This window comes from Hirundo rustica, chromosome 1 (genome assembly GCF_015227805.2).
Source record: "Hirundo rustica isolate bHirRus1 chromosome 1, bHirRus1.pri.v3, whole genome shotgun sequence".
Lineage (NCBI taxonomy): Eukaryota > Metazoa > Chordata > Aves > Passeriformes > Hirundinidae > Hirundo > Hirundo rustica.
In genome coordinates this window covers 134,900,502-135,132,627 of record NC_053450.1, presented here as the reverse complement: position 1 = coordinate 135,132,627, position 232,126 = coordinate 134,900,502, and the positions used below count along the sequence as shown (strand labels likewise).

The following is a 232,126-nucleotide window of genomic DNA, read 5'->3' as shown; positions in this document are numbered from 1 at the left end:
TCTAAGGAGGAATGAAGCATTTTTCCATACGATCTACTGTCTTAACTGTTTTGTTCAACGGTTCAGTGCTTCCACAAGGATCTGTAGGGGAAGTGCAGGATCTGGGTGTTGGCATGCCTTTACTATGTGCAAGGCACAGAGTAAATTTGTGGCACAGAAGGCTTGCGCTTCAAGTATAAAATACGGAGCAGCAGATGGATGTAATAAAATGTTTCATATGGAAACAATGACACAATTATGATCAGCATAATAAGCAATGGTCATAGTATGCCAGGGCCATAAGGCGATTCCTATTCTGGATTCCTAAATTGGGCATTGTAGTACCTAAATAGAAGTCTTCTGGCCCATCAGGGCAACCCAGGGCATCTCTCCTAGTTACTCCAATGCCTTATACAGCCAGGGGAAATGATAGCTGTGGGTTTACTCTCCAGCAGCTCCCTTGGGTCCATCTGGTAACATTCAAGTCTAGTGCCAAGGAGGAAAGAGCAGGCAGCAACTTTGGCTATTGTCCCTGCCTTGCTGGGGGCTGAGGCACTGGCTGCCACAGGGATGTACTGTCCCAAGGCCACTTTTCAGAAGAGCACTGGTGTGCAAGATAGGGGAGAACAGCAGGCAGCGGTCATGTGCAGGAGCTCATCTCAGTCCTGTGTTACACGCTCTGCTCTGGCTGTGCTGTGCAGTGGTTCACAGCAGCCCACCACGCAGAGGTCTGGCTGCAGCTGAGTAAAGCATTCTCCTGGGACTGGAAAGTTGTGCTCACAGGAATGGGTGGGTTGCATCTTCTGTATTACAAAATGCTCAGAGCATGGGCATTTAGAACCCCAAGAAGATATCCTCTCTGTGAGTTCCAATGCTTGCTGTCCTGTGGTTCCCAGGTGTCCAATGACCTTTTCTACACCAGTGGCACTATTGTTGTGGGAAAGATGATGCATGTGTCTCTTGAATTAATTCTAGCATTCACTTGCTCTGCTTTTTGGCTGAGTACAGTGGCCAAGAGGCTGTGTTTTACATGTAGTGTCCCTTTCTCCTCTGATGCTTTCTTGAACCTGTCTGTGTGTGGCACCGTCTTAACAGGCTCAGTAGCTTGGGCCTCCCACAGACTTTGAGTTATTCTGCACCAGTTGCAAAAACTCTGGCAATGAAGTGCTCATGCCGATACACTTCTGAGTTTGTGCAATCACGCAAGAGCATCTACAGACAGCAGTAGTAGAAGCAGCAGTGTTAAGGCTGGATACCTCTCTGGGCTGGCTTTCCCAACTAGTATGTAGTCCAAATTACTCTGTTGAACTAAGGTTCCTAAATTTCTCTTAAGTTAGCCCTAGGTTTCCTAACAATCAGTCAAAATGTGATCCCTTGCCAATAAATGAACTGGAAGAAGCCTGGAACTCCAGCTATGTTGTTTGAGATCCCCAATGAATGTCTTGGAAAGTTTACAGCCTTGCCATGTTCTGCTAATCATTTAAGCATTTAACTTGTCAAATGCTCAAAGGTTCATTATTTTCATGTTCAGTTTCCTGAATATACTGGGAAATTTTTTTCTAGCTTGACTGTTCAAAACAACTGGATTTTTTTGTAGGCACCTAACTCAATGCTTTGCTCTGCCATGCTTTGAACTCTGGTATCTGAAAATCAGCCACTCTAGATACCTACATATGGCTTCAGGGACCTAAGTCTTGGCAGCCAAATTCATGTTTGTGATAGTCTCACATGTTTTCAATAAGAATCTAAACATAAACCAGACCAAAAAACATAGAAATGGGGGGAAGGAAATAAAAACAATGCTCTGTAGGATATCTATGTGTTGACATAAAATATGGAATAATCCTGGCCTACTGCATCTGTGTGTGCAGAGTTTTCTTTCAAATGTCAATTACTGAATCAGTAGTTCAGCCTGTCCTTGGAAGAGAACTACTGTATCTCACACATACCAAGACAACAGGCTCCACACTGAGATGTTTTGAACTGGCATTCAGGTTCCCACCACGCCTCAGTAGAAGCTCTTCATTTGCTCCCAGGTAGTTTCCTGGGCCTTCTCAAAAATGAATTTTGGTGTCACTGATGAGTAAAATTTTTCATGTTTTCTGTTCTTATGCTGTTGTCAGAGCTGACCTCTGCCCTCAGGCTGCAGCTCTGGGCATCAGCCTGCTCTGAAAACTGACAGCCTCAGGAGGGCTTCTGTGTCTGGTTCTGTCCCCGCACCGGGCAGGAGCTGACCTCCGGCTAGCTCTGGTCAACACAGCCACAGATGTTCCCAGTCCAGGGGGCACGCAGGCTGTTACCTGCTGGGTCGGCTTCTCAGCTGGACCAAGTAGTATCTTGACAGCAGCAGCAGTAAGAAAAGATTGGCTCTCAGCTTAGCCGGTTAAAGATGTTTATTCAGGCCCAGCTGCGGGAATTCCGGAGCCGGTCCAAACCTCAGGCCAGAGAGGCCAGAGAGAGCAGAGCAGCTGAGAGAGTCTCTCCGCTACCTTATAAGCGGGGGAGGGGTTCCAGGGAGGATACAACAAGACAACAAATCAGGGGATTCAGGGGGTAACAAGGTGTGCCCACCCCCAAGCCTCTGACCAACCACCTCCAGAGCTAAAGGAATTCCCCCCAGGGGGCCCATCACCTGAAGTCCTCTCCCTGAGATTTCGCAACCTGGGAGGGTTCCTCAAAGTGATAGACAGGCTGCCCCAGAGAGGAGGGAGTGGGGCAGAGGGGATGTTACAAGTCAGGTGAGGAGTGGGAGGACTGACACAAAACACCTTATTATACAGACAACACAAAAGGGATACAGAATTGGGGATACAGTGAAATGAACCATAACATAAACTTCTTATAAAAACCTAATAAAACAGTTTTGCACCACCACAGGCTTCTGTGTGAAGAAAAAGTAAATGAAATGAGGCTGCATTGGTAGTATCTAGGAGATGCCCAGGGTTACTGACATCAGAAATTACTTGATCTGTTTTTAAGTTTACAATTTGTCAATGGGGCTTGTTTTTAAAGGTACAGATATGATAGGCTCACCATCCTACCTGCAACCTCAGGAAAAGCTAAATGTCTGCTTAAAGATCCCTTAACAAGCTGTGCTTTATATTTTTTCAAGGAAATTAAACCAACATTTTTTCATTCATTAATGTGGCCAGACACAACAACATTATAGCAGCAGAGCACTAAATTAAAAAAAAAAACAACCCTGAAGTTCTCCTGGGATCTGCTTTGTTCTTGCAACTCCTCTCTGTGCTCAGTTGGTTCTCTGAATAACAGCACAGCTGTGAATGTGCTTGGGCAGGTCCATCCACATCTCCTCTGGGAGGAGAGCAGGGTTTGGGAATTTCTGGTAAAAGGCAGCGCACCTCAATCAGCACTTCAGCTTTTACCACAATGCTGTTACTCACCAAAAAGTCAAAATAGCACACATGACTGTGGTCCCCTTACCCCTGCCCTTAGTCACAGTATGAGATAGGGTTCCCAGGTGGGGAAACTAAAGGTGTTTTACTCTTTTATCATGCCTGGGCATAGGTTAAGCTGCAGGGACTCTCCAGCCTTGAAAACTAAGAAGTATTCTTCGTATGAAAACTGGAAGGGTACATACCTATGCCCAAAACTTGAACTGGAATCCAGAATTATCACCATACTCTTACTAGGAGAATGCTTTAAAAACATGAAAATTGAGTGCTTTCACTGTGTACCTTCTTCCTACTCTAGAGAACATCTACAGAGAAACATAAGAGCCATAGAGCTGCCATAGCCTTGTACATACGTGTTTGCTATGGTAGAACCCTCCCAGGCAGGATGTGTAGAGAACATCCAGATTTCAGTCTGGTCCAAAATTTGTAGCAGGAGCTATAGAGGCCGGAGTTCCTTGGTCAAGCCATAAATTTAGGCAAAGATTTCCCTTCCTGTGTTTGCACCAGCACACACATACTCCTCTCCCATGCAATGTTAGGCAGGAAGATGAATTTCACCTAGACAGAAGCATCTCATAGCATTTAGCTCTTCCATGGCTTTGTGTCTGTGACTCAGCTCATTGGCTGTTGCCAAATATTGTATAAAGCCCTCTTCATTCTTTACATTCAGTACTTCTCAGTTTGGTTTACACCCACCAAAAATCTTTTCCATGTTTTTCTTCCTTACAAGGAAAATAAACTTGTAAAGAGGGAGAAGTGAAGGGTTACATCTGGAGAGAGTTATGGCTGTGGCTCAAAGGAACAACTGGAATGTCAGTAATGCGGAAGTTTCTTCCACAAAGCCATTTCTTTCCTCTTCTTGAGAAGTAGGGATACAGGCTGCTGCTGCTCGCAGAGCAAGCCCCAGTGCACATTCCAGTGAGGAACGCCAACAGCATCCCTGCTGAGGGCAGGGTTGATGATTTACATTGGTACTACCCTCTCAGCTTCATGCACACTGTCAGGAGCAACTCGGCATCAGAAACTGCCTGTCTTGGAACTAATTACAGTAGTAGCAGCAAAATTTATAATTGGTCAATTCTGATACTTTTGGTATGGATTTCTGACAAGCCAAGTGCTTGTAGACTGCTGCTGCTGAAGTCACTGGCATTGGGGGTGTTTGGCAGAGGTAAAGACTCTTTGTATAGGTGGTGACTGAGATCAGCAGCACCAAGTCCGCCACAGCCTCACGGGTTCATTAACCTGTGACAGATACTATGTTGGAGGGTGACATCTTCCACCTTCAGGCTACTCTGAATTTTGAGGAGCATGTGGAATGAAGAGACAGGAAAGAAAATACTTTTCTTTGGTGTAAATTAGAGATGAGGGAAATACACATACAGAGCCCAACCAACTTGCCTTGCATGTCTAGGATTTCCCGCAGACTACAGTTCTCAAAGGTTAGGGTTGACTTTTTTTTGTTCCATGCAGGTGAGTGGTATGCAGTTCAAAACTACTTTCTGTTCAAGTAAAAAGTTTGTCATTAAAAACTTTTTAAACAAGAACTTAATTTTGGGTTCTAAAATTGAAGTCATATCTGCGTCTGATTTTTTAAAAGGTGTTAAACTTAGCTGCTTAAAAACAACACCACTTCTGAGAAGAAGCCTCAATGTTTGAAACATTTAATTTTTATTTAAGCAAAACTTACAATTTTTATTTTAAATTAATGTCTTATCTGTAAAACCATAATCTCCTAATTTTTTTACAAGTTTTGAAAGTTTGTTCATAAACAAACTAATTTTGGCATAATGACATTCAAGGATGTGAAAAAAAACTATGGGGCAATAACATCTATAGTGATAGTTTTGGGGTTTTTTTTCATTTGTAAGGCATAAAGTATTTGCAGTGTACAATTTCATGCATACTGTTCTCATTTTGCTTCTCTCATAAGCAAGCCAGACTAAGGACAAGGTTCTGCAAGAAATAATGAATTCTACTTGGTGTTAAAAATGCCATTCATCAGAAAACAAAGGCTAGCCTTCCCCATTGGGATCTTCCTCTTTTTTTCTTGAGATGTTCTAGCTTCTCTTTGCAGTCACTTTTTTCTTTCCTCTCTGAAATATCTAATATAGAACAACACTATGGCAAAGTGAAAGTATTGATTAAAAAAAGAATATGCTATTCACATCAGTGTTTAGTGTATTTTTGGAAATAATTGTGAGCAGAATATCTACCAGTGTTCCCAACAAGCAACATCTGCAGTGCATCTAGCAACTGCCTTTTCAAACATTCCCATGTGTGTTTGACTTGTTCCTACACCATCTCCAGCAACTATTCCTGGTAGCTATATATGTCAGCAGAATGAACGTGGAGGAGAAGTTATGTTGGAAAATGATGAAAAACTCTTCGGAAAACTTGGACAAAGACCTCTCCATGGACGACATCTCCTTGCTCACTCTTGAAACAAATCCAGCGGTCCCAACATGACAGTTATGGAAGTACTGGGCTTCAGTCCATCATGATGAACGCAAAGAATATACTGTGCCTTGGATTTTGCCATTCTTCATGCTTAAGTGCTTGTTTCCTCTCCTGAGCATCCAATCATACAGGAATTAATTATACACTGTTAAATTCATCTGAGAGATATTTTGATTTGCCAGCTATTTAGCCACTCTCACTCTCAAAAATTTGTGTCTCAGTTGCAGCAGTTGCTTCATCTTCTGACACTTTGCCTTTGAACAGGGAGTTTGCTATCATTGTTATATCAGTATCAATATTTATTGTATCTAAATATTACAGGAATATTTGTGGAGTTTATGGGATTATTGATAAAAAAAATTAGATAACATGGGAGCAGAACTGGATACCTTTAGAAACACCTGCTCAGTGATGAGACTCCATTGCCAATGTTCTCCTGTTTCCAAATTAAAATTTGTCACTTCATGTCAGTTTAGTTAGTAATCCACTCAGTGTGAGCCACAGTGATTCTGATTCACACTGAAATTACTGCAGTCAAAGAACACTCCAAAACCAAATGTTTTAAAGAACTGAGCCTTCTATCAGTCCTGCAGCTTTTACCAACTACATTTATAACCTCATTTTTAAGATAAAGGTAGACAAGAACATTAGCCATACAAAACACAGGGTTACTCACTAAACTACAGGGTTTGCTCTAGATTGAAGTGTTTCTGATTTTAATGGCAATGCTTATCTATAAAATACTCAGGAGCACTGAAGAGCATTTCATTGCCATCACAAAGTCAGAGCTCTTACCAAAACCTCCCTTCTTTCCATACAAAGAGTGATGGGAGGTGGGAAAAAAGAGGGTGACTGTGTCTCTGGATATTTTGGCTCTGGCACGGGAGAACAGCTGTGAGCCCTTCAGCTTTTCTCCAAGCCTTCCACAGCTTTCTTAACTGGAAAGGGAAATTGGAAGCTGGAAGTTGATAAGCATTCTAGCTTAGCTCATTTCTGGCTTCCTCGTATTAGAAATAAAATATAGTGGGGGATATGATGCCTCTGTGTGACATTCCTGTTGTAAATGTGTTGTTACAATTACGTGTGCAATATACTGAAACTTAAAATGGGTACAACTGTACTTAAAGTTTGGTGTTCACTCTAAAGTGGAAAGCAGCCATGGATTTATTTACCATGACAAGAATAAAATAAATCTTGCCTGCAGCATAGTTTTAAGGGGAAAAGGAGAAAGATTTGATATATAACTATGCACCAAAGATCCTGATTTAGCAGGGTTTCCATAAGTTTTTCTTTGGGAAATGTTTCTTATCAAGATGGCTATCTGAGATCTGTCTCATCTTTTCTTTTCTTTGGAGGTTTTTTTTTAGAGAAAATGTTTTAAAACTTTGCCTTTTCAGAGTCAGATATGACCTAGGTTCTGTGCTTCCTAACACAGACTGCCAGGCAGCTGGGGGAAAAATGTTTCTTTATAAATTGAAGCTCTTGTTTCTTCCTTTCTTTATTCTCTTGTCCAGTCATCCAGATTAATTCTTGATTGAGAACATAATTTAGAGCATTTATTGCTTTCCCTCAGGCCAGAGGACATCTATTTTTTAAAGGAAAATCTTCATAAATAATATTTCGCTTAAATAAATGCGCTTCAGAAGCTGAATTATTATGAGCCTTTTCCACCCAGGCAGCTGGTGAATGAACAGCCTCATGGAAAGGGCCTCATTGCCGGGACATGACGCCAGGACAGCAGCTGAGATGCTTTACTCAGGTAACTGTGGTGAGATGGTTGTTCTCAGGTGTGACAAATAAACCCAGCCGCTCGCCTGCGTATCCATGGCAGTGCTACCAATCCTTGTGTGCTACCCACCGTCCTGACCCATAGCACCTGTGTGCTGGTGTGCCATGGCCACACACAGCAGAGGACACAGGTGGCTTCGGAGTGCACGTGCTGCAAGAGCCGCTCCTGCCCCTCCACTCCAACAAACATCACACCCATGTAAATGACAAATGTGTTGAGGGGAATGAGATTCGATAAGGAATAAGAAAGAGAGAGGAGGTAAAAGAAAAACATACTCCCTTCTGCTGCCATGTCATCACTGCAACATCTGCTTTGTATCTGAGTGTGCTAATGATCTCTCTGAAACCCCACTGCAAGACCATTAGGGCTGATAAATCACAAGGGTTTTCTTAGGCTTTAAGGTCCTAGATGCTATGGTGGAATAAAAGGAGGCAAAAAGAAAAGAATGGACACTTTATCTCACCTAAAATCTGCTGAGTGCTGACACAAAAAACCCCATAACTTTAAAAAGATTGTAGAATGCCATAAAACACAAAAAGGGCAAGTTTTTTTCCAGTTTTGTCTGGATTCCAACTCATACGCAAGCCATTCTTCATGATTCTCTCCCTTTTTGTGGGAAAAAAAAGACTTAAAAGACCCTGGTCTTCCTAGTCTTTAGGAGTTGTGTGTATATACATGTTCTTGACTGATGAACTTTTATGCACACATGAGTTTTTTCATCCAATAAAAAGTCATTTTAAAGAAATCAAACCATATATTATAGGATGATTTCATTGCAAAGGTTAGGGGAAAGTCAGAATTGTTTGCTAATGTTTATTCTTTCCCTCTCTAGGACATAGTGAATTAAAAAACAGTATGTATCGGGCTTTTCCAGTTGTGTTTGTACACACTGTCTCCCACACCCTCACACAGTGGTAGAAGGCAGATTACAAACTGTTTATAAAGCTAAAGATGGACAAATTAGCTGCAACAGATAGTCTGATTAGCCTGTTTTTCCACTTTGCTCACAAATTTTCTGGTAGTGGATCCTGGTGTTTCAGATTAGTTTGCTACTGAGATTTGTCCAAGCAAGGGACAGACTGGAGGAGCTGGGTGTCAGCTGCACCCCTGGGGGTCTGTGGCAGCTCCACACTTTTCAGAGTCCCTGTGGGAACTGACTGAGAAATTTACAAACACTGAGCAGCAAGCTGATGCACCACAAAAAAACCACTAATATTAATGACAGGTCAGTTTCCTCAAGACTAGCAAATGTTGCCTGGAGTTCGTGTTTGAAATTTGTTAGTACTGAGCCTCCTGTCCTTCCAAAGGATTCAGAGAAAACAACTTCCAGATCATTAAGGTCTATTGTTTAAACCAAAATTTAGGGCAGGATCCTTCAGGAAAGTGGCCCTACAAATGTGCTGTCCTTCAGTGGTTAACCAGTTACTGTATTTCCTTCATTAAAAGATATGCATATACTCATTTATGTGATAATGTTGGTGATGAGGATGATGATGATTGTAGAACTAGAGAAAATTGCAGTGGATGGTTTCAGTAATCACAGGTTCCAGTCATTAAAAAAACACTGCAATGTTGATTTCAACTGATGTCTTCCATTTACTTCCTCTGTGCAAGACATCTCGGTGTTGGCATTCACCTCACACCACAAAGAGCATGACTGTCAGTGTACATAGTCATAGAAGTGACGGTTTATTTGCTTTGCATCCTTTTAGATGAGTGAATTTCAGACAGTCTGGGAGCTGCCACTTCCATTGGGTTATGGGGGCTATTGAAAGCCTCTAACATAACCTATTGATTTGTAACTGTTGATCTCCCCTCTGTTTACAGGGAGATCGTGTCCCATGAGATGAAATCACCCTGTGCTCTTGCTGGTACTAATGCAAATGTGAGAGGACCTGCTTTTGCTTCACTATTGAGAAATCCTCTCAGGCAGAACTGGACAAGAATTTTAATAAAACTATTTCCCATTGTACTGAAACACCTCACTCTTTGCATGAAAAGACAGAAATAGTTGCCTAAGGGTCATACTGGCCATATACCCACCCTGAAGGGGGATTCTAAAATGCTTCTTGTGAAGGGGCTGGGGATTAAGCGTAAATGAGAGGGTTGCCCAACAAAGAAGGAAAATAGGGGGTGAAGTGCAGCTCTGGAGAAGCTGTTTTTCAGCAGTCATGCCTGTTGTGCCACACCGTCGCTATCTTTTCCTAACAGTCAGGCCATGACTGCAAATAGAGAGGAATACAGGCAAGAAGGGGAAAAAATAAATGCTTAGGAAGGAAGCAGCTGGTAGATGGACTACTAGAAAGTATCTTACTATCACCTCCACAGTTGTAGTCATTCTTGTTAGCTGAGGAGAATTCAGAAAGCAAATACTTTGCATGTTCCTGAAACTAAGGACTTAGAAGGTTCCCAGACATGTACCTGTAATTCTGTGATTGGTGACGAGAGGTTTAATTCCAATGCAGTGCTTTTTCCAACATGCATGCTCTCAAAGAGAAAAGGCTGGGGATGAGGAGCACCTGATCAGGTTGCCTAGAGCCAGCATTACTAGCTCTCAGCTGGATTCCCACATACAGTAAGCACCAGACAGTACTCAGTTACTTCTTTTGCAAGAATCAAATCCAAGACATTGTTATCCAGTACAAAAATCCCATCCAACTCACCTAAATGCAGTTAATATGGGAGCCCCACTGGTTTACCATCTCAGCATCCTTTGACTTCAACAGTGCATAGTATTCCTCTGATTGTCTGGGTATTCCCTTAGCAATTCTCTTCAACACTTACACAGGTTTGGGTGCAAAGACTGGTATTTTCTCATTCTTTTTCCCCACAACATTGGGACTTCCAGAGAAGCCCAGTTCAAATCTACCGGGATTACTACAAAGTGTTTGATACTGTCCCATACAACATCCTTGTCTTTAAAATGGAGAGATGTGGAATTGATGGGTGGATCACTCAGTGGATAAGGAATTGGCTGGATGGTCACACTCAGAGAGTTGCACTCAATTTGTTGCTTAATGTCTGGATGGAGACCAGTGATGAGTTGTGTCCCTCATGGGGCTATATGGGACCAATACTATTTGACATTTTCATTGGGGACATGAACACTGATATTTGAGTGCACCCACAGCAAATTTGTGGATGACACCAAGCTGACTAGTGATGCAGTTGATAGTCTGACTGGAAGAGATGACATCCAGGCACACCTTGACAGGCTTTAGATTTGGGCCTGGGTGAGCCTCATGAAGATCAACAAGATCAGGTTGGGGCAATCCCAAACACGGACACAGGCTGGGCAATGACTGCATCGATAGCAGCCCTGCACAGGAGATCTTGGGGGTATCTGTGAATGAGAAACTGTATATGAGCTGGCAGTATACTCAGACAGACTAGAAAGCCAATCATGTCCTGAACTGCATCAATAGAAGCATGCTCAGCAGGTTGATAGAGCTGATTCTTCCCCTCTACTCTCCTCTGGGTCCCCCAGCATAGGAAAGACATGGATGTGCTGGAACGGGTCCAGAGAAGGGCCACAAAGATGATCAGGGTGCTGGAGCATCTCTGTTATGAAGGCAGATTGAGAGAGTTGGGATTTTTAGCCAGGCTCCAGGGAGACCATATAGGGGCCTTCCACTACTTAAAGCGGGCCCTGAGGAAGATGGGAACTGACTCTGAATCAAGGAGGCCAGTGATAGGTTGTGGGGGTAGTGGTTTTAAACTGAAAGAGGACAGATTTTTTTAATATATTAGGAGGAAATTCTTTACTGTGAGGGTGGTGGGACACTGGAACTGGTTGCCCAGAGAGGTTGTGGATGCCCCATCCCTGGAGGTGTTCATGTTGGATGGGGCTTTAAGCAACCTGATCTAGCAAAATGTGTCCCTGTCTATGGCAGGGCAGTTAGAACTAGATGATTTTTAAGGTTCCATCCAACTGAACTAATGGTGGGCTGTGATATCTCTCAGTGTAAGGCTGTAGCCAACTACTGGAGTGACCCACAAATATGAACTGGATGCAAGCCCCTAGATGGACAGGGTGACTTGCAGATCAGCCCAGATAATTAGCCTGGTTATTCTCAGCAGAGTACAAAGCAGCTGGAAAAAACACGAAAATAATTCTCAACTCAGAAACCACTACACTTAGACAGAAAGAGGAGAAAAACTCTGCTCACTGCCAATATTTTAAAGAGTAGATTTGATGATCTCTGAGCTGCATTTTAGTATCTTCATTATTCTAAAGAGATTGTAGAGAAGTAGACTGTTTCTTTCTAGAAGGACAAGTCTGCTGAAGTTGGCCTTTAATGTGACATCCTAAATATCTGTTACTAAGACCCTGCTCTCTTCATAAAGAGTCAAGGAATCATCTGAGAAGAGAAGACCTGCAAGGTCATCTAGTCCATCTCTTTGACAGTGTTTGTTGTTTTGTTCTTCCCTGGTTTCCCATGTCTTAATTTAAACTTGTCCTTACTTCCTTCCTCCCTATCAGCCACATGAATCTCTTTTAAAATAACTGCCTTTCTTCTCGGTATCAGACCTGATAATAGAGTAAATATTTCATGTCTTTCTCCTGTAGAACCTGAAATTAATCTGTTTCCATTAAGAGCTCAATTGCAGTTAATCACTGTTCTCATCACTCTTCTTTCTTGCTTTTTGTGTGCACTTTGCTTCTATCAGCTGTGCCAAATAGACCCCTCTTTTTACCTGCTCACCTGTGAAAATTTTTCTTGCATTTAGTTGCACAACTTTTAAAAATAATCTCTTTAATTATTAGTGAATATTTGGATGTGCATCTGATTTAATTTTCAAGAAAATTAGCAGTGGTGGACCTTTTGGGCTGAGATGATGTTTTCACTTGTTCTTAGTCAGAATCCTGTTCTTCCTTGCTTTCAGGTTCCTTAGCTTGCTGCCTTTATAATTCCCTTGAGGACAATAACATTTTATCTTGCTCTTTCCTTGTTCTCACTGATGAACATTTAATCTACTTGTAATCTTTACTTTTTCACTCCTAATTGTTGACTTCTTAGCAAGGCTATCCTGGCATCTTCTAGAGGAGCTGACCTTAGGAGAACAAATGCTAGTTACCACTACAAACAAACAACCAGACACAATTAACTACTCAGATACTAACAAGCCTTTTCTTTTACCTTACATGCTTAATTACGCTAAGTTCAAATGTTATTGAAAAATATGACAGTTTTTCAATAGATTATACTGTAGCACAAATATATATATATATATATACATGTATATATACACACACATACACACACACACACACACATATCTATAAAATGTAGTATCCTTGCCAACATTAAGGATTTTCAAGCTGCTGTCACTCTTAATACTGCCCTTTACTACAATGCTTTAGTGGTTTTTGGATTACTATGAAACTGGCCATCCTTACAGAGTAATATTCCAATTAACTTATTTTGCCCCAGCGTGCTTGGAAAAACAATCCATGAGATTTCTGAAGGGGCAATACATCCTTCAGAGAACAGGCTCCCATCATTTTCTCTGTCAAAGAGCTTCCAGATCAAAAGCTGAAACAAAGTCTGTTGACTTTATCAAGACAAAATGCTATGACTTCACTCAAATTAAATGTTCTGATAAGGCCATTTTCGCATTCCTAAAACTCAGCTTTGGGGAATGCTTGGTATATGGTGGAGTATGAATTCTAACTTTTCACACCAACTGAGATGAAAGCAAATTCAGATGGAGGGTATTTTTTCCCCCAGAAGAGAACTTCAGCATTTCACCCAGTTCACAGCAGATTCCCATTTACAGTGCATGGATTTCCTGTCTGCTCTACAACCTTCTTCAGGAGTTTGAGGCTGAAACTTTCTGCTTCGCTCCTCAGCAGATCAACTGATTAAAACATTTTCTGATCCTTAGTAACCCAGGGCTATAATTTAGAAAAAACATCATTTCCCTCTGCCCTTTATTTTTGTTTGCCCAAGGGAGCATAGAAAAAGCAAGTATTATCTACAGACATTTTTTTGGTTTTCAGAGGCCACATGCAAAAAGTTCCCCCCTCCTTGGAGCTGCAACCCCTTTCCCTATAGTTCTCTGTGTTATCTCGTATATCCTTCCTCTTGTTATTTGTTGTGTATCTTCCAAAATAAACACAACTGTAGAACTACAGGATCATTTCAGATTGCAAGGCTTAGGATCAAAAACTACATTTGCTTTAGGCTGGAGGCAACACTGCTGTGCATGGGGATTTGAGTTAAACCTCTCTAAAAGCTACTCTTTTTTGCTTTCCCCTGTAAAAACTAGAGCAATGTTCACAACAATGCCTTCATGCTTTTCAAGAAGCAGCAGCCAGTTGGTTTCATGTTTTGATGAACAGAGAATGTTCCTGCAGTGATTTTTAGTGGGAAAACTTTATCCCATAAACACACTATTGAAAGAACATTCTGGAGGATGTGGTATAGTCAGAAGGGCAAAACCCTGTTCTGTTGGGATTCGTTTATGTTTCTCAGATGGGAGTGTGGAGAACTGGAATTCCAGTTCAGATTGTTTCTGTGTATATTAATATGTGGTTGTGCATTGCACAAGATGGCATAACCCATGTGCTCACTGCCAAGCACCCAGCAGGAAAGACATAAATGGCTTTATATTATTGTAGAATTGTTTCTCAGTTCCTAAATAGCCTCTTTAAATCAAGAGGTAACAGTTTCCCAGACTATACAGGAGAAGGAAACTGTACATGAACTCTAGAGAATTAACAGCTGGACAGTATTTTAGGACCAGAGCTTAAGCAAGTAAACTCTGAAGTTTTGTTGTTTTAAAGATGAATCAGGAATATGTGGAAATCAGTAACATTTGCACAAATGTGAACCAAGACTCATAGAGCAATCTGTATGTTCTGCGTGATAATGTATTTTCTTACCTTCGGGGAAATCTGAGAGACTTTGGGCAGATGGGTGCAGGCAGACTTGTCTTCATTCTGCCTGAGCTCAGAGCTGGCAGGAGAGGAGCCAGCTCCTGTGTGGAAGCTGTGTCATCACAGTGGTGTGGCACTGTGACAAACCTAACGTACACTGCCTCTCAGCACCTGGTCTGTGTCACAGTCCCTTAGTGTTCACTGTAAGGTCCCCCGACTCTGTCCATCCATGGGAAATGGATGCAACTTTTTTGCAAGGTCATCAAATAAATGAGCATCACACATTGCTGCGTTAATCATATGCCCAATATTAAGTTAGAAAAACAAAGAACTAGGAACAAAAAACAAAGAACATAAAATTTTTAAATAAAAATTTTGTCTCTTCTAGGCAATTCTTTTGACTCATCTGCTCTCAACTTGCCTTTCAAGGTTTATCCCTACTTGCTCTTCAGCAACCCTCACAGCATTCCCACAAAAAGACAGCAAATATAACTTGGTGTTTTAATGTAAAATGTAAGCAGGAAAGAAAACTTTCCATGGCTGTAAGAAATTCAGATTTCTTTCAAGGAAGGACTCTTATGATTCCCTGTTTGACACTATGACTGCTGTGAAAAAGAGAAAAAAAAATTGAACCACCAGATGTTGATATTTCTAAATGCTTTCTCTGATTTAATATGTCATTACTTGACAGTATGATTAATGGCAGGTAAATAATATGAACAACTTACTTATTTTGCACAAAATTATTCTCAGTTACAGAAAGTGTGCAGTTCTCCCCTTCAGGTGACACTGCCTTCCACTAAGGTTGGGACAGCTTCAGGCAGAATGTGCCAGTCAGTGCTTTCTTGGCACAGCTGAAAGTAAAGACTGCAGAACTGTCTAAAGATTAGAAATATCAAGGAATATGTGGTCTAATTTCTACCTGTTTATGATATTTTATGAAGTCTCGGGGGAGGAAGAAAATTAAATATTTAATTTAAATACTATGTTTAAAATAGAATACATCATCTTTGGCCACAAATCAGGCTGACAACTGAAGCCAGCTGCCCAGGACTGCTGGGTCTCTCCTCTGACTCTCGGAGGTGAATATAATCTTCATAAAATCAGAATGCTCTATTTCTGGGCCAAGCATAGTTTTGCCAGGATGGCAGCACAAATGACCCCAGCCTTAATTTTATACTGTGCTTGCTTTAATCAGCTCTCTAGACAGAGCTGGAAGAGGAACAGGCTCTCTGTCAGGGGCTGTAAACAGCACTTCTGAACCACTTCACTGTCTCAAGGGTGTTTCAGATAGTGCTGTGTAATCACAGACAAGCAGCAGAATTGAGAGGATCTGACATAATATTCAAGTATTTGTTTTCACTCTGAACAAGACACAGATAAATATGCAGATTAAAAAAAAAAAAAAAAGTAAACAAAAATATTTAGAATGGTATCCTCAGGCTGCAAACAAACCAGAAGAAAGCACTTTTTCTGTTTGTTTTGAGAACAGAAATAAAAAATGCAAAAAGATTGGAGTGAGATATAAAAATGAAGATGGAAAAAAAAGCCAGAGAAATGTGTCCCCAAAGTAAGAAGGACATGAAACAAGTTGGAACAAGTCCAAGATGAGGATCATGAAGTTGAAAAGAAGACAGGCTGAGAAAGTTGGAGCTGTTCAGTCTGGAGAAGGTTGCGTGGAGACCTCATAGAAACTTGCCAGTATATGAAGGGGCCCTACAGGGAAGTTGGAGATGGATTTTCATCAGGAACTGTAGTGATAGGACAAGGAGTAATGGGTAGAAAACTGAAAGAGGGAAAATTTAGGTTAGCTATTAGGATTTTTTTTTGGATATTCTTTACTGTGAGGGTGGTGAGATACTGGAACACATTTCCCAGGGAGCTTGTGAGTGTCCCATCCTTCAGTGTTCAAAGCCAGGTTGGATAAGGTCTTGAGCAACCTGGTCAGGTGCGAATGGTCCCTACCCATAGCAGGGAGATTGGGGTTAGAAGATCCTTAAGGTCTATTCAATGCCATAACAGTCGACCCCCTGCTTTAGTAAGGGAGTGGAATCACCACCCCTGGAAGTGTTTAGGGGTGGCTGGATCTGGCATTGAGTACTGTGGTTTAGTTGTTTAGGGGTTCCAGTGGTAATTTCAGGTTGACGCTTGGACTTGATGATCTTAAACGTCTCTCCGAACCTTGGCAATGTTACGATTCTATGAAAGTTCTACGATAAGTTAAAAAATAATTTTTAAATGGACTCAGGGACACCAAAGAATTTACTTTTATCTTTAAACCAGAACTAACAAAACGGATGCCTGCCCTGAGACCAAGAGCTGTCTTTGGTTCTCCGCAGGCTTCTGCCGGCAGAATTTTGTCACCGGGCTCGGGCTGTGCCCACCAAGGGAGCGGCCGGGCAGAGGTCCCCTCTCGGGGAAGTGAGAGCCTTCCGCACCGGGGGAGCTCCGCGGGCACACGGCTGTGTCCGCCGAGTGGAAGGGGACCGGAGGACACGGCGCTGCCCTCGGGCACCCGCCCCGGCCCAGCCCCGGCCCCGGCCCGGGCCCGGCCGGGCCCGCGGTCCCTGCCCGCCCTCAGCGCTCGGGCCGTGGCCTGTGGCGCGCGGTCCCTGCCCGCCCTCAGCGCTCGGGCCGTGGCCTGTGGCGCGCGGTCGCTGCCCGCCCTCAGCGCTCGGGCCGTGGCCTGTGGCGCAGCGCCCCCCGGCGGCCGCCCCGCCCCGCCCTGCCCCGCGCCTGAGGGGAGCGGGTGTGCGCCGCTCCCTCGGCGGGCGGTGAGGGCCTCGGGGATCTGAAACAGTGAAAATGAGTGTGTGCGCTCCCTGCACCGCGACTAGCGCCGGCTAGGGAGCCCAGATATTCGTATTTAAATGTTGGCTCTAAAGCACAGTTTGTGTTTGTCATTATACATAAAATGAGAGTTACTGAGGGGGTGAAAACTTAGCGTGACTCGTCAGGGAGAAACAGACACCTTTAAGCAAAATCTCTGGTGTATGTTGCTGGTGGAAAATACATTTATCTGTTAGGTTATGACCGGTTTGGTCTCTTTTTTGCTATGGAAAAGCCATGATTTACTACAGGAATCTAAAATTTGATGTACTGCAGAAAATCAAATAATGAGACTGCAGGATAACTTCTTATAAAATCTGTTGACTTTACTATGTTTTAATCTCTATAAAATAAACTTTCCCTTAATCTGCAAACCACATCGCTTATCAGATAATAGCCCCAATTATTATTCAAACTCAGTATAGGGGGGCTCAAATGCAGAACAAAATGGGGAAAATGAAAAGATGTGATGACATCCCACAATACACCTACTGGACATTTAAAGGCTAAATTCTCCTTGTAAATGTCAGTCTTTTCAGGAGAATCGCATTACCCCTGTGATTTACTTAGTGTCTGCTGGGTGCTGCACGTGAGCTACATCAATTGGTCCATTTCTTACTGCAAATCGCTACTTTATTACTGCACAAATAAACATTCATAGCTGAAGGTACAAAAATAAATATATTCATTATTATTGAAATAAATGAAGTTGACTTTTGGTGTTTATTCCTACCTGGAAACGATTTTTTTTTTTTTTTTTTTCCTACTACAGGGGATGTTTTCAGGCAGTCTATTACAAAGAAGGATGTCACAGTGAGCAGATTTTTTTTTCTTGTTGTTCATGGTTTTAAAATTAATTCATGTGATGCATGCTACATATATCTGCTATACCTCAAGAGAGCTTTAAAAAATAGATACAGTTTTAGAGAGTGAATTGTTAAGCAACATAAATAATACTTAAAGTGGCAGTGGACTTCCTAATCACTTTTTGCATTCTCAATCCTCATTGTACATCACAGGTCGTTACAATTATGGAACAGGCAAAAGGTTGACAATAAACAAGAAATGGTGCTAGTAAATACAAAACACACTACATTTTATGTAGAAACACAGGTTGAAGAATTCTGGAAAACTACAGAGGAAAATAAAATATAACAGATAATTTGAAAAGCAAATAAAGAATAACCCCATTGCTACTGACACTAGGGCACTGTCAGCTCTTCCAACATGCTCTAGAAATCATGCAGAGAACCCCAATGTAAAACGACGGAGTCATCATCAGTGGAACCATTTCAAATCCACCATGTACTTCTGAGTAAAGTCATCCAAGCACAAGCATTAATTCATTTGGTTTTCCTGAAGGAATTGAAAATAAGTATTCCTGTTTATGTCATCAAAAGGGGGTTTTGCCCACTTTGAATAATTTGATTATCTTAATGCTTAGGAGCTGGGGCTGAGGCTGACTCGGACACTGCAAACAGTGATCCCACTCCAGCATGAGTGGGAGGCTCTTGGTCATGGTGACCATTCCTCCCTCTGCACTTGGAGGCAGCTCTGAGATCACATCTGCAAATCGTTCAGATAAGTGACTTTGGTTCCACATAAAATAATGTCTTACAACTGTCCAGGTCTGGAATTTGTATGTGGTTAGTGTGATAAATGTTAAATTATCTTATATATAAATACACACATCAGACAAAGGATAATCATAGGGCCAATGAAAAATGATAGTGAGGAATAGATATTGGACGATAGCAAACAGAACATTTGTTAAGCAGCTCATTTGTAGCTGTCTGCAGTAAGGAAAGGGAGGGTGAGAGTCTACCATGTGTTAGAGGTAACAGTAGTATCAGCTATAAAAACTCTAGATGCACTAAAATCAAGCAAAGCCTGAAGTCCAGATAATGTAAGTTTTTAGGAAAGGCACATCTGCAATCTTTTCACTAACATTTTCTAGACGATCACAAGAGTCAAGAAGAGATTCCTGGAGATTAAGAAGTAGTAGATTTGAATCTCACATTTTAAAGAGGGCAAAGGACAGGAAACTATAAACTAGCAAATGGAATACTGTTTATATATAAACCAGGATGCTGCTTAAGTGATTTGGCTAAAGAACACCTGGCAAGGTTTACTCTGATTAAGGAAAGATAGAATGGTTTATCATTCATTAAGTTATTTGAGGTCTTTAGAGCTACTACAGCCATTGAGTTCTTAATAGGTATAATGACTTCTGTGAAAGATACATTCATTTGTATCATAATAATGAGAGCATGACTAGTGTGAAGCAACAGCACATACTATGGGGTTTTGATGTTCCAGCTGAAGTTTCTGTGAAGCTGCAGGAAGAGTTAACTGCTAGACAGAGACCACTGTTTTCAGTGGAAGGGAAGAGGTGGAGAACCAAAGACTGTTAGAAAACCTTTCTTCTATAGATCTTTTCAAAATTTCATTTTTTGTGAACCTTTGGGAGCATCGTATTAAATTGGTTTAAAAATAAGTATTTTATTCTCCAGTATTTTTTACAACAACACAATGAATCCTAGTATCTTGCAGACAGAGCAAAATTAATTTCAGTGGCAAAGTCTGCTGAGATGGCAACACATCCCCTTCCAACCACAACTGAGAATTTGGGGCAGGGAGATAAATTCACAATGAACACACCTGTGCCCCATGAAAGCCTTCTGCAAAGCCAGTTGTACATTTGGTATTGCTCTCAAGAGTGCAGGGTAAAACAGCTTCACTGGGAACAGGCATTTCTTCACCTATTCTGCTTGCTGAGGTGAGGTTTTCTTCCAGGCTTTACAATCTCAGGCAGAGGCCACGTTTCAGTGGGATTCTATTCTTACAGACTTTCCACCATCTCTCCTGAGAGTTGATCTCCAGCTGTACCTCATTAAAATTAATGCATTAGGGAGCTCTCCCATTCCACCATTCTGGCAGGACATCAGTTTTGCTTTTTCCACCAACCCCAGCCCACTGGAAACAGTGTTGTGTCACACAGGTTTTGTCTGGACACTGCTGGGCAAAGCAGACCTGTCAGGAGAAACTGCTGTGCTGGTGCATCACAGGTGCACATACAGTCAGCCCTAAAAATACTGTGTTTGAGGAGCAAAGAGCAAATAGGATTTCTGGACACTTCCCACCTTCTAGCAACTTGATTAAACAGGGCTGGCTGCCCACAAAGAAGGAAAACAATTCATTATCATGTGCATTGGAACCTACCAGAAAATTGCTTACTGCTCAGCATTGCCATTAACTCAGCAATAGATTTTCATAAGTTTTCTGTTTTTTCAAACTAAGGGCCAAATTCATCCCAGATGTAACTTCCTTAGTGCCAATACAGCCACACTGAGAATAAATTTGGCCCCACGATTTTAGGATCTCTGTGTGTAAGGACTCCAGTCCATGTCCTTGTGCCAAACCATGAAAAGGCCAATATCTTGGTGTCACCTATCAGTTCTTCCCTAACTGTTCTTCAGCAAAGTCTGTTTAAAATAAAACAACTCAAGACCAGGTACCTCTCCAGACCAGGAGCTCTACAGCTCAGATTTTTTTTTTCAGGTACAGCATGAGCCAGGGACAGAAGAAGGAGGCATGTAGCTGAGAGGAGGATGAGCAGCCCCATACTATATTCCCCTAGGACTAAAGCATGGATAAAGCACAGGCAAATTCTGTGAAAATTCACTCCAACCACTTCAGATGTGGGTACCATAGTTGTTCTAGGGGCATAGAGATCAAGTAGATCTTCCTAAGGCAGGAAGATGAATTAAAACTTAGAAGAACTGTCACCAAGGCAGTCAAGAATACAGAACACCAAATGTTCCCAAGAACTCTCCTTATTGATAATCTACTTTATTAAATTTTAATAGCATATCTTTCTGGCATTGTATAAATGGAAGGAAACCTAATTTGTGTGCCCAGACCTGCAAGACTTTTTACAAGTGCAGTGATGTCTCTGTCACTGCATGCTAGTCTGAGTATCCCCAGGCTACCCAAGCTTTCATTCAGGTACTTGCCAATGAAAAGTGTAACTAACTTTTTATGAAGAGTTAAATTTCTGAAGCCAGAAAGTCTGCACTCCTTACAGGCCTCAGTACACTCCGTACCCAGCATTCCTAATGAAAGTTTGAATGGCTTCTATAAAAATACCACTGATCAAGTTTTTCTATCCATAACTGAGACATGCTTTTCAACACTCTATTGTGCTTAGGTGTTACCAGTGATGAGAATAACTTTATAGTTAGTCAATGCTCACACTGAGCAGCAAAACCAGAAAGCATTTCCTCAATTTCTCTTCTGAGGCAGTTAAATATCCCCACACAGTCTTTGAATGTCAATGTTACATTAATGACATTTATTCACTTCATAAGAGTTTTTTGTGTGTATCAGAACACAGGACCAAGCTCAGATTTGGATTTAATTTAATTTCAAAATATGGGTCTTTTGTTTAAAAAGAAAAAAATATTCTTTGCCAGAATTTGTACCAAAACAATACATTGTTTTTATCTGTTGCACAAAGTGTTATGTTACACTCTGCACTCTCATTTTTGTATTACTGCTCTAGGCTCTGCATGAGTTTAAGTGCTTAAAGTTAGTCAATTGCTTAAATATTTTGTGAGGTGGGAGCCTCAGCCTTCACAGAACTACTGAAGAGACATATAAGGGTTGTTTCTCTTTTAAAGAAAGGTGAATGAGTGATGCTGAGGGTGTTTAGTGTCATGGAATTGCTTAAGGCTTATTTATTCTTGGACAGGAAATGTCTGTGGTTAATTTTGAAGCCTTAAAGTTAAGGAGGAAAAAGCAAAGACTTTTGTAAGTGGAGAAAGTACATGTTTAGTTTGGATTTGAGTTGGGCTTTTTTTCTGTTCTTAAGTCCAACATCTGAAGCTGGAAATGTCAAGCGGTTTGTGGAGTGGTTCAGAGGTCACTCCTGTGCACTGTCATGACTGGTGACAGACCCATGATGTTGGGAGCTGTCTCCATCAGAGGAGGTTTTCTGTGGCTGTTTATAATATTAAAAAGGTTGGTAGCTCACCTGGTCTTAGGGGCATTGGCAGCCATAGGAGTTGTGGAGATTTTCTGTGTGCCAAGGGTACTATGATCTGTTGCCACCTGCCTCAAATCCCTTATAGTCCTGAATTCTTAACAGACATTTTCTGGATTACACTGTCCCTGTTCCAGCTTTGCAGCTTACTGATTAAGGCAGGGAAAGGGACAGAAAGGGCTAAGGCACAGTCTCTTCCCTTTGGAGACAGGGATGGATAGGACTGGTCTGTCCTGTGAAGTTTTCTTCCCCATGAGCTTTGGCAGCAACAGATTCCTGGAGAGCAGTGTGCCAATGATTACTTTGCAAGGGAGAAAACATTCATCTTTTCTCATTCATTCCTTTGGCAGTGGCAGAGTGGGAACACCCCTAGGACGTGTCCATGGTGCTTCTTACGAGTTTTAGCACTGGAGGGTGTCTGTATTGGTGCCAGGGCCTTACCCTTCTCCCACACATTGTCAGAAGACAGCATCTTAGGGGGTATTTCTGGCTATCCTTGCATTCTGCACAGGAAGGGGTTCAGTTATATCACATTTCATCCACAATTTATGTTTTTTGCCTCTATCTACTCTTTTCCCTCTTCCTGATAGTTTATTTTATTTTTTGTGTTTTTCTCAAATGGTCCTTCTTTAAATGTTAAGAACCTGTTTTCATATTAGTGTGTTAATATTTTCAACATCTGTTTATTTTGCTGCAGAACATTCCAAACGACCCGGCAAAAGAAGTAGCAGTATTTATAAATATAGTCAATACTTTAATTATTCTGAATTTTAACTTACAGTGTGTTTTTATGTTACTCGAGAGATTAAAACAGAAAAAATTCCAGGCCACACTTCATGAAATAACTATTATTTTATTTAACTTTATTATCAGCAAGAAAGTCTAGTCTTGGCTCACTTCAACATGACTTTTATATTTATCATCAGAGACTTCCAAAATTTCAGCCAATTTTTTTTCAGGTAATGAGACTCCAATATCCTGACTTTCTCTGTATGAAATGTATTAAGATGTTGTTTTTCCCTTTTGAACTTAGATTATTTTAATTACAGGAGGTTTTACAGAGAAGACAGCTACTTTATGATTTGGATTGCTGATCGTAACTTCCATGACTTCTATAAAATACTTCCTTTTCCCTAAATCCTTCTCCTAGTGTAGCTTTCACCTCTCAGCTCAGGCTGTTCTGGTGCAGCAAACACTCTCTATGATGATGTGTTGCCAATGCATTTCCCCTCTATCCAAAATACACAGGATCCAGCCCTATTTTTGAAGTGGAGTTCAATGACTGAAGAACTAATCAGACTTCTAACTTTCTGAGTTTATAGTGGAACAAGATTCTTTTCAGACTCTTATTCTAGCTCTTTTGTTAGTGCCGGAAAAATGTGCAATGATACAGCAGTGAGTGTCATGTACACTGCAACTCATTTCAGCAGTATAGATTCTCAGAGCGCTTTAATAGAGGAATAACATGAAAAAGAAAAGAGCATTCAATTAAAAGAACCTCGTTCATGTTATGTCAATGATATGAATGAATGAATTTTGCATTGTGTATCCACGGATTTATCTTCATAAAAGCCCAATCTTATGTTATATACGAGAACTACCTTTTTGTTTGGGTCTTAGCGTAAGCAATGCATCACTCAAGTGTAGAAATGTTCTCAATTCACCTGTTGCTCTCACATTTTGATGGATTTTTTTTGTCCATATGGGAGTAAAAGGGCTATTGCAATGATGGTATCAAGAAACAGAAGAGAAGAGATTTGACAGGAACATTTGAGTCGACATTGTTATGCTGCTGTGTGCCTCTGAATCCCTGACTGCAATAGCAGTATTCTGCTGGGGCTCCACGTTGCCACTGGCATGTTCTTTCTCTATCATTCTCTTTTTCAATTTGTCATTGATTTTTTCCATGCCTGGTAGAAAATAATAGACATTTCTTTGGCATCACATCTAGCTGTATCTTTTAAAGGACTTAGCATATATGCAAACTCACTCCTCTACTTACTGTCTGAGTCTTTCCCATTTTAACTTGGAGCTGCTTCTCAGAAAAGGCTTTCACAGTAATGAAAACCCTCTTTTTCCACTTTCCATTCAAGTTTTCTCCTATAGATTCGACTTTCTAAGAGACCAATTATTAGCATTCTTACAAAAATATTCTTGTGAATGAGAGACTGATAAAAATGCTATTAAAATATCATAAGATGAGAAAAATGTGGCCCACTGAAAACTGTGCTATTACATAGGAGAAAGCTGGAAATCTTGGTAGTTTTCCCACATGAACTCACAAAATTACAGGTTTGAAGGTAGAATAGTATTGGATTTTATGTTAGATGATTTTTGTTAGATAGATAATTTTTATTTGCTCTGTTTGGGCTTATTGGTCTAAGAAAGATTTTTTGTTCCCTAGACCTTTTGTAGTGTTTTCTGAGAGACATTTCAGAAAGGAAAAATTACATGAGACTTTCTCTTTTGGGACTATTCTGTAAAAAGACACAATGCTTAGAGTGAGCTCAGTGATGATATACCTGATATTCTGATATACCTGACACAATTTCCTGCTCATTGAGTGAAACCTGACCACATCTGAGACTTCCTTAACAGCAGGTCACAAATAAAGTTATTGAACTGAAACTGGAGCTGGGATTGTTCTGCACACAGCCAGGGAAACTATAGGTGCTGGTATGCCAGCTGGGAACATTATCAGGGACAGATTGCTACTCCAGCTCCAGCCCCATGAATTATTTTATGGTGGCAAGAGGTCTGTGGGAGTGTTTATATTTGCTGTCTGACGTCTCTGTGTTTCATTTTTATTAAGTGTGGTAGATGGCATGTTCTTATTTAGCAGTGCTTGCAGAACAGCTTCTCTTTAGATATGGAATTAGTGAGCCAGAGAGCAGTGGCCGTCCCTTGTGAGCTGCAGGAAGGAGGGCTTGGGGTGAAAGACTTCACTAAATATTTTCAAGGACTAAAACTTGTTGATACAAGGGAAAATGAGTAATTTGGAAGAAAGAGCAGGGTTCTATTGTCCATAGGTAACATATGAACAACCAGATTTGAAAAAGTTCCTGCGCCCAGACTGGTAAACCTTCTACCAGTGTGAGCTGTGGATGTATGTCTTACCAGCCCTCTTCTTCTTACCACACAGAACGTTTTTTACAGGAAGGTAAACTGAAGTCTGTATTGGAGCACCCAGCCAATTCCACAGTCAGGATCAGTATCCTACACACATCCATCTCTCTTGCTCTATCTTTGAATGCTATTGTAGGTACCAAACCCAAGTTCCTCTCATACAGCCCATAGGCTTCTTATGTCAAAGAACCTTTCACAAACTTGGCACTGAAGCCTAGGTAGGAACAAGACCTGTCTGAGAAGCCTTGTGCACCCAGTAGCCCATGGTCTTGTTCCCCAGCTTCCCACAGGTCATAATGCTGCCATGAAGGGCTATGGTTCTTTTTACAGACCTGTCTAAATCAGCTGAAAAGTTGTCTACAAAATATTAACATACTTTAAATAATAAAAAGAATAATTTTTATTTTTAAGAAAAAACTGAAATCTGCTACAACATGAATATGTCCAACTAAATGTGCAATCTCTGCAGCTGTGCATTGAAAGGAAAAACTAGAATGGAAATTCTGAATAGTTTTGCAAGGGAATAAGGAGCTCAGTTATGGAAACAGCACTTGGACATGTAATAATTTTATGACCAAAATATATTAGATAAGGAATAAGGACTCAGGAAAAAAAATTAACTACATAGGAAATTACAGTTTCTCTGTTATAGTCATTCTATATGCTGAAAAGTCATAGCTTATTCTGTAAGACATGAATCAAGAAAAGACATGCTTTAAAACAGGTTTTTAATTAATGTTTATATTTAAGTACAGAATAACATTAACACTGAATTTTTTAGGTTTACAAGGATGCTAATATGACTGGCAGATGTAAAATTTAACACAGACAAACAACATCCTGCAGAGATGGTATTTCATTTTATGGCACTCACCTGATAGCTTGCAATCCTCAGTGTGGAGTTCTTTCAGCGATATTAAAAACCAGCTCCTGAAACTGAGTGCCCAAAAACCCCACGGGTAAAATCCCACTCATGATCTCTCACAGCTCGTTTCCCACTCTCTTACTGTAAACCCTTAGGGTTTGAAAATGAAACAACTTTCAAGCCTTAAAATGAAATTCACTTCACCTGCATGAAATCATAGTAATCAAATTTTTATGGGTGGAGTATGGCAGGGGAGAGGGAGGAAAAATTTACACTGCAGAAGTGTGGGGACAAGTCAGGAGGTCCTACACAGTCTTCCCTTCCTCCCTCTCTTGCAGCTGCTCCTTTTTCTGTCATATTGACAATATCAGCAGCTGCAATTCTTCACATGCATGAAAAGCTGCAGACTGCCTACAACCAGAAGCTCTTTCTCCAGCCCACAGTGGCCTCTGCTGTAGTCTTTCTTTCCTGTCCCCTTGGGTTCCCATCTATTCATCCTTCTCTTGAGACTTGTTTGGTGTCTGATTAGTTGAACCATTTCGGTCCTAATACAGAGTTCCTGAAAGCAGGAAGAGCTTTTCCAGTGAATAAAAGGCTTAAACTCAATGTGGGTCCCTGAAAACAAGCAGAATGATATGAAGTGGCAAGGTGACTGTACGTGGAAAATCTGGAACTGGTCTTTGACAAAATTCCTGGGAATCACCAGCAATCTGAGCAAACCCAGACTGTCTAAATTAGACTTCAACAAAGTTCATTTATGCAGATCTCCTGCAGCAGTAGCATGAAAGCTGGACATTTAGAGGATGTATGCCAGAGGTGCTATCAGAAATTAAATAAGTAGAGGTTGGTCTATAGATATAAAAATGTAATGTCCTTATAGAAAGTATCATTCGATGAAATTGACTGTTTCCATCACCACAAGGGACAAGTATTGCAAATACTGTAACTAAAGTACAGAGATACTTTTTATCCATCTGCAAATACATGACTTTCAAATGGTACAAACTCAGAGATGTCGGTACTATAAATGCTATCTTTGCTACAGAATAGAAATTGCAGCAAAGCCAAATAAAGGGCTCAATTATATGGGTGTGAATCTGATTTTAGAACATTTCTTAGATGAGACCATTAGATGAGATTTGCAAAGGCTGCAACTGATCCAGAAATTGCATAGAAATAAATTCCAACTATTAGGATGGGACAGATTGTACTGGATTATCATTCTGGTTTATTGGGTTGGTGGCTCCTGAATTGTTGTAGAAAACTGTTCTATGAAGAGCATATGAATGCAACCAGCTAGAAGTGTAAACAAGCTGTAAGTATTATTTTAAAATAGCAGATGAACAGTGACATTAGGGAAGCACTGTTAAACATATACCAAAATTCAGGCCAAATGAAGCAACCATTTTCATGATGTGATACAGGAAAATTTGCCTCTGGGAGCAAAGTAGCTGTAGATTTGTGTATGTTGGCTGGGAAAAAAAAGGCTCTTCAACATTTCCTAGACTATTATTCTTGTTTCTCTGAGGTGGCCTTGCTTAAAGAAGCTACAGGTGATTGTGTATACCCAGTTTGAATTTGCTACACATTTTACTCGACCTGGAAGTATCGAAATACAGGGCACAGGACAGGATTTTAAGTGCTTCATAAAGAAGCAGGCTTTAAAATGCATCTTGTCATTTACATATGACAAATTTTGGGAGGCATGATGTCTGAATTATAAAATACCCATGAAAATAGTTGTAGAGTCATACAATGATCACTGTTTAGCCCTTTGATGATAGAAAAGCATGAAAGACAGTTTTGTGGGTGCTGCCCATGGGACAGCTGTTTCCCTCTAGTCACTAACATTACTTTTTAGGTATTTTGGTCTGGACAATGCTTTTGCCAGGCCAGGAACAGATGTTGCTGGTGTTCCCTCTAGTTGTGTAAGGGGGTCAAGGATGAAGGATGAGGAAGAGAGTGTAACCTCTAAAGCCACAACAATTTGATATACACACCCTGGTATTGTCTGTGGTAAAAGCTGAGAATCTGACACAGTGATATTTCCAGATCTGTGCTTTGTATATACTCATGCTGACTTTTAACTGATACCCTGAGAAAACTGCAAATGAAACCACGGTTTCCAAGTGTCGGCCAAGTGTTGCTTTTAAAGTTCAAGATTTACACAGGGTTAGCAGCTAACTTGGACACTTTAAATGACTTGCAATAATTTAGAGACATGTTGGTGTATTTTGAGTACCTGAAGATCACATTACAGGATTCTGCAACTGATGGTGTTAATCATAAACTTACAGATATAAGTAAGAAAAAGGTTGTAGTATCAGAGAGGAATTAACTCAAATATTTTGCACCTAAATTATATTCTTTCACAAGCAACATAGAAATAAACCTATCTATGAAGATTAAGAAGAGGTTCCAAATAATTTCTAAAAATACCTTGGGTGCTAAAATGTCAATAAAGTCAATAGCTATTTTTATTGTATGTTATCAGATAGATTTAAATTAAAGTTTTCCTACCTGCAAGCTATGAAGGAAGTGACTATACAAAAACAGTGTACTGCTGGCTGCTCCAGAATCCTCAGCACCAATTACTCAATCATGGACCAAAGACTACAAAACTACCAAAGCAATTACACATTTCTTAGTTCTTTCCTGACAACAGTGTTACAGACCGAGTGCAAGGGACCTTCCTCATTGTTGTGCTGTTCTCATTACCTGTACCTCATTCGGGGAAAAAGGTTCCAGCACTGGATGCCAGTATTTTAAGGAATGTAACAGACCTTTCCATCTCTGGAAGTATTTCCTGCTCTACTCTCTCTGATACAGCCTGTGGTTCAGAGAGTCCCGTAAAAACTTCAACATCTAGCCTCCAACCTAGCTGGACCCAGTTCATGTTCAGTCCATACTTAAATTCTTAGACCTTTTCACAGGTGAAATTTTGGCTGGTTGTGTTTCTAGATATAGTAGAGTTCTTTTCTGGGTTTTTTTATTACATTCCCCTATCAAAGCCACTGATGTTTTTCTAATAACTTGTTTTCTGTGTTGTCTTACTGCTTACTTAGGAAATAAGGAGGAAGTGCTATCACACTTTGGTCCCAGATATGGTGGTCTCATTTTCAGGAAACTCCACAAGAACATACCCACTCTGGTGGCTGCTCTTACCTCCAGAGAATGGCAGCTGCCAATAATCACACACTGTTTTTCACTGCAGAACCTTATTGAAGGTTTTAAATCATGGGCAGGTTGCCTGCATGGCCCTGGACCCTTTTCCTTGCCCCACCTGGCATCCTTTACCGCAGGCAGACTCTTGTGTGCATCACATGTGGGTTGTGGTGCAGAGCATGGATGCTGGTGCATCCCTACCTTGGCATACCTCCAAAGGGGTAAGGCAGGTGCCTTGGCAGCACTGCTCTGCATCTGTCCATGGGGCCACTCAGGGCTCCATCGTGTCCCAGCGCGTCTGCCAGCTTGGATCGTGGGCTGTCCTGGCTGCTCAGGGCTCTCTTGAACACAAACTCTCTAAGTCTGAATGCCTTAGAATAACTTATTTGCTTTTCAGGAACATTTTTTTCCCCTCTAATAGTGTTTTTGCAAGATTAAATAAGTGTGAAATGGGCATTTATATGATCCCTGTCTATAAAAGACGCTATCTGTCTGCTGTGTTTCCCTCCCCTGTTTGCTAATGGGAGTCGAGTCCTTCAATTCATTGTACTAAATTTACCGTAATTAATTATATCTCTGTTCTGGTGCTGTCTTCATAATGGGTAATAATTGTTTGCTCTGCATAAACAGGTGTTCCTTCTGTACTGTCACAGGCATGCTTGGGATATAAATAAGCTGGGATATAAATAAGCTGGCCTGGGATATAAATAAGCTCACAGAGGTGACTGAAGATTGAAGATTAAGTTTTATATTGCAGCAAGGAATCAGACCATTACATTTTATTTATTTTTTTTAGAAACTCTGTTATTTTTGTAAGGTTTTCATAGACTAAGGAACACAAATTGCAACAGAAGACAATTTCACATGACGTATTTCTATATGAAGTGTACAATGCTTATATTCAATAGATACTGTAAAAGAAAGCTTTACAAATCTATTGTTATTAGAGGTGTTCAGGTGAAGGATAATACTGGGTGACTTTGTTCCCTGCTTTGTTTTGCAGGGGAATGAGTGGGAACTGAATATCTGTACCACTAAAACCTGTAGGTTTAATATCTAGATATCTAGGTGTTTAGGACAATTGCAGAATCTTTATCAAAACCTGTTTCTTAGGATAGTATTACAGTATAATAATCATGCTGTTAGTATGACATCTCCGGTTACTCTTAAAGAAACATACCAGCATGGCATTCTCCAAAGCTCATGGATGACAGACTCCTGGTGCACCTGAGAGGCAAACAAAACCTTTCCTGGAGCCATGTAGGACTACTGATCTCTCTTGGCTAGAGCAAGCCCTGGCTACATCCATGATTGGAGCTGTGTAGGTTGAACAGGCTGTTACAGACCTGACTTTGTATATGCACATTTTTGTGTGAAGATAGTGCATTGTACTTTTTATTGCACATGTAACTTGCTTTGTGGTGAGCAGGCCCAGTTAGGAGTAAAGATCTCCAGATGTTTTTACTGCCTCGGTTCCCAGTAGGGTAGATCAGCTAATATGTCACTCAACTTGTTTCTTTGATTGTAGGTCAGAGGCCTCAAACCTGACTTCTTGGCAACTGCTGGTAAAAAGTACTGCACAGAACTAGGTACTCATCTAATTAACATGGAGTATGACATCTGATTTCATGAAATCTACTGGTGAAAAGTAGTATGTAAAACTAGGTACTTAGATAATTAACATTGCTTCTTCAATTTGTACAAATAAACATAACTGTTTGTATTCTATGTCTTACATTGATTCCCAATGGTAAAATTTCAGTGTTATAAACAAAACACTGTAAATAGATTCAAAGTTGGCTTCTTTGTCCCTTAACATGAACTATATTTGATTAAATGAAAGGATTTCTGGACTGAAACTTGTGTACCAATGAGAAGTCTGGAAAACAGTTGTTAACATTTTGCAACTGAGTTATGAACTCTTGGAAATATGAGCTTTCCCTGAAGTTTGGCAGGAGGCCATATCCTTTTACTAATCTGGCTTGCAGGTGATGCTGGGCTTTATTAAGCTCAAACACCGTATTTTTTGAAAGTTTTGGGTGGGTAACGCCTGTATCTGTAGCTCTGTAGCTATAGTTCTTAAGGTTTAGTTATTCACAGAGACTTCTTTTTCAGTTTTGAAAATGTAACTTTCATTTTTTAAACATGCAAAAAGTAGAATTTCAACATTGTATTTAGGGGAGAAAATACCATCTTAAAGGAGCTATAAAAGAATTACAAGTAGAAAATTGTTTAACCTCTCAGGGGATGTTTCAGCAAGTTTGTATGTTTGCTAAGTATTTTTCTATATAAAAGACCCTACTGTTGCATCTTTTCTGGTGTTTTGGAGACACTGGGCATGAGCCTGCTGTATTATGGAAACTGAACACTTTGGATATGTTATTGTCCAACATTAATCAAATTTTCAACCTGCCCATATGGACATAAACCAAGTTTTTCAGATATATATTTTCCTGTTAGCTGACAGTCCTTAACAAGAACTAAATAACAAAACTCCTCCTCCAGGAAGCATGTAATTGGTGGAGATCTTCATGTGGGAGATGCTTGGATTAAAAATGAGCTTAAGTGATGTAGGCACCAAGGAACCAGGTGAGCATGAAGTCTCTAAAATTCCAATAGTGATTAATTTGTCATTCAAGCTGTACTTCGGAACCCTGAGGTCCCTCTAGCTGGCTTGTGGGTGAAAGCTGGAGAACATGGTGGGAAAAATGGTGAAGAGACAGCACTAAAAAGTAACATATTAATGAAAAGTAATGTAACATTATATATTTCTTTTTTAAGAAATATGGAGCTTGGCTATTTTTTCTTGGTGTTTTTACAGCACTGATTAATTAGAAGAATGATGTGCAAGTGGGACACACTCTGAAGAATACACTATTAAATTTTTGTTCCCACGTACCTGTCAGAACCTTTTCTCTTCCTGCTACTGTTCTATTTTTCTGCAGTTTTTGGGCTTATTTTGAAATTCAGCCTCATTTCAATATGTTGCTTAGGTTCCATGGCAATTGGAGAAGTAGTGAAATGATTAATTCCTAAGAAAATCAGGTAATCAAGAGGAGGGCACAAGTTTAAGTCAAACTTCTTAGCAATCTCTGCAGTGCTGATTTAACCTTATTTAGCATTTAATAAGAGCTTCATTTACGTAAAGAAATGTTAAAGTTAAGGTGACAGAGCTCCTAATAAAAATCTCCGAGGCTTCCTGCAAGTCTTGCAGCAAAATCAAAGAATATTAATTTCAACTTTCAAAATATTTTGTATTCCTTAGGAAAAAATGAAAACTTGTTTAGAAGAGTTTCTGCAAGATTTATAGATCCTTTGAAAATAGAAGTTTCCATTGAAAATATTTAGAGTAAAAGCAAAAGTTCTCTGCTCTTTTTAAATCCATCTAGGAAAACAATGCTGGAGTACTCATTAAAACAACTGTACTTGTTTAATAGTTTCATATATTGAATTAAATATCAAAGATTAAACACACATACAGAAATCATGCATGTTTGTATAGAGGCCCACAGATGAAGGAGAGGGGAGGGCACAGAGCACTCCGTGGCGGGGATGGCTCAGATGCAGAGTGGGCTGCTCCCAGTGCCCACACACCACGCACCAGCTGCCATCCTGGGGGATGATCAGCATTGCTTGGTTCTACCCCTTCATGAGCAGAGATTGTCATCGACAAAGGCCTGCTTAACAGACTTTGATAGAGAAATGAAAAGGTAAAATAGATTTTGGATAGTAGAAGATAAAGTAGAAAATTTCTAACAACATGGAATGTCACATGTATTTTCTCTGCCTCAAACTGGATCAAGGCATGCTTATCAGCATTTTTACCTTTTTCTTTTGATGAAACCTTTCACAAGCTCCTTAGGGCACAGAATTTTAATTTCCCCTGATAAAAATTCTCTTACAGTGTTAAATACCAAGTAACCTTAAATAATGACATTTTTGGGCAGATAATTGAGTACTGATCTGCTTTTTAAAATTACACTATCCTCTAAGACTGATTTGATTTTAGAAACCATTATGGGTAGGGCTATTTTTCTAATGATGAACTTACTGCCAGATACAATTATTCTAACAAAACATACATGTCAAAAGTACAACTAAGGATTACTTATACTGTAAAAGAAAAAGCCCAGTAGCAGCATATTGATCATGTAGTTCTCAATCTCAAAAAAGCCCTTTTTAGTACCCCCTCTAAATATTTTGGGGAAGCAAGGCTCAGTGAAGGTAGATGAACTTGTAGAGTAGGGTGAAAGGGTAACTGACTCTCTGAAGCACACTGTGCTAATCTCAAAAACATTATGTAAGTAATTTTTGCAGTGGTGTGGGAGTTACTGTTTTTAAGATAGCTGTATTTCACTGTCTTTCTACATCTTTCTTTGTCCTAACAAAAGCTGTGTGATCCTACTATGCAGATCTATCACTATCAGAGTGAAACATACTACAAAACTGAAAGATGTAGGAAAGGAAATTAGTTTGAAGGGATTTCCTGTGACAAGCTAATTAAAAAAAAAAAAAAGAAAAAAAAAAAGTTTTGCAATTTTTCCCAAACATCTTGAGCAGGACATAAAAAAGGAGCTGTTAATTTCAGGCAGATTGTGTGGTTCTTGGATCCTGTGCAGGGCCATGAGTTGGATTTGATGATCCTGATGGGTCCCTTCTAAGTCAGTATATTCTACGATTCTATGATTCTGTAAATGTCAAAGTGCATCTAAAGACCAAAATAAATATTCTCTGTCTTGGTGAGAAATAGGTCTTGGTAAAACCCCTGAGGGCAGTTGGTTCCCTTCTGTACAGCTCAGGCAGTGATAGCTGTGGGCACTGAGTCAAAAGCCACTGGATGTATTATCCTGCAATAAAATTATGATTGAACATTTTTCCCCTGTCAATGAGAGGCAGAGAAAAGGAGGATCTCTAAGCAGCTGGAAATTTCCTTAATCCCATTAAGTGAAGCTCCCTGCTTTAGTCAAAAACAATCACATACCAAGTGGGATTTTATGATATAAAGCATCTCAAAGCTTGTTTGTGGATTATTTTTTTCCCCCAATTCCTTCCAATCAAATAAAGCTGAAGCCCAGAGGGAGGCAGGGTAGTGACTGCCCAGCCAGCTGGACAGGAGGCATGGCAGGAAGTCCAGTAAATGTTTCTAACGTGAGTTAAGGTATGCTCCTGAAACACTAAGCTCCCTGTTTCATTCAGAAATTCTCACAGGATAAGCTTTGCTGAGTTGATGGGAAAAAAAGAAAACTTTTTCTTCCTGTAAATACTTGTGCAGAAAGGAAATTTCTCAGGGAAAAATGGTTGTCATAAATATCATAAATCATTAAGGAGCTTAGTAGTATGAAGTGTCTGGAGCTAAAAAATCTTTTTAAATCACCTTAAGAAACTAGAGGTCCCAATCCTCAGCCTTCCATCTCTTAAAGCTACCTTCCCCCTGTCACTGAGAGAAAAGTGTGGGAATTATTACCTCCTTGCATTGCAAAGAAAAACTAGTGCATGACATACACATGTCTGGCCACACAGGCAACAGCAGTCCTGGAAGTGATCCCTGAGTGCATATAAATCCTGTGAGCCCGTGTTCTATCAGCACTGGCTATACTTCTCATATCTTTCCATCCACCTCTACTCTCACTGTTGGCAAGTGGATGGTACAAACCACCACCTCACTTATCAACAGGCATTTATTTTCTAATGGTCTGGAAAATAATAACAATTGGTTTAAAAGTTAGAAATTCAGTTGGAAATAGCGTAAGGGAGTGAAATTAACTTTCAAACATAGTTTGAATTGTTTTTATTCACTCCCTTTCACCCACTTTGGTCACTGAAAGCTTTGCACTGGGACCGAATTCCCTAGAAATATATTTTTGATCCTGCCAAGATGTCCAGACTGGATATGGATGAATAGTATCTTTTTCACCTTGGGAAATGACAGAATTTGCCACTGCCTGTAAGGTCTCTCTGGCAGGAATAGAAAGATCAGTTGCAAAGCCTTCTTTTACACTGAAATATCATCAGTCAGAGTGCTGGGGAAAAAAAAATGATGTGAGTTAGGTTCAAGTATTTCCTAAATGCCAAGCTTCACTCCTCTGATAGGCCCAGACTGGAAAGATTCATACATATTCATAGAAAATTACTAAAATATTCCTCTAAAACTCTTCACGAAGTGAAAGATCCCAGACCTTTTGATGATTTTGAAGGAAATTCTTCTCATGCAATTGGGGTCTGCTACAGTTTATATTTTTAGAGGTGAAGTACACTGCTGCAGTTGAATGTCACAGGTCTGAGAGCCTGAAAATGGCTGTAGTTTCTGTCTTGTTATTTTCAGTTACCTAGGGACTCCAAGAAAAAGCATTCCTATTTGCTGAAGTAGATATTTTGCAGAGAACATTCTTAGTTCTGGAGTATTCTTAGCTCTCAGAGGAGATGTTTATTCCTTTGGGTTGATCTCCTGTCCTGCCCCAGCTAAATGTGCACTCACATCTCTGAAGCAGGGCTTTTCCCACAGTGGACAGGGCAAAGGACACTCAGAAAGACTCCTCAGTCTTTCCTTCCAGAGACAAGAGCTGATACTGGCTTCTACAAGCAACACAGTACTTTCATACATCTGGATGCAGAAGAAGCAATACTCATACCTCATATGATGTTACATCATATCCATGGAAATGGTGTCTGAGGAGTAGAGTCTGTTCTGCTTCTGACTTGCTCCAAATAACATAGGAGATGAATCTTTGTTGAAATTAAAGATACATCAGATAAATGTCAAAGGTCTGTTCAAGGTCTGGTTATAGTTTTGGTTTGGGGTTTTATAAAAATAATTTGAGTCCTTGAAAGGAAAGCAGGCATTAAATTCACAGATGACAACAGGCAGGGAGAAGCAGCAAGAATAACAGAGGGCAGGAGCAAAACTCAGAATGATTTTGGCAAATTAAAAAATGTTCTGATAAGATAAAAGAGGACGTACAGTGAAGACCAGCTCTTTAGGTAATCAGGTACAAGCAGCTGAGCAAATGCAGGATGGAGCATGACTTGCTGGATAGCATTTAGCAGAGAAGAGAGCATGGAGAATCCCAAGCAAAACAGAAGTCAGGGACCTAAAATATCATCTTCCTGAGCTGTATAAACAAAAGCATTTTCTACAAAACATAGGAGTATTTCTTTTCTTATTACATTGGTGAAGCCTTGGGTGAAGGATTACATCTGATGAAGGGCAGCATCACAGAATTGGTGAGTTCTGAATTTAAAAACACCAATTATATGCCTTCCTGGAGCTTCAGGGTGTGCATTGTTTTTCAGACCTCCACAGCTCCTTTAGGGACACTTTGATTTTTACTTCTGTCACAGCCGCTTCCAAGTCACCGATCTGTGCTGCCAAAGGCAGCTCTGAAGAATGGGCAGGAAAGCAGCTGCAAGTTTCTGTTTCAACCTCAGAACCCATATTGCCTATTAATAAAGAGGAAATATTCAAGCAGGCAATATTTCACATGTTTTTAATATGGCATGTGAGATTTGACGCTTAAGCATGGGAAATCCCACATTATAAGGGATGCTTGGCAACTCCAGTTATTCTTAAAAAGATGTGAATGATCTGGCAGGTGTCCAAAGGAGGGTAGTAAGAATGATTAACTGTCTGCAAAGATTGACAGCCAAAAGAAGGGAAGAATGAGGAGGGAGACAGACATAAGCTTCCGACATGTAAAAAGTTGCTGCTGCAAAAGGAAGGAAGGAATTTGTTTGCCGTGTTCATGTTGTATAGGATAAAAACCTAAAAGCTTTATGAGTCACTGAGGGAGGTTTAGGTTAGATGTTAGAAAGTGTTTCTGAACAGGCAGAGGAGTGAAGCATACGAATCATCTTCCCTGGGGAGTGACTTGGGACATATAGTCTGGAAAACTGGGCTGAACTGCAGAGACTGAGTGTAGCCTAAGGCAGAAGAATGGCAAGAGCAACCTTGCAGAGTTCTTCCCAGTACTGGAAGTCTTTCTAGTTCTGCTCATAAGTCTATCAACAGCAGTAGAAAGAGGTAATCAGCTGAGTGGCAATTTTTTAAACTATCATCTTGAAAAATTCATTCGCTTTTCAAGCAACAGGAAAGTTCCCACAGCATCCTTTGGAAAGCACAAAATTCAACTTCAATACTAAATGTTGCTTTCTTGGAAACAGTGAGGTAATAGCACAAAATAAATTACTGCATTCAAGTCAAAGTTCAAGACCAAATTTTGACTTTATTGTCTGCCTTTCTTTACATATAGGCATCATCTACGGAATCAGGGAGTGCACTACTGTGCCCTATAACACGGTAAGGAACAGAGGGACTTGTGTATTTTTTTATTGCAGTGTTGACAGTGATATTTTTCTTTAGGTATTACCTTGTCCCTGAATTTTTGGCCATGCATCTAGGCAAGAAAAATAGAGATTTTACATTAAATGGATAAGTGTGATAGCTAACATTAACACTACATCAAATGTGTGTGTGTGTGTGTATATATATATATATATATATATATATAGGGGAGGGGGAGAGAGAGAGAGGGGAAAGAGAGAGACTCATGACTTTCACATGCCTTAAAGGGCTATTTGCTCCATCTGGATTATTGAAGATACTTAAATTTAGGTAATTTTTCTTCTTTTTAGGGTAAGAAGTTCTATTTGGCATGCAAAGCCTCATGAATCCATATGGAGGTTCTAGACCCAATTTAACAAAAATTTATGACTCTAAGATTGATACAAGAATAACATACACTAGTCAAGAAAGAACTATCATGACTATGATTAAATTATCATTTTACTTATACTGTATCAGCAGCTATATTAAATAACTTCACTAATGACTAAGCCTTACAGTACAAGCTGTGGTATGATTTTTCTTTAAGATATCCTGAGACTTGATTTTTTTTCTGACATGGATAATGCTTCTGCACTGACACCTTCATAGTGCAAAATTAGCTATGTCTGGGAAACAAGAATTTATGAATTTCTTTGTATTTCATTGTATTCCCTTTTTAATATTTGAACCAACATGAAAAATTATTTAAATTTCTCAGTCCTTCACTGCTTTGTTTCCTTTTAAAGCAATACATATTTTTCCAGGACCTAATAAAAAAAGAAACTGTTCATAAAAGATTATGGCCTTCCATTTTCTATATTCAGTCATGTAAAGGTGATATCATTACCCTGTGGAGACTGTATTTTTTGTTTGCAGTGGCACCCCAGAGATAGTATAAGGATGTATTTACATAACCATTGCCCTTAGAAATGTCACAGTATCAGGTTTAAATTACTAAGCAATAAATTCTTACCAGCTTTCAAATCCAAAAGGGGCATCATGGGAATTACTCTTTATATTACATCTTTAAACATGCTTTTCTTTCTAGGTGCTAGAAAAATTACAGTGAAATAGAGAGGAAGGAAAGGAGCAAAATAATCTGACTCATGTTGGGTAAATCTGAAAAGGTCATTTCTTGTTTCTGGTCTACTAGCCTTGGGGTATATTTTTCTTTGTTTCTCTGCCCAACTTGTACTGGTGCTTTTGAGATGAAGTAAAGACTCATCCACCCCCACAATGCAGTTCTGGTTTTGGGTGAAGACAGGACCAAAACTGATTAGGAACCAATACTCCTGGAAGACACTTTCAGCCAAGTCTTCTGGACTTCCCCCTCCATTCTCTTTTCTGACACCAGGTTCTTCTGGCACCAGATGGTTGAGGAAAAGGAACAGTTTGGATCAGCTTTCTTACCTCTTCTCAAGTACTAAATCAATTTTGAACTAATGTCTGCTTTTACCTTCATAATAGGTTTTATGCACGGTGCAAACGAAATTGCTCCTTTAGCTCTGATTGTTCATGCACACAATCTGTCAGTCAGCCTAGGGAGTATGACCTAGGAACTGAGAAAGTATTGCTGTGGATGGCAGAAGTGAGCTGCAAATTAGAAGTGTTAATATGGCCCTGTCACTGACCAGTTCTGAAGTCATTGCATTTAAAATTGTAAACAAAAGCCTATAAATATTCAAATATGCTCTACTGTTAAACTATGCTTTCTACATCCTAATCATCCATCATATGTGAATACTTATAACTTCAAGCTGCTAGTTCCCACTGCAGCAGCAGGCGAATCTGCAGCCTGGCCAGCGGGTGGCAAACGTGTTTAACTGGAAATCTGATCTGCCTCCGCTATGTGGCTCCTAGCCTGCAATATTTCCTAACCGCTTTCAGCACATCACTCCCATCAGAGGTCCTGCTGTAAAGCTTCAGCACTTGGACTCCTCAGAAAGGCAGCTCTAATTCACTCATTTGTGGTCCTTCTCCAAGACTTCATTTCTTCATTCCTCAGTAGAAGCCTCAAGATCAATAGAGTCCATCCCCATGATGGATGTGCATAATGGCATCTATATCCCTAGAAGCTCTAAAATACCCACAGCAGTGCAAACAGATCACGACTCAGAGATAAAGGCATACCAGAATCCTGTGCCTGAACAGGTGAAGGATGTCCCCAGTGCTTGTCCTCTCCATCTTACCTGCCTGGAAAAAGGAGACTAAAACCAGCTCCTTCTGTCCCTTCTTCACCTCCAGAGAGTTGTTGCTGTGACAAAATCAGTGTGGGAAGGAAAGTGACAAGTAACCATGTTGCAAGGATTTCTGGAGTTTGACAATTTCATTAGGCATCTTCCCACTCTTTATTTTATTTCTCCTCGCTTCTAGGAATTTTTTTTTTTAGTATATGAAAACAGTAAAAGCTAAAGGACTCTGCTTTCATTGAATTAAAATACAGGATGAGGAAAAGGAAGTTTAGAAGTTTGCTGAAAGTCTAGGGGGGCGGGGGGGGAACAAACAGAAAAGAAAACACAACTTTTCCTCGTTTATAAGACACGTATATTTAGTATTTCTCGTTTCTTAATGTTCTAATGTTCTGCTATGTTAAAAACTCAGTGATGTCCAAGACTGTTACTGGTCACAAAAATGGTTTAACAGCTGGCTGCTGTCGCCGGCCAGCTGCATCAGGTGACGGTGCACCACCACCATCTACTGATCAATTGGCTGTACTACCAAGAGAGAAAAGCCCCTACATGGACCGAGTTGGAGCTGCACATTTTAATTCACAAGTTAAATTTGTTGTACTGAGCCAGATTGTCACATGTTGCGCATGCCTGACAAGGAGAGCGAAGACAGCTAAATTCAGAAGTCTAGAAGAATCATGAAACTCAAAAAATTCAGGGAGCAACAATTTAGGGGTTTTGGATAATGCTGATCTGCTGCTGAAAAAACTGCAGGTATAGATTATTTGAGCAGCATTTTGCTCTGACTAACAAAACATGTAAAACTGGTGACCTGATGGTAGGCAACGGTGACTCATGTTGCACTGAAAGGATCAAATACTGCTTTTTCTTCCTGCACTTTTACTCAGGCTAATGAAAATCATCAGCAATATTGTGTAAATTTTCTTTGACAACTCTCCCAAGGTATTCAGCTGCCTATGTCCATTTAAAGAGATCAGTAATGTAACACATTGCATTGCATAGAGCACACACTTGGTTCTTCAGGCTAAGCTTCAAACAGGCTGTCGCTTCTCAGTATGTCCTCTTGGATTTGATTGTATAAAATAAGGATTATTTCATTTTTGTAGTTATGAAAGGGATAAATTGGTAACAAATTTCTTAGCTTTAAAGGGATTATTATGGTTCATATTCTTTATAATATAAGACATTATTTTCTAACCTTTCAAGGTCTCTATGTACTCAGACCAGCTACTCACTTTTTTCACTTTTTTAAAGAGGTTGCATAGAATCTTTTTCTGCACCTTTAGCAAAAGGATTTTTTTTTTTTTTTTTTAAACTGGAAAAGTTATGGATACTGAAAATGTTATCTCTCAGTGTTTCTTATGCTATTGAATCCTTTTGCTCTGATACTTCTGTAAACCAAGTTGATGTGAATGAGGATTGGCCCAGGAGAGTCCAAGTTGTCTAGAACTGGGATAATATTAACAAGAATCCTGCTGGATAGCTTGTGAAGTATCTACATTTTGCAAAGGGATATATCAAAAATACACAGTCAGAACTCAGGATTTCACATCTTTTCCATCTTGGTGTAAATGTCAGTGCATTGTGAATGAAGACACAGACTGGTGCTCAGAGCTATCCTTTCCACTTCAAGTCCACTGCCTTTTGTTAAAGGGTTCCATATGGCTGCCTCTTCAATCCATTTATCATCTTTTGTCTGTGTTGGAGTTGTGCTGACTTACAGCAGTAGATAATAAGTCATTATGTTCTGTACTGGTGTTACCTCTGTGTCTCGCTTCACTCTGTCTGTGCTCGAACTTAGACGCTATGACATCAGTGTTTGAGGACAGTCCCCTTTGATTTATCACTCAGAATGCCATGCACACCTCCACACAATAAATAGTGTGATAATAACAACTTACTCCTATTGAACAAGAAATCAGACACTAGGTAATGATCTAATGGGCTGTCTTGTCTTTGACTGCAATCAAGGGAATTTACAGGTGTTCAGCTGGCCACAGGAGGGCTCTCATATTGTTCCCTAGATTCAATAAGGAATACAGTGTGAACAAAGACCACATAATTCAGATCAGACAGTCTCTCTTTTCCCAGATTACTCAAAGTTTATGAAAAATGAAGTTTTTTGTAGTTCTTAAACAAAGCCTTTCCATCAGGGTTAAGACCAGCTGGGACCATTAGATCATATTACAGAATATGAAACCATTGTTTCCAACATTTTCATAGCTGGAACTCCCTGCAACCACCTTCTCCACTTTCCCAGTCCCTAGACTTCATCTTTTTCTGGTCCTTTCCACTTGTTTTTTACTCCTTGTACATTCCCTCATTTTAATATATCTTAATGGCAATAGCAGGGAGGTCATGCTAATTATCCCAGCAGGGTTTGTTAGCCTGGACTCCAGTCACAGCCTTGCTTAGCCTCTGATGTCATTATTCTGAAGCACACCTTAGTGACTGAAAAATAAGAACATGATCTGTAAGATTGTACCAATGTGCTTTTGTTTTGTCAAGCTCTTTTTGCTGAATGTGTGATATTTGTGTGCCTTTATACAGTATAGTAATTTTCAAAGGATTACACTAACTCCAGAGACTTTAAAGTAAACAAAGAATAAATGCCTTTTACTCAGTTAATACTTTCCTTGAATGTTTTTATATATATATATATATATATATATATATTTGCCTACCACGCACAGATACAGCTTTATGCCCACATGTATGCATTTATGTCTTGATAATTTTACAATATGCACAGAAAGATTGGAAAAGGACAATTTTTCATGGTGGCATTGCAAACACATAAGATTTCCTTCCCACTTTCATGGGAAGGAAATCCAACAAAAGCATGCTTAATTTTTACAACATCTGTCTTGGTCCTACTGGATTTCCATTTTCTGTAGTTTGTGTGTATCCACATGCATATGCATGCATGCATGGTTAAGCCTAACATTTGAAGAGTTTCAGTTTCCTACAGTGAACATTTCATTAGTGTTCATTAGCCTGAGTCCTTCATTTTAATAGGAGTTGTGTGTCTAAACATTCCTGTGAACACTGTGCCTGATGGAGGTACTGAAGCCCTTCAGCTCAAAGCGAGCACATCTCAAAAGCGGGCTGGCACGTGCTGGGCCAGTCTGAAGCAGCGGCGGACAAATTCAGTGTACATTTGGATAAATTAACCTCTGGGACTAGTCTGAGTCACTCCCATGCTGACATAATGTCCCTTCAGCCAGGCCAAATGCAGGGCTTCCTGAGCATCTCTCTCTGCAAGCATGTGATCCACTTAAGGGCCTGACTATTCTTCTTGGGTCAAACCCATTCCTTTGTGTCTTCATTTTCTCAAGCTTCATAAAATCACAGCACTGTAAGATACACGCAATGAGCTCACCTCTCATTTTCTGGGTTTCCCCAGAAAAGTTACATTCATTGTGCCCTGGAGAACACATTGCAATTAAAGTCTTTATTTGCGTGATTTTTTTCAGTTGAAAGCAGAAACTGCTATCATCTTGTTTTTTGTGGCAGAATACTTCTGTACTCCATTTGATGGCCATACCACCTTTGTCAATAAGTGATCTCAATATATTTTCCCAGTTCCTGTCTCTCATATTCCTTTTCAGCATACAAGAGTTTTAAGGGAAACAGAGTAGTCCTTGTGCCCTTGAGCCTTGCATTACAGGGATAGCCTGGCTTTTATCTATGGACATTATTCCACAATTCTACACTCAGCAGACCCGTAAGTTTCTTCCATCCTGGGGGAAAAACCCCACCACATTTTAGATTTCTAATTAGTCTTTACCCCATCTACCCAATATATGGTCACAAAAGCTTTCGCCTTAGTTTCCTCTGTGCTGGATGCAGGAGCTGATAACTTTTCTTTTCTTTTCTCTCTTTTCTTTTCTTTTCTTTTCTTTTCTTTTCTTTTCTTTTCTTTTCTTTCTTTTTTCTTTTTCTGTTTCTGTTTTCTTTCTTCCTTTCCTTTCCTTTCCTTTCCTTTCCTTTCCTTTCCTTTTTTCTTTTCGGCATAGAGTCAGCTGGAGGACTGTTCCTGGAGCATGCTGAGGTGTAGGAGCGCTCAGTGAATATTCCTCAGGAAGCAGCACAGGTTTTGGTGCAAAATTAAAGTGGGTAATCCATAATCAAGCAGGCACACGGTGTTTCAGCATGGTGGGAAACACCAACTGATCAGGCAAAGCCTGTAAGCCAAGCTAAGTGGAAGTGCCTGGGAAAGCCAGAGATTCGCTGCCTTACCTAGAAGCAATTGATCTCTGCTTCAGTGAACAGCAGCAGCTTGTTGCTCGCAGGAGTTTGCTCCAATAGGCAGCTACCCACTTTGCCTTTCTCAGAGCCAGGCCTGCTCACATGAGCGTTCCAAGGGTTTGGAATGCCAGAGACAAAAGCATTTCACAACACTTCAGCCCCCATCTCCTGAGGCTTGTGCCTCTTGAGGAAGCCTCATTTTTTTCTTAAGTAGTCATGAGACAAGTCTTTCACAGCCAGTTCTATTTCTGATGAATTACAATGCCTGGTCTTCTTCACTCATGCGACAAATAATACATTTCTGCCCATCATTTCAGTATTTCACAGTGTTTTCCTTGCACACTAGCTAAGCTCTGTCTTTTCCAGATGATTATTAAACTAGGCAAAAACATCTGCAGAGGCTCCTTCTCTCATTCTTGCTCCCCTTCCTTGGAAATCTGTATCTATTTCAGATATACAGTCCTCCAAAAAATTGGGAAGAAATGATTCTCAGATAGCAACTGAGACAATAACCACTCTCTTATCTTTTTAATGCCATTTTAAAAAAACTTCAACAAATATTCTGTTTTAATACATCTGTAATCAGTAACAGAGATGTCAGGTTTAATTAGAAGTCAGGGATGGGTTCTGTCAGGAAGCCTTCAGGCAGTATGATCTACTGTATATCAAGAATAATAAAAAAATTACTGTGAAAAGTATCACAGTTAAAATGAACAGACTATTCATGAATAGAATAGAATAGAATAGAATAGAATAGAATAGAATAGAATAGAATAGAATAGAATAGAATAGAATAGAATATCCTTAGTTGGAAGGGACCCACAAGGATCAAGTCCAATTCCTGTCACTGTACAGGACCAAGAATCATGTGCCTACACCATGCCCTGGACAAACAAGGAGGGAAATGAAAAGGGGAGAACAGTGCAGACGGAGTTCTGTGCATTTCTAATAGGCATACAGGAAATAAAAGGGAAGACGTGCAAACCCGGACCTGGAGAAGTTCTAGCACAAGTGTATAAATATTTTCCAGTATGATAATTAACTTATTGGCTGAATCAAGATTACATAAATGTTCCATCTCTGTGCACTCCAAAAAGAAAAGCCATGGGCCACAAATAAAAAAAAAAAAAAAAAAGAAAGAGAGAGAGAGATGAGCATTTAAATTGTGTTTTAGTCTGCAGGTGAACACCCTTTATTTTTAATCCTATCATTTGTATTTTAAATGCATAGAGAAAGATCTGCTATCTGCTCTTCATTAAAGTGGAGACTAAATTAATTTTCTCCTAAACTCTAGCATAGAGAACACAGTCATTTCTTCTTCCCCCAGCTGACAAAAACATTTGTATTGTTCATCAGTCCTTTGGTCACCTTCCTCCAACAGGTTTCTGACATTGTCTTACTTCCTTCCCTGCCAGATGCTTCTTTGACACTTCGCTTCATATAGAAACTCATTTCTGTTGTTTCCCCACTCTGCACTGTGCACAGAGAAAAAGTGCATTCCAGGTCTTCAGGAGCAACCTGAAAACAGCAGGACTGTGATTACTTTCAGGCATAAAGGTTGCAGGGAATGACAAAAATCTTAAGGATATTGGATTTGGCTTTTAGTTATTTCCAAAATACTGGGAGATGGCAGGACATGGGAAAAAATACAAGTACACCAAGATGCTTTCTGAGACACTGAGACATCCTGGGACCCATAAGACTCAGAATAGTAGCAAGTAAACCATCAGAAACATTTATAAGCATAAGCACATGTGAAAACCCAAGCAGTTTCCACATACTAATATTGTAGAATTTAATTACTTACGTGTCACATGAAACAGCTCGGTAGCAAACTCTGAGCTTGAGTTTAGTGACAGAAGGAAAACAAAAACCATCACAAAATGCATCACATAAATTGTTGTGGGAGGGACAGTGTTTAGCACTCACTAATTCAAAGCTGGGCCCTTGGGAGCTAAGAAACTACTTGTATTTGCTGGCACAGCTGTAGCTGTCGAAGAGATTACTAAGGCGTGATGGGATGTGTGTGGCAGTCAGATGCAGCAGAAGATTCATCTGAGAAATAAGTGCCATGATGTTTTGGGGCTTTTAACTAGGTAGTTAAAATATTCCCAAAACTATTGCCAGTAAGAACTGGTGGCATAATATGGTGAAATGTATACCCGAAATATTTTAAAAGGTGAGCTATTTAGATAGAGTTGGACTTGATCATCCTTGTGGGTCCCTTCCAACTCAGGATATCCTATTCTATTCTGGGTACTTGCAAATTGCCAATAACTTTGAGCTATTTTAAAGCTGCTGCATAATGGCATTTGGAAAAAAACCCTGAGCTTTAAAAATGGCAAGTCTCCACTTCTTATGAAGAAACAGTGATTCATACTGATGCAGCATTGTCTGTGTGACTCAGCAGGTGCATTGACACCAACCAGAGATAAGGGATGGGTTCTGATCAGTAAAAAAATCCCCATTCCTCAGTTTAGATTAAGGGAGGAAAGAGGTTGAAGTAGGAAGGTGGGAGTACCTGTGGTAATAGAGATTACGTAAAACTGCTTGAACAAGACTCTGGCAGTAGGTATGGCAAAGTTCAGAAATATAAACTGCTATAATTGCATGAGATTAAAAAAAAAGGAAGAAAAGACAAAGGAAAAAAAGCAAGTGCTGTTTAGAAATTTGGGTGAGAAGGAACAGTAAACAGATTTTAAATGGTAAATAAAATTCAATTGTTTTGAGTATAATGTTATAATTTCCAAATTTAAAATTGATATCCTTCAAACTAAAGTTTGAAGTAAATAAAATTTGGAGCAGAAAGATAAATTAGATTTTGGTTAATGTAGGCTGTAGCCAAAACCGTGCGAATAAGTGAAGTGTCCTGGATGACAGGAGATGTGAGAGCAGAGGCAGCAGGCAGAGAAGAGGAAGGGGAGCCACAGAAAGACATAATTGACTTCAAAACTTCAGAGAATTTTTTTTTCTAAATCTGAGTAAGATTATGGCTTCTGAGAACAATGTTTGCCAGTTTAGTATTGATTTATAAAGTGGTTTCTTTCCCGACCCCCCTCCCCCCCAAAGAAAAAAAAGAAGATTTTAGTCCAGGACTTGTAATGACAGCTCAAGGCCATTAAGCAAGACTCTTTTACATTTTATTTTTGCTGATTCAAATGAGCTGTCATGAGGAGGCACAAGGAAGCACAAACACTCACAAACTCCGTGAACAGAGCTGTGCCTGGATGGGTGTTTGTGTCACTATCGCCTTCCACAAGTCCACTGCTGTGGTGGCCTCTAGGAGAGAGCTGAGAGCAACGGTGTGACTCGGTGGTGAGGAACTCAGATATAAACTGCTTTGAGTGTATTTCATCAAACTGATCAAACAGAGAGGGAAGGCTCTTAGATTTAGTTATTAAGAGCTTTAGGGAAGCCAGGCTTTATACCCAAGTATACTTTAAAAAGCTTCTATTTTACTAGTATATTTTGTCATCACTTGCTGTAGCATAAAGAAAGTTTGGTTTGTTTTAATTTGACTTTTTTGTTGTTGTATTATAAGAGCTTTGTGGCAACTCAGACAATCACGTAAATAATATCCAGCAGAGTTTAAATCAAACCTTCTTCAGAAAAAGTTTCAGGTTCACCCAGCTGATATCCAAATGACAGACATCCTTTCAGCTGAATGGAGCCATAAATAACAGAAAAGGGCAAAGAAGGATTTTGATGCTGAATAACAACTTCCTCTTAATTATAGACTATGTTATACTAATCCTTAGTATGAATGTTGTCACATTTTCTTATTTTATTCAGAATTTTGTTATGTTGGTAGTCTTACTAAATCCTTAACTTTCAGAGTCAAGGATTCATCTGGGACTCTCAGATAGTTTGTTTTAAATTCACCTTTCAGAAATGCAGGAAAATCTGGAAAACAGGACAGCCTTAGAGATTGAAAAACCCCCTTGCCTGTCACAAAATGTTCTGATATCTTCCATAGCTCCCAAAAGCTCCAGAGGCCCCACATAACCCTTCCTTCATCCTTCCTTCCCCTGTTCCCCAAACCTACTGACTCCTCGGTCATCCTTTCATCCCTGCTTCAGATCTCCCAGTCCTTTCTCAGCTGCTGAGCCTGGCCTCCCAAAATCCTCATGTTAACTTCAAGAGTCCTTACTGGCTTTTCCTCTGCAATCTTTATGCAATGCTTACGGATTTTTTTTTTTTTTTTAATCTCCACCTAGTCCTATACTGGCAGCTCCCATAAGACAAACATAATTTTATTTAATATAGAAATAGGGCAGTAAAAGCTACTTTTGGCTCTAATGTTTATTAAAGTTTCAAGCTGGTCCACATCCAGTTGTCTACTAAAGAATTCAGTGTGCAGTCAGGTATGGGGAGGTATTTCACACATAACTGTTTCACATAACTGGCTTCCCTGTGTAAACAAGTACTTAGGTCTTGCTGAGCCAAACATTTCTTTACCGTAGGAGCACATATAGGCAGTAGTTGAGTCTCATATTAATAGCACAGCATGTGTATGTCAATATTGAAATGATCTTAGATCTTCAGGGTGAAAGCTATTTATGCCAAAGACAGCATTATGTTTTGGTATCCATGCTCAGCATGGCTACAACTAAATCAACAGCAGTACTCAATCACTGCTAGATTTCTCAAAAGGGTAACTGTTGTCCTTGTCATAAAACTTTGCTTTTTTCTTTGAATGATCTAGGGCTAAATAGCTGCAATAATTTTCATGTAAAATGTTTAATACCCCATAATCTGTAGCTGGCTCAGCTTACCAGGAACACAGCAAAATACTCTTCAGGGCTTTATATCTGATGTTCACTTTTTTCTTTTTTTTTTCTTTTCTTTTCTTTTCTTTTCTTTTCTTTTCTTTTCTTTTCTTTTCTTTTCTTTTCTTTTCTTTTCTTTTCTTTTCTTTTCTTTTCTTTTCTTTTCTTTTCTTTTCTTTCTTTATTTTTTAGATTTAGATTTGTGTGATCTTCCATATGTAAAGTAACTTGCACACTGGTAAACAAGGACTCATCTAGAAATTATAAAACTACTTCAAAGCAGTTCTCAAATGCACACACTGCTACTGCCAACCAGAAAGGCTAGATAACAGCCTGCTAGAGCTGTCTTTGTCATAAATATTTGCACCTTCTGGTTCACCGAACTCACTTGCTATATATGAAATAGCTAACTGTTAAACCTCCATTATAGACTTGTCATTGGCTGTCTGAGCACTGCTTTCATAACTTGTATTTCTCTACGTGGAAATAATACCACAAGAAATACAGTAGTAGACATTGTGAGAAAGAAGAGAAAATAACTAATTAGCTCAACTTTTTGCTTAAGCACATTCAGCATACCTTTCAAGGGTGTCTGAATATTATAGATTAAAAAATTGGAAATTTTAAGCCTACCTACAAACTAATCCATATAGTCTCCAAGGCACTAATGATTGGTACAGAGAGCCTCATTAATAGGTACTCATGTTCTAAGTATGTTAGTATTCATTACTTGAATAGCCAGCTATTTGAAAATGTGTTTTTTACAATTTAAAATATAATTTACATTGCTTGTACAATGTAAAAATGTACTGTGCATAGAATCAGCATGGTCTGGACAAATAGGAAATGCTGCAGAAAAGAAAAAGTAACCACCTTGGGTTAGGAATAGGCCCAGCCATCTAGCTGCCACTGCACCTCCAGTGCTAGGGCTCAAGTATTCTTTCTGAATAGAAATCACAGAATGGTTGAGGTTGGAATGAGCTTCTGGAAGTCATCTGGTCCAACCTGCCTGCTTAGGCAGGGCCTCATAGAGCCAGCTGCCCAGGCTTGAGTCCAGATGGCTTTTGAACACATCCATGGATGAGAACTCCCCAACCTCTCTGGGCAGCCTGTGTCAGTTCTCAGTCATTCTCACAACAAAAGTGGTTCCTGATGGTCAGAGGGAAGCACCTGTATTTCTGTTTGTGCCCATTGCCTCTGGTCCTGTCGCTGGCCACAACTGACAAAAGCCTGGCTCCGTCCTCTTTGCATCCCCCCTTTATACACGTTGATCAGATTCCCTCTGAGCCTTCTCTTCCCCAGGCTGACCAGTCCCAGCTCTTTCAGTCTTTCCTCATAGGAGAGATGCTCCAGACCCTTCATCATCTTCGTGGCCTTTCGGTGGACTCTCCCCAGTGTGTCCGTGTCTCTCCTGGACTGAGGAGTGCAGAACTGGACACAGCACTCCAGGTGTGGCCTCACCAGTGCTGGGTAGAGGAGAGAGATCACCTCTCTTGATCTGCTGGTAAAGCTTCAAATAATGAAGCCTGGGATACCATTCAACTTCTTTGCTCTAAGAGCACTCTGCTGGCTCATGTTTAGAACTGAGTTCTCACTACAGCCTGACTTAGGTCATTTTATTGTATTAATGTTATATGTTGACGCTGCTCCTGTGGTGTTTACTCAGGCTGCAGTAAATTGTATAATTTTTTTCCTTAAGGGTATCTAGCAAACAAGGCATGGAAACATGACTGGGGTATAGCTTATATTTGCTTAAGTTTGAAGAGGATTTGAACTGTGCTATAAGATATCAACTACCCCTTGTGTCACAGGGAGTTTTCAACCAGGAATCAATGGCATTACCAGTATGTCAGTGTTATATGCTTCAGTGCTCACTGAGGCAACAAAGAAAAGATCGTTTCAAGAGAAGCTATTTGGAGGAATAGGTCAGTTTCATTACATGAATAGCAGCATTTATGAGAGTGTTACCATGTAATTATATCGACAAATTTAGCCTTTTCAGGTAAGAGACAAGCCCTGTGCGCCCAGCATAGTTTGTAAGGATATCTGGGCTGAAATAAAGAGAAATGTGGGGAGTGTGTGGTACTATACACAGCTTGTGTTTTCAAAATCTGCAGCTCAGAGGTCCAGCAGTACTTGAAAAGTGGCCACGAGGTTGAGTGAGGGAGGTGATTCTGCCCTCTTCTCTCATGGGACCTTGCCTGGAGTACTGTGAACAGTCCTGGGGCTCCCAAATAAGGAGTCCAGAAGAGGGGTATGAAAATGATCAGAGGACTGGAACACCCCTCCTATAAAGACAGGCTGAGAGAGCAGGGGTGGTTCAGCTGGAAAAGAGAAGGCTCTGGGACAATGGCTTTAAATGGAAAGAGGACAGGTCTAGATGAGATAGCAGGAGGAAATCCTTTACTGTGAGCATGGTGGGACACTGGAACAGGTTGCCCGGGGAAGTTTTGGACATCCCATTCCTGGAAGTGCTCAGAGCCAGATCAGATGAGTTTAAGCAACCTGGTCTAGTGGAAGGTGTCCCTGCTTATGCAGGGGAATTGAAACTAGATGATCTTTAAGGTCCCTTCCAGGCCAAACCATTTGATAATTCTGTGATTTCTCTGTGCAATATCTCTTTTCTCTCCAGCCTTAGTTGTTATGTGTTATCCACTGATGTTGCAAGAATTGTTGTATCTGTTTGGTTTTTTGTGAAAATAATACAGCTATATTCAGGAAAATGCATTTTCCTCTTCGTATGCTCTGCCCTTCCTAATGGACAGAACTAGGTTTTATATAAGTTTCTAGCTCTGAGCTCATCTTATGAATGCTAATTTAAGTTCATTAACATCTAGAGAAAGGGAAATAAGAGCTCAAAAAAACTCACAAAAAACCAAAACAAACAAACAAACAAACAAAAACCAACAGAACCCCCCCCACAAAAAAAAAAAAAAACAAAAAAAAACCAAAAAAAACCCCCACAAAAACAAACAAACAAACAAAAATTTATTTGCCACATGGCCAACCTCCTTCCGTTAGGAACAAGTTGTCTCACAGTTAAGACATGCCATGAGTTTACAATATTGAAATCTTTGTTTATGACAAGCAGGAGTAAGATCACATGATCTGTATTTGTTCATTTAGTCTTCTCTGTGAACTGAATAGCCTTTTTGTACTTAGGTTCCTTATGGGTCTGAACTTTACAAATAAATCATCCAAGTTCTCGGGATAAAAGGATAAAGTTGCAGCGTCTACATAGTATTTATCAACTATCAGAAAATGTATTTGGAAACAGCAAAAACCAAAGTGAAATATGTTGTAATCAACGGGAATGTCTCTGAAAATGATCTATTAAATCAGTTTTAACACTTCTGGGATATCAGAACTTCATAAAATTCATAAAATAAACAACCTGTAGCTTGTAATGTAGCTACTCTGGTCAAATACTGAAATGACAAAATAAACAACTGTATTGCTTTCTAAAAATCAATCGATAACGCATCACATTTTTATCGGAAAACTTTATTTAAAAATAGATTTACAAATAAATCTTGAAACTTTAAGACACCTCAGTGAGAGATTACATTTGCAGGTATACAAAGTTCAGTCTTAGAGGCCAGCTGAAGCACTGGCAATGTTTGGGAGCAGATCGTGGGAAATCCATGAGGCAGTGGGGCAGAGGCTTTGCTTTGCACAGCTGTGTAAAGACTTCCCATAATAGCTGTCTGGAGCAGCAATCTCCCTGCTGCAGGAAACATGAGGAGCGCCTGTTCTCCCTCCCTCAGGACGCGTAATGCTCAGCAGAGACAGGGAAGGGAGGAGTGACTGCTGTGCCCTTGTGTTCTGTCTCCGCTGGCCTGAAGGAAAGCAAGCCGAGAGATGCTCTTAGGGAAGACGCAAACCACCCCAAGTGAGAAAGCCCCTAGGGAGATCACCCTGCCCCCGGCAGAACGTGCCCAGTGCTACCCGTGCCACGCTCCGCACGGGGCGGCGCGGGAGGCACCGTGCCCGGTCTCAGTCCTCAATGCCACGATTTCCAACTCGGAGTTCACCGTTCCTGTGCAGCTTGCTATAGCATTTTTTAAAACTATTTTGTAATAAAACCAGTAGATGGGTGCATTCGCTGTTGCTTTGTGGTTGGTTGGCTCGTTTCCTTTTTTAAATTCGCTTTAAATGCTCCACCAGCGGCAGGGGCCTGGCCGGAGTCACGCGTGGCAGCGGGGCCGCGGGGGACCCTGAGACCCGACACGTCCCAGCCGTGCGGAGAGCAGGTCACCGCGCCCGCCTTCCCCCTCTTCCCTCCCGCTGGCTGCGGTGGGAGGCGAGCGGGGCCGGCACGGCTGGGGAGGCCATTTTGCAGCCGTTCAGGGAGGGAGAGCGGGCGGCGGGCGCGGCCGGGCGGGAGCCGGCCCCCGCGGCAGGTGAGCGCGGCAGGTGAGCGCGGCGGCGGGCGCGGGGCCGGGCCGCCCTCTGGGACACGCGGCCGCCCCGGGCGCAGCACCGGCGCTGCCGGGGAGCCCCGCGGCGGGGCAGGGCGGGGCGCGGGCGGCAGGGGGCGCTGCGCCGCCGGGCGCGGGCAGGGCAGGGGGTGCCGCCAAAGGGTTAAGGGGCGGGCGGGGAGCCCGGGCCGCTCCCGCGGCGAGAGCGGGGGGAAAAACGGGAGCGGAATTAAAGAATAAACCCGGGCCGAGAGGCAGCGGGGCCGCGGAGCTCTTCCGCCTCCCCTTCCTTCCCCCTCGCCTCCGCCGCCCGCCCGGGAGGGACAGCGCGGGACGCGGAGCCGGGGCGCAGCGGCGGGACGACAATGCAGCAGGCGGAGAAAGCAGGAGGGGCAGCGCACGGCAACATGGAGGGAGGCGCGGAGCGGGCCAGCCCCTGATGCGGCTCTTTCTCCTCCTCCTCCGGGCAGCGGCTCCGGCGGCGATTCTCTCCCTGGCGGCGGCTGGCGGCGGCGGGTGGAAATGAGCAGGTCGGCGGCGCTTCTCCTCTGCCTGCTGGGCTGCAACGTATGGAAGGCGGTGACCAAAACCTTAGGGGCTCCCGAGGCGGCTCAAGGTCGGTGCGGGATGGGTGGCGGGACTGGCCCGCTTTGTGCGGCTGTCCCCGGGGCGGCGGGGGCTGCATTGTGCGGGGGGCCGGAGCGAGGGTACGGCGGGGAAGCGGGTCGGTGATGTGAGACTTCTCCCGGCTTTCACCGGCCGCCGCGGACGCCGCAGCCCGGAGAAGCGGGGGCAGCCCCGCGGCTGGGGAGCTTTTGTTACTGGCAGGGGCAGGGGCTGCGCTGGCCTCATTGTGCTGCCCCCTCCGTTCTTCCCTCCGTCCCTCGGCGCCACCGGAGCTGTTGCATTGCGTCCTTTCCCCCCGGTTTCCCCACTCGTCACCGTGCCCGCTGCAGGGCCCGACGCGGCGGTGAGAGGTGGGTGGGGGGCACCGGCGGCCTCAGGCCGTGCGGGGCCGCCGGGCTGGGGTTCGCCCCCTGGGCTGACGGCGCGGCTCGGCCGCGGCCCCGGGACGTTTCCGGGCCTCCGCCGGGCCTTTTGTTCGGCGCGGTGGCTCCCGCCGGCCGGGCGGGGTCTGTCACCGCTGTCCCTGGGCAGCAGGGCAGAGACGCACCCCGGCCGGGCAGGGTCGTCCTCCGCCCTCGCCTAAGCAGGAGCAGAAGCCGCAGCGAGCCAGTGCCCGAGCGCCCCGGGGACAGCTGGAGCAGCTTCTGATGCTCCTGTGCCGGGTTGCGGGTCCTGCCCTGGGCTGCGCAGCCCTGATCTTCACCTGTGCCGTGGTATGGCAGCCCCTCGGCCGGCGAGGTGCACCTGCCCTCCAGCCCTCCCCCGTGTGGAATCTCGGCGATGGGGGGAGACGCCGCCGTGCCCTCCTCGCCCTCGGCCTTGCGTTTGGTGGCCCGGGGGGAGCCCCTCCCCTGTGGTCAGCATTGGCCTTGTGGCATGTATTGTCAAATGGCTAAATGTGTCATCTGAGATGAGCGCTCATACACCGGCTGAGCCTTCATGGCAGTGGGCTGGCAGCATCCTTCCCGCGGCGCTTGGGTGGATGGGCACCAGGGTATGCATTATGTCCTGTTTCCTTAGAGCTTTCCTTATCTCACACAGGCTGTAACAATCAGTAAGTGATGCTCTTTTTAAGAAATGAAACATTAAAAGTAAAATTAAAAGTAATTTTTGGTCTCCTTCTTTCATGGTTGTATTTAGGTACACTGAGCAGAATCTAGATGGGCATGTGTTCACACACAGAGTAGTCAAAAGGCAAAGGTGTCTTGTAGGAAAACCTACCATGCCAGGCAATCTTGACATCTAATGCAGTTCCAGTTTCTGCCTTTTTTAAAGGGCAAAGAAATAGCTGTTCTGGAATAAGAACCACTAACTCAAACTCAAAAGCCACTAAACTCACGATATACTGAGTTTATTGATAAGTGTGCCAGAAGACCTGAGCTTGGTGTGACCTGTGAAGCTAGCACTTCAGATACCAAGGTAATATCAAAATCTACTATAATTTTTGTATCATATGGAAAATCTCCTTCTGTGATCAAAGTGGTGAGGTATTGGCAGAATTAGTGCCTTTCAGCTGCCCTGTTGATCTTGTCTTCTATTGTCAAGCTCAATTCAGATAGCATGGAAAGGCTTGTCTGTAGCTGCTACCTCCACATCAAGACCGATGGCTGATTTTTGAGTAATAACAGCTATGTCAGTGAGTTGAGAATATCTTTATTGAAATAGAAATGTCTAATTTTTGTTTTCCATGTAATAACATCTCAGTTTTCGTAGTATCACTTTCCAAAGCTTGATTAAAAGCTCAGTCTTTACTCTTCAGACATGTATATTGGTACAAGGAGCTGATCTCATGTCAAAGTGTATTCTGCTTCTTAATTGCCACTTCCTTACTGTGAATCCTTTTTTGAAAGTATATGTGATGCCAGCTTGTAGCCTTGAATAACTTCCTGAATATCAGGTGTGATGATTTTCGGGGGAAAAGAGTTTTAGTACCAGGTACATTCCCAGTTTGTATATACACAGTACAGTAAGTGCCAAATGGTTGTAAAACCTAACTAGCTGGTTTTCCCTATTGTCCTTTTAGTACTATGGTCACAGTTAGAGGTGTAAGTAAAGGGCCATTGCCAAAGTTCAGGGATGTTTGCAGATGACTGTCTTTCCCTTTGTGACTGTGAATGGACTAGTTAAAAACCAAGTGATTGAAATAAAGATAGAGGTTAGAAAGCCAGAGTGTGCCATTAATTGCTTCAGTTGCAGTATTGTTGGACAGGTTACACAAGACTACGGTGGAGAACCCTCCTCAGGTGGGACAGATTAAATGAGACTTGGTTAAGGTGTTCCATGTCTGTGTTAACAAACCAAATAAATAGGTCTTGGATTTGGAGCTTTTTGAAGCTTGTCTTTGTAGTCGGTGTTCTGATTAAGGAAGGGATGAAGAGGGATACTTTGCATCAAGCATTTCTCTTTTCCATTGCTCTCAGACATATGTTCAGACAGTCCCAGCTTCAAATTCTCCTCAGCCAGACTGATGATGTAATTTGTGAATATGGAAGTACTGGTTATTAAGCTCTGCAGTTAGCACAGTATTTAGAAAATTGAATGACTTTTTAATGCAGATCTCTTGTGGCCTCTGAAGGTCACAGAGGTACCCTCTAAGTTTCAGTAACTTGCCTGCTTTTTAATAGAGTAAAATTCTCACAGATGAGTTGTTCACTTTTGTCAATGTTGGTGCTTGGAATCCCAGCAGTGAGGCTGTTAGATGTCCATGAAGGTACGCTTTAGAACCTTTACCTCTGTAACTTCTCTCAAGTACAGAAACCTGACAGGTATTTCAGATGAGGACTAAATTATGGTTTTGTGGGGTTTTTGTTTGGCTTTAATTTTGTTTGGATTTTTTAATTGTTCTACCAGGTAGTCCAGAGTTTCAATTTCTTTTAGTGCTGAAATGAATGCAAATTTTAATACAAACAAACAAGCCCCCAAAATAACCCTTAAGCTGAATTCCTGTTGGCACTGGTGGTTTGTTTGGTGAGTACACAAAATACACGGTGCATGTTTTTCACATGAATAGGCCTTGTGTAAAACCTGACAACAGACCCCTGGCATACAGGAGTTTAAGAGTTGTATGAAGATGTAATATTAACCTGGGGAGAATGTAAGCATAATCAGTGTAATTTGGGAAGGGATTAAATTTTTTTATTGCCTGTAAATATGTTTCTCAGTGGAAGATGAGGATCATTCATATGTAGCTGCTAGGTAGGTCTTTTTAGAGACATCTTAGAAGATTCTGTTTTAGTGCTGAAATCTGACATTATATTTGCTGCAGTGTGTATTGGTTTTAATTTGTATTTCATTTGGTCTTCTTATTTTATTAGTTGTTCAAAATTAGAAAGCTATGAATACTAACATTCAAGTAATAAATAGCACCCGTTTAAAATGCTAGCCTACTAGTAGATGAATATGGTCAGGATATCCCACCTTCACAATCCCAGAATGAGATTAGGTAGATAATTATTTTCCAGTATGATGGTGAATAAAAATTCAGATGTTGCTGCTTAGTCAATGTGCAGTGTTTTTTTCCTCTATGTGTGTGGAGGATGGGAGGGTTGATGCTTGACTGCTGCTGTTTGGAATTGCCTTCCTGCAAGCAGCCATTCCATTACTTTGTGGAAGCTAACTTCATAACCATTTCAGCTGGACATTCTACAAAGTCTGCTTTTCTGGACAGCACAGTAACAGCTCTGAGAAGACCCTCCAGTTCTGGGTTGGTTTTTTCGGTTTTTTGTTTGTTTGTTTTTAAACTGTTTATCCTCAGCTTGCAGTTTTAACAGTGATGCTAAAGTTCAGATGATGCAGAAATAGTCTTTGTAGTCTTTCTCTCTTTACTCTGGCGCTGCTGTACTGTCTCTTCTCATTCAGCTGCAAATTACTAATGACCATCAAATCCAGAGGTTTATTTCACTGAGACCACAAATGGACGACTCAAGAGTAGAAGCTAAATTGCTCTAAAGCAGTACAAAAGATGTTGCTTTTTTTTTAGTGGAGGACCCAATTGTTTACTCAGTACTAGATAGTGTTGCAAAATGTTAATGAAGATGAGGTGTTTGTTGATTTTATCAATTATCAGATCCAGGTAAGCAGTAGGTTTTGGTTGGGATTTTTTCATATTTGTCTTGAACTACTAATGCCTGCAAATGCCTAGTAACTGATTTCCCTTAGTCAGATGAGCAAGTTGCCTAGGTGATCTGAGGGTTTAAGGCTGCAGTCTTTTTCTCCTGAGCGTTTGTATTCACCCTTTTGGCTTGTAATACCTGGCATTAAATGATTCAACTTACCTTTAATAATGCGTGTATGCACTTGTGAAGTGACAAATGCATATGCTGGCTTTCCCTGCAGTCCCACTTCTGTCTTTTTTGCCCACTTGTGTCTTGAGGTAGTGTTAATTGCCATGTGCTTCTCCCTTCCTCCCTCCTTATTTTTGTCATATTTTAAAAGCCACACTGATGTCTTTTCCTGCTTGAGACTAAAACTGGCTTCATGAAGCTTTTATGGATGGCTGTGTCAACTTTTGCCTAAGTGAATGGTTTCAAATAGCAGTTTCTGGTAGCAGTGAAATGCAATTTTACAATTTTTAATTGTAGAGGTTAACAGAAGCTTGGTTGTATGTATTTGTGTGCTGGGGAGGAAGATGAATTGTGCATTTAGATTTTTTTGAAAATACAAGAAATTTCCAGTGGTTTTGGTAAATGGAGGAACAGAAATGTCACGCTGCTTCCTATTATTACAAACTTGAGATCAGTTTTTTACTCATGTGTTCTGTGGGCAAAGCCGGGCTCGGTGCAGGAAGAAAACCAAGAAGAAAATGAATGCCAAGGAAATGCAATTTGGTCATGTCATTATAGGAATGTGCTGTACCTGGCAGGTTGGAGGTTCAGCTTAAATGGCATTTCTTAACAGGCCTGCTTGAAGTCTCACCACTGACAAGCAGTGTGGTTGGGAATGATGCTTCTATGCCACATCCCAAATTCCAGTATATTGGAGCAGTACATTTGTTGTGAATCTCAAGCTTATAATTCTGGGAGTGTTCTTCCAGTCAGCCAAAAGCAAACTAAGTAATCTCTCAGAAATACATACAACTTGAAATCAGAACAATGCACTTTCAGTATTTCTGTTGGCTTATGCATTCATTACCTTATGCAAGCCGCATTTCTTGTAAAATCAGTTTTCCTTTGCTCCAGTAGATATATCTGTTCTGCCTTTAGATATAAAGAAAGGCAGCTTCTGAGAGAACTGTGCTGTTGGTATTCTGCTTCTCCCACAGGTCCCAATAGTTTTACCATATACATGCCAGGGAGCAAAAGTAATGAAGGCAAGAAGTCTGTGTAAATGGTTGTATTTACTAGAAAAAAACAGTGTAACAGTGTAATAATACTAATATAATACATGTTAATAATGTACACTAAAACATTTTGTTTTAGGAAGTGCCAAAGAGAACTGAATGTTTTTCTTTTTCTTTCAGAAATTCCATAAATGTTATCCTGAAGGCTGGTTTACATTAAGCTTTCAGTTAATGTAATATCTGGCTTGCTTTGCATGGGTAATAAGCATTATACACATGCTTTTAACAAATACCATTTTTAGTATTATTAGAAACTGGAAAATATGTATGTATTTTTTTAATACAGAGCCATAAGAATGTGAACGTACTATAATTTCTTGTTACTTTTTCTAAGTGCATTCAATCTTCCACTTTAAAATAGTAAGACAGAATCGCAGTTGACAAAATGGCATGTCTGAGTCCTTGAAAGGTGTATTTTTAAGTATGTTTCAACATAGAGCAACATTTTCATTTCTGTAAAATGCTGATGTTCTGATTCAGATACACCCCTGCCCCTCTTGCTAGCTTGAAGAGTAACAGAACTTGGGGAAAAACTGAAGGAAAAATTCATTTATGTACAGTATAGTCTCTAAATTTGACTCCCTATTACATCACTAGCTACATGGGGCATTGTGTGTATTTAAACCAAGCTGCAGTGGTTATAAAAGTTTGAGTAGAAGCAGTGTATGCAGGCAGGGCTCAAAAGTCCCTGGAAATCCAATACCGAGACTACCTTTTAATTGTTCCTACTCATAGTTTTTGCAGTTCTGTGAGCTGTCACTGTCTGCCATTCAGTGGAGGCATCCTAGGGAGTGAATGCCGGTCTTGTTCATTTCTATACACCTCATGCATTGGCAGGTGAAGCCTCCCTGTCGCTGTGAGTGGGAACTGCACCATGGCAAACTGCTGCTCTTGTGGGTGCCTTTCAGATGGGGAGGCAGGAGCACCTAACACTGCTGCTGTCGTGGGTGCCTTTCAGATGGGGAGGCAGGAGCACCTAACACTGCTGCTGTTGTGGGTGCCTTTCAGATGGGGAGGCAGAGCACCTAACACTGCTGCTGTCGTGGGTGCCTTTCAGATGGGGAGGCAGAGCACCTAACACTGCTGCTGTCGTGGGTGCCTTTCAGATGGGGAGGCAGGAGCACCTAACACTGCTGCTGTCGTGGGTGCCTTTCAGATGGGGAGGCAGGGCACCACTCAGACCTTGCTGGAGTTGGAGTCACTTGTAGGGGTCACGCTCAGGCTCTCTGCCCTGAGGGCTTTGAGGAGACACGGTGGCAGCTGAAGTTAGCAGGGAGGAAATGGAGCACAGAGCGGATGCCAAGGGGAAGGAAGTAGCAGCATCCTTTCAGCTTGGGGACAACAAAGAAGCTGAATCCAGGGGTGCATAATGCTTCCAGTTCGTTGTAGCTGCGGGAGTGCTGAGAGCTGCTGTACTATGTGGACGGTATAGTACAATAACAGCGTTTAACAGTAAAGGGAAGCTCACCTTGACAGTCCATAAATGCTGAGATAAATAGGAGGTGGAAATAGATAAAGTACTCCTGCTTTGTTAAAGAAAACAGAGCCCTTTCTTGTTCCTGCATTGATTAACAGAAAAGATAGTGGTATTGGGTTCTTCCTCTTGTTTCATCTCAGCTTTGTGATTGTCATTACTGAAACACGGTGTCTTTCATCCTTTATAAGCAAAGGTATATACTAACGCAGCAAGTATTTCTCAGGGGATTTTGTGAGACTCGCTAAGAAAACAGCACCAAATTAAGGTAAAAGCTGCATTTGTACTGCTGCTGCAAGGAAATTAATGTATCGGCAGTTTTGTCTGGCTCTCTTGCTCTTTACCATACTGTGAAAAGTTGTGGAAGTTAAGATCCAAATATCTCATGTCTCAGTCTGTACATATCAAGTACTCATGTGAGGCAGATGCAGTTTGCATCCAGGGTAGGAGGCATCTCGTCTTGCTTGGGTGTCTACAGACTTCAAGTGTCTGCATTGTAGTGAGTTGCCCAGGGGCCTTTTACAGACAAGATCTAATCTTCTGAGATAATGGAGCCTAGTATCATTCCTGTCACCTGGAGTAAGCACATTTAGTCTGATGAGTATCCACTGTGTGAATCTCCACCAAGGAGCATGACAGCCTACACAACACTATTTGAATTCCCATTTAGTCAGATGAATCCTCCCTCACTGTTGCCTCCCTCGATGTTGCCCTCTGGCTTGGCCTTGAGCTACTGGAGATATACAGTGTAATAACTATGTGAAGGAACACACTCTTGGATTACCTGGCCGGGTTATGTGCTTTTCAAGACTCAAACAAGAATTATTGTCTATTTACATTTCTAAACCATTTGTCTTTGTAGCATTATGCTTATGAACCTAAGTATTTCACTCCCAAGAGTAAATAAACAAAAAGTTTAGGAACAAGTAAGGAGGTTTGCAGAGTTGTTTGGACTTGCCTATGTGTTTTTGCCATGTTTTTAATTAGCTTTGTATTCCCAGGGGTTGATTTATTCTGGATTAAATTGCATCTTTACTCTCATCTTTGTCTGCTTTCTCATACTGGCATTTGTGTAGCAATGTGGTAAACCAGATCCAGGAAGTTATCTAACTGAAAACTCCTGTATGCATCAGCTCAGTCTTCACCTGGATCATTTCCCTGACTAGATTCATCAGAAATTACACAAATGCCATTGCTGGTGCAGTGAAAAGGGCTGGGAGGAGCTCGTAAGGGAGAGCAAGGACTTCATGTCAGCAGTGCCAGTTGATGCAGAATTACATTTTTTTGTAGAACTAAAGCATAAGACGTCAGGCGCAGCATTTAGAAAGGTAACTGTTTTAAAAGTCACTACTTAAGGGAAATTGCTCTTCTCTTGAAAGATACCATCCCATTGCTTAGAGTAAAAACATAAAGAATTTTTTGAAAAACCAATTTGCTTACAGTAGGGAAAAACCTGTATTATACAGTTAATGTTGGCAAACCTGGACCTGGGTGCTGGCAGATGATTTGAGGCACTTTGAGCTGCAACTGTCAGAACAGGTGTTTCTCCCTGCCTAGGATTTCCAGTTTGTACCCTGCATGGAATTTTAAACAGACTTCCATCCACAGTTTCAGCTCAAGTGTACTGTGACGTGTATTGTGACAACTCAACTGCTCAGAAGTATTTCTCCCAGTTGTAGGGCAACAGGTGAGTTAGTGCCCGAGTTATCTTTTCTCTGGATGTTCTGAATGGCTTGAGAGGAAATGATATATTTTAGCTCATTTGAATGCTAAAGAAACATGTGGGCAGTACTGGCACTTAGGATAGTCTTCTGGTAGAGTAACTTTTGCCAGCAAGTTGTCAGCGTGGGATTTAACATGATTAGCGCATGATGCCTGGTAGTGTCCGGTCACTCCTCTCTGATCTATCTGCCAGCCAGAGTGATTCCCACCTTCCTCCAGCTAATTGCCTTACTCCCCTTAGCTACTGCACTTTTGAGTTAATGTCTCCAAGATTAGAGTGTCTGCTGAAAGAACTTTTAACTCTTTATCCTACCCTTCCTTTCTGCCCCTGTGTTGGCCCTCTCGTATCTTGAAAAGCTTGGTTTGTTTTTGCTGATGACAGGCAGGAAAACGTCCTAGCAAGTGTTCATGGCCGTTTCTTGTTTCTGTTTGAGTTGGGCGAGCATCACTAGAGAAATAAACGTATCCAGGGGCTCTGGCGACAGGACTGATGGTCTGCAGGGGGTGAGGTGGAAGAGGGCAGAGGAGGGTAAACTTGTCTGGGCTTTGCATTGTGTTTGCAGAATGGGAGCCATCAGCTCAAGATGGGAGCTTGCTTTACTTCTCTCTGCAGTGTGGTCCCGGCAAGATTTGAAACCTGCTGAGTAGTATGCTGACCTGGACAAATATTACCGTAGTTAAAAAGGCTACTTGGGGTAGTAACATTGACGGACACAGTGAACCAAGGCAATATATTTGCTCTTTTATCTTTACTGCTAGTACCCAGAATATTCTTGAAATATTCACAGTTTATTTCAGCATTTGAAGTCCTGGCAAATAACTTAAGCTTGGGCCAGTCTTCATGATGTATGATGCACGATGGACCCAGAAACACGTTTGAAATGAGAGCTGTATTTTTGTTGTTTTGTGGTGAACCTGTGTGTGGGGACTGTTACATTTTCCGTACCATAAAAATCTTAATTTGAAGACACTAATTTCCTTTAAAAGGTAACTATCTTATAAGAACAAAGGAATTTTTATTTTATTCTTTAGTATACTGCTAGTTAGAACTTTTTAGAGGGAACTATGGCATTAAACTTAGTCAATGTAAATATTGTTATTAGCATGTTACATGAAAATTAAATATACAGTTGCTTCAAACAGCCTGAAGCAGTAAGAGCTAGAACTTCAAATGGGATGAATTTCAAATTTGCTTATTGCTGTAAGCTGTAACTGCAGTGAGCTTTAGAATATTAAATCAGTAAAAGTAATTTAAAAATCAGTTGTTGAAGGAAGAGAATCTGCCATACTGAAAACTGTTAATTTTTCCAGACATTTGATAAGGCCATCCTTCTTAAGGTCGGATAGGAATACTTACCTGTTCTATGAAGCTTTACCTTAGCGAAAACTACTTGCCATTCTTCAGCTATGTTCAGCATCTTGGTGAAGACATTGTTTTAATTAGTAATTCTACCTGTATATAATCTTTCAGCAAATCTTGGAGGAGTTGTTTCATTTGTTTGGGGTTTTTTTAAGGCATGGTTTACTACTGCTGCATAAAGAGCTGAGTGAGCCCTCTCAGCAGATGTCATTAGAGAGAGGGTGTCAGAGTAGTGTAATGTCTCAAGACTTTCTATGCGCAGAAAAATAGCCTTGAGTTTTGAGGGGTGAGGGGCTAGGCAAACAGAGTAGAGCAGTTTTTGTGGTGAGCTCCTAGAAAGGTAATGGTTATTCCCACATACAAGTTAATGCATGCTTTAAAGTGTTTCATTTTTCTGTGGTGAAAACAAATTTTTTAAAAAATGTATATTAAGCTAAAAGATGAAACTCATTAATAAGTGATAGACCTGTAGGTTCCTTCAGAGCGGTAGAGAATCTTTGCTCACAGTAGATGATTGCTCATAAACAAAGATGCTTTTTAATATCTGATGCATTTGAGGATCCAGTCTTGCATCAGTTAGCTGCTTGGGGTAATCAAATGTCATCTTCCCTTACCCCTAGCCTGATTGCATGGGTGAAAAACATTAAAGCTTAAATTCTTATGGCCGAGCTCTCTCAGATACTGTGAACCTGTGCCTGTGGTGATGTTAGTATTTCCAAGAAGGAATATATTGAGTAGGAGGAACAGTAAATGAACAGCACTGTTTCCTTACCATGGTGCTGACATGGGGCAGAAAGTCTCATGGCCTCACTGTAACTTCCTGCCATTCTGTCTGCTGCTGTACAGCTTAACAGCTAGTAGGCATATACTGAAAACAGTCCATCCTGACGGAGCCTTGGTGCATCTAGGGGCTGGCTATAAACACATGATATCTGACATTATTGAGTTGCGAGTCATTGCTTACTTTCTGGGGTGTCTTTGTGGAGATAGGAAAATGAAGCCTTCATTACTCAAAATGTTAAAATTCAGAAGAGCTTTTGACAGCCCAAAGACTTGGAAGGTGATGGGTATATTTGCCAGCAAGAACAGTACTTTGTCTTGCCGAGTTTAATCTTTTAAGTTATTCTTATACAGCTTCTTGAGTGTATAATAAAAGTTCAGATTAATAAAAGAGTGTATCTTCCTTGGAAAAAGAAAGCTTATTGCTTGTTCTGTAGTCACAGGATGAGGAGGGCATATCTGTTGTGCATAAAATAAGGTCAGGAGTAAAGAGAAAGCGCAGTGACCATGGTGATACCCTGTCTAGGTCGGGGCTGGGAAGTAAATCAAGTCCACACAAGAGTTTGTTCTTAATTCATGTCATTTTTACTTCAGTGGTTAGGGAACTTTTAATGAATTAAGTGATAGTAATGAAGCTTCTGCTTGGACCCTTGTGAAATAAGGTTCAGATTTATTCTGCCTCTTCTTGCAGTTCCATGCTTTTCTTTGTCACACTTGCCTGAGTGTAAAGGGCAAAGCCAGCAAGTTGCCTGGCAGTGGGCAGCACAGTGGTGTGTCGGCAGTCTGGGCTTGCTTTCAGCCTCCTGAGAAGGCAGAGAGCCCCCACCTGTTACACTGATGTTCAAACCTGAGGGGCTTTTTTCTATATACACAGCATCTTGTCCCCAAAACGAATGGCAAGCTTTGTTTCTGAATATATGTATGTTAAGAAAAACTAAGAGTATTTAAAAAGGGGGCAAAAATAAAAAGCATAAAGGTGACAGGAATGCATGGAAGTTCCTATATAGGAAATGAAGTTTGAATGGATTCCAGCTACGAGTACTAAGAACCTTCTTCCTTTTCTTCTTGCACTTTTCTTCACCTTCCTTTTCCTTCTGACTTGAGCTTAATTTTTAACTTTATTTCATTTTGACAGAAGATAACCTACATTTTAAAGCATAGTCTTGTAAACAAATTTGTATTTTAAACACACTCACAAAACTTGACATTGCAGATAACATCAGAATTTCATTTCATGCTCTGAAGCAGCAGGAAGATAAAACACCTCAAATTCAAGGTGCTTTTAAATGTCAATAATTGTCTGTAGTTACAATGCAGAAAATACCATAGGAAGCAATTATTTTATTTCACGGAGTGAGACAACACTGATAAATGTTGATTCCAGGAATTTTACTGATAACCAATTGCATTTTTCAATGTTCTCCATGCTTACAGTATATTATTTAGTTTAACATTTTTGTTACTTTAAACCTAAACTAATGACCTGTGATTTTTATGAGGTAGCTCTGTATTCTCTGGACCTCGCCTGAGGGCGAAATAAAAAACTGTGTTTTATACCGCCTTAAAAAGAATAAGGAAAAAGAAAAGAACTTTATTTCAAGTCCATTGATCCCTTTCCTTGTCATGGATTATTCACGTATTAACGTGACTGGTTTTGTTAAGGGGTTTTTTAAGCCTTGTAAAGAGGAAAACAAATATGAGCATAATAATTAGTATTGCTATAATACCTAGTTACCTTCACAACTTAGTTTGTCTCAGTTTGTCTTAATTACTGGGTTTCTGAAACAAAAATTCTGAGTCAGTAGGATTAGTTTCTCTGAATGACTCTTCAAAAACGATGTATTTGTTTGTTGGAATCCTCTCTTCTCATTACTTCTGCTAAGAACCTGGAAGGCTGCAGTTGGTTGAAGACCTCAGCATTAATGCACACATGTGCAGATGTGCACATATGCTTGTCTTGTAAGGCCATATGGTATGAATCAAAGCTTACCTCACAGTAGTAAAACTGTAATGCATTTTCCACCATTTTCAGTTATGTGTTCATGGCATGATATTCTGTATTTCGAACAACTTACAGAGCTTGTCCTTTGTAAATGGTCATTATTCTGTTAAATTAATGTGTTCTCCAGGATACTTAGCTTCAATTTTGTCCTTGGATTGCTGCGGATATTTCAATAACACCAGAAGTTTTGTCATCTTTTCTGCTCACTAGCTTTGTTTAAAGCAGCTTTGGCTTGCAAATGCATACAGATGTGTTTGTTCCTTCTTGTTCATGGCAGTAGATTTGCAACAAACCCTTGCTAGCAGATAGAAAGCATGTGAACTAATCGAGTGTGTGAGCATATGTACTCCCTTGTTCAGGATTTTTAAACAATCTGAGACCTCTAGTTAAACAAGGCTGGCTCCTGGTTGTTTTTTTGGTGTGTGGGTTTTTGTTGTTGTTGTTGTTTGGTTTGGTTTGATTTTTTTTCCTGCAGTTTTCATCATATCTCATACTATTATTGGGGGTTCTTAGAAATTTCCAACTTTATCAGAAAAAGTGAATTTTAATATTAGACTTTTAGATCTTTTATGTAAGCTATAGAACTTGGAATTTTTTCTCTCATTCTAGTAGCTCAAGACAATTTAGCCTTTAGGTTGTGATGGTACCTTTGATACTATTAAAAACTATCCTTTCTAGGCACACAAATACACTTAGCATTAAAATGGAGAACTGACCTCCTGTTTAAATTTTTTATCTGTATTAAGATCAGTAGGGTGGTTAAGACACCCTAAATATTGACCAGATGCTGAATCAAATGTCTTACTCTGTAAATGACATTACTGAAAATCAGTACTGGTGGATTTTTCTCATTGGTGGTCATAGTAGGGTTCTAACTGTTCCTATATACTTGTTTGCAACTAAATGCTGTCATTTTTCTCTATCAGGAATATGAAACTACAGAAAAATGGTACATGTTTAGGTAACATGTGTCTTGTACATTGATTTTTTTTTTTTAATAATGGTTTGTAAGCACTCCAAGCCATCCCTTTAGAATATGCCTAGTAGTTGAATCTTCTGCCATACTTGTAATTTTTGACAACAGGACTTCAATTGCCAGCAGCTCTAGTGTAGATAATCACCTCATGGAGTGGCCGGTAACTTCTGCACAGTCATGATCACCTTGACTTTCAGCGGAGATGAACATGTGTTGTCCTCAGCGTGTTGCTATGTTGTCTTAGAGCAGGGAGCACGCTCAGGCAAAAGTGTGAAGGAGATGAATAGTTAGTTCATCAGGGAGTTTTGCTAAGACTGCTTAGTTATTTCCTGATTTTCTTTTTCTGGAGGCTGTCCAGACACATCCTTGTGATGATTCTGGAGACATTTTATGCACTGTCAGGTTCACTTGAACTTGCCTCTGACCTGTGTTTCCAGCTGTGCATTGCAGAAGTTCTCTTACCTGTATGTTTACTCAAAGCATCTTAGAATCATTTAGAAAAGACCTTTAAGATCACCTAGTACAACAGTCCATCACTAAACCATGCAAAGTCCATTACTAAACCATGTCCTGAAGTGCCACATCTACATCTCATGAAGGAGTTAGTTATGTCCCTGCTAATAACTGTAAGTCCCTGACAGTTGGCAGTGTTTCGATGTGTTGTTCCAGTTGAAATACAACTGCATTTTAGCTTCTGAGAGACTCTAATCCATGTGTCCTTCCCAGCTTCTTAATCTCCATCAGAAGAAATTGAGAAGGATTTGCTTGCTCAGTAGCTCCTGGACAGACTTGCTCAATGTGTAGGTGGGGTGAGGCGTTTTGCTGACCTTCAGTACCACAGAGGGATGTGCAGAGATGAGCCTGTAGTGAGCACTGTATTTCTTTGTTGTTCATACTTGAGGGAAGCTTAACAGCCGTGGCAGTATCTCTTGGCTACCAACTGCTGTTGTGTTGGCCAGTTCTTTGTGTTCTTGACATGTTGCATCCAGACTTAGAAGGTCTGTTGCATTGGCTTTCTGTCAACTGAGGATCCTAAACTGCAGCTTCTTCAGCATGGGTTGGTATGGAAGAATGTAGAGCAGTGAGCAGGCTGTGCTCTTGTTCTTCACCCTCATCCACGCTCCACTGCTGTTGCTTTTTGGGAGAAGCACCCAGATAATTAAAATAAAAGGATGATTCTTATGAACATTTTGTGGACTCATTGGGGAAAATGAAGAAACATTCATCTTATTGGCTCCTGTTCAGAAGAACAGTAGTTGCGGTGCTGTTGTTTTTGCCTTGCTGCATGAGCTTGGAACAAATGTCTCATTGTTTTGCTCTCAGTACTTGCAGATGCTGGGCTTTCACTGCTTACCACCATTGTAACTTCTTGTTTGTCTGTTCAATACCTGTAGACAACAGTAGTGCATGAGGGCCCCGGCTTGTGACTGGAATTCTGTGCTGTAATTTGTCAAGGTGTTGTGACTTTAATGTTTTCCATTGCCGGGGAGCTAAATACTACAAGTTCTGCTTTGTGACCCCTTCTAACGCTGCAAACTGTGCAACAGAGAAAAGCAAGTAATGTAGAAACCGGAAAAACATTAATCTGAAAATGCAAATAGTTGAAAGAGGTAAACACAATAGAAAACATGAAAGATAATTACTGGTGTCTTACTGGCTTTGGCTGCTTTTCTAAGCTGGTAAATGAAGAAGGTGTCCACCCTTATTTGCTGGCATGCTCAGGAGTGATTCAGAGCTGCTGTCCTGCAGTACTGACCATGAGCTGGAGGGTAGTTTACTGTTTACTAGTTCATGTTGACAGCTTGGACTTAATGGAAGTGGATACTAATAGAGGAAGTAAATTTAGTGCAAGGTTATGAAGTGTTGGGGTAGCATTTTATCTATCTCTAAATGCTAACTTCTTTATTCAGTTCACATTGGGTCTTTCTTTGAGAGAGGGTTTGTATTGCCCAGATATAGGGACTTGATGTTTGTATGATGGAATAGCCTTTCTCAATAAGTGTGGAAAAGATGAGCTTATGGGAAGAAGGACATTTGTTTGAAGAATTATAAACATAAGCATTTATTTTTCTTACTTGGGCAAAACCTTCTGTTCTGCGTATTCTGGTCAAAGACAGTATCTGATTGCTGTGTGACACTTGCCCAGCAGGTCTTGCAATGCAGACTTTGGGCTAAATTTGCTGTGGCTAGGTTTTAGTGCCATATTTGGTCTTTAATTTCTGAGCACCTTTAACAAGAAACCAGTGTGTTGCGTGCTTGAATGTTGCCTCAAACTGCTGCTTTTTAATAACGGTACTGAGGGTTTTATGTTCTTGTTTGTCCTTTTCACCAAGTAGTCATTGTCTCTGTCCTTGTCCCTCATCCATACATATCTTCTCTAGGAAATCATGCTGCTCTCTTCAGCCTTACCCGTCACTTCTATATAGGTCACGTCTGATTCTACATATTCTCTTAATTTTGATTTCTCTGTCTGGTCTCAACCAGCTCCTGGCTACACCATAATTTATTACAAGTGACGGCTTTGGAGGAGGAGGTCCTCTGCTGTATCATATCTCTGACTATTGTACTTACAGCAGATGATGGTGCTGTGACATTCCTCTGCTTGGGTGTTTTAAAAAAGTTCCAATGTGGAGGAACTGACATGCTCTGCAAATTGTAAAACCCAGGGGAGGTTAAAATAACAGCTGTCAAACAGGCTTTATCTCCTTAGTTTCTTTCTTGGTTTATATTAGGAGTAAGGACTCAAGATAATTTTTTTTTAATGAAAAAAATTGACCTTATTGTCAACTGATGAGAATCAGATGCTGACTTTTTTTGTGTGATTCTTTAAAGAATTAAACATGATACCAAGGGTGTTAATCTGGCAAATGTCTTCTAGTCATCTTTTAAACCCAGCATGAACAGACATGGATCTTTTTAATAGAAAGACAGACATTTAATTCCAAGAAATGTACAGGTCTTATGCCAGAATAAATGCAATTTGTGATTTCTGGTTAATTTTTATTAATATTATTTTAGAATTATTTCCTTGGGGGCCATTTGCAGACTTTGGAACGCTTAATAACTTTTGCTAATAGTCTCAAGATTTTGTGTATTACATAAACTTCAGATTTCCTTGCTAGTCGTCTGTGTTTATTTGACTTTCTGAGAGCTATTATAGGCACCAGCAATAGCCTGTACTTGATTTTTGGAGTGCTGATTTTTAAAATTTTTTTACTTTTTTTCCCTACTGCTTTGGTCTCGTAAGTCTGCCTTGTCTGCTTTGCTTTCAGCCTGGAGTAGGAAAATTGTTACCTGCTGAACATGGAAAGCAAATATTTGCTAGCTGAAAGTAAATGCAGGCTGTCTCATTTCCCCTTTCTGGTGTGCAGAATGACTGCATGTTGTTTTCAGAGTGAGTAGCTTGGTCTGCATGGTTGCAGTTGGTGCTTGTATGTAGAGCAGAAGTGGGGACTAGGTGAAATTCCTTAGCGTTACATAGTGGATCATACCAAGTGGCCCTTCTGCCCTCCGATCTGTGAATGTAATACTGCAGAAATTACAGGTGGTGTGCAACATGTGCCCACAACTCGCTTTGGAGGGAAAGATAATGAAGTGCAGCAATATGTTAACTTCTGTGTTTGACCAAAAATGTTTGGAGTGCAGTTCTGAATATGAATCATGAACCCTCTGAAAGTGTAGGAGTATGGTACTGGAACAGACTGGATTTTCATCTCTTTAGCAAGTACCTTGTAAGCATTTTTTTGAATCTCACTGACCTCATCTTAAAATTCTGCTTGACTTCAGCATTATGAGTCAGAGGATGTTTCCAAGCATTTCACTGTTATTAGTAATATTGTGCAGATTTTTCAATACTTTTTATCTGCCAGAGCAACTGAAATATTGAAGTCCATGAAATATGGTATTTTGCTGGCCTTTACTGCCATGTGCACAGACAGGCTTGTAACCCAACAGGTTGATCCATGTTGTTGAGTTCAGTGAAAGTTGCAGTTGTACAAATACCCAATCAAAAAAAAAAAAAAAGTAAATTTAAAATGTTACAAACTAAAGGTTGGGCACATGGGGACGTTAGCAACAGAGGTGCTGAAAGCACTTGAGCATGAGCATCTTCATCTGCTCCTGCTGTTTGTGATTGCAGTGTTTCATACACCTTTGGTGACTGCAATGAGCAGCTGTTCTAGCAGTATTTGATCCCAATCAAAAAGCAGTCTTACTCCTTTGCTTAATCAGAGGCGAATGTTATTTACCTATACAGAAAAGGTTGTCATAGCTAGCCTGAGCTCACAGCTTAGCGAAGCGATGTGGGATTGTTTTTATTGTCTTGCTATCAGTTTGTGCCTCCTGGCTCAGCTCCATTACATTCAATATTTTCCTCTTTTCCCAGAAAGGAGGAAATAGATGTTTCAGGCCCTGAATACTCATATAAACATCACTGCATGATGATTGGAGATACTAAATGAATTATTAAACATTATGTTTTGTTTGTATGATGTTCGTTCCTACCTAGCTTTTGAACTGCACGTGAACTTGCTCAGTCATTCATTTTTTTTCCTTGTGGAATAATTAGCTTAGTTTTTGTCTAATACAGATTGATGTGTTCTTTTTTAAATTTCAGCTTTCTGTGACCTAACACTTCATCCCGGTACTCGTAAAACTCTCAAAGGAGGGAAAGAAAGAAGAAGAAGGAAAAAAAAAAAAAAAAAAAAAGAAAGGGAGGGCATAGAGGGCTTGGGAGAGATTTCTTGATGTTACTTACTCAAGCTGGATGTATGAAGGCTGGAGTCTGCCATCCCCAGGTTAATCCATATGACCTGCTGCCCTACCTGAAAAGGAGACTCAGAGGTGACCTTATCACTCTCTACAACTACGTTGCTTGAATTGCATTTCAGTGTTGGGATTTGTTGTTTATCTTGACAGTGTGTTTTTGTTAGGGAAATGGTCATTTTATACTACTTTTACTCTGTATTTATAAGAGGTGGGACATGGCTGTTGTGAACAACATTCAGGACTGTTTTAGTTGTTTTCTACAAAGCTGAGATTTTGATAGACTCTTGCAGAATCCAAAGCTGTTTTGGATCTTTTTTCTCTAACGTATTAACACATAAGCTCCTGTTAGTATCGAATGGGATAATAGTGTTGTTCCTCTTCAGATTATGTCCCCAAACCTGTAGTAACAAAGCTGTTAGTAGTGTTTCATAAGGATCTTGCTTTATATTTGGCATTGTAAAAGTATTTCTGTGTGACCAAGCACAGTAGCCTGTGAACAGATGCTGAATATTTATATTAGTAGGTTTTCATTATCCTTTCTAATAATAGCATTTATAAAGCTTTGATTTTTATAACAGACTTTACAAAATAAAACAAATATATTACAGTATAAATTTGTCTATTTAGGGACCAATGACATTAATTTCTAAGTTAATGTTTCTTACCAGCTCTTAGTTAAAGAGGAAGAAACAGATACAAAAGGGTTGCTCAATCACAGGTTATTTTATAAGACACCAAATAAATTCAGTGATTCTCTCTGCAGATATAGAAAGGACCTGTTTAAGGGAGGAATTGCACTTGACGGTTTGGCCTTGGGAAAGGTATGCAGGTAGAAGAAGTAGCCATTGAGGAGTGGGGTCCTGGCAGGCAGCCAGTTGTGTGGGTGTGGAAGAGAAGTAATTACCTCTTCTAAGACAGAACTTGAAAATCTTGACTTTTTTATGATGCATGTTTTTTCTGGTAACAGAGCCCTGGATCTGACTACCCACAAGATTCCTTTATGTTCTGTATTCTAATTTAAAACAGTCCTACTAAGAACAAGTGAGAAGAATAGAAGCACAAAAAAAAAAGGTAATAGTACAGTGAAGGTCCACTTTTTTCCAGTATTTTCATTTGGTTTTAGGTTTTGGTTTTCGGTGGAACGCAACAAAAACCCTTGTTCTAAAAATGGGCTGAGGTGACTCAGTATTTAAATAATAAAGTGTAGTCCACACAAGAGGTGGAAAAAGTGGCTAATTTCTTGAGATTTACGGTTTCTTTTGTACTTGTGTTGCAGTTAGGAATTGTATGTTTGCATTCCTTGATAATTTTTGTACAGGTAACTGTTTTCAAAGTAATTTTTTCCATACTTGCTGCAGAAGAACTTGAAAGTAGTTACAGTTTTATTCTCAGTGCACATGGAAAGTAATTGGTATGTTAGATAAGGGTTTGAAAGGCAAAACATGTAACTGCATTTCAGGGCTGATGTGAATGGCTATGGAATATGGAAGAATTTGCTTTCTTGTTTGTGTTGGATTAGGTTGTTGTTAAACTAATACAAAACCACCACTGGACAGCAAGAGTAACTGAAAAGCAAAGGAAACTTTTAGCTCGTAGCCTCTTCATGATCACCGGAAGGTGTGACTACTATACACCTTGCCTTCTGAGTAGATGGAGTGAAATGTATGTAATGGTGCCTGTGTTCTCCAGCAAATCTGCTTGCAAAACATTTGTCTGTGGGTTTGAGTTCTCATTTTAGTCTAAAAGACTTGGGTGATAGACCAGCATAAGTGGAAGCTTTAAAAAGACTATCAAAGTATTCTTACCACTTGGATAAGAACAGAGAGATACTCTTTGTTTTGAGAGCTAATTGATGTCATATTTGGCTATAGTGTGATGTTTTGACCACGAACTAAAATAATTCATAATTGTAGAAACATTAGATTATTTATGTGCAAAATGTATAAAGTTGTAATGAATATCAGCTAATTTAGTATACAAATCAAATTTCTTTAGAGAGGAAGTGGTCTGACTTGTTTCAGGAAGCTTGTAAAGCTACCAGAATATGGTGATTTTTTCTTTGCCCTTCATAGTGCCAAAAACGGGACCTTGGCACAGGTATTAACTTGGGTACATCGTATTGCCGAGTTTCACAAGAGAGCAATAGAAACCTCTAGATTTTTTTCTGTGGAAAATCATGATGTTGGAAATAGCTCATGGCCGTCCTTCCATTTAGTATGTTGTACTTTGTCCTGGGAAATTCAATCCCCTCTTCATGCTTCTTTGCCTTTATTTCACATCCATATTAAAATGTAATATTTTCTTATAACTCAGTTTTTCTGCCTGCTTCTTAGTGGGAATTGTAGGTTAGGATTTTGTGAGAATGTTTTGGGTTATGGAATACCCTTCTTCACAAAGTCCCCCACACAGCTAAGTCTATGCAAGTTTACTGCAAATAACTATCCCACTATTTTCCATAATATTTAATGTTTTAACATTTTTTTTTGATCAGTGAATGCTCTGGTTTTACATTTAGCTTTGTTGTTGTTGGTTGATAGGTTAGTTGTTAAGTTGTTAGTTGAAAATCCGTCAAAGTGAAATGGCAATAAAAGTTGATTCCAGGCCCAAGTTTTTTATCTGCTGTGTGGCCTTGTCTTGTGCCTTGCTTACTGCTCCAGTGTTGTACATATTATACCACTATGGCTTGTGATCTTTTTCTGGCTGGTTTTCTCCAGTGTTTTCCTAGATTTTTCTTTTGGCAGGGGAGAGGGAAGGAGGTGGCAGGGGAATGGATTGGGTTTTTTTTCTGGTTTCATTTTCTCCTCTCTTTATCCTTTACTTAAGAATTTTGTTGGACCTCCAAAGGCCATACTGTATCATCCCATGGCTGTTGTGTCTGTTTACAGCAAATGTAGATTGTTAACCTAGTTCAGCCTGAACTGAGCAATTTTTTTTGCCTGAAAAATACCAAACCCTCCCAACATGGATATGGGAATTGTTTGCTGTTTATCAAAATAAGTCTGTCATGGAGAGTTCCTTGATAATCATGAAACATCTTAAAGTCTGTACATTGTGAGTAACTAACCTCACCTGAAAAAATGCAAAACTATGTAAGAAAAATGAATATACTTGTACTTCTGCAGATGTGAAAATCAGGGTACAATTCTACTGTTCTTGGCCCCACCACTCGTCTGCCTTTACCAGCATTTGGCTGTACTAGGACCATCACTGCCCACCATCACACAATGTCAGTGATTTGATTTGGGTTAAAAAAAATTATCCTTCTCAATTGAGTTTTTTAGCTAAAGTCTGTTAACCAGCCCATATATATGTGTGTGTAAGTGCAACTGTACCCAGGAGAAGTCTCTTCTGGAATGACATCTGAAAAGTGTCTCTTCTTGCACCTACTGGAAAATTTACATCTCCATTAGTTCTTTTGAAATCAGTTTATCAAATATAAGTTCTTGACAGATTGAGCCCCATCTGTCATTTTACCATTGTCTGTTCTATTTCTATATTTGCTCTCACTTGTAGTACTTGTGAGAATACTTGGACATTGTTCTTAATTGTTCCTTAGACTGCTTGCAGATTTATAACCTGGAACAGTGAATTAACTCTTGGACAAATGCATGATGTATTACATGATTTTATCTAAGACAATACACTTTGCCCTTTACACTATTCTTTATTCTTTCATATATGTATGTTATGTAACTTATTTTTTCTGATAGACTGACTTTCTCACTTTCTGGCCAGTCCACAGTACTGAACCAATGCCGAAGGCAAATATCACGTTAGATACAGTAGTGGCCTGATCTGGTGTGGCAAATCCTATTTTCATTTCTTAAGATTTTTTTTTAATATATGTATTAGTTTAAAGTCTGATTAACTTAATCCAAACCACAGTAAAATATTGCTAATTTATAATAATTGTGTATTTTGAGGCTGAGTGTAGATTTAGCTGTGTCTAAAAATATAAAGGGTGTATGGCCTTTGGGAATGTCAATATAATGGTTTAATCAGGTGAATAGGTTTAATGATTTCAGTAGTCACACTAGTAAATTGCAGAACCCAGCAAAAGATAATGCAGTTTATAGGATCACTGGTTTGAGTTCAGCCCATATACATAATTCAGGAGTCTCTGGTCTGTAAAGTAACATTTGTAGCTGCCATTAAAAAAAAAAAAATAAAAAACAACCACCCACCAAACTGCCTGAAGGCACATTTTAGCGGTTCAGCCTCATTTCCCAGCGTTGATCCTTGGTTTTAGTCAAAGCACTGACTGAGTTCTGTCACAGCGGATCCATCAGGTGCACTGTATCTACCCTCTGGCTCTGGATAACCCTAAATTTGTGTGACTAAAACCCATCTCAAACACACAAACAGAAATCAATGGGTTAGTCAATTCTCTGCCTCACTTGTCAGTTAAAGGACACTGTACCCTGCATTGTAGTAGGGGAGTAATAGGGATATGTTTGTTTTTTAAGGACAGTACAGTCCTATTTTTCAAAAAGTTTGTTCAGTAGTAGAGTTTGTTGACTTTTAATATTTTGCGTCATTTTTGTTGATACCTTAGCATATATAAAATGACTGGCCAGTTAAAAGGCTCTCTAATTTTTAAATGGTAGTTGAGGAGGTTGATGGTAATTCATGATCCATTGTAGTTTTTGCCTCTGCTGTCAAGATGTAGTTTAATGATGTTTGACAGTGGCTTACATTGAACTGGATTTCAGACACTCCTAGAACTGCCTGGGGAAGAGTCTTGTGATTAGATAGTTTTCTTATCTTGAGAAAAAGCACTTCTAAAAATTCCTATGGCTCAAGAGGCTACAGCCTTCTTCTGTCTCAGTGGAACTGTGATGTCTGGTTATCTTTTTATACCAGCAAAGGTGTTCATTTTGTGTTCTTTCCAACCTGCTGCAGATATATTCCCTGACAAGATAATTAGGATGCATGGATTAAGGAAAATTTGATATTTAAAGATAATAAAGCAACTGTCATGACTTATCATAGAGATGTAAATCTATAGAGTGAACACATGAGGACTATGGGTACAATCAGCACCAGGGAAGCAGCAATTTGAGTAAAACCAAAAAACTTGACTTTTTGCTGCTTTTTAATGTAAATGATATTGCTAAGATGTAGGGGGACAAAAAGCTGATAGTTGGGCATAAGAAGAGAGAGGAAATATATCTTTCTCTTGGGAAAGGAAGTAGCTTTAGACCAAGTTGGAGCCTCATCTGGTACTTTCTGAAGGTCATCATGCATCAGTATTTATAGCAGGTTTCCCTCCTTTCCTCCCCTACACAAACATATGCTCACACTCGTTCTTTTTAGCAACAAGCCAAGGCTTGGAGAAAGTAATAACTGGCATTCCTGAATCCAAGATGGAGACCTTTCCTTGTAGTGTTACTTCCTGTAAAGTTGAAGAATCGTTAAACAGGATCGTGAGGCTACTAAAAATATAAATGTCTTTACTTCAAGTATCCATAAGTATTGACATTCTTAATGGAGTTTTTCCCCTCCTATCCAGACAGTATAGTCATAGTAGCAATGATAAAGTTACAGAGCAAGAGAGGTATTGAATGGACAAATCTGCAGACCCTCCAGATCTTTCTAACCAAGCTTCCTTTAGAGAAAAGGACGCCCTGAATGGTTAATTTCTTTGATGTTATCCTTTCTGTAGGGTGTGTTCCCTAATCCAGAGTCCCAAAATGGATGAATGGCATCTGTGTACTACTGCTAAAGGGGCTCAGAACAGTTCAGGTATAGCTGAATATGAAGTTGTGTCCATTAGAAGCTAACATGCTTATAATGCCAGTTGGGTTTGTACTTAGCAGAAATTAGTATCTTGGAGAAAAATTGTGATTTAAAAAAATGGGAAAGTAGTCAAATTACACTTTGAAATTCTGTGTGCTTTGCTTCCATGTGATAATTGCATTAGTGCTGTTTTCCAGTGGTGTGTGCCAGAGGACCTTTCTGTCCTCAGAAGAAAACTGTGTGCATTTGTTTCTTTTGTCCCCTTCCCCAGCCCAAGGCACAAAGGCAGATGAGAGTAAGGGTTGGGGGCTGCCGTAGTCTTGTATGTTGGATACCCAGCAAAAAGCATCCTTTCAGCTGAATGTTCATGCAGTTAATTAAGGACATTTTCTGAACATTTAAATTTTGCTATTTCTTCACTCATGTAGATTTCTTCCCCTCTGTTTTCCAAAAGTAGGTTGTCTGAAGTAATGTGTTCAGTGTATTTTATAAATGCAAACTAAGGTAGGTAGGAAGCCTTTTCTACATTCATCAACGGGGTCTAATTGAAGGCATGCATTAAATAACTTCCCTAAAAATTTATCAATTTTTTTCCTAAAATTTTGGTCATTTAATGCTTAAATTGACTAAGAACCTTAAGGACACAAAAACTATGGTAGTCATCTAAGCCAATTTAAGTTAGCTAAAAGTAAAAGATTATTGGTAGTATTGGAAAAAATACAATGGAACAATGTGGGTTTGTTTGATTTATATTATTCTTGACAGGTAAGTGATACTGCTTTTGCATCTTCCTTTCTTGTATCATGTTGACTTGTGAGCAACTACATTTTTTACTTGAAAATAAACATTTCATTGCTCTTTAAGTCTTGTTTGTGCAAAGCATGCTTTTAATGAGCATGAGCATTTAGCTGTAACAGATTGAAAACAGGAGGACTCTCACAGGAGAAAAATTTGTATTTTGAAAGCTTGCCCACTACTGTTGTTTGTTTATGACGTTGTGGTAAATTAATGCACTGTTACAGCTCTGGCTTCTGCTTGTGGTTGGGCTTTTTTGGTTGTTTGGGAGGGGGATTGGCTGTAATTCAGGTGATATATCCTTTATAGTCATATATAGGAACTATTAAGTAAGATACTTTCACCTTCAGCTAGCACTTAATGTGAATGTTAAATGTCAAAGGAAATTGAGGTACAAATTAGGAGGCATCAGGAATGAAAGCACTCAAAGGAGAAATGGAATCCAGACGATTTCAAAAAGTGACTTGATGAGGATGTTCTCTGTTAAGTATGGAGAAAAAACTGATTGCCTTTTATATCAGTTTCCAGGCTGCTTTAGTGTGTCTTTTCAATAGAACTCTTTGCTCTTTTCGTAAAGTACATTCCTCAGCAAGCTCTCTTCCACCATGGTTTACAGTAACTTACTGCAGCCCAGTTTGAATGAGGCGTGTTTCTTGCTATATAAAATTGTACAACATCCACTCTTTCTCTTTTAAACACAGTGGACAGTGGGCAAAAAAAACATACGGTTCAAGACATGGGGCATCTCAACTAAAATCTCAGTCCTCTTCATTTTTAGGTGTAATTTAAAGGTGAGGTGAAGCGTATCAAATGCAGGAGTCTTAATTCTGTAGGCAGGTTTTATTGTTACCAGTGTGTTTGTGGGTTGATTTAATGGAGATTTCAGGAAATCTGGAATTGAAATATTTGAAAACTATAATATTGCCTAATTTCATTGCCTTGGATAATTTTCCTAGAAAACTAAGGTGTTTATGCATTTTTTTTACCTTCATAGTGGTATCAACATTGATAGCAGGCTGATTAAGTACATTTTTAGCAGCTTTCTAGTGTTCAGAAAGCAAAGGGAGATAATACCACTGAGGTTTAAAGATCACTTGTGAAATTGCTCTTAACTGACAAATAATGATGTGTTTTCTTTGATGTCTGTTAAATAAACTAATACAGCTGAACTTAATTAACTAAAGGGAACGCTTCTCCATCAGTCTCCTTTTCCCTTTGCTTTCCAAGCACTCCCTGGAGAGACAGTTTGACCATAAGCTTCTTTTTCCAATTGTCTTATGATTTTTTTTACATAAATCTTCTTGTAGGTGTATGTAATGTTTTTCCGTCTCATTTTTGAGCTGGTATGGGTGTATAACTTGCTTGCAAATAGAAGTACCAGAAAAAGCATACTGTATTCCGCATTGTCACTGGAGAAATACTGACCTTCCCTGAATTGTTGGATTTGAACGCTTCTGGAAACATAAAACAGATTATATAAAATCCCTCATTATGTCTCTCTGTGCAGCATTTTTATACTCTTGGAACTTGGTCTGATAATTGCAGCACTTTTGAGCAATAAAGAAGTCAAAGTAAGATGGAAGATCTGAAAAGCAAGTCAGATGTCAAGGAATAGTAGTCTGCGTGGAGCAGTCCTGTTGCTTTCTTGTGGTGGTGGAACGAGACCCTGAGGAGTTCTGGTCATGGGGAGTGACCTCACTGGACCTGGAGGTCACCAGAGACCATTGTGGTGCCATTGTCCTGCTCCCAGCACTGTCTGACAACCACCAGCATGTGGGGTCTGGTTGGCCAGGGGGAAAGGAGAATCTTCACAGAGCTCTGCTTCTGGCTCTGTCACTTCAAAATTTTGCATCAAGGTAATTTTTTATCAGCTGTGCATAGATGGTGATTCCAGCAGCCACACCACATTACTGTATGTCTTCTGAGATGGCATACTTCAATTCTTAAACATAATATGTTCATATGATGATAAATAAATATTCTCTCCTGGTTTTTTTAGCTACAACTGGAATCTTCTAGTCCTTGAAATAGCAGTACAGTAAGCTTTTGCTTGCCACTTAGAATTTAACAACCACCAAATTGAATGGTGCTGAACTAAAGTTTGTCTACAACTGTAGTATAATTAAGGCCTTTCTGACTGGATTTCTTAGCTTGGTATTAATACCACATTATGTATTTTTCCAGCCCTGAAGCAAAGCCCAGGTGAAGTGGAAACTGATTTCTTGATTTAATTGCAAAGTAGTTAGTCCTCACTCTCCCTTTTGCCTCTGAACCAGTACTTCTATTAAAAGAGGGAATGCATAAGAAGTATAATGCATAAAACCCTCAAAGTTTTGTTGGTAAATAGTCACCCAAGTAAGAGAATACACAATGGCAGTGAAATTAAGTGATACTCTGATTTTCATATGTTTCAGTTCTAGCTTGGCTGAAGGAAATCAGAAACTTCCCACTTACCTGTTTTCTTTTTAGTAAATGTCTCATCTTAAACATTCTTTCCTTCCTGTATGAAAATACAATTTTAAGATAGGCAGCATGGTAATATCACTAGTGGTTGTAAACTATATGAGGGTGTATAGTTATAAAATGTGTTGGATTCGTGGTGGCCAAGTTATGCTCTGTCTGTAGCACAGAGACAGAAATCATAGTGACAGAAGCAGTGGGCTTTTAGTGAGTGTCCTTCTGTTACCGTCGCCTCCTTGTGAGCACAGGAGGGAAACTACAGCTTTAAAAACACCACCCACAGATTGAATTTTCTACATTACAGAATTTCAGCAACCTATTATCTTTTTCGGTAGCTGTCAGGGTATTATTGACTGTTAACGTTTGTAATGCAGAATTTAAAAGTGTATCGTTGTAGACTTGTCAAAAAGCTGCAAATCTACCTGAAGTTAAAAAAGCAAAGTGTAATTAGATGTCTCAGTGATCTGCACAGCCTTTCTCCTTCACTGTGGTTTTTGTTTTCTGTAAAGTGAAAAGAAGCAGCAGCATCTTTGCAAAGCAAGCCCAAATTCCAGTAACAGTCTTTGTTTTCCACTGAGATGCTGTGAAGGTTTGTAGATCTTCGAGTCAGCCTAAGGCTGAGCTGAGAAAACAGTCATATCCTCAAAGAACAAGAAAAGTCAGGAGTATTTTTCTTGTCTAGTGTTACTTGTGGGGACAGTAGTGTGTATGCATTTGTTTGAAGACTGAATGAGGAAAAGAGCCTCAAATTGTGCTTTGTCTCTGAGACTCCAGTGTGATGAGTTCACAAGATGGTTAAAGATTGGTTCTTGGTTCCTCATCTACTGCTGGATCTCTTGGTTCCAGTAATAGAAGGAATTCTGTTTTCAGCACTCCCACATGATGGTTTCTGTGTTGCTGTGGCAGCAAAGCAGGGTGAGAGTTGGCTTCTAAAACAGTCACACAAGGGGTTCTGCAGTGAAAGAGAGAAGGCAGCGATTAGTGCGTCACCAGATTCCTGCCTGCGCTCGCAAAGAGGTTGTCATCGTCAGCCCACTCACCCGTTTGTGAGCCCTCTTGAGCTGGCTTTGGATAAAGAGGCATTGTGAACGTCCTTTCCAGGGAGTCAGTCTTCCCTTCAGCACCATGAAGAAATACTTCTATGTGGTCGCCACACAGCTCACAAAATACCAAGTTCTTATCAATCTCTGTTTTAAGAAAAACAACAAAAAAAACCGCCCCAAACAAAACAAACAAAAAGAAAGAAGTTAATAGAAACATCAGTTTCCTGTAGCATCTGTCACACTGTCCTGGAGGGGAGCAATGTGAGAAGGACTTTGCATAGACATGCCAATTCCCTTGGCATGAGGGGTGTGGAGAACTGGGGAACTTTTCCCCTGTCTGACTATAGTCTATTCCTTCAGGCTCGAGGCGTGCTTGTTGTCCTTTCTTCCATACAACACTTTAGCCAGTCACCTTCCTACCTGCCTCTGTTTCCAAGTCTAGGCAGGACGCCGGCTGAAAATGGGAGAGGTCTGATCACTTGGTGACCTTCACAGCCCATTTTACTATATTAGAACTATTATGAAAGTGGTGGTCTTGGAATCAAGTTTCATACACATCAGATGATTTTGGGGGGTTTTTTATGGCTATTTTTTAAAGATCAATTCTTTGAAGAAATTGTAGAATTTTTCAGACCAGATATAAGTAAGAATAATTCTAAATAACCTGTTTTGAGTGGGTTTTGAAGTTCTTTGGTAAACTATGAGTTTATTGTGTGTACTCTGTTTAAAAACAAAGGTTGATTAAATGTTCATATTGTGGTATATAAAACTTGAATAATCTCTGTTTATTAATAAGCTCTCCTTACCAATGGCATGTGTGAATCTCTCAAAAATCCCAGTAGAGTAAAAGCCAAAATACTGCAAAGGAAGCTTAGGAGTCTATAGAGGGTAGACATAATGCTGTTCACACTTCTGGTGCTATTGGCCTTGGAGGTGTTGTCTGTGTGCTTGAACCTTAAAAATTTGCTTTTCTGGGTACTCATTTTATGGTGGTCTGTCAGTTGGACATGAGTAGGGTATAGAACTAAACAGCTGTCTGGTAAACCCTCTTTATTTTCTGTATGATCTCTGGTACTTCAAAGTAAAATTGTATTAGTGTTAAGAACTAACTATTTTCTTCCGTACTAACCTTTGAACAATTTAGAACTACTCTGTTATATGTATAAAGCTGGATCATTCAAAAATAGCCTAAACCTACACTCCAAATCTTGCTTGACTTTTTCTCCAAGGTGTGCTGATGTCACAGGAGCATGAATCCTTACAGCGTTTGGCATCATGGAGTTATATACAGACTACTTGGAAAACTTCATTTTCTGGACTCGCTAAAACTTGCAGTTTCTGAAGTAGCTGAATGTGCAGGGGAAAGTCCTACAGCTGTCCTTTGCAAAACCAGTGAACATTCCAAATAAGACTATTGGAACATTCTTGTCTAAAAGCTAGCAAATATTTTACTGTACACAAGGAGCATAATTAAACTGATTTAAAAAAAAAAATAATCTGTAGACATTTAACTTCAAAGGAACCCACAAAGATTTTTTGAGGCAAGGCAGGATATAAAAAGCATCTATATCATATACTGCATTTATAACACATATATTGCATATATAACACACATATTGCATTTATGCTATTCTACTAGTTTTCCCTTTGGATATTTTTAGGTATTGCTTTGTAGATGATTGCTGATGTGTATAGATGTCTTCTACTACTGATGATCCCTCCTGAGTGACAAATCTTTTCCATTTGACTTTTTTTTCTTTTTTTTTTTCCCATAAAGCAATCATCTTCCAGCAGAAGATCATCTTCTAGCACTTAACATTGCTACTTAACCTATGGTTTGCTTAAGTGTTTGCAAGAGCTGTGCTAGTGTTAGATGCCTTTCAGATTGCAGCTCGCTCTGGTTTTATCTTGCGAGTGTCCCAGATGCTGAGTGCTGTCACACAAGCGATCCCAAAGCTTCAGGGGGAGAAGGGGTTCACCATGTGCTTTGCAGTTCTGGCTAGGATGGGACCCAGATGGCTTACAGCCGTTTCAGAATTCATCTTGAGGAGAACAAGCTGCAGAAGTCAGAGGAATAGCATACTCCTAGGTGTCCTCCTGGCATGGGACTGGGATCTGTTGGAGCAGTACGTACAGATCCCAGAGCCACGGTGTTTCCCTGGGTCCTGTAGCACAAGACTGGAGTTGCTGTTTTGCACAGCTCAGGTGGTTTTGGGGCACGCTGTTCCCAAAATACTCTGCTGCTGGTTTTGATGGTTGCAGTGTGTGTAGTCAGTGCTGCTGTGAGTCACTGTGTGCCTCTGAGGGGATGGGTGTAATAGTCCTTCAAGCCCTGAGCAGCATCACAGTACAATGTGTGGGTAGGCACGCATTTGTATCTCTTAGCTAGGCTTGACTGCTGTGACAGGAGAAGGCAGAGCCTGTGATTCTTCGGTCTCCCCTCCCCACCTCAGTTCCTTGCCAGCTGGCTGACAGCCCTGATGTGGTGGGCTGAGGGTGGTATCTGTGGAAGAGGCAGAAGTGACCCATATGCTGGTGCTGGAGTAGAGCTGCCCTGGTTCTTTGACCTGGCTCCATGACAGCTGTGTACAGCCCTTGCACCGAAGTGTCTCAGCACACAGCAGTGATGTACTTACTCTGCAAATCAAAGGGAGTGGCTTGAAATGCTCAACTTCTTTTTCCTCCCTTCCCCCACCCAACACCCCCATATCCAGGGGGAGATAATCCTTTCTATATACAAAGCCCACATGCATAGGAGGATCTTAAAACCTGAACATCCAGCTGCTGCAATAAATAAAATGTAGCAAATAATCACAAAGAGAAAGGAGAAATGGGAGCCAAAAGGCCAGGGTATTCTGGCCCAAAGCAGATGTTGTCAGTATCTGGGGTGGATGTGCTGGAAGGGGAGTGAATCTTGGATGATGTCAGTGAAGTGCGTGGGCCAAGGCTGGGGGATGGGGCAGCTTCCCCAGCAGAGCTGGCTCTCAGCAGGGACCACAGCTGTGTGCTGCCCCTGCTGCCTTATACCTCCAGCCCAGAGACCTGGGCGCGTCAGGAGAGGGGAGCGATGGCTCTACCAGAGAGCAGGGCCTGTGGCATCGTGTAGGTGTTAGTCTTTTACTGCTGAACCAAGGAAAAGTTTTCTCTGCATCTTGCTTTTCTGAACACTTTGAAGTCACTTCTAACGCCAGTCCTAGTAAGAGCAAATAGCAACAGTCAGTCTAGAGCTGACGGGAATTGCTGGAATGTGATAAGGACTTGAAAAGGAAGGAGAGTCCGATGTTCAGGGAGAAAAACCCATTTACAGGGTTTTTTCTAAACTTCAGGAAGATGAAGGGACAACATCTATGGACTTGTGACTTTCATGTAAGCAACTCTCATCACTCTTGTTTCTCTGTTGCAGTGTATGGAGATTGTCCAGCTCTTTCCCTGTCCACCTGTCCCCTCCCATTTTAGCCAGGCTGACAGATGTGCCAGGTAACCAGGCGTGTGTGCCTCTGGTGTTAAGGTCCATTTACTGCTCTTGCCAGCTCAGCCTAAAGGCTTTTCCTTTCACAAGGATGCATTCACTCATCTTTTCATATCTAATAGGAGGTGAAAGTCCCGCTGAACAAGAAACGTTTTGTCAATTCTCTGCAAGCTAAGAAACTGTTACAATAGAATTATTCATAGGCTTTCATTAAACTCATGCGAAAGCTAGATGCTGCCCTCTCTTCATTACGCTTTCAATCTGTTATTGTACTACTTTTCTTTCTCTGAGTTCAGAGCTCCTTTTCCTAAATAGAGTCCATGACTCTTTCTCAGAACTCTAAACCAAGAAGCAACCCCACTGCCATCTTAATAGACTTCCTTCGTCATTCACCAGTACTTACTAACGTTTTTGCTTTTATGGATCCTGTTTAAAATGGCATTAAAAAGTCCAGTAACAGTAAAAATGGCAGTATAACTGGCAAGTGTTGTGACTTGCTCTTTTTCAGGTGTCGTTTGTGACACTTGATGTAGTAATCCATAGGTTCAAGGGCCTTGTATGGGGCCTTAAAAAAACTGCCACTGGAGGGGAAAACCAAAACAGACTGGCAGGTGATTCCTTTCTTAAAAAGGGAGTAGGTAAGTCCTATCTGATAACTGTTGCAATTGAGTCATAGGCAAGAGCAATTGGGACTGCCCACATAAAATGACAGGAAGATGCTGCTTTTGTGTAAATCTGCTGGAACCTGCGTGCTCACTCTGGAGGAAGGAGCTCCAGGGTGCTGCTATACCAAGGGGCCTTAGTGCTGCTCTGATCTTCATGATCGTACCATGTTTCAGATATTCGGCATATTTTTCTACATGCTTTAGGGCTTCTTGTAACTCTGGGTTTGATTGATTTGGCAAAAAGGTTCGGTAACTTCACAACTGAGCTGTTACAGTTGCTGAAATCAGTGTGCCTGCTGTCACTGCAAATGATCTATAAAGGATGCATATTTTTGGAAGGACATTTCTGGGGAGCAATGTAGCAAGGGTTGTAATCAAGCTGTTGAAAAATGAAAAGTCTTATTTTAAAAAGTAGTTTTAAATTCTCTGTACATTTTGTAAAATTAACTTCTGAAGCCTGTTTTAGTCTGCATGTTGATGTAGTCTCATGTGAACTTGGAAGGCTTTGTCCTAAACTGTTGCAGAGAGAGCCAAAGTAAAGTACATGTGTTTTGTTGTTTTGTTTTTAAAGTGTGGCAGGTTTGCTATCCCCCACTGCTACTTAAATAAAATGAAGTTTAAATGAGACATATTGCTCCAGTGTAAAACAATTTATTTCATGTTATTACAGTTAATTGCATTTAGCAGAGCTTCCTCTGTTTTTCTTTTTTTTAAAAAAATGTATATTAGTAAGTGATAGAGTCTTGGAACATGAAGACAGCAGGACAAAGGTAGCTAAATACAAAGCAAGGTGTTTTACAAGCAGTTCTGAAAATTAATAGCTGAGGGTCTAAATATGTTATCTTAACCAAGTTATTTCAGCAGTAGGTCATCAAGCCAAAGAGGTGTCAGACTTTAAGCCAAGTGAGTCTTCAGGACAAGAGCAGAAAGTAGCCCAGACCAGGATTTCTGGGTGAGACCCTGAGGCTTGAGCCCTGCTCCAGGGACCCAGGCTGGGAAGATGCTGTGCAATGGCTTTGCCTGACAGAGAGGATTCCTGGTTTCGAGTGCAGCTGCCTTTCACAGACCCTTTCTGCATGTGACGTAGCCTGGGCAGCAGAAACAGGAGAGCTATCAAGGTGAAGACCACATCTTCAGAGTCCAGGCTTTGTTACTGCTAATGTAACAGGCAGTCCCCAGGGCATTTTGCCAGGAAGCCCCTCTAATTTGTGCAAAAGAATAGGCATGGTGCAAAAGTAGCTTATGGCCTGCAGAGCCATCTGCTTCTGCCACTGGCTGTGTTGACAGCAAGTTTAGCACTGCATCCCTAAGTGGATCGTGGAATCTCACCCGTTCTGCTTCAGTTACCTATTTCATTTTCTAGAAGTCCTTTCTACCAAGGGAATTGGAGCAGTGGCTCTCAAAAACACTTTGGGTGAGGTTCCTAGTTAAAAAGGGATTTTAAGAAATTCCACCCACTTAACTGCAATTTTAGAATGGCAGTAACAAAAATGAATTTCTAAACCAAACTCCAAAGCAGGCAGCAGTGTTTTATATGTAAGCACACACATTGAAAAGAATATGAAATGTATTTTTCCTGGCTTTGGTATTGCAGCTGACATAAGAATCATCCTGTTTTAAAGGAGTACCTATGTACTTTGAGTTGCCGTACTTAGCTGAACTATTATCTTGCTGTATTTGCAACCCAAGCATTTTGGGCTCCATGTGAATGTAACTACAAAATAATTTCAGCCTCATTTTAATACTCATTTAATGGCTAGAAAGATGAAGTGCAAATATTAATTAGCTGGTAATAATTCTTACTTGCATCAATTTTTCTTTATTTAGCTACCAACTCAGATGGGAGTATCTGATTGAATGGTCCAAAGCTAAAGTTGAAATCCTTTTTTTTTCAGCTTGAACATCTCAGCATTAGACTAACTCCACCATTTCTGTGAGAAACTTGAATCTACAGATAAGCTGTTTTAAGTTGCCATTTAAGGCAATTGCATTTTTAATTATTTTGTTTTTCCTATATTGTATCCACATATGTGTGAGTACAGGACATTAATGTATCTGTAGAATTTTATTGTATCTACATAGAACTGTCACTATTTTGTTGTGGTATTTGTTGCTGATCTTGTGCTACAGCAGTGGACCCAGAGTTGTTCTGTCTATATAAACATCTAAGGCAACTGAACTGGTTGTTGTCATCCTTGCAGTAGACCTCTGGTTCCTACAGGATGGATGCTGTGGGGTTTCCCAATCTCTCCGCTTTCTGTGCTCTTTAAAGAGGTACATATTGTGCTTGGCCAGCTGATGGCTGGAAGTCTGCCTTGTGCTGTTATGGTAGTACGAGGCTAGCTGGTAATTCAGGCTGGCTTTGAGCAGTAATAGCAGTCTGCTGTCCTTTTTCCTCTTCCCTTTAGTAATTTTGCAACCTCAAGAAAACAACTGACCACCTGTGTTGTTAGACCTGTTGTTAAAATAAATAAACCAGCCTTCCTGTATAACTGTGTGCTTCAGATTGTGAATGTATATACATACACACATCTTCTGAATTGTGTGGGTTGGGGTTTTTTTTCAGAGTCTTAGTGTGAAGAGAGGCAAAAAAAAGTAAAGAGCCATTTTGATTTAGAACAAATACTCAGCGCAGCAGAAAGAATACCTTACTTTTGTATTGTGGAATGTTGATTTCCTAAATCTCAGGACATGTTAAAATTATGTGAACTTTAAAATCAAATGTATGGTGATTTAGAGAAGTGAATTTTAAAATAAGATATAGCATGATGTGACACTGAATATACTGCTAAAACCTGGAATTTATAGATTTCCTACAGCTGTTAAATTTGTAAAAGAAAGATGAGGAATCTCTATCTCTGTTTTACATGTTGACTAGGTTTTCACTCTGGTATTACTCACTGGAATTGTATTTCTGACTAAATATGGTAGAATAGGTTTTAAATTTATTGGGCTAGTTCCTTTAAAGTAATGCTTAACTGTTGAACACTAATTTTTCTTAGCAGTTCCTTTTTAAGTGTGAGAACAGAATAAATTAGAAGTGAATGAAGAAGAGATATCTCTGCATGAAATACGTTTTCTTAACTTCAAGAAAGTTTCTGTAAATCTGGTTTTTGAGTGGCTTTCAGGGAAGTGCTAAGGTCTGGTACTATCAAGGAAACTTGTAAGTAAATGCTGTCATTTTTAGTGTGATTAGCTGTACCTTGTGTTTTCAGTTTAACTTAGCATACATATGTATGTCCATAGCATACATGAACCTTTTATATGCTAATTATAAAATCTATAAGGTTGGAAAAGACTTCTAAGATCATCAAGTCCAGTCATTAACCAAGCACTGCCGTGTTCATCACAAAGCCATGTCCCCAAATGCTAACATCATGTTTATACTGGGCACATCATATAATAGAGCATATTTTACCCTTTTAGAAGTTGATTATTGGTCTTTTAAATCTCCTTTTTCATTTGATTCCCAACAGATTTCCCCAGCACATGCAACTTCCATGTATAAGTATAGTCTCTGTACGATTTGGGTATTTAGAAAGACCTTTCTCCTGCTTTGCCTGTAAGCATTGTTTGCACACAGTAGATCACTTCCCAGACATACAGCTGTTTGTTTAAACCAGTATAATAACAGTTTATAATGCCTGTTTAATGCATAGACTAAGTAGCCTACAAAATACTCATGTTGCTGTCTGTGCCAAGGAAGCTGAGCACGCCGCTGGAATGTTTTCAGTTCTACATATCTGCTTGTAAATGGGAAAGTGGACATATCTGTCGGACTGAAAACACCAGCAGCCCTGTGTGATGATGTTACTCTTAAGCAGATGTTTGTTTTGTAACACAAGTATAAGAAGCAGACAAGGTAAAATGAAAGAATTTGAGGGATTCTTTGCTGAGGGAAAGAGCTTGAACAAAATGCTGCTTACAGCTATAAATATCTAGAATAGGCTCCTGCCAGAGTAAAAGTTATAACTCTTTTATGATGTCAAATGGGCAAACTAGTAAATAACATGAGCATTTGCCAGAATCTTGTACGCTCTGACTGGGCTCTTTTAGGTAGGCACCTGTGTAATATCAAGTTTACTTATTTGAAGATAGATTTAACATGTGGGATTTTTGAATTAGCACAATGATAGAAAATAAACCAAAATCACAATGCCAGTGTGTCTTGGTTTGAAAAGACAGGTATCTGCTAAGGAGAGGTGGGGCCTCTCTAGGAATGGGGAATTCCAATCCCTTCCCTCTATGTTATTATAATTTGGAAGATTAAAAAAAAACTTTTCAGTCAGAGCTATTGGGAAAGGAATAACAGTCCTTTACTAGTAAATATAACAGGACAGACAAACAACAACAGCAATAATAATAATAAACAGAACCAAGAACCCCCAGGGGCTTTGTCTCACAAGTCCCGGGCAGTCTGATCCCTTGGGACCCCAAGAGCACCAAGCCAAAACGGTGCAAACTCGGCGCTGATGGCTGGAAACGGCGGGGTGTCCCCAGCAGGCAGGGGGTGTCCCGGCAGGCGAAGTGAGCAGTGCTGGAGAAGCTGCGGCGGCTGGACCCGGGCTGACCCAAAATCCAGCAGGGCAGGCGAGGAGCTCCGAATTCCTGGGCGCTCCAACAGATGATAGAATTCTCAGGACCGAACCCCTCCATTGACCGTGGACTCCACGCAGCCACCGGTCGCTCGACCATCCTCCCTGGAAAACTGAGAGCCGAGAGACCACTGCCCTCAGCTCTCAGGAGCCTTTTCCTCCCTCACTCAGCTAAGTGATCCAATTCTGTTGTATGGGGCAAGCACCCTTTAAGCATCAGTATTTAGTCTCCTAGCAACTTAGGGGGGAAAAATTCCACAGGAAAACTTAACCCCCAACACAGAGTAATTTGTGCTTTGTTAATACAAAATACATTAAAAACAATAATAATTCAGTCACTACACCAATATATGGTAGCTGATCTTGGTCTCTGTAATATGCTTACCATCATGATGCTGGCCATTACCTGCTGCTGAGAAGGAATACATGGGTTGAAAGCAGCCCACAGGTATCTTTGATTTTATTTATTTATGTTGCTAATTGTTGAGTTCGTTTATGTTTTGCTGGTCTGAGCCATGTATATATGCCTTCCCTGTGCTAGTTTGGCAGACATTCTCACTTTTTTAATGAACATGGAGAAATATTTGATCCACTCAGCGGTGGTATAGTCAATTGATTCACTCAAATGACATAGCTGTTCATCTAACACAAATGCCACCCTCTGGTGCCATTTGTGTTGAGATACAGTCATCCCTTTTAGCAGCAGCTGTGGTCAGTCCCGCCCTGCATTATTTCCTGAGCTTCAGGGCACATAGCCTTTGCCCATATACTCTCAGCCTTCCTCTGCCATTTATTGGCCAGTCACAGCATTTTACATCAAGACTGATCTCTAAATAGAATAGATAATTCACTAATCTGTTTGATCAACTATGATTTGTTGGTTTTTATCCTTTTGATTTGTGAACCCCAGGAGTCCTTCAGCAGAGTGTCATCCCTTTCAGGTGCCCCCTTAGACTAGGGGTATTATATATAGTACCTAAACAAACAGGCTACTCCCAAGTTACTTTCACCCGTTCCCAAAGCCTGGTTGGTGGACCTCCAAACCTTCATTTCTAGCTACTGTGGTAATCATGCAACTATGATAAGCAGCTCTGGGAACCAGAGCTGCAAGGCAACCAAGAAATACAAAGGTATTCAGTGCTCTTCTCTTGGAAGAGCAAGATACGGTGCATGAGCAGCATACCAAACCCTCATTGTCACACTGGTTTTTAAATACAGTGAGTCTAAGAAAGATGAATGTTGAAAGTGTAACTGTACCTTTCCATTATGATTGTGAATTTGTGGAAGAGCCAATACGTAACTGACTTCCAGTGTAGGGGAATAGAAAGTAATTTTTCAAAGTTCAGAGTTTTAATTTGTTCAGAATTATTTTTCTCATTAAATCATAATGGCCCTAAAAATTAATCCCCTGCCAAGAATTAAGATCACCATGGCTATTACAGTAATTTAAACTGACACAAATGTTGGTTGCTGAGTCAATTATGTATGCTCTGCGTATATGTGCAGTCATCATAGCTGAAGTATAGACAGTACAGCAGCCTGGTTCAAAAATACTAATTGAAAAATTAATTGACTTGGATCAGAAGGCCTCTTCTATGTGACTGAGATTGGATGAAAGAGAAAACAAAGTGTAATGTTGAGTGGCCATTTGTTAAGCTGGGGTTGCTTTACAGTGTTAGGATAAAGGGAACTGTAATGGGTCCTATTTTGTTTAACATTTTTATTTATTACCTAGAAGAATACCTAGATCACAGGTTAATTAAATTTTTAAGGTATTCCAAATGAAAAAATAGAAATATTATTTTGAACAGAAAAGTCTCAAAAACTTGGAAATAAATATTTTTGGAAGATAGGAAAATTTCAATTAGACAAGTTGGGTAGCTTTTAATCTTGGTGGTGCTATTGTGACAGAAGTCACAGGAAGTGGCATGTAGAGATGTTAATAAAAGCGAGCTTTTTAGGGTCAGGAGAAAAAAACAGTAAGCTCTTCCATCCACCCAGCCACAAGTACCAAATGGTTTTAGAGGTTTTTGGGTGTTCAAAAGCTATTGTAAACACTCTGTAATGCCTGTGCTAAAGTCCTTGCTGCTCCATACCAGCCCTTTCCTGGCATTGTCACAAGCATCCTGTCATTATGGAGCCAGGAGATTTTACTGCTATGGTGCCAGTATGCAGAGGTAGAGGTTGGGAAATTATTGGGGAGTCAGAATGGCATTTGGAATTAATGCAGAATAAAGGTTTACTGCAACTGCACATACCAAATACTGACCTTAAGCTTGCCTAAGTCAGGAGATGGGCAGGTACCCTTCCAAAGTGCAACAGAGCTGACTGAATTGCCTGTGAACCAGCAGGGGTGGTCCCAAATCCTTTCTTTTCCTCTGCCAGTGTTGCACTTGGCCACCACTCTCCACCCCCATACTTGCCTGTTGTGCTGATTTTGGCACGTGGGGCTGCGTTGCTTCAGCAGTTCAGCCTGATAAGCTGGCATTGAGCCACTCGGTTTGTTAGGCTGGTGCAGTGCTGGATCAGTAAATGCAAGCAATACAGCAGCAGGTCCAAGGCGAAGTGGGGTAGCCCAAGAGAAGGAGCAAGAGTCCACAGCCAGGCCACAGAAGTGGGGAAGGAAGGGATGCTCCTGGTTTTGCTGTGGAGTAGCTGAACACCAGTGTTGCACTGCTCATCGCTCTTCAGAGCTCTCTGCTCAGCCTGCCTGGGTTGGAGGGATAATGAGATGGCTACCATGTGTAGCTTCACCTACGATTTCATTTTCCTGTCTGCCTGCTGGGGATAACGTCTTCAAGGAATGGAGGGATTATAAATTGACTATCGAGTTATTTGAAGAAAGGGAACGTGCAAGTGCCTAGATAAAATTTTAGCACAATAGTTTGCCTCTGTATGTGCATGAGCTTACGTCAGTGAATAACTGAGATGAAAGTGGAAGTTTGCACTGCAGGCTGCAGTGGGAATGTAGAGAGGCCCTTGAGATGGGTTTGTTTGAATTGTTACAGTGGTTTGTTTAAAAACAAACAACGCAAGTAAAAATACCTTCTTCCAAAGCAATACCTTTGCTTTCATAACAGGCTTTGGAAATTAGAGATTAAACCTAAGATTAAAGTTGCTTGAAAATGGGGGTAAAAAAAGTGCTTGTCTCCTCACTGCCCCACTGAACATACATTGGATCACTTAAACATAGAATATATCTGCTTTAAATTGCTTTCATCAGATGCATATTTTTATTAATAAGACTTCAGTTAAAGTTGTTTTGAGAAAATGTAACACGTACCTTTGTGGCTAAGCAAATCCAAGCTTTCCATTTCTTCCCTCTCCCAGACTAGACTGATGGTGCAGTAGGTATAAAGTTGTCTTAAAACCCCTAGTAGCTGAGCTCTGTGTCGCATTATCCTCAGAGCTGATGTCACAAAATCAGCTGGAGTCTTGAGTCAGTGGAGAACTCTATTGCTGAGCAACTGGAAAATATCAGTGCATTAACTTCTCATTCCATATTGATCCCCAAACAGTTTCAAAGAAATCTATTACAAAAAAAAAACGAGGGGTTTAAGTAGGGATTACTTTTTCATGTCTTGTAAAGAATACATTATGCGTGTGGCAAGCTAAAGCTTTGAAACTCAACTTCCATCTGCGCTCCATGACGGAATTTTATTTAATTCCGTGTCTAAGAGACAAGGTTTGGAAATGAAATTATTTTGTGTCATGCACAGTTCCTGTAGAGATCAAAGGCAGACCTGTTAATGCAACTATTGCTATTCATGAGTTTCATAGCCATGTGAGTTTCAAGTTAATTATAAATGCTTGTTTAATCACTTAACAATAGGGTATCGGAGTCTCATCTGGGCATTATGCATATAGCTCCCACTTTTTTTTAATTAAAGCAAATTCCTACCTTTTTTCCCAAGAAATTAATTTTGGTGGTGGTAATGCTCTAGGCTCTAGCAGGTCAGGATATGCAAATCTTCTTTTGCGTGTTGGACTGTTGCATGATGGATGTCTTTATTTTATTATCCCATAACTGCCCCTCCCTCTTCTTTGCATACAGGGGTTGTATAGTAGCCTGGTTTTCATTGTATGTGGCATAAATTGGTCTAGTTCATATAGTAGAATTCTATTTGTGACATTTTTCTAAAAACTATGCATTATACCTAGGAGTTAATGTTTTGTGATATAAACTAAAGTATTTATCATTTTAGTTTATGAACATTTCGTTTAATGAATTTTAAACCTGAAGAGGTAAATAGGGCACCTGTCTGACCTTCATATCACAGACAACTGTGCTTTATTTGAAGATTGATGGTTAAGACTAATTATTTTAGTTAAGATAAACTATTTCAATCCCCTGAAAATTAAATTCTTGTGCAGTAGGGGAGCCAGCCACAGTGCCAGCAATGCCTGAGGCACTTGGAGCAGCAAGGAATGTCAGATGAGAAATACGGATGAACTTGAGCTGCAGAGAAGGGTGAAAAAGCCTCAAGTGCTACCTGAGCATAGCTTCCCCTACAGTCCTGGACCCTGATTGTCTGCAGAGATGAGGTGAGCAGAATGCTCTGATCAGGCATCACGTAGGGGTTTCTCTGTGTCAGTCAAGTGAGTGGAAAATGCACTCTGCTGTTTCTGAGGAAGAGAAAGAGAGAGGAATGGAAGAAAAACTCAGAAGTCAGTCAGTTGTGCATTTGAGGAAGAAAGTTCCTTCTTGACTTACGAGGTGTGGGGTTAATTATAGTCATCTCACTGCAAGTACTAAGTGTGTGGAGGACCCTACTGATAGCATCTTCCCCATGACCTCTAAAGTACAAAGTGTTTAGCAAATTCAGATTGCAGTGCTAAAAAGAAGCGCCACAAACAACCACTTGGGCTGGCTTCATAAATGTTCTAGAATCAAAACATTAATTTTCTTAACTCTTAACATTAATTGCAAGCCTTAATTAAACACTTAGAACTAAAATTAAAGCTGTTAACCAAATTTTTTTCTCACGGCCTGAGTGAGTCTGCTATCTAGTAAGCTGTTCTCTTGTTGCCAAAAAATGACACCTGAATTTGCTTAAGTTCAGTGTACAGCTGTTGGCAAGGCTAAAGGTCCTCAGCTGACTTGATCTTTTGCAGTTCCATTGTTATGCACAGTGATCCAGCCTTCTCTTGCCAAGAGGAGGAGGTCATGTTCTTCAGATGGCCAGTCCCAAGGCTGCTTCCCTGTCCCCTGCGTTTTTATGTGATTCTTCTCTGAATCCTCCTGCTTTCTAAACCCCTTCTGAATCTGGGTCTCAGAACCAAGCTGTGTTGTGTAGTCCTCACTGGATTTCTGACTAGTGTCGTAAGGAGATTTTTTCTTGATGATGAGGACTGCAGCAGCCTTGGTATCATTTGGAGAATCACTGAACAGGCGCTGAGCAAGACATCCTGTGTCCCACCCTCTCCATGGTTGGGTTCCCTGGAAATCAGTGGTGGACATTCACCCCAGCTGAAACCTGAGTCACCTGTGTTTGAGGGGAAGGTTGTGTAGCACTATTGATTTTCCTATAATGAGGGCCAGAGCCAGTTCTGAATAGAGGATGTCATCATCTGTGAATCTTGTTCAAGCACACACAGTTTGCTATTTGAGGTGCTACTTTTGAGAACTTACTTTTAGCTGACAACATCAATGAAGATCAGAGTGTATGTGCTTCTGGAGAGGTGTTACATACACATTTCCTTTTCTTCATACAATCTTAATCTGCTGCGATTTTGAAGTGTGATTCTCTCAGTAGAGCCTTCTTGATGCAGCACATTAGGAATATACAATATGTAAATGCTAGAGTTGGCATCTGTGGCTAAAGCATGGGGAACACTCCTTTTTCTAGGAAAATGTTTTCCTTTAGATAAATGAAAATCCTATTGTTTGGCTGAGGATTGACCTCACACATGGGCAAAAGGTTAAGAGACAGAAGGGCTTATGCATTTGGCACGTAGGATTCAAAGGCAGGCATGTTGCCAGTAAGTTCAATCAGAGCAGAGGACAGTTTTACATAAAGTTCATAATGGCATTTTTTAAATGAGCAGGAAGTTTTCTTTTTCTAATCAAAACCTAGATAATTTAAATATCTCTTTCTTTGGTAATATCCTGACATTGTCCATGGATAAGGGACCCCCAAAGGAAAAACTAAGTGATAGCAGCTGCCTGTGTCAGCCTGTTCCCAAAAGAGATCATCTGTCCAGCAGACGTCAGTGGGAGTCTGCCTGACAGAGAGGGATGTGTGCACAGAAACCAAATTGCAGGATTGGGATCTAAATAGGATTGTGATCTTTGATTTGCAATCTGTGTTGTAACTTTTCTCTGTTTATTCCAGGATGTGGAATCTGACAGTTTGCCTTTGCTCAGGTCACTCAGGATTTTATTTTCCGTGTTATATTACTGACTTTAAAAAAAAAAAAAAAAAAAAAAAAAGGCAAACAAAGCCCCAAACCACCTGAAACCAATGCTTTTCACTTTTCAAGAGTTTGGTTATAGAAGACAGCAGTGATGATAGCAGTTCTGAAGGAAACTGAGAGTTCACAGCAATGTAAAGGGCAGCTGTGAGTATAAGAAGGGGTTACAAATGCAAAAATAGTTTTCTTAAGGTTAATTGTATTTCAGGCAAGGCAGTATGGTTCATAGAGCAGATGGCACAGGAAGGATTGCTCAGAGAAAGTTTAAACTTAGTAAAATCTCAAAAGTCAGATTAAGAAGACAGATGGGATTCTGGATTGGAATGCTACCATTTAGGGATCTTTTTGTCTTTTTTTCACTTTCCCAAATTATAACCTTGAAGTTGCTGGAGTTTTTTAATATAGCTTAGTAAATTTAGTGCTAGAAAACTGGGAGGGAGCTGCACTTAAGCAGCTGTTTTCACAGTAACTACTTGTTTTGGTTTGCACTCATTTGAAAAACAAGTATGAGGTTTATTGTTTAAAAGAAAACAAAGAATTGTAACTAAAAGAGAGCAGATTTGCACTAGACTTTCTTGAGCATACCTATAAATCAGCCTTGATCTCTTTGTGGAATTTACCCCTGCATTTGCTGGTTTTACTTGCTTTTTCCCCACTATCCTTCTTTTTGTGCTTTGCTTTGGGATTCTTGAAGCAGAGTTGAAGGGTTGCACTATTTAACATCTACGAGTGGCCTGTTCTTACCTGCACTTCTAGACAGGGAGACGAAGGCTTTCTGCCCATCCAGAAAGGATGATTTTGGCTGTGGTTTATCTTCTGGAAGTTGCAATTAACCTAAGTGGTTCTTGCTTTGCATTGAGTCTTTCCTGTAAGGATATAGTGACAGGACACACACCAGTGGTGCAGGCTCTGTATCTGTGCCCACCAGTGCTACCAGCCAGCAGGGAGGTACGTGCCAGACAGGTGAGGTCTGAAAGAGACGCATTCACACCACGCCAGTCAGGGGCCAGGTACATCAGACAGGGCTATGGCTCAGGCACAGCCTGTCCTGACTGTGGTTGGTTTGTCTGGGGAAGTGAGAGAGACCACAGCTGCCCTGGCTGAGTTCATCAGCCCGGAGTCTGTCACCTCAGCCATCTCTGCTTTGCTCTTAAATGAGGTAACATCAGCACTCTTTCACCTTTATGTCCCATTCCTCTCTCCAGGACCTCACTAGTAGCGCAGAACAAAGCTCCTCCAGAACTTAGCAAGTACTCCAACTGTACATACAATAGTGTGAGAATGAAGCAGGCTTCCCTTTAGCAGTTCATCTTTTGCAGTGCATTCAGTTCCCTGTCTTCATCTGCAGCTGTGCTTCTTCTCTGAGTGTGTGTGTCTTTATTTCTTTGTGAGATCCTTGCTATGGTAGGCTGCAGAGCTCAAGAATAATGTACCTGCTTTATACCCACTCTTTGCTGAGAGTTCCAACTAAAAGGTTTGCCAGATATTTTAAATACTCTGTTCCTTAGTTAAAAGTAAGCCTTCTAAACAGCTTCTAATCTAGTATACATTGTCTTTTGATTTAAGACCTCCCTATTAATTAGAGATCAGACTGATTTTGGATTAGTTGTTGTCCTTACTCTGCTGTCTTACTTCCCTTCTCCAGTTCCCCTGCTCCTCAAGAAGTGCCTGAATATATCCTAGCAATTCTGAAACTTACTTTCTCTTGTTAAAGGTTGTTCTCGTCACGTCACTGTTTTAGAGGATGTTTTGTTCAGCAATTTCTTTCCAGTTTTAAGCTTTTAATCATTCAGTTGCTGTGGAAATTACAGTGATAATGTAGGTTTAGTGTTCGAGACTTCACTGCTGCATGAGATAAGAAAAAGGAGCTGTCGCGTGGGAGAAGGCCCTGAATTAAGCAAGTTGTATACATTTCACATGTTTGTCAGGGAAGATAACACAGGATGGTTCAGGCTGCTAGGGTTTTCTCTATCTGCTCAGGAAAAAACACGTTAATATCAAAAAGAAGGAGAAAACAAGCCCAGTGCCAGTGTGCTTTGGAGCAGCAGTTCCAGTCTGCCGCCTTTCAGGACATCAGTCTTCTGTCTCGCGTGATTGCCTTTGTCATTTCTGCTTAGAAGAAGGATTTTGGAAGCCCCCGTTCTTCCTTATCAGAAAGAGAGAGGGATGCAGAGAGAGAGAGAAGTATGCAGACAGAAACCTTTACATAGCTATGGAGTGAGAGATAAAGAAATTTCCTATTGGAGATACCCATGGCCAGCTCTTTGATTTGGGAAGAGAAAGATGGATTTGTGTGTACAGGAAAATTTTATTGGTTTTTTTCTCGTGATCAATTTTAGTAGTAGTCTCTATTCTAGAATTTTGGATGTATATAAGGAGTTGAATTGATATGATACTGCAGTTGTTTCCTTACCCTCTTCTTTTATTAGTATTTAATATTCCAGAGTTTCTTCGTTCCTTCTTATCTGTGGTTGTTTTTATCTTCCACATTACTGAAATTGCTAACCACATTGTTCAGCTTGTCATGTTCTCTTGCTTTTTCTTTAATGTATCACCCATTATTCTTAACCTCATCTATTTCTGCGTTCTTTGCTGGGAAATTCAAAGTGGGAAATGTTAAGAGCACAGCTCTCTGGCTTTGGATCTAAGCATATCCCTCCACTTTGAAAATTAAAACTTACACTGTTTGTTGTCCTCATGTTTGTAAATACATGAATATATATCTTTTCCTTCGATGGTTAATGTAGCTGCCTTTTATGCAAGATTTCACAAGTTGCTTGGTGGTCAAGGCAAGGTTTCTAGGGAGGCACTCTGTACTGGGCACCCGAGTACGTGGACACTGCTTTTCAATGTACATTGCTTCCTTTGACTACTAAATGCAAAACTGGGAAGAAGTCCAGAATCTTTAATAGCAAGAATATAGTTCATGCTGATCCCATCTAAATTGGCATCCTCCACTGCCAAGTTCTAAAGCAATGGCTGTGATGATGATGAATTTCTGTAATGGGATTTTTGTTCCGGGCTGCTTGGTTTTGGTATTTTCAGTACTGTTGGATTCAGAGAGAAGGTCTCTGCTTATGAAAGAGCCCAAGATATTGATCTTTCTGGCTGAAATGCTCTTAGGACAGATGTGCTGATGCTTTTGTATTAGGTCCTCATGTCCTTTTAAACTTTTAGGTTGTTACAGTGTGTTTCTCTGCATACTCAGTTGTTTCCTTTCACTATTGAAACTCCCCACAAAGATTTTGTAAAATTCCGTGTTTTCTTTTTGATGTCATGTCTTGCTGGCTTGGGCCTTACACCAAAATAAGTTCTTGCGAGGTATTAGTAATAGAACAAAATTGTACCACCAGTACTGTTCTGTAGAAATCAGTTTTTGAATATATATGAACAGGAGGTCGTGCTCTCTTTTCTGGGCATCACATGCAAAAATGCTTGCACGTGGAGTGGGATGATCTTGCTTGTGAGAGGCTGATGTCTCCTGACACAAAAAGGGAGTTTGCAAAATGCCATCTACCACCTTAGGGAATGGAGTAAGCTGAGGTTGGGAACTTCATGCAAGAACAACAGAATTTCCAGACATTAGGACAGGAATGAGATAAAGGAGAGAGTTGGAGAGAAAAGAGGGAGGGAGGTGTTCATTTAAGAGAAATAGGCAACTGGAAGTGAAAAAAATACAAGGAGTGTCTTGGTGAAAGCAGTACATCATTGCTGGGTCTTTTCAGCACAGCATTGCATTTAAGTCATGGTTATTGCAAAAAGGCAACAGCTGCTGCTTTGGAGCATGAGGCAATTGAACTATTGTAGGCACAGAAAAATAATCATAGATACAGAAGAATGCCTTCCAGAGGGACTGTCTTGCATAAGCCACTCCATTTTATGTAACAAAAGCCTGGTGACACAATGCATGGTTTAGTCATAGGAATGCCCAGAGTGGACAAATATTGTACATCTGGAAACATTTAAACTAGTAATTAGTTTCTGGAAAAATGGCAAATTACTCGAGAAAAATGTAGTCTATTGTGTTGGCTTAGACTGGCTATCTGCAGCATGTATGATCCTCTTGACTACCTTAACCATGACTTTTTTGCTTCTCATCAGTAGTATGTAGGGACAGGTGATACAGTAGTGTCAGGGCTGCTGCTGTCACTGCTAGCACTCTGCATCCTACCTGGTTGTCCTGTGCTTTGAGGTCATGGACATGGTCCTGTGGGAACTCTGCACCTTGGTTAGACATCACCAGGGAAGTCCTGTGCCAGCTGGGGCAATCTCTCCAACCAGAGCTGAAAATACCCAACTCTAGCAAAGCCTACCCTATTGCCCACTTTCTTCCTGGGCTTCGGTCACAGCAGATTTCCTCCATTCCGTTGCTACACAGAGAGAATTGCTTTGGGAAGGAGTGAGGAGCATAGCCCAGCTGCAGCCTTTCCCTCTCCCCACTGCTGCTAGAGGAGGCTGGCTGGAGCAGAGGCATGGCAAGGCAGGACCTTACAGACAGTTTCCATGCCCTGCTGTCCGTGACTGACACAGGATGTTTGATAGCATGCATTTAGAATTGCCATAGTACTCTGTGATTGACACTGCCCCTCAAAGGGAGTGTTGCCTGCCCTGGAGGTGTGCTGCCCAGCTGCGTGTGGGTCACAGGTCGAAAACAGATGCCTCCACAGTTGGCTGTCGGGCAATAACTCAGGACCTGGTCTGGCTTGTAGCAGAATCTGCAGTGTCTCTGAAGAGTCACTGCCTGAGGTGGATAACATCAGGCCAGTTTAAAAAGTCGTACGTGGCACCAGAATGTCAGAGCTGGTGTCTTTTCAGTCACTGGTGTGTCAGCATGTTCTAACTGCTGCCTCCCACAGAAGCTTTTCAGACAATAATCGCTGTGGTTGTTTGTCATTACAGAAGTAACGCTGAAGGTCCATGTAAGCGATGCCAGCACCCATCAGCCAGTAACTGAAGCCTTCATTGAGATTTTTACCAACCAGATCTCCATTGCATCTGGAACCTCAGGAGCAGATGGCACTGCCTTCCTCAAGTTTCAGTATAAGTTGGGCAATCAACTGATAGTGACTGCTAGTAAACATGCATATGTGCCAAATTCTGCACCATGGAAACCTGTAAGATTGCCTGGTAAGAGATCTTTATTTTTGTTCTGAGGTAAGATACTGCATCTAAAGGAAGCTACATAGTTTTGTATAATGTGTTTCAATGCTTGAGATTCTGGGTGGGAGGAAAAACATCTGCACATTTCAAAAATAGTAATGTTTATTCCTCAGTTAAACTGCAGCATCAAAGCTGAGCAGAGATTCATTCTCCTTCTGGAGGTCCTCGATACAGTGCTACATCCGTTTTCAAACTGTTGGTGCTCCTACAGCTCCATGGAAAAGAGAAATCTATTCCAGATCTTTTTCTTTATGGGAATTCTGTTTCCAAGAACCTTGTTTCAGCAGCTGTGATGCACTCTTGCTTTCTTCCAAGGTGTAGCAGCAACTGTTCCACTATAGGCTGTAGTGTACAAAAAAGTCCTGGTCTTTTAGTTCTTAGCCATGTCAATAGAACAGTTTTAATCTGCAGTTATGTTATCCAGATGTAAGGATTTTTACTAACTTAATTAGCATGATTTTGCTTCTTCCACAGGCAAACAAATACAACAATAATACTTGCATGTTAGTTTTTTATCAGAATGCCTCAAAACCTTACATTAGTTATTCAAGAGGAAAAATTGAGTCATGAAGCCTATTTCTGTACTGCTAAAAAGAACAGATTGAGGGTGGCTGTAACAGCTATATGAAGATCACATCCCAAGTCTCATCTGCCTTTCTTGTAATCCTCAACTACAATTAGGGTCCATGAAATTGGGAGTGATCCCAGGCTTGTATTATACCCAAATCACACCTAAATAACATGCCTCAGGTTTGATAATTAGCCTGGGCCAAAGCCAAGTGAGGTTTTAAGTGCACTAATATTTAAATATTGTATACGTTCCCAGGGCAGTGTTGAATTCCATGCCTTGGCTCCATTTTATTTATTAATATCAACATAGCCAGAAGGACTGTGTGACTTGCTGCAAGGTCAAGTAGCAAATGTATTTTCAGAAGGGGAAAGGAACATGAATCTCTTCAAACCCAGAACTGTGCTTTAGGCATTTCAACATGCTGTTTACTTCTCTGCTTTCACTTGCTTCAGATAAGATATGAGTGACTTCTTCCACATTTTCTGCACTGTTATTTTTCAGCTACTTAATGGAGCTACAGCAAAGACTCTTAAGTCAAGCTCTTTAGGGTGTAGTGTAAGAATAAGAAGCAACTGAAAAGGGTAGCGGCCAGGAGTTTCAAACAAGTAAAAGGCAACAGTTCATTAGAGCAGTAGCAGAATTGGAATAGGTCGTGCAGAAAGGTCGTGAAATCTCCACCTTGAAAGACATTCAGAACTCAACTGGACAACCCCTGCTTGGTGGAAGAGATGACGTCCAGAGATCCCTTCCAGCCATAATTGTTCTGTGACTGTTTAGAAATTTCCTTTGGGTTTTCTTCTCTTTAAATAAGATGAAGTGCAGCTTTCTCAGCATACTTCATGTGCTTTTAAATGATTAAAGTATGCAAAAACCTTGCCTTTTGTCTCTTATCTTTCTGACTCATACCCTAGATCTTTTGAATGAGATGTACTCTTCCATAGCCTGGAGTTTGTTTGGTTCATTTTTTGCTTGTTGGTTTTTCTTAAATACGGATTTTGAGGGAAGGGAATGAAACAGGACACTTCTGTTTTAGCAAATCATTGAAGTTTAAAGAGCAGTAATCGTATAGGTTTGACAAAATCTTTCTTTCCGTGGCTGAAACATGAACTTAGCTCAGAAAGTAGATTCATTTCACCTCTGATCCTCCCCCACTGAAACTGGTAGATAGTTTGCCATTGATTTAATTAAAAGTAGAATCCTTTATTTTGCTTTCTGTCCCTTGAACTTATTCTTTTCTTTGATTAAAGGAACAGTAAGTTACAACTTGATATGCCTTATGTAGATTTAATAGGATTGTTCTTTGAATTAGTCCTGAAAAGGTACATGACATAAAGTTAAGATACTTAGGCTTCTATATTCTGTATTGACCAAGATGCCCATAGTCTTTAAAAAAACTTTCAAGAACTGTTTGTATTTAAATGCTCTGTATTTATATGCCTATCATGCTTTTAACTAGCACTAGTATAGAACTTTGAAAAAATGTACAAGTTCTTTTGTTGTTATTTTTAAGCTGGTTTGAATGATGGGGAACTGGCAGCATACCTCAATCCTTGTTCTGCAGTATGCAGTCTGGGCACACCCACACAACTGGATCCTCATTTCCCAAAAATGCTTGTTAGCAGTCCGGTGAGCTGTCCCCACAGAGCAGATCCCCCACTCTGAGAAGCATTCCACGCAGGGCAGTGTTTAAGCTGGTGCCCCATCCTGTGTGTTGTGGTGAATGAACTGTGTGGCCATATTTACCTCAAATGGGAAAATGATAGCCATGAGCAGGGAGTAGGTTTGAAAGCTAAAGGGTGGTAACGTTTAAAGTGCTGTAGCAGAACTTTGCCAAAGGATCAGGATTCCTTCATCACAGGCAATATGCATTGGTAACAGTGTTATCCTGAAAAGCTGTGCAGCCACTGAACCTGTGATATTGCTGTAGTAGCTTCAAGGAGTAAACATCAAGGGGTTTCTGTTCTTATAATTTGGCAGAAATTAGCTTTTCTTATATTAACAAAAATAATTACTAGCTCTTTACTGCTGAAGTAGAATTATTTATTTACATTGTGATAAATGGTAGGAGGAAAATATTTAATATCTCTTCTTCCATTAAAATATTTATCAGCAGAGCCATGACTCCACTTATTTACAGTTCATTAATTTAACATCACTTGAGTTGTTGAAGTGTTCATGATGGAGGATGTGTTCATCTGTCTGCTCTTAACTATGCTTAGATTTTTCTTAATAAAAAATTTGAAAGAAAACATTTGTGACTGGTAATCCTTATTTAAAAGGACACTTCCTTTGGGTCAGTATATGCAATGAAGAGAGGGAGTTGCTGAGACAGCACAGTTCAGACTTCATTGGTAGAGGCAGTGTCATGGTTTAAGTCCAGTCATCAAGTAAGTACCACCCATCTACTTCCTCCCCTCCAGCCTCCATGAGGTGGGGACGAGAATCATAAAAAGGTAAAAACCGTGGGTTGAGATAAGAACAGTTTAATAATTGAAATAAAGTAAAATTTTAGGAGAAGAAGAAGAAGAATGAGACTTAATGAGAGTGGGGAGTAAAACCCAGTTAAAGCAAGTGATGGACAATACAATTGCTCATCCCATTACTGAGCAGCAGTTGACCCCTGCCAGACAACTCCCCCCAGTTTACATAGTGGCCATAACATTTTATGGTATGAAAATTCCCTTTGGCTAGTCCAGGTCAGCTGTCCTGACTGTGCTCCCTCCCAGCTTCTTCTGCAGCAGCTTCTCACTAACAAAGCATGGAAAACTGCCGAGTCCTTGACTTAGGTTAAGCACTGCTCAGCAGCAACCACACCATCAGTGTGTTACTGACACTGTTGTCATCCCGAATCCAAAACACTGCACTGTACCAGCAACAGAGAACAAAATAGCTGCATCCTGGCTGAAATCAGGACAGTCAGTCAAAACAAACCATGGTAGTCACTGTGGTGAAGTACAGTTTTAGGAGCAGAGGATGATGCTTACAGTATTTCTGGGAGAGGAGAGCTCATCTGGAATCGCTTACCTCTAAAATAAGGTTAAAAATTGGGAGAGCACAGTATACTATCTCAGGACTTGTCCTTGGCACAGCCATTCGGGGAAATGTGTGTCCGGTTCTGGATCCATGCTTCAAGAAGAATGTTTAAAACTGTGTGATTTTTATCAGGGGTGATTAAAAGATTGGAAAATACAGTTGACAGGGAAAGACTTGGAAGTGCTTATTTTGTTCACTAGCAAGAAAGTTCATGAGGTAATTTGATCATAGTCCATCAATACCCTCATAGAGAACAGGAAACGGGTAAGAGAGAATTCTTCTGTCTAGCGGGCCTGTATAAAAAGAAGATCAAATGGCTGGAAATCGAACCTCTATAAATTTTGATGGGTAATGAGGCACATAGTTTAACTGTCCTCATAATTATTTATTAGAACATTGATGTTGTGGTGTGTTCTTCATCACTGGACACCTGTAAAATAAAATTGGAGTTTTTATACAACGTGTTTTCCAAGTTTTGGTACGGCTATTGAATCTGCAGCAATAATTAATTCAGGGAGGGCTGTAGTTATACAGGAGTAAGGCTGGATCACCACTGTCATCCTTCTGGCCTTAAAAGCTTTGTCTTTCTGTCTTTGTCATGCTGGGAAAAGATTGTGCAGAAAAGCCCGAGGGAAGCTTAGAGGTTATACATTCGTTACAGTCTGGCATATATGGAAGAAGATGTTGGCATGGTTGATTGTATTGAGCTCCCCAGGGTGTCTAAATTATATTAGCTTTCTTCATACAAATTAAGTTATTGGAGTAAAGACAAATTTTGTAATTGTATGGCCTTAGTGCTACTTGCAGTAGGCTTTCTTATGTTGCCTAATGTGTAGATCTGTTTCACATGTTGGGCATGGGAAAGGAAATACTCAGCTGTCCTTGCAATAACAAGATAGGCATTTTTTATTTTAATGTTTTTATATATATATATCATTAAGACCATGTTTTAGATGGTAGTTGTTTTCAGTGTGTTTCTCATAGTTTCTTCTCCTTTCTCCCATACTTCTCCCAGACACTAAAATTTCCAGTCTTTAAAAGGAGACTATATTTCTTAAAGCAAAAATAGTCTCCCTATTGGTAGCTAACATCTGTTTGGTCTCTTAGATTAAGTAATGTGTATTAATTTAGAGGAAATTCATAAAATTCCAGAAAATCAGAAGAGTTTGTGTTGCTCATCTGTCGATTCTTTCTGGGAATGCCTTCTTCAGCTTGCATTTACTTCAGACTAGGATGAGTTCTCTCCAAGTATGGGATGCTGCCCAGTTACAAAAATAACTAGTCTGCATTAGTCTTCTTCTATCTTTGAAAGCCACATGTGGACTGAAGGCAGTCATGATCCTTACTCTTTTCATAGATGAAGGAGGCAGGTGGGCTCTGTGGCTAATTCCTTCCAGATTTTGGGTCTTCTGGGTCTGAAGAACTTGGCATGAAATTATATCCTGTTTTTTCACTCTGCAAAGATGTGTGTGCCTAGTGACACAGCCCCCTGCAGGGGGTGTCAGTACCCAGTGGGAAGGGAGGTCCTTGCAGGTAGACTTTCTGCAGCAAATACCATTTATCCGTCTCCTTTCGCACCACTGGTAGGATGACAGTAGTTCTGCTATAAATAGCACTTCCCTGGTGTAGGTAGTGACTCAGTAAGTACATGCTGCATTTTAAAGCAAATTATTCAGACTTACTCATCGTACTTTGCCTTTCTGTACAACTTACGTAAGCATCTCGAAGTACTTAAAACTAAAATTTCATTAAAATCTCCCTGAGGTAGAAGGTATAGCTGTTGCACAGAAAAATAACTCAGCCAGACTGAGTTAGCATTTCAGTTCTCTTTATGTTTCTTGTCTTTCTGTGGAGTTGGGAATTGCTTCATGTGAAGAAGGAAACCCTGCTTTACGCTGCGCTCTTCAGTGCTTTGAGCTACCATGCGTGACGTGCAGGAGTCAAAGCGTAGAACATTTTGTTTAGTTCAGTAGTTACTCTGGCAATTTAACTGTTTGGTTCAGAAAATGCATGTGGTTTCTGTCATGTATACAATATGATTTTAATCATTTGGGTGGCCTGCTTTTGCAAAAATGTGGAGAAAGTGAGCGCTGTTGTTGTTGGATTATAAGAATTTAAATATATCCCACTTAAACCGCTTCTCTCCCGCAGTGTTCTCTTCACTGAGCCTCGGCCTCCTTCCTGAACGCTCAGCTACTCTGATGGTCTATGATGATGTAGTCCAGATAGTCTCAGGATTTCAAGGTACGCTGCCTTTGGGAAGTTGGAATTGAAATCTGAGGGACACTAAAGGAAAAGCCTGACAGCCCAGTGCTTTCTGAACTCTGTCCTGTGAGTGAGACTGCTATTCTGTGGGGGGTTCTGAGTTCCCTGAGGAATGCTGCTCTGTGGGATTGTTTTACCAAATTAATAGCTGAATTCATCCCTAATTGCTGTGACTAGGGAATTCAAGTTACACGGTAATAAATGAGTTTGGACTTCAGTGTGCCATTTGAGAGCTAGAGATTAAATTTCTTACGCTATCTGTTAGATGTTTTTTTATCTAACCTCATTTGACCATCCTTGAAGTAGACATTTCCTGGTGTTATTAAACCCTAAGATTTTTTTGTTTTGTTTTGTTTTATTTTGTGTTCTTACTTCCTAGTGTGAAAGCTTAGATGTTTTGGGCGTGGAAAAACTGAAAATTTTTTGTATCTGCATTTCTGTACAACCACTATAAGCTTGCTTTTCCTGTGGACCCCTTGTCAGATTGCCTGCAAACCTAAGTCCTACACATTGAAACCCACTGTATTAGAAAAACAAAGTTCAAATAACCTTTCCGTAAGGCCAAGCACAGATGTTAAAATAACTGTGCTATCAGTCAGAGGAACAGTGTTTTCTGAACTGCACAGTGAAGAATAAAACGTTCATCTGACTTAGGGGTCTGACGTAAATTAGTCCAGTTGATGTGCTGGCTGAGGTAAGTCTGTTAATAAAAGAACAGGGGTTTTTAAGGATACTTTGAACCAGAACAAGGGCATATCCTTCCTGTGGGCACTCTTATTGTGCACAAATGGTGTCTTATTCACAGTAAGTCTTATGTTTGCCGTCATTTTAAACTCCACTGGATAGTTAATAAACAAGGAAATGGTGCCCTCAATAATATTCCAAGAACCTTGTTCTGTTTGAGAGAGTATAATGCAATTATGCCTTCCTGACATTTTTTTTTAGTTAGAAGCCATCCAGGCACAAAAGGCTTTTCATTAATGATAGCACTAGATACGACTGGAGCTGAAAATGCATTAAACAAATTAGGTAGTTGATGGAATGCTCAGAAGGAGCTGGAGAAAGAGCTGCTGTACATATATTCTGCAATTTGAGAGCTGGACATTGTCTAATGGGGTAAATTAGATGGATGGTGAACTGTTTTAAAACATGAGGGATTCCATTAGGCAAGACAAGAAACTTGTTTACCAACAGTGTTCCACTATCATGCTGTATTAAATACTCCTTATGCAAATGTGCTGATATTATGCAATTAACTAAAAAAACCAGTATTTTCATGTTCACAGCTTCCTTCAAAAAAAACGGGGGATGCTAAAGGACTAGAGGGACATTTAACAGCTGAGTGGAACTCATAAATATTTTCAACATAATCTTCTTTCCTTCAGTGAATTGATCCAGTGTGTTAACAATATATGCAAATTAGAATAATTTAATGCTTCTACTGGGATGGCAGAATAAAAGGATAGAGGAAGAAAGTGTACCTGGAGTATGCTAAGGATTGGGATTTGAGCTCACAGTCTTGCCCAGTAAAATCTATTTTATGGGTCCAGTCCGCATTTCTTTTCTAGGGAATTCTCTTGTGATGAAGCCTAAAAGAAAGACAGCCTAGACATTGTTCCAGTATTTGAATGGAGCCTCTCTAGTCTCGATCCAAAATCCTTGTGACCTAGTTTTTCTCTGTTATTTCTCTAATTTACTTCCCAGTAACCTCACACTGTTTCAAAAGAGTTGATCAGGAGTTACCTTAGTGAAAAAATGAGAGCAAACCAGAACTCATTATACCAGGAACAGGCTGGGAACACTGGTGTTTGAAGCACCAGTCAAAGGGAAAGAAAAGCCTGTCTTGGTACACTAAGTTACCAATTGCATTTGAATAATTAATCAAGCAAGTGATGTATTATGCAGTTGGGAAGTTTGTCTGAGTTGATGCAGGCAGCTTCATTTTCATGATGGCATTACAATCCACTGCTGTGCTCTGTCAGTAATTGTGAGGGATGGGGCTTGCCAACCACTGGGTCATTTAAGTTATTTAATACCAGCACAGTGACAGGCTGAATTTCAGCTTTCAGTGAATGGAAGCTGTGTGGGGACTCTCTATCTTTCTTTGACCTATGAGCAATCAGAGCATGAATTGGTGAGGCTTCAGATGTTACTTCACACAGACGAAACCTCACGTGGTTTAATGCTGGTGTGATGCCACATGTCACACATCCAGTGTGACAAAAGGTGCTGTACAGGGGCTCCTTGAGGTTACATCCTCAGGAGTGTGCTGGCAAACTGGAGCTGACAGCATGCAAATCTGGCTGATGTGTTTGACAAGAGGCTGTTTAAAGAAGGTAAGATCAGTGCTCAGCAGTATTTACCCCATGGCACACACCCTGTGGAAAGAGCTCACTTGCACTTTTCACACTGAAATGTGTTTGGGTTTTATAGGTAAAAACTACATACCTTCAGTAATAGAAGCAATACTAATAACCCACTCCCAGTGATAAGTGATGACTTGTTGAAAAATACTCTCAAGAATCTGGTCAGCACAAGTTTCTACCACTTCCAGTTCCCTCAATAAATCTATCCCCAGACATGTGCCCCAAAATCCACTATGGCCTCTGGTAAAGGAGAACATTGGATTATCTTCCAGCAAGGGGGTGACAGAAGGTGGAAGGCTTGGTGGCTGCTTCTGTCACAAGCCTTTCTCTGGAAGCTCCCAGTCTTCTGCCCCTTTGGTGTCTCTTGCCAGATGTGGGAGACCCAACTGAGGAGCTGAGGGGAGAGTCAGGGTGCGTGGCAGGATTTGGGTGAACATCAATATGGAAGAATTTGTTTTTCTAGGGTGTGAATTAACTACTCTGCACTGATTTATTAAATGTCTGTGTATGTACTATAACAGAGGAGGCTAATTCTTCACCCTCAAATCTTGTATCTGAGTTCATTGCTGTGCAGGTTTCCTGCCAGGTTTGGGGCTCAGCCAAGGCTTTGTACTGCTTGTAGGTTTGTAGGATTGAGGGAACTGAGGTTGCCTTTCTGTGTCCTCCTTATCTAGTTAAATTTTGGCAGCTCATGGCCCTCTCAATGCTAAAATCCACCAATTTTTTTTAATAGAAAACCCATGACCTACTGTATTACAGACTCAACAACAGTTACTAGTTTTCTAATTTTTGCTTAGTCTGTATCTTTGGAAATAAAACACCAGTTCTTGGCAAATTGAAAAATGTATCTTAACCAGAGATTTAGACAGCAGAAAATCCTACATTTTTACATTGAACTATTGGTGCTAATCCTAAGGCCAGTTTCCTTGTTGTGTTTTTTTTCCTTGTGTTGTTACTGTGGGTATGTATACCCAAGGGCTGTAGGAGCCCACTCAGCAGTGCAGTCAGAGGGTTCCAGAGTGCCTGAGCACATCAGTCCCTGAGGTACAGCAAACTGCTACAGCATTGCAGAGCACACAGGAGATAAATCCTGCCTGAGTTCGTTGCAGTCAATTTACTTAATCTTTTATATAGCTTTCCATTTATGTCTAGAAATCAGATAAGGGAGATTTCTTCCCATTTCACACAGGTGTTCTTTAATGATTATATTAAACACTTGGGGATACTGCCAGTCTTGAGAGCCTGCTGTAAACACTTAAATGTTTCAGAAATTAAAAAATAAAAGCAATTTTATAGCTTTTTGGTGCAAAATTACCAAAGAATTGACAGCTAAACAAGGATCAGCTCTTTGGAGGTGCTTACTCCTGTACACAGACATTTTTCTTGTCCAATACAACATCTTGTTCTGTTGAGTTTTGTTTTCTAATAGCTAGAGCTCCTACTGTAAAATTGTGCAAGAAAAGATTCCAATCTCTAGATTAATGACACTAGCAGTTACAAAGCTTAGGAGCAAGTCAAGCTCATTATTCTTTCTCACAGTGAAGCTACGTGTAACCTAAAAGTGCTGCCAGGGACTAATGGGGGAAAAGATGCAAAATTGTTTTGAGTTGACATCTTTGAATCACATGGTCCAATGTGAATTAAGAAGAAAACTGCTTGCCTCTTGATTTTATGCTGTGTGGGAAGTGTTCTGTGTGTATTCAAAAAGAGCTCTGGAGAATACAATAGCTTTTGATTTAAAAATTAATTTGCATGTTGTGCACACAAACTTTCAGATGGAGTCTTGCTGTGTGTTGCTAAACAGTATTAATGGTGAGTATCCTTTGAAAAAGACTATTGACTTTATAAGCTGGGATTTAAATGAGACATGAAATGCCATAGTACATGAAACAGTCTTAAATCATGTTGCAGCAAAGACGCTTCAATTAACACCTAGTGAGCTTGAAAGAAACGCTAACACTGTAGAAGACAGAGGAAAAGACAGAAATCTTACATGCCAAGTAATCTGGTTCTATTTAGATGTGTTCTTTGCATGGGAAAATATAGAAAATCTTTTCACCTAAAGTTTGTCAATCTTTTCATCCAGTGATTTCAGTAGTTACCAGTCTCAGTTCCAGAGTTAGTTTTCATGGCCAAAGCTCAGAAGTTACATAACTTAATTGAGACTACAGGTAGAACTGTCTCTTAGAAAATAAACTACTTTTATCTTGCTATTTCAGGGAAAACAAAATTGGAACAAACATGGTGAACTGGATGTTTTCCTAAGCTTTTGCATACCCTACCTCTGAACTTAGTTTTGGTTTCAGTTATACTAATTAAAAGAGGCATGTAATGGAAGTGAAGGAGAAACAACATAGCCAGAAAAGCTTCTGACAACAGGTGCCTCCACAATTTTGCCCTGGAATACTTGTGGAGAAATAATAGCAACTGCAAAATAAATGTAAAAATACTGGTTTTCCATCTTTCATAATAGCCTTCTAATGTCTCTGTCCTTCTTAAGCTACTGCAGTTTATAATGAAAAAAAATGTAAAATTGCTTCCATGAATATGAACACCTAAATATTCTTCCCACCTTGGATATAAAGTCACTTTTAATATTTTTAGGTGCACGGACTCAGCCACAAGTTCACTTTCAGAGAAGATCTGTGAAATTGCCAGAGAACACTAGCTACAGTGATTTGACAGCATATCTGACTGCAGCCAGTTCACCCTGGGAAGTGGACAGTTTCCCTTATTTGCAGGGATTAGATGGAAATGGAACAGGTAACCCACTACTTTGGTTTTGCTCTGATTTCTTACTGGTCCAGGGCTTGACTTTTGATCCTATAATTTTTTTCCATTCCCCATTCCAGCAAAGATTCTTTCAGATTTGAGTGACTTGATATTTTCAACTGCCCTACCAATATGCTGTTCCAGTGAGCAAGAGGGCAAGGTCTGCTATCCCTTAAATGGGGCCACTGAATAGCAAAGATGAAAACCCCTTGGCCTTGGGATATCAGATGAGTTGGTCACACTTTCAGTTCAGAGCTGTCTCCAAATGCCCTGCATGTGCACATAAAAGATGGAAAATAATGTGAAAGAACAGGAGAGAATTTTAACTTGAGGATGCCATAAATAGTTAATCTTTTTTTTCTAAAAATGAATAAAATGCCTCCATATAAAGGATTTAATACTGTGTTGTTCCAGTGGCTTCATTGATACTTTTGAATGCAGCCAAAATGTGTAAATTTGTCTAGCACCAAAGACAAAACAGTGTGAATATTCATTGTAGAAAAAACCACTGTTAAATTCAAAGTTGTAATGCATTTTTATGACTGCAACTGCCTGCTAGTCTTTTTCCACTTTTCATTCAGTCTTGAGTGAAATAATTGGTGTTTCACAGGTAAGAGAAGAATAGCAGAATCAAGAGCAGAAGCCTTCAAATTCTTAAAAGGCTGGTGTGAAAAGGAGAAAAATTTGTTTTCTATGCCTGTAATGGGTTAGAAAGATATCAGTGCCCATGCAGTGTAGCAAGAGAGATTCAGGCTAGTGATTAGGAAAACCTTGCTATGGTGATGGTTTAAGCAGCAGAATTACTTGTTTGAGGGTGTTGGACAAAGTTAGACAGTCACCTGTGAGGATGGCAGAGGCATAGCTGAGCTTGCTTTGAAGCAGCCTAAATATCCCCTTGAGGTCTCTCCCTGCTGTTTCTCAGGATGCATTTACTTGTGATGTGTTGATCTAAGTGACTTTGGATGCTGGGTCATGTGTGTAAACGGTAGCTTGCTAGCTTCCCCTTCTTCCCTTTGTAGAAATCTGCACATCTCCTTTTCTATTACAACAAGAAATGTGTCTGCAACCTTACTCCATTCCTTCTGTCTGCTCCAGTGAGTCCTTCTCATCCTATCTCATTCTGTCTCCCTGTCATTTTCCTATTCTCATCTTCAACCTTCCATTTTCTCTGACTTTTCTTACTCAGACATGATCAAAACCTTTTTATCTTTTTTAAAATGAGGGAATGCATTTGATCTCCCTTATTTGTCTACTTCCTCATCTCCTTTCTTTTTATCTGTAAACCAACTGAACAAACTGCTGGCAATGTGTGTGGGATTGTTCTTCCCCAAATCTTTCCTAAGTACTCAGCAACCTGGCTTCCCATTCTTGCATTTATTTAGTGATCACAGGTCTTGCCAAGGCTTCAGATGATCCCATCTCATGGGAACTGCACAACCAGGGTATTCTCTTTCTCCTATTTTAACTCCTAGCCCCCTCTAGAACAGATTAATGCAGCCTTAGGTTTTTTAGTCTTCTGTATTCTTGCATGACAGAAACTTTTCTGCTTGAGCACAGGGACCCTGGCTTTGACTTTCAGTTTTCAGGTAAAACTGTGTCGTAAAAGATCAAAATGACTGGCAAAGAAATGGTGTTTAAGAGACTGAGCTTTGTTTTCAAAATACTGTAGTGTTCAGTATGGTATAACATACTACAAATGCAGTGTTTGTTATTGTGCAGTATAGTAGAATTGAAATGTCCTCTGTGTCTAGTAGAAGCCTCTCCTGATGTGGAAACATGAAACTTTAAAATCCTTAAGTTTGATTGACATCCTTTTCTGCACCTACAAGTGACTTGGTGAAGACTTGGCCTGGAAAACTTTTGAAAGCATAAATATTAGGTCAACACCTGCTGGAGATTTTTTTGTTATTTTAGTTCTCAAGAGAAAAATAATATTTACAAATTTTAGAATTCTAAAAAAACTCAGCGTTGATTTGCATGGGAAATTTTGGAATTCCACAGAACACTGTCTCTTCCCTCTCTCCCTCCTCTCCTTCCCCCACAATTATTTCTCTGTTCTTTCACAGTTTATTTACGTGTCTGTAGCGTTTCGGTGAGGTCCCTTCATTTAGGTCCCTCAGTATTTGTCCAGAGTGGCTTTATAGTAGTTTTAGCTAAAACCTATTCTCTATGAGTTCAGCATTCTTCATAAAATCCCAACTGGGTGTTGAATTAGTAATGCAGATCAGTGAAAATTCATTGCATGAATCAGCATGTTGTAAACATAAAAAAATTGAAGAATTCTACTGCAAGTAGTGACAAGCCTGTATAGTGTTAGCTTATTGTTTACATTAATCACCAGTTTGAGAGCAGGAGGATGGTTTCACAAAACCTTGTCCTTTTAAGCCAGCTAAACAAAACTTGCCATCATCTGCCTCGATGGACCAAGCTGCTGATAACCATTACTCCTCTTGTTTTTCGTGGCTGCCTGTTTCTTTATAAAGCATCATGTCTGAACTGACACTGAATTTTATCTGATTATTTTTAAAGTGCTTTACAGGTCACCAGATGTCAAAAATGACAAGAAATAAATGAAAGCTGACATTTATCGAAGTCCATTCCCATTTAATCTGTGTGTGTGCTTATCAGTTTTATAGGATGCGAGAGTTTCATAACCATTGATTTTAATTTGCCTTCACAACAAAAAAAAGAAATATTTTGTCTTTTTAGTGAGCATTAACATACTGTACAAGGTGGAAAACTGGAGAATTATTTCTTCTTGCTAGAGGTCAGTGGATTTCAGAAATTCCTTCATCTTCTAATGTAAATTGTTCCGTCCAGTGCTGAGCAAAATATTAGTGCATCTTAATTAAAAATTGCATTTCACCATCAGAATGCCTTTTCTGGGACTGAAAAGTAATTTTTACAGATACATGCTATATCAAGAAAGTAATAAAAGAAAAATTCAAAACTTTCAATGTCTAAAAAGATACAAAATATAAAAACATTGTTTAATCCTTTATATTAATCTAAAATCTGAAGTTATACCATTTTTCATTTGGAATTTGTACACACAAGAATGTTTTCAGGATATGGTATTTGGCAGGAGGATTTTCTCAGATACCAGCCTGAGAACCTTAGTGGCCCAAGTCCTGGGGTCAGGCATCAATCTGACAGAAGTTACAGGTGCATGGCAGAGGCAGTGTATCGAATGCTCAGGAATAAAGAAACAACTTTTCCTTCCTCCAATTCCTTCCTCTGTCTCACTGTTTTGTATTCTCAGGTGTTAAGAGGACAATATTGCACAGCATTGGGGCCTATATTTACAGATGCAAGGCAACCTTTCCCTATGCTCTAGCTGAGTTTTCAGAGCTTACTTGTCTGGTTTTTGGTCTGTTGGCTCTCTCTCCTCCATGGCCACCTTTAGAGTGCCTGTTTTCTCAGTACTTTAGTCCCTCTGTAAGGTCAGCTTCTGCCCCTCCGTTCGCAGTCAGTGAAGGCAGGGCGTGTGTTCCTTGCACATCCGCTGCGCAGCACTGACACGCACCTGGAAACTGGGCAAAGTCTGCATCAGACTAGATGCTTTCATAAATGAGCCACATTACTTCTGGTTATTTTCCATTTCTTCAGTTTGCCAGCCTTGAAAAATCCAAGGAATTTAAAATTCAGTGAAGTTTTGTCACCTTTTTTCCCCTTTGCTTTACCACTTCCCCAACCCCTTTCCTGGTGATGTCTTTATTTGGTGAGCTGTTACTCAGAGGCATCAAATTTAATAAAGGCCATTCTTTAAGATTTAACTAGAATTAGGAGAAATCGTACATGTCTCAATGCTTTCCCGCCATTCCCTCAGGTGTGCTCGTCCTACTGAGCACTGTCACGGGGATACCTCGGGATACCCTCAGGCCACGTGGTGTGCCACCACTGCTGGGTGTGACTATGCCCTCCCAGGCAGTGTGCAGTGCAGGGCACCAGGCTTACAGTGGGGGCAGTACCCCATTCCTGCCAGCCAGGCATCCCTCTTCCCTCTCCCCGATCGCCCCTGGCAGGAGGAGCAGCTGCAGAGCCCGGAGCCAGCACGGCGGAGGCAGCGGGGATGGTGATCTCAGCAGCTGCCTGGGCCTGGGGGTCAAGCCCCCTGCAAAACTGCAAGCTCCATCCCTTCCAATTTGAACTCCTCGGGCTATTGCTTTGAGCTCCACATCGTGGTTTTAAAACTCAAGAGGGTTTTTTTTCACCTGTTTACATATATCTGGGATATTGATCCCTGTCATTGATTCATTTAGTTGAAGGATTATAATGCTTTTTGGAAGTATGCTGTCATGAAGTAACATTCATTGGCATCCAGTTTAAACAGAAAGAATAATTACTGTCTTAGATAAGAAGATAACATTGCATATGCTAATAATCCATTTAGCATGGTTCTTTTCAGTGAAAGGCCAAAGGAAATGCAACTTGGCATTCTTAAACATGTGACTGATCATTTGTGAGGTGCCACTGTTTATTTTGGTGTTTGTTAGTTAACAATATGGGCATTTGAGGTTATAATAAAGACTAGTAAGACTTTTTTTTTTTTTTTTTTTTTTTTTTTGTCATGTGTTACTCATACAGGCTTATTTAAGATGAATTAACATGAAAAAATACATGCAGGAGATCTTTACACAGTAGTTTTTTTGTCTTCACATTTTTTCAAAATTAGGTGAAAAATAGACCTTATACATCTTCCTTCAATTTTGTGGCTTGGGTTTGGGTTTTTTTTGGATGGGGGAGGGTTGTTTGTTGGCTGGCTGGTTGGTTGGTTGGTTGGTTGGTTAAAAGTTCTTTTGTAAGGCAGGAAGGAAATTGCTGCTACCATCCCTTGAGAATTACGTGGATGCCGTACTGCGGTGTTGAACCACACAGGTATCCCTTCAGTTCTGTACATTCTGTAGTCACAGTGTTCATTGACTCTCTCGTTAGGAAACAGCACCAGGTATGACCTCACCCCTGTCACTGCCGTCAGCGTCCACCTCCTCAGCAGCGATGGGACCCCCGTCCCCGTCAACGGCCCCATCTATGTAACAGTGCCTCTGCCAGCAGACAGCAACTTGAAACACAATGCACACGTTCCAGCATGGAGGTTTGACCAAAAATTTGGTAGGTATCATCTCATTGTGGCTCCCTAGATGGCTTTTGTGTTCTGTCTAAGAGAAGAGACAATTGAGTTTACTGATCAAGTAATATATGGTATGTATGCAAATATACTTGACATAGCATTGCGTGCCAATTTTAAACAAAAAATTTTGTAAATGTGCCATTCTTCAGTTATTAAATATTTTATTTCAAAACTTGAGAGAACTGCATTTCACCCACAGACTGAGAAGAAGAGAGATGTATTCACTACAGCATTGAATTGGAAGTGTGTAGAAATGGAAACTTGCCTTATCTTTGCCAGCAGCCAGCTGTCTGACCTTGGGTCCCCCTCTTGGCTCCGGCTCTGTTTCCTGCCGGCCAGATAGGAAATACAGTACTGACTTCTTTTGTAAATCACTCTGAGATTTACTAATACTGTCAGGAAAATACATGTAAGTGATTTAAATGAATTTCATAAAAGAAAAATTCATGAAATATTTTGAAAGGACAGAATAACTAATTAGTAACATTTGTAAAATGCTCTCAAATTTGTGTATTACAGATTCATGTCTGCCATTGTGAACAGGAGTTTTCCCAGAAATATATGTTTTAGGCTTTTTTTTAATTATTATTTTCTTTATTTTGTTGCTAGCTGGTACAATCATTGGCGGCCTTCACAGCTTCAGATTTTAAAGCGTGAAGGAATGCATAAGTCTTGTCTTAGTGATCCCTCTTCAGTTATTGTACTGTGCCTTCTGAAGTATGTACCACATGGTTGTTAAGAAGGAGAATGGAAGGTATGAAAGGTAGAGAGAAAAGGGAGCCAGAAATGTGGGTCTGTATAGACAGTCAGTGGGGGTTTGTCGTGCAAGCAAATGTTTTGAGTCAGCTGATGGTTACACCTAGAAGTAGAGGAACAAGCGTGAAAGCAGCGTGTTGGAGGAAGGGAGGAAGAGAGAGTTGAAAGGGGAAAATAATGTTTTTGTTTATTACCTGCCTTTGTTTGCTGAAAAAAATGATGTATTTTCAAATAGCATGCCTATGAATCTTCTGTCAGAAGTTGTCAGTATTTGAGGCTAAAGCAGTCAGATTTAGTGAAGAGTAAATTTGAATATGATATAAAGTAAAATAGTGGAAACAAGAGTGCAATGAATGGATTTGGCTTTTCCTGTAACTGTGGAAATGACACTGCTCTTGTGCTGACCTGGCAATAAGTTTCACTACATTCTTCCTGAAACTGAATACTATTTTCCCTTGTTAAAAAGGGGGAAGATGGAGCTTACTTTCCCCTAAGAAAGAGTCCTTCCCCAGTCCTTCCTGTCAGCTGTGCTAGAGCTGCAGCCTTCCTCATTACTAGTTACTCATTACTCATTGCAAGTAGATGGTTCTGATTTTGATTATAGAGCCTTCTCATTTATGGCCAAATTTCCATGCCCCTGCAGTGAGGTCACAAAAGTTCTCTCTTATTATGGAATATGGTTTTTAATTTTGTATATAAAGAGCTAGTTACCCTATTGTGTGCAGTATACATATTAGTATAGATCAATATGGGTTAGTTAATTAGTGTTGCAGGCTTGAGGCTCCCAATCTTCAGACAAGTCCAGCCTTGTTTGATTCAGGGTAAACTGCTGCAGCACTTGTGCTATTGGGAGAAGAAGGCATGAGAAATGCTAAACAAAATGCATCTTTGTCAGGCCACTTAGCTTCACAAAGCTGTGGAGAGCAAGGTATTGAAGACGATATGCTCAGGCTCCAGCTCACACTTCAGCTGAAGTAAGCATCTTTCTGTTCAACCAGAGATGTTGGACAAAGATGCATTTTAAGGCCTGACTGCAGCATGCCAGTTCTAGTGGAATTTTGGCCACATCCCAACCAATTTAAATTAGAGTAGCTTAATTTAATAACTGGAGCAGCAGCACTATCTTGTGCAAGCTACTTTAACACCCTAAGGGCTGGCAAACTAGCTATATGTAGAATGAACATGGTGGTATCCTGTCATTCCACATCCCTGTTGTGCTTGGACTGTGAAAGGGAGATGGATGGATAATGACTGGGATGGCTCCATACTGGAGAAATCCTTAGCTGGCAGATAAGTTGTTGTAACCTATTTGCACTGCCAGATCTGTGCCTTGTCAGGACAGGACCTCTAACTTTATTATTCTGATTTTGTCTTTCATTTCATGGCTGCTTTTTTCAGTGCTGGTTATGTTTTGGTCTCTCCTCAACACATTTCCAGTGGCTTAAATTTTCATGCTTTTATCTGAACAGTGAGTAAAGGCCACAGGTGGAAAACTGTGACTACCTTACCAGGCACTTACAGCACTTCTCTCTCATGGATTAGCAGTACAGCGGACACTTGCAAGCCATTGTTTTTCGTTTAGAGTCCATGTGGTTGTCATCATTACTGCACGAAACACAATTTCTGCTCTAAAAAGCAGAAGTACTTTTCACTTTCAGAGGACATGGAGGAGTGACAGAACTAATACGAAGGTATTTTAATCCTTAGTATCTCGTACGTTTTGCTGAGCTCATGTGATGAACTGATATGAACTCAGAGACATCTGACTGGAAGTGCAGAGATTTTCCTAGTTTCCATAAAAAAGAGGCGTATTTGCATTTACAGCAGCCAAAAATAACTAAGGGCTTTTTAGGTTGTTTACCATAAACAATCTGTATTTTTATGACCATGCTCTCTATCCTTGGGAGAGGAGCAGGAGAAGCAGCTTAAGTCTGCTTTAGGCTGAGAGTGGCTTCACTGACGCTGATGAAACGAGCAGCCAGAATAAACAGGCTGACATCAAAACAAGACAATCTGCTGCATCTATTTCATACTGTTCCAAATGAGATTTTTCATTGTGAAACAAACCTACTGCCTTGTGTGCACAGCAAGCAATTAAAGCAATAATACCATTTTGAATAATTAATAAAATGAAGATCAGCTGTCAGTGCCCTGGAGATGTTTTAAGGGTAAGCGAATACACGTAACCTTGTTCTTGTGTTGGTCCACCACCGTTTCCTGCAGCATTTCTGAGTGTTTGCAATAATAAACACAGATGCCTTGATGTTATGGAGACATTACATGCTGAAATGCAACTTAATCACTCCATGCTGCAGGCATACCCACGTCTTGTGTTTAACACTACTGTGGGACAGTGGCTTTATTTCACAGTATGCACTTAAAAGGTTTTGACATAGAAACAGGGGTTAGGGTTTTGATTTTTGTCTTAACAAGTGTGGTGTTGGATTTCTTAAAATCTGAGGGAGTTGAAAAAATAATTTTTTCTTTATCCGTAAGCAGATGGTTGGGATCATGACTTCTTCCTTGTATATTTGCCTTGATGTCAGTAGGATTTACAGCAGTATAATTAATCTCTCTATTCTTGGACACCAAATTTCTGTTCAAAACTTCTTTCTAGCCTTGTCCTTCTCAGTCAGAAATACCACAGATCCCAGCAGAAATGAAACTTTCTGCCTCCTGTGTCATCTCCAGCTCCCAGCAGCTGGACTGAATAACACAGCACTTGCTCAGCTGTATGCTCCTCAGCCCCCATTTAAATGGTTTATGTTTTATGTTAAGGTGTCTGGTTTTCATTGGATTCAGTGAGCAGAAGTGTAAGTCCAGCATTCTCCATTTTAAGTCCTCAGTTTCCTTCCATGTGGTATGAAGGTATTACGTTGCACCTAGAGCTCCAGATCCGCATCTGGACCTGTATGAAGGACTTCAGAATTCTACCAAATATTCCAGTGTGCATAATATGAAAATGAGATTTATTAATATGATGCAGCTGCAAGGTTAATTATTCCCATCAAATAATAGGAAAATATTTTCAACACTCATTTCAGTTGTGTTGCAAAGGACTCTGGAGTGGAAGGGTTAAACCTTAGCCGTTTTGTTCATCATCCTTAAAATATGTTATTTCTTGTGCACTACATGTAAATGAAGTTTGGAATACTGTGTCTCTGTTCTTCCTTCTCCCCAGACACTTGGTTGTACATCTTTGAGGTAACCTTGTTGTTTTTAAATGACTGGCTTCTTTGCAGTGGAGGATATTTCCCCAATGCCTGGAATTTCAGCCATGTGTTCATGTAAAGTGATGGCAGAATACGGAGAAAAGGATCTTGGGAAACTCTTTGTAACTTCAAAAACAATACTTTATGTACTCTGCTCTTGGTTGGTGCTTTCTGACTGCCTTTAATGCCATAATAGATTTCTAAATGCATTTAAAACTCTGGTACTTGTTTTCTCTGGGTGACATTCTGCCATCAGTGGTAAAATTCGTATTGATTTTTGTAGAACCAGAATTTCCAGATTCCTCAGCAAAATCAAGGTAATGTTTTCTGTGCTCAGAACAAGTCATGAGGATATACTTATGTGTAAGCAGTGTTGGTGCCTACTTAAACTTGACTACAATTTCGTAGAGGTGAAATGCTGCTTGTTTTTTGTTCATAGTGTTTATAGGGAGAGAGGGACAGCTACTGTCAGGCAGAACACGTAAGCAGATTACTGTACATCTACCTGTCTACTTCATTGTGCGCTGTTCGCAGATAAGATGATTTATAAAAGTCTCAGATTTAAGCTTCCCATGTGGTAGCAGTGATAATCCACCCAAAGAAAATATTGTCTTATAGCTTAAAAAGAAAACATTACTTTTTTGTTGTGAATTTGATTAATTTCCGACTGCCACCACATTCGTAACCCTGCGTGACTGACGGAAATTAAAAATTTAACAGAAATATTCACAACCCATCTCTTGATCTGAAACTGGGTGTGAGTTTGTGCCTGACCTTGGAGAGATGATCTGCATTTGGAGTGCATGCAGCTGCACACACGGCCTGGGACCTCGTACACTTCTCCGTGAGTTTTAGTGGGTTTTCTATGCGTGAGAAATGGACGTGTCCAGGAAATCACATTCCTCGCTCCCAAAGGTTTGAGCTTAGTATAGTCAGATCCAGAACACGTGGTTCTAGACCCTGAGATTCAGTGGTGATACGGAGATTGGTTTGCAAAAGTTTGCAAACTTTACAGAAGTTCAAGGTTAAGCTATTTCTGTAGTTTAAAAATTCCTTGACTTCCTTTTTAATCTCAGCTGGAAAGCTTAAATTATTCTTAAGACTAAATATACTAAAGCATACAGGTTCTCAACTACTTTCAAAAAATTTCATACTTTGTGTGTTGCCATAGAAATGGCAGCTACCAAACCCAGCTTTTTACCACATACAATGTCTGTATAATAGGTGGAGATACCATTTCAGAGTATTAGACAGACCTCAGCATTGAAAGGAAAAGAAGCTGTTCCTCTGATGCTTCAGGTGTAGCTCACTGAGGTTTGTTCTCACTCTCATGATTCCTCTGGAGAGGATCATAGGAGGCAGTTGTGCTTATTTATGAGTGTGTGTTATCAAAATGGATGTTATGGCTTATACATGTGAAAGGGAATGGATGGATTGTTTAATCCTCTGCCCACCTCATACACCATTTGAGCTGCATTTAGAGCAAAGCGGATGAGGGGTGATGCTTAAGGTGATGGTGATGCTTAAGGGAGCATTGAAGGAATCAGGTTGGTGCCAAAGTGAAGTGATCTTTGTGCAAATAATCTACTAATATGTAGTCAAGGAACTAAAACTGGAAACAAATCCCTGGCTTCTGGGAGCAGCTTTTAATAATGTAGTATCGTGTAGATAGCCTTGTAGCTCCACCTATAGAAGCCATGGCAGGAGATGGTGGGAAGAGGCAGGCATCAAAACTTCAGAGGTGGAGAGAAGACCTTTTGTGTTTGTGGAACTGACTCAGTTGAAGAGGACCTGGAGATTGGTGGGAATCCAGGCAGAAGTGGGTAGTGCCTGGATAGGGCTGGAAGGAGGCTGAGGACCTGGGAACCCCTCCCTCTGCAGCACTGCAATGTTGGAGCAAATCCCAGTGTGCCTTTGCTTCCACTCCCAGTTTGAAAAATAGAAACTGAATGTGAGTGTCTTGTGAGGCTAAAGGAAGGAAAAGGCTTGCAGTGTTTTGTGCTTGTGCTTTTATTTATTACTTGTTCTAATAATTATATATAATTGACTGAATATGATTAATAACATGGTAAAGTAAGTTCTAAAGGCAGTATCTCTCACATATACCAGTAACTAGGGATGGTGGTCCAACAGGCATCACTAAGCTTCTCCTTTTGAAATTAACCAGTAATTATGTATGGAAGTCATTTTCTTTAGAAGTCACTTGTGTTCTGGCATTCTGGAAGGAAATACTGCGGGGACCAAAGCAATGCAAGCAGTTCTGTGTACAAAGCGCCCTGCCTTCTGCCCAGATATAATTGGGATTATTAAATAATGAAAACTGGTACGTTCTTTTGTTAAATACTTGACAGGTGATTTAAGGGGAAAAATGAGAAGAGATGGAAAAACTCACAGAGTTTCTCAGGCACGATAATAAATTGAACTCGTAGATTTCCTTGCCAAATCTTCAAGGTATGATGGTAAAAGCATTTCCCTTTTAGTTAAGGAAATAATGGTGGTACTGCTAGAACAGGAGCAGGATTTAGCCCTGGAAGGGCTGTGTAACAAATTCTGTAAAGAGCAGAAGAATAATGAAGGTATGGGCTCTCAGAGCAGGGACGTTTATTTTTTGCAGTTGCCTAGCAACCCTGAAAACAAAATTGTAATATTAACTTAAATACTGTGAATTTTTAAACCCATGCGTACTGGGGGGAAGGTGAGGAGGAGAGTAAGCTCCACCAATATTCAGGAAGGAATTTTCAACTTCCATTTCAGCTTTTAGCTTTTTAGAAAATGAACAAAAGTAAAACCAAAAATCCTATCCCTCTCCAGTCAAATTTCCCTTCCTGATGCAGATTAGAGGTGATTTTCAGTTGGAAGAAGAAATCTGATAAGCAGCTTTCAGCTGGTAGAATGAAAAGCTACAGTTTATGTCATAACATGCTTTAGGAAGCTCTTTTCACAAACTTGCCCTTGATTAACTCTTCATAATAACGCTGCCATTTGCAGTGTCTAAATCAATTACTTCTAGAAGCACTTTTAGTATGTTTTGAATATCCTTTGCTGTCCTACACTGTCTGATCACAACCTGCCTCATTCCTTTTGACACGTATATCTCTGTTTAACCGTGAATCTCTGCCTTAGCAGGCAATCTTATGAGACATCCTAGACAGCACAAAAGAGATCCATGCTGAAAGAAAAGCATTTCTCATTAAGAAATACTTATTTGAAACATCTATACCATTAGAGCAGTACAGTTACAAGTACCTTTCTTTCCAAAGTGCTTTTTTTTGTCCAGGGAAGATTATCTTATGACTAAAAATAAATTCATATAATGGAATTATGTTTAATTTGCTCTCTTTCTTATTAAATACTCTTACTTGTCAAACCTCTTGGATGGAAATAATTCATGTTGTCAATAACACTGTTTTGGTTCCCCGCTTGAGGGAGATCTTATTGCTAGTTAAAAGAAACAAAATGAAAAGCAAACAGCATTTGATCAATGGAAGAATTTTCCACCAAAAGCTCACATGTAAAAGTAATTTATGGAAATAAACCACCATAGCTACCATATATTTAAACACAAGTATATTTAGGCTTTATGACTGTCCTTGGGGGAAGCTGCTGGCTGCAGCACACTCATCTGACAGTCATTTACTAGAACTATTTTGGTCAGTGATAGAAAGAACATGCAGTTAAGGTCAGCAGAAGTCCCTGCAGCAGTGGTGATCTGGAAGGCTCTGAAATGGTCAGCTTGGGAAGTTAAACCTGAAGCAAGCAGCATTATACATCCTCCCAGAGAGCCAAGCTCTGTGCTGGGCTGCCAGCAAGAGAACTCCCCTCGCAGCCAGATGACAGGAGGGGAGGTTGTCCCCTTTCTTCTTGGTGATAGCAAGAGTCCCCTGCATCTCTCCCTAGAGCAGGTGGTGCTGTGGGGCACTCCTGCCTCCCAAAGGCCAGTGGGAAGTTTGCCATTTGCTTGAGCTGGAGCAGCATGGGATTGTCAGCATGCGCAGTCACACGTGGAAGCCAGAGGGACATACAATTCCCTGGATTTCACTACAGATCAATTTTAAATAATAAAGTCTAGCTTTAAAATATGGAAGCAATGTGTTACTCAGAGTCATCATGTATCTAGACCGTGGAAGCAGATCCATTCGTGCTGCCTGGTTCCAGCAAGCTGTCACATCGAATAATTGATGTCTTTGAAGACAACAGGACATCTCTTTTCTGGGCAAACCAGCCCTACCTGCAGTGACCTGATTGTGCAAGGGGGATAGTCTAGAAGAGCTGTTCTTCAGTGGCTTCTCTGCAATAGCTGCCCATCTGGGCAATCCCCTTGCTGAAAGTGACACTTTCAGTCTGATTCAGAAGTAAACCAAATTAAGTTACAAAACAATGTTGTTTAATGTTGAATGTGTCTTTAAATATGGATTTAATGAGCATACCATTTGCTGTTAAATTTGCTCATGATAACCCCCCTCTGGCCTCCATTGGCAAGTCCTAAAATGCTGCCTGAGATAAATCAAAGTTACTGCAAAGTATTAAGATGCTTCTCTCCAGCAGAATTTATCTCTCCTGCTCTGCTGAAATCTTGAACTTCTCTGATATTTTTTGCAGTCAGATGGACATCAGCTTTCTTCATCTGATAGTTTTTTGATTTGTGTATCTGTAAAGTCCTCTGATTTTTATATTCTTTGGTGTGTTCTCTTACCTTGCTTTTGAGTTCCATATATGAAAGAGTGATGGATAAATGCCTCAAAAGAAAGAATGAGGAATAAATTTGGTAAATTACATCATTTATTCCAAAAAGTCATAACAGTGTAATTTTGGTGAGAAGAGCATTGTGTCTACGTTCTCCCCCTGCTATTAGTTTGAGCCAGGAGACAGCTCCCCTGACTTGAATCTTGGATCAGCATGTTGGCTCCACTGAGCAGTAAGAGAGAAAAAAGAGGAAGAGAATTGTAAAAAAGATCTATAAGCAAGAATGTCTCTATATATAGAAGTTTTCTGTGAAGCACCAGAAGGTCTTTAAGAATTAATGGTAAATTGGCCCAAATCATGCAGTGTTTATAAACTATACTGAGCTTGCTGTTTCTGCTCCAAAGAGGCATTGACAGGTTTTCTTTGGAATGACACAGTCTTGAACAAAAATGTGCACTTCCATTACATTCAGCTCTTTTTACTGATTTGGCGGGCTTTTTTTAATAATCCTTTATTGCTTGTTACTTAATTATTACAATTCAAGTATAAATACTAATAAGCAGTGAAGCGCATTGATTTTGCTGACTTGGCTGGGGGAAGAAGTAGATGTTACAGGATATATGGAAAATAACAAATTTAATTATTGGAACACAGCATACAGGGAGGTGAGACCTCTCTTCTCTTCTAAATCCTTCTGCTTAGTTCTGCAGTTGTAATCCTGACAACACAGAAAGAATGAATGCTGCTTGCTCTTCTTCCATTTGCAGGCTACTGCATAAGAATGGGTAGAAAAATGGACCAAGTTCTTTACTGACTGCCCCAGTCTCCTCCTTTGCTTACAGCAGCAAGTGTGTGAGGACACAGAGTGTAATTTGCTTCATCTTTAGAACAGGAAAACATCTTGTTTTCCACTCCAAGGAGGAATCTGAGGCAGGCTAGGGGATTCATTCTCAAGGCTGCAGAGATGAGCTCTTGGTCACATAAAGCAGTGTGAAATGGTAGGATCACAGTCAGTCATGACCAGGCAGTTGGGTTTTGCTCTGTAGAAGGTCCAACATTAGTCATTACAGCAAGGCATTGCATGGGAGGAGCTGCAAGAACACTGCTTGTTTAATCATACTTGAAAAGTAACCAGGAAATTAGAAACTGTAAAGGATGAAATATGAGAGACCTGGAAATGCTGATAGATTTGCAGAATACTGGAGGTATGTCAGTTCCCTCCAGTAACAGTAGGTTAGATTTCAGCTATTTGATCACAAAAGAAACAATGCAGGACTTTGTGTTTTCAGCTGTTTCCACTCAAACCTTTTTTGTTGCTGCTGTTGTAAAGGATGGAGTTCTTTGCTTTCTTTATCCCATGATGTGGGAGGATGCTCTGTTTTATTAGTAGACTACTGGTAAGAGATGGTGAAAGTTTAAGAGACAAATTTAGCACCAAAGTGTTGGACAATGAAAGAATTTAAAAAGGGCGGATGATGAGATTGTGTACTCGTGGTTCGCAGGAACCCATACTTGGTGTTGTCCTGATGAAGGAACTTGGGACAGTGCCATTTAAAAGTTACTATTTTCTGTCATAATACACCAGTTTGTAGAGTATGGTCAACAAAAGCTGCACCACTTCTATTTAAAGGTGACCAGTATTGGGTGTATCTTTTATGCACTTGAAATTCTTAACTATCCATAACAGAGAGAGGGAATTACATTTTTCCTTAGTTTATGCAGTCCAGCACGGTGCCTGGAGTATGTCCAGTGGTTACAAGAACGGGTGACCTAAGTGAGCAGCAGACAAGTGTAAAACCTGTCTGAGGCTTGTGCAGTAGACTCTTAATGTGCTTCCATTGCAAAGAAGGGGTTCCTGTCTTTGCAAAATACGAGCAACCTGAGCTGCTGCTCGCTGGGCAGAACGGCAGCAGAGCTCTGCTGGCCCCGCTAAGCCTGCAGCCTCTCTGAGCCCCTGGATTGCTGCACTGTGCACTGTCCCTGGGCGGGAGGCAGCAGGACCGCGTTCTTTGGTGTGCAGCATCGTGTGCTGCCTGCATCCTCTCTGAGCCCCTGGATCGCTGCACTGTGCACTGTCCCTGGGCGGGAGGCAGCAGGACCGCGTTCTTTGGTGTGCAGCATCGTGTGCTGCCTGCATCCTCTCTGAGCCCCTGGATCGCTGCACTGTGCACTGTCCCTGGGCAGGAGGCAGCAGGACCGTGTTCTTTGGTGTGCAGCATCGTGTGCTGCCTGCATCCTCTCTGAGCCCCTGGATCACTGCATGGTGCAGGGTCCCTGGGCAGGAGGCAGCAGGACCGCGTTCTTTGGTGTGCAGCGCCGTGTGCTGCATCCTCTCTGAGCCCCTGGATCGCTGCATGGTGCAGGGTCCCTGGGCAGGAGGCAGCAGGACCGCGTTCTTTGGTGTGCAGCACCCTGTGGGTGAGGCATGCTGGACACAAGGTCCCTCTAGTGAGGGCATCAGTAACAGCTTCTGCTTGGGAGGCAGCTGTGGAAATAGACATTGCAGGTTCCGAACTTCGCTAAATTGCACACGTCCGCATTCTGCTTGTCTGTGAATTGAAAGGGCTTAGAGATGATAAGAAAAATATGGGAAACTTGATGTATCCATCACCCAGGTCCTTCCTTTTTTTTTTTTTTTTTAATTTAGTAGTTTATATCTCTGTTAAATTTTTATTTCACATCGTTGTGTATTTCAATGGTCGGTGTGTATTCTCATCATCCAGATCTTGCAGAAAAAGAAAAATGACAAGGCTCGAGGTTACAGAATTTTTTAACCGAATGGCATTTTAGAGACAAGATGAAAGCAATTTTTGACCTTAAGGGCTATTTTTCACCTTCAGGACTATTAGTATGATGTCTTCCCTGAAAGTGCATGGATAGAGAATCTGAAGGGTTAGTGGCCGTGTTAGTGGAGAAGAATAAATCTACTTCTCCTAGTTTTTCCAGAAACTTCACACGTAACTGTGGACAATTCCATTCTATTTTTCCCAGAAATGTTTGCCTAAGAGAGGTAAATGGGTGACTACGTCAAGATGTTCTGCTACAGCAGTTATGAATGCCACCTATGCAAATCTTTGTGCATGGATTTTGGTTCTTTTAGTACTGTAAATCAAAATTACTTTTCTTGTGTGACTTTCTTTATGAAATAACAGATGATTGCTACCCTCTACAGACTGGAAATGATACTTGGAAAACTGATAATTACATCAGCAATTCCTTTTCCCCGTTGCCCACAAATTCAGTTTGGTTGCAAATTCACTTGACATCTGACAGTAGTAGTCACCTAGATCTAGAAATCCTCTCAACCCTGTGTTCTTCTAAACCTTTCACAGTATTCAGGTGGGTTTATTGTTAGCCTAACACATTGATCTTACATAGGGAAAATCAGTAGCAGGGAGGAAATAAATACTCAAAAAAGCCATTTTTATGTGTAGAGGCTTTGCACAGGTGGATAATCTGAGGAACACAGAAGAAATCATGAGGCTCTTTAATGTATTATGAAAACAACAAACCCAGCCACAGCACCTCTTGTGTGTGTTCTATACTCACTGCTGAGTGTTCACATGACTGTCATCCAAAATGCTGTTGCTTAATCCTAAGTGACATCTGATGAAAAGCACCATTTTGGGAATTACAAGCAGGAGGCTTATTTAAAGGAAGGGGAATCACAAGTACATGATGCAGCTTGCCTTTCAAGTGAGCATTTGAGGCTGAGTGAGGGAGATAGAGCATTATTCCTCCTTCAGCACAGAAACAGAGAAATGCAGAGGGATTTATCCCTTCTCTGTACACACATCAGCATCCTGGTAGTGGCCACCACAATAAGTGAGGCCTTAAGGAGGCTAAGCCCTCAGTTATGGCTCCCACTGGAGGTGCCAAGCCAGGACTGCAGGTTTGGGAAACACTGCCTGGCACCAGGGGCGGCCTCTCGGTGATTGCTCCCCATGTCAAGGCCAGCAGTTCTGTGTTTTGTTCAAAGAGGATGAATACAGGAAGAGTCTACAAGCCAGTCTGGGCAACTGTTACATCAGAAACTAAGGTGACAGCCCCAGAATCAGAGGTCTTAATGAATTACAAAAAGGCTGGTTCAGTTGTAAAGGTTTTTCATAACCCAACTCCTGGAATAAATGTAATCTTCAGGAAGCAGAGAAACAGTCAACTAGTGCAGATTGTCATTCTGGACTACTCAAGAGTTATGCAAACTTAAACACATTGCTTTAAAATTGTTAGTCTTACTTATTTTAGAATTATCATTTCATAATTCTACAAAAACAGTATTTTGTTTCCTTTGAGAAACATGCTTTAAAAAACTCATCATCTGTTACCAAACAGTATCTCTGGGGGTATTATACAGATCCTGAATGATTAACAGAGTTAATCACAGGGATGGTGCAATATAATTCTAGTGATTGGCAGTAATTAAGCTTGCTTTGTGTACAGTAAAACCATTTTGAGGAAACTTTTTCCTCTGTCTTCTAGAGGTTGACAGCCAGGTCTGGTAGAAAGGTGGTGTGTAGAGCTCAGGTGTGGTCTGAGAGATGTGATGTCTCTTGAACTACATTTTTTAAGTGGGCTGTCTGCATATAATCAGGAATATCTATCTTCAAAACAGGAGAACCCAATATGATAATAAACGTTTTCTTCAAGGAGGTTTTGAAGATCCACTAGTTTTATTCAATCTTAAAGGTTTTGGGTTTGGGATTTTTTTTGCTTCTGAGAAAGTCATGAGCGCTCTGAAATGCTATTGATCACAAGGCACAACTTCCCCAATTCACAGCAACACACACAATCTCTATCACACATGGACAGGTTTTGTTACTGCTTGATTTTCCTCTTGTTTGCAGAGGAATCTGTGAATATCTGTAACATCTTCCTACAACTTCTGCATTTACAGGGACATGGCTGAAGAGTAGTTTGGGCATTGTACAACAAGAAGGAAATCAGTTGACTTGGACTTATATTGCACCTCAGCTGGGCTACTGGGTTGCAGCTATGTCACCTACTATCCCAGGTAAGATGGAATTGGATTTTATTGATAGTTGCAGCACTGGGTAATTATTTATTCCTATATGATGTTTATATTTTTCAGAATGACCTCATCTGAGATGCCACAGCTTGATCAATAATGGATTATTAGAAAACAGAAATCTGAAAGTAAAGGGCTAAAATGTTTTCAGAACAGTGTGGGGTAACCCTGGTGCTCAAAATATCTGCATCATTTCAGTGAGGAACATTTCAAAGTGTTCCTGCTTTGATGCATTTGTGTCACCACTGCCTGATAGAGCCATTGCTAGAAAACGATGGTAGTCATAGATTCAGTGTGCTGGCTTTCCAGCAGGTAGAAAAACAGGTGCTGTGAAGTTTCTGTACAGAAACTCACAGAGATATGGATTTATCTAAAACAAGTATTATCCTGGGTTAGACACTAATGTATGGATGGTTTGATTGATTGAGACTTTTTTCCTTTTGCACGGAGGATGCCCATTTTGCCCTGAGCTATGCTTTGCATCATCTTGGTAACTGATTAATTTGCACTGTGAATAACTTAGCTTAGAAGTTCTAGGAGGTATATTAGAGTGGCATTAGTACAGAGCTGACTGGTTGCCATCTGCAAACCTCTTGGCATAACTGTAAAAAATGGCTTTGAATTAGGCATTAATTTTATGTGCTTTGGAGATTATTAATGCTGCAACTTCTGCTTCCTTTTTTCTGTCTGTGGCTGCCTCAGATTTCTCAGTATTGGCTCTTCAGCCACCAATAATCTGAGATATCTCTGTGTATAAAAGAGCCAATCAATTAAAAAAAACCCAAAAAACACCAGAACTCCCTACAGATTTTCTTTATTCGGTTTTCCTAATAAATAAACAAATTAAAAAAAAAAAAAAAATTCGAATCCAGTAGAAATATAGAAATGAAAACATGCTTGCCTTGGCTGTGTAAGCTCAATAAACTAAATATAACCAACAAAACAAACTCTTACATGAGGACAAGTTTTAAAGTCTACTCATACATATCATGAAGTTGTTTCATAATGTGCAAGCTTTTTATATGAGGTTCTGTTAAATGATAGATATTAAATGCTGGGATATTCAATTGATTTCATTGCTGAACAGAATTTAGAGGCAGGTGCAGATCTGAATAAGCTATCATATTAAATTTAATGGAATTTTACAAAATATTTGTTCTTGAAGAAAAAGCAACTGCTCTGAGCCAAACATTTCCCAGTACAGCTCTGTCCCAGATTGCAAAGAAGTCCCACTAGTCATGGAATTGTGCTTGTAACTCTGAGGTTACAAGGCCTTTGTCTCTTAACAAGAGAAGGCTTGTTTGTCCTTGTGATTTACCTTGTATAGCAGAGTTTCTACTGTATTTTTCTTTTCCTCCCCTCTAGGGCTAGATCTGAGTTCCTAAAACACTGTTGCAATGGGAACAACATTTTCATGAAAAATTCAAGTGATTTATCTTGTCTTCTTTTTGCTTAATCTCCTAAAGCAACAGTAAAATCATATATATAATGGTAGTGGTGGGACAGAATGTATAAATATTTAAATTTCCCAAATGTAATATAATTTATGTTACTTTTAATAATTTAAATTTTTGCATATTTTATCTCCTAATTGAATCTATTTGATTTCCTATCTCAAAAATGGACAAAAATTATCTTTGTTTTCCTAGCAGTGGCTCTACAGACCACTCAAGATCCACAGATGAGGTTTTTCTCTCTAAGTTGGCCAAGTTTGCTGTCCTACACAGTACATGCATGTTAGTCTGCCAGCTGGTGCTGTGCCTCCTTGTCTGCAGATGAAAATTGGGGTCTTTATTTCAAAATCATCATTAGGATTTTACAAACCAACTGGGTCACACATGCATAATCGTGAACAGATGTTGTCCACATGTGTGCATTTCTTTGTGTGGTAGAACATTTACTAAGCATCATTTAAACCTGAAGTTACAACACTGTTTCACTAGTGGCCTGTTAATTAAAGCTACTGAATGTCTGCTTGGTTTGGCTTGACCTAGACTTCAGAGCACCAACACATCTTCCAGCAAATCAGACTGCAGTGTCTGTACTGTTTGGTGGGAAGAGCCACAGATGTTAAAGAGCAGTTGTTGCCCACAGTGTTGCTTCGTGCATTACAGCGTTCAGATGGATTTTCTCCAGGGGTGAGAGCTTTGGCTTGGTGTCAGCATTAGGACCTGGAAAGCAGCATTCACTGATGCATGCTCCCATTGAAACTAGCTGCTTTTCCACAGAATGACCTAGTTGGACTTGCAGCCGTGAAAACCAGCACATGCTTTCTCCACAGTTTGCTCCCTTCTCTAGAGATGGGTTGCTCAGTAGGCACCAGGGCTATGATCAGCAGTGTTGCACAGCACCCTCATAATAAGGGAAGGTGTCCCTCACCTTGTTCAACTGTTGTTCCTCTTCCTGTTTGCAGATTATGACAGGTTTAAATTCTCTTTTCTGGCCTTCCAGGTCCCGTTGTAACACACGACATTACCAGCTATCACACAATGTTTCTTCTGGCAATTTTAGGAGGGATGGCTCTCATACTTCTAGTCTTGCTGTGTCTGCTTTTGTATTATTGCAGGTAAGATTCACCATCCTGGTTACTTAGTTCATGTTGAAAATAGAATCTTTTTTTTTTTGCTTATGAAATTAAAAACTTGTATTGAAACATTTTTCCTTTGGGGGGAAAAAAAGGCAAAGCAAATGCTTGAAAAATAAAAAAAACAATGAGATCAAATTTCCTGTGTTCCTGGTTACATGCAGCATATGAATCCCTGCCTTTGGGAGGATGGTAGTTGAGTGAATCACACACATCTGTACCTGCGTTCTCCATGTAATTTCCTATTGAACGTGGACATAGGTTCAAGATCTCTGTACCTGTTATGCATTTGCAAATGATCTTTCTACTGGCGTTGTATTAAAATGAATGTTAATTTATCAGCAAATGCCTACTAATGAGTGATTTTGTGCTTGCCTTCTCTAGACATTTACTCCAGTTTGTAATTGGTACTTGAAATATTTCCCAAATGACATTAGTTATTCTTTAATTTTATCTTCACTGCTGGGATAAGCTTTTAATTTTTAGATTATGTAATAAAAGTTCAATTCCCCTAATACTAATCTCTGCTTAAAAGTCTTCTGTTAAGATGCACTTGCTTCTCTTGTTTCTGTGTACAACAGTCATAAAAGTGTAACTTCTTTTGTTACTGGCTTTTATAGAAGAAAATGTCTAAGACCACGTCAACATCATAAGAAACTGCAGCTTTCGACAGCACTGGACACTTCTAAGAAGGATCAAGCGACTTCGATGTCCCATATAAATTTAATATTTTCACGTCGTGAGTCAGAATTTCCAGGTGGATTGTCCGTTGCTAGCAATGGACACGCTGAAAACTCAGGGGCAAAGGAATTAATCAGTGCTGTCCACATGGAGATGGTATCACCTACTGGAGAAGCAGATATGCATACACCTATGCTCAAACACTCCTTCAGTACTTCCCAGGAGTTTAGTTCCCGAGAGGAGCTGCTTTCTGACAAGGAAAAAGACAAGAGCAGAATTTCCTTGGATGACCTGACTCCCAGTGGGTCTCTAAGAAAAGACTACCACAAGTCAGCAGATAGTTTTCCTCTAAAGACAAGAAAATCTACAGAAACAGCTGAAGGCTATGAGTCCCCTATCAAAGATGAATATAGGAGAAGTTACAATGCTATGCTGTCTCAGCCTTTATTTGAAAAGCAGGAGAGAGAAATTCAAGTATCTATGAACCATATTGCTACTGGAAGTAAGTACAATATTCAGGAACAAATATACCCCCCACCTTCAGCCCCTGAAAAAGAGCTGCTGGACTGCAGACCTACTGATTGTATGATGTCTCGTTCAGTCGATCACCTTGAAAGACCTACGTCTTTCCCCCGACCCGGTCAGTTAATCTGCTGCAATTCCGTTGACCAAGTCAATGACAGTGTTTACAGAAAGGTTTTGCCTGCACTGGTCATCCCAGGTCATTACATGAAGCTGCCTGGAGAACACCCTTTTGTTAGCCAGCCCCTGGTTGTCCCAGCTGACCAGCAGATTGATATAGAAAGACTTCAGGCTGAGCTTCCAAACCCTCACGCGCGGCTTTTCCCACACCCTGCCCAGCAGCTGCAGCCCCAGCAGTTGGCATCCCAAGCAATATCTCAGCAACATTTGCAAGATGCAGGTGCAGCTGAGTGGAGTCAGCAAAATGCTTCCATGTCTGAATCTATTTCCATTCCTGCCTCTCTTAATGATGCGTCCCTGGCTCAGATGAATAGCGAAGTGCAGCTTCTTACAGAAAAGGCTTTGATGGAATTAGGAGGTGGGAAGCCATTGCCTCATCCTCGAGCATGGTTTGTTTCTCTAGATGGGCGTTCTAATGCTCACGTTAGACATTCATACATTGATCTCCAAAGAGCTGGTAGGAACGGGAGTAACGATGCCAGTTTGGACTCTGGTGTTGACATGAATGAACCAAAATCTGCCCGAAAGGGAAGAGGAGATCATCTGTCTGCGCCCCAGAGTCACCCCCCAGTGCAGGAGCACCAGCAGAGAGAGCGGAAGGTTGCAGATAGCACAGCTTACACACAGCTTGTGTACTTGGATGATATGGACCAGAGTGGCAGCGAGTGTGGAACGGCAGTTTGTAGCCCTGAGGACAATGCTCTCCGATGCCTCCTAGAAGGCACCAGTAAAAGAAGTGGTGCGCAGCTGCCCAGCCTGCAGGAGGAAACCAGAACTGTGGATACCAAACCAGAGCCATTAACTAGTCCTGAACATGGAACATCCATTCAAGATGATGATGATGAGGAGGAGGATGAGGAAGATGACCAAGGTGAAGATAAGAAGAGTCCTTGGCAGAAACGAGAGGAAAGACCACTAATGACTTTCAATCTAAAGTGAGCTATTGTGAAAATCCACCCTTCAGTGGAGTATAAAATTGCCAAATATCCTTTCTGTGGAAGTGCTTGATATTTTTTTCTTTTTTTCTTCTTCTTTTTTTTTATGTTGTGGAGAGAAAAGAGAAAAACAAACTGTGGTGAGCAACATTCGACAGAACTTAAATGCATTACTGTGTAAATGTTAGAAAAGAATTAAAATCATTCCTCTGATTTAACAGCTGCCTCCAGTGAGATAGCTGAACAAAGAGTGTGATTGTTATTCCATATACTTGATATTGGTCATCCAGGATGTTGAAAATACGACAAATTGTTTTGGTTGGTTTATGACCTCAATCTCCTTATGAATGGGAGCTGGTAAAGCTTTTGTTTTGTAGGCCAATTTTATGTTGATAATGCTACTGAAAGTATCTTAAAAACAGGAGTTTGACACATGGTGTCCAAAGTTGTGCATTATCTCAATGAAAGGCTATGCATTGCTGCTTTTAGTACTATTTTGCTTATACTATGCTTTTCTTAATTTTACAAGTTGGTTGTAAACATTTTATGTCCTTTGTTATAAACTACTCAGCAATTTATTTTAATGTACAACTGCAGGAAACTTGAGTAGCATCCCTTAGCATTGAAGCCTTTTTATGAAACCAAACTGAACTTTGTGTCGACTAAGATTCCTCCAATTCTGGTACCATTTTCTCAAAGTGCCTTTTTTACAGTAACAATGAACAGTCCCTTCTTTTGCTAAGTCCTTTTAATTGACCCCATTTGAGATTTTATAAACTTCTGAACTTCTACCTTTTATTTTAAGCTGCATGCCAAGAGTCCCATTTTGTGCTGAGCATTTCTCATTTCAATACAGTGTATTCTGTAGCTATCATGTATATTGTGGATTCTGTTTAGCCAGGATAGACTTAGAAGACATTTTAAAGGGCCCTGAGTAGCCAAGAAGATAGTTTCATTGACTGTATATATTGTTAGTTTCCTCCGGAATCACATGAGCTCATATAAAATCATCGACTGGGCAAGTAGACTGAATGTGTCTAGAAAAATTTGGGGAAAAAACAGATGTACTGTCCAAAAGTGCCAGAATTACTCTTCTGTGCTTTTTCCATACAGAGCTGCTTGGTTATCCAAAAATTATAATTGAAAATAAACTGCAAAAAGTATCTTTGTCGATTTTTTTTCCTCTGTTAGTGGTTATCACATTATTTTATATTATTTAAAAAGAAACATACTTTGGTTTCATATTTCCTGTGCATATTTATGCTCATGTGACTTACTTTCTTTTGCAGGTCTCATGAGCTTTAGTCAGTACTGAAATTTAGACCCCCTTTTCAGAAAAGCATCCTCTGTATCTTGATAAGTACGTAATGATGTGCTTAAGTATCACTAAAGACATTGGAAATGAAATCCTGGTACCACCAAAATTTCCCTGTGGAGTCACACTTCCCATGGGCCAGTTTTCTTTCTGAGATTTCTGTGGGTATTCGCACTTACTGCACTCTTTTCACTTTTTCATTAATTGGGTTCAAAGAAGAGGAAGTGTGTGACTTCCACTTTTGTGGAATCCTTTGTATGCATTCAGCTTACCGTGTTTCATTCGGTTATTTTTATGCAGATTAGCAGCAGTCATGCTTGCTAAAGTTATTAAGTAATCTCCAAAGTGATTTAAGTGCTATATAGTTCCTATTTAATTTGTAATAATAAGTCCCAACTCACATTCATTGATTCATTTTCAGTAAATTTCAAGGTTTTCATAGAAAGCGAGTCTTGTAATTTCCATCTTACTGTCTGTCTTACCTGGGAACCTGATCTCTAGCCAGGAGCTGAGTCTCAATTTGCTAGTTCCTAGGTCAATGCTCCTTTCCAGCCTCAAAGCCAGATCACCTTTTGCTTTGGTTCATTTTTGAAAGTGGTATGTGTTGTAAAAGGAATCTAAAATACTGTGGAGTGCATTGAATATTGAAATCACCGTATTAGCACTAAATTACATTTGACTCATTGTGTGTGTGCCAGGTCCTTTCCTGTTCTGTTTAGGAATTTTGTACTGACCACCTGTGAACTGGTTTTGGGCTCTGGATTACTTATTGTCAGTTTGTGCAAGGTCACTGAACGGAAAAATACTGCTTTAAGGGCATAGGATTTATCAGATGTCAGTAAGTGCTGGTAATACAGTGTCACTTATTAATCAGAATGCTGCATAAGTAAACATTCTGAATAAAATGTCCACATACTAGAATTATTGTGCTATTTAATTTCAAGTTTTCTGTTGTCTTAAATCTGTCATTTTTAATTACATTCTTTTTCACATTCCTTTGCAAAGTTTCCATCATTGCTATCTTGTAAAGTGAGATTGTTGCTATTAAATTGCAGTGGTTTGTTTCTTTCATTGTGTTGGTTTTATGTTCAAAATACTTCATTTGATGATTTATGGTCCTAATATACTTGAACATAATTGAACAGACACAATGTGGGTATGTTTCGAATCGTCTTTAAAATAGAATTTTTTGATTGGTGTGATAGTTTAATTTAGCAAAATATATAGTTTATGAAATGTATTTATCTACATCCATACCTGGGCCATATGCTAAATTAAACTGGAATAGAGTTAATGCAGATCAGATAACAGGTTAAGATTAGAGTATATTGTGCCTAATCTAAAAGTCCAGTGATAAGTTCCATTTTAATTTTCAAAAACTTAATGAGGAAGATACATCATTAAAATACAAAGACATTTTCTTGTATATTGCAGTTGCACAGTGAAGCAAGTACCAATAAAGTTTAGAAAACACAGAGAACAAAATATAACTTGAATAGGTCTTGGCAGCAGCAGCTCCACGTCCATGTAGAAGATAACCTAGAAAAGCAGTTGTTTTCCTATTTTATGATGGCAGATAATAGTAAGGAAAAAACTCAAGCTTGTAATGACAAAGCTTACAAAAATTATAAAATATGTTTGTCTTAGAAAAATACTAGAAACAAATCTCCAAAGTTCAGGTTCATTTTTATCACGGGCTCTGAAATGTTGGCGTTGTTGGGGGTTAATACACGCATTAAGAGTCCATTCACTTCATGGTTGTCCCCCAGCTCCCACTTTGTTCTTGCTCGAACACTTGCTTCTCAAAGCATATTAAACCATCTGTAAAGCACCTTCACTTATTGTGATAATGACCTATTATTACTCGATTAAGTGCTTTGTCAGGGTACCAGCATGCTGAACCCTCTGCAAATATAGGGACAAGAACTGGTCATTGCCTCGGAGCATTTGCAATCGAACATGTTAGACAAATTATACAAATTTGTGGTACTGATCTGAGATGAACAGATTACAGAGGAAAGCCCAGCGTTTGGAAATTGCTCATAATGCTTTTCTTTGTTGCAGGGAGGACGGAGTAGCTTTAGTAGAGTGAATTAAGCACTCTTGAAATACCTCGGCAATATTTTAATTTTCTGCCCTTCATTCTATGAATGCTCTCAGGGACCAATTTTATCTCGCTATTCTGAACCAGTATGTTTGAAATTGGTAGGAAATCCAATGTCCTATGTAGGGTTTAGCCTATAGAACAGTACAGTTATAAATGAGCAAGTGTTGGATGAGATATTTACTCTTACTCTAGGAAGGTCCATAGTGAATCAAAAAGGCTTTTTTTCTTAAGAATTCATCTGGGAATTAAAATTTATTATAACACAGTAATCAACTATCAATAGTCTGTAACTTGGAGCATAGTAGGGTCCATGCAGTACATCCTTGGATTTGGTCAAAGGAGAAGGGTGTCTGTTTACTTTTCCAAAATACGTGTGCGACAGATAGGGTTTTTCTGAATCAGTGCTGCTGTTTGATCTCTAGCATTTGAGATTCAAATTGTGGTATCTGCCACCTGGTGGTGAACTGCTACTGCAGACGTGCTGGAGCAGTTTATCATTTCAATATAAGCACAGTTAACAACTTCAGTAACACCAGCAGGCAGCTGGCACAGGATCATCAGTTGTTTGCTGGGCCTGCTGTCAGTCCAAGTGCAGAGATCCCTGCCAGCTGAGACACCTTGCCCAGCCTCTTTGCTGGGGGAGTATTCAGCTTATGACATCTCCATTCAAATCAAAATGAAAAGCCATCACGGATGGCTCTGTATTCTGCCTTGTTAATACCACCTTGGGTTTAGATTAAAATAAAATAAAAACAAATTTAACTACTAACTGTCTCCAAAGTTGAGAAAAATAGGAGTAACTCAATTATTCTTTTCCTGTTCCTCTGCTTACAGACAGATAAACTGTCAGGTTCAACACTAACCTTACTCATAATGCTAACCTTTACTATTATTGTGTATATGTGTGTGTGTGTGTATATATATAAACACACACATATATATATATACTCATAATATCTATTATGCTATATCATATGCCATGATAGATATGTACATACACTAGATTTTCATCACATCTGCTATTTTCATTTCTTTGCTGTAAAACATATGGAATTGGAGCTTCAGGTGAACAAATAGGCAGCTGTCAAGTTCAACTTTCAGAATAGAGGTGCTTTTTTTATTACATTTACTCATGTAATTCCACCTGTTAAATTGAGACCAGATACCATCTTCTATTTGTCCGTAATAACAGAAAGGGCATCTAGTTCTATTCAGCTGTAATCCTCTGGTATCCACAGGTAATTACTTTGCAAACTGTGGCACCTGATCTATTATCACTAAACTGAAGTATTTCTTGTTTTATTGATGTGCTTTTCTTCTAGGAATGAACAGTGCCGGTTAATTTGTTTGATCATTAAATAGCTATTCTGCCTTAGAGACTTACAGCCACGGGGAAGGAAAATGTGATGACAGCAGGGAGGTACAAATGAAATACTTGTTTACAGGTTATTTTTGTAATTCTGTAGAGAAGGACTTTGTGTTCACATAACTAGAAAGACAGACTCCTCAATAAACTCAACTGAGGAATGCTCCTGACAGTTTTATATTATAAAGGGAGGAAATGGTGTTTAAAATAATGGTGTGAGATGAGAAATCCCACTTTCAAAGGAACAGCTGGTCCTGATGCAAGAGAGGTTGGGCATCAAAACTGAAAGAACTTATTTAAAGTGGGTCCTGTTACAAGCTCTGTTTTTTAAAGGGTTTTGGTGATGTAGTGGTTGTAGGAAGTTTAAAAGGCTTGGAGATGAAAGAAGACATGGGCTTTGGCTCCTCTCTCCTCTCTCTTCGAGGAATGTCCCTTCTGTAAACCCAATTCCCTGATTCCGCTTTCAGTTTTGTGCCATGCTGTGAGGCCACACATCAATGGGACATACAATGTGACACCCTAAGATTAGACTTCAATAAAGCTACTTTTAGGTGTTGCTGAGGGCAAGCTTTCTTTGTATCTATGCCATTTGCTCTAACTTGTATTTAACACCTTGCAATCCTGCACTAAATAACACAATAAAAATGAGAAGCAAAACATGATAGCCAGGTTCCCCTGATGAGAATTATATTTGTCTTGACAGCTAGATTGGTCTTTCCTTCCTTGAAATCCTTAAAAGTATACTTACATAAGTATTTTTGTGCATGCACACGTTCATGTGTATGTATATAAGTGCACTTAATAAAAAAGCTGGCTTAAATACTAGTTTCAGCATTTCAACATCAAGCAATGGTGAAGTAAAGGTCGCTTGCCCAGACTGACTGGAAGAACCGGCATGAGAGCCCATAAAGGCTTGTATTAATTAACTTAATTGTCCTTGTGGTCTGACATTGCAAGGTCAAAACCATGCTTGATGCTGAGTTTCTGCTGTGCCTCCAACTTCCACGAGATTTACTCACACTTGCCTTCTAAACTAGACCTGATGTATAAATTTTGTGATTAAAGCCTGTCTAGTATCTGTATTTTAAGTAAGTTACTCTGCAGTTGTTGCACACTTGACAGTCTTTTGTTCAAAGTTGAAAAAATTCTGAAGGGTAGAATCTTACCGTAAAATCTAAAAAAACTTGGCACAGAAATTGAAGAGTTATAATAGAGTCTGATTTTGCTTTGTCTCATAGGGAAGACACTATGTCTGACAGACTTCTAATTCAGCGTAATTCTCCATGCCATAGGTGTGCATCCTGAACCATGCTGTTAATCTGTTTCTAACCACCCAGAAGGCACATCTGTCACAGGAAAGAGGAGGTTTTTTGTTTGTCACTGTGCTGGCTTGAAGGCAAAACCAGCGAGAGACTCCAAGTCAGAAAAAACAATTTAATAGGAGAGGGAAAAAAAAGTAAAATAAAATAAAACACATGCAATGGTACAAAAGATCACTGACAGAGTCAGAATACAACCTGAAACTGTGGTGGTAGCAGTCCAGATGAAGTGGTCTTGTTGAAGCAGTGTTCTTGCAGAAAGGTCTGGTAGCTCTTGTCCTCTGGGAGTCCAGTGGGTAAGGCGACCTGTGCTGTCCCAAATCCCAGATTATATCCAGGTGGGAATGCTTGGCTCCTCCCCCTGGGCAGAGCATCTCACAATGGACTGATATCATTTTATCAGTTTTGTAATGGGTCCTTGATTGCCCATTAAACAGAGATAGCTCCTGGAGGGAGTTACCTACGAGTCATGCAGCAAGGCATTGATGGGCCATTAACAGAAGATAGTCTGGAGGGAGGGGGCACGGGAAACAGTGGTGCACAACTTAGTTTCAACATTTCATGTAGATGGTGATAGAATACATACTTTGGCACATTTTACATTGTAACCTAGGACAGTCACTAAAAAACTATCTGAAACAGACAAAAAACTCTAAGAGCTTTCATTTTGGAAAAAGCTACTGAAATGGTCAAGAGTTAAAGAATAATTCATCTATTGCTCCCTTCATCCAGAATGAGGGAAATAAAGCATCTTGGCTGTACCTGCAGCCTCCCTGCAAAGAGAAGGAAACAGCAGGCACATTGGTAGGGGGAAGTGTAAAAGGCTAGTGGGAGAACTGATTGCAGGGCTGATGGGATTAAATTGGATTGATTTGGAGATTGGATGGGCAGAAGTAATTGCTACGTATCAGTCAGAGCTCCTGCAGTACCTTTGTCAACACTGTCTTTGTCAAAAAATCTGTCACCACTAATTCTCATTCACATACACTGTTTGAGAGGGGTCTCAGAATAAAAACAGACATAAAAATGCAAAATATGTATATGTTTATAATAATTACTGAATTGTCAGCTTTGATTATTAGGTATTTTTTACCTTTTGGGGCTAGAGACCCTAGGAACTGAGGAACTGAGCAGTGCTGGAACCAGTCTGAACCTGTGTTTGATGTAAGTCTTGTATCCTGCTTCCAACAATCATCAAAAACAGATGCTTTGGAAAACTGAAATCTCTACTAAGCAATAATACCAGGATGAAAGTCTTTCTTTCCTTATCACCTATACCTAAGCACAAAGGTTTGTATTTATCATACACTTTTTTTTTTAATGTTCTGATATGTTTTCTAAATGCCTAACCCTCTTCTGTGCTGTATAGCTCACTGCCCTTGCCAATGCAGGCACCAGCATGGAGAAGCAGACGGTTCCATGCAAAGGTAAGCTGTAAAATAGAAGAGGTAAGGTATGAGCTGCATTTGAAAATGGAATTTAAAAAAAGTTGAATGAGAGTGCAGCAGAAAGAATGGGATGCTTGATGAGTGCTTGTCCCCAGTTTGCCCACTGCAGCCAATACAGGCCATCAGCAAGTGGGCTGTGGGAACAGGTGAGGCTGCAGCTCCCCAAGCACAGTATGCAGGGAGGGGGCTAAAAAGTGGTAGAGTGGGTGAGACAAACCAGAAAGACCAGAGCTGTGATCTCACATGGACACTGGTGTACAACATGCGGGATCACAAGCTCATTTCTTTCCCTAACTATTTCTCTTTCTGATGTTGTTAACTGTAACACCTATGCAGAAGTGTTTTGGTGAATTTGTTCTGTTTATTTTCAATCTTATTCTTTTACCCGTGCCTCTCATTCAGAATTGAGGAAGATAGTATTCTTTTCACCATTAAGAGCAGCCAATTAGAAAAAAAAACATGAGGTAGTACTAGTAGACATTTGAATGAACCAAAGTCTAAATATATTTGTTTGCTCAATAACTTTTTTAATACTAATAAGGAAAGTAGGGGAAACACTAAAATATTAGCTAATTTTCAAATTGGACCCATTTTGCTTCAGTTTACAAGATTAAAAATGTTTACACCAAGTTGTTATTTGCAATCCAAATCCATTTTAAATTATAAATGCCATGAATATTTCAATGTGATGTGTAAAGGCAGGGGCAGTCCTATGACTGCATGAAAATTTTGGATACTTTTCTGCAGTGTTTAATACTCAAAACACAGACTAATCAGATGGTGCCAATAGCCCGAATGCTGGATTATATATCACCAGCTCACGGGGATGTAATTAATATGTGTTGCTAGGCAGGTAAACAAATCTGGGTTATGCCTGGCTGCTTGAGGGAAACAATATCTGTGCCTGGCTGGCTTTACTGAGTCGTAGAAGAGCAAGCAGAAGCATGGTACAACCCTGCAGTCTGACCTGATAGTTCATCCAGGCCCTGTACAGTCCCGGGAATTTAGGCTTCCCAGTCCCCAGTATTTCTTACTGCCAGGCTTAGATGGCTCCTCCTTCAGTAACCTGGGGTTCTTGTGGACTCCTGTTGGCCACCAAGATGTCCAAAGTATTTGAGTGCTTCTAGGGTTTCATTTTAAGTCCTGGAGCTGCTTCTGGGAGTCAGCTAGGAAAAACACCACAGCAATGGCAAACTCCATTTGTGCATCTGGACCTATGCTCACACATGCATTTGAGATGGTTCGAAGCATCTCTGAATTGGAGACGCGGGTTAATTTTGTGTAGCCATGACAGATCCATGACTGCCTCTGTTATGGAAAACTGAGGAGAGACAGAACCTGGAAGGTAGAATGGGGAAGGATCCAGAAAGCTGAGATTTATGGTGGTGTGGTGAGTCCCCTAGAAACTGCTCTGTTCTTTGGTGGCTGACATTAGTGGGAGCAGCAAGACAGAGCTACACCTGAAGTAATTTATTTGCCTTTCTTCCTTTCTTCCAATTTGTTGCCATAAGCAACTGGGTATTTTGTCTACATCTAGCAGCAAACATAGAGTCACTACTAAAGCTCTAAGCAGACCTATGAAAATAACCATACGATGAATAATTCATGACATGCTGGAAGTATTTTAATTGATTTCATGATATGCCATTTAGTATTAAGTGAAGTGTATCTCCTGCAAAGGAAGTCTATTTTCCTTTGTTAATTTTTTAGCTTTTGTGCAAAATCACTTCTTTTCAATCTTTATAAAATAAAAGGGTTTTGCTTTTATCTCCCCTGTACATCTAGGAAGAGGTATTTTTTTATCAATTAAAAAACAGTAAGTTTGCAGCTTCACAAACACAAGCTCTTTACCTGATGAGTTTAAACATTTCTGATGGCTTTTGGTGGTCTTCTTAGACTGGTGTGAGTCCATGGGTCGTGTCTGCAGTACTGGTGTGCAGCATTTTGAGGGGCTCCTGGATATACCCACATGCAGCAACAGAGATCTTGGAGGTACAGATGCCCACAGGGAGCCTTTAAGGCACAGCAGGTGCCATGTTTGCTAATGTTACATACTCCAGTAACTCTCTGTGGCTGAGCATCTGGGATCCTGAAATTCAGAGGTACATTTTTTCACCTTGCTGCACTATTTTTGGAAGACAACTATACATGTGATAGCCAGCATCTATCAAGTAGTGTAACTGCTGAGCAATGTCTGCAGAGTGAATTTAAATGCTCTGGGAATAGGTCTCCTTATTTCAGAAATGCAAAGCTACCTCAGAATACCACAGTGCAGTACAGGTGCTTAACTCTCACTTCTGGTGAACTTCTCTTCTTGTGGTATAAGCAAAAGTTGCATTTTCATGAAATGAAAGGCACAATCCAGTGCTGTCATTTGACCTTGCAGCAGTCAAACCTGGATGAGAATCTCAGGATATCAACTGCACTATGCTTAAGTTTATTCTGCACAGATGAAGTACAGAATAGCAACCATTCTGCAGCTATAGTCCCCCTTCCAGGGAGAATGCCTAGCAGGGCAGCTTACTCAGAGAAATTCATATAGCCACTTTAATTGACAATATAAAATGCAAGAAGAGTCAGGATTCAGGCTTCTTGTACTCCATTTGTCTCAATTAAGTGAGGAAAATTGTGGTAAAGGAAAGAAGACAGTGAAATCTACAGCTTCTCCAACACAATGATTCAGTACATCTGTTTAGTCATTGATGTATTCTTCACTTTCTCTTATACATTATTATGAGGGGAAAAATCATTCATAATCACTGGATTAACTTCTCTCCAGGCTACAGGATAACTTCACAATTGCTTTTATTGAAAACTATTGGATATTGGGCCGTTGTTTTGAGATTTTCTCCTATGCATTACAACTGAATGAAGGTTTACTCCTGAAGGTAATTTCAAAGTGTAGTGACATGATAGAAGCATTTTCCCTCTAAATTACAGTGATGGGCTTGACACTGGGAAGTCATACTTAGCCAAGTGTAAATTACAGACTCCATTTCATGCATTTGAATCACAAGTTCCTGTGGCAAATCACAAGTTGTAAAGGACCAAGTGCAGTGGGACAAAGGGCAGCCCCAGGCTAGTGTTCAGTACGAAGAGGATCTGAGTTTGACAGCTGGAAGGACATTTCTTCTGCTTGGCCAGCATGATCTTTTACTTGAAATGTCACCTGCAATACACAACAGCAAAATATGACACCACCTCAAATCAAAAATGGAAAAAAGTAATCCAGATCAAACCTTAAATCAAATAGGACGGGAGCAGTAGCTTCCTCACATTAAATTGCTTTCAAGGGTGCAAAGATAAGGAGAAATTACAACTGATGAACCCTATCCTTACATTTTAATGTTCTGTTTGGCAGTGCTGCCAAACCAAGCACTCAGAAATTCTGGATCTCATTCAGAAAGCTTAATATGACCCTGGAAATCGCAACAGTTCAAATACTTAACACAAGTTGCTCTTTATTTGTTTTCCTGGCTATAAATCCTAACCATTGAATTCCAGGTTTTCTAGGATGGAGCCTGTAGGATTACAAAAGGCCTTGGGAAAACAGCAAGTGCTGTGAGTGGACAGGAATCCCATGGTGCTGAGATTGCCTTGCTGGCCTCAGCAGCCTCCATCAGTAGCAAATTTTGTTCATAGAGCTTCATTTTAAGTCCTGGAGCTTCTTCTGGGAGTCAGCTAGGAAAAAGTTAAACAGCAACGGCAAAAGTCCATTTTTGCATCTGGACCTATGCTCACACATGCATTTGAGATGGTTTGAAGCATCTCTGAATTGGAGACGCGGGTTAATTTTGTGCAGCCATGACAGATCCATGACTGCCTCTGTTATGGAAAACTGAGGAGAGACAGAACCTGGAAGGTAGAATGGGGAAGGATCCAGAAAGCTGAGATTTATGGTGGTGTGGTGAGTCCCCTAGAAACTGCTCTGTTCTTTGGTGACTGACATTAGTGGGAGCAGCAAGACAGAGCTACACCTGAAGTAATTTATTTGCCTTTCTTCCAATTTGTTGCCATAAGCAACTGGGTATTTTGTCTACATCTAGCAGCAAACCTAGAGTCACTACTAAAGCTCTAAGCAGACCTATGAAAATAACTTGGGCATCCGAGTGTTTATGGTGCGAGAAGGAAACACGGGGACCGGGCAGAACGCCTGTCGATGCTGCCGAGGCCCGGCGGCTGCAGGCCCGGCCCCAGGGGCTCCGAGGGACGGACACGCCGGGGCTGCGCTCGGGTCTCCAGCGGCTGCAGGGACAGCGCTCACGGACGGGATCCCGGGGCGGTAGAGGGCCGGGGAAACAGCGGGGATGTCGGCATGAGGGGGCCAGTGCGGGGCCGGGCCCAGGAGCGGCACCGCCCGAGTGTACCCGGCTGGGCCGGGCGGGGCAGGGCAGGGCAGGGCAGGGCGGGACAGGGCGCGGAGCTCTCCCCGCACGGCCCCGCCCCGGTCCCCGCCGAGTGGCGGGAGCGGCCGGGCAGCCCCGGCGGCCGCCGCCTCCTCGTCCTCCGGCTTTGGCGCGGGGAAAGACCGCAGCTAGAGGGAGCTGCTCCGGACCGCGTCTGCCCGTGCGCCCCGGTTCTTTCACAGGCTCCCCCGCCCCTCCCCTCCCTCTTTCCCCCGTGATGGCGGAGGACAGCGAGTCCGCGGCCAGCCAGCAGAGCCTGGAGCTGGATGACCAGGACACCTGCGGCATAGACGGCGACAATGAGGAGGAGACCGAGCACGCCAAGGGGTAGGGGGGCGCTTGGGGAGCGGGCACGGCTCGGGGAGGCAGCCCCGTGTCCTCCGCCGCGGCAGAGACCGGGCTGGAGGTGCCCGGGCCGGGCTCCCCTGATGCCCGGCGCGGTCCCTCGGCGGGGCGGGTGCGGAGGGCGCTCCTTCCCGCTGGCGGGCGGCCTGCGCGGCCCGGCCTGGCCCGGCCCGGCTCATCCGCGGCGCCTGCGCCGGGGCCGCCCGCTGCCGAGCGGCCCCAGCCCGGGCCGCCTCCCGCCGCAGCGTGCGGGCGTGGGACGGCCCTGCCGCCCGGCCCGGAGCCCCGCGCCCTTCGGCCCGTAAGGGGAGAGGCGGGAGGCCAGGCCCGGCCCGAGATGAGGGGGCGGTGGGGCTTAGCAATTCCCCTCCGGACACCGGCCTTGAAACCGTGCCGTGTAAGCGAGGGTAAATCCTGCCTTGTTGTTGGCGCTTTTACAGCTTGGGGGCGTTTCTGGGTATTTTTGGCCGTCAGGAAGCCCCCTGTAGCGGGGAGATGCCCCGGGTCCCCCCGGTGGTTCGGGGTGGTTCCGGCTGAGCGGCTCCCGCGGGCCGCCCCGCGCTCATCCCCATCCACACCCGCCGCCCGCTCCCTCCCGGCCGGGCTCCGGTCCGGGCATCGTCTGTGGCAGCCTGTCCTGCAGACACTCCTCCTCACCGTCACCCATTGTCCTCCAGGAGATGTTGCTTCCACATCCACACGCTGTGGAGAGCAGAGCGCGTTTTAGCACGGCAGTAGCCCGGTCAGACGCTGTTGTGTGGTTGTAGTTCCTTCTCCGCTAATCTCGCGTCTCAGATCTTCCCACGCTGAGGATCAGGCGGTGTTTCCAGTTGCCTGGGGAGCCGATGGGAGAGGCAGCCAGTATAGCTGCGGCCCCTGGCACTCGACCGGCGTTGGGCTGGCTGCAGTGTGGCTCCGTCCGGGCACGAGGTGCCAAGGTTCTGGCTTGCTCTGCGGGCTCTTGGGGCAGGGGAGTGGGAAGAATGTGTTTCAAAAGTCGGCTTCGTTTAACTTTTTCTTTTTTGAGGGGTTAGAAACGTGATTGCAGAGAAGGCGCTTTGTTGTCGCAGCTAGGAGTGGCTGGAGTAACCTAAAATAGAACTAGGTTAATCTATACAGTGCTACCCAAATGTCTTCCTCGTGAATTTGTGATTGATCTGCTTGAGAGCCTTTCAGTAAGTGATTGATGTTTGAGGATGTACTCTGTTGTCTCCTGCCCCTAGGATCTGGTTGACAACAATCTTAAATGTGGCAAGAGAAACCTAAGAGGCTAACTTAGGTTAAGCCTAAGAGGCTGACTTGTCTAGAAGGCAGGAAGAGGGAAAACTTTGATGCTGCTCTGTCATTGAGTTAATGGCATGCATACTAAACTGCATCAGAAATAATTACGATAATATAAATCTGGGATACTAAAAGGGATAAAATAGTGTTTTGTTATCTTGGGGCTTTTGTTACATTTGTTTCAGTAAATCAGTCACAGTTAGTGATTCCCAAATACATGAAAGTAAAGTCCTGAGAGCAGAGAGTTGTTATTTATTGTTTTTCATAGGAAGCAACTTGGCATCCTAGTTGGGATTGTTTGATAGCCAGGTAATGCCTGTCTAGAATTCATTTGGTTTGAATTCCTACTTCAGCTTCCTCTCCTGTTTATTTCCTGGGCTGTAGCTGCCCTCTGCAGCGTAGCTCTGCGTGTGGCTGTGCTTGGGCTGCTGTGACAGCGAGTGCCGTGTGTCAGGAGCCACCAGGGAACAAAGAATTGCACTTTGGTGTGTTCAGAGTCACACCTTGCTGATCTACTCCAGCACGGGTCTCACCGCTCTCCTAGGGACACCAGCTGCAGCCTATACGGTCTCCTACCCAAAACTTGTTTTTGTTAAATATCCCAGATGTATTTTAATGAGTATTTTAAAAAAAAGCTGCTTTGTGCATCTGTGAATAAGAAAGTGAACGCTTTCAAATAATATGAAGTTTAGTTAAATTAGTGGTAGATCATTCCAGTAGAAAAAGCCTCCTAAGTATTAGAATCTGCTGCATGAAGTCTCATATTAACTCTTGAATTACTTTATTTTCCTGTAATCTTTGAAAAATCTTGTTTGCTACTCTTTGTCTGCAGGCTGAAGTACTCAAATGAATTCCAGCAAATGAAAGGAAAAATCTCACAGCAGAGCACGCAAGAACTACTCTTGATCTGAGGGATTAACTCATAGTAATAGGAGCCTAATTAATTATTCCCCTGTTTTCTCCCTGTCACTGTGTGTTAATTCTTGAGGTAACTTTAAAGTTTGCTTCAAGCTTTTAGGTTAGGTTTTATATACGTAAGCTATTTATGAATAGTCCAATTACTTGAGACTATGACTGTGTCAACTTGAGACTATGACTGTGTCAACTGACTTGCTAAATTCTGTGTGGTCTCTGTTGCTGCTGACCAGTATTTAATCTCATTCTGTTTTAACCTGCATTTTATTAGAAGGAAACAGAATATTGTGTGTCAGTCTCTATTGGACTGTCATGTAAATTAACTTATTTTCAAGATGTTTATTGACATTTGTAAATAGGTCTTTAGAATATTGCCCACAGGAAAACATGATTTTTACATCTGTATGACTTCTTTGTTTGGTTGGATTTCTTTGAATTTGCAGGGGGTTTTATGCTTGAGCACTGAGTGAGTGAAAATAACCATTTTATAGCTCTCAACTGTGCTAATGTCTTTGTCCTCTGATTCTGCTCCTGTTTTTTAGATGCAGGATTATGTATGTTGTGTGACTCATTGCTGTTTTCCTGTTCTGTAGTTTGCTCCTGCTAGACGTGTTATGCTGTATTTGTTCAGTATTGTAATAAAGCGTGGCTTACAAAATATCTTTGTTAGTGTCTATGTAGGAAAAAAAAAAAGTATTTGTTGCACCTGGATCCACCCTGCTAAGCCCAGCCTTATAAGATTTCTCACATTCTAAATAGCTCCTTATGCTCATTGCCAGAAAGACCTTGGGCACAAAGCATTTGGTAAACAGATGAGAAAAAGGTACAACCTTTAAACAACTCCCCCAGCCCTCACAAATTATTTGCTTTGAATGTTTTAGTAGTATACCCCTATGATTATCGTTTAAAAAAGCCAACTTTATAGTGTATAGTACTTCTTGATTTAAAAAAGAAGGAAATATTTTTAAGGTAGTGGAAGCAGTGCTCGGCTTTAGCAGGTGCGTTTTACATCTTGGAGTACAGATTACAGACTTGGAGGGTGAGGCAGAGGAAACGTGCAGATCTGAGGAATACTCTTGGGTTAGGGTTTAAGGTATTGCAGCTAGGTTTTCATGCTAAAGGCCTTGCATTCTCAAGTATTGAAATGTATACAAATGAAATCTTCATGCTGAGAGATTCTTTGTAATTGCAGTTTGTTAGTAAGTGGAATTTCAAGGGCATAGACCCTTCTGATAAGGCTATTCTGTATTGTCTTGGAGTGGTGGTAGTTTTTCACAGCAATGAGAAAGCCCTTTGCACCTAAACCTCCACCTTCTTTATGAACCAGGGACAGCTCTAGTATAAATAATATCGCTTTAAAATTTTTTGAAGTCTTGCCCATATACATGAGACCTGATTTTTGTGATCAAAAAGATCTGTGTAACATCTTCAGAAATGCAGCTTTGCAAACTTACTCACAGAGAAGCACTGTGAAGCCAAGAACCCCACATGGGCCTTTGCAGTTTAAAAATAAACATCTGAAGTACATGTTTCGTTTTAAATTTGAGAAATTGCTAACTTAAAATTACCATGTAACTTAAAACAGATGTTGATATGACAAAAGGCTGTTTCTGCTAAGGCAGAATTTAGTGTTCAAAAAGGAAATTAAAATAATAGTGACAATTAGTCAGTGAGAAAGATAGTCTCAAACGAGGGAACCAGAACAGTTTGACCACCTGAACAGGGTAATTGTCATGCTTCTCCTGATTTTTCCATCTCGGCTTTTCATGGATTTGCTCTGAGCCTCATAAAGTAAGTTTCTCCACCTTTGCCACACTTTTCCCCAAATGCAGTAAGTATTCCCATTTTTCAGTTAAAAAAACCCCAATCCAACCAAAATACCACCACATGCAGGGAGAAGCAAAAGTATTTTTTTCCCACATCTATGCAAAACACCAGATGTGTGTACATAAGTGGAAAGGTGTGTGGGTGGGATCATGGGCTTGCATTTGTGACTTGCAGACAAAATCATAGAACTGTAGGCCTAAGTGACTATCTCAGAGTTCTATCCACAGCCTGTTTCTGGGGCAAGGTTAAGTCATTTTGGGGCAGATAAGGTGTTTTGACCCTTCTTCTGCCTCATCTGAATTTTGATTTGCGTATCATCTTTATGCTGGCCTCACCTTTTTCTTATTCATCAGACTGACAAAATTGTCATTGTGGGTGCAGTTAAAAATATCTTTGACTGTGCCTGTTCTTGGATATCTGAATCTCACTGTATAGACTTGCCCTCCTGTCATTAAAGTTCTCCTGGTATAAGTGTATCTCCACTAGACTGACACAGTCAAAATCTTCCCAAAGTCTGACATTGAATGGTTTTCTTTGTGTAATCTGTTGTGGTCTGTGTGGCAGGCTGGACTTGGGCAGATGTGTTGATCTGATGCACGAAAAGGTCGTGTCCTGACCTGCCAGCTTGACACGGCAGCACCCTGAGTTCTGTGTTGTATTTCTGCTTCCCACATGGGACCTGCACTCGGAGTTGTGTCACTTTACAGTTGCAGGGTTGGAAAAAGAGATTTTTCAGTTGGAAAAAGAGATTTCACGCTTAAAGGTCAACTTTCATAAAAATGGGAACTTTTTTCCTCCCAGCTTCTAAGTGTGTGTTTGTCATCATATAGGTGTATCTGACCAGGCAGAGGAGAATTCAGGTCTTAGTCAGCACAGAAGAATATCAGAGAAATGCTTTTAATAGGAGCCTTTGGTTTCTTGTTACCGTTGTGCTGTCAAGTCCAGTGTAATTACTACAAGTTGAGCAACAAAGTTCCTTCCTTCCCAGCCATTTTCACTCCCAGTTCTAGGGCCTTTCAGTTCTTTTCAAGGGAGAGCGTGAGAAAGACAAAAAAATCCTGTTGTTTTGGTTTTGCTTCTGCCCTGATTTGCTTGGTATCTCTGGTTGTAACTTGTGTTGGGCAAACCTGTTTACTGAGTAGAAGCTTCTGTGTGCTGCGTGCTGCCAAATATCTGGGTTGCAGGTGTGCCTAAGTAGTAGGATGAGTAGAACTCTATTTAAATCCTCTTTTTACATTGTGTGGACTATAACAGTAAAAAATAAACTGACACAAGCAGGAGACCATGCATAAATAACTGCTCAGAATGATCCCTGGATAACCTGTCAGACAAAGATACTGGTATTTATTTTGCAAGAGACAGTGTGAAATATTTAAACCTAAAGGTCATAAACCAAGGACTGGGATTTTGGAAGATTAAAAAAAAATTTAAAAACGAGTAGTGTAGTTTTAAACACCACATATATTTTACAGCAATTTACATCTGTCTTCTTCTTTCCCAGCTGAAGAATATACATTTTTATATGAAAAAAGATCTTGAATTGGTCAAAGAACAAATTATGTCCTGGTAAGAGTACAGTTTGACTGGGGATAACATTAGTAAGGCTTGGCAAAGCTGATTTTTCTCCATAGCTGCCAAACTTTTGTTTAGTTCAATTGTTCATTATTTCACCAAACTAAATAAAACATTGACCCTCAGGTAATCCTAGTGGGCAAAATTCCCGTGTGGTGTCTGTGACGCCGGATCCTCCTGAAAGACAAGAAGACAAGTGAGCAGCACTGGTGCAGCTCAGGGCTGGGTGCCTGCTGAGGGTGTCTGTTCAAGAGCAGCGCTTGCTGAAACTCCAAACAGCCTGATGTTCAGCACACAAGCCCTTGGGCCCGGCTCAGGGACACAGCGGCATCATTTGTTGCTACATGTGAAGTGTTACGGGGGAAGACAAGTTTGTGGACTGTTGCAGAAGGTAAAAGAATACTTCCTTAAATGAATCTCAGCAAAGGCGAAATCACTTCCCCTATTATTTTTATCTCAGTTTTGCCAGATAGAGATGGTGAAGTCCTAGGTCTTGTACACGTGTGTGGGGTTTTACTGTTTTGTATTTATAACCACTTGCCAGGCTTTTGGGACTGTTCTGCATTCAGATTCTGTACAAAATGAGAGCTTGGTATACAGGCCTTCAGATGGATTGAAATTTTATTATTTTAAAGGAGTCAACACTGCCCAGGTGGCCAAGGATGCCAATGGCATCCTGGCTTGTATCAGACAGAGTGTGGCCAGCAGGACCAGGACAGTGATTGTACCCCTATACTTGGACTGGTGAAGGCACACCTTGAACCTTGGGTTCAGTTTTGAGCCCTTCACTGGCCTCAAAACTGGTGCTGGAGCATGTCCAGAGAAGGGAGACAAAGCTGGTGAGGGGCTGAAGGGTAAGTCCTGTGAGCAGCGGCTGAGGGAACTGGGATTGTTTAACCCGGAGAAAAGGAGGTTCAGGGGAGATCTTACTGCTCTCTACAACTACTTGAATGGAGGTTTTAGCCGAGTGAGGGTCAGCCTCTTCTCCCAGGTAACAAATGACCGGACAAGAGAAAATGGCCTCAACTTGCGCCAGGGGAGATTTAGATGGGATGTGATGAAAAATCTCTTCACCAAAGGAGTTGTTGAGTGTTGGTAAAGGCTCCCCAGGGAAGTGGCTGGGTCACTATCCTAGGGGGTATTGAAAATATCTGTAGATGTGGCACTGAGGGATATAGTTTAGTAATGGATTTGGGTTAATGCTGGGCTCAATGATCTTAAAGGTGTTTTCCAACCCCAGTGCTGTGATTCAATGAAAATGTGATTCATTGTGGATCATGTAGGTGATCCAGCAGTATGCTTATTCTGCAACAAAAGGTTTTCTCCCTGTGTCACTTACACAAGTCCTTTTTTTATTTCTGCAGCCTTCTAGTAAATGCTTCAAACTCTCTTATCTTTCCAGTGTGTTTGGTCTGCTCTACTGTTGTCCATTGAGTCACAACTTGGTCCTGTTCTAGGGGCTGCAGCATTTACAACGCTTTCTTTCTGGGAGCATAACCCAGTGTAACCTTGAATGTTAAGGACTTCTTGAGATTGATCTTTCACTACAGACTGTTCTAAAGTACAGTAATGATCTCACAAAAATCAGTCTTTGCTTAGTTGCATTGTTGGGTTAATTGCAGGCTTTGGGCCTCCCAGCTGGAGGCAGGGTGTATTCTTGACAATATCAGCCGAGACAAAGTATAGATGCTAAGACTGATCATCATAATCTTGAAAGTGAGCATGTTACAGCAAATAATACGTCCCTTGCAAATATGTTGGTCGTGATAACTTCAGTTATGTTCTTCTGAGTTTTCTTTCTTTTTGTTTGTCTATATGACACCTGGGGGTTTTCCCCCTCCAGGATTAAAAGGAACAATTGTTGCATTGACTTTTTTCTTTTCCAGTGAAAAACACCCAAGTCCCCCAAACTCTGATAACTGTCTTCAGTTCCATTATGTGCATATGGTTTTGCTGAGAGATTAGCCTCTTGAAGAGAATTTGGTGTTAACTGACTCATTGCCTCCATATTTTTGTTCTGTCTGAGAGTTGCCAGCACATCCCACACTTTGCAAGTTCTGGTCTAATCTCGGCTCTATATCTTGATTATCTGTTAAATAAAAATATCCTTTAAGAATAACTTATGTTATCAATGGTCAAAATACATCAGAATCCTAAAGTACAATTTTTTACTGTGTTGTTGGAACTTTTTAGTTAAAATTGACCCCATTGTGCTTATTGTTTTAAAGCACAAGTATTTGGTTAGTTTTATGTTGTCTCTTACTGGGATTTCAGCAAGAATTTCATTGCAGCTCCTGAAAACAGAATGTTTCATCTGGATTCTTCTCAAATTCAGATGTATCTGATGGTGGAGCATGAAGGGGAAAAAGTACTGGGGCACTAATGGTTACTGAGCTTCCAGGGAAGTTATTTTCCTCAGTTCCCTTACTTTGTTGTGTTCCTCCAAACTGTTGAATTTGGTCATTTTATGTTTGTGCTGGGTAATAGACTGGAGAAGAGCACTAGTTTCTATGTAGTGTTGCAATTTGACATGAATATGTCAAAATGTCTAGTTGTGGTGGTGTCAGAGTATAAAACAAATGTGACAGCACTTGCAGGAAGGTTTTTGTCAGTGCTCTCAGATCCCTCCTTCCTTCCTTTCTTCCCACTGCCTTTTCTTTACATTCAAACTGCTGTTAGATTTTTCATATCAAAATGCTGCATTTTCCATATTTAACTTTTTTTAAATTTGAAGCTCAGTGGTATTGATTTTTCTCATTACACATTCTTTGAATCTCTGGCAGAAGTCCTGGAGGGGATTTGGGAGCGAAGAAGAAGAAAAAGAAGCAGAAGAGAAAAAAGGAGAAACCAAATTCTGGAGGCACCAAATCAGATTCTGCATCTGATTCCCAGGAGATTAAAATTCAACAACCTTCAAAAGTGAGAGCCTGGTTCTGTTTTAATTTGTGCCTGCTTTCTAATTTAAATTTAATTTGCTTGTCGCTTGTTGTAAAAGTGAGTTGTAAATTCTGCCTTAGTGTGTGAAAATTAAGCAAATGGTTCTGGTCCTAAACAGAGAGAAGCAAGCCAAGACTTGGTGTTTTCAGAGCTGTCGTCACCACCGTGGTGGTGTACTGTGAGAAAGGCAGAGGAGGAATTCTGTCTTTCTCTTTGAGCAGTTAGAACTCGGGCTAGTGACAACCTCATTGCACAGAATTGTAATCTGCAATGGTAGTGCTGTTAAATAGATTGTGTATTGGATGAACTGCCTTTAGTTTTTAGCCACCATCTAACTTGGCTTAGTGCGGTTTTGGTCACTTGCGCAGCATGATGCTCTCTTGGCAGCAGCAGCACCAGCAGGAGGGAAGGTGCCTGCTGTGCTAACCAGTCTCTTTAGGGCAAGCAAGCAGCATGTATTTGTACATAAAATGTGGTGATCTCAAACATGGAGGTACAGGCTTGTGAAGAACATAGTGCTGTCTTTTATGGGTTTCACTTTTCTCTAGTCACAAATGCATCAACATTTCTTGGGGAGTTATTTTGCCTTCTTTGCTGTGTTGCAGGTCTGTTTTAGACCACTATTCTGCTTTAGATTTTTGAAAGCATCTTAGACTGCTGATTGGGATCACTGTGGAAAAGTATATTTATTTTGTCTGCTACTCAAGTAATACTTAGATTTTGTATTCTTGTGCTATATGGAATTTATTGTAGAAAACAGGCTTTTAGTGTTTGCTTGCTCTTGGTTGAAAAGAGTAGTTTTTAGAGGAGAATGACATTGTACACCTTACCTCTAAGAGAATATATGCAAGATCATCAGGTAGAACTCAGTGGGGCTCCTGAACTCATTGAAAATTATTTTGAAAAAGGATTTTGAGGTCATGTGAGTTTGTAAACAGATGTATCAGTCTGGAGATGAGTAAAGCAGAGCAGTGAGCCTCCTTGGCTTCTGCCTTCCTTATATGTGATAGTAGTGATAGAAGACCTTTTGAACACTGGTGTGAGTGTAATCATAGCAGTAAATGATTGTTAGATTGTATGCTTACAGTCACCTTGAGGACACTTCACTGCCCATCTCACAAGACTTCCATCTGTCACTGTTACAAGTTCCAGTGGTGTAGGCTGTCCACACTGACACAAAGAAAACTTGCCCTATCTGCAATCTTATCAGTCATTATTGCAGTCACTAGTGACCTACATAACCTAGTCACAGAATAATAGATTAGAAGGGACATCTGAAGGTTTTTTGATCAACCTGTTGCTTAGAGCAGGTCCAGTTAGACCAGGTTGCTCAGCCCTAGATCAGGTTGTTTGGTCTCCAAGGATGGAGACTCCATGATCTTCATGGTTAACTTATTCCAGTGTTTGACTACAGTTTTTGTTTAAAAAAAATATAGTAATTCCTTATATCTAAATGGATTTTGCTGGTTTTCTACTTGTCTCCTTTGTTTCTTGTCCTGTCACTGTGTTCCTCTGAAAAGATTTGGCTCAGCTTTCTTTATACCCTCCCATCAGGCAGTAATAAGATTTCTCCTACTCTCTCAACCTTCTCAAGGCTGAACAAATCAAGGTCTCTCATTGTCTTCTTGTGTGTGATGTGCTTCAGCCCCCCATTTACCTTGGTGCCCTCCAGAGAACTCACAGCACTGTCAATTTTCTCCTTGTAATGGAGAATCCCAAACGGTAAGGTGTTACCTCAGGGGTGCCAGACAAAGGGGAAGACTTTTTGGCCAGTCTTACTGATACTACCTAGTATGCAGCTATCCTTTGCTGGCCAGCAATCTGCTGGCTCATGTCCAGCCCTCTGCCCACCTGGACCTCCAAGTTCTTTTCTGCAAGCTGCTTCCTAGCCAGTCCATGCTGGCCTCTGCCTTTGCATGGGCTTTTTCTGTCCCAGATGGAGGACTTAGCATTTGCTTTTGTCAAACTTGATTAGGTTTCTGTTTCCAGCTTGTCAGAGTAGCTTTGAATAGCTGCTATGTGGTTCAGCACGTCAGCAATTCTAGAAGTTCTTCTAGGTATCATCTGTGCACTTGGAAAGAAAGTACTCTTTGTCAAATCCAAATCATTAAACAATATTGACCCCTGAGTCCCCCCCTTGCATTCTTGAAAACAGGTGTGACATTTCCTTTTATCCATTTATAGGAAACTTCTACCAACTTCTATTTTAAACTTAATAGATGTTAGTTGCACTAACATCAGCCAGCTCCCGTAGCATCCTTACATGCATTTGGTCTGTTTTCAGGGACCTGTGCAGGATTAGTTTGCTCAGTAGTCCCTAACTTTCAGACTGCTCCAGTGCACAGGGGTATCAAAGGCCTGAGGTCATGCACAAAACTGAGGTAAAACCCCTGTTTCATATCTCAGGCGCGTTGCCCAACAGGGCCATCTTCGGCTGTGAAGAGATATTTGCCGTAAGCTGAAATTAAACAGAAGAGCTGGTTTTTGTTTTTCTGATTTATGTGAAGTCTGTGTAGGTTTTCCTTGCTTTCTATTAAAGGAAAACAAAAAAAGTGTTGAACGTAAACTTCTTAATCAGGCTGATCTCTGAATGTTTTGAAATGAAGTAGGATTCCTCCTGATGTCCCTAGCTATGATCTATTTAATTATTTAATACCTGAACATTACTTGCTATTATGCTAGTAAGATCTTTCTTAGGAAAAAAAGTTTGGTTTTTTTTTTTTAGATTTTTCTGCTTTTTTAATGTAGGAGACATATTATAGACTTTACATAAATTACAGCATTTCAGCATTTATGTACAATTTCATGATTTACTGATAAGATTTCAGAATTTATCTGGTGGCATTAGTAATTTATGTCTCTGTTGTCCTGATCTAGAAATAAGGTAGGCTTTTTAGGCTGGAACAGTGTTGCTCTCAAGTGTGTATGCATGTTAATTCACAGTTGCCCAACTGACAGGTGTTCAAGGCACACTTACAGGTGAAATTTGCAATACCTAAACATTAGGCATTTTGTTTCATTAATTTATATAATAAAAGTGTTTATTATAAATAGTAAATAATGGGCTGCTTGAGCTCCACAAAAGTTTTGCTCCTTTTGTGACTGAGGATACCAGAGACTGATCAACCAAATTAAGCTTTACCATTATCATTACATTTATTTTATGGTGGTTTTTCAACACATGAATCCTAGAAAGAAAGTGAAATATGGAAATAGTAGTCCATTGCTATTTAGTAAAAAAAACCCCAAACAACCAAACAAAAAAAGACCAACAGCCTGGCTTGAAATCTCTATGCAGAACTGCTTAAAATTTTCCAGTACATTTGAGACTGTTCTTTCAGATGCATTATTGCACTGCAGTCTATGGAAACCTGAGCGCAAGCATGCTTTTGGTATGCCTCAGAACAGGACTTACCACTTGGAAGATAACAAACAGATTTTAAAAGAGAGAGGAAAAAAACCCTTTAGATTTAGAGACCTGTTACCATTATTCCTCTGTACTGTCCTTTGCAGGAAAAATTCTCATCCCTGTTACATTTACTCAGAGTGATCAAAAGTGAGGGTTTAACAGCTCAATTTAGAAATGCTTAGGTTTATGTTTTTTAAAATAACTTTTCTATAAAGATTTATCAGCTTTTAAGTGGAAAGTGAGATTATTTTATGTTTGTCTGCTTCAGTTAAAATTGTCCTTAGATGTCAGTGTTGGCACAGTTGACTTGAACAGCAAGGTGGTGAACTCCTACATGTATGATGCAGAAAGGTATTATCTGCTCTAATAATTGCAAGTAAATACAAGGCAATATAACTAAGGTAAAAAAGGAGATATTCGTATCATATCAGTGTACCTTCAGGTAGTCCTGGACCAGAGAGGACAATATTTTATATTGTATGTGTAAAGTACAACTTCAAACAACTCCACGTGTGCCAATGGTACCTTTATTGTTAAATACCTAAACTGACCCTTTTTTGGTATTTTACTGTGTTCACCAGGGGAACAGGGAATATAAGAAGCATTTATTATTGTGATACAGTATCCCACCTTAAAGCTGCTGTATTTGAATTTAAAATGTTGATGTTTCTTGGTTAAATGCAACTGCTGCTGACAACTATTTCGTGAAGTCGCTTGCCTGTAGCCCACCTAACTTTTTTTCTACCCTCCTGTCTACAAATGTTGTACCTAAACTAACCATGATGAGAAGAGTATCTGTAAGAATAAGTAACAGTAAAAGAAATTAACATGTTTGTACAACTGTTCACAAAGTAAATATACTCAGTAAGCTTCCTGTTCTGTTTGTCTGTGTGTGCAGAATCCAGCCATTCCAATGCAGAAGCTCCAAGACATCCAGAGAGCAATGGAGCTGCTCTCTGCATGCCAAGGCCCAGCAAAGAATATTGATGAGGCTACCAAACGTAAATACCAGTTTTGGGATACGCAACCTGTACCTAAACTTAGTAAGTTTAACATGATCTGTGTGAAAGATGTCTTATAATCACTAAAGAAATGTTGTGCCAGCTCTGTGGCCTGTTCTCTAAAATGGGTATGAAGCTGGACTGTGTGTGGTAGGGATCCTTAGTTTTGTGTAGTTTATGTGGAATTCTTGATGTTTTCTGGGGAAGTGCTTGTCTTCCCCACAGATAATATGCAAGATACAGTGTTAATGTCTCACTCTGAAGTTCTCTGTAAAAATGGGAAATGCTGTTGAAATAGCATTCTTTTGTATATTTTAGGTCTGAAATCTTGAGCAATAGAACATAGAAGTCTTTTCCACTTTAGGAGAAGTAAGAACTCTTAAGTAGTGGCAAAGAGTAAACATTTATTTGTTTGTGTTTGATTGTTTGTTTGTTTATATTTCCTTAATTTTTTTTCAATAGATGAATTTGCCATCACAGAAATAATGACTCTCCTGCCATAGTTTGCACTGTTTTCATACAGCTTTAAGTGGATAATGGCACTTGTCTGATACACAGACTCTGCTGTGTGTGCATGTTCTCCTCCACAATGTACACTACCTAGAGGATATGCTTTCTCAGATTCTGTTCTTGATTCCAAGTGAGATGATGAGGTGATCTCTCCTTGCCTTTAAATTTGTAATTAATTTGACAAGTTATTTTTATACTGATCTGATCCCTGATAAGACAGTTGGTAAACCTTCTCATTGTTGGGGAAGTTGCTGTCTGTCTTGTGTTTTCTGCATTGTTTTCTGAACCTTCTTTTTCTGCTTTCATTATCCTCAGGTTAAGCAGTTCTAGTTTTTCAGTGTGAACAAACCTTGGGGGCCCCACAAGTAAAACATTTTCAGCACAGTAGCTGGTGCTGCTCTGTCCTGCAGGTTTTCCTCCATTGCACTGGAGACTGGTATAGAGTAATCAGAAATAAGGTAGAGTCTGAAGCACAGGAGCGCTCTGCTCGCTCTCTCTCCACAGGGAGCATTTCACATTAATCCATGGCTATGGCTTAATCCGCAGCAATCTCATTTCTTCGTGACTTTTCTTGCGTAGAGAAGTCCAGAGCAGGGTCCCTGGATACAGTATTTTCCCCTGGATTGGATTGCATTGACCTGCCGTGGCTTTTCTCTGTACGAACTCTATCCAAATACCTGCATAAAGTAATGGTAGTAATCATCACCAGCAATCAAGCCTAAGTGGAGAAAGACCCTAGACAGAATAAGTTGAAGTGTAAATCAAAAATTGCTCTGGCCATAATCAAGCTTTTCCAGAGCTATTTCAGGTGTCTGTGCCGTAGTGCCAGGAGTTCGGTTCAGGCTAATCAAAATGTATCTTACAGCACCTAGATAGAGAGAACAGTCTGTCACTTGCCAGTCTAAAAGGGCCCATACAGTGGCTCAGAAAACGATTTGTTAGCATTGTTCAGTAGTAATATGTTTTGTTGAATTTGGTCAGTGAGGTTTTGTCCAACAGCGTCTATGAATTTATTCTTAATCCCTGAGATTTTTTTTAAGCTTTTCTTTATCTGCTGAATGAGCAGATTGGGAAGTCATCACTAGTTGATCTGCTTTATATGTTAGGGTGGAAAAAGTAATCTGACAACTCAAGAAAATGTTGTAGGGATCTTTGCAATAAATGTACTGCAGAATCCTCTGGCCTGCATGTTAAAATTATTAGCTACACGTCTTTTAGTTATACCAAACCTGCCATGTAGTGGGAGTAATATTTGGGCTGTTGGTAATTTTCAGAGTTTGCTTAAAGATGCTGTTAGTTACGACCTTCCAAACTGGATGGCAAGCTATAACTATTAGTCAGGATTGTGCATAATTTAGAAAAATTCATACTCAAAGGAACATTTGACTGTGTAGTTTGATGACACTGACAATACGGTTGAGTGTTTACAGGTCAGGGAGAAGGCCAGCAGGGCAGATACCATGGTGTGAGTCAGTTCTAGACCTCCCAACCAGGATGAAGAGGCAGATGAAATATTCTTTAAACATCTGACATGGTCTTACAATTGCTAGCCATTGTTCTCATAGGGACTTCATCATACCATGTGTCTGGAAATACAGAACAGCTGAGGGGAGACAGTCTAGGAGGTTCCTGGAGTGTGTAGAAGAGATCTTCCTGACAAGGTTCATGAGTGAACCAGCTAGGAAGGTGCTCTGCTGGATCTGTTGTTTGTGAAAAGTAAGGACTTGTGGGTGATGTCTGGGTTGAAGGTCATCTTGGGCCCAGTCATCATAAAATGATAGAACTTTTAATTCTCAGAGAAGTAAGGAGGGGGTCAGCAGAACTGGAGGGACGACCTCACTTGGTTTAGGAGACTGGTTGACAGAATCTCTTGGGAGACAGTCCTGAAGGGCAGAGATGTCCAGGAGAACTGGAAGTACTTTAAGAAAGAAAAAAGATACAAGACTAAGCTATATGCCAAAGGATGAGCCAATGGGGATGGAGACCAGCGTGGCAGAACTTCAGCTCAGGCTGTTGTAAATGAGTGGTTTGGACCGCCTCAAGAATCACTGTCAAAGATAATGGCAACAAGCAGGTCTTAATGTACATTTGTGGAAGTGCAGCTTAAGAGAATTTAATGGCAAGGTTTTCTCTATTACTTACTACATAGATGAAGCACACATAGCAAAACAGAATTAGCAGCAGTTTAGAATTATTTACATGAAAAGCAGGGATGCAGGAGAGTCAGGGTGCCAAGGATACAGGTGCAAAAATACAAGGCTACAAAAGAGTTTACCAGTAGTTAATCATTAATTCAACATTTATGAAGTGATTCATAGGATTTACTACAATTATAAGTGTGACTTAATTATAGATTCTAGATAACAGCATTCCTACTAAACTCACACGCATGCACACAGGCACAGAATTGTTTACATGCTCCTGTCTTCAAAGATGCCTGTTAAAAATTCCCCTTGAGCCCAGTGACATATGTTGAGTCCCTTGCATTTCTCAGCAGGCAAGGGTTGAGCCTTGAAGAGTGGAGGGTGTCAGCAGAGGCCTTGTCCTCAGCAAGTCTTTAGAGTTTCACAGACTTGAGGGTTTGCAAACTCCCAGAGACATCCATCTCAGAGGGAGGAGCTGGTGCAGCCCACTGTGGTCCAGGGCACTATAAAGGGCCTCACTTAGGGCCACTCTTCATAGGATTGCAAGATAATTGCCTTTAGTCATCAGTACGTTTCCATCGTGACCATAACCCATGTTGGTAACTGCTTCTTGAAAAAAAAAGCAAAGCCAAAAAATCCTATCCAGTAAAAATGGTACCATTTCACTTGGGCTACAGTTCAGGTAAATGGTGTTCCAAGGCTGTCAGGGAATAGCTGATAATTAGGGAGTTAACTGATTATCCCTTGTTCTCCACCTTGTTCAGGCAAATGATGATCCTGATACAGTGGGTGCTAACTACCACCTTTACTGTGCAGGAGCTCCTGTTACAGTCAAGGGACATTTCACTGCCCAACTGGCTTGGTCAAGGCTTACCAGGACCTCCAGAGATCATAGAGCAGGCCCAAGGATGGGTGGGGAGATGCACCACCAGAGGGATTCAGGAAAGAAAATGAGAGTTTATGGCTATTGAAGGAGAGGCAGGCAATTCATGAGGACTACAAGGATACTGAGGTTATACAGGGAGAAAATCAGAAGGTCCAAAGCCCTTACAATGTAATCTGACTTAAAGGACAGTCCTACAAGAAAGAAGTGCTGGACTGAGTCCAGAGAAGGGCAACAAACCTTTTGGTAAAGGGTCTGGAGTACAAGTCTGATGAGGAGTGGCTGAGGGTACTGGGATTGTTTAGCCTGGAGAAAAGGAGGCTCGGGGGAAACTTTTATCACTCTCTACAAGTACCTGAAATAAGGTTGTGGCCAGGTGGGAGTCAGCCTCTTCTCACAGCTAACAAGTGACAAGACAAGGGGAAATGACCTCAAGGGAAACTGTGCCAGGAAAAAATTTAAATGGGTTGTTAGGAAAAATCTGTGCACTGAAGGATGGTTGAGAATGTGAAGAGGGTCCCCAGGGAAGTAGTGGGGTCACCATCCTGGAGATGTTGAAAAGAGACGTAGATATGAGGAACGTGATTTAGTGGTGGGTTTGGCAGTGTAAGGTTAGTGATTGGACTGATCTTAAAGGTCTTTTCCAGTCTAAATGATCCTATGATTTAGTGGGTGCTGCTCCTTAGGAGAGGAACAGCTGCAGTTTATAATGTGTACTGAGGACTGGAGCTGTAAAGTGAGGAGAAGAAAGCATGCCTTCATGTAGAATTTTAGGAACACATTTCACATACCACTAATCTCTTTTAAGTGCTCTGGCTTTACTATGTCTCTGCTCCTGAGTAATCCTCTTGAGTTCAGGTCTGTTCCAGTCAGTGGTGAAGAGGATCTGAGCCATAGCTTGTTAGCTGTGAGTACATGTTCCCATGATCAGGCTGTGGGTCTCTTTGGCTGGCTAAATGCTGTGCATATGCTGATAAGTTGTTGTCTCTTTGTTATGAAATGCAGGGTTGTCAGTTGAGATAGAGTGGTTCTGTGCATGTCTATAAATATTATGATGAGACAGTCGTTAGTCTGAATGTGGTCTATGAGAATGAGAAGTAGTGTAAACTAGTAGTACAATTTTTTTCAGCAATTTTTAAAAGTTTCTTATTCCATTCACATGATTATGAGGAAATACGTGATGCACATTAAATGCAGTTTACAGAACTGTCAGGAAAGCTCGCAGTGTAACAGTTTTTTGTCATTTTTTTTTTCCTTCTCCTCCCTCAAAAGATGAAGTTGTAACTTCACATGGTGCAATTGAACCAGATAAGGACAATGTCCGCCTAGAGCCATATTCTTTGCCACAAGGTTTTATGTGGGACACATTGGATCTTAGCAATGCTGAAGTCGTAAGTAGAACAATTTTTATACATATCTAAAATAATTCAAGGTTTTTGTGATTGATATGTAGATAAGTGTTTGGATTCTTTGTGTGTGTTTTCAGCTGAAGGAGTTATACACACTATTAAATGAGAATTACGTAGAAGATGATGATAATATGTTTAGGTTTGATTATTCACCTGAATTTCTTCTGTGGTGAGTAGCAAGTTCCATTCTGTTCTGGCTGGAGTTTAATGAAGGGTGTTTTTATTACATCTTCTTAGGCAGTAATTTGTAATTATTTCTGTCATCAATTCTAGGGCATTACGTCCTCCAGGCTGGTTACCGCAGTGGCACTGTGGGGTTAGAGTGTCTTCAAACAAAAAACTGGTAGGATTCATAAGTGCCATCCCTGCAAATATTCGTATTTATGACAGGTAAAATGCACCAGTACTTTTGTGTTTGTAAAAGAATAATGCCACAAAACAAACCATAAACTGGTATCCATTGCTATAGAGAACTTAAAAAGAGAGAACGAGGTGAAAAGCATCAATATTTATTTAAGGAATTTTCTTAGTGATGGATGATACAGATAATTCCATACAATTTTCTGACCCTGCTGAAAAGCATTTATAGTTGATCAGCTGGACTTCTTGGCCAAGTCTTCATACACTGACAAACATAAGGCATTGTGACAGCACATAGCATTGCTTGGATGCTATACTGCATCTTAAAGCAATCAGTTAAGTCTTGATAGAGCTCTGCTTGCAAACCCCTTAGAGATAGCTTGCATATTGCACAGTTTGTCATCGCAGTCACAGTGTCATAGATTAGCGTTAGCTGTAGACGTACTTGGTCACAGGCAAGTTTATTTCACTTCAGTGTCTTCTGTCACAGCATGGAAAACTGTAATTATAAAAATGGAAACGTGCAATGTGTAACTCTCTTTAATTTTTCCGCTACTTAATGTCTTTTTAGTGTGAAGAAAATGGTAGAAATCAATTTTCTGTGTGTCCATAAGAAACTGAGATCTAAACGGGTGGCACCTGTACTGATTCGAGAAATAACCAGAAGAGTAAACTTGGAAGGAATTTTTCAGGCTGTTTACACTGCTGGAGTGGTACTTCCCAAACCTGTGGCCACTTGCAGGTAACCTAGGTGATGTTCCTAATAATATTGGTTCCTATAACAGTTATTTTTAAGAAAATTTAACGTAATTGTCCAAAAACAGTAAAAGCATAAAATTCAAAGGTATTAGATGTTGTGACCTTGACTAACCAGAAGGCCTGAGTGTTTGTCAGTGTTGGTTTTTATAGTCTTGGGTTTTTTTTTCCCCCTTCCCTCCCAGTGCCTCGGATAAAACAGCTTCTCTCACTAAAATTTAATCTGTGGTTTGTTTAGCATACTTTAAATAGACTAACAGATGTTTCTGTTGACCTTCTGGTGGCAGCCATGCTAGCAATGACAACGTTGTGTACCTGTGTTTTTCAAATGGCCTGTGTCCCTGCTGGGACGCTTCCCTGATAACCTGGCTGCTTGCCAGAGATGGCAGAGCATTTCCGGTAATTGTGTGGTTTGCTTTTTGTGAAATACTTTCATCTTCCCTGGAGAAAGGAGGACTTTATTGGTATTGCATAAATTCAGGAACACTACCATGTGGGAAGAGTTACAGTCAAATAATAATTTCATTTGCTTGAAATGGATTTTATTTCTACTAGGAAAAGTTCAGTTACTGCACTTTAGTCTGTTTAGACTTCTGGGGGACAGAGTACCTTTTGATTTGAAATTGTTTTGTACCTATCAACACCAAAGATCTTGTAAGTTTCTATAAGGAATGATGGGGGGGATAAAAAAAAAAAAGCTATGCTGTGTTAGAATAACCAGAGTGCTCTGTTGCATAATGACCTCCCAGGAAGGGGAGAGCTCCTTCAAAAAAGATTAGACATGAGTAGAGGGTCCTGTCTGCACAAGAAAATAAATGTTACTATGTATGTATGGTGAGTTTTTCAGGGCTGTGACAAAATGCTAAAACGTTTAGCCCTGTGCTTATTCATTCTGTATCAAAAAGCATTTGCTTAGATTGAAAATACTGTGATAGCAGGCTTGTTTAAAACCTATTGCTTGGATGTAGCTTTTCCTTAATTTTTTTGTTTGTTAATCAACTTTCTAATAAATATAGTATAGGCTTGCTTAAAAACAAGTTTGGAGAATAGAAGAGGACCAAGCAAGAAAGCAGGGTAATGGATGCAAGTGACAGTGACACTTAAAACACTATTTAAATTCATTATTTGGTTGTATTTCCAGGTATTGGCATCGATCACTAAATCCCAGAAAATTGGTGGAGGTGAAATTTTCACATTTGAGTAGAAATATGACTCTACAAAGAACAATGAAGCTCTACAGACTTCCTGATGTAAGCAGTATGACTTCTAGAGAATCCCCACAGTTATTTTGAGGCCCAAAATAACCTTCCATCTGTCTCTGACAGCACAGGCTTTTCTGTGTAAAGGCAGTGCGTGCAGGACATTAAAAAAAAAATAATCTCTGGTTGATGAAAAAGACCTTAAGGGCTATACTAAACAGAAGAGACTATTGCTGGAAATCTGGATCTCTATGGAGAAAATACAAATTTTGACCTAAAATCCTTAAAGGAAAAAAAGCCCAGAAAGCTTGACTTCACAAACATATGGGATTGAGTTGAAGATGCATAAGACTATCCTCGGTATGTTTAATCTGATAAGAGATTACTGGAACAGAAAATCAACAGTTCATGTCTTAAAATTCTCAGAGAAGTCCATTAGCAACTTGGCTGAATACAGTCGTGTTCTTGATTCCACTCTAATTCACATTTTTTTCTGTACTGTCAGAGAGTGTTGTTCTTCTGCAGGCTCCGTGAAAGCCACTTCAGTATGTTGTGCACTGTTAGTTTGAGTGGTCTAGTAAAAAACAAGTTTTCTGGCATAGCTAGGTTAGTTAAAAATACTTCTTTTCTCATGTTTGCAGCTAATAGTTAAGCTTACAAAAAGCCTTAGGGTGCATTTCCATGACAGGGCAAGTCGCTGTAAATACTACGTACTTTTAAAAAATCTCATTTCTGTAATTAATAGCCTGTAGAATTTAGTGTGAGCTTTATGGCTGAAAACAATTTATTTGCTTGTAAAAGCTACCTTTTTTGAAGGGATTGCAGAGTATCCCTTACCTGTGCCTTATCAGTAAACCTCTCTTTATTTAAACAGACCCTTTCTTTTGGTTATAAACAACACTTTTTTCCTCACTAACTCCCACTTTATAATGGTTTTGGAGAATTGTGTCTGTTACTATGTTTAACTAGATGCTGCAGATTCTTACTGCTCAGATATTTGGGCAGTAGGCTGAGCAGCCCTTGGAATAAAGCACGTGCCATGCCTCGATCTGTACTCCTGCTGCTGTCGGAGAGCCTCGTTTCCTGCTCCGCCTGGTGCCACCTGTGCCTGCACATGCAGCTTCTCCCTTGCGTGCAGGGCAGCAGTTTGCAGAGCTTAAGAATTAATAACCAAATTAATTGGGTTTTAATCCTGGACAGCTAAATATAGCTACCATCAAATCTTGAACACATTTTGAACAGTCTGAGGAGTGCAATATACAATTTCAAGTGTAGCTTTTGGTGGGAACTCTTAATAACATTGCTTATGGAAACAACTCAGGAAGTCAATAGTTTAAGGATCTTACTAGTAGTACCAAAGGTGTAACTACAGAGAATCATTAGAAATAGCAGCTCTATCCTGATCATTTTCCTTTATCATAAAAGGAAACTATCATAGTTTGAACAGAGAAGTGAATTACGGAAAATAAGTAATATATCATATCTCATTCATAAAATATAGCTAAGGCAAGCATACACTGTACATAGAAGTGCAAATAGAAAATAATGGCTTTCAAAATCAGCTTTTCAAACTAAGTGATGTAGGAGTCTGTATACATCAGGATTTTTGTTATTTTTGATGTTGGATTTGGGAGCTTCTCAGTTGAAAATAAAGATTTAATCTTTGTTCAGATATTTTCTCTTTAGGTCTTGTGCTTTGGGTTTATTTGGAGGCCTTTTCTCCTTTCCTGAGAAAGGGATTAAGTGCTGCTTGATGGTCTTTGCTCAGTTTCAGGTGTTATAAACACTACTGTCAAACAAATTTGTCCAGTCAGGCCATGCTGTCCTGTTCCTCAGCACCAAACACTGTTTCTTCCACTTTAACCTCCTTTCTTAGTGTCCTTGGAATATCATTGCCACTAGGAGCTCATCTCCCTTTAAGAGAATTAATCATTCCTAATCACTTGAACAGCCTGAATTAAGAAGGTTTTCAGGTGTAATAAATACTGTAATTAATAAATATCACCCTCCCTAAAGGCTGTGCATATACCTACAGATTAAAAAAAAAAAAAAAATTAAAGTTTTTTCCCCCTAAGTGTTTAATCTCTTGAGCAAGGAGTTTTCTGTAGGAAGTAAAATTTCTCTGTGTTCAGAGTCAGGACACAGGAGTATGTTTGTCTCTGTCATCTTTTCCTGACCAGCTAAGATCCTGACACTGGACAGTCGTGTGATTACGTGCCCAGCCCAGCAGAGAAACAAATTTTAGCACAGTTCTGTACACTTTTCCCTCCCCTCTGGGATTGCAGATAGTCACTTTCTGGTGGCCATTCTGGGCATTACTGGGGGGAAAAGATCTTTCAGCCCAGCTGCTTTTCCTCCATCCTTCCTGTATGTCAAGTGTACACCCTTCTGGAATAAGGGCATTTAAAAATACAGATGATGTGCTGTTGTGGGGTCAAACCCTAGTCCCAGGCTGCCTGGAACAGCAGGAAGACTGGAATGTAATACACAGGCCGGAGTTATGGCTAAAGGTGCCTTGATTTCTCATCTGGCTGCTGATTCCCAGAGCACGTGAATAAACACCTCCCCCAGAATAATGCCTTTTGGGCAAAGCATAATCAGCTACACTCATTTCAGGCTTCCAGTAATCAAGTCTCTACCTGGCTGCTGCTGCAATCGACTTTGCGATGATTAATGTGGTACGTGCCCGAGTATGTAGCTCAGACAGATGAGGCACAATAGATGAGCACTGAAGAGAGCAAGCATCAGCCTCCCGAAAGGAAATATCCAGGAAGGCTGGCAAAGGATGGGAAGAAAACTTAAATCTCTTTTGCTTGTTTAAATAATAATTGCATAGTACTAGAAAGTAATTTTTTTCCTTTTCTGATGTTTAAAGTCAGAAAAATAATTTTATTTCTTAAAATAGTTTTTTAATTTCAGGCAGCTGTAAGTTATAAGAAGCTTTCTTGTTAACAGAAGTTATGTCTGTACAGAAGGTTGTTAGCAAGGTAGTTTACAAGTGCTAACAACAGGTAGAATCTTTTTTGTTAAATAATTGCTAATTAAACTTAATCATCTGACATTGAGGTATAGCTTGACTGTAATTTCCATAAGTTTGAATTACCTGTGTTCTTGTCTTGAGATAACTTCTGATATGAAAATTTCTTTGTTTTGTTTCTGTGTCTTCTTAGTTTAGAAGAAGGTAAGAAATAGATTGTCCTAAAAAAAAACACCCAAAAAATGAACTGCACAAAGTGTAGGCAGTTGGCAATAGTATGTCTTTCTCTGGAGAAATGAAGCTATTTCAATAATGAAGTAAAAAGATTGAAGTGCCCCAGACTGTCTCAATAATTAGAAGAGAGGGAATTCTGATTGAAAGCCTTTTGTGAAATAGCATAATGAGTTAGGTGGCTGGGATTAAGTAGGCTAATAATGAATGCATTATAGCAAGTGGAGTGACTCTGCAACCTACTTTCAGCCTTTGCTGAATTTGCGGTCTTCTTATCAGCATCTTAACATTTATTTTTCTTTTTTTACACTAAGGCCACAAAGACTTCAGGTTTGAGACCAATGGAACAAAAAGATACTAAAGCAGTACAAGAATTAATCAATACTTACTTGAAACAGTTTAATCTTGCTCCTGTGATGGATGAAGAGGAGGTGGCCCACTGGTTCCTGCCTCGGGATCATATTATTGACACTTACGTGGTAGAGGTAAAATATGCACTAACATATCTGAATTTGTGTGTGTGAGTGCCACTGACAGTAATTCATGTCAGCATCAGGTTTTTGAAATGCGGGCAGTATGAAATACGTGTGTTCTTGGTAGAATTTGATACTGTGAGTACAAACTTTGTTCTTTGCATTACATTCTGTTAATGAGAAAATGTTTGGCTGTGATAAACTCCAGTGCTCTTATAATAGAATGTCTTAAAGAAGAATTGTGAAATCTCAAAATATCACTCTATTGCCAAGAACCCTACATATTTTAAGATCAACTGCATTTCTCGATACCTTTTTACAGAGATATGACATGATACTAAGCAGTGGTCTTCAAACTTCCTTTTCTAGGAAAAAGTAAAAATGATGCTGTGATTGAGATAAGGATTTGGTTTGAATTGACTGTCATTTTCAGAGGTGTACATGTTTCTGCCATACACCATTACAGAATTCTTTTTTAAAAAAATAATTTTAGAGGCATAATTCCCTGCTGGGGGAATTATGGTTTTTGATGGTTTGCTTCAGTAAAGTGTGTTTTTTCCAGTAAAAGAATGTGTATATATGTGTATGAATTTGCATACATACATACATACATATATATATATATATACACACACACATCTACCACCCCCACCCTCCAAAGAATTGGTCATAATGCTTCTCTCAGAGTAAGGAGTGCAGGAATAGATCAGCATTTGGATTGGAAATCTCCCAGACATGTTTGAAATAGGTGCACTAAAGCTAGTGGAAAGATACACCCTTCCCTTTGAGTCCATACAAAATCAGTTGTAGACAGCATATTCAGACAGTGTATTACTTTGCTTAAAGTGATAACATTCTTTAAAAATGATCAGCAATAACATCCCTAAACCTTCTCCTCATAGAAGCCCTAGGTTGTGAGCCTCAGCATTTTCACACTGTAACCTGAATTTGTGCAGGAGCCTCAGCTGAATTAGGAAAACTAGAGCTGCTGGAGTTGAGTGGCCCTGCCCATCAGTTTTTATTGTCCAAGCTTAGCTTTCTGCTTACTTTGTAGTGGGTCTAGTGCTCAATGGACTTTTCCACGGTCTAATTTAAATCCCACATTCTTTCTCCACTCGCTCTTCTCCCTGACCTCTCCCTGCTCCCTGAGCTGGTTTTTGGCTTGCTTTGTGAGTCGAAGCCTACAGGAGAGTTTCACAAGCTCCAGGATCAGCATGGATGTGACATTAACAGTGCTATATTAACTAAACAGCACCATCTTCACTTACTTGTTTTATGCTGTCTTTTGGACTAGTTTTTTACTGTAAAAAATGTAGGTTTGTTAGTGCTTAAAATCTTTTTAAGCACTGCATGATCTGGAGAAGCTACTGTCAGACTTTTAAGTCATCTTTATAATGTGCAGATCTAAAACCTTAAAATACTCTGTATAATTTATGAGTTAGTATTTTCATCATCCTTACTGAATTTAGTGAGTGACTCAATAACTTTTCTGTTCCTTGTAGTTAGTATTACTCTACTACAGAATCTGTACCTGCTCTAAGACAAAAGCTTTTTTGCATGTGGTATGTTCAACTGTTTTACTTTTTACTGTAGAAGTACTGTTAATTTAGGGAGCCATGTGAGGTCCTTCATTGAACTCTAATTAGTATATTAAAGTATACACTCCTTTGCCTTATTTTCTTGGAGATACTCTGGGGAGTTTTTGTGCTCAGCATGTTAGTCATAACCCATGTAATAATTATTTCATAATCCATATAATAATTATTTCCTATTTCCTACTAATCCACACTCTTGAAGATGGTCTAACTTCTTAAATGTGTGAAATTAAGAAGTTTTATGTAGTATATTTTATATTTCTGTATAAACACCTTTTTGATGACTACTGGATTTATTAGAATTTCAGTGTGATTTAGCACTGTTGTCCAACAAATAGGTCGTGCTTGTTGATTAATATTTAAATATGCTTTTATACCAGCACAGTATATTTTTTCTCTGTTTTTAGAAAGATGAGAAAATTATTCTTTGATGTGAATGTCATCAGATTTTTTAAATATCTGTAATATTTTAAGAATATTTTATTAAAAATTTTCTCAGTCAGAAAAAAACTTCAATGTTTTCAGTGGAAGTGAGCTTTGTTAGCTTTGTCTATAGCAAACTACTGCTTTGAGAATTGTTTGTCAAAGTGCTAGTGGTGTAATAGAATAGAAAACTCTAAATGCTTGTTTTCTCAAATCTTAGCTAAGACTAGCTGTTATACCATAGTACTTACAGTGCACAAATCTTGCTGCATTTATTACTTTCTGTAGAACTTTCACATTAGCCTAACCAGTAACTGATTACTTATTAATGGACTTTTTTGTTTTGGTTTGGTTTTTTTATAGGGTTCAAGTGGTATTTTAACAGACTTTCTCAGTTTCTACACATTACCTTCAACAGTGATGCATCATCCTGTTCATAAAAGCCTCAAAGCTGCCTATTCCTTTTACAATATTCATACAGAGACTCCCCTGTTGGATTTAATGAATGATGCACTCATTATAGCTAAATTGGTAAGTTGTAGGTTGGGTTTTTTCTGCTTCATTCACAAAAATATTCTTAGAAGTAGTGGCAAGGTAAGAACTGGAGTAATTTATTCATTTATTCATACTATTCAGTGCATTCAGTTTTACTACTTACAGCACAGAGTGCAGTTAATAAGACATATACATATATATATATCTATATCTCAAAATATAAAGCAGTATGCTTGGTTTTCCTTTTTACTTTGCGTGATGCTAGGGAATGACAAATGCATGAAGTATCTGCAATAGCTTGAACTGTGGAAACACCCGAGAGCACACTGCTGACCATAGTCACTAAGTACCAGAAAGAATGCAAAGTATCACTAAAATAATTTCCCTTGGAGATGAATTAATAAGTGCTATCAAATACATTTTGCTTTTGAAAATTATTTTGTTATTCTTAAAAATGTAGAATTTTATTTATGTGAGCTTTATCATTTTATTGTTGCTACATGTAAAGCTCTGTAGATGATGTCGTGGTGTAGTTGTTAAGCATACCCTTAGATATGGAATTATACAGATAGATGCTTGGTTGAATGGAAGGGAAAATACTATAAACGAAGTTCTTAAATGGAAGAGTTTTGGGAGTTTAGTACTATCTAATGAAAAGCTGTCACTCAGCTCTTAATGACTTTCATAGGAGTGCAGTGCTAACACATGGCACATGCCAGCACTCTGAATGAATTTGCAGAGACTTGTTTGCCCTGGGTGGTTCAAAGCACTGCACAGGCTTCATCCGGTCCATAGCATCCAGTCTGCAACCATTCCCAGCAGGCTGCAGAGCACAGACGTGTTTTCTGCTCCTGCTTCCGCTGGGGTGTTGCTGCTGCACTGCTGGTGGTGTCACGGGCTCCTGGGGAGTGCTCTGGCAGGCCGTGCTCAGTGCTGCCTGCACGTGCCACAGGGATTTCCATGTTGGTTCTGGGTGAAGCCAGGTGGTCTGCAGAGGCTGTGTTTGTTCAGACTTGAGGCTGCATGAAAGCAGCCACACAGTCTTCAAACTCTGTCCCAGCCATGTTCATGCAGCACTGCAGCTGAGCTGCCATTTGTGACAGGAACTGCTTGCTGAGGCTTGTTAACATAGAAGCAGTTCAATAACCATTTGTCAGGGAAAACTCCTGGATAGTTGTGGGAAATACCGTTATTCAGGCTCCAGAATGATCCAAAAGGAAGTTCAGAGGCAGACTTTGAGAAGCTAGTGTAATTTTCAGGCATGGCTACAAATACTGGTAATTATTCATAAAAGTCAAGGTGTGAGAAGGTTGGTCTCGGTTAGCAGGGTGGCCCAGGGAGCTGTGTGGGGCTCAGGGGCCGTTCTCTAGGCCGTGGGTGGGATGGTGAGGAGGCAGTTCCATGGCCCGACCGCAGGGCTTTGCACCTTCCCCTGCATACGTTTCTCTCTCCATGTGACATGCGGCTCCGTGATGATCCTTTTGAGTGGATCATCCTATATCCCTTGCAATACTGGGATTTAGACACCTGTGGATTTCTTAAGTACCTGCTGGGCCTGTAATGCATCATTAGATGCCTAATTATAGTTGCAGATCTGGCAGTTGAGTTTTACGTGAGGAGAGGTAAGGTAAGGCAAAGGCAGAGAGATGATAAACGCAGTCCTGTTCACAGTCTTTTGTTTACAAACATGCTGAGTCTGGCTGGGATGGAGTTAACTTTGTTCCTAGCAGCCCGTATGGTGCTGCACTTTGTCACTGATAACACACCAGTGTTTTGGTTGTTACTGAACAGTGCTTGCACAGCCTCAAGGCTTTTTATTTCCCCTGCACTGAAGAGGCTGAGGGTCGGCAAGAAGTTGGGAGGGGACATAGCCAGGACAGGTGACCCCAGCTGACCCCAGAAATGTTCCACACTGTATGATGTTCTGCTCCACAATAAAGGCTGAAGGAAATGAGGAGGAAGGGAGGATGCCTCTGGTGATAGCATTTATGATCCCTAACAGTGATTATGCATGCTGTGATCTTGCTTCCCAGGAAGTGGTTTGAGATCTGTTGGGCAGTGGGAAGTAGTGAACTATTTTTTCTTTTTGCTTCCCTTGTGCCTTCAGCTTTTGCTTTCTCTATCAAGCTGTCATTATTTCAATTCACAAGGCATCTTGCCTGCCTTCTATTTTTCTCCCCATCCTGTGGGAGAGGAGTGAACCAAAGGCTGTGGGTGTTTGGCTCTTGTCTGGGGGCAGCCCACCACAGTCTCCTTTCTGTTCTTTAACTCCAAAGCATGGGTTTTGGAGGTACAAATTCAGCTCAGCAAATTGCTTTTAGGGTTTGCATGTCAGCTAAAGTTTATTTTTATCTTCATATCCCACTATATAAAATTAGTTTAGAATTAGTTTGGCAGTTACAGGACAGAACACCTGACCTTCAAAGTAAAACCCCAAATTTGGAGTTATTAACTTAGGTTCTATGTATTCTGCATGGAGAGAGAGAGAGAGAGAGTGAGATTTTGCATCAGGATAATCCCTCTAACACCCTAAGTTTCTAGATCTAGAACAGAGGGAAGAAATTCTCTTCTGAGTCTGCTTCAGTGGTCTGTCAGAGCTGTGGAGAAAGTACCTTTAAACAGAAGCCTTTTTATCCCTTCAGAAGATACTAACCTGAAACTAATCAGCTGATGTTTAGATACTGAATTAAAACTACATTTGTAGAATTGTGATTGAATTTTGAGTGTTTAATTGCACAGCTTAGTGTGCTTGTATCTGGAGTCTCTATTCTCCCCCATTTCTCTTCCTGCCTTCTGAGATTGCTGTTACTTACTAACTTGGAATATTTCAAAATTTACTTTCAATGCCAAATGTCAAATACTGTCACCTCATTTGTCTTATTTCTGTGTGTTTTTCACAGCACATTTAACTTAGCATGGCGTCATCTGCACACAGAATGATCTTTGTGTAAAGTAGCGGGAATCCTTACTAAACTCACTGCACTTCGTAACTTTCTTTTAAATAGTCCTGATAAAGAGCTTAAGTGCTCTTTTTCTTCAAACCCCTTTGTTTCCTATTATGGGATGCTCATTTAGAAGAAAAAAAACACAATTTCCTTATCCCATCTTCTTGTGCTTAAGTAATGGAACATTATTTTTTTGTACCTTTTGTCTTAAAAGTGTATCATGTCCTGCTGGTGCACTGCCTTTGTATTGTTAAGACTCCAGGAGCTTAGGTCAGACTCCCTTGTAGTTAATTGCAAAAAAATGGACTTTTCTATCCACACCCCTGAGCAAATTCAGCTCTCCATACGTGATGATTATTGCTGCAATGGCTTCACTCACCTTGGGTTTATGTTGCTTGTTAAGAGTTCCCAGTGAGGAGTTAGGATTTCAGTACGTGTTGATGCAGAAAAAACTCGAGGCTGATTTGGCCGCATGGCTCTTCTGGGACAAAAAAATGTCTGTTTGAGTGGTGAATTTGGGAGGTTTATGAAAAGAGGAGTTGGTAGAGGGTGCATTAGTAGAGGAGGGAGAATGACATGAAAGATTTGAGTTCTAAAGAGAATGGCATTTCAGAAAAGGACCAAATCACAAAAATATGTTTATCGTTAACAGAATGATAAATTGCTGAAAAACACAGTAAAAGTTGTATTTATACAGCTTCAACTAGAATAGGCCATGTGTGTCAAGACACTGCATATGACTGTAAAAAATGCATATTTATAAGGTTAAAATAATGGAGAATGCTTCAGGAACTCTTCAGACATTAGGCCCTGAAAATAGCTTTAAAATTCATACCCTTTTGGAACTAATCTTCAAGCAAAGTAGTGCATTTTACTTTGGTTTTATTGGGAAGATGTGTTCACATGTGTACCTTATTAAAAGACACAATTTATTCCGTTGTACTTTTTCCTTTTAATTAGCCTAAGTCTTTTGGATACTGTAAGCCACTCTGTAAAGTATCATTTGTGTGTCATTTGAAAGATTCAAAAGTAAAATTTTAAAAATGTTTTGCTGTTGCCAGAAAGGATTTGATGTGTTCAATGCACTAGACTTAATGGAAAACAAAACATTCCTGGAAAAACTCAAGTTTGGGATTGGTGATGGAAATTTGCAGTATTACTTGTACAACTGGAGATGTCCAGGCATGGAATCTGAAAAGGTAAGGGAGAAAAATGAGTTCCTGAATTCCATTAGATTTAATGGTACATTAATCTACACCAGCCAAAAATGGGCAGAAGTTTTAAAAATAATGTAATTGGCCATGTTTATGATCCATAATTGAGATGCAGAAGACTCTTGAAGTTTAGATTTACTGCCATACTGGAACTAAAATACTGTATTTTTCTTCTTCCTTTAGGTTGGTCTTGTATTACAATGAGAACGCTTATGTTTCTAGAACTCTTGAGGTCATCGTTTGAGTTAATTTGATCTCCATAACTCTTGAAATGGCATTGTTCAAGGGGAGTAAAAGCACAACGTCAGTGATACTGAAATAGTCCATTAAATCTGATCAACGAAAACATCCACATGTGACCAAATTTATGCATTTTCAGATAGATCAGACAGTCCATGAAACTCTTCTATTGTCCATGAAAAGAATAAAAAGCACATTCATTTAAGTTTCAAAGCTTAGCTTTTACCTGGATGAGAAGAAGGTATTTTTTTCCACTCTGTAGAAAAGACTGTTTTGTACAAACTGAACTTCAGTGGTGGATTAGGGTACAAAAATATTTGCTATTATGTGGATGAACTGCTGCATTTCTATTTATTAAGTGGTGATGTATGTATGTCAGTGTAACAGAATGAAGGATACAAACTGGAGTATCTTTGCTTATTTACTTTACATGGATATCATCATTTGGGGGAAAATCACAAAGTACGATATGTTTGTAGCTCTATGAAAGTCCTGGATGTTTTTGTAACTGGAGGAGTGTGACAATGTACTGGTTTAACTAGTGCATTTGTTTCTCCATAAGCAACGCTGCCAAATCAATAAAAAATACAGATTTGTACTTTGATCTTCAATAGATCAGTGGATTGATTTAACAGTATCGCACTGTTCAGTGCAGGTGTTATCTGTGTTGCCAGAATGATAATACATTACTGTACTTAATTTACAGTTGTGGCACAATACCTTAGTTTTTCCTCAGTAGAATAACATCAGCCTGTGTGTAAAACTAAGAATTTTAGTAGTGCTATCAGGATATTTATAGTTTGAATGTTTTCAACGCTTCTGCGAAATTGCACATATTCCTTTGTCTACTTTGATTTCCTATGAAGTCTGTAATTCTAATGAAAAGTACCTTGTGTAAATATGTATTCATAAATTGTTCCTGGTAGTGTTTTTATCCTGACTTTGGAACAAGAAGTTTTGCTATATATGTGGCTGGTAAGCAGAAGAGAAATGATCTGCCCTCAGTCCTTGGAAGTCTGTACTGCACTTCCTGAAATGTAGGAGGGCTGATCTTTGTTGTTGGGTGGAGCTGTTTTAATTCCCTCATGAATGCTCGGCAATGGGAGTGGCTTCTGAAGCACTTTATATGCATTCCAGCATAGCATCATAGCTAGAGATGGTGGCAGTTCTTTCAGCTCATGGATGCTGCAGAATCATGAGCACTGAGAAAATCTGTGTTAAGAAACTGTTCTAGCTGAAAGTGCCAAATTGTGGTAGTGAAGCCTCTGTGCTGTGAGCATCTTTTGAATGTGACTTGAATATCTCATGAAATGCAAATGTCTGACTTTCCTTTTAAACATGCCTGTAATTCTGACAGCAGATTTTGCTGAAAGTTTAATTCTGTACATGAAGATAAATTTGTCCTTCATAACTGTTAGCCCTACCCACCACCTTGTAGAAATGGGTTTTTTCTTTCTTCCCGCTCCTTTTCCACTGTGTGAATGATTTGTGGTTTGGTTTCTTTTTCTTGTTGAATTGTGGTGGGAGGATTCTGCCCTAGAAGCAGTGATAAATACTTTCCCTTACTGCATTATAGCTGATTAAAGCATTCAACCTCCTTCAAACAAAGGAAGGGACTGAACGTGGTTTGTTTGACCCCTGGTTGTACACCAGCTCGGGATCTCATGAATTTGAAAGGACTTCAAAGAAGATCTAATGGTGCAATTGGGCTTTGCATCTCTGGCCACTCTTGATACCTCTCTGCTAGGAGCAGTAAAAACAGGTGGTGCAGAGACAGCTTGGACTCTGTGTGAGGCCTGAGCAGAATTAAGTGCCTCAAAATGTAATTTATGGTAGTGATACCTGAGGTAACAAGAATGATTTAATCTTGACCCTGTCAAGATTAACACTTAAAGTTTTTAACTCCTAAAAGGCAAGAAGGTGCCTTCTTGGCAGGGCATTCTCACGGAGTACTCTGGGATGAGATTCACTGAGGAGCTGAATGTGTTCTGCTTCAGCTCTTAAAAGGCAGAGCCTCTGCAGTCCTCACTCAGGGCAGCCTGAGGTGAGGTGGGACAGCAGGGTATAGCTCTGTCCTCATGGCTAAGATACTGCCTTGCTGAGAGAGCCCAGGTGAAGGACATGTTCATGTTCTCTGCCTTCCTTCCCCTCAAAAAAATACAAGCGGAAGAAATGTTAGGCAGATGATTTCTTTTCTCTGAAATCAGAAGGCAGATCCTCCCAAGTATTGTCCTTTGTAAAACTGAGGCCATGATGGGACCAAGTATATCCAGGTAGAAGACGGACTTGAAGGCGGGTTTCCTGCAGCCTGGCTTCTGTCTAAATCTTCAAGGTTAGGGCACATGAAGGAAGGAGCATGGCCAATCTTGTGCTCTCTTCTAGTAAAATAGTACCATTTGCTTCTGAATCCAAGGGATAAACTTCTGTCTTGTCTGGCTCACTCTGCATGTTCACTGAGGGGCTGGAGGGCAGAGACATGCTCCTGTAGAAGCTGTGCAGCACTGTAGCTGAGAGAGAAAATTTATCAGCCAGAGTATGAGGGAAGCAGGCATCTCAGCCTGAGTGCTGGGGCAGCTCTTGGAGAGTTCTGTTCATGGAGTTGTGTGTTAAGCATGGCCTCTTCTGCCCCTGCTGAGTGCTCTTCACCTGTCCTGTTTTGCTGGAGTATCACAGCATCAAGAGGACTTGAATCTTGAAGGTGTCCCTGCCTGCACCCACATAATAAGAGTTACTCTGGAGGTGAAAATCGTGGCAAGTCACTTCGCCTTCCTAAGCAGGTACTAAACGAAAGTTGACTATCTGTGTGGGACCACTGTCAGGAGCTTGGTAGGAGAGACCCTTCTCTTGTTCCCAAGTTTGAACTCATGTGCATTAGTCCTGCTATGAAGGTAAGACTCCTCAGAACCCAGTAGGTGTTTGCAAAGGGTTGGCAGATGTAAAGCTTGCTCTACCACCTTTCCCACCTGGCTTTTTAAACATCTGTTCTTTCCCAAAGCACTTCCTATCTGCAGAGGGAACCCAAATTCATGAGGACAGAAATAGACCTGGGCAAGCAGTGAAGTGCTTGAAAGATGATTGCTGTGCTTATGTTCTTTACCAAAGCTAATCCTTATGCTCCGTGTAAGTGCTCTGACTCTCACGCTATGGTTAGCCAGCCTGGGAATGAAACACACTAGTGTTAGCATGCCTTCAAAGTTTTACGCACACAGAAAGCCAGAAAAAAAAGACATGTATAAAGGACTATGAAGCAAGGCAAAGAAATCTCACCTCTTCTTGCACCCTCAGACACAGACAAAAATTGTAGCTTTAAATGCTTTGTTTAAACTTGAAGGAGCATCATGACTATACAATCACCGCTCATTGCTACTGCCTGCCTTCATAGTTGCTGTCATGAACTAAAGTAATTTCTAAATAAATTCAAAATACAGATGAACTATTGGATGGCAGTGGAAGTCTGGATTAACAAATTTGTGAAAAATACCTGTAAATTTTACCTTTTAAGGAACAACAAAGTTACTCAATTAAAGTATTTTATGCTTGCTTCTACAATGAAATTCCTAGGCTGTTGATTGCCCGAATTGCAGTGCTATTTCCCTTCCTACAACCCAACTCCCTAATTAGGAAATTGCTCAGTCCCCAGTAAACTTAAAGGAAACTCAGAAGTTACATGATACATTTTCAAACTTGTAGCAGTTATAGTTCTCATCTACTTTATAAAATACATGGTTTATGTCAATTTCATGGGATATAATTTTAGACTTAATTTTAAAGTATTTTTCTAACACTGCAGCAGTAGTAATTTGGTTTTGTATTTGGAAATAGATTTTCCTTCAGCATACCATGCACCAGTTATCAGATGGAACCAGAGTCTGCATACATTTGTGACCAAAACAAGTTGTTCAGCAGAACAAACTATAATAGAGTTCAAAAGGGAAATCTGCCTGTGCTGTTTACTTGAACCCAGCTTTAAAAGACTTATACTGGCATGGACTTTTGTTTAAATAAACTTTCACTTTTGGTATTTATTTATTTGAATAATTATACTTAAATCTCTTTTGCTTAAAGCATGTTCATCTGTGTAAAAATACAAAGTTCATTTAATGCTTTGTATTAATTCTAGAGAAGTATAAATCATGTCTTAAAATTACTTTGGCATGTTCATTACTGGCTTTAACTCTGATCTCCAGCTGCAAATGAAAATACTTACCCCAGTAAAGACCAACAATCAAGTCTGAGCAATATTCTTTATTAAAGCAGGAATTACCTCAGCCAAATGCAACATAAAGTTCACCTTGCACTGAAGAGCTTTACACTGTAAAGCCTAAAAGAATTTTTCAGAATTGTACCCCATCCTACATTTAAAAAATGTGTTTAATAGAAAGAACAAAACTAAAATCGGTTACGCTGAAAAAGCTTTTCTCTTTTTGCGAGGCGGTTTCTTTATCTTATTGGGATTTGGGGTAAGTTTCTTGATCTTCAAAGGCTGCAAAATTACATTTGAAAGATCAGGCCGATTGCTTACTGTATGCTTCCGCTTCTCCCCCAGCACCTCTGCAAGCTCTTCGGGTTCCGTATTTTCTGAAGAATCTGTATCTGCATAAGCCGCGGATTCTTCAGTTCTGTACTGAAACCACGGCACTTCCAAAGCTGGTATCTTTGGAATTATTGCTGCGATTGCTTCAGTGAATTTGTCAGACGGCTTTTTGAAGCCCAGTGCCAAAATGGATGTTAAACCAAGAAGGGGGGCGATGGTCTCGCTGAGCCGCGGCACCTGCCCTGCCGGCGTGGCGCGGCTTGCGCTCAGCTCGATCAGGTGCGACGTGATCATGGCAGGTTTGGCAGACTTGCACACCAGCACCAGAAGAAGTTCATTTTTTTCCAATGCTTTTGTAACTTCATTAACTCCAATGGCAAGCTGTCTTCTGATAATTATGTCAGTCCATCCTGGTTTTTGATGGTGGCTTTCTGTTTCCTCTTCAAGGAGTTCATCGGTGCCAGTATCACACTTTCTTTCTGTTTGCTTTTTTGTAAGGGAGCGTTTTTTCTTTCTTGGACTCTCAATCTTTTTAAGTCCAATATGTTTAATCCTTTCTTCTAAGGTCTCTAGTATAAAATGCATATCTTCTCCAGCTATGGTTTTCCATTGGAAAACAAAGGGGTTATCTAGACTCGTTTTTACAGTGGTTTTCTTTGCTTTCCGAAGTGTTGCCGTCCCTTGCTGAATTACAGACATCCTGAGGTGGTTCTGTGTTTTGTCACCCTAAGGAAGAAAGAGCAAGACATTAGTTCAAATACTGTACTGTGTGCTTTACACATTGTTACCAGAAGCTTCTTCTAGGAATGCAGAAGATAAACATTTTATGTCAGTGATACTGGCATCTGTCAACCTCCTCACATTGGCACCAATCCTTCACATACCTTCCATAGGGTAGGTGTGGAGCTGCTTTTTTTTTTAATAAAAAAAAGCTGGACGGGACAGTAAGGCAACAGCAGTGACAAGAGACCCTTCTCAAGCTTAACAAAAGTGGCTGGAGGTATTACAGATGTAAAAAAACACAAGCCAAATCAAAAAAACAACCCATCCCCAGAATCACAGGTTGAAGGACCACTCCATTTTCACTGTTGCACAGCTGCAGTGTGCCCCCCCCCCCCCCACCCTGTGACATGGGAGGAGAAAAAAAAAAGCAAAAACTGAATCACAACATGAAACAAGTTCCTGAAATTATTTAGGAATTTTAGAAGTCTGTCTTTTCAGTCTTTAGTCCATGCCTTTGTGGTTTTCTGTACTTGGAAGGCATGATAGAAACTTGCAGACTCTTTAATAATTTATGCTTTCAGGGAAGGCAGGAATCCCCTACAGGCCTCCAAAAGTTCAGAAAGGGTCTTTTGTGTCACCTGGACAATGCCTTCAGGGATGAGAAAACTGAACAGGAGCGGAGAGAGTGTAATTGTTCTTGCTCTGACTGATCTGATCCAGAGCAGCAGTGAAGACATGAGGTCAAGCCTGATGACAGTCACTGGTAAACTGCAAAGCCCCCATGCTCCTACTTGGGAACTAGTAATACCTTCATTGCAAGCTTACAGAATAAGTGCAGGTTTCCAGTCAGGGGAAACATGATGTGACTCCCTGCTAGGTTTCCCAGTTACCCAAGAAGGCGTACAGGTTGCATTTATGTGCAGCTCATGAACATCTAAAGGCTGCCACCCAAAAGATAGCATTTTGCTAGTCATACCAGTTCTCTGTGTACTGGTAGTGAGCTACCTTGATATGAAAAGACAAATACCATCTTCACCCCAGTGTACTGCCATTAAGCAACGTCTATCTGGATAGATTTTCACTCAGTTAAACCCTTGTCTGAAGGACAGCAGGAGAAAGATTCATATTGTGTGATTCTGGGGGCAGTCCAGGAGTTGGACTGGAAAGGCCAGGAGTTAGATTTGCTTATCCTTGTGAATTCTGTCCAACTCAGGACAGTCTATATGATTCCACTTTGAACAGAGATGTATCAATGCAATGTGAACTGTTACCCAAAATGAAAGTCAAAACCAGTGAAGGAGTTTTCACAGAACAGTAAAGCTGAGAATTCCAAATACTAAAAAACCACTGTGGCACTCTTGACTAGTCTCAGAATAATCTATTAAATACCCTGGGCCACCTCAGCGATCGTGCATCCAACCCAGTTATCTGCCTTCAACAGTGGAAGCTGGAGAAACCATCTGGCGAGGACAGGGCTGGCATTCCCCTCAGCTCCCAAGTACTCAGAATGGTTGCATCTGGCATGTAAGAATAAAGATGTGCCAATATAATATACTAGTCCTTTATGGAGCTATCATTCGTGCTGTTATCTAATCCCTTTTGTTTACCATCACAGTGACAACCGAAAAGTGAACACAACTAAAAAATGGAAATGACCATAAGAATTCTTACGTATGACAGAGTTGGAATGGAAGCTCGTGATTATTCTAAAAAAAATGAGCTTTTCAAAGCTTTCGATTAGGGATGCTCTGATGACCTCTGACAAGCAAAATCAGCAACAGACATGTACGAGAAAAAAAATCACGGAACATGTTCACACTTCAAAGATTACATTTTTCTCTTCAAAACGGGCACTTCTGAGGAAAACAAGCGTGCAGGAATAACGAAACAGAGCAATGAGTGAAGAAACGAACACTGAGCTCCTCCACCTCGCATCACTGTCGCGACCCCCTCGCTTCCGGCGGAAGGGAGATAGAAAAACACCGCCCACGGCCACCGCCAGGAGCTCTCTCCAGCCGCTTCCGCTCGAGCGCTCCGTGGCCTCCTCCAGCGCCTGGGGAACGCGGGTTAAGCACGGCCCAGCACAACGCACTGCGGCCGCCGCCGGGTCCCTGTGGCGGGGGCTCCGCCGGGACCGCAGCTCCCTCTCCCCGCATCGCGGGCCGCCGCCCCCCACCCACCGAGCACAGCGGGGCGGGCCGGGCCCAGACGGCCCCGGGAGCGGAGCTGCCTCCGGCTGCTCGACCGCGGGGCCCAGGCCGCAGCCGCTCCGCGCCCGCAAGCGCAAAGCCTACCCTACCTCGGCCGTCCCGCGTTCCAGGACCACGCCGCGGCACGCAGCCGCGCCGCTCCGCCCCCGGCCCCGCTCCGCCCCCGGGCCCGCTCCGCCCCCGGGCCCGCTCCGCCCCTGGGCCCGCTCCGCCCCCGGCCCCGCTCCGCCTCCGGCCCCGCTCCGCCCCCGGCCCCGCTCCGCCTCCGGCCCCGCTCCGCCCCCGGCCCCGCTCCGCCCTCCTCCGCGGCGGGGCGGTGTCTCCGCGGCGGGGCGGTGTCCGCCGCAGGCCGAGGCGGAGCGGCGCGGGCGTTGCGGCGATGGAGGGAGCGGTGCGATGCTCGGGCGGGTCCCGCTGTGGTGGCTCGGCGAGCGGTGGCCGGCCCGCTCAAGGCCGCGTCGCGGAGCAGCGTTAAAGCGCTGGTGCCGGGGGCCTGCCCCTGGCGGGTCTCGCCGTCGGCTCAACACCGGCGTTCGCCGGGCTGGAGCGCTCCCGAAAACTGGCGCACAGCAAACCTGCTTAGTAGTATGTCAGCTAACGCAATCCAGGGCCGGGTGCTTCGTAGGGACTTCACAGCCACAGGGGTGCCCGTCGCTGCAGTGCAGTATGCGCCGTGCTGTGCGCGGACATTGTGTTCCTTGACCAAGGTGGCAGGTAAGGACTGGTTCCATTCAGTGTTTCCCGCAATCTGCCCTCAGCCTTTAACAAATCTTCACAAACGCGTTCATTTTGTACTCTCACCGTAGTGCACAGCATGGTTAAGCACAGCCTCTTGGCCCTGAAAGAGCAGAGCTTCTTCGCCAGGGCACCGGTTTTTCAGGGATGTTGTCAAAATTTTTTCAAATCTCCTATTTACTTAAATTTACTCGGATTATTTTCTCATTAATTCGTGACTTAATTTAACCTGGACTTGTTTCCCCTCAACATGGCATGGTTTTATGGAAGTTAGCGGGTTAAAAAATACAGAAGTACCTACCACAGATCAAACTATGCTTAGGGAATGATGTACATAAATGTATTGAGGCATGAATATAAATAATTGATTGATACAAGGTAGAGGGATTTTTTTTTTCTTCAGTGTTTGCATTTGTAGGGTAGTTTATCAATTAATTTAATAATCTTTTTATTCTATACTTACTAGACCAAATTTAAGACCAGCATCCGCAGTGTGTTTTGTGTGTGTATCCACTTGTGTGAGGTATCCTTGGGATGGCCCACGCGTTTTTCAGAGCTGCAGCTGAAGGGTGCGAGGTTGGCTGGGCATGGGCAGGGCCTGCGGCAGAGGGAAGGAACAGTACCAATAATGACTGCGCTGGTTGCAGTTCAGTTCACTCCAGAAATTCCTTTGCCAAACGAACTGCTTGGGATTTTTTCCGTACCACTGCTCCCTCGGCCTAATCCTCAGCGGTATGGCTGGAGCGCGTGTTTTGGGCGGAAACGACCGGGGGCTCGTCGCTCCCTGCCGCCCCCGCCCCTCGGCGGCGCTTGTCGCCGCTCAGTTGTCCCGCGGGTGCCGAGGGCGCGGCGGCGGCGAGTGATTCCCGGTGTGCGGCCGGGCTGAGGTCACGGGCACGTCCCAACGCCACCGAGCCCGCTGGCAGACGCGCCACGTCCCCGCCGGAGAAGGAGCGAGGCCGTTCCCTGCGCATCCTCGCAGCATCATGACTCTTCAGGTACGCACTTGTGCATCTGGGGAGACAGAGACGAGAGGAGGGGGATGCACGGTGCGTCTGTGTAATGCCGTGCTGGAGACCGCAGCGTTTCTTCGCCACCAGGATTTTTACTGCAAAGTCAAGGTTACCTTGCGGCAAGGGAAATCTGCCTAAACCCTTGGAGGTTAAATAGTGCGTTGCTTTTCGCAAGTGGAGGGTGAGAAGCATGCTGGTTAATTTGAACTATTTCATAGGTCATGTACTATTTGAGAGCCTTACCTGCTCGGAGCATGCATGTTTCATCAGGTGTGCATCTGAGTTTGCTAGGGCTGAGGTAGACATGGAAAGACGGGTACATACTTATGCTTTTAGGATCGAGCTGGTTGCTTGGAGCTATTAAAGGATGAGGGAAACTTCTAACACTGAGACAGTGTTATATATGCATTTGGGAAGCGTAAATAATTTTTAAGGCAGTTGCGTGTATTTTTTAGGTTGCACGCATCTTTGGACTGCTGCGTTTTGATAGGCTTGTGTTTTGGTAGGAGAGCTACTTTCTTACCTTCTGGATAGAGAAAGATCGTCCTTTTACATTCTCTCTGATTGTTGGTTTAAATAGCTGTTGAAGAAATTATCTTTATTGCTGGCTTTTAGCCTCCCATTTTGTGGGAAACTATGAATACTTCCCTTGTTTTGGCCATGCCCTGATGGATTAAGCTGTTTTTCTTCTTTAGGCTTTCCTGTTATCCCTTTCACTTCAAGATTTGCAAGCTCTTCTATCCCTGTCTCATTATGTCTGTCTCAGCTTAGTTAGTGTGCATTTTGCAAAGAGTGAGCAGCACAATGCTGTGACCTAGATGCAGGGAGTGCACTGCCAGCAGCTTAGCAGTTTCCCTCTGAGCTGCAATTATGTTGAATGGCACAGAGGTTTCATTGTGCTATGTTACAGCTAAGAAGAAATCTTTTTCAGTGGATCAAAACTGCTAAATCCCAAACATAACGCCACCTGTGCTTAATTAATAATCATAGAAATTATAGTTTGTTTTATTTTGCCTTGAATTCTCTCTAGAAAGTGAATTTATTAGCCTGATGATTAAGAAATGAGCCATAAATCATAAGAAAGAGCTGAATGCAGTATGTATGCTATCCCATAGCTGTATACAGTTACACTTTCACATAAAAATCAGTGGTTGAAAATTTAAGATATCGTACACATTCTGCACTAAACATTATAGAGCTTGTCTGTCCACATTGGTTTGGTTGACAGTTATCAACCATATTCATAAATTTATTGAATCTAGCTGTATGGGAATGAGGACAAATGAATAAAATAATGTTCTCATTAGTGAAGCTGTAAAATATTTATAAGTTTTGAAAACTCGTAAAATATTCTGCTGTAAATGAAGAACCCATTCAAGCTTTTTTCTTTGCAAGAAGGCAGTGCCTGATAATAGTCTGATAATTTGTGCTTTTATCTTTAAGGCATGTGTGTATGTTTATATTTTATGTATATATTTTTATGCTTGTTATTTGAGGAGTTAAATGGAATTTTATTGGCACATGATTAAAAGGAAATTATATTTTTACAGGCTTCTTGTAAGCCAGCAAATCCTAAGCAAATCTGTGCAGAATGATTTGCTATAGGGGGGTAAGGAAAGAAAAGTTTAGATTTCATTTCTGCATATTTCTTGCTTTGTAAGATATATATTTGAAAAATTTTAAACCAGCTTGTAATATTTTCCTACAGATGCAAATAGAATAAAGTTATAGGAAGGTGAGGTTATTAACTTAATGGTTTCCTTAACTTTTTTTTTAATCTTCTGTCTTGTACAATTGAATAGGGCTTCTGGTTTATTCTTACTGTGAAGTTGTCATGGTTTAACACCACCCAGCAAATAAGTACCATGCAGTCACTTGCTCACACCCCCTTCATCTGCAGTGAGATAGGGAGGAGAATTGGCAGTGAGGAGAAGGGGGAGGAAGCAAAAACTCATGGGCTAAGAACAGTTTAATAATTTTTTAAAACGTAAAATATAATACTGTGATAGTAGTAATGAGAGAGAGAGCATGTGCAATTAAACGCAGGAGAAGCAAGTGATGCACAATATGATTGCTCCCTACCCACTGACTAAGGCCAAGCCCATCCCTGAGCAGCAATCGGTCCCTCTTGGCCAACTCCTCCCAGTTTCTACACTGGACATGATGTTCTGTGGTGTGCAGTATCCCTTTGGCCAGTTTGGTCAGCTGTCCCAGATGTGCTCCCTCCTCTTCTCCAGATTCTTGTGCAGCTCGTCACTTTCAGAGCATGAGACACTGAAAAGTCCTTGGCTCAGTGCAAGCATTGCTCAGCAACAACCAAACCATTGGTGTGTTATCAACATTATTCTCATCCTGCATCCAAAACACTGCACTGTACCAGGTACTAGGGAGAAAATTAACTATACCCCAGACAAAACCAAGACAGAAGTTTAGATCAGAAAACAATTCCAGACATGTGAAAGATTTCCACAGATTTGAATGGTCCTTGTACATCAGTGCTGGCAGAGGCAAACATGCACTAATAACTTATTTAAACTTTAAACAATGTGGCAACCTAGTTATTGTTTATTTTTGGTACAGTTTTAAATCTTACAGTTAACAGAGCATGAATCCTGCTTTTGTTTGCATGTTTGTGGATAATAAAAGATGTCTGTGAAGGAGGAGTCATAGTCAAGTCATAGGTGTAGTCAAGAATGTCACATTTCTGATATTTGGATAAATAATGAAATACTTATTTTAATGAAAGTGTACCTATAAAAAAACCTTGGGTAAGTCATCACATTTGTTTTCAAGAGTAAGTGTCCATCCCTTTTGGGATCTGTACATCTGTACCAAGAGTGTGACTTTAAATGCTTTGCTTTGAGGAGCATCAAATACATACAGTTCCAGTTTCCTTGGACCACTGTTTTTAATTCCTTGCTAAGGTAGTTTGCATCACTCATTTTGTCTCCCCCCGTTAAATGCCTCTCCATTATAAAGGCTGTACATCTATTAAAAATATTCTTATTAGTGCAGAGGAGTGTTTGTGTAATTAGACTTGTCTTGCTACCGTAGAACAGAACTCCCTCATATCCTAAAGCTGCAGTGCGTGGAACACTGTGCAGCAGCGTGGCACGGCTGGAGTGACTCAGGGCTAGGCTGGCATGCAGATTCAGAGCATGTGAGTTCCTCTGCAATCCCCATGCCCTTGCCTCTTCCTGAGGTGAGCCAAAGTGGAACGGGCCTGTTCTCATGGAAGGATAAGGCACCTGACTGTCAGAAAAAGCCCTGTGAGCAGTCTCACAGGGACTGTGAGTTTAGACTCCTGTTTGTGGCAGTGTGTCTGTCCCCTCCCTGCTCCCAGGCTGAAGGCACCCATGCTGTGCCTAGGACACAGGGCAAGGTGCTTCTGCCCAATTCTCTCCCTGTGCTGCTGTGACTTCCTGGCCTCAAACATATGGCTTCACCATTCTGGGCTCGCTGCTGAAAGGAAGAATAGTGTTATTTACTTACATTCTATGGCCCTTAGCAATTTTTGATGAGAAATTAAAAATGAACCTAACATCTGAACTTGTTAACATATTTCAGGTGTTTGTAGCAAATCCAGGTACAGTTGCTGTGCAGAAGGAGACCAAGAGACACTACAGCATAAGAAGAAAAATAAACAACTTAAGAGTTTCATGAAAGCAAATATTAATGTTACAAAAAAAAAAAAAAAAAAAAAAAAAAACACCAAAAAGCCAAACCCAAAACAAACAAACAAAAACCTGAGAAGGGGTGCTGTAAGGCCAATTCAATATTATTGATTCAGCTTTTATATGTAATCTAGAGCATACAATTTTGGTTTATCTAAACTACATATAACATAAATACATCACATATGAACGTATTTTGAGGCTTTTGGCTTTTTATTCTAGAAAAATCCTGTATTTGTTTTGCAGCACTCTCAAATACATGGCTGGTAAAAAACCCCTAACATTTACAGTGTTCTCAAAAGAAATCAGATGCAAAAAGTTGAACTCAAAGCTTTATGTTTTTCTATGGTTCAATGGCACAGATGCATTTTAGTAACATTGAGAATTATTTTTATCAAAACAGGAACAAACTACATAAGTAATTACATATTCCAGTATATAAAGTTTTAGATTTAAGAATATAATTTGGAAGTAATTTTATCTAGAATTTAGTGCAGAAACTGCCAAATCATGTACTTTAGTACATGACAACGTACTGTTGTATTTAGTACATTGTATTTCTGTATTTAGTACAATAACCAAATGTCACATCTTTAAGAAGACAAATGGCACTTGGAATCTGCCTAATTTTCAGAAAGATTGTTATATTCAAAATAGAATAGAAGCATTTCTCAAACTTAATACAGTCTTTATCAATTTTAGCACACCAAGTCTTCTCTGTACTCCTCCATCCACTGCTGGGCATTTGGTTCAGTGAGGCCTTGGTGGGAATCTCCCAGAAACTTCAGCTTGTCAGTTGTGCAGACACTGAGGTTCTCACTGAGTTGGAAGCTTATTTATTAAAAAGCATCTGCATTGCTCCAGGATTTTTGTCTTTTCATTTCACATTAAGGGTGCAATGAACTGACAGATCTAGAGATGTGTATTATCATCACGAATCTTTCACATCTAATTTTCTGTGAATTTACAGTCACAGTTTAAAGAATTGTAGAAATTGCTTCTTCCTGCTGCTGCTGAGGACTCCAGGACGGTGTAGATAAATGTAGACGAGAGATCTCTGAAGTTGGGTTTTAGAAGATGAGGTTTATTGTAAGGGATATGGGGCCTTGCTCTGAGCTGCCAGGCTGCAGCTCGTGGCAAGGCCCAGGAAGGTGGGGGAAGGGAGAGGTAGGGAGTGGGAGAGAGCAAAAAGCAAAGAGCAAAAAGAGCAAAGAGGAGCTCCCACCCTTGAAGCCCCCAGATAAGGGGTCTCAAGGTGGGCTGGAACAGGGCTTGTGCCAATGGGGTTACAGATACCTGATACTTCAGGGGAGGGTTACAGGTGTGGGATGAACCATTGCGGGGTGAGACAGAACATTCCATTTGACCTGGGTCTGGCTGCAGGTGACCTTCAGCTGGTCACATAACTGTTTTCCCAGACATCCAGTAGCTAATACATCTCAAACATCAAAACTTACTTTCAATTCTATCTCACTTACAGGTTTCTCATTCTCAGAATCTAAGCAATCATATTTATAGGGCTTTCTGGGTTCATCCTCCCCAACAAAGAATAGTCAAGATTTAATTGCTGTTTAATTGCAGGGAGCTGGAATGCTCTTTTAGTCACACATGATTTTTTAAAAACATTCCTTTTAAATGCAGCTCTCTGCCTGGTGCTCCGTGTTGCAACACTGCTGTTACAGATACACATCCTCCTGTGCTGAGCACTTTTGTTCTTAGAAAACTTGTGCTTTCCTTTTGTGGGTTTCATATAGCAATTCAAAATTTGCAAAGAATTAGAAATTCCTCAGAAGTTTGTATCTGGTGAATCTCATCAGCCAAACTAAATTTCCAGACCAAAATAAAAAGTGAATTCCATCTCAGCAGGCAGAGGTGACTCATTCGTCAGTAACAAATTTTCCTGCCAAATTCCTGTGCAGGAAGCTGCAGTGCACTTAGCTCCCTGTCCTTACCCTATTTTGCCTGCTGCTCCTGCCTTAATACAGCCACCAGCTGGCGTGATCTTACATCAATGAATGTGTAGTTTCATGATTCCAGGGAAGGGGCCTTTTTTGTGAGGAAACATGCTTGAATATCACTCTCTAATTAAATTACTGCTCATTTTTTCCTTCTTAAATTTAAAAACAGAAACCACCTTTCTCTAGTACTTTCTCACTGTTTAAATACAGAATGCTGTAGTGAACTTAGCTCTCATTCATATTTGCTTATTTCTATCACCTGGTCCACTCAGTGCAGCAACTTGCCAAGGAGAAAGGCATCAGTTAAGGAGACAAACATGCATTAGGTTTCCTTAATAAAAAAAAAAAAAAAAAAAAAAAAAAAAAATCTAATCTTTTCTGTAGCTAAAGAGAAAGGTGGTATAAAGAAGGACAGTGAGGACTTCTGAGGTATGCCAGGTTCGCAGTTATTTCACCAGAGCCGCAGTACTCATGATGAAATCAATGCTGACTTTTACACAAAACTCTAAGCTGGTGTAGTGGGTTGATGCTGGGCAGATGTCAGGCACCCACCAAAGCCACTGACTCACTCTCTTCTGCAGCTGGACAGAGGAGAGAAAATTTAATCAAGGGTTCATGCATTGAGATAAGGGTCTTGAGAAAGATTGCTCGTCAAATACCAATGAGGGCAAAACAGGCTTAGAGACACAAAATGAATTTATTACTAACAAAATCAGAGCAGGATAACGAGAAATAAAATAAGCCCTTATAAACACCTTCCCCCCACCCCTCCCTCCTTCCAGCTCCATCCCCTACCCCAGCAGTGCAAGGGGACAGGGAATGGGGTTATGGTCAGTTCATCACCCGTGGCTTCTCCCGCTGCTCAGGGAGAGGAGGCGTTCCCCTGCTGCACCGTGGGGTTCATCCCACGGGAGACAGTTCTCTGTGAACCTCTCCAAGGTGAGCTCATCTCAGGAGCACCAGCTCCCTGTGCCCTGCTGCAGCGTGAGTCCCTCCGTGGGGAACGGTCCTGCCCGGACTGCTGCGGTGTGGGTCACTGCTCCACGGCCTGCAGCCCTTCAGGGACAGGCCGCTCCAGCCCGGGAGCACGGCCCCGCTCTCCGGGGCTCTCCCACAGGGCACAGCCTCCTCCCGGGCATCCGCCCGCTCCGGTGTGGGCTCCTCCTCCACGGGCTGTGGGTGCATCCCTGCGTCCCCATGGATCTCCTTGGGCTCGGGGCACAGCTGCTTCACCACGGGCTGCACCACGGCCTGCGGGGGAATCTCGGCCACAGCACCTGGAGCACCTCCTGCCCCTCCTTCTGCACTGACCGTGGTGTCTGCAGGGCTCTTCCTCTCACGTTCTCGCTCTGCTCTTTGGCTGGAGTTACAACTGCACAAGCACTTTTTGTTTGTTTTCCTTCCTGAATCTACTACCACAGAGGTGTTACCAACATTTCTAATCAGCCCAGCCTTGGCCAGCAGCACATCCATCTTTGGAGACACCATGGATTGGCTCTGCTGGACATGTTGGAAGCTTCTGGCAGCTTCTCACGGAAACCACCGTTGTAGCCCCCACACACACACAAACCAAAACCCAAGCCATGGAAAACCAGTACAGCTGGCTTTGAACATATTAAATATGTGTTCAGGATATACTGTGCATCTGCAAACACAGATCCAACTCAAAAGCTAAAATAATTGTTGAAATCAGAATATAGCATATTAAAGTGCTTGTATTGTTCTGCATTAGAGCAGTGCAGTCACCTGATGAGTCTGTAGTCACTATAGAAAATCTGTTTCTCTCTGACATGTTCTGGGCATGTAACAGAACTCCAAACCTTAGCCTGAGACCTGCTTTATAGTGAGAAAGGCTACAGCCTCAGGTTGATGTGTGTGACTCACAGTGATGAAAGGAGTAAATCTACACTTTACTCTGGTGCTCTCCTGTGTTTCAGGATTGGCTGTGGAAGGTGGTCCTGGCAGTAGCCCATCTCCATGAGGTACCTCTATGCTGGCTGTTGGTCTCCTACTTCCCTGTCAGCAGAGCAGTGGAAATGGAGGGTGAATTGGGCAGTACCACTCAGAGGGCATTTGAGCTCCACCACTTGAGCCAACACAGTGCAGGCAGGGTATAAACCGTTCAGAGATTACTGTGGGGTGTAAAGCTCAGTGAATGGCTTCATATCTGCAGTGTGACTGTAAAAGACATATACACCACATAAATTGTGGAGGCCGCTTGCTCCTATCAGCCGTACACGCCTATATCCCTTTCTAATAATTTATGAACACATTTATGAAGCTTCTTTCATGGGAAAAAGCCTTGTCTGATTGCTGAACCCAAGAGAGTCATTGAGAATATCTAATGATACTACTGCATGTCTTATAACTCATGTTTTAAATACACCCCTTGAGAGGAGAACACTTTCTGTTCTTTCATCAGGCTGACTTCGATGGTGCTGCAGAAGATGTAAAAAAATTAAAAACAAGACCAACTGATGAAGAACTGAAGGAACTATATGGATTCTACAAACAGGCTACTGTTGGAGATATTAATATTGGTATTACTATATATACTTCACATTTACTCACATATCTTGATAAAATCAAGCTAATGTAATGTAAATCTGCACGATAACCAAAGCTATGCATTTATTTTGGCAGAATGTCCAGGAATGCTAGATTTGAAAGGCAAAGCCAAATGGGAGGCGTGGAACCTGAAAAAAGGTGTCACACCAATTAAATTTACATCCTGTAGTCAAGTTTATAGGATGACAAATGAGGAAAGATAATGACTCCTACTTTCCTTTGCAGGTTTATCAAAGGAGGATGCCATGAATGCCTATATCTCTAAAGCAAGAGCAATGGTAGAAAAATATGGGATCTAGAATATTCAAAATAATTCCCACTAATAATTAACTCTTCGGTAGCTAATGAACTAATTCTGTTGAGAAAAATGCAATGCTAATTCCTTATTGTGTAGTCTGACACTAATACCTTTTAAGCATAAGCTGTTTGACCGTAAAGGATATTTACATTTATAATCTATTTTTAGCTTGTATATTAATCTAAATAAATTTGAGGTGAATAAATTAAGCTTTCTGTGAGAATTGTGGATTTTTGTGAGTATTAAATTATATTTAGCATTTTGACAGCAGCAGACAAGCAGAGAAGCTCTAACTAAAATAACAGACACTTTTTTTTTTGCAAACAAGGTTATGGAATGAAGTGAAGAGTTTGTACACGTGCAAGAGAAGAAGGAAAAGACAAAACCCTTTTTAAGACCCAAACCCAATGTTTGTTTTCAAAAAAAATTGGGAAAACTCTCCCTTTTAGAGGATTACAGAGGAGGAACAGAGTAACTTTTAGGCATAACTGCATGCAATGTAAAGAAGAAAGTGACTTACTACAAATTGCTGTGGACTAAGCTTATACATTCTGCTATTAAAATTGAGGGAAATACTCATACACCAGCATGTTCTATGCATCTTGTGATGTGTTTTATCAATAAACTTTCACTAGGTGGTTTCAGCAGATAAAAGTGATCTCCAGGAAACTCATAAAACGAAGTATCTCCACTCGTTAGTTCTTGCCAACCTAAAAAAAGATATTTAAAGTGTCAGAGAAATGTCAACTATTGTGGTCATTTTGTATAAGTATTTCAAGGTTATTATTTAATATTATTTAAAATCCCATATCAATTTTTTGGTTCATACACTGAAACTGCTCTGTTGATTTGTTTCCTTTAAGAAGGAGACAGAGTCTAGAAAACTCTAATTAACCGGCACAATACAACAAGAAAATGTGTAACTATAAGAGGAAGACTGTTTAAGCAAAGTACCTTGTATGTCATATATTTTATCATCAGACCCAGAAAAGAGAGTAATATCACAGGAGAAGGGGCTGTTCATTTCTGCCTTCTCAAATCTGTGAACATAAAAAGCAGTCATAAAACATTCCATAAGATACCTATATTTGGAATTCGCTTCCACATACAAAAAGTGGTTTTTGTTCGTCTCCAAAACTTAACAAAATTTCAGGAGCTGGATTATATAGGACATCAGGAGAAGAAAACACTGCATCTTGCAGTTTCTCAGCTCCTTACCCTACTGCAATTAGATCTAAAATTGTAAAGAAAGAATGACCCAATAGGAAAAAAAAGAGCTTCCACTTGCAATAAAATTTCTTACAAACAATAAATAATGATGTTACCTACTTATATACGAGTTCTAACATTTCAGCATCTTTCAGTGTCAGGTTCCTAAGACCAAAATAAGTCCTGCATCCAAGAATGTTCTTGTTTTTGCCAAGGTAAGAAGCTTTAATCACTCAGCTACATGATCTGTCGTGTATCATCCAGTGGGGACAGCAGTTAGGACACAGTGTCTGGGTGCCCAGAACACAGGGACTCTTTTCTTTTGGTTAGGCTAGAGGACCTTGGATCTGGAGGCTGAATGTGGTGTTCCTGAAGCATGATGAGCTGAGATTGTTAACCTCAGAAAACAATAAAAGACACAAGAATATTCCCTTTTAGTAGCTGCTAACTTTGGATCCTAGGTAGAACTGTAATTCTGCCATGACAGGTTCACTACTTCAGTAACAGTTGTTGTTGCTGCAGTACGCAATGTTTCATCTAGGGCTTAAATACCAGAAAACAAATAGAAAAGCACACAAAGGAAAAAAACTAGGTTTACTGTTTCTTATTCTTTTTATAACAGAAATGAGAGCAAGTTACTAAGAAAGAAGAAAACCTAACATGATCAGACAGAAGTAAAAATGTAAAATACAAATACAAAAGTAATACAAAGTTGTATAACTTACGAAAACGTCTGAAAAAGTCTAGCGTCTTCTCTGGAGGTACGCGCTGTACTTTTCCTAATGTCTTCATTATGTGGAAGCTTGTAATTTCCTCCTACAATCTCCATACATACAAGAAATTCATTGTCTTCATCAGGCAGGGCTATGTTTTTGAGGGCAAGATGTCCTACAGACTGTCAGTACCAAACAAAACAGATCAGGTGTTGCATATAATATACTTTAAATAATATTTTCATTTAAATTATTTTAGTAAAAAGTACAATAATTTTCCATCTCTAGAATACGATTGCTGATTCATTTAACATTCACAGAGGACACTTCATGGAAAGGGTCGGTGGACTGTGCTTGCTGGAATAACAAATTTTGAGTGAGCCAAGTACTCTCTACTTCTAAAACTTATACAGACAAATAACTTAATATTATTTTGTTCAAGCTTGACTCTTACTATTGAAATACAACTAGTAAAATAATCTAAGAGAAAGAAAAACCTAGCACTGGACATAAACCTGGCTAATGTACGACTAAAGAGACCAACTGATTATAGAAATTTGCAGGAAAAACAATTGCTTCCATGAATCACTAGCTCATACTCAAGACTGCTAAGAAGCCTTAGAAACTGAAGAACAGAAATAGCAAATGCTGACTGAGGACAGGACTGGGAAAATGCCACTTCACTACTGTTTTTCTGAGAAAGACTAGCAGAATTAGCAGAACGTCAGAAAAAAATTATTAAAAAGCCTACAAAGAATGAGGAGAGAGAAAAAAAAAAGGACAAATGTATTGAGGGCTGATGAAGCAGGTTCAGGAAAGACTAGGTCAAGACAGTTGTTTGACACATTACACAGTAAGGAGGACCACATAGTATTTTGGTTTGATTACTTTTGAGTTTTAAGCCAATGGCTTAAATACTAAATAACACAATAATCAAAAAGGTTTAGTTTAAGGATTAGTTAGTTTAAGCATTAATTACTTCAAGCATTAGTTTAAGGAGATTGTTCTCCCAAGGGTAAGCTTAGCAGCAGTGAATATTATGTATTCTGAATCTACCTCAGAACACTTTTCACTCCATAGATTCTGAATAAATGTTGATTTTGTATTAAAACTACTCTGCATAGCATACTGTAAAGTATTATTTTTACTCTTAGTAGCTAATTTATGGTTCTCTTTCATAATGTTAATGATTCTGTAGCTTACGTTTGGGGCATGTGCTGCTGACATGAAAAGATGGACTGGCTCCAGTCCGTACTTTTCTTTCAAATGAAGTGCAACAGCTAAACTCATGTAAGTTCCAAGACTGCAGCAAAAGAAGAAATTAAAGCAAAGTAAGCAAAATCATACATAAAAATTGGAAAATATAAATATAATTTTTATTTCAGTGCTAACTGGCTATCTTGAACAGTTGCTGAAACCGTATATGACATGCAGATTATAATGATATTAGTTAATTGACATGAAATATATTCTGACACAGTCTAATTTTGCAAATAAGACATTTTCATAGTCTCCATTTATTTTAGTAATCTCCTTAATTTTCAGTAAGAACAGTTACTTTGAATACTTGAGACGCAGCAGTCTTTAAAATCTGTGTTTCACGAATGGTTCACCCCCTGCATTCATATAGATCAAGCACTGACACAAATATTAACAATAAATTCAATCATATTGATTAGAAACACATGTTCAGATGTTGTGCCTGAAGGTAAAAGTAACTAGAGTCTTTGAGAGTAACTGCATGTTTTAGGATGACTTGACAGAAGATCCTTGCAGAAGCATATTTCTCCTAAAGATTTTGCAAATAAAAACAAGTAACTCTCTACTCCTTGAGATCAGAAATAGAAACTCCTTCACCAGGATATCTAAAAATATATATATTTTTACCTGTGAGCAAAAAATGCAAATGGTTTTTCTTTAAATTCTTTTAACAAAACACTTGTAACTTCATTAACTACGCTTGTCATGTCTTTTGCAAAAGGCTCCTCAAAACGACTTTCTCTTCCAGGAAGCCTTATACAGAACACTGCAGAAGAGGTGAAGGAAGGGAGGGAAAATAATTATAGTTATTTCAAATAGATACAGTAAAATAATTTTAATTAAGTTTTTTTTAATTATTCTGCAGAATATACATACTATTTGAATTAATCCTTCTTAGAGTTGATACTGCACACTTGTTTGCTGCTACTGTGATTTAATCCCTTCAAGTCTTTAGACTTCAAGTCTTTTCACTCTTCCTTTAGTCTCAAATGTTGCCCCTCCAACTGATTTGATTGATAAGTGCCTTGGGTCAGAATCCACAAGATCCTGATTTCAGCTGAGGTTTGGGAGCAATTTTATCATTATTAAGTTTTAATAACAGCCACAAATTCATTAATTTCAATAATAGTAAGTTTGAGGGTTGTGTAAAATATATCCTTTCAAGGGCAGTGTTAGTAAGTGAAACTGTATTAGAATTGTGCAATCCCTGTTTTCTTGTCAATTCTTCAGTACTGCACATTGGAAAATGTGGAATAATAGTGCAATTTGGTGGATATTTATAGTTATATTTATAATAATTTATAGAGAAGGAAATTTTACATGCTTTTACTATTTTCCTTTAAAATGGAGGATTTTTCTCTCACTGTTTAGTGAAAGAAAGGAATTAATAGATAAGGAAAAAAAAGTTTATTTTTTTCAAATCTCCTGGACATCATACATACTGCCAGTTCTGTAGACGTACAGATCAGAAGTAACAGGTCAGACACAAAGTATTTTTGAAGAGATAGAATAAGCCCAAACCTAGTGCCATGCCTATCTAATACAACAGATACCAGTACAGAGAAGTTTGTATCTTCTATACTTTCTGCAGAAACCATCTCTGAAAGAACATGCTGTGCCCTGACTCTATTCATCTGCGTCTGCACTTGGTCCTAGGCCATTTCCTTAGTAACTTTCTTGGAAGTTTCAGTGGACAAAAATATTTTCTCACTTTTTTTTTTTTTTGGGGGGGGGGGGGTTGTGTTTTGTTTGTTTGTTTGTTTTCCCCTTATTTCAAGGAAAATTCAATGTGCAACTGCTTCCTGGAAATTATACATGCATTTAGAAGACTGGTAAAACTGCAATGGCAATGCTCATGAATATGAAATTATTTTTTTCTTTGTGGAAGGTCTGGAAAATGCCCTTGGTTCCTCTCCAAATAGGTCAAGCAATGGGTCTTTTTAGTGCTGATATATCTTCTGAGCAATGTGCATTACTTTGTAGTGCAACTAAATATCATTTCACTGTTATAAAATTCATGGATTCAGTTTTGATACAAGAAGTGCAAACACTGGATAAGAGATACTCTGCAGCCTCTCAAAATTAAAAATAGTTCTCATAGCTTCACTGTTAACCTTGCTGAAGACTAGCTTATCAACAATATGCAGTGTATTTCGGTTTCTGAATCATACCAATAGTTTCTGAAGCAGTCAAGCATACTGTACTCTCATGAAATGTAGCTCTGAGGATATAATTTTTTTTCACCTAATCTAATATAATTTGATTCAAGGTGGTACAGAAAATGTACCCTAGTGGAAATGCTAGTTCCTAATGAATGCTAATTCCTTCCTTTCTGAAGAATACACATTGGACAAAGACTGTGGTGCTCTTGAGACTATTGTGTATTTCAGAATTGCTTAACTCTACTGTAGCTACAAAAATTACTAACCTTCAATTGAGTCGTTGAAGAGTCTGCCCCATTGAGCAAGTTGTGAAGTTCCACCTCCAGCCCACGGAAAGCAAATCAGTCTACAAAGAGCACCTGGCTTTTTCTGTACACAAGCAACCAGCTTTTCCATTTCTTAAAAACACAAAACAAAACAAAACCACCAAGAAAACAACACATCATTCTAGAACAAGACTCTTCTGATATAGGAAAATTAGAGTGAATTAAGTCTGAATTGAAACAATAGGGTGCAAAAGGCTCTCTCATCAAAACCGCTTGTGCTATAACAAGTATCTGCTAGATATGAGATGATCTTCCTACAACACTGTAAAACAGTTCTGCTTTTATAAATGAGGGTACAATAGTATTGGACAATTCTTCTAATTAATAACTCGCTCAGTAACTGACCACAACAAACATTATAATACAACACTCCCTGAAACAAAGAACCTGCAGAGTCTGTCTTACTGGTTTAAAAGATACATTCAGCCAATCTAATTTTCATTCACACACACACCCAAAAAAAAAAAAAAAAAGAAAAAAAAAAAAAAAAAAAAAAAAAAAAAAAAAAACCCCACAAACAAGAAAGAACTATTACATGAATAAATAATCTTTGGTGTTCATTCAGTTGAATCGTGATTTGAAATCTAAGCGTATCTGGTTAGGGAAATATCTTTCATTTTTCTCATTTTTTACAAGACAAGACAGCAATTTAAAAAAAAAATTCCCGAACTGTCTTTATATTTTCATCTACTTCAACTTATTTGCCTTATACCTGAGATCTAACTTAGACCCTATTTCAACAAAGAAAGGATATATAAGAATTCTTCTGCAAAATCAAGATTTTCCTAGATTGTACACTTTTCAAGAGAAACATGCTTTCATTTTATTCCCTATAAAATTTAAGTGAGATGTGTGATCTGATGAATTAATGGCAGAAAAATCTACCTTAGAGTGTTGACCAAAAAGAATGTTTCTTTCTTGAACTACTGGCAAAAAATAGCTCAGTCAGTGGAAAAAAAAACAACAAAAAAACCACCACCAAACACTGAATTTTAAGTATTTCCTGGCTTTTATCTCTTCACATTTAGGATAAGCTGAAAATAAAATAAAATTCTAATTTGATAGAGAGCTGTATAAAAGATTTAAAATACCCATCATTTAAATCACAGGATAACTTAGGCTGAAGGGGACTTTTAGAGATCATATAGCTCAAATCTTCTCTCATTAGGTGTTGAATATCTCCAAGGATGGAGACTCCACAACCTCCCTTGGTAGCCATATCCCAGTGTTCAATCATGCCTCATAGTGAGGATACTTTTCTTTCTGTGTATATGCTTGTTGTCCCTTGTATCCACAAGTCTTCTGTCTTTTTGCTGAGTACATCCAAGAAGAGTCTGGCTTTGTCCATCCTCTGCACGTCCTTCTATTAGTGTATTAGTGAAGACATCTTCATTTGGCACTCCCCTCTTAGGGCAAAACCAATTATCTCAGATTCTACTGTACACCACCCACTCCAGTCACAATCGCAGGGTACTGTGCCACGCTCACTTCAGTATTTCAACATCCTTCTAATACAGCAGAATTAAAAATGGATGCAGATGTGGTCTACCAAATAAATTTTGGATTATTTTTCAAACATGTTTTTGAGACAGGCTTTCAGAGCATGATGAACTTTTTACATGAGCTTTATTTATTGTCACGGCATCACCTCATAGTAGGTGGATCAGTTGAAAAGCACAGCTGAAAACACAAGCAACAACAAAACTGCTTTCACACTGACCAGCTGTTAGGACAAATGGACCAACAGCCCCACCCTGCAGGGAACAGAAAGCCAAAGGTAAAGAAAAAAGAAACACCAAGTGCTTGCAGCACAGGACTGCAAGATATTTCTCCAAGGAAAATATATTCTATAGCACACAGTCAAAAAATTTGTGGAACAAGTCTTTGTGAACTGCAGGAGTGTGGTATTCACCAGCAGGGCAGTCCAGGACCTAAGAGGCCTCTCAGGTATCCAGGCGCTTGCAAACCCTACATAGTAGACCTGTCTCATTTGCACATACATGAGTTAACCCCTCATCTGCAGATTCTGTAAGCCAGGGAAAAAGCAACCCTATCCCCAGGTGGCAAGTAAATCCAAGTCTCCTCAGAAAATCTAGATTTAAGGTAGTCCATTCATCTCCCAGCAGTAAGCACAGAAGTGCAATAGTGAGTCTGGGAGTCAAATGATCCACTTTGTGGTAGATACGGAGTCTGTTAGCAAAGCTGCTGCATTGCTCACAGCTAGACATGTATCTGAGACACCTGGCTGGGAACATGGGAACTTCAGCAGGTCAGGGCATTGACCACTTGGGTGTCTGCAATCCTAATAACAGAGCTGTCAGGCTGTAGGACAGCTAGACAATGTAATCCTCTACTGTCTTTATCTGCACAAAAGAAATGCAGCTTGTGTAACTGATGGACACCAATGTCTCAATGTCCTTACCACTGTGACACAGTTGAATTTTTTATTTCTGCATCTGTGCATTTGGTTACATTCATTATTCAAATAATCCTTTTTAAAAAGTTTAAAAATGTGTTTTCCAGGGTAGGCAGCTAGGCTTTTTGGAAAATTATAGGTTTATGAAAAGAGGTGTCCAGTTAGAGAGAAAACACATCTGTTACATGCATTGGAATATTTTTTACAGTTTTTTGAAGTTCATGGATTTATATCCCTAGAAGTTTTCTTACTCAGCAAAAAGCAGTGGTGTGATCTTCCATGTAAGAGACAGCAAAATGCATAAACCACAGGAAAAAAAAAAAGTGGGAAGCCATATCTCAGTGGCTCCTGAGTTCAGGAAAACACTGGTCTTTGCTTCTTGAAAAATAAGTACCTTATGTCATTGTACCTAGATGCTATAAATCAATGGAAAAAAGTATGGAGCATACCCATCTTATTAGTCATATTTTTCCCAGTAACTTATCTTTCATGGCTACATTTTTAACAGACTATATTTGAAATTGGTTAATGTCACTGCTAACATCTAAAAGCTGCTGCTGAAAAAAAAAAAAAATTATGTGTCATTACCAACTGCAATCATGTTTTCCAGAAAGCTGTTTACTCATCCCTTTACTTAGTCTTGAAAAAAATATCTAGGACATTATTACAGAGAAACTTATTTGTGTGACACTTGTATCTGATAAGCTTAAAGCATCCCTAATTCGAAATTATCAAAACAAATATTAAAGTCACACAACATGCATTCTCAGCTTTACTACTTGGACCTTCCAGGGTGTTGAAACTGCCAAATATACAGACCATATGGATGCTTCAAAAATGAACACAACAAGGAGCATTATAATCTCCCCTCCTTTCCTACTTCTTCTGCTGTCAGCCTAGTTCTGCTGTGTACAATCACATAACCTTTGCTCAGATGTTTGAGGAAATCATTCAGCTGAGGGAAGAGCTCTAAAGGAGTCCATAGAGTTGAGTTGTGAAAAGTGAGAGATAAAACTGGAGATGAAGGCCTCAGAGATGGCACTAGGAAAGTAGCTCAACAATCAAGAGGAAAAACATCAATGTGGAAGGATAACTACCATTTCAAGGGAAAAAATAGTTGGGAGATTACAACCTCCTGATTAGGATCTTTATTGAAAATCTGGAGGAGGGGATTGAGTGCACCCTCAAAATTCACAGACAGCACCAAGTTGGGTGAGAGGGCTGATGTGCTGCAGGTCAGGAAGGCTCTGCAGAGGGATCTGGACTGGGCGGATGAATGGTCCAAGGCCAATGGCATGAGATTCAACAAAACCAAGTGCTGAGTCTTGCCCTTGGGTCAAAACAACCCCCTAGAGCACTATAGGCTTCAGGAAGAGCTCAGTATACAAAGTGGAGGAAAGAAGGTGGAATGGGGGGATGTTTTAAGTGATGGTGTTTGCCTTCCCAAGTAGTTGTTACACATGACCGACCTTTACTTTCCTGGGGATGGCTGAATACTTGCCCATGGGAAACAGCAAATGAATTCTTTGTTTTGATTTGCTTTTCTGTGCAGCTTTTACTTTCCCAGCCCAAGATACATCTAACTTTTACTCATCTGATCCTCTCCCTGATCCCACTGGTGAGTGAGCGAGCAGTTGTTGCATGGGGCTTGGTTGCTGGCTGGAGTTGAACCACAAGAGTAGATTAAGGGAAGTCATTCTGGCAGCAAAGGCAGAGAGTAATAAAGAAACAAGGTGCCACTGCTGCAGATGCAAGGAAGAAAGAAGTCATACAGCATGGTGACGTTTTGTTCCGAGTGTAGCAGATTATGTAATAGAATTTTTTTTTAAAACCTTTTTTTTATGACTCTGGGCTGAACCATCACTCTTCAACACACACCACCCAGGTACACATGCAGGTGTTAGAGACCCCTTCAATACGTCAAATAGCAGTACTGGCAAGTGTCTCTAAAAGTAGAAACCTCATTAACCATGGCAAGTAGGGCTGGGTGGGCCTCACATGTCCTTCCCAGTACAAGTGGTGCTTCACCACGTAGTGAAATGTTTGCTCCAGATTGTGAAGACTGCTCCAAATGCCACCCAATCACTCTGGCTACTGCTTACTCCTACCCCTGTGTAGTCACACCCCACAAGCATTTCTCCCACATAACATTTTAACAGGTGGCAAAGAAACCCACCAGCCCAGACTTGCTCCACAGAAACACCCTTGCAGATTCCTGAGCTGTTGCCCACTCACAAAGCAGTTGGGCCACTTACCCTGAGTGAGGAGTCCCCTGGGCCAGCCAGGGCTTGCATCTGGTCTCAGTCCTGCTGAAGACACCACTGGAGTTAAGAGCACAGCCCATGAGGGACAGCGGCTGTGAAGAGCCCTTGCCTCTAGTGCAGACCCAGCTGTGCTTTCTCCCCATGTCACAGATCCTGAGTTCTAAGGATCACTGGAGTCCAACTCCTGACCCTCTGCAGGGCATCCCAAGAATCACACCATGGGCCTGGGAGCATCTTCCAAATGCTTCTTGAATTCTAGCAGGCTTGGAGCTGTGACCAGTTTTCTGGGGAACCAGCTCCAGTGCCCAAAAACCCTCCGGAGAAAAAACCTTTTCCTAATATCCAGCCTAAACCTCTCCTGACACAACCTCAGGCCATTCCCTTGTTTCCTGTCACTGGTCACCACAGCGAAGAGATCAATGCCTGCCCTTCCCCTTTTCCCTCACTACGAACTTGGAACTGCAATGAGGTCTCCTCCAGGCTGAACAGAACAAGTCACCGCAGCCGCTCCTCATGCGGCTTCCCCTCTAGGCCCTTCACTATTTTCATAGGTCTCCTTTGGAAGCTCTCTAATGGTCTAAAGTCTTTTTCACATTGTGGCACCCCAAACTGCTCCCAGCACTCGATGTGAGACCGCCCCGGTGCGGAGCGGAGCAGGACAATCCCCTCCCTTGCCCGGATGGCGATGCTGTTCCCGATGCCCCCAGGGCACGGGTGTCCCTCCTGGCTGCCAGGGCACTGCTAATTTATATTCATTTTTCCATGGACCAGGAACCCCAGGCCGATGGAAATGAGCTCTCCATCCTCTCATTCCCCAGCGTGTACGTACTTCCAGAGCTGTCCTCTCCCAGACGCAGAATCCGACACTTGTCCTTATTAAACTTCACACAGTTGGCGCCTGCCCAGTTCTCCGACCGGCCCAGGTCTCTCTGCGGGGCTCATCTGCCTTCCAGGGAGTCAACACCTTACCCCACTTCAGTCTTTTTTAACTGCACCGCCGGCCCCCAGAGCGCAGGGTCCGGCGAGGCCGCTCCCTCCCGCCCCCGCCCCGCCTCCGCGGCCGCCCCGCCCCGCGCGGCTTCCGGACCCGCTGGGAAGTGGGACAGAGGCGAAGGCAGCGCCCGGGGAGGTGGGCAGGGGTTTGGGACCGGGGTGAGCGATGGTTCCCGCCGGCCTCATTCCCCGGGGGTGCGCAGCGGCGGGGCAGAGGGGTGGGCTCGGCTCGGCTGTCTCCTTACACCCAGGCCCCAGCCGCCTGGGGCTCTCTAGGGCTTTCCTCCATGCGGGCCCTGGGCCGCTGTAAACTCTGCGGTGGTGTTGCGGGCCTCGCACTCTTTTTATAGTAAAGCCCCCGACATCTAGCGTCCCTGAGTGTTGCTGTGGTGTTGCGAGCCTCTCTCGGCTCGGCCCGGCGAACGCCGGGGTCGAGGCTGGGGCGGGGGCCTTGGGCAGGGTCTGCGAGGGGGCTCGGGGGGCCGCCAGCCGGGCTGGGGGGTGATTCCCCTTTCCCAGATGTCCTCTAGTCTCGGGCGGGTGTCCCAGGGCTGACTGGCTGCTCCTTGGGAGGGAAAACGACTCGAGCTGGGTAATCGCGATGTGCTGGGGAAAGCATCAATAGCCGCCTGGTCATAGTTTCCCCCTGTTGTGTGTGTGCCTCTCGTGGCTGCAAGCCAGCAAGAAACCCTGGGTTCAGGCTTTGCCGGGGAACGTTTCCTGATATCTGTCTTTTCACCTTGTAAATGGCAGGAGGCCGGAGCAGGGGAGAGAACAGTGCGGGGAGATTCGTCATCGAACATAGGCTTCGTGAATAGTCTGTTGGGTTGTGCTGCAGATCTGCAACATGGAAAAGCAAGTGCTTCAGTCCTCAGAGGAGCGAACGTTTCAGTACCAAGATTCTCTGCCTTCCCTGCCAGTACCTCCTCTTGATGAATCTCTGAGTAAATATCTTGATGCAGGTAATGAGTTCATGTTGTAATGGTAGCATGTCATGTGCTGTTGTAACCAGGATAATCTGAAGATGTTTGCTAAGCGATTGTAGAAACAGCTTGTATTGTAATTAGGGCATGGCGTACAGACAAGCTTATAGTGCTGAAGCTCTTTCTCAGGCTCAAAACTGGGTATTAAGTGCCCAGCGCAACTTGAGCAAAAGTTTCCATTTTATTCCTGATTACGTATCTTCTAGGGAGTTTGGCATGTGAGAGGGTTAACTTTTTGGTTTAAGAGTGGAAATTTTTTTTACCTTTCTGTTTTTCTGAAAAAGAATAAAACAAAATCTGGTCTGGTGAAAGATACTTCACTTACAAATTTTGTTTTGCATAACTGCTTGTTTATAACTGTGTTTGCCCAGGAGATCTTAAAAAGACCAGTTATTTAAAACTTTTTATACTTAATATTGGTGAGAAAGAACACTTATTAACTATACAGTAATAGGGAAAAGCCGTGGTGAGCATTTTCACATAATTTAGCTTGGATACTTTCTGCCTTGATATGTTGACTAATCTAAAGAACATCGCAGAAAAGTTTTGAAAACTACATCAGAGCATGTGTGCCTAGTTTTGTTTATAAAGAAGAAATCACTGGTTAGTTCTTTATGGTGTATTGGGAATGGCAAAAATACATTATGGAGTATCTTGAGGTTACTTTTCTCAATTTCTTCAATAATTTTCAGAACTCTGAGACATGGAGTTTTTTCTGGAACATCTACTTTGTATCTTACCATCTTACAGGTATTACACAAATGATAACAAAGTAAGACTTGGAGTTCTCTCCTTACTAGAATCATACTACAACAAATTTTCCCTTTTCCAAAGCGGAATTCCTGAAGTTTACTCTGAGTTCCCATTTATTCTGAGTACTGGAAATGGCCTGCTTTGGTGTTCCTTACATCATTGGTTTTTGATGCAGAATCTTGAATTGGTGGGTTTTGAGCAAAAATGTTGTGTGTGTATGTGTGCCTAAAATAATGGACTGTCTTTTTGCTGTAATTTAATGCTGTTGATTTGCAGATTAACTAAAGTTGTGCTACAAGAGTGGAACCTGCAATGACAAAATTTCTGTTCCGTTTTGTAAACTTATCTGTCTCTCCAGGTTTAATAAATTAACTCTCTCATGGAGTGAGGAAATCTGACAGTGAATTTGTTTGCTCTTGTTTTTGAGATTCTGATCTGTTTTCATAAATACCTTTTCACATGTCCCTTTCTTTTTCATACTGAAGTTAGTTGCTGCTTACTGTTCCATGTACAAAATAATTCTATAATTTTGATCACTGTTGCTCTTTAGTCTCACTGGTGGTGGAGAAAAGTTAGCCCAGCATTTACCATAGTTTTGTACAAATATATTAAAATGGAAGTGTGCAGGGTGCAGTTCTAGACATATCTCTGTGAATTTCATTGCTCAAGCTTGTCATTTCCATTTGTAAATGCAAGTGAAGGGTAGGAAGTGCTTCAGAAGAACAATTCAGAACATCCAAATGATTCTTCATAGAGGCTTTAAATTAGTCCTGGGAAATCTTTCATTGGTTGGAGGATGACTCCGGGCACTTGACGTTAGTCAGGGTGCCTGCTGGTAAAGCACTGTCTGCTTAGAGCCAGTCAGCTGGAAAAGCTGGACAGAGTATGTATCAGAATATGCCTTATTTAAGGCTTTACAGTTGCTGCCTCTTCTTTAAGGAGTAGCCCTGTTTTGAAAGTAAGCCTTCAGCAGAGAAGGTGGCCATAGCCATGTTATTTAGCCTTCCAGCCCAGAGGTTGAGATTCAGAAACACAGACTCAAGATGAAAGTATGAAAACGCAATTTCTAGCTTCCCAGAGGGTTCCTTAACTATGCAGCTGAAGGTGTCTTTCATGGGATACTTCTTGTTCATGGGCAGAGCTGGTCCTAATGAGAAAGAATGGCAAGATCTGTGGGCTGGAGAAATCCAGAAGTTTCACTGAACTTCAGTGAGAAAGGGGCTGAGTTCTGCTCCTTAACAGTGTTGCTTCTACATCTGATTAAATAGTTTTTAAATGGAATGGAACCCTGTAGTCATAGAATCATGTAGGTTGGGAAGAGTTCATCTCGACCAAGTTTCTCCTCAAAGCTGGTCCAACTACAGCATATTGCTCAGGCCTTGGTTAGCCAGGTTTTGTTTGCTTCCAAGGGTGGAGACTCTGTTTCATTATGACCTGTTCTGTGTTCGCCTACCCTCATGATTGTGGGAGGGGGAAGAAAAACAACAACAACCAAAAAAAACCAGCAAGAAACCCCAAAAACTTCACATTTTCCATGTCAGAAATTTTCTGTATTCCACCTTTATTCTATTTTCCTTATCCTAGTTCTTTGTATCTCTGAGAGGAACAATGCTTTATCTTCACTAGGACTTTCCATTCAGTTGAAGAAGGCAGCAAGGCCATCCCTTTGCATTCTCTTTGTAAGTTCAACAAACAGTTCTCAGCCTCATCTGTTGTGCATTCCCGTCCCCTTGCAATCTTAGTCACCCGTTTAATGGTTCAACTAAATTAATGACACGTCTTTTCTAGCCTGATTCTATGAATTGAGACCAGAACCAAATAATTTTGCTTGTTTTTCATTTTCTATGTGAATATTGCTCTGTAATGACTTTGTAATCTGAATAATAATAATAACAATAACCTGAATAATAGCATCCTCTCTTTCAATAGTATGTGATATTAAGGTCATTTTCACCACTCAAACCTGGGCGTTGGACTACCCCCAGTCAGGGAAGGCTTTGAACTTCAGGGTGAAAACTGTAAAAGCATAAAGGTGAATGGCTCTGTTGCTGCTATTTCTTTTTTCATTTGTGTTTACAACTGATGGTGTGCAATTCAAGCTGCATCTAGATGAGGTCTAGATGTGATCGGCACTTCCTGAATCTGCGTAGCTGATCATCTGTGGTGGAGGTGTAAGAGGAATGCTGGTACCTTTCCAGTTGTGATGGTGGTGTAGTGGAATTTTTGGAGGTCCCAGTGCAATTTAAGTACAAGCATTGTATGGTAATCCTTGAAAGTAGATGTTCTGTCTGCTGCCTAAGGTTGTCTGGATGTGTTCAAAAACCACATTTGTAGGTAATTTTTGGCCCTACTCTCCATGTTTGTCCTGTGGAATAGAAAAAAATATCACTAGAAGTTGCATTATTGTTGTGGAGTACCATAAGGAGACCAGGATGTATCTGAAAATGGATCCTTATCTTTCACCTTAGGACAGATAGTGCAAAATACTGAAGTGCCTTACATAATTGGGATTAAAATTGAATTATTTTGAAGAGGAGTGAGGATGACTTACCCTTGATAGAAGAGGATCAACAATGAACAGATTGGACATGAAAAACTACATTGCTCCTGTTGGGATGTGGGTGCTGAGGGAGCTGGTCTTTGTCTTTGGGAGGCCACTTCTGATAATCTTGGAAAGATCATGATTACTGGTGAAGGTTCCTGAGGAAAGGAAGAAAGTAGATGTTACTGTTGTCTTCAGGAGGGACAAGAAAGAAGATTTGGGTAACTACAGGGTAGTCAATCTTGCTTTAATTCTTGGGAATCCCTGCCAAATAATCATGAAAACCATTTCTGAGCATATGAGGGACAAGAAGGTGATTGGGCAGCATCGGTTTCTGAAGAGGAAATTTTGCTTGACCAACGTGGTAGTCTTTTATGATGATATAACTGTATCGCTGGATGAAGGGAGAAGAGTGAGTATTGTTTGTATTGACTTTAGCAAGGCTTCTGGCACATCAAAAGCTTTTTAAAAAAAATTTCATAGATGAACTAATAAAGCATGGACTAGGTAGAGGACAGTCAGATGGGCTGAAAATGGTATCATCTGCTGGGCTCAGAGGTTTGTGATCAGCAGCACATATGCCAGTGTAGGCCAGTCTCTGATGGTGTATTCCAGGGGTCCAGTAATTTTTATTATGGTCATTAGTGGTGATGGGACATGCATGATGGGACAGAGTGTACTCTGAGTTTGGGAGCTTCCAAAGCTGGAAGGAGTAGCTGATACACCAGACGGTTGTTATCCCATCAGAGGGAGCTTGATAGGCTGGAGGAACAGGCTAACAGGAGCCTCATGAAGCTCAACAAACATGGGGAAACGTCAAGTCATTCACCCAGGAGAGAATACCTTGCCACAGCAGCACAAGCTGGGGCCTAGTGCCTGGATACAGAAGAGCCCCTGGGGTCTGGTAGACATGAAGTTGAGCATGAACCAGCATGTGGCCTTGCAGCAAGGCATGTCAGCAGTCTTTGGGGCTCCTTATTGAAGGAACGTTGCCAGCAGCTGCAGAGAAGTGGTCCTGTCCCTTGGTTCAGTGCTGGGGAGGACACATCTGCAGTTCTGTGTCTGTTTCTGGGCTCCCTGTACAAGCGAGATATGGACATACTGAAGTGGGCCCAGAGAGGGGCCGTGGCTGTGATTAAGGTCTTGGATTATCTGACATATGAGAAGAGACAGAGAAAGCTAGGATTGTTCAGATCTTTGCCATATGTGTGATTACTTGTGGAGGAGTAAATAAGACTGAGGCAGACATCATAGTAGTATCCAGTGACAGAATAAGAGGCAATGGGCACAAACTGAAATACAAGAATTTCCTTTTAAACATAAGAAAAACTCCTCTTATTGCAACAGTGGTCAAGCAGTGAGCAGGTTGCTACCAAGGTGGTTGTGGAGTCTTCATCCTTGGAGATACTTAAAACCTAACACAGTCCTAAGCAGCTTGCTGCAACTGACCCTACGGAGATGAAATATTGGACAAGATGATCTCTAGATTCATGAAGAAGAGAAAAATAGTGATTGCAGGCAAGCAGGTGTGATTGCAGCAAGACAGATTTAAGTTTTAATACTTAGGTTAACTAAGTATTTGAGACTTTGCCTTGCTGAAACTCAGTTGTTGCTTGTGAAAGATAGATGAAGATGACGCAGATACTTGTTTAAATTTTTGTAATTGTGTATCTTTCTTTGTTTCTTAACAGCTGTTAAGTCCATTAGAGCATTACCAGTAGCAAGGCAAGCAAGAAATTAACTTATGGTAGTGTCCAGCAGCGTCAAAAATTTCTTGGACTTCATTGTGTAGGCATTGAATCACCAGAAACACACCTCACACACAACCCTCCATTCTGTTTCCCACCAACTTCAATCTAAGTATAACAGAAATACATTATACACCAGGTGAATATAGGAAAAAAATGAGATGTGCCTGTATGGAAAATTACTTTAGCAGTGCCCTTTACTGACCATAGATTTCATGGTAAAAAGTCTTTAAGGAGTGTTTAGATTAAAATAATGACTAGTTTGCAGATGTTTATGGAGGACATTGGCCTATAATTCACATAATCTGAGAGAAATCCAAAAGGATTTAAAACCAGAAAAACTGTCTACCAGTAACTGCATTTGCTATCAATCAAAGATGGCTATAACACCGGGACAGTGAGCAAGAATTGATGGGCAAGTTGGTTGTAGACCATGACTTGAAAATACAGTCAAGTAGCTTGTTGCTGGTGCACTAGGGTGACAGACATGTGTGGTCGATAAGTTCATTTACAAAGTTCCTGTAAGTTTAATTACTGGGAAGAACTCCATAGTATACACAGATGTAATTATATTTCATTTAGTTATCTGATAGGTATTTCAGGTTTTCAGCAATTACTTTAGTCTGCTATGATCTGTATTTATTTAAAAGTATGTATTTATGTTTTACTAGAATATACTGATTCATTTACTGATTTTTGAGAGTTGTTTAAAAGGTGTTTTCCCTTCAAATACTTGTTTTAGAAAAAATAATTCTTATTCACTCCCTTGACTGTGGATGTCTGGATCTTGGAATAAATATTAGGATATAGTTGTCTTTAAAATAAAAACATTTTCCTTTTACAGTGAAGCCATTTCTAAATCAAGAAGAATATCAAAGAACCGAGAATATAGTTAAAAAATTTGAAAATGGCATTGGAAAAGGGTTGCATCAGAAATTACTGGAAAGAGCTAAAATGAGAAGGAATTGGGTACGTATTTAGATATGTAAGAAATCATAATTCAGTGTCAGAAATCTTAACTCAACTTGGGAAAAGTTGGTTATTCGGGATGTAACTCAAAGAATAATTTCACTTTTTTAAATCTTCAAATCTTCCTTACATTGGGCACTTGACCTGTGGATGTGAACTCATTCACTTATATACGTGTAATTTGTTTTTTTCAAAGCTGAGTGGCTAAGAGAGCTCACTAATTGAAACTTAACGTTATTTACCAGCTTTTGAATGCTTTATCTGTCAGTCTCTCCTTCTATGACATCTGTCTGTTCTCTCTCCACCCTGGAAAAAACCCCAAACCAAAAACAAACAAACAAAAAACAACAGAAAACTACCCCAACGAAACCAACCTTGGAATTCAGAGTTTGATTTCTTTCTTTTTCTTCCCAGAAGGAAGCTATGTTGGTAGTATTTTAAAGTTGTCTTTCAGCAGAGAAAGAGATACAAGGAAGGTCATTCCACCAAGTGGAATCCGTGAGGACCTTCTAAATCCTAAGAAGACACGCTCCAGAGTGGAGATTTTCAGATGGTGGCAGAAAATGTACATTATGAACTGTTCTCTCTCACATCCCTTCTCAACCCAAGTCTAGTTTTGTTCTATTCTTCATGGACTAGTCTGTGATATTTACAGCAGCCACAACTGACATCTGCAAGAGTTTAAGATGATAAATATTAGGGAAGAAATACCATAATTTACAGTTTAATATTTTTATGCAGCATTGAATTTTATTTCAAGCTTGAAAACAGAAGAGATAAATGTGTCATTATCTTCAGCAGTTAGTTTTGAACCACTGCCCTGCCTTGTGTTATACAGGACCTACTATTCAGAGTATTAAAATAAAAAAGTAAAAAGTAGACAGTCATGTAATTATTAAAGAATTAATGAATAACGTAAGTTCTGATGTTAAACGTTTTTCATTTCAGCTGGAGGACTGGTGGCTTAATGTGGCTTATCTTGATCTTCGCATCTCAACACAAATACACTGTAACATGGGAGGCCCTGGTCCATATATTGAACACTGCTGGCCTCCAAAAGAGGGCACTCAGATAGACAGAGCATGTATAAATATATGGCACACCCTGAAATACTGGGATCTATTACGAACGTAAGTCTTTAAGAAAAAATAACTAATGCTAAATATTGATGGTCTGTGCATCCCTTAATTGCATATGCATGTTTATGTCCATTGGCATGCATTCTTTGCCATGATAGACAGGTTTGTCTTACCTTGATTTAATTCCATCATTGTAATTTCTCTTGCTTGATGCTGTGTTTGTTACTACAGAGAGAAGGTTGCCATAGAGAGATCTGGGAATGCTGTTCTGGACATGAACCAATTTCGAATGCTCTTCTGCACTTGCAAGATTCCTGGACTTACCAGAGACTCTCTTGGCAGTTATTTTAAAACTGGTAAACAAATCAAAATTGGGGGTTAATACAAGCAAATGATTTTTATTAATATACTAAAGGAGTGGTCGGTTTAACCATAAAATTCTTGCTTTTCTTGAGTGCTAAATCAGCTGCTGGTTGTAGAATGTTTAAATAATGAAGCAAAAAAGGTATCTTATCTATAAATGCCCTTTTGGGGCATTTAAACTAATTAAATTAATATTTAGTTCTTATCAAATAAGAGTAAAAAAAACCTCTGCTTCAGATTGTGTGTTAGCAGCCTGATGCCTATAATAAGCATGGCAGGATTAAGAATTGATGGAAGTCAAATTCTGTGTGTTTTAAGTATGCGTGGATTCAGTAAGGAACTCTCATTTCAGCAGAGGGAGTTCCTGCCTACAAGAGACACAAATAAGTGAGATTTGCTAGTAGATAATGACAATGACTTGAAGTAGTTTGTAATAGTGAAAGTTACGAGTGACTTCTGTTGGCTTTTAAAACATCTTCAAGTTTGCAGAATTGAATTAAAAAGAGTCTGTAGGGCTTGCTGTTTTTTCTCTATCTGTCACTTTATCAACAAGGTTGGATTTGCATTTATTCCTGTTTTTCGTTTCAGAGGCTGAAGGTGAATGCCCATCTCACTTGATAGTCCTGTGTCGAGGTCGAGTATTTGAATTTGATGCCTTGCATGAAGGCAGCATGCTGACTCCTCCAGAGATTCTCAGGTTTTCAAAATGTTTATTTTAAATGAGCTGTCTTATTTAAGCTACATACCAAAGAGGCACTTTTTTTCCCATTCCCTTGACCCTAAAGAATTAGGTGTGAGAGAGACTACAGCTTCTCCTTTAGCTGAAAAGTTCAGATTTGAGTAAATCCTTGTTTAGTAGCTGGCACTTTCTTTCCATGTACTATTGTAATACATCTGTAGAGCATCATACAAAAGGGCTGAAAGAAGATACTTCAGTAGGAAATACCATCTTTTGTGCTTTCTTTACATGGAGTTAGTAGGATTACAACTATCATCATCATTCCTTCCACGTACAATCCGCATTGCTACTTAATCATTATCAAAGTTGAAGCACTCTCATGTGTTGAACTCTCCTGTTACATACAGACATAGTTTCTGCATAAGTATCTTGTGACTGATTTGGGACCTGTATGCATCTCCTTACTAAAGAAGGGTTGTTAATATTGCCAGGGAATAACTTAATGCAGTTGTCAAAGTGCTGCTTATAGTGCACAACACAAGGCTTGTAATTAAAATTGGCAAAAAGTGGATGGCCAAATTCCTCAGGCAAGACAAACCTAATTAGAGAAGCTAAAAATCACTTTTAAAAAACAGTCTGGTACTTTAATACTTAAGATTTTTACACAGGCATTTCTAATTTTTGTAGTTGTACCCGTTGAGTCAAGCCAGTAACAAAGAAATGAAGACTTGGAATACAGACAAAATCCCCTAAATCTCTTTTCTATAGGAACGGCAGGTTGGGTTTGGTGGGGCCAGGCTTTTTTTGTTTGGCTTTACTTTTGTAACCTCATCATGGGTGTCTTATATTTTTGATACTATGTAACTAATGATCAATAGCAAAATTTAAAAGGCGAGAGTGCCAGAACAAAGAACAAGAGAATTAAGTGCCTGTAAGTTATGGAGTTTCATCTTGAGGGGAAGGATGTCATTAGTTGCTGCAAAAGCTGTAAAGCTGCAGTATGGCAGATGTCTGCTGCTCTGAAAAGTCTCAACCTGCCCTGTTGAAGTCTTAAATCTAGTTTTAAATTAAGTGTGTAATAATGTTTTAGCACTACAATTGTTTGTGTGTTTGTACTGGATTCATAGGTGCTGAATGACTGTAAACTGAGCAGGTCTGCAATTCTCCTTAGAATCTAGGGGTGCTGATTCATGCTTCCTGAAAATTCACTTTGGCTTGTAACTGAACCAAAATTCCAGCTTTGCCAAAAAGAGAGAGACACAAGGTGACTTTTACCTCCTCTCCAGCTATCGTTAACTTCAGTTTTTGAAATCTTCTTAAAGGCAACTTACATGTATACAGGAGAGATGCTATAGTGAACCAGATGGACCAGGACTGGCAGCCCTAACAAGCAATGAAAGGACCAAATGGGCAGAGGTAGGAATACTTCAGTAGATGGTTCCTGGGAAAAGCATTGTGATCACTGGAAAAACATTTTTTCACTTAGCTTTGTCTTTTTATGCCTTCTAGTTACGGGAATATTTGATTCATCTTGATCCAAAGAACTTAACTCTTCTGGAAAAAATTCAGAGAAGTTTGTTTGTGGTTGGCCTTGATGATTCTAGTCCCCATGCAACTCCTGAGGACTACACTGAGGTAGTTAAGCATTTTTGATAATTCATATCTGATCATCTATACATAAAAACATCTCCTGAATATATTCAGAAGTAGCACCACTTGCTCTTTCAGAACAGTAAGAAGGAAGCAGATAATATGCAAAAAATGTGGGTTTTCGATCCATAGGAAAACTTAAGTAATTTTAATCATTAGGACATTGGATGTGGGAATGGCTGAAGTCTACCTTCATAACTTTTTAGCCCTCTATCCTTCAGGGTCTTCAAACACGTAGTCATTAACTTTTTATCGCACTTCTAATTAATAGCTTGGCCCTAAAATCATATTTCATCTTGAACTGGATGAAAATGTCATCTGTCAGGGAGGTCTTGCCATCTTAATATAGACTAGGTTTAGCTTACAAAGCTTGGCAGTGTTCTTGGTGTTTTTTAGACTCACCGTGTATTTCTTCGACTTTAGCTTACAAGGCTGGGGCTAGCAGGTGATCCAACCGTGCGCTGGGGAGATAAATCCTACAACAGCATATTCTTTTCCAATGGAACCTGTAGTGCATTCTGTGATGTAAGTTAAATTTTTTTACAACTTCTGAGTATTTATTTACTTAATTTCCCTCTTCAGTGTATTATTTTAAGTGCTTAATGTGTTAGTCTTTAGTACAGCCTTGTTTACCTGGCACCTGGTATGGTAAGTTTCCAAAAGCAGTCTGCTTTCTCATGTTCTTTGTTCTCTCATGGTATTTGCTATTACACCGTATTTGAATCAACAATGGGATCTGAAGTCATAATCTTATTTCTGAAAGTATTTAATGAGGAGTTCCAAAGGAAAAAAATACAATACACAAGAAGGCTTAAAATTAACTCTTTGATGTATCCATTTGAACAGATGTGTTTTTTAAAATTATGTTATTTTAAATTCATTACTGCATGGCCAGAAGGGCTTATATTTTTCCTTAAATCTGCCTTTTCATGGCAGTAGTACATTGTGACTCCCTGTACAGCTGCAGAGCAGTTAAAATGGTGGGTGGACTTAAAATACTTCTGTATTTATTGCAGAACTATAAAACAAGTTCAACACTGCGCAGTAAAGCTGTTGGTCTGCAGGAAAAAGAGCGGGATAGGGAAAAAAGCAGAAGAGTTTGATCTTCTTGCTGTTATGCAAAGTAATGTAATATCTTCTCTTATATGATTCTAGCATTCTCCTTTTGATGCTATGGCTTTAATTACCATGTTATCTTATGCTGAAAAGAAGATTATTGAAAATGAGGGAAAATGGAAGGTATGAACTTTATAAACTTTCAAGCTTATCAGATAGTGTGTCTTTTCTTATGGATAACATTTTCTGGTTTTGTGTCTTTCTGTCTTCATCTTCCCAGGGATCAGATAATGTGAGGGATATTCCACGGCCAGAGGAACTTGTATTCACAGTGGATCCAAAAATTATAGATGAAATTGGATATACTAAAGAATTGTATTACAAGAAGGTGAAATTTACTCCTGGTTCTCTTAGTTGTTTTTTTTCCATTCTACTTACATGCTTTTAGTTGATCTTTTTCATGTGGGAGAACAGGAATGAATATGTTACTGATTAATTGATGAGTTTAACACCATGGTTAAATTTGTTACATTGTGGTTTATGTTGAGCCTGTTTTATTTGCACCGAGGTGTGATATTTCTTGACTTCTGTTTTTCCTCCACTGGTGTTACAGGTATCTGACGTGCAGCTGGTGTCTTACGCCTTCACATCCTTCGGCAAAGCATTGATTAGAAAGAGGAAACTTCATCCCGATACATTTGTGCAGCTTGCCCTTCAGCTGGCCTATTACAAATGCCATGGACAGTAAGAAAATACCAGATTAGGAATAAAAAACTAGTTTCATGAGTAGAGGAGTGCAGTGGCTTTGCAACATTAGTGTGTCATTTGCCATGGCGATGTAAGAATGCAGAACTAAGGGGTTCATACAGTAACAGTTGCATGAAGCCATACTTGCTTCAGAAGAATTGTGTTCTTGTGCACATAGGGATAATACAGCTACATATTATGGAATGGATGGTAGAACACAGTCTGTGGAAACTTGAAGTTTGGCCTTGCAAAGGAAACAATTGGGTGAACACGAAATGCACAGTGGGTCAGGATTCTCTGATGTCAAATAGTTGCTCAAATGTGGAAGAGTTTTGTCTGTAGCTTGTGGCAGCCATCAGTAAGATGTTTAGTCTTGTAAGCCTGTAAAAGGCCTCACAAACTTCAGTGTCTCACTTTCTTTAGCAATATTGGATGTGAAGGTTTGGGCAGATTAATAGAGATGGAGATAGTGACCCTTCAAGTGCCTTCCTCTGCGTTTTTGGTTGTGGCATTTAATTCTGTATTATTGACTAAAAGGTGTCATTCTTCTTGTTATTGGTGTTCCCAAATTCCCATTTGCTAACTAGAACTCATGATGGCTTGTGTACGTCATTACTGAGCAGCAGAGTATTGCTTGCTTCAGAAGGAGGAGGGTTTCATCACAGGAGTGTGATGTTTAGTCACTGGTAAGATGTAGCTCATCATAACAAAGGTTTCTAGATCTTGGTTTGCTGAACATCAGGACATTAATTATCTGACTAAAATAGCCTTTGTCTGTTGTAAACATGCAAGTGTGTTTCATGTAGGTTGTATATTAAGTGCTAGACTGTCATAGAGCTGGAGTTGCTCCATGGAAAAGTTGGGTGGCTGTCAGTATGCAACAGAGAAGGTTTTGACCTTTTCCCTCTAAATGCTTTGGAACATGTTGCTTATTTCAAATGTGTCTCTTAATTTATGAGGGTTTGGATGGTATAGGTGGAAGTATACAGTGAAACTGAAGCTTGTGTAATTAGCTTGTGTAGCTATTTTTGCTAGAGGCTGGTAGATCTGTAGTCTGCAGAAAATATCCATGGCAATGCAGTCCTTTTAAGGTATTATTACAGTACTGGCACTTTTTTTGTAACCTGTCCCATAAAAGCACATAGGGTTGCTTTGTGGCTCTTTTTCAGACATATAACTTAAAGAAAATAATGGGTTTCTTGTACTTGTAACAGCTAGATGTGCAAGATTTTTTGCTGGACTTCTTTAGTCCTTAAGATGGAAAATAGTTTTGTTAAGTTAATGAGACGCTCTTCCCTAATTTTTGTTCTTAGTCCGGGCTGCTGTTATGAAACTGCCATGACCAGGCGCTTCTATCATGGCCGCACAGAGACCGTAAGACCATGTACTGTGGAAGCAGTGGAATGGTGCAAGTCAATGCTGGATCCTTCTGCCAGTGTAAGAACTGAAATCCTACTTTAATTACTGTGTATTTAGAAGGCCTGTCATCTGAACCACTTCAAACTTGTTTTTCTGTTGTGTCATTGATGGGAGTTGGCACCTTTCCAGGGAGACAAAGTTCAAATGTTGGGTTGCTTGAACTCTGATTCTGGTCATTGTGACTGAGATGTGCTGTGTTGTGTGGGCTTGCTTGGTTTTCTGTGCTATTCACATTTTGGGTTCAAGAATGTAACTGTCTCAAATTACATTCACACAGATTTATTTCACACCTCAAAAAGTTACTGGGTTGGAACCAAAGTATTCCACTGTGCAGTTGTTCTGTTAATTTTCAAGTGAAACTGGGAAATGTTTATCTAATGGTTGCATCTGAGAGCAAGATTGAGAGATGTTTCAGTGGTGTATTCCAGAGTTTGTCTCTGAGTAGCTGAACCAGGGACCTTTTCTTTGCCCAGCAACTACCCTCTGGTGCTTGGCTGGCAAAGTAGGTCATGCCTTGCTTGCCAAACAAGAGCTCTGCTAAAGCTCTTTCTGTTGCCCTCACTGTACATTTCTCAGAGCCTGAGAAATTAAGCAGTGAGAAGGGTTTTGAGACAAAGGGTAACACATCTTTAGAAAAATCAAATGTTATTAATGAATCTGAAAAACAAAGAGGGAGACGCCTGTCAGAAAGTAGGTGTGATTGATAGTTCTGGACTTTAAGAGCACATTTTCCTGGTCTTCACTGGCTTCTTTTGGCATGTGCTGCAGTTTTAAAGCTTAGTTTTCTGGCCATCTTCCAAATCTGCTTTTCTATTTCTAATATGGATTCCTATTTTCTCCCCCTGCTCCTCAGTTACATTCTAACCAATTGTCGGGCTTCTGTGGTTACTGCTACTTGTAGTGTGTAACTTTCAACCCTAAGTGTAGCCTTTTTCTCTTTGTAGTGTTAAACAGCATTTAACGTTGTTGTAACTACTGTTTGTTTGTTGGTGGGTTTTTTTTTGTTTTGTTTGTTTGTTTTATACTAACTCTTGGAACTTAAACAATCTGTTCAATAGTATTGAAATTAACGTGATTAAAAGTTTGCCTTTATGTAATTTTTAATACCTTAAAGTCAGATGCTTTGAAATAACCTTTTATCTTAAATTTTCTTTTGCCCCTTGTCAGCTTGGTAGCTTGATTTTTATCCAAATCAAGTGGCTGTTGTCCTTGTTTCACATTTTCTGCTGCAGTCTCTTGTGTGATGAATAAAAGGATAAATAGTGCTTCTTAAGTAGCAAAGAGCTACTTAATTATCAAAGAGCTATCAAGATCTAAGGTCTTGGAAGTCAAGATCTTGAGCATCTAGGATGGTTTCTCAAGACCTTCCTACAAAAACCTTGTTATTGGTATTCTCTCTGACTTTTATATGTAAGTTTATATTAAAACTTGAAAAAATCATAATGTTGGGCAGAATTGGCACTCAGCAGAGAAAAGAGAATGCACCTGGTAGGACCTAGTGTCCTTCTGAATAAATGGTATTGTAGAAGGTTTTTGGGTTCGATCACTCTAGTTCACACTGGTTCCTTCCCATTGTTTCAGATTATTTGGGAAAGAACATGAGGTTTAGAATGTTATTCAGTTCAAAAGCAATCTGAGTAAGAGAACAGAGATATAGGAAACAAACAAGCACATTTTCCTGAAAAGGGAATTTGGGTTTGGGAGAAAGATATTGAGAGAGGTTCTTATGTACCTTTCAAGTTCCTTCATTTAATTCTATCTAAAATTGCTAGAGACTATCAAAGGGAAAAACCTGCTCATCTCTGATTGCTGATGTGTTAGTCATTTGGATTGATTTTTATTTTTCTCTCTTTTCTCTCTTTTTTTTTTTGAATCCTGTCTTTGCCCTACTTTACAGAATTATCAACGGCTACAACTGATGCATAAGGCATTTGCAAAGCACAATAAAATGAGGAAAGAATGTGAAAATGGAAAAGGTATTCTGGGATCAAAATTTTTGTGTCTTTTTCATGTGAGTGAGAAGGGAATATTGTTGTATACTAGTACATTTTCTCTGTCTCCTGATTTTCAACCTGAATATAAACTAACCCTTAATATTTTGTACTTCAATTTTGGGGAGAAGAACCAAAACCTAGTTCTTGCACCCATCCTTGTACCCCAAAAATATGTTCACTTGGAATATTTATTCAGTTTTTCTGTCCAGCTAAAATGGTAGTTTGGAATACCTTCCAGTCAAATACATGCCTGGTTGAAAAGTGAAAAAGGTGGTCTTTAGGACACAGGAGAGATTTGGGTGAGATTCTAACCCAGCTATGTTAGTGCTGTACATTGTTTTGTGAATACGAAAGAGTAGCTGGGAAATGAACCTGATGAACTTCATAATCTCTTCAGCCTTCTTGGAATGTTATCACAATTTAGAGCAGTCGTGGCCCTGAAAACCTTTTCATTGTGTTGATATAATTGCCCATGGGCCACTTCCACTGTGAGGAACTCTTCCCCCTTGACTGAAGTAGGAGTTTTCTTGGGTTTTGTTTTCCACAGGAGCGTGTATGCGTCTCTTGTTACTTAAGTTGTTTGCTTTTGAGCTCACTGCTGCAAGTTGAAAGTGTTGAAGGCCTCTTAGATCAAATACGTGAGAAATGTTTTTGGATGCTACAATATGATGCTGTTGTTTATCTGTCCTTCAGCTGCTATTTGAGCTCCCAGCTATCCAGACCAGAAGAAGCAGAAAAACTGGGAATGCTGCTGTTAATGTTTCAGTATTTGCATTTATTTGACAGGCTTTGATCGTCATCTTCTGGGTCTCCTGCTCACAGCACAGGAGCAAGGACTGCCGGTGCCAGAACTGTATGAGGATAAGGCCTTCACAGCCAGGTAATTCGTATTCTTGTCCCTTGGGAAGTTGTACCCCTTGATACCAAGGCCTTTGTTACACTGGCCTTATGTGTGCTGATGTCTTGATCTCTGTGACAAAATAACTGCTCTGTAAAACTGACTTTGTTTTCAGTTGTTTTCAAAAGCACTGCTTTTGTTTTGTGTTGTTTCACAGTGGAGGAGGTGGGAATTTTGTCCTTTCAACTAGTCTGACTGGCTACACTAGGTTTAGTGGATCTGCACTTCCTATGGTACAACATGGCTATGGCTTTTTTTATTCAATTAGAGATGACAGGTAAGGATATTATTTCATTTTGGATAAGGCTCTGCATTTCTCACAGAGAAAAAGGCGGCTAACAGCTAGAATGAGGAAAGGAAAATACTGAAGAAATAAGGCTGAATGTGTCAGAAGAGTTTAAGAAGTGAGGTACATGAGAATAGAGGCACTGGCATTCTGGGAAAGCACATGTGGGAGGAAGAACAAGTGGTGGAGGGCAAGCGAGCACCAAGATACTGACAATAAGCAGAAATAAAGAGCGAGGAAGGTGAAAGAAGGGAGCAACAAAAGGACTTAAAAATAGGTTAACTTTAAAATAGGCTGTCATTTTGGAGATCATTTGTAATGTGTAAAGTTGTTTTTTGGCTGAGCTAGAGCAGATAAGAAGACAGGTGAGCACACTGCCCATCATTCTTGGCAGTGACACAAATCTTGACTCAAACCATGTTGTATTTCCCCACGAGACTAGACGGCTGCCGATGGCAAAAGTAAAAGAGTCTGCTCTCTCTCACCGGGTGGGATATTACAGCTTTTATTCTCGAGTCCTGCCCTGCTTGGCTGGAGCCGTCCGATGGCTCACCGGTGCCAGAGAGCGCCCGCCCCTCCCCTGTCGGGGCTTTTTCCCCAGGGGGCAGGGCCCAGAGGCAGGGACAAGACACTACCCAATCAGGGAGAAGCGGCAGTGGAAGAGAGTTGGGTTACAGCTGATTAAGGACAAACCACGTGATACAGATTTCAAATCCGATGGAGCACAGTATAAACCCAATTAATGCATTACAACAAAACCAGACCTTTTGGCAAGGAGAGGCTAAAACATTTGGCTTCACTTCTCCAAAGATCATACAATTTGAAAAGATCCAACTTTGGCTTAACTGGTCTTATGGACAAAGATTACTGCTTTTTTATGAAATATAAGACTACTTTGGTTAGAATGTGTAGAGATAAATTGCTAGTTTAGGTGTAATTCAAATGACTTTTTTCTAAAGCTAGGCAGGGACTGTGTGTCCATTCAAATCAGTTTGAGAATACAAGCCGTTAATAATTTGATCTATGTCTCTCTTTAAATAAGTAGAACTAGATCAAGATATACCTTTTAAATAAATAGAAGTACCTAAAACCTTAAACTTATAGCAGAAAAAGAAGAAATATAATTCACAACATTTTCAAATATAAGTAGGAAAGTTGTGTCACTGTGTGTGTAGTAACAGGTATTTAAATCAAAATATCTGATTTCAAGATCTGTCAAGATTATTGCTTACTGAAGCCACTAGGGATCTGAGTCCTCTTTTAGTGTTGAGACTGTATGTTTATGTGACAATTTTTACTTCAGAATTTAGGTCAATAATTCCACATTTCAGGACAATTTGTGTGACTTTATCCTAGACTTTGGCAATTAAGCACAGTGACTGCACTGTTTTCCATTTTGGTAGGATCATCTGTAACTGTTCTTCTTGGAAATCCTGTCCTGAGACTGATGCAGAAGTGCTGTGCAGAACTCTGTTCCAGTGCTTTCATGATGTGCTGCAGTTAACAGTTACAGCTCAGCTGTAAGCTCAGGAATGACGTAAGAGGCTTTGCAAGCTCAAAGTTGTATGTATTACTTAAAAATGAAATGCTTCTCGAGAGTACTGTTATATTCAAGACATTTAATGATCTATGTGACATGTATCTATTTTTATGAGATTTACTGTGGTAACAGTACCCATTTAAGAATAATGTAGCCATTTGCAACAGCAATGCAAGCAGTAGTACCTTATCTGTGTAGAACTATGCAATGTTAAAATATGCCACAACAATGCAAATATACTTAGGGATGGGGTGTTGGAGTGGGAAATTGATGGGAGACCTTAGTAGTCACGTGTAGAATTGTTTGTAGTCTACTGATAGTGTTTATGCCAGTGGAGCACTTAACTTTGTACTTAAAAGTAACCACACTATCCTCTTATGTGATTATGCTTCCTGTTCAGAGTGGTTAATGAAACAGAAGGGCTGCCTCCATCAGGTTATGTGGTATTCTGTAAGTTACCTTTCATTTTTTGCCATCAGGATTGTACCAAATAAATGTTGTATCCATGAACGGGGATGTTCCCACTACCTTTGTAATATGAGAGCACTACAGTTCGAAGTACTTTGAGAAAGAATCACTCGATAATAAAGACAGAAAGCAGCATGAGTTTCAGATTTCTCAGTCTTTGTTCTCTAGTGAACTGTGAATATCTGCTGCTTTACACTAATAATGCACAATAGAAGTAAGCACTGAATACAGTTTGATATGGTTCTCAGGATTTTAATACTTGATTCCTCTGAGCAACTTTGTATGTTTCTGCTATAGAAATAAAACTTTCTAAAAATCAGTTGTCTCAATTAATTTGTGGCTGGACTGCTTAACATAGTGTAGCAACATTGTGAGAGAAAGATGATCTTGGTGACATATGAATTTGAAACAGAGATTCCAAAGTACCCATTGTTTTTTCGCTAGCTTTTAAAGTTTCAGAGAGACCAAACACTATTTTTTCTTTTACAGAAACAACTGAATTTTCAGCTAACATGGAACCAATCTCTCTGCCCTCTGGAAGCTCTGTTGCTTTTTTTTTTTTTTTGTCCACAGTAGCAAGACCACTTCCCCTTTTGATTTCCTCCCCGAGTGCCTGACAATTTTCTACAGTCCAGGGTGTGTTACACTGTGTCTTCTTGCCTCAAAAAAATGGTCTCCTATTTCAGCCTTTGTTTTCCTTGCCTTTACTGAGCTCCCAATGTTTCAATTACATCTGACGGCCATTCAGTGTTTAATAGTTTGAGATCTTCCAAAACCCATACAGAGAAGGAGTCCATCCCTGTTCTGCAATGCTTATACTAACAGACCCTCTTTCTTGGAGGTAAATGACTTTCTGAAATCTCATGGGCAGTGAAGCCTGTGTCTTTATGATTCTGTGAATTCTGTGAGAAAAATTAGAATTTTGGATCAATCTATGTGTGATTATTCTTTATTTTAAAAAATTCTGTCTGATAGTTACAACTTTTCACCCCTCAACTGGTTGAATAAACTTGATTGCAGTTATGATAAGGACAGTTTACTCTGAACATTCATTCTAAACAGCCTGAAGTCTGATGAAGGGTGTAATTTTGCATTTATTTGCATTTATTTGCCATACACCTACTCCTGCCTTTCTGAGGATTTCTGGGAACACAGAAATCCTGACAGAAATACAGAAAAAGGGCAACTTTTCCAGAAAGTGAATCATTGAGGAAATGGCATTCAATCACTAGCATAACTAGAATTTCCTGTTCAGCTGACACAGTCTGAGTCTTGCCTAGAGAAACTGAAGCTGGAAGAGTATCCAGGGAGAACAAATTTAAATTCTGTGAGTTGTTAGAGCTGCTGTGGATGCATGAATTCATGAATGTGGTATTAATTTCCTTGTTGTGTAAAGCATTTCATCTCCAATGCCTCTGCCCTCAAAGCCTCCCTGTTTTTGTGCCCTTCTCCATGAGCACAGATGCTGTGTGCTGCAGAGCTGACCTCAGTGCCTGGAGCTCTCCACCCAGTCCTTTGCTTTCAGTTTGGCAAGTCAGTGAGGCTTTTTCAAGACTGCTTTGTACTCTTTAATTTGAGTAACTCTGAATTGTGTGCTGGTGGAAGAGGGTTGGGTTCTTAAAGCAAATGTATTTCAGTTATTTATTAGTTATGTGTTTTAAGGAAACTATTTACAGAATTGTACCAAAACCACATGTACTGAAACATCCTTTGTCTAAAAGACTGAACCTGCTGTGTAGCTGCACTTCAGCAGCTGTTACTGCCCACTCTCACACATTTCATGGCCCACTTTGAACATTGACCAGAGAAGAGTAGATGCCTTTTAGAGCTGCTGCTGATTCTCTTGCTCTACAGCCTTGTACTCTGAACCACAGCAATCTTATCTGCATTTTGCATGGTGGAGAGGTTGTGAGCTATCATGACCTTTACTCTCTTTATCTGACAGTTCCTGGCAGTCTGCACAATGGAAAAACCAAAAGGTGAATTAAAAAGTAATACAGCAGCTGTTTCCAGCTGTGGTGCCTCTAGTCTGTTATCTGTGATAGAACAGTGACAGAGGTGATGCTTCTATGGCCCTGGAGATGAAAAACTTTGTCCTGGTGACTAGTTCAGGTTCCTGTTTGTACATCTGGGGTAGGGGACAGGAGACAGTGCTCACTTTCACTTGCCCCAGAAATCACATCAAACAGATTTTTCCAGGGTCACAGCCTGGCCCTTCTTTACTGCTGCCAGCAGATCTTAGTTGATTAGTTTTAGAAATTGTCACAAAAAAATTGGCCTGGCTCACTTGACGAGTCATGCACTTTCTGGCTCACTTTTAGTAACATGGAAAACTGCTCCAAGTTCCGTCCCACTCATTAAATAATTGCAACATAATCCACCAATAATTGCAACATAATCCACCAGAGTTCCAGATAGCCAAATAGCATGCTGGATAATTTTGTATTTCAGTTTTAAGCACTAAGAAAGCGTGTACTTGGTATACACACTTAACACCCACTCAGGACCTCAGTTTATTGGTGTTTATGTTAATTTTTAAAAAGAATATTTGAATACGTTTTTAAGATGCATTCTGTAACTTGTATGATGCTTGCAAACTTTCTCCAGATATAAGCTAATTTTTTTCCTGATTCAAAGTAATAGCAATGCAAACATTTTCTATGGCTGCTGAAGCAGTCTCTCTGGGAGCAGATATTCATCAGCAGAAAAACAATTTTATGGATATTTTTAGATATAATCCAGTGGATAACTGCAGTAGAAGTTTGTCTACATCCTGTTGAGAGCATAGTCACAACATTTGTGGATATGCTGCTATTAAATATATCCAATTAGCCTGAATTAAATATATCCAATTAGCATTGAAGTGGAGACAGCACACATTTTAGCAATGAGAGTTTATTTTCTGTTGTTCTTGTGTAAACTGTCATGAGGATAATGCCATGGGGCTGTCACTGCTGTGGGGTACACTGAACAAGCCCACATCACCTGCAGAGGCTTTTGGAACTGCAAGTTAAACATAGGTCCTACGTTGTCCAAAGCAACCAGTGATTTGGAGCTTGCCCATGAAGAAATTATCTTTCACAGGGTATATTCTCAGCATTTTTTGAAAATCAGATTTTCCAAACTCCTGAAGAAGAAATTCCAAACCCAGTGTCATTTAAAACCCCTAAAGGAGAACCACTGTTCAT

The 232,126-nt window shown here is 40.5% G+C and overlaps 6 protein-coding genes across 13 annotated transcripts; 4 read left to right on the top strand and 2 right to left on the bottom strand.

The window, feature by feature from the left end:
• Positions 1-53,765: 53,765 nt before the first annotated feature.
• FAM171A1 (family with sequence similarity 171 member A1) lies at positions 53,766-139,989 on the top strand. 2 transcript variants are annotated; one of them, XM_040079788.2, is made up of 8 exons: positions 53,766-54,119; positions 102,629-102,856; positions 108,645-108,737; positions 113,729-113,887; positions 118,832-119,008; positions 132,573-132,689; positions 135,156-135,270; positions 135,909-139,989. In XM_040079788.2, the coding sequence occupies exons 1-8, from the start codon at positions 54,026-54,028 to the stop codon at positions 137,608-137,610; spliced, it is 2,685 nt and encodes an 894-aa protein (XP_039935722.1). In that variant the 5' UTR covers positions 53,766-54,025; the 3' UTR covers positions 137,611-139,989. The 2 variants fall into 2 exon arrangements, with proteins under 2 accessions (XP_039935722.1, XP_039935732.1); XM_040079798.2 differs by lacking the exon at positions 102,629-102,856 and having other exon boundaries at positions 53,773-54,119.
• A 9,634-nt stretch (positions 139,990-149,623) lies between these two features.
• On the top strand, positions 149,624-182,136 carry NMT2 (N-myristoyltransferase 2). Its single transcript, XM_040072430.2, has 12 exons — positions 149,624-149,894; positions 158,291-158,426; positions 162,752-162,896; positions 167,664-167,782; positions 167,878-167,969; positions 168,074-168,190; positions 168,732-168,902; positions 170,058-170,166; positions 173,638-173,808; positions 176,178-176,345; positions 180,316-180,453; positions 180,652-182,136. The coding sequence occupies exons 1-12, from the start codon at positions 149,785-149,787 to the stop codon at positions 180,670-180,672; spliced, it is 1,497 nt and encodes a 498-aa protein (XP_039928364.1). The 5' UTR covers positions 149,624-149,784; the 3' UTR covers positions 180,673-182,136.
• Positions 182,137-184,938: 2,802 nt separating this feature from the next.
• On the bottom strand, positions 184,939-188,328 carry RPP38 (ribonuclease P/MRP subunit p38). 2 transcript variants are annotated; one of them, XM_040069654.1, is made up of 2 exons: positions 188,265-188,328; positions 184,939-185,968 (listed from the first exon to the last, which is right to left on the bottom strand). In XM_040069654.1, exon 2 carries the CDS (start codon positions 185,939-185,941, stop codon positions 185,108-185,110), a length of 834 nt encoding a protein of 277 aa, XP_039925588.1. In that variant the 5' UTR covers positions 185,942-185,968; positions 188,265-188,328; the 3' UTR covers positions 184,939-185,107. The 2 variants fall into 2 exon arrangements, with proteins under 2 accessions (XP_039925588.1, XP_039925597.1); XM_040069663.2 differs by lacking the exon at positions 188,265-188,328 and adding an exon at positions 187,894-188,002.
• A 290-nt stretch (positions 188,329-188,618) lies between these two features.
• CROT (carnitine O-octanoyltransferase) lies at positions 188,619-229,257 on the top strand. Of its 2 annotated transcripts, none has more exons than XM_058419683.1 (17): positions 188,619-188,889; positions 210,518-210,726; positions 216,635-216,759; positions 217,708-217,889; positions 218,070-218,194; positions 218,790-218,898; positions 220,203-220,296; positions 220,390-220,515; positions 220,954-221,055; positions 221,686-221,769; positions 221,867-221,974; positions 222,200-222,330; positions 223,647-223,770; positions 225,650-225,728; positions 226,533-226,626; positions 226,802-226,921; positions 228,334-229,257. In XM_058419683.1, exons 2-17 carry the CDS (start codon positions 210,612-210,614, stop codon positions 228,452-228,454), a joined length of 1,839 nt encoding a protein of 612 aa, XP_058275666.1. In that variant the 5' UTR covers positions 188,619-188,889; positions 210,518-210,611; the 3' UTR covers positions 228,455-229,257. The 2 variants fall into 2 exon arrangements, with proteins under 2 accessions (XP_058275666.1, XP_039913931.1); XM_040057997.2 differs by lacking the exon at positions 188,619-188,889 and adding an exon at positions 209,799-209,900.
• ACBD7 (acyl-CoA binding domain containing 7) lies at positions 189,737-198,644 on the top strand. The gene is made up of 4 exons (XM_040058065.2): positions 189,737-189,908; positions 197,978-198,095; positions 198,199-198,261; positions 198,349-198,644. Exons 1-4 carry the CDS (start codon positions 189,897-189,899, stop codon positions 198,420-198,422), a joined length of 267 nt encoding a protein of 88 aa, XP_039913999.1. The 5' UTR covers positions 189,737-189,896; the 3' UTR covers positions 198,423-198,644.
• Positions 198,402-209,797, bottom strand: OLAH (oleoyl-ACP hydrolase). Of its 5 annotated transcripts, none has more exons than XM_040058019.2 (10): positions 209,601-209,797; positions 208,763-208,813; positions 205,347-205,771; positions 204,627-204,675; positions 204,032-204,163; positions 202,231-202,369; positions 201,547-201,646; positions 200,356-200,525; positions 199,376-199,461; positions 198,402-199,131 (listed from the first exon to the last, which is right to left on the bottom strand). In XM_040058019.2, the coding sequence occupies exons 5-10, from the start codon at positions 204,159-204,161 to the stop codon at positions 198,998-199,000; spliced, it is 759 nt and encodes a 252-aa protein (XP_039913953.1). In that variant the 5' UTR covers positions 204,162-204,163; positions 204,627-204,675; positions 205,347-205,771; positions 208,763-208,813; positions 209,601-209,797; the 3' UTR covers positions 198,402-198,997. The 5 variants fall into 5 exon arrangements, with proteins under 5 accessions (XP_039913953.1, XP_039913963.1, XP_039913984.1 ...); XM_040058029.2 differs by having other exon boundaries at positions 205,347-205,454; XM_040058050.2 differs by lacking the exons at positions 204,627-204,675; positions 205,347-205,771 and having other exon boundaries at positions 208,763-208,816.
• Positions 229,258-232,126: the final 2,869 nt, after the last annotated feature.

What these genes read in the sequence shown, in the direction of transcription:
- FAM171A1 (XM_040079788.2), top strand. Translation starts at nt 54,026, where the DNA reads ATGAGCAGGTCGGCGGCGCTTCTCCTCTGCCTGCTGGGCTGCAACGTA. An exon ending in GAGGTTTGACCAAAAATTTG is followed by an intron (nt 119,009 to 132,572) that starts GTAGGTATCATC and finishes CTGCATTTACAG; the next exon opens with GGACATGGCTGAAGAGTAGT. An exon ending in TATGTCACCTACTATCCCAG is followed by an intron (nt 132,690 to 135,155) that starts GTAAGATGGAAT and finishes CTGGCCTTCCAG; the next exon opens with GTCCCGTTGTAACACACGAC.
- NMT2 (XM_040072430.2), top strand. Translation starts at nt 149,785, where the DNA reads ATGGCGGAGGACAGCGAGTCCGCGGCCAGCCAGCAGAGCCTGGAGCTG. An exon ending in GAGACCGAGCACGCCAAGGG is followed by an intron (nt 149,895 to 158,290) that starts GTAGGGGGGCGC and finishes AATCTCTGGCAG; the next exon opens with AAGTCCTGGAGGGGATTTGG. An exon ending in AATATTCGTATTTATGACAG is followed by an intron (nt 168,191 to 168,731) that starts GTAAAATGCACC and finishes ATGTCTTTTTAG; the next exon opens with TGTGAAGAAAATGGTAGAAA.
- RPP38 (XM_040069654.1), bottom strand. Translation starts at nt 185,941, where the DNA reads ATGTCTGTAATTCAGCAAGGGACGGCAACACTTCGGAAAGCAAAGAAA.
- ACBD7 (XM_040058065.2), top strand. An exon ending in TGTTGGAGATATTAATATTG is followed by an intron (nt 198,096 to 198,198) that starts GTATTACTATAT and finishes TTATTTTGGCAG; the next exon opens with AATGTCCAGGAATGCTAGAT. An exon ending in GGCGTGGAACCTGAAAAAAG is followed by an intron (nt 198,262 to 198,348) that starts GTGTCACACCAA and finishes TTTCCTTTGCAG; the next exon opens with GTTTATCAAAGGAGGATGCC.
- OLAH (XM_040058050.2), bottom strand. Translation starts at nt 204,161, where the DNA reads ATGGAAAAGCTGGTTGCTTGTGTACAGAAAAAGCCAGGTGCTCTTTGT. An exon ending in CTTCAACGACTCAATTGAAG is followed by an intron (nt 202,370 to 204,031) that starts GTTAGTAATTTT and finishes CCTCTTCTGCAG; the next exon opens with TGTTCTGTATAAGGCTTCCT. An exon ending in CAGCAGCACATGCCCCAAAC is followed by an intron (nt 200,526 to 201,546) that starts GTAAGCTACAGA and finishes TGGTACTGACAG; the next exon opens with TCTGTAGGACATCTTGCCCT.
- CROT (XM_058419683.1), top strand. Translation starts at nt 210,612, where the DNA reads ATGGAAAAGCAAGTGCTTCAGTCCTCAGAGGAGCGAACGTTTCAGTAC. An exon ending in GAGTAAATATCTTGATGCAG is followed by an intron (nt 210,727 to 216,634) that starts GTAATGAGTTCA and finishes TTCCTTTTACAG; the next exon opens with TGAAGCCATTTCTAAATCAA. An exon ending in AAGAATTGTATTACAAGAAG is followed by an intron (nt 221,975 to 222,199) that starts GTGAAATTTACT and finishes CTGGTGTTACAG; the next exon opens with GTATCTGACGTGCAGCTGGT.